Here is a 288,358-nt window from a genome sequence, read left to right on the forward strand (position 1 = left end):
TGAAGATGGGTCTGCTGTAAACACAGTACTAAAAACTAATATGTGTACACACACATACTGTACATATTACATAACATTAAATAAATTCCTCCTTCTTGGATGAATGTATGCTGTATCCCAATTGGTAGGTTTGTGTTGGGGGACTCACCTCTAACCTCACAATTAGGCTGTGCTATTTAAGGGTAATGACATTGTTGCGGCTTAAGCACTCCTTACTATTTAAAATGTAGGACATTGTTGTACAAATTATAGGCCTACAGCTATGTTTGTAAAGCATGCATCCGCATGGCCTCACACACTATTATCATACCAATCTATAAATTAATGTTGCACATCATGCTGGGAAGTGTAGTTACACAACACCTGGACCCACATAACTTCAACACCACTAATGTAGGATATGTCATTGGATGTACTGTTATGTCAATTATTCAAGGGGTGAGGCATGGCCACACTCAAAAAATCCACCAAGGGGACCCTTGTTCCTGGAGAAGGACAGGCCACACCTCAGGGTCGACCTGCAGTGATATGTTGCAACTAATGATGATGTTGGATACACATATGTGGTTGTTGTGATTGTTTATGTGTAGAAATGTGTAGGTAAATATTAGCCACATTATTTACTTACGGCTAGTGGAGACATCCTGCTCGCCGCTGGTTGGGTGTCCTGTGTTGGTGGTTGGGGGGGTCAGGAGCAAGGGGGATGGGATTGGAGTTGGGATAGAGGTAGTGGGTTGGAGTGGGGATTGGAAGGGGTTGGGGGTGGGTGGTGGGGAGTTGTAGGGGGGTTGGAAATGGGGTGTGGGTGGGGGTAGGGGTGTTGGTGGGGGTAGGGGAGTGGCTGGTGGAAGGGGACGTTGATATGGGGTGGGCACCAGCAGGCCCCAATGTCTCCTCCTCATCCTCTTCCTCCTCCTGGGTGGCCTCCTCCTCCTCTTCCTCCTCCTGGGTGGCCTCCTCTTCCTCCTCCTGGGCGGCCTCCTCCTCCTCTTTCTGGGCGGCCTCCTCCTCCTCTTCCTCCTCCTGGGCGGCCTCCTCTTCCTCCTCCTGGGCGGCCTCCTCTTCCTCCTCCTGGGCAGCCTCCCTTCCTCTTCCTCCTCCCGGGCTGCCTCCTCCCGGGCTTCCATGCGTGCCCTGGCGCGTGCTGAAATGTTCATGTTGATGGTATAGAAATCGAAGGTTGGGTTTCATGAATATGGGGGAAAGAAAAAGTCACATTAGCCATGCTCATAACATTACAATTGATCATTTCAGTTATATTTAATACATTTATCATGCTAACAAATTGATATGCTACACACAAAATCAGAGGGTAAACATATACCCACCATATACCCACCATATACCCCCCATATACACCCCATATACACCCCCTATACACCCCATATACCCCCCTATACACCCCCTATACACCCCCTATACACCCCCTATACCCCCTATACACCCCATATACACCCCCTATACACCCACATACTCATGCACATGTTTTAAAACTATAGAACTCAATGCTACAAAACGCATACAGATTTGAAATTTATATACTTGCATCGGGCAATATAGCGCTGAATGGCGCATAGTAGATGTGGCTGCCTCCGCTGCAGGTCAGACCAGTGCCGCTGAACCTGCCCCAGGTTAGCTGCATTAGAAAGATATGGGCCCCTGGGCCCCAGGCGCTGGTCCATTACTTCGACCAACGCCAGCAGCTCCATGTTGCTGACGGGGGTAGCCCTTGGGGAAAACATATTGGCAATGGCGCAGTTATTAATTGCAGGTACATATATAACTTTGGGTGGTTGCTGATTGGTCTAAAAGCGAGTTTTTTTATTAATAACTTTATCAATCCATCTTGCATTAACAATATGTATGCGAATAAAAAATTTTGCCGACCGTTCCGATATGCACACCATAACATACATTATGCTTTCAATGTAGAGAGACGTACTGTATATACAGTGTGCGAAAAATAATACACGCAACCATCTACTAATACATACGCTGATAACAAGGCACATACAACATGCTTTCAATGTAGAGAGACGTACTGTATATACAGTGTGCGAAAAATAATACACGCAACCATCTACTAATACATTCGCTGATAACAAGGCACAAAAATCAAGGATGTCAATGAGGATCCTTGTTGTGCTTACTGCAGGTGGCGACTGTGGAACTTCTAAGACCTCACCTCCATACTTTCCCTTGAGACATACTTCCCTACTTTGCTTCCCCCCCTTCTTGTACTCAGTTGTGGGTGGCAAAAGGGAGGGTGCAGAGGGCCTCCAGGGAAAGCAGGGGTCTTTCCCACCTTCCCGCGGGGGCTGTGAGGACCAGATGATTTTTTTTAAATTTATTTATTTTTTATTTAATTTTGGGGGGGAGTAGGTTGAAGTTCTGCCTAGGGTGCTGAGAAACCTTACACCGGCCCTGAGGATACCACCACCAAAAAAAAGAAACCCTGCATTTCTAGAGGCAGAATTGAGCATTTTAGTTCCCAGGGCACGAGAATGGATAGAATTGTCAACCAGGAAGCCAGGTGCCAGTGCAAGAAAAAACCTTTGGGAGAAGATCACAGAGGAAGTGAACCAGGTGTCAAAAGTGGAAAGAGATATGGCATCAGTGAAGAAAAGGCAAGTGTGTTGCTCCACTTGATAATGTCATATGTGTGTACATATGTTACATGTATGTTTTGATAGTAATAGGAAGGTGTGTTTGTAGATATTGCTACACTTCAATGTCACATGTGAACACAACGATGTCTAATAACCCACATTTATATATGAAACATGCACCATTGGTGTGATGTGAGGTCATGGGCACACTTCTGCTCATGTGAAGTATGTGATGGGACAACAGAAAGTGTGTAGTTGATAAAGAGTTGTAGTAACAAGTTCCAGATGAGGCTACTGAAACAAGGATGTGAAAACTGTGCACATGTAGCTGGTGTGAAACTACACATCCCAGCATGTCTTCCCATAGTTAAATAACTCCATATTATCAACACTGTCAAGCTATGGTGGGATGTGTAGTTTCACTACAGGTGGAGGTGCATAATTTGTCCAGGGATGATGTCATTTCTGCATAGTGATATATGTATGTGCATTTAGCGGGCTAATGAATTAGATGAGACACTGAAATGCCTCATAATGGAGACATTAATGTGTGTGTGGGAAACATAAGCACCAAAAACAAAAGGTCACACACACTAGGAAATGTAACGTAGTCATGATGTTCACTAGCACAGTGGTGCACATATCTCATGGTGATATTTGTATGTTTTAACTTGTAGGTGGTCAGACTTTAAAACTACACTGAAGAGGAAGATGACTGACCGGTACAACCACAGCATGTCCACCGGGAGGGGGCCTATCCCAGAGAACTTGGAATATACCCCCCTGGAGGAGGAGGCCTTGGATGTAATTGATGTTGCCGAGGTCAGGGGGATATCCAATATGGATAGTGAGCTCCCAGTGGAGGTTTTTGCTGCTGCTTTTGATGGTAAGTCACAGTAATGCATTGTATTTGGGTAGAGAGATTTTTTTGTGTATGTGATGGTGACATTGTTTAAAATTATTATCCTAGAAGAAGCAGGACCAGCTGATCAACCGGCAGCATCTTCCTCTTCAGAGCCACAGGTGGAGCAAGTGGTCCAGCCACCACCAACACGCCACCTCCCGCCACAGACCACATCTGATGCCAGGTGGATCGAGATGCTGGACAAGATCCGGCAGCAAGGGTTGGAGGCTGCAGGACATCAGCAGCAGTTTGTGCAATTCATGGGGGATTGGAAGGAGAGCAACACCCAGCAGTTTGACATTCTGGCGGCTAGCATGCAAAGCATTGCCCAACAACTCAGCCGCCAGAATGACATTCTGGCGGAGCTGCTGACCACCGCCAGGTCCCTAAGGGACAATCCCTCATCTGCTGGGCCACCCCAAGCTGCTCCCCAATCTTCCACCTCTGCTGACCCTCCTGTGTCCACTAGGGGAAGAGGGTGCAAGCCTTCAGTGCCAAAGGCCCCGGTCCCCAAGACCCCATCCAAAAAGGGGAAAAAAGGGCCAAAAGAATGACACCTGGTTCACTTCCTTTGTGTTTGGACCCCAAATTTTTAAATTGCACTGGACATCCACTTCCTGAGTTGGCCATCTATCCATTTTCGTGCCATGGGCATTAAAGTCCTTATCATCACACCCTGATACCACATTCCCTCAATGCTAACCCCAATCCCACCTCCCCTCACAGCTCACCATAATCCCACTTCCACTCACATCACACCCTGATACCACCTTCCTTCAATGCTCACCCCAATCCCACCTCCTCTTACTGCTCACCCCAATCCCACCTCCTCTCACTGTCACCCCAATCCCACCTCAACTCACAGCTCACCCCAATCCCACCTTCCCTCACAGTTTACCCCAATCCCACCACCACTCACAGCTCAACATGATCCCACCTCCCTTCAGAGCTCAGCCCAGTCCCACCTTTACCAAGATCCCACCTCCACTCATACAGCCCCCTGATACCACCTCCCCTCACAGCTAACCCTGAACCCATCTCCCACCGCAGCTCACCATAATCCCACCATCCTTCATTCCTCACCCAGATCCCAATTCCCATTACTTCTCCCCTAATCTCGCCTCCTCTCACAGCGGATCCTAAACGATATCGTTCAGTGACATGTACATGCGGGTCTTGGCTAGATAGCCAAAGTCAACTTGCATTCTCAGCAGACGTCTAGTGTGCAAGGGAAGAGAGAGATACAGGTGGAAAGAGTTGGGAAGGGGTCGAAGGGGATTTAGAGAAACACCGGCTACATGTACCAGTACTGATTACTGTTATTTTATTTATTTATTTTGTGTCCTCATCAAGGCTGTGCGGCTAGTGACAAGCCAAGATACATTATTTCTTAGCGCACAAAGGGTTGATCTCTGGCAGACAAGGGTTAAAGCGGCAACTGTGAGTGTGATCACCACAAACCTCCCCCCCCCATGTGTCTTTGTGGAGAATAGTAAGCGATAATTGGTGTGAGATAAATGTGTGTGTAGGAAGTCAAATCATCAAAGCGACAGAGCAATAAATATTCTTTTGTCATCAGCTACAAAGCTCCAGCTCAGATAATTTTAATTTCAATGTAAAAAGCTTTCCTGAAACATCTCGGCAGCCCATGCATTTACATGTGACAAACAATGGGGTTTATGCACCTACTCAAGGTCACAGTTCTGTTTGGTTTACTTCTGCAGTTACGATTTCCTTGACATCTAAATGCAAGCGATGGGTGAAACAATTACTAACGATGTGAAAAAGGAAAACTTCATATATTTCACCTGATCATCAATGTTCAGCTGTATGAATGTTAAACGGCAAATTCTTGCCTCCATTCAGTACAGAACAACAGGACCATTTCTAAATAAACTAAGGACAAGAAGGAGCACAAAGGGGGTGATTCAATATCATTCGGTAGCGTATTCGCGCCGGGGGGGGGGGATTGTGCGGCTTTTTTCACATCTTCATGGTGACTTGTTGTAGTAAAGTATTTATTGTTTTCTAAGATCCCTGTTATAAAGATGCTAAATCATAGGGATTGAATATTTCAGAGGCCTCCAGACGTGGGATATCTCAAATGTAATTTGGATAGCTCCGCCCATGGCCCGTCCTATTTACGGCACAAAAATGGGGCATGGCCATGGGAGGAGCTATTCAAATAATATTTTGAGAGTACTGGTGCACTATCTTTAAAGGAACGAAGGAACCCTATTAAAGAAAAAATAGTGGGGAGCAGAGGGAGGGAAGCAAGAGGGAAGCACGAAGCAGCTAGCTGCTATCTTACCAACTCATCTGCGGCGCTGCCTTGCCGCTCCCTCTGCTGCTCCTACTCCCATGGCTGCCCCCTGCTGTGCTGCCGCTGTAGCCACTGCCAACAGATCCCTGGCCGGCAGCCGGACAGCCGTGACGTCTGCCCCGGCACTTTGTGACTTACGCATGCGCAGTCACTTTTTTTTTTTTTGCCAGGCTGGCTAAAAAGCCGGAAGGATCAAAAAACGGGATACTCCCACTGAATGCGGGAGGGTCGGCAACCCTGTATATAGGTGGATCAATACGTACCTGTGTTAGAAGAAAGGTGGCTTTGCCAGGAAAGTTGGTATTACTATTGTGTACTATTATCTTTCAAACAACGCCATAACAAATTTCATATTTACTCATAGGTTCGATTTTTTCCCTACCACGACAATGCACCGGCTCCCTCATCCTGAATTGTTGCTGCCAAATTGCATGAATTGCGCTATTAATTGTTGCCGCATCCACCGTACTCGCCCGACTTGGCTCCCTGTGACTTCTTTCTGTTCCCTAACCTGAAAATGGGGCTTGCGGGAAAAGAATTCAGCTCAAACGAGGAGGTCATCATCAAGACAGAAGCCTGCATGAGTTTGACAGATGATATTTCCAAGACTTAGGGGGTTATTCTAGTTCACTCTTTCTGACAAATTCCTTCTTAGATGGACAAAACCATGTGCACTGCAGGTGGGGCAGATGTTACTTGTGCAGAGAGAATTAGATTTGGGTGGGGTTTTACTTCAAAGAAAGATCTATATTGGAGTGTAAAAATAAAGCAGCCAGTATTTACCCTGCACAGAAACAAAATATCTCACCCAAATCTAATTCTCTCTGCACATTTTACATCTGCCCCCCTGCAGTGCACATGGTTTTGTCCATCTAAGAAGGATTTTGTCAGAATGAGTGAAGTAGAATAAGGCCCTTAGTTCATCTTACCCCATTTTTGCCTTATTGCCTTTTCATTTTTAATATCCGTCTGTCTATCTATTGCCCCATACACATGATTAGGCAACATAGTAAAAATCACTCAGAGGGGCCCTTCTGAGCGATATCTTTTACTCTACACTGAATATCGTTAACAATGTGTTTGAACATGTACAGAGAAGGGAGGTCCTTGACAATGAAGCCCATAACCGTCACCCCCACACACACACACACACACACTGTTGCTCCCTTCCCAACCGGCATCAGAAAGTGTAATGCCGGCACCCCGCCGCCGCTACCAATGTCGGAGGGGGTCCTATAATGTGTAGGGGGCTTATCTATCTATCTGTCCATCCAGAAGGTGCGAAAAAAACAGCATCATCTAATGTAGTATATTAGTTCTTGAATGTGATTGTGAATAAATAAAAATACAAAATACCAAATTCTGTATGTTGTGATATTGCTACATATTGTAATCCTTTATTTAGAGATTTCTCATGAACTCATGAAGAATTATGTATAATGTAAATGGTACATAAAATATATGCACATGCCCATTTGGTGATAATTGGGTCTCATCCTTTTTAATAGGATGCATTTTGAGCTTTAATGAGAGAAATACATGTGGTACTTGTGTCGTACCACGGTGCCCACTAAGCAATTTGCTTAGTGTGCTATTCTGCGTAAGAAAATCGCATTGCATCTCATGTCCCGTTTCAGTGCAGTGCAATGCGATAAGTAATATATTCACTGCTCTCTTTCTGTGGGCTTATCGCATGCGATCGCTCCTAACGCAAAATCGCATGCGATTTTATAGGGTGCGATGCCATTAACTATACTATACACTTCTATGACATGCAATTAGGTTTTAGGCACCCCCCTACTAACCACACCACCCCGAAGCGCGACAAGCGTAGCGAGCCCGGTGAGGGGCGTCGGAAAGCCACACTATATATAGTCAACTCCGTGGATAGTGGGGGTATGAAAAGGTCGGGAGGACACTTTTCCGTTTCACAAACAGGCTTTTGTCGACTTCAACTATCTTGCCGGCACCGCCAATTTGCCTATGGGGCTGTGCAATTAAGTCCATAGTGCAGGCCTCATGCAACAAACTGTTATACTGCACTGTGGTTTTATTAGACAACTGCGGTTCACGGTCACAATAATTTACAGTTGTCAGCTCCTCCGCCCACGAATATATGAAGCGGACAAGGGTCAGGAAGGGTAAACGGCACCCCGGGAATCAATGCGCCGCTCTGAGGCTCACCTTCTTGCGACAGACTTTAATGTGGCAGCGCCACATGCATTCTTTCATCGATAGGCGCATCGGGTGCAAATTGTGCTGCTGGAAAAAACGAACAGCCTCCTCCTCTGTCTTTGGCAAGGTGAATATGCTCACAGGTTCACCAACCATCACTGTCACTTCGTTCACGTTTTCTGCTCTCCCTGATGCAGCCATTACTGTCAGTTATTCAGCTCTGACTGAATCTGACAGGGACCGGGAACACTATGAAAGTTCTGACTGACTACGCTATTTGCGCAGCCTATGCTTATTCTGAAAGCACAGCTACGCTAACTGCCTAACGTCCACACCATATTAACTTCTGAGATCGCATTGCATTGCATGCATCGTACGGCACTAAAACGGGCCGTGCTGTGCGATTTCCCTACGCTAGTGTATGTATGCTAATTGGGCGCCCTGCAAATACATAAGTACCATACATTTCTTGGCACACAAAGCAATAAAATAAACACACTGTACAGATGGGGCAGGTCTCATCATTGCAGGGGATGGCGATGGCGACGCCAGCCGCCATCCCCCGCCATCTGTACAGCGAAAGGGGACGCGCACGTCCCCTTCTGACGGTGCTTCCCCCGGGTCACCGCCGGCTTGTCGGCGGCCACCCGGGGTCCCCACCGCCTCCCCACACCCCCCCTAACCCTGTCCATCTCCCTGAAGCGGAGACGGACAGGGTTCCCGTCGCCCCCGCCGACGGAAACTGAGACGCGCGTGAGACGAACGCGCGTCTCAGTCAGATGGCGAGCCGGGCTGCTGGCGGATCGCCAGTGGTGACGTTCTGGCGATTCGCCAGCAAAGAAGAGCCCGGCTCCATCTGTACATATTAAAAGGTAGAGAGGTAGATGTAATCAGGGATGGACTGGCACACAGGGGAAACCCCCGTTGGCCCCAGTCTGTGGGACCCACCTTCTCCTCTAGTGATCAAGTTCCACACTGTGCGCCTCAATTATACATTATATATATATATATATTACCTTGCACAGGACTATGGTGTATTTTCTACAGTGCATTGCTGTTATTAATCTGGTACATTATCATGCATGCATTAGCAGTATATACTCCTCATACCTCCCAACTGTCCCGCTTATCGTGGGAACGTCCCATTTTTTTGGTACGTTTAGACAGCATCTATTCCTGCAGCCAGAGGGGCTGGGGGCATAGCCAGCAGCTCATGGAGCTGCTAGGCATGCCCCCCACAGTGGCGAATGTGGGGGCGTGGCTTTGCAGCAGCAGCGCGAGTACAGGCCACACCACCTTTTCATTAGGCCACGCCCCAAAAATTTTTACACGCACACTGTTCCTCAGACCAATAATCAAATGTTGGGAGGTATGTATACTATATGTATTTATCAAGGGACCCAGCCCATGCACTCTCTAATGTTAAGGAAAAGTTATGCTGTGGCTGGCCACACCCTATCTGGAGACAGACCATACTCCTAAGCATGGGCCCCTACCACTTCATTCCTCGGGTGGCTCCTTCATGTCCCAGTCAGATGCTACATGTAAAAAATACAATTCTCTGCCATTATTATCTTAAGCCATAATGAAGCAAATCTAATAAGTATTTTAGCAGAAAAAAATTGAAACTTTCGTGTGCAAAAGTGGTGGTACCAAAGAAGTAGGACTTTGTTTAAGCAAAGATTGGCCAAGGGGGCCGGGCTGAGGTGAAGCTTGGCCCCCTGGAGTATGTATAGCATACCCTTTACCTCACGCCCTGGGGATGTCATGGCAGATCTTTGGGTTGTCCTAAGCTTGAACCTTGACGTAACAGCAGGAAGTTTTACTCCATATGCAGTATAGTACTCATGTATAAATGTGTGCGAGTATTTCATTTTCCTCCATAGAGGATGCAATTTCCATTCATGTTCGCCATTAATCCTGTAGACTGACATTAAATATTGTTAACATTTTCATGACAACGTTTAATTCCCCCCCAATTCCTATATATACAAATTCTGTTTAGCGCAGGCCATTTTCTAGGTTCAGACAATGTACAGGTGACATCTGTTCTTTGATGATGATGATGAGGAGGGGGGGGGGAGGATGCCTGTATAATATATAATAGCAAACCATTCAATATTAATGTTTTCTAACACAGAGGAAAATGAACCTTATTCTAAACAAATGCATTTTGTTTTAAACTAGCTCACTTGCTAAATATAGCATGAGGTAAGATGAAAATAGATAGAGAATGTATAGACATCTGTGTTCTCTGCAGACATCGATGTTATTAGTTTGGTTTACCCACATTGGCCCTTATTCTAATTCGGACGGTACGGCCCGCGTGCGGCCGTACCGCCGATGTTTTTACTCTGCACATGCGCAGAGGTGAATCTGCGCATGTGCAGCCCCCTTCGCCGCAGACGTATTTCGTCCGCCGCAAAGGGGGCGTATAGGGGCGTGAGAGGCATCATGCCCTCATTTCCCTATGTGTACGCCCCGCGTTTCATGGGCGTTCCCATGCAAACGCGGGGCGTATGCATGGTAATGAGGCCATGACGCAACTCATGGGGGCGGAAAGCTGACGTCGCCGGATGTCAGCTTTCAGCCCCCATACAAGCTACCACACGGACGATTGTCCGTGTGGTCTCAGCTTGCGGGAGCTGCCGCGGCGTGCGGACCTGCCTTCGATGGTCGACGACCATCGAATGCAGGGGGCAGCTCCCACCATGGTGGAGGCGTACGCCTCCACCATTTTTATGCGGATCGCCAGCCGTCCGTGTACGGACGGCCGTGGCGATCCGTAGGGTGGGCGGGGATTGGTTTGTGCGGCCGGAGCCCCGTGTGCGGCTCTGGCCGCACCAACCAGAATAAGGGCCACAGTCTTTGAGGTGGCTGCATAGATTTAGGGCTCTATAGACTAAGCATATATATGAGCCTTAGAGAGTGCTAAAGTCTATAGAGATAGAGGGGCCTTGTAGAGCAGTAAAGGGGCAGAGAAAAAGTACCAACCAATCAGCTCATGTTTTCCATGTTACAGCCTGTGTTTGAAAAATGACAGAAGCTGGTTGGTTGCTACTTTATCTCCGCCTCTTTATACATCCCTTAATCCGGTAATATACCGTTTAAGAGATGCGGGGTGACATTCTATGGGATGCGGTAAAATCTGCATGTTTTTTTATCGCACCTAATTGCACTTTTGAAAATCGGAAGATTGGCCCGTTTTTCGCATATTTAATGAGATGCGAAAAACGGCCCAAATAGTGCGAATAGGTGCGATTTGATGCGATTTCTTTAGTCCTGAAAATGTGCGATTTTCAGGTCTGAAAATCGGACATTTGCAGGAAATCGCAATTAAAAAAAAAAAAAAAACAGCGCGGGTTCCCCCGCCAGAGCATAACCAGCCGGTGCTGGTGACATAAAATCGCATACCATTAACCCCTTACCGACGCAGCCTGTTTTTGCCTTCCTGACAGAGGCCTTTTTTTCAAATCTGACATGTATCACTTTATGTGGGGATAACTTTTTATTGCTTTTACTTATCCCAGTGATTTTGAGATTGTTTTCTCGTGACACATTGTACTTTAAGTTAGTGGTAAATTTTGGTCGATACAGTCTGTTTTTTTTGTGAAAAATACCAAAATGTCGTAAAAAAATTGAACATTTTGCAATTTGCAAAATGTTAAATTTTCTGCTTGTGAGACAAATAATCATACCACTCAAAATAGTTAATAACTAACCTAGACAATATGTATACTTTATTATTACATCATTATTTCAACCTGCTTTTAATTTTTTTGGACACTAGGGGGCAGCAGAGTCAAAATTATACACATAACACAGTAAACGCTGCTTTTGGCTGTTCACGTTTGAACAGCCAATCGCAGTGATCGCTGAGGGGGGGGGGGCATCGGTGCCCCCCCTGGGCAATGAGGGAAGATGTCTGCTGTCAGGGACAGCAGACATCGTCCCTCTGTCACCGTGTCTATAGACGCGGTGACAGTTTAAAAACATGACGTACATTTATGCCATGTGTCGGGAAGTACATCCCGACCATGACGTAAATGTACGTCAAATGTCGGGAAGGGGTTAAATATGCGATTTGTATACTCTTCAATGTGAAAACATCTGGATGCGATGTGCTGCGAAAAACAGCCATCGCATTTCCAGAATGTCAAATTTGTTGGCCAAAATCGCACTTTTTTCACATTTTCGCAGCTCATTAAATATGCGAAAATGGAAAAACATGAGATTTCGGCCGTTTTTGCGGAAAAAAAAAACTGCAAAAAAAAAAAAGCTGCATCCCAAAGAATGTCACCCGCGGTGTGAAGGGGATTTTACCTGGCAGACCCGTTTCAAATACAGGATCAAAGCCTGTTATGCAGTCTGAAAGCGGCATTAGTTAAGCCCTTGGTATGAAACCATAATTACTCTTATACCCCTTTCACACTGCACTTGTTAAACGGTATATTGCCGCTTTTTCCCACTTCAAAACGTTTAAGGCTGCAGTGGGAAAGTGCCAGAGTTGATTTACCGGTTACAGATAACCGGTATTTCAAAACGTTTAAAAAGCAGAGTCCGACACGTTTCAGAGCCGTTTTTTATGCAGTGAGAATGGCTCTGAAACGGTATTTAGTAAAATCAACAGACTACAGACCTGTGATAGGATATCCCCTACATTCTGCCTTGAAATGTGTTCAGGGGATTAAACGGGCCGATGTGAATGGTACTTAAACGGTATTTAAAACGGTAATCTACTGCAATGTGATTTTTTCCACAGGGGAAGAAATCAGGCGCTGTGGCAGTAGCTGTGATTCCAAAATAAGCAGCTGCTCTCTTGATAAAGCTGCAGTTGGCAGTGAAACGCGTTGAGTGGATACCCCTAATATTTCATGCCCAGGAATTAAAAGCCTACTTCATCGCCCAGTGTGGACCCATTTGGATACAAAGTACCACTTTTGCCAATCTACCCCCTCCGTGTGGCGGACACTGCTCTACAAGCCTCTCCTTGGCAAATACCATCCAGCCAAACTAAGTGTGAAAGACCTTGCGAGCAGAAGCCCACTTTCAGTGACATCCCATCTCCTGGCGGACACCGCATCCTGGATCACCCTGGTGGCTATACTCCAACATAGTCCACCGGGTATAATTACCAGTGGAACAGCGGAAGCCTACAATTTACCTCTACCTCCAAACGGCCTATGAAATACCGTGATCTATAGTGAGGACTAACATCTGATTGTCACACAAGCGGACTCTCCTGGAACAAAAAGGTCACCAAAAATACCGGTAAAGTGCACTTACCAGTGACCCACTGCACCCCATTGTTCATCTCTGTGTCCTCCTGTGCCATTCACATTTCCCAATTCCTGTGGCTTGAATTTTATTCTATTTTATTGTGTATTGTTATGTGCATTTATTTATTGTCTATGTACTTGTTTTATTATAGTAAAATCATTTAACATTTATTCATTGTTTAAATTTATTTAGCGCTGCTCACATGCCTTGTGCATGTTTGTTTGTGTATCTACTGCAATGTGAAGGCTCAGACCCGTTTTAAATACCGTTTCAAAATACCGGTTTTTAAAACGTTTTGGCAGTGTGAAAGCGGTATAAGGATTCTATATTTGCAATGAACGGCTAAATGTGCCATAATCATTTTGAGATTAAACAAAACTCTGGATGAAAATAAAAGAAAATTGTAAGTTATTCTTTTTTAGACATTTAGGAAGTGATCATGCATTGTGCTGCATCAATATCATATGCTCTCACAAATTAGCCCTGTGTCTTCCTAAGGGTAACTAATCAATAATTGTGTCAGTAAAAAGCCTTATCAGTTGCTATAATAAACTCAGATTGTTGTTATAAGTGCTTAGCTGGGCTTTATTGGATTTCATTACAGCCAAGCAGATATTCTGCAACACATTTGTATAGTCAGCAAATCCTCAACACCGCTCCTTGTACAAGAGAAAACATTAAACCATACGTGCCTACTTTCAAATTCACCTCTCCGGGAGAAGCCCGGAGAGGCAACACGCCAGGGGGGCGGGAGCAAGGCTGACATCACTTGGTCCCGCCCCCTATGCCGGAAAACTCTGTGATTAGCAGGCAGCGGAGGGGGCGGGGCTTAAATGAAGCAAAATGCTGCGGGCGCGTCATTTTAGCCCCGCCCCCTCCCAGCGGATCTGCGATTTCCTGTAATTAAACCAGCGGGCATGGGGGGAACTGGGGCTATTTCCACAAAGCGGGAGACTTGGCTACCTGCCGGGGAGGCGGACCCAATTTTCGGGAGGGTAGGCAAGCCTGCATTAAACTGTACCAAGAATTTTCTTGCATACTACTGTACACAGTATGTATCATCTGTGGGGACGGATTAACCGTAGGCCTCACAGGGAATATTCCCAGTAGGTCGGTGCACCTGTGAGGCCACCTGCCAGCCACCAACTTCTTTTCTAAGATGTGGCCATGCCCAGGTAGTGGCCCCATTCACCTCCTGTCTCCCACACAATAAACCTTTGCCGATGGACAGAGCATAGTACCCAAATGCTGCAATTACTATGGTGGGCACCCATCTATAGCCATTGTACCATCTGCTAGAGGGACAGGAGTGTGTGTTATCTGGGGTGTAACAATTTCTCTGGGGTATTTCTGGGCTCAACTGGATAAAGGGTGGGGATATTTGCGATATTTGGAAGATTGTGGCAATTAAATATTTTTCCGCTTAATGAAGGATTTGGGGTCTGTTCATTCCCAGTGTGGATGGGGTGGGGGTGGGGTATTATGTGAAATGTGGAGTGTTGTGGTTTGTCACAGCTGCTTAAAGTTCTGGGGCCACTGGACTGCTAAGCATATTAAAATCAACGGCTTCCCCACAGGAAGACACATTAACACATAACATATGTGTTAATCCTGCCCATGCAGTGTCAGAGAGAGGGGAAAGCAGAGGATGGATTAGCCAGACCGGCTCCTCCCCCTCCATGGTTCAAACTATAGGCACTGGTGGTGGAAGGGGAGAGAAGGTACAGGGTGCCATTGAATTGGGGGCAATCTGGCCGTCCACAGTGGCCATTCGTGCTAGGTAATTTTACAATGTGCCCAGCTGGCATTGGCTTCCCCAAGCCACTGCGGGGGCCACGGCACCATAGATACGCCAATGACCTTGTGCTCATTTTAAACGTGGATAGCCCTATGTGAGGAGTATCTCGGTGTTCAACTGATATGTGGGTTGTGTTATGGAAGGAGTACCTCAGTGTTCAACTTATATGTGGATTGACTTATGGAAGGAGTACCTCGGTGTTCAACTCATATGCAAATTGGTACCTCGTGTTCAACTGATATGTGGGTTTTGTTATGGAAGGAGTACTTCTGTGTTCAAATGATATGTGGATTGTCTCATGAAAGGAGTACCTTGGTGTTGAACTGATATGTGGATTGTCTTATGGAAGGAGTACCTTGGTGTTGAACTGATATGTGGATTGCCTTATGGATGGAGTACCTTGAAGCTCAACTGATATGTGGATTGCCTTATGGGAGGATTACCTCACTGCTGAACTGATATGTGGATTGTCTTATGGGAGGATTACCTCACTGCTGAACTGATATGTGGATTGTCCTATGGGAGGATTACCTCACTGCTGAACTGATATGTGGATTGTCTTATGGGAGGAGTACCTCACTGCTGAACTGATATGTGGATTGCGTTATGGCAGGAGCCTAGCCTGTGTAAAATATGAGAGGTCCCTACACGAGTGCACACAGAAGTTCTTGTAAATTGGGGTCACTGTTCCTACATCACTTCCAATATCTGACTGTCTATCTATGTAGAAATGTGTTTTGAGTTTATATTCTTGGGCGCTGATAATATTTTATATACCTGCAGCACTCATACCTAATGTTACTCCCCAAGTAACTAGAATATAGTAAGTGGATAAAGGTAAGGTGACTCTGTGTGCTGGTATATCTACTCAGGTGACAACAAAGGTGAATATAAAAAAAATTGCGATGAATAGAAAAGTAAGTGATACATAAAACAGCACTTCCCTTTTGTTTCCTGTCTTCGCCTAAAATAGGCAGATGTCAGTGGGTATAAACGCCTGTAGTATGGTCTTTATGAGGTGTCACGGGTTCTCCGGAAAACCCACCTCCAGGTCTTTTTACACGCTCACCAGCACTGGAACTTGTTCGACACTGCCTGAGGAAGGGAGACGGATCCCGATACGCGCTGCAGCTAAAGGACTGGAGTGTGCACATTATAGGAGAGAGTTCCAGTGCTGGTGAGCATGTAAAAGGACCTGGAGGTGGGTCTTGCTTCGCTTTGGCTTCGGATATGGGTCGCTCTGTCCAGATGCACTGACAAGATTTAATGTTAACATTGAAAATAAAGGTTTAGAATTCTAGTCACCTGCTTCAGAGACTGTGGTGGTTTAGTTATGAAGCATCGGTTCTGATCATGTTTATGCAAAATAAAGGGGCAATGATTTTACTAGCAAGACAAGTATTGTGCATAAACACAGTCAGGCGCCAGGTTTTGCAACTCAATGCTTCGTAAATAAAACCCCTCCTTATCATTATGCGTTCTATTAGTGGTATTTTGCTTATGCTTATGGGCATATGCATAGGTGCCGATTCTGTGGATGCTCAAGTGCCTGAGCACCCACGGAAATTGATGAGCACCCACGGGCCCGAGTCCCGCTGCTGGGCCGCCATATTAACTTGCTAATTTGCGGATGCAGCACCCACTTTGCCAGACCCACCACCTGGGAAACAGTATGCCAGGAAGAGTGTATTCTGTCCTCGGAGTACCTGCACTGTGGGGGCATTTATGTACCTGCACTGTGGGGGCATTTATGTACCTGCACTGTGGGGGCATTTATGTACCTGCACTGTGGGGGCCTTTATGTACCTGCATTGTGGGGGCATTTATGTATGTGGAACTCTGTTGCTGTAATTTGAATATTGGAGATCAACTGTGGTCCGTAATATAAATTGGTATTATTTTGTGGCCACACCCCTTCCCCATGAAGCCACTCCTCTATATTTTTGGCTTGAGCACCCACCAGCTAAAACATAAATCGGCACCTACGGGCATATGTGTATCTGTTACGGAAAACAAAATGTACACGGATCCATTAAGTCTTATGCATTCATTGAAATAGTTATGCAACCAAACAGTGCTGGAACGATAACTAATAAGTCAGCACAGAAAATGTATAACCCTCTGTTAAATCAAGAGTAAATGATCATAGTAGCAAGGACAAAGAGTTACGTAAGACAGAACACTCATATTGAAATTCCACAGCTGTGAGTCAACACTTACTGTAACAAAACAGACCATTATCCCTTCACTACCAGTGTTGTTAGTAAAGCAATAATCCTTTAATTACCTTCCAATATATGCATTCAATATCCTATATTACCTTGTTTGTATTCGTCTCCAGGTATGGTCACCAAACTGCTACCATGATGTCCGTCTCTTGAAAGATCTAGTTGGCATTCTGGTGGTTCACATTGAGCTTGGACAGAAATGCGTGATCCAGGTCATGCATTGTTAGGAGCTGCACGGGCAGCGCCTCCGCTCGCCCGGCAGTCTCCTCTGAAGTTCTTCCGGCGGTTGCCGGGTTACCTCGACGCCGTCGCGTCATCAGCCGGGAGCTTCCGGCAGGCAATGACAGACATCAGGCTGCCGGCGTACAACCCCTTCCTCCCCTGCCGCAGCGGTTGCCAAGGTGACGGGGGACGCCTGGCGGCCGCAGGGAGGAAGGGGTGTGCATGACGCCGCACGCAGCGTCAGGGTAGCGCTTGGCGCGCTATTTAAACTGGATTGCTGGGGCACTCAGACGCCGGCTATAGCTCTTGATTTGGCGTCCTGAGTGTTTCCGGTTCCAGGCTCCTGCCCACTCGTGGTTCCTGTTTCCAGTACCTGTTCCTGGCTGCCTCCAGGATCCTTGCTTGTGTCTGCCTGCCGATCTCTTGGTTTTCAGATAAGTTGGGAGATTCCCACTCCTTGCCTCCCTTATTGTCATTTATCTTTTGTATCATCATATTGTGTATTGTTACGCCCGTCAGCAGTTCTATTTGTGTCAGCACATTGTGTATTGTTACACCCGTCAGCAGTTCTTATTGTGTCAGCATATTGTGTATTGTTACACCCGTCAGCAGTTCTTATTGTGTCAGCATATTGTGTATTGTTACACCCATCAGCAGTTCTTATTGTGTCAGCATATTGTGTATTGTTACACCCGTCAGCAGTTCTTATTGTGTCAGCATATTGTGTATTGTTACACCTGTCAGCAGGTCTGATTGTGTCAGCATACCGTGTTTTGTTACTCTTGCTTAGCATCTGGGTACACCTCGTGTACAGTGATACCGGTCAGCTTGGCCACGGTACATTGTCTTGCCTGTTGCCCACAGCATTAGCACCGCGGGTCCCAGCTCAGTCCGCTATCCACTGACACCCCCTCCGTGGGGCAGGGTGGTTCTCGCCTCCTTGGTTGTTAGGTAGATTTCCCCTTGTTTACCTCTGGCCTTGGCGGCTGCGTTGTCACTAGTAAGACCAGGTGGCATCGGGGTGGGAGCCTGACTAACGGGCTCCCACGAATGCGGCTATTATTGGTGAAGGTTAGCTTAGCACGCATCCGCCAACTCCAAGGGGTGACAACGGAGTTAGGGTAGGCGAGATCTCCCTGTTCCTAACATGCATAGGTAAGGGCTTGCTATTGACACCACAGGTAAAGTGACTTACTATAAGATACCTCCATGGACATTGTTCCTTAAGGTAGAAAACTTTGAGCTCTGCCCCCTATTAAATAGGGAGATGAGTGAAGTCCATAACTCTCAAGCTGTTAAGATTGTACGTCAACATGACTGTGAATAGAGTGAAGCTATGGTGACTTATTTCATGTACACACAAGAAGATCAGGATCAGCTCATATGGCTGATCTATTTGCAGACAAGTAATCTGATGCAAAAACTGCGGTCATACTCTTTGATCTGTTTGGCTGCAATATCCAAGGTGACTGTATAGTCACCCTGCACAGACCTGAATTGACCTGGGATACAGGGACACGTGACAAAGTAGCGCCACAAGATATTTGCGCACATTGTAAAAGATTTTGTTAGATTCTTTGCACACCCTGGAAGATCCCTGGCTTGATTGATCTGTGCCATAACTTGAGAACTGGCTTCACGGATCTCTAGGGATCTGGCTACAGGGACATGAAGGTCTAATGCTAGCAGCTGTACTCTATACTATCTGGATACCAATAATACCACTTCTTGGTGGCTTTCCATGGTTTCTGCAGAACCTGACACAGCAATCCAACATCTCTCTTGATCGGATCTCCACTGGTGGGAATATCTATTTGGTCCATCTGTGTAGCACTCCTGCTGAATTTAGTTTCACCTACCTCACCCAAGTCTACACCAGTCTCAGACAGGTTAGTGACATACCTGCCAGGATCAGATCAGAGGTTGCAGCTGGTGGCACAACTAGTCATGCCTGGCTGAATATGTAGTTGGGTGAATAGGTATGTTAGGTTGAGTGTACTCAGAAAACAACTTGAGTCTGGGTACGGGTGAACGTCATCATGAAGCCTACTAGTTCCACATCTGCAGTGCTATAGTTGTTCTCCCTGTCCATTTTAATGCAGGCCATGTGGATTTGGTCTCACCATGGCAATCTAAACCATCCTGTTCTCTAATACCTGGAACCCTGAGACAGAGTTAGGGCAAACTTAAGTATAAAGGCATCCAAGTCCATAAGCCTCTGAAACTCTCAGTTGCTCACCCATTTATTAAATCACCTTTCATGTTGCTTAAAGTAAATATCCCCAGTTTGCTAGGCTACCACCCCACAATACTGGTGCATTGGGGTAGTGACATTCTTTGCAGAACTGGCCCCTGGGAGGGTTCCTTACTTGTCGTTAGCAGCTCTTCCATTCTGTCACAACCTTCTACTTCCATTCTGACATCAAGACACGCAAAAGGGAATTATACTTGTGTATTGAATTACCGTTGTTTTATTAGCAGTGAAGTAATAAAGGGATTAACCAGTTTGCTTTAGTAAGAAATTATGTAACCTGTTGAACGCTAATACACAGGGGAATTAATGTTGAGTTGAACGTATGTCGGGTTGCAGTGTAATATATTTCAAATGTTCTGTGGATGGCAAAAAAAAAAAAAGCCAACAGTCATATGTGGGGTCGTTGGCCCCAGTATCAGACTAGGGCTTGAAGGGTCCACCAAGTAATGCAGTGGTAAGGCTCAAGATTAAGGAGTGTGACCAGTGGCGTAACTATAGGGGGGGCGCAGAGAAATTGGGGGCGCCACCGGGGGGGCTGCGGCGCCCTCCTCATAACCTCTTTTGATCCTCCTATCCTGCCTCCGTTCCCCTCCGTTCCTACTTATCCTATTGTTTTTCGTTCGTCCACCCACCTATTTTTAGTATGTTAACTCTTATGAGTAGGGTCCTCCTTCCTCACGTACTCACCCTACCTCTTTACCTCACCTGTGCTCCTGTCCTGTTCTTCCCTTCCTCTACTTCATCTTCAGTCTCCTCGACAATTTTGACACCTACTTCTGAACTGATGCTGATTTTAGTTCTACCAGCTATACCCCTATTTATACTGTATTTTTCAACACACCCTGTACGTTACCTTGTAATTAGTTTTTTGTTTGCTATGTACGGCGCTGCGGACACTTTGCGGCGCCTTATAAATAAACGTACTACTACTATAGTTACCCGTGGTCTGCGTCTCGCCCGGCTCTCTGCCGGGACCTGCCTGACGTCACGGTCCCGGCCGGCTCCTGCTGCAATGAAAACTGACAATTAGAAAATGGCAGCCCCCATACTGCAGACAGTTTTCTGTCTGCAGTATGGGGCAGCCATTTTCTAAGAGTCAGTTTTCATTGTAGCAGCAGGAGCCGGCCGGGACCGTGACAGTCAGGCAGGTCCCGGCAGAGAGCCGGGCGAGACGCAGACCGCGGGTGCAGGACAGGTACGGGTAAGAAGGAGGGGGGCAGGTTAGGTGTGTGCGGGGGGCGCCGAAAAAACGTGCGGCGGGGGGGGGGGGGGGGCGCAAAATAGTTAGTTACGCCCCTGAGTGTGACCATCAAGATGGACTGAGGCCAGCTACCACAGAGGTACAGTATGTGGCCAACTGTAAAGGTGCCCATACACTAGTAAGATTTATCTTCAGATCTGGCTGGTTGGAACAAAAACATGGTTATGGATGAGTGACAGTTTGTCAGGTTTCCAGCATTTCCAAGCAAATGGTCAACTGTCATTTGCTCTCATCCATAACCATGTTTTTGTTCCAACCAGCCAGATCTGTAGATAAATCTGCATGTGTATGGCCACCATAGAGAGGACATGCAAAGAACAGAGCCTCTTGATTATGAAGGTGACAGCGGTATTGCAGGGGTCTAATCTTGGTGTATTTTCCATAGACACAAACCAAACACCCAAGTCCATCCATGATCTTACTAATGCAAGTTACTGAGTGGGTTTGGCTGTCAGGCTATGAGACCCATTGAAGAATTTCAACAGAAAAAAAGAAGGGGTGAAACTGCGCTTATCTAAAAACATGCAAACAAGAATTTAATAAGAGTAGATATAATTAAAAATGATAATTCATAGATCCATTAAAAATCAACGATACCACAATAGTGAGTAGTGAGAGTCTGTACAGTCACCCACAGTTCAGCCGTATATTCCTGAGTCCGTTCCTAGGTTGCTTCTGTATTTATGTCCCAATAAATGTAGCCAGTAGATGGGGGGGATTTGTTTGGGAGAGGTGAAGATCTCCGGTCCAGGGAGCTCCTGCTGTTGTTAGGTGCTCTACCTGGAGTTTTTGTACTTGAAGTCCAGGGAGCGCCTGATGTTGTTGATGCTCTACCTGGTGATGAGAGATGTGTACCCCAAGGTTTCAGGATAAGGAATGGGTTCCAGAAGCTGGTCCGGTCACAGGAAGCAAATGAGTGGATTGTTGGGGTGTGGGTATCTTTGCTCTCTTCCACCGACGCGTTTCGCGTATATGCACATCCCATAAACGTTGCTCACCATTGCGAAATCGTAATGGTGAGAACAAACCAGAGATACCTCCATTGGGTATGACTGGCATGTAATTCCCACTGCGGATGGATCTTATGACTTTTAACAACCTGCGCACAGTTTAGAGCAATAAGGAGCACTTTGGTGTCATATAGATGTAGGTGGCAGTTTACCTGGTACATAGTGTTGTTATGCTGCAGTGTTATGTTAGTGGCATGTCATTCTGTGTATGAGGTCATGTGTTAGGTACATTTGCCATTACTATGCCTGTCGTATGCATCTGTTATCCTAATATGGCCACAAAGAAAGTTTCCATCGGAGAAATGCAACATCTCACTGCGAAGTCACCACATGGGCTAAATACTTAAGTGGTATGCCAGGAAATCTTCCGGGCTGAGCTGCACTGTTGGCTCTGGTCAGCACGGATGTTTTCCGGGCTACATCACTTTCCAATCCCCTGGGGTCCACCAGCGATGATTGCAGCGCCCGTGAACCAGCATAATGTGTTGCATGCTTAAGCCTGAACACGATTAGGGGGTGTAACCTCCTGATTAGGGGGTATGACCTCACAGTCAGGGGGTATGGCCTATGGCCATGACTATCCTGTGAGGCCACCCCCCCCATTTTGCACTGTGATAGCTGCTTGCGATGCCCCTTCCCCTCTGCACATGCGTACAGTATCTGTACCCAACTGGGTACTTGTGTACTTTCACGGCTCCCATCGCATGCCATATGTAGTGGCATGCGATGGCATGCGATGCGATTTTCCTGTGGTTTTGTGCATTTTTATAAAATCGCATGTGATCGCATTGCATGCGATCGCATGAGATCGCATGCGATCTGATGCGATGCGATGTCATTTTTCACAGAAATCATGGACATGAGTTGTCGTCATGTAAAATGCACCCCAAATGTCATTTTTCACACTGTACCACCCCCACTATCAACGCCAACCCGAAGCGTGGCGAGCGCAGCGAGCCCGCGAGGGGCGGCGGTACGCGTCCTACGACCTTTTCATACCCCCACTATCCACGTCGGCGTGGAGTTGAGAATAGAAAGTGTGGCAAGCGCAGCGAGCCACCGAGCCCGAAGTGTGGCGAGCACAGCGAGCCCCATGAGGGGACGCGGATACCTTCACAGGTATCCGTGTCCCCTCGCGGGCTTCACAGGTATCCGTGTCCGCTCGCCACGCTTTGGGCTCGGTGGCTCGCCACACTTTCTATTCTCAACTCCACGCCGACGTGGATAGTGGGGGTATGAAAAGGTCGTAGGACGTGTACCGCCGCCCCTCGCGGGCTCGCTACGCTTCGGGTTGGCGTTGATAGTGGGGGTGGTATAGTGTGAAAAATTACATTTGGGGTGCATTTTACATGATGTCAACTCATGTTCATAATTTCGGTGAAAAATTACATTGGATCGCATCAGATCGCATGCGATCTCATGCAATGCGATGCTTCCCTGTATGATGCACATCGTGGGAGCCGTGAAAGTACACAAGTAACCCCAACTGTGACACATAAAATATGGGACACAATAATATGGGATGGTCCTGTGAAAATTGGGACTCTGGACAGCACCCCTGGACAATGGAAAGCACCCCTGGACTGATATGGAACACTGGGCAGCACATGTGGACTGATATGATACACTCTGCAGCACTGCTGGACTCATATAGCACACTGGACAGCACCCCTTGACTGATCGGGTACACAGAGCAGTGTCTCTGGACTGCTCGGGCACACTGGGCAGCATCCCCGGACTGATCGGGCACACTGGGCAGCATCCCCGGACTGATAGGGCACACTGGGCAGCGTCGGATGTGACGTGATTTGTAGAAGTTGCATAGGCGTAGGTCAAAATCTCTGTGCCTAAAGAGAAGAATCGCCTGTGCCTAATGGGGGTGTGGATTAGCTCACTGACTCCCCTGAATGAACTGAACGCATGCCTGCATTAGCATAAAGTAGTATTACTAGCTACCTGCGCCTACAGCCACTTTTCCGGCAACTCAAAATCAGTTCTTCGTGTTTTATTTTATTTTTTCACATCACTGTGGCAGGCGATACCAATCAGCTTCATATTTCCCCTATTCCTTGGTTTGTTTCTTCACACTGATATTTATGATTCTGCAGATTTGTTACAAACTTTCTTTGATTTATATGACAACCACAGCGACATGGCACATGAGCAGAAGTGCTTTAGCCTGCCTCTCTGAGCTCTGTTTTTCACTCTCACATCCTCCCTCCACTATTCCGTCCTCTGCCATCACATGACATGCTGAAAGCCTGGATCTGTGTAGCAGACAGATTCTGTGTCTGGCAGCCATACTTGTTTTGCCTCCATAGAGATTTTGAAAAGGAGACAATTTGTAGGAGCACTATCATATGAATGAGTAAGAATTACTTAGGGCCCCATTTATCATCGAGTGATAAAACTTATTGTGAATAATAATAAAACAAGTTGCGTATGATAAATGGTAATTCCAATCAGCACTCAACTGTATTTTTTCAAACACATGACAGTTACTGTAGAAGCTGATTGGCCGGACAACAGTATATAATACATAAGTTTTATCACAACTAGTTTTATCACTCATTGATAAATGAGCCCCTGAATCTGCTCTGAAAAAAAAAAATCAAACCGTTCTATTATGTTAATTTTCATATAAACTGAATTTTTTTATTTTTTACAACTAACCAGAAACTGTGTTTTTTTTTTAATCAGTTTAGCAGAATGGTGGGGTCCAGTGGAGAGTAACACTACATGAGTCATATTACTAATAAACCAAAAGGCCTTTGTTTTCTTCTAAGTTGGATGAACATTCGACAATCTGTTGCTCGCAAAGGCTGAAGAAACAACACTTTGAATCCCAACGTGGGTGGAAAATAATGATGCGCCTCCAAGAAAACCAAAAAACTAGATCAGATTTATAATTTTTAATTGATTTAAACTAGCTACAAAATGTCAATCACGTCACAAACTGACAGGAGACAGAAGGAATTTAATAGTACATGCTGCAATGATTTTGATATCACAGTTTATCTAGAGTTCATTCATTTAGAGTATTGTCTTAATTTTAAATCTACTTAAACATCTCAGCGATTTGGTGTGCATAGCTCTAGGTAAGCAACAGATAACTTTGAAAAATAAAAAAACAAATACAAATAAAATAATCCACGTGGGGAATAGTTGGCTAACGAGACCCAGCCTTATAAAAAAATTACATATCTTTGTACCATTTTGTAGTATTTTTCCTCCGTAAGAGGATCCTCAAAAACGGTACCCAAACCCTATATTACAACCTTAGTTTTAAATATTTTATTTTTTTTACATTTTTTATTTTTTTGTATTTTATATATCACCAGCAGCAAAAAAAAAAAAAAAAAAAAAATTGTCATTTTTCTTGCTGGATGTATGTGCCAAGTCTGTCCTTTTTCTTTTTTTAAATTAAAAAATAAAAAAGCATGATAATGATTAAATAGAACAATATATCGACAGAAAAGTGGCACTACTGCAAACTTGCTGGTATAACATAGTCCCAACAGTGTTCAAATACTCAGCATGCTTTATTGTATGTGCTACTGCCACAGAAAAAAGGTCTTTGTATATCTAGACATCTAAAAATGTCTATTTATTTTCATGCATAAATGCATAACTCACGTCACTTGTTAGTGCAATGCTTATTATAGTAATATAGTTCCACGTTCTAATCATGAAAATTATAACAGATGGAAGCAACATTGAGCCTAGGACAGTTCCACAGCTTAAGTATCATGACACCAAAAAAGGATATAGGCAGTAGCTCTGTGGAATGTCACATTTTTACAAGAAAAATACTGTATAGATCAAGGTTAACAGCACGTTAAACATTCCTACACTGTTGTCATTCGGCAAACATCATAAAAAAATGATAAAACAAGAAAAGAAAACGAAAATTATAGTGAGCTAGCGTAGATCACTATATACAACTTTTTGGAAAAAGAAATATACTTAGAAAAAAAAAATAATTACAATTATATTTTCTGAAAAGCTGACATACTACACAGGACAACATTTACAATAAGGGAGAGGGGAGGCTGATATGTGCATGTGTGTGCAAACCTAGTATGTAAATACCATGATAAAAGCATGAAAGGACTGCCCCCAAAGGGACAGTTTGGAGCGTAAAATGAACTTTGTGGACCTCTAGCCACTGCCCAGCATCTTTGTAGCACGTGTGTTGGCCTCGTCGATCCTGGCTTTGTTGGAATCGGCCTGGGAAAAAAAAAAACAGACAAAATTACGAAAATGATTTTTAGTCCAATGAGGTGTGTCCATTTATTGAAACAAATTAGACAAAATGAAATACTCGAGTACATCATGGGAGGAACTTATTTAAAGTTATTTAAAGTGTGGTTCCACTTCCACAAGATTCTACTACAGTATCTATAACATAGTTGTGATATAGAAGACGTAGATATAGAAGATGTAGATAGTCAATAGGACCGCATCATGTCGTCGACATGCATTAGGTTAACAGTTACAAAAGGTCGACAGGTATAAAAGGTCAACATAGGTTAAGGTCAACAGGGTGTAAAGGTCGACGTGACACACAAATGGTCAACACAATTTTTTTCCGTTTTCTGGGTTAATCCTGTATGTTTGGTAATGTGTAACCACTACCAGTAGAAACATATACCCTCGGGGCCCCGCTTTGCATGCCATGCTTCAGGCACGGTGGCTCGCTTTGCTGCCACTCATAGGCGTGCACAGCCCATTTTATTAGGGGGTGCACCATTGGAGGGGCGTGTCCATCACCGCCTACTGGGCGTTTCCATTACCGCCTACTGGGCATTATTCATAATACACAGCACCAGTGCCGTAATTAGCCATTTTGGTGCCCTGTGCCAGAAAGAGAATTGATAACTGCCCCACCACCACAGACAATACAGGGAAAGTGCGCGCCGAAGGCACGCAGCAAAAATGTAGGAGCGTGGCTTTATAGGGCAGGGGTGTTGCCATATAAAAGTACCAATAACACAGTAATGCCCATTATACATTATGCCACACATCATGATGACCCTTACACAGTATGCAGCACACCGTAATGCCCATTACACAATATAAAGCACACCATAATCAAGGGCTGAAACTAGGATTTCTACGGTGGCACTCTGCAGAAGTAAACCACCAGGCACAATGGGTTGCCTTTTCAAAGCTTTGTAGTATGAGCCAAATATCACATTTTGCACATTTACACTGGGGAATGGGGGAGTATAATGTTTAGGCACAAAGGGGGTACTTGGGGTTAGGCTGCATTGGGGTTAGGCTGAGGGGCGGAAGGGAGGATTAGGGTCGCGGGGGGGGGGGGGGAGGAGGGCAGGGTAAAGCATACTTGCCTACCTGACCCTCTCCATGCGGGAGAAAATGCTCTGTTTCTGTGCTTCCCTGGTAATGTATGATTGCTAGCACCTATGGTGACACCTTTCTTATCAGTTACCTAGCTCCCCACAGGTGCTGGCAATCATACATTATCCATACCTCCCAGCATGCTCCTCTCTAAGAGGACACAGTGCTCTGCTCCTGGGCTTCCCTGGTAATGTATGATTGCCAGCACCTGTGGTGACACCTTTCTTATCAGTTACCTAGCTCCCCACAGGTGCTGGCAATCATACATTATCCATACCTCCCAGCATTCCCCTCTCCAGGAGGACACAGTGCTCTGTTGCTGGTCTTCCTTGGTAATGTATGATTGCCATCACATGTGGTGAAACACCTTTACCTAGCTCCCCACAGGTGATGGCAATCATACATTACCAGGGAAGTCCAGAAACAGAGCATTTTCTCCCGCATGGAGAGGGTCAGGTAGGCAAGTATGGGGTAAAAGTAAGTGCACCAAAACTGTCAGGATTCCCTCCTGTAGGATAGCCGTGCTGGTATTCTGACTGCCAGCATATCCACCATAGGTCAGCTTTCTCTCAAATATGAAGTTAATTAACATAATTTAATCAATCAATCATTACCACCCTCACTATATAAAAAAGTTTAACTCCCATAATAGCAAATATCCCCCCATCCCCATAACTTTCCCCCTTATACTTACTTTTAACCCCTCCTCTTCCAACTTGCCTGATCCTGGGTCACAATTTGGCTGTGTTCTGTAGTAGTACCCAAAATTGATCTATGCCTTGATGTAGAGTAAAGGCAGGCTGTCGGGCAGCGTCACTGGGATGGAGGCGGCACCAGAGCAGGGAGGGGGCATCACCATTGAAGGAGGAGGCAGAGAGAGTCCCAGGGACGGCCTTGCTCCGATGGGGCAGGGGGAACCTTCAACCTAGGATACCCCAACAGCGTTGCAGCAGAGCAAGCACCGCTGTAGCACAGAAGACGGCGCTATACATAATATTTGTGAACATGGCTGCGGAGGATGTGATTGCAGTCTTTCACCTGTCCGCACATCACTCCTCCTTTGCAGCGGTGCCGGTCTGTCATGTTTGGGGGTGGGGCGTGGGGCTGAGCTGCCCCTGTTCTGAGGCCTCTACATGTACCCCTCCGCTGCCGGCGCCGGCCGTTGTCAGTCATACACTGTCACAGCCAGGCGCAGCGGCAGCCGGTAGCTCCATACATCACTGAAGACATCAGCAGAGCCACGCAGCAGGGAGGGTACCTTTCCAGCCCAGCGCCTCCCTGCTTTGCAGGCTCTGCTGGGCTCTGGTCTCTTTCCTGCAGCCCGCAGACACCATTAAAGTCAGGCATCACAGCCCCGCACTGCGCCGGCGGCTGAGACTCGGGGTCTGGGGAGCAGTGCCACGGATCCACAGCAGAGATCCGTTCCCCCGCCCGGCACACAACATCCCAAACATCCCCCCACCACACAACGGCCGCGGCGAACTTTAGTTTAAAAAAAAGTCAGGAAGTCAGCAATCGTGCGGGGGGTCATTAGGAGGTGCCTGTGCACCCCCGGCACCCCCTGTGCGCACGCCTATGCTGCCACTGCACTCACCAGATTAATATTCCTGATATTTGTCCACCTGGGTAGTAAATCAAGTAAGTGTTAGGAAAACCCGTGTCACATTGATCTTTTAAACCTGTTGACCTTAAGCACTATCGACCTTTCATCTGTTGGTCTTTTGTACCTGATGATCTAATGCATGCTGATAATAGGGTGTGGACCTGTTGATTGTCTTACCTAGACACGGTAGATCGATAATCCTCATACCCTATAACACATGTACAGTATCCATACTGTATCCAAACTGAATTCTGGCCTTAATCTCTCTTCCTCGTACACAAATGTAGTGCCTCTCAGCCAGCTCAGGGAATCGCCAGATTCCCTGAGCTGGTGAACGCTGGCGGAGTGGCACTGCATCTCAACGGGGACCTCTTCACACGGCGGCAGGGAGCGGAATCCCTGCCCGTCAGGGAGACGAGCAGGCAGCGGCATAACTATTACCACAGCGCCCCCCGCCATAAATTTCGGCGCCCCCCCCCCCTGGTAAAATTAAGCCCCCCCCCCCAACCCTGCCTTACCCCGCTGGTGCTGCTTGTTGTTGCCGCCGCCGCTGCCTGTTGTGTGGCCGGGTGGCTGCGACCCGCAGATCTACTAGACTGCGGTCCCGGCTTTCCTCCTGACTGGCTCCTGCAGTGCTAATGAAAGAAATAACTCACGCAAAATGTCCGCCCCAAGTGTCTGCTGTTAAGGGGGTGGACATTTTGAGTGAGTTATTTTTTTTCATTAGCACTGCAGGGACCACAGACTAGTAGATCTGCGGATCCCTGCCACACATCCAGAGGCGGCAACGGCAAGCCACACCAGCACCAGTAAAGCAAGATGGTAGTGCAGAGTATCGTTAGCCTCGCACCCACACCTACTCAGCGCCTCCCTGCGACGGCGGGGTCTGCAGGGCTATTGTTACGCCACTACGTGCAGGGTTCTGGGGGGGTATTTGGGGCGGGGGAAGGGGGAGTAACTGTATCTGATTTGCCACCAAAATCACTTGATTAGTGTACTGAAGCCGATACTGATACAGACATCCCTCTGGTTCTTTGGGAGCATATTTTCGTAACTGCTTATTGTAGGTCTAAGAATCTCAACCATTCACACATGGTGATCAAATTGGTAAATCCTTTATATATCACTCTGCTAAACTCCATCACATATGGACCTTCTGGTCTGAATTTTGTTGGTGCTGCATGGAACCTAATCCACATTATTTTGGGATTGCCCCACATGTCAAGATTTCTAGAGGGCAGACTTTACTTTAGCGAGTACCGTAATTAAGACACCAATAACCCCTACTCCAGAACTCCGGCTCCTACACCTTAACCCATCCCATGTTCCACAACATGGTAGATATAGATCATCTCTTAAATACTACTAAGGAAGTAATAGAGCAGAAGTGGAAGAATCCACATAACATGGTCCACTATAGTTCTGAGATGGAAACTATGGACTCTTCTATCATGGAATGGCTTGACTTGCATGGATATATTACCAAGGACGATGACTATACCAGATGCCTATCCCATCAGAGACTTTGTGGGAGTTTCATCGAAGAATTGAAAGATTAAGGGGCAGATATACTAAGCCTAGAAGAAAGATAAACTGGAGACACTGTATGTAAATGAACCAACCAAACAGCTCTTGACATTTTTCAAACATAGTCTGTATATCAGGAGCCGATAGGTTAGTAGTACTTTATCTCTCTCCACTTTATCTCCGTGCTTTTAAAAAAAAAAACTGTATGTCTTTATGGCCTGATACATTTATTCTATGATTGCAAAGCTCCACGTCCAAGTTCCTGTTGTATCTGTATTCAATAATTACATTCTACCAATAATTAAAAGCAATCGTAAAGATTTTATAATTGGCTGGAATAGGTGAGCTAATTCAAAATATTCCACCCCTAGCAGTTATACAAATCCTGCCTGTACACAAAGCTGATCTTGGATGGGAACCACACAGTACAGTAAATCTATGGCGCAACTGTAATGTAAAGGAATATGAAAATTCTACATTTTCTGGGGGAAATACTTGCTCTCACAACTTTTTCACTGTTTTCATGTACAATCATTTTGAGTGACTGCCTGCCTGGTATATTATTGAGGGGATTGATGTTGCTACTCTCCTGTGTAATTCCCAATTGTTCCACCAGGGGGCAGGCATGAACAACACCTCTGACTATTTGAATCAGACCAGTGGTTTACGTGTGCAGCAGAAAGACTGTCAGGCTTCTCGGAACGCAACCAATATGGAAATAGCACACAAAAGTTACAGTATGAGAAACACTGACTTATATGGACCGCAATTTCCTTCTCTACTGGAATGTCTCGAAGAGTCCATGAATAGTGGCAAGAACTCCCAGGCCCCGTAGCTTGCAATGCACCCTGAAGGGCATTTACCAGCCTGCAAGGTGTGTGTGGACATCACACTATCCTGCCCACTTAATGATGCAAATCGCTTTATTAAGTCATGCCACCTTCATATTTTTAAAAGAATGGCATTGAGACAGCTGTTAGCAATATAGTCCCCAAGTAGTAACTTGTAATCAACTGCTTTCCAGCCCAGTCTTGAGAAGCAAGATATGCACACACGAGAGCTGGCAGCCCAGGCATGAGCAGTGGATATGAAAACACAGATTTGGGTTTCAGTTCCACTAATGCGAAAAATTCTGAAATGAATAAAAGATAGATACTATTATCATAGTTATTATTCAGTGTAAGAATACTGAGCCATTGGCCCTGTTTAGTTATAGGGGATTTGGGATTGAAAAATGCTCAATCCTGGGATTCCTGGGATCCCGGGATTGGCCTCTCTAAAAAAAACATCCCTGCCCTCCCACAAACTGCCCGCACCGTACATTTACTTACACGGGCAGTGCAGCCGGGAGCAGGCGTGCTATGTGGTCTGAGAGGTCGGAAGCTGTACAACGGCGGTGTGGGGGTGTGGCCAGCGGGCGGCGCAGCGTGACCTCTGACCAGGTCACGCTGCACAGAGCCGCACAGCTGGGTTGGGCACAGCCGGGCAGCGTCTGAGTGAGTGCTTAGACATTGCCCGGCATTTGACTGCGCATGCGCAGTCTAACCCCAAAATCCCAGGAGTGGTAACTGAGATCCTGGGATCCCGCCGATCCCAATCCCAGGATTGGCCACCCTAATGGTGAGTGAGCTGCGAATGAATTTGCAGCTATTCGCCGACCTGCAATAGTTTCACAGGCCTTTCGCAGCCTTTCACAGGGCATAAGTTCACTCTTTTCTTATCAAATATATCTGCATCTACTGCAGTATCTGCATCTACTACATCTATCTTATGTATCTACATCTCTAATGTTCATGCAGTTTAGCTTCCAGTAACCAGTGTGTGCTATGTTTGTTTGCATATAAAGCAGGGTTGCCGACTTTATCAGCCTCCTCTCCGGGAGAAGCCTGGAGAGGAGACTTCCAGCTGCAGATCGGGGGCGGGGCAGCGTGACATCATTAAGCCCTGCCCCCAGGATGTAAAATACCCAAATTCATGGATCTCTGTGGAGGGGGAGGGGCTAAAATGACGAGATTGTGGACATTTTAGCTCCGCCCCCTCCTCTGAGACCCGCAGATTGCTGCATTTAAATGCAGAGGTCAGGGGGAAGACGCTGCATTTGGGGGGTGGCGTGGGGGTCCCCCAGAATCCGGGAGGATTGCCCACCTTTCCGGGGGGCCGGGAGGAGGACACGATTTTTGGGATCCTCTCGGCCATTCCGGGAGGGTAGGCAACCCTGATATAAAGGCCCTTATTCTGATCGATGCTGTTTTTCCCGCTTGCGTACGGGCCGCCGATGTTTATCTTCTGCGCATGTGCAGAGGTCACTCTGCGCATGTGCAGGCGATTTCGCCGCAAGGATTCTCTATACGCCGCACAGGGGGCGTAGAGGGGCGTGAGGGGCTACTTATCCTCATTACCCTATGCATACGCCCCGCGTTTCATGGGCGTTCCCATGCAAACGCGGGGCGTATGCATGGTAATGAGGCCGTGACGCGTGGGTACGGGGCGGGCATCTGACATCGCCGGATGTCAGCTGCCCGCCCCCATACAAGATTTCACACGGACAAGTGTCCGTGTGGTCTTGTGTTGCGGGACCTGGTGGAGCGTGCGGCCCTGCATTCGATGTTCGGCGACCATCGAATGCAGGGGCTGCTCCCACCATGGAGGAGGCGTATCCCCGTCCAATTTCATGCGGATCGCCACATATCCGCGTACGGACGGCAGGTGGCGATCCGTATGGAAGGCGGGGATTCGCCTGCACGGTCGGAGCCGCATATGCGGCTCCGGCCGCACCAACCAGAATAAGGGCCAAAGTTACCTGCACCTGCCTGCTATTGTAATTTCCTACAATTAACCTCATACTGTGTTCAGTAGGACAATCTGTGACATGTGGTTTACCCAGCACTCACAAGGTTCATGACATACAATGAATAAAGTATGTTTTGGTTATAAGTCTAGAATAATCTTTAACTTTGTCACAGCAGGTGAGTAAGAAAGGTTTAAATTCCAATCAGCACTTACCTTGTCTGAATTGTAAGATCTGAAACAATCCCATTATGGCTTACACATTAAAGACTGTTATATCATATTATATATAGCAGTAGGTCCAGCTGATACAACCGCTTAAAATGACCCCTGTACCGTGAAACGTAAACAACAAAAATGTCTTGTTGACCGAGCAGGAGAATTTCACTTTGTTCAAATTTCTTTTTTTCTTTTTTTTTGTCAATTCCGAACGTAAAATAAGAACCATGTTATATAAAGGGAAAATTGACCCGGTACCTTCTCCATGATCCTGTCGATCTGGCGATTTTGTGTGTCAATCTCATTGCCCATATCAAGAGCCATGTGACGGAGATTTCCAATAATTCCACTGACTTGTTCAAGATTCTCATCCATCTCTGATTCCCGGGCATCATTTGTAACTCTGAAAGTAATAGGACACACTGTATTAAACTTTGTAGTTGAGGTGTTAATTAGTGAGGCTAAATGTTGGGGCGAGAGGTGTTACACCCCCTACACAGTTGTTCAGGCCTCTAGTATTAGGCTGATCTTTTGACATCCTTCATAATAATGTATAGCATAGTCAAACCACCACTATTACCTGAAGCCAGGAGTCAAGGTATGGTACTATAAGACTCAATGCATCCAATGCACTTTAAAGAATGTGGAATTATAGTTGTGTCTGAACTGCAGAGTGGCTGCAGTGATAGGTTGGTGACCAAGTTGCCGTATTGCTGTAAGTAATAGGAAACTGGATAGTGTGTAGCAGTAGATCCAGGGCTAAGACGGATGGTGTAATGGTTAGCATTACTGCCTCACAGCACTGAGGTCATGGGTTCGATTCCCACCATGGCCCTAACTGTGCGTAGCTTGTATATTCTCCCCGTACTTGCGTGGGTTTCCTCCGGGTATTGCGGTTTCCTCCCACACTCCAAAAATATACCGGTAGGTTACTTGGCTCCCAACAAATTTACCCTAGAATGAATGTGTGCATGTACATGTGGTAGGGAATATAGATTGTAAGCTCCACTGGGGCAGGGACTGATGTGAATGTTCAAATATTCCCTGTAAAGTGCTGTGGAATATGTGTGCGCTATATAACAAACTGTTAATAAATAAGGCACAGTTTGGAATTTTTTACTTATGTCTAAGGGGAAATTCAATTAGCTGTGGTAAATTACCCCTGATAGCTTACATTATTGGGGTTTTTTATTTTACCTGCCTGGAGGCATGACATTTCTTAGCAACTGCAATTGCAAAAACAGCAACAAAATGTTTTTTACTTTGAGTTACCACCAAAAAATAAATAATCAGTAAATGTGATCATGGGCAATTGAATTCCCCTCTAAAACTGTCATACTCTGTGGACACAGCTCCACCTCTAACCTAATTACATAAGCATCACTTAATATATTGTTTTTGTATTCTGCTTAAACATTGACGTAAATACCCAGGTTAACAATGCAGACAGAACTGGGATGCAAAGTACTGTTGCAGCATAGCAGCCACTGTGATTTCATGTGTACTAATAATTTACAAGTGCAAATAACATTTGGCCTTTAAACAGAGACATGATTAAGATGAATAGTGCCATTCCACAGATTAAGGAAGTGAAGAAGCATCTCTGTGTCAGCGGTGAAAAAACAAACTGTGTATCATTCTACATTGCCGTCATAAACAAAGAACAAATACATGTAATACAGCATGTGTACCCCTCACAGTCCCGATTTTAGAGCTTTGTCCCAGAGGTTGGGGGTTGTGCTTCTTTCACTGCTGTTCTACGGTGAAGAGCAGTGAATAAGAAACTGGATATGAGCCTAGGACATGCCATAGCATGTCCGACACTCAAAGGTAACAGCTGGTGTTTCAGCACTTGCACACGCCTATGACCAGTGGCGGCTGCAACACAGTTCAAAATTCAAATAGGGGGAGCCCCACCCTCTGCCAGTTTGGAATGACAGTTGGTGGCAATGGGTGTGTCTCCCCTATCAAAATTTTTAACTGTTGTGCAGCCCCATCTCTAGAGCCGCCGCTGCCTTTGACGACTGGTTATGCCCCTTATTGTGTACCAGGACAACTTTTGAGAGATATAGGAAGGTTTTACCAATGGTAGGTGAACAAGACGCTGATATGAGGAGCTTCTAATATTAATTACAGTAGAAAGCTGCTGCTTAAATGTGGTTATAGTGGACCACTGCAAATCTAATACAATATATACAGGAAAGAAGCAGCGCTAAGATGTTTAGCAATTAACTTAATAGCATGGGATTGCCTGTACAAATAACCTTTATTAAGATAGACATAAAAATAATATAAGCTATTAAATAAAAAATACGAACAACAATATTAAAAAGAACCATCCCTGGTTTGTTAACTGGCTTCACTGGCTAGAATAAAGGTGGCCATACACACGCAGATTTATCTGCAGATCTGTCTGGAACAAAAACATGGTTATGGATGAGAGCACATGACAGTTGACCATTTCCTTGGAAATGCAGGAAAAATGACAAACTGTCATTCATCCATAACCATGTTTTTGTTCCAACCAGTCAGATCTGAAGATAAATCTTACTAGTGTATGGGCACCTTTAGTCTTCTTATTTGTTTAGGTCAGCTGTGAAAATTTGGCAACTGGCTAGATAAAGTTTATACGGTCTCACCACTTGATATTGGATGGGTTTTCCAGCTTGGGTCCAATTGTCCTCACTAGGATGCAGTTGTGCAGTGATGGTAAGGGGCCGCTGGAGGAATGTCAAGGACCTTGTGGGGCTTCCCAAAAGGTGGTGGTATCCTTTAATGTAATGGAGCCAAAGTGGTTAGCACCAAATGTCCATGTTGGCTGCTGCCATAATGGAGGATGCAGAATGCAGATTACAAGGGGGGTACAAGGAGTACACCAGGGGAATAAGCCAGGTGAAGTGACGCTTTTCGCTAAATTATGTCAGCTTTTTCAATTTTAATATTGTTGTTCGTATTTTTTATTTAATTGTTTATATTGATTTTATTGTCTATCTTAATAAATACGTTATTTGTACAGGCAATCCCATGCTATTAAGTTAATTGATAACCATCTTAGCGTTGCTTCTTTCCTGTATATATTAAGAGATATAACTGTCTAATTTAAAGTGAAATTCAGTTGGGTTTTGGCATCACTTTAGTAAACCGCTCACAATTCTACTTAGTGCTTTTGGGATACATCACACTTTCCATGTTCTAACACCCAGTCTGTTGCTGTGGGTTTACCATCATTTTCCTGCTGATAATGTGACAGACATGTGGGAACAGATCACCAGTTCAAAAAAGATCAACATAATTAAATATTCTGTGCAGTTTTAAGTATTACTTCTAATATTAATTAGAATACATATAGGGGGGGTATTCTGGTTGGTTCGCACCCAGAATACGTTTGCAGCCTAACTGATGGTCGGGCTGTGCGCATTTCTTCACATGTGCATGCGCTGGGTGCGTGCACCCACTGCGAATAATTGGTTCGTTGGGTGCATGCACCCAGGACAGCTAGCGGGGCGCGGGGGGGGGGGGGCAATTAACATATGGGATCGGCCAGCGTTCTCATGATAATAAGGCTGTGACATGGGGAGGGGGGGGGGGGCGTGAGCAGCTGACATCACCAGATGTCAGCTGTCCGCCCACCCAAGGGTGCACGCATATGTTAGGTTGCTCAGAGCAACCTTACATATGCGTGCACGTTCCACATCATTCAATGGTCGCCGACCATCAAATGATGTGGGTGTTCCCCCCCACAGCATGCGATTGGATGTTTATGTTAAGCATCCATTCGCAGCCTGTGCGTAGGAACACACGCTTCGAGGGGGGGGCATGGTATGAGTTTCAAACAGTGAGGATTCCGCTGGTTGTTTCTTCGACATTGGAATCCCGACTGTCAGGAGCTTGACAGGGGGGCGAGTGCATTCTAGCCCCTTGCGACCTATTCTGTTCTCCCTTTATGGGGGGGTCGTGGATCCCCACAAGGGAAGGTAGCCTGTGTAAGTTGGGATTCCAACTGTCGGGCTTGTGAAAGTCGGGATTCTGATGTCGGATAAATGACTGTTGGAATCCTGACTGCCGGTGAGTCATCCGCCACCCCAGGGGAACAGCATACAGTACGCGGATTGGTTGAATCATTTCAGCCTTCACTGTGGGGATCAAAGGCATTGCTGAGTGGAACAAGGATGTGGTAAAGGTACTGTACTGACTATTGAGTATTTTTTATATACAACATTTTCCTAGGCTTTTATTTGTAACATTTATTTTGTACTGACAGCTGCACTACCCTTAACTATGACATCACTAAGACACTTTCATTCAAAAGAAACTAGTGACATGGCTGAAACTTCTAATCAACATGAACCAGTGACATCACTGAGCAGGGGTGCTTTAAGAGAGGAGGAGGCCTGTGAGAGGCCTGGGAGCAGCATCCTCGTTCGGGCCCCCTCCTTTTTCCCGGCTGCAACACCACACTGCAGAGTGCACAAGAGGGCTCAGACTCTACTGTGCATGTGTAGAATTCCGAAAAAAATTTGCCACTGCAAAATTAAACAATGGGTGCAGTGTGCGCGATGTGGGCCCCCCTGGGACTCAGGGACCCATGTGCACCACACATTGCACTCATTATTGATGCGCAACTGTCACTGAGACATTTCCATTCAATAGGAACTACTGTAGTTGCATTACTGAGACATTTCTGTTCATAAAGATCCTGTGACATCATTGGGGTTGGGGTGTACTAAGCACTGTTTCAGTGATGCGGGATATACCGCCAATTACGGCATCTATACTAGCTGCATATGTACTAACACAAACTTTTGAATCACGGCGCTCAAGACAAGAGTATCAAAAAAACATTTTCATGGCACCCCTAGCCTTAAAGTTTCTTATTGGGAAATGTTGAAAAAATAAAGTTAAGTTAATTGAATTTATAGGTCATTGAGATATCATCCTTAGGGTCAGTTATGCGGGGAGGGATAAGATTTGCCTCTGTTTGTCCAAATATTTTATGATTAGAAGAACAAGCAATGGTTTTGTCTATTAGACTGATCATAAACAATCTGAATTGGTTCTGAGCCATCAATCCGCGGCACCCAGGCAAGAGTCCTGAGGCACCCCAGGGTGCCATGGCACACAGTTCGGGAACCTCTGTACTAACATATACTATTATGGTTGTGGAGGATCTACAAAAACTAGGTGAGAAACCAGATAAGAAAAGAAAATAATCTTTCTCAAACAGAAAGGTTAGCAATAAAAACATTAGTGGAAAAAGAAAATCTCATAATTAAACCAGTGGATCAGTGGATAAGGGGGGGGGGGATAGTCATTTTTAATAAAGTTGTCTATGAATCGAAAATCTATAGACAACTGGCTGAACAGGACACATATAGAAAGATGAGGGGAGACCCCACAAAGAAAATGTCCCTGGCAATGAAAAACATTTTGGACAAATTCCACAAAAAAGGAATTTTGTCTGATAAAGAGTACACATTTTTAAATGTGGAGGACCTTAATGTCCCCACTATTTATATATTGCCAAAGGTTCATAAAAGTACCACTAGACCACCAGGGAGACCGATTATTTCGGGAGTGGAATCCCTGACAGCCAACATGTCACATTTTATCGACTCCTTCCTTCAACCGCTGGTGACCAAAAATCGCTCCCATTTGAAGGATACTACTGAAGTCCTACATTTTTTTAGAAGAGCTTAATTGGAGTGACGACCTTTATCTAGTGACGGCAGATGTCAGTTCGCTCTATACTATTATCGAACATGGACAGGGTATAGATGCAACTAAAAAAGCACTCCGCACTTCAGATCTGGACATCCATCTACAAGAATTTTTAAAAATTTTAATTTTTAATAATTTAATCTCGTTCATTTTAAACAATAATTTTTTTTTTTTAAGGGGGACTTCTTTATTCAAAAACGGGGTACGGCCATGGGCACCAGGTTTGCCCCAAGTTATGCGAATCTCTTCATGGGAGCATGGGAGGAAGAGTTCGTATACAATAACAATCCATTTGGGGCGGGCCTGGTGTCATGGCGTCGGTACATTGATATTTTATTTATATGGAGAGGTGACAGGGAGATTTTAAATGAATTTTGCTGCTATCTGAATACTAACACTTGCAACATTGTACTCAGCTATGAGATCAATAAGCAGAGTTAGTTTCCTGGACCTCGAAATTTATATAGAGGACGGTGAAGTGAAGACGAAAAATTTCGTAAAAACTACGGATTCAAGATCCTACATTAGTAGAGATAGTTGTCACAAGGATACCTGGCTCAATTCCATTCCCATTGGGCAGTTCAAGAGGTTAAAGAGGAACTGCTCTGAGCCAGAGCTCTTCAATCAACAGGCTGAGGAAATGAAAAAAAGTTTCCTGTCCAGTGGGTACAAAGCACAGGACCTTGAAAAATCTATGTCTGTAGTTCAAAACATAGATAGAAAGTAGTTGCTTAAGAAAAAGCAACCTCAGGAGAACACAAATTCAGATGCATTTAAATGGTCATTTATTTCAGATTTTACCATTATTATTATTATTATTATTATTATTATTATTATTATAATTTTATTTATAAGGCGCCACAAGTGTTTCGCAGTGCCGTACAAAGGAACAATAAAGGGATTTTTGTAAGAACTTACCGTTCGAATCCCTTTCTCTGATATGGTCCTGGTGACACAGCTCAACACTGGGATGTAGGAGGGTCCGAAGGAGCCAGGCACCTATCCTAAAGTTTTAGAGGGTAGGCTCCTCCCCTACTGCATCCCTGGACTCTTCAGTTCAATCTTTCAAAGCCACTGGAATACATTAACTCAGTACAAACGCCTGCACATATTATATGCACATTTTATAACAGAAACTGTTAACTTTTAACCATTTTAACATGAACATCATGAAACTTCTGGCATACTTACTGAGCGTAAGGGAGGGATCGCTGTGTCACCAGGACCATATCAGAGAAAGGGATTCGAACGGTAAGTTCTTACAAAAATCCCTTTTTCTCTTTCAATGGTCCTGGTGACACAGCTCAACACTGGGACGTTCCAGAGCCGGTCCTTTGGGAGGGTACGCTCAGGTCTGCAGCTCTCAGCACTGCTCGCCCGAATGATGCGTCCTCCGACGCGAACTCATGGAATCTATAGAATTTGGCAAATGTGTGAACAGATGACCAAGTGGCAGCTCTGCAAACCTGCTCAGCTGTGGCCCCATGTCGAACCGCCCAAGAGGTGGCAACTGACCTGGTGGTATGCGCATTTATTTTGGCCGGTACTGGTCTACCCACTTTGGTGTATGCAAAGGCTATCACAGACCGCAACCACCTAGCAATAGTCTGCTTAGATGCAGGCCAACCAATTTTGTGTACGTCATACAATACCAACAATGTGTCAGTCTTCCTGACACTCTTCACTCTGTCCACATATATGCGTAAGGCACGCACAACATCCAAAGTTCTCAACTTGTCCCTTTTCTTAGAACCCTCTGGGGGTTGAAACACAGGTAGAACTATCTCCTGATTTAAATGGAAGGTAGATACCACCTTCGGTAAAAACTGAGGCACTGTTCTTAAAACAGCCCTGTCATCATGAAAAATTAAGAAGGGAGATTTACATGACAAAGCTCCCAATTCTGAAACTCTTTTAGCAGATGCTACTGCTAACAAAAACACTAGCTTCCACGTGAGAAACTTAAAGTCAGCCGACCTTAAAGGTTCAAATGGTGCCTTTTGAAGGCATTCCAAAACCAGTGATAGATCCCAAGGTGCTACTGGTTGCTTGTATGGAGGTTTCAACCTGGATACTCCTTGTAAAAAGGTTTGAATTTCCGGCAAAATGGCTATCTTTTTCTGGAAATAGATGGACAAGGCCGAAATCTGCACCTTCAGTGACTGAAGGCTTAGCCCCGATGAAAAACCATCTTGTAAGAATTCCATCATTCTTGATAGCTTAAAATGAGATGTATGAGCCTTTCTTCTCTCACACCATCGAATGTAAGTCTTCCAGACTCTATAATAATTTGCCGAAGATACAGCTTTTCTGGCTTTTATCATCGTCTGTACTACTGCCTCAGAAAACCCTTTTCTTTTCAAAATAGTGGTTTCAATAGCCAGGCCGTCAAAATCAATCGATCTGAATCCAGGTGATTGAATGGGCCTTGTCTTAGAAGGTCTGGTCTCAGAGGTAGACGCCATGAGTCCACAGACAACCTCTGAAGCCTCGAGTACCAGGACCTCCTTGGCCAATCTGGGGCCACTAAGATCACTGGAACCTTCTGCCCCTGTATTTTCTTCAGAAGTCTCGGTAACATTGGTACTGGTGGGAATGCATAAAGGAGATCTCCCTGCCAGTGAATAGTCATGGCATCCACTGCCTCCGCTAGTGGATCCCTTGTTCTGGCATAGAACCTGGGCACTTGACGGTTGACCCTGGATGCCATCAGGTCCACATCCGGAGTTCCCCACATCGAAGTGATTTGGTGAAACACCTGAGGGTGTAAGCTCCATTCCCCTTCCTTGAGCTCCTCCCTGCTCAGGAAGTCGGCTTCTATATTCTCTATTCCTGGAATGAATATAGCCGATACAGCTGGAACATTCTGTTCCGCCCATAGGAAGATTCTGGACACCTCCCACATGGCCAATCTGCTGCGTGTACCTCCCTGGTGATTCAGATACGCCACAGCTGTGGCATTGTCGGTCTGAATCCTAAAAGGGAGGTTCTGTAACCTGTCTCCCGCCAAGGAAATCACTTTCCAGACAGCTCTCAACTCCAAGATGTTGATTGGTAACGCTGATTCCTCTGCCGTCCACAGGCCCTGAAGCCTGAGATCCAGGACTATTGCCCCCCAGGCCCTGAGACTGGCGTCGGTAGTTACTATCAACCAGTCCCAGGTCTGTAATGACCGACCCCACTGAAGGGAATCTACTTCTGTCCACCATTTCAAGGATTCTCGAGTGTCCGGAGACAGCACTATCATCTCGGATTTCATGGTCAAAGTGTTTCCTGACCAGGCTGACAAAATGTTCCATTGGAACCTCCGAGAGTGGAACCTGGCAAATTGAAGCGTCTCGAATGACGCCACCATCTTCCCCAGGAGCTTGAGGCACCTCCATACTGAAATGCTCTGAGCCCTGAGAATCTCCTGGACTAGGGTGACCAGATCCCTGGCCTTTACCTCCGGGAGGAATACCCGATGAAGATGGGTGTCCAGTATGACTCCCAAGAATTGGAGCCTTTGTGACGGTACCAACTGAGATTTTTGCAAATTTAAAATCCAGCCGTGAGCTTGCAAAAAACTGATGGCCTCTGCCAAGTGACTCTGCAGCATGGCTGCTGACTCTGCTTTGAACAGGAGATCGTCCAAATAGGGTATTACTGTGATTCCCCTGAGCCTCAGCACCGCCGCCATCACTGACATTATCTTTGTGAATACCCTTGGCGCGGTTGCTAGCCCAAAGGGTAACGCCCGGAATTGTAAATGCAGGTCTCCTATGGCAAACCTCAACAGGGTCTGATGCTCCGGGTGTATAGGGACGTGCAAATATGCGTCCTGGACATCCATGGACGCCAAAAATTCTCCCTGGTCCAGACTCAGGAGTACTGACCGTAGGGACTCCATTTTGAAATGGTCTACCCATAAATGAACATTTAGGGATTTCAAATTTAGTATTGGTCTGAAAGACCCGTCTGGTTTGGGCACCAGGAACAGCGTGGAGTAAAAGCCTTTCTTCCACTCTGCCCTGGGGACTGGTGTAACCACCCCTTTTTCCAAAAGGGAGTGAGCTGCTCTCACAAGAGCTGTACGAAGCCGTGCCTCCTTTGGTAAGGATGTGGGGATGAACCTCTTCGGAGGCGGCCCTCTGCAAGGGATTTTGTAACCTTGTGTTATAATATCTAACACCCAGGCATCCTGGCCTAGAGAAGCCCAAGCGTCCGTGAAGAGTGTGAGACGCCCCCCCACTTTTGTCACTGTTGGGCAAAGCCCCTGACAGTCATGCAGAGGGTTTATCCTCTCCTTTTGTGGCAGGCTTCTTGTGAAAAGAGCCAAATTTTGACTTTTGTGTCTTGCCTCTAGAGGACTGAAACCTTCCCCTGAAAGACTGTCCTCGAAAGGACGCACCACCTCTAGGGGAGGGCCGAAAGGACGGCTTAAAAGCAGAAAATCTGGACGTCTGCTTTGCTGAGGAGGCCGGCAGGAATGTACTTTTGCCGCCCGTGGCCTGCTTTATAATCTCCTCTAATTCGGTACCAAAAAGTACCTTTCCTTTGAAGGCTAATGTTTCCAGAGCCTTCTTGGACTCATTGTCTGCTTCCCAGGCTTTAAGCCAAAGCACTCTCCTGGCATTAATGGAGACTGTGGACACTCTGGTTGCCATTTTAATAGCTTCCTCCTCTGCTTCCACTGCATATTCTGCAGCTGCCTTAATCTTTTCTGCAAGCAGTAACGCACCAGGGTCAGCTTGCAGCATGGTGCATAATTCACCAGCCCACTCTATCATGGCCTTAGAGACCCAGGCTGAAGCAATAAGGGGCCGTAAGGTAAACCCCACCCCTTCAAAGATAGCCTTGAGGTTACCCTCCAGCTTTTTATCCACAGAATCTTTGAAAGCTGCACCGCCCTGTACTGGTAATACAGTAGCCTTGGACAAACGTGCCACTGAAGCGTCCACAACTGGGACCTTTTCCCAGAGCTCCGCATGAGACTCTGGCATGGGGTACAGACTAAGGAATCGCTTAGGCATCTGTAGCCTCTTATCAGGAGTTTTCCAAGCCCCTTCTAACAATTCCTGTAACCCCTCATCTGAAGGAAAAGTAACAGCCTCCTTCCGCTGTCGCTTAAAAACACCTTTAACAGGAGTCTTATCCTCCACAGACAGCTTTAAAGCCTGCTTCACAGCTACAATGAGATCCTCTATACCAGCAGCAGAGTTCTCTTCCACATCATCACCCTGATCCCAGGGGATGTCAGTATACTCTCCTTCCTCCTCATCTACCACAGTAGTCAAAGCATAAGACCTTCTAGGGGTCCCTGCCACATCATCCATTTTGTCCAGCATTTCACTGAACCTGTTGATCCCTTTTGCAGTATCCTGCATCACCTGAATCAGCGCAGGATCTGCCTGGGTAAGAGGCAAGGAGCCAGACGACTGCTGAGATGATGGCATAGGTCTCTGTGATTCTACCAGCCCATCACTCTGCCTGTCCAAAAGCTGCACCAAAGCGTTAACTGACCTGCCTAGGGCCCTGGCCCACGCAGGTTCCATCTGCTTTGCCCTATGGGGTTCACTGCCCATGGGTCTCACATCAGCGCAAGTAATACATAAGCCCCCCTTGGCCATCTGCTCAGGGACAAACTTTTGTGTGCAAACATTGCACGCGCTCAGTGCACTAAGGGCTCCCTCCCCCAAAACCACAGCCTGATGCTCAGACATGATGCAAGTGATAAATGTATATCTATCAGTATACACAGTGCAAACAATGTACAAGCGTTTATACAGAGGCAATGCACCCAATCACTTATCTGTCTGTTGGTTTCAACTGCGGGGAAGCGATGCCCAGGAAATCCAAGTCACTCTGCCAGGATCAGTAAGCCAGCTCAGCTCCGCTGCAAGCGTTCTGAAAGGCGCCAAAGTCAGAGTGAAGGAAGAGACCACAGGTCCCTGCTGCTGCGGGGTCCGTGACCTTTTGGCGCCAACCACCCCCAGCCAGCCGCTCCTCAGGTAGGATTTCCTAGTTCCAGTGTCTCCCCCTCAACTGGGGATCACTTGGAACATGCCTGTCACAACGCTGCTGTCCTCTCATCTAGGAGCTCAGCGTGTAAGCTCCGCATAAAATGGCCGCCGCCATCACGGAGCGCCTGTCCCCCATGATCCCCACCTAAATGTGGAGCCGGTTTCAGGGTACTCCGGAGCCCAGGCAGCCTTTTGGAAAAAGGCTATAAGCGCTGCACAGGGAGACCAGACAGTGTCTCCCCTGTGCACAGTGAGCTGACAGGACGCGCTTCTGTCAGCTCCTGCTGCGCTAGCAGTGTGAGGATTCACTATGAGAATCCTCACACTGTGCCTACCTAGCTAGGGTAAAAGTTAATAAAACAATAAAAATCCCCTAACTACTCTAATTCTTCGGCTGCTCCTGCAGCCCTTTAGAATAGCACCCACTCCAGTGGGCACCTAACACGAACTGAAGAGTCCAGGGATGCAGTAGGGGAGGAGCCTACCCTCTAAAACTTTAGGATAGGTGCCTGGCTCCTTCGGACCCTCCTACATCCCAGTGTTGAGCTGTGTCACCAGGACCATTGAAAGAGAAACAGGGAGACAAAACTTGGCATAACATTGAATAAATAACAAAAATACAGTACAAATAAAGAGCACCACAGTTCAATACACATTACAGCTTAAATGTAAGTAGTGAGGACCCAATCAACATACAACTAGAGGCTTGAGGCCAATGATGGAGATTCAACATGGCAGGGTCAAAAACATCATTAAAAAGCATTGGCCCATTTTAAAACGAGACCCAGTAATTGGTAGCCAGTTGTCGGATTTACCCAAATGCATCTTCAGACGGGCCCCAAATCTGAAATCCAAACTTACTAAAAGCCTATTTCCGAGTTCACCAAAAACGGACATTATACTCACTAAAGGCTTTTTCAGATGCGGGTCCTGTCTGGGATGCAAATGTGTGACCAATAAATTTGGGAATAAACTCACAGAGTTACTTATCAACGGGCAAAAGTGCAATATAATAGACTTCCTGACATGTCACTCCGTCAATATTGTTTATATGATTGAGTGTACATGTGGGAAGTTCTATATTGGCCGCACCAGCAGATCTTTAAAAATTAGGGTGGGGGAACACCTACGCAATATTAAAAAGGACTTGAAATACACGCTTAGGACTTGAATATACTCCTTACATTTTAAGGAAGAACACAATTGTGACTCCAAGTGTATAAAGAATTTTGCAGCACTTAAAAAGATTAATGCTAGAGAAAGGGGGGGGGGGGCAATATTGCCACAAAACTAGCTAAATGCGAGATGAGTATGATTTATCAGTATAAAACACTGGTGCCAAATGGGCTAAACAAAGATTTCGAATTGAAGTGGTTTTCATAGGTTTTTTATACATGTTTTATGCTCTTTTTTAAAAAAAAAATTTTTTAATATGACATATTTATATTTGTAAATTGTTCCCCTTTACAATAATAATTTATTGATACTAATGTACGTTTTTATTCTCTTTTTCTATACAATATGTGGCCGGTATAATGTATACCACTATTAAATACGCTTTCTAAAATGGCACTGGAACGCAAGTTCTACCGGATATTGATACAAGTGGAACGCACATGCTAGTAAAAGAAAAGATGCGGAACCAATAAACAAGGAAGTTAAGATCACGATATATACAAACAGCGCACCAACGTCAAACAGGAAGTAACGGTGGAACGCATACAACTTCCGACTTCCTGTACCCGCTGGAACGCAGGGAAGTTCCGGTCACAGACGCAGAGTTCTGGCGGGCTTGCGTAACAAGGAAATGATCTCCTGTAAGAACAGGAGAAGAAGTCCGGCGATACTGTGAGGAATGTATAGGATGTAATAGAAGTTAGGATTCTATGTTTGGAAATAGGTTTTTGTTTGTGATTGGAATGTTTGGGTATAAATACCCGGATATGGGGAAAGGTCTCTATGCCTTGATAAAGGACATTGTGTCTGAAACTCGTTGGCGGAAGGGGCTGATAAACTGTGGACGGACCTCCAGGACTCTATACACCTACCAGCATCCAGGGACGCCTGTGGTTACCATCTAAGCTGTTTATGTCTGCTTTTGTACAAGTAGACACCACTTTCTGGTGAGAGTACACCGTTTATACCCATTTTTATGTACAGTGTATTGCTTTTTAACTTTATTCATGCAAAATATAAAAAACAAAACGGTATTTCACCATTGGAGTTATCTTGCTCAATGTCTTACATGGTGAATGCCCGAGGATAAATCAGGAGGATCCACCTGAGGACCTATCTTTCCAGACCTTAAAAATAGACGCGATTGTTTTCTACTGTTCAGTGGACAATTAAAGAGGGTACGATTCCTACCTCAAAGTGACATCATTGTAAATTTCAGTGTCTCAATGGTATTACACTATATTGTTATTTCTCTTCTTTTATGTCATATGAGCAACCCTCAGTGATACATTGGTAGAAGGGACTTTAAGGAACGCCTGAAAGACTGTCGGTATTTGTTGTGTTGCCATGGCACACAGTTCGGGAACCTCTGTACTAACATATACTATTATGATCGCAAAGGACAGCTCTACCAATAAGAGCTGTCCTTTGCAATCACCGCATTTCAGGGTTTCAGCTCAGAGAGTCAAACACCCCCTGTACAGGTAACTGTGGGGGTGCCAGGCAGAGTCCCAATCGATCCCTCTCAGAGTTACATGGAAAAAGAAGCCTATAGGTCTTTATAGGGCAATGCTCGCAAAAGATAGCATTACTCTCTGCACCAAGCCCAAAAATTGGAGGTTTTGGATACTGGCTGCATTTTCCCTTTAGTACATCCTGCCCTGATACTTCAGTTCCACCGGAACCAGTGACATCACTGAGACATTGCATCACTGAGACACTTCCATTCAAAAAGAACCATTGACATCACCGAGACACTTCTGTTTAATAAGATTTTATGAGATCACTGAGACACTTCTGTTCACTTAGAGTCTCTGACATCTTTGGGACAATTCCTCTCCATAAGATCGTGTGAGATCGCTGACAATTCCATTCAACGGTAGCCAGTGACATCACTGAAATTCTACGTTTTTATTCACTAAGACAGTTTGATTATCTAAAGAATATTCCAACTTTCAACTTATTGTGATATCACTGAGACAATTCCATGTAATAGGAACCAGTGACATCACAGGGACACTCCCATCCCTTTGATCCAATGACATCAACGAGAAACGATCTTCTAGTAGTCAATGACAGTGATATAATAACGGGTACCTAGTGAATTGAAATGCTGCATTCTTAGAACTATTGGATTGACTAAGCATCAGAACACAAAAATGACCATTGTAAAGATAACAACTTACCTACGAACAAAGCCACCACTAATGGCCATCTGTTCACGCTCATCCACAACACGTGCAGGCTGACTTGCTACCACTCCATCTTGATTATTGCCCCAAGCTTTTTTGTAAGCGTCACTCGATTTAAGCCTATGGAAAAAACTAAATTAATATCCTAGAAATATATAGATTTCATTAGCATAAAAAACAACAACAGACAAACAAACCGCCACACTCTTATGGTATAATAAACATATGAGCTTATTCAGGCAGATGAGCATTGACATCATCTTATACCGATATATCATGAACCCAATTATCTAATGCTGACATTGATCAGCTATGAAATCCTGAAAGTATATAAATTTATTCAGAACTCCATCACAGAGTATAATACATACTATAGATCAGTTTTTTTTTTAAATGACTTTTGTCTAGTTGACATAGAACACACATATAGACATACGGGCAGACAAACAGGACACGGAACAAGACTGCCGAAGATAGTGTGTACATCATATCACATGGACATGCTCCCAAATTAACATCAATTCTGTTAAATGGAAAACGGCCCTATGCAAGGTTTAAGTTGCATAGCATATTTCATATACTGTATGAAGTGTTTTGGGGACGAATAAAAACAACTATACAGGACAACTTTCATATCTTTAAAAATCATTTGCTTTTGAGATAATATATCGGTACTATTGAACGGTGACCATACATGGAGAGTTGATGTACAAACCTTTATCAAACAAAGACAAAAAGAAAAACGAACAAACAAAAGTAAAAAAAGCTAAAGTGGAATGGATGCAGCAGCGAAACAAAAACAAGCGTTATAGCATCAATGTCCAATACACCTTGTTCATGCACAAGCTGGTGGCATGAATAGGAGGTGGAAACACTATTCACTAAGCACAGCTCCAGTGGATCACTACTGCTGTAATGCATCATCAGTAACAGCTGTCACAGAGCCAAAACCAGTCAAAAGTGGAGATTTCTATTTTAAGTGAAGACAATAAAGATAAAAATAAAGATAAGAATAAAAGGATAAATAAATAATAACTATATATATACATATATATATATATATATCATATATATAGCTTAAATTTGCGGACTGGCACTCGCCCAGCGGGTCGAATGACCCCGGTGGAGGGGAAAGTAGACGTAGTGAAGAACAGAGGCACTCAGCTGAACTTTTTTAAAAGCAAAAATTGTATTGTGCAAAACCAACGTTGGTTTCGCACAATAAAATTTTTGCTTTAAAAAAAGTTCCTCTGAGTGCCTCTGCTCTTCAATACCTCTATATAAATAAAGGGAAATTAAAACAGGATTTCTTTCTTTAGATGACTTGGTTTTATTTGTACCTGAATCCTGAGCTTTTCTTGAATCCATAGTTTTGTATTTTGAGGTTCCCTTGTGATTTCAAATGCTTTAATTAAGGAAATGAGTGTGGATGGAAAGGACTACAGCAGGCCTATGACCCTCCAGCTGTTGTGAAACTACACATCCCAGCATGCCTGGGACTTGTAGTTTCACAACAGCTGAGAGCCACAGGTCGGACAGGCCTGGTCTACAGTATCTATGTAGACAATCAATAAGTCGACACCAAAAGGTTATCACTGACAAAATGTTCACATGCAAAGGGTTTGTCAAGAAAAAAAGGACACGTGAAAAAGGTAGACATGAGTTTATTATGGGGTTTTTTTGTGTCAATGCCAACAAGGAACCCCAAATGTGTAGCAGCACTCGGCACACTTTACCATTCCCAATTGGAGACCACATGAATGTTAAAGTGTGAAGCAGTCCCATAAAATGGGAAACAAGTGAGAAACGCTTGTTGACCTTCCCATGTTTCAACTGTTTTCTTGCAGACATTTTTATTGTGTTGATTTTTTTTGTCAGTCATCCTTTTGAATGTTGACCTTCTGACTGTTGACCTAGACAATGTAGACCTATCATCCACATACCTCCTGGCATATGATACTGTACAAAGGATAACTGAAGAATACAGCTATGACAGAATCACAGAGGAACGTCAGAAAGGCATGAATTCATTAAAAGCTGCAGCAGGGCTTATAATAGGCAAGAAATGAAAGTTATCTAAAGGCGGCCAACTCCTTTCAAATTACAGCTTATTCCCTGTTATTATAAAACCATTTTTGACTGGGTTGCCATAGCGAGAACCATTAAAATCTAGGCATGCCTGCAGTGGCAGATGACGATATGTGCGGCATTATCTGGGACACTCTCTATCCATCAGAGCAGGACATCATTTCCTCTATTTTATTATTTAAGAGCTTGAAATAAATATATATATATTTTTTTTCTTTTTACTAAGGGCATAATGTAAACCCATTTTATACAGGAAAAATTTATGGGTTTCATCTTCAACATTGAATCTACCTCCCCAAAAAAGCTAAAAGTTAATATATCATTTAAAAGTAAAATGTAAATGAATGAATCATTGTTCGCCAGATAAATATATTTGATTTGATAACCTTTCTTATATAAGGAGTTGGCAGTGGGTTTCATACACCCTTCAAGGTTCTACTGGAAATAGTGCACAGGGATTGTGACGCTAAATGGGGTGGCATCCATTGTTCATACTACTCGCTATGCTGCACATGACAATTCATTATAGAACTACATAAATTCCCATTACATGCGCACAGCATTCTCTATCATCTTCAAGACTACTACAGACTTATTTGTAACACGTGTTTGCTGCAATTCCCATTTGCACACCGTGAACGCTTGGCCTTATTCATACAACAGCTGTCAGTGGGACCAAATATACAGAGATACATTTCTAAGGTTGCGAGCAGGGCCCTCCTACCTCTATGTTGGCCTGTTATTACCCAGTTGTTTTATCAATGTTATATCATACTTGCCTATTTTTGAAAATTAGTTCCAGGGAGATTATAGTTGGTAGTAGAATTTTTCACAGCGCCCCATTGAGGGGGCGTGTCATGCTACTCCCAAAGGGCGGGCTTAGTTCCATATATGGAGAGATTGTGAAAAGATATTGTGAACGTGGCACCTAGAAGCGTGGGTGTGTACTGCTACATCTGAGAGGAATCTTTTAAAATGACTTATATCCAAATGTAAATGAGCCCCCAAAGCAGTTAGTAAGAGCTACTGTACTTGCAAAAGTGCTGGGAGATGGTGCTGATGATTCAATATAAATGTATCTGTCTCAGATACATGTAAATGTATTTGTGGGCTAGGAGAAATTAGGGAGATTGCTAGACTAATCAGGGAGACAGGGAGATTGCTGTTATTTCAGGGAGTCTCCTGCAAAATGCAGGAGGGTAGGCAGCTATGTGTTGTATTCAATTGTAAAGCGCAACAGAATAGGCTACGGTTCTATAAGATAAATAAATAAATGTGTAGCAGCTGTCTTTTTTGAGAACACATTCTAATGTATTACCTCTGGTATCCTACAGAAAGTAATTTCTGATTCATTATGTACTACATCTGCAGCAAACACGTGCATTACAGAATAGTCTCTCCAGTTAGTGGTACAGAATTAATGACGTATTAATAGAAAAAGCACTATTGAATAAAGACTGATAGAACCCATCCAGTAAATTCAGGTATCACCCCAAGCATCTAGGGAATACTACCTACATGCAAAAGTAGAATATTTCAACATTTCCATCAGAACTTTAATGCATTTTATTTTGTGCTGCTTGTATTTGATACTTTGTTGTAGTTTTACATTACATTGCATATTAAGCGATCTCATATTTGATTGTTCTATAAGAAAAAATATATACTTGATATAGACGGAAATGTTGAAGCTTAGATTCTAGAGAAAGAATGGAGGGGGCGCAGTGCGATCCTCACTGCAGAATGCCTGATTTTAATATGTCGAATTCCCACTGTCTAATCTATGAGATGGATGTTGATCTCTGCATGCCACATGCTTTTCCTGCCCATGTGTCTAGCAGCGATGATCTCTGCAAGGCTCAAGGACCAGCCTCGGGTGCTCAAAGACTTGGCAGGCAGGCAGGCAGAACCTACTTGTTACATGGACAGACACATAGACCACAGAATTTTCCTAGGTCCGTCAAATTCTTTTCTGCTTCTTTCATGTCCTTATTGATTTGCTCCATCCCTTCCTCGATGCGTTCCAGTTGTTCTGATTAAATATAAGCATTATATCCCCACAGAATGAAGCAGATGGGAAAGGACAAAGAAGAAAGACAAAAAACTTCAGACATTCACCATGACAAAAACTGGACACCACAGAGCATAGTCGGTACCCAGTACCTACTTGTTACAAGGACATATGAAAAGGCCACAGCATTTCCCTAAATCTTTTAAATTTTTCTCAGCCTCCTTCATGTCTTGGTTGATATGGTTCATGCCTTCTTCAACACGGTCAAGTTGCTCTGGTCAGGACAAAGGGATGACAGTGGGGAATGATATTTTATTTGTCTTAAACAGAACATGATAAAGGACTATGTCAGTGGATCGGCAAAGGTATGTCAATGCATAACGGAGACGGATGCATTGGTGCTGAGCAGATGCTGGTTGGAGGAGCCTTCTAATGAGAAAAGTATTGTTTGATTAAAAATGGAATGGTGTCACAATAAACAGTGAAAGCAATGAGGTGAGCACATGATCAGAGTTTGGTTCCCTTGACACTGTGTATGAATGGCACACTCCATTTATAGGCTGTGAAGGCTCAAGGCATATATTTTGGGGGCAGAGACTTTTTGCAACATCCCGGTAAGTTAATGAATAAAGTGTTTACAGATCCTCATAAGGACACAAACCAGAAGACAAACAACTCCTAAAATAAAAGTGTGTTAATCTCGATTAGAAACGGTTTACAAATGCTGTAATTGTGCAATTAATAACACAAGGCATACATTTTGCACAGAGCATTGTTACATGATAAAGTACACACATTTCCCCTGAAAAAAAAAGAAAGAGAACAAAACAGGTCTAAAGGCAGATCATTTAATAATAATGCAATCAAATATTAGATAGAGTTGGACAACATTGGTCATATGTGGCAAGAAAAAATTGGAACACTATGGCACACCACTTTCACTAAAAGCAGTCCTACTACACACTGTTGGTTAGATCCCTAATACCCACATAGAAATATACTAGAAAGTGGAAAGGCGCTAATAATAAAGTTAAGGAAAGGGTGTCGGATAACTCCCCGACAGTTGGAATTCCGACGGTCATTTCTCTGACAAAGGAATCCCGACTTTAAGGAGCCCGACAGTCTGACTCCCAACTTACACAGGTTATTGTCCCTCGTGGGGGTCCATGACCCCCATAGAGGGAGATAGAATAGGTGGCAAGTGTAGCTGACCACCAATGCCCGCAGCATGGTGAGAGTAGCATGTAGGCGATGGGTTTCTTTTATATAAGGAAAACAATGCTTATGATTTTTTATTGTTATCCCTTTTAATAAGCAAGCAGTTATCTCACAAGTTATATTTATTGATAAACTACAACAGGGAAGGACAAACCAGTCCTAGAGATCTACCAAAAGTTCATGTTTTCCAGGCCACCTGTGGATCTGTAGAATGCCACTGCCATTGCTGATCACATGGTATGTTCCATTAGTCACGTGGTGCAACCTACACTAATGGCCCGTACACACTGGGCAACTTTGAGCTGAAAGTCGCTCAAAACAGGAGGTTTGAGCGTCTTTCAGCTCAAAGCTGCCCAGTGTGTATGCACGGGCGATGAGCGTTGCTGCGCGCTCCCGCAACATTGCTGGGAAAGCCGTTCATCTGCTGGTTATACCAGCAGATAAGCGGCTTTCAGGACGGCTTTGCATAGAGGCTGAGCCATGCAAAGCCGTCCTCCCCTCCTCCGTCGGTCCCGGGCAGGGGGAAAGTCGCTCAGTGTGTATGCAATAAGCTGCTTTCCCCACGCATCATCGCTGTCCATACATGCTGGTCATAGTCATCCAATGTGTATGGACCTTTACAGCTTGGGAACTAGCTGCTACGATTCTAAAACCACTGGTGTATCAATAATGGGTGCATCTATAATTGGAGCAGGGTGTGGGGTGTACACGGACCCCTGGTTCCAGAGAGGCCCTCATATTGCAAATCCTGCTCCCATGTTATTCTACTTACTGCTCCATCGGCCTGGCACTGGCTGCAGAATTCACCGGGAAAATGGCAGTGGCGGCCATTTTCTCTGTGATCTGTGAATGTGCTTTAGAGATGCCCCCAGAGCCAAGTCGTGGGTTCCATCCCAGCCTATAAATAGTTCACTTACCAAAAGGTGTGCATGCTTGCTGCTTCCATTTCTTTTTTTTTTTAAGTTAGGATTTAATGTAATAGGGTCGGAGTTGCCGAAGATCCATGATTTTGTCCATGAATGGCCAACATGGTTTTCCCCTTTAAAAATATGGTAATTATCGGACAAAATCCAGCAACTAAGACCCTATTATATTTACCCCCTAAATGGAAACAATGATTGTGGTTCTTCATTTGAAAGATACAGGACATTTTTGACCACAGATGTGTGTGCACTTGGCAGACAGGAGGCGCTCAAATTGAACTTCACCTAACAATTTTTTTTTTTAACTTTTTAAATCTGCCATCAAATATATAAACTGCAGTGACACCAACATAAAATTTAAGGAGAGACTAGAAATATGTATTATCATTTAAAGTACGGAACTGTAACATTAATCCGCATGTTACACAAAGTCATATTAGTGGGTTGACACCAATTGTATTTGAATGATTTATTACACCAAATAGTTTATGGTAGATTAAACATGAGGGATTTAAAATGTCCAATTAAAAACAGCAGACGGACACAATTAGCATAACACAGTTAATGATTAACTACTGCATACAATGCAAAGGACAAAAGAAGATAGCGAGGACATTACACTATCCTAGATAGTATTGATTTAATTTGAAGGCTAACACATGGGACCAGGAACAAGAATACTGTAGGTATAAAATGTTTCATGTACAGAAGAACAAAGCTCTATTATTCTTATATTGTGATGTATTATATATTTTTAGCTGTCACACAGTGATTAAAATGTAGCAGCAATGGTTCAGCCATGCATTTAATCTTTGTTATTATTAATTAGATTATATATAATGTTGTAGGGGAGTTATTATTAATTAGTAGGGGAGTTATTATTAATTATTATTAACTAAGTGTATGATATAAACTGTTCAGCAAAATTCTGCTATTGCCATTTGACTATTCCAGGTCACATAATAGAGTACCTATACTGGTTGATACCAGATTCAAGACTATGAAGAAAGATCACTTAACTACTGCAGTACAATGGTTGCACGTAAAGATAACAACTAATGTTATACATTTTGGTTGTTTCTACAAGTAAAATATTTATTACATTAAAATATTGTCTAATACAATACTTTGATAATGGTCCCAGCTGTCATACATTTTTTTTACAAACTATTACAGATTATATTTTTATGCAAATGTATTGTGGCAAGGGACATACTTTGGACAATGAAAAGGATTCTATATAGTTTCCAATATAAAAGAATACAGTCTTCATTATCAGGTCAAATACAATGAGCTTGATGTTAGACTTAAGAAAATCATAGTAAGTATAAAAAGATATCATTTTCCAGTATTTTTGGGTTGGTGGCATTTAGCACATTTTGCCGAAAATGTGTATTCCAAGCTTGAAGTTCTTCTAGGTTAAGAAATAAATACACCTTGACTGCGCTTGTAATTCTTAAGGGTTGATGAATGCTTGTGATAAGTATGACAAGTGGCAATTCACAGGTCAAGGGATTCATAAATCTTTGAAAAAGTGGGTCAAGGCGAAACGTACGTCAGTGTTCCTCACGTACATTCCTTGCTGTGTACCGAAATGATAAAATCATTAATTGTTACTTTGTAAATGCATAGATGTAATATATATTCTTTCAGTTAAGCTTGACATATGTATGTACACATCAGAATTCCTTTATAAATTTAGATGCCTTTTTATTAGATACACCGTCCTACTATAGTGGGTAGGATCCCCCTTTGCCCCACAAGAAACTGAATTCTTCCTTTTATGAATTCATCAAAATGCTGGAAGCCCTCCTTATAGATTGTGGTGCATGTACACATGATAGAGTCACACAGATGTTGCAGGTTTGCCAGTTGCATACTCATGCCGAGAATATCCCATTCAAAAGTGCTGTATTGGGTTGGGACCTGGTGACTTTGGTGGCCATTGGAAAACACTGAGCACATTGTGATGTTTGTGGAACCAGTGTGTTTTGTGATGTGTTATTCTGCTGTAAGTAGTTATGACAAGATGAGTAGACTGTGGCCATAAAGGGATGAAATACTCAGGTAGGCTATGGAATATAGATGATCCTCAGTTATTATAAAGGGGCCTAATATGTGCCAAAACCATTTATATCAATATTACACCACCAGTAATTGAACCACGGACTCTAGGAATGACGGTCCATGTGAATGTCACAGCACAAGCTGTGATTGGCCAGACCAGATGCCATTTCTTCAGCCTTCAATTGACCAGAGTAGGTGAACATGTACTCACTGTAGCATCACTTTACTGATCTTAGTTGACAGGAGTGGAACCCTGTATGGTCTGTTCCTGCAGCCCACCCAATGTTTGATTTGCTGAGTGTTCAGAGATTCTCTCCAGCATAACACTGCTGTAAGGCATGCTTCTTTGATTAACTATTGAACCAGTATAATTTAAAAGGCATTTTCACCCACAGAACTACCTGTCACCGGACATTTATTGGATGTTTGTTTTCTGTGTAAATAGTATGGATATTGAATGGCCAGGTAGATATTTGCATTAATAAACAGGTGTGTTGGTGTAGATACTATAGTAGCCACTGAGTATTATATATATATGCACAGTATACATACAGTATATACAGGTGAGTGGGCAAAAAATGCAGACAAAGATATAACTGAGGCACTTTGGTCCTTATATCTGGAATTAAGCGAATATGATACAGACAGCCCAACATAGCAGAGTGCCTATGAAAAAGCCATTTGGGACTGTTTTGGGAAATGGACAAATGTTCCAGGAGGTGTCATTCCAAAATATCCCTTTATTGGGTCCAGAAGTTTGATGCTCCTGTTTATAGACAGCTTCATGCTCTTTAATTACGTTTTTAGTAAATAAACACTTTTCTAAAAATGTTTGGCTTATATATGAGTGATTTTATTTTTTTGTATATTGCTATAGATAAGGACTCCCATTTGTTGTACTTTATGCTTCGCACCTACAGGATCAATTTATGTTACTGAACATCTGAAAACATTACTACTATCCCATTTGTGATTCCACCAGCCACAGACATTTTGTCCGTCCTCTGGCAGTGATGATGGCCATTCACCATTTTTATATTACAGTGTAATATATTTCTCAGGTTATATATTTCTTAGGTTCTAAAGCTCTTCTTAGCTGAGGTGCAGAAATAGATGGGAACATTGTTGCACTCTGATTAATTTTTTTTATTATTTAGTACTTTAGTGCAATGAAATGTATAAATCCATCAATGTTATAGGAACAAACCCTTAAAACATAGCAATTTAAATAAATGCAGCACTGACGTCCCTGTAGTTGTTTAGCAATTGAACATTGAAATGAGGTTCCAACCAACAGGAAAAAAGGGACAACTTCAGCCAAAGACGCGATCCATGTAACGTAAAAGGAAGAACATCAAGGTGACATTTTTACAATTGCATAGCGGTTAGTATTGCAATCTCAAAACACTGGTGTCACGAGTTCGTATCCCAACCAGGGCACTATGCTAATTAATTGGTGTCACAACTCTGAAAAGGATGGTACAATGTTACCTGTACTTGTAGGATTTGCTAATACCCAGTGAAGACTTGCAAGGTTTATCCTTCTTTTACCAGAAGTCGTGCAAAGGGGATTGTGCTTTGCTGCAACTGATACACAGGTCGCAGCCCTCTGCCTGGGCTCCTATGGATGTGGCTTGTGAACACTGGAGGCACTGAAGTCAAGTAGTGAAACTGGTCACTATGAGGCACAGTTAACAGCAGTGGCGGCTTCAGGAGTTGGGCTGCAGTACAGAGCCACACCCACTGCCAGTGAGTCAGTTTGAAATGGCAGTTGGTCACAGATGTTGTGCCCCCCCCTATTTGATTTTGAATTGTGCCACAGCCCCACCTCTGGAGCCTCCCCTGGTTGACAGGAACAGGAAAGAACAAGATAAGCAATGCAATATCAGGAGATGAGCAAAATCTGGTTAGAGGAGTAGCCAAAACACTAGGATCAGGGGAGTAAGCAATGAGAATCGTCAGCTGGACCGGAAGAGAACACAGACAATTACATTGTGTGTTCACAAAAAAAAAACAGATGCTGGATTACATGTATGGAGCCTAGTACTCTGGAACTGGCTAGTGCCCAGAGATTTCCTTAAATAGGGAGACGCATCCACAGCAGATCTTTGGCGTGCCTATACCTTTTATACTACACAGTGCATTTCTATCAGAGCGCTTGGGAAGGAGCCAGAACCACATGCACAGTGGAAGGGAGAGAGAGACTCTATATATTATACCGCTTTCAAACTGCCAAAACGTTTTAAAAAACTGTATTTTTAAACGGTATTTAAAACGGGTCTGAGCCTTCACATTGCAGTAGATTACCGTTTTAAATACCGTTTAAGTACCATTCACATCAGTCAACCCTTTTAATCCCCTGAACACATTTCAAGGCAGAATGCAGGGGACAGCCTATCACAGGTCTGGAATCTGTTGTTTTTACTAAATACCGTTTCAGAGCCATACTAAATCAACTCTGGCGCTTTCCCACTGCAGCCTTAAATGTTTTGAAGTGGGAAAAAAATGGCAATATACCGTTTAACAAGTGCAGTGTGAAAGGGGTATTACACTATATGTTATTATTATTATTATTAATAATAATAATAATATGCACACAGTGTGGTTACATAGGCACACAAAATACACTATCTCATTGTGTAAAATATAGTAGGACGCATGTTATATCTTCTGAAAACATAAGATGAAAATGTTTAAAGCTTTAGAATTATGTTGAAATATTTTGATGACAGCTATGAGGTGGGTTGCAGTGAATGTTTTATTTCCCCCAGGAAGAGGCTGATTGGATTCTATTGCATTATTTATTGTGCATGTTTTGTAAGCGAAAGCAGTGGCTGATATATGTGCCAGCAGCGGGAGATTGATGACGAATGAAAGCTGGGGCTTACCGTAAGTGACTACAGAGCAGCGCTGTTATTGTTTTATACATTCGCTATAAGGAGCGGATCGCCTCTGTGATATCTACATGATACGTGAAGATGACTTCATGGAAGCTACAGGAAGCCTTTCTGCTCTCTCACCGCCGTGTACGTCCTCCCTGGACCGTTGAATTATTTAGCACAGAGGCAGTTGCATAATCAGCTTTTACTGCAGCCAGTAAGTGCCTTGCTGTATCGACCAACCTTAATTAAACACACAGCCTGAAATATTCTTCCCCATCTCCGGACAACCAGGGGATCGTGAAAGAGTTGTTTGCGTGACTTTGTTTCTCGAGCCATCTTTAATTTATGAGACGATGCCTCTCACAAACAAATGTCAGATTTTACGACGTGAAAGCTAATTTTATTTGAATATAAATCATTTAATTTGCCACTATGTTTGAGTGACCCAATGCCTGCACTGTACATGACAAATAAATAAAACCAGAAAAAGCCCAACATGTGCTAATATACCGTAAAAGTATTGTTACAGATCATGGTGGTCTGATATATTTTGTAATATAATGTGTGTTGTTGCCAAGTCATATAAGACAATACCCCACTGATAGAGACACCGATTCTATAAGCAATGGACATTGTTCATTTCCACCAGCAATTGTAATATTATACAGATGGCGATCATTAGCAAAAGCATAGATGCCAGGTAGTCCAGCTGCTTTAGGGCCCAGAGTTGAGAGGGGCTATTTTCCCTGTCAAAGTTACATGTGTTATATACAAGGGCATAGCTGCCGTGCCATAGGTGCAGGGAGTGTGCCTGCTATGGGGCCTAGAGCTGAGAGAGGCCCGTCTTCCCTGTCACAGTTACATGTATTATACATTGTTCACCACTGGGGCCAATACAACTTTTGCAAATCTGCAAACATCTAATTTCACCTCTGGATCTGCTCATTATAATGTTGCATAATATGAACTAGAGCACTGCAATGTGGCATAATATGAGGTGGGAGCATTATAGTGTGGCATAATATGTACTGGGAGTATTGTAGTGTGGCATAATAGTAACTGGGGATAATGTACAGTATGTCATAATGTGAATTGTTGGTACTGTGTGGTATAATGTGTACTGGCAGCCCTACAATGTGACATAAAATTAACTAGGGTGCTATGGTATTGATCATTAGCATATTCATGTGTGATTTAAATGCTGTGGTTTTTATATGTACAAACAAGAACATAAAACACGAAAATACATTTTGTTTGTTAAAATCTTGACATCAATGCATGTATTTCTACATATCTTCTTCATAAGTGCTGAAGTAATAGTTGCTGAATATGGATTTTCTATACCTTAGTGTACCAGTCACCAACTTATTATTGAGCCAGTGATTTGGGGAGCTAAACCAATATTCCATTGCAATATATCATATTAATTCAGAATGAATTATTGATAGCGTTGAAACCTGTGTCTATAATAAAGACCATGGTACAGTTTTGACCTGCTTCTGAGGAATTCATTATTTAAGTGATGAAATGTGTCAAGTATTGGTGATCTGATCAGAAGACTTTACTATAATTGCTGCTGATTGTCATATGAGTTTATGCAGATTTTTAATTTATAGATTGGCAGATATTTGTATTTATTTATCTAGTTTTAAATATTATTAAATGCCTAGCCACTGAAGTCATCATCTACAGTATATACTGTTATACCAATCAGCCACTGAAGACACTAATGTCCTACAGTTTATATGCTATTATAATTTATCCTTTTTTTTTTCCAGCTGCATTTTCTTCTTTTTATATCCATTTTTATAATGAAAAATCGTTAAATTGACTGGACAACAAAGATTTTGGATAGAAAATTAACAATCAAGATGTTAAATTCCAAATGGTCACTCGCTTGCCAACAAGCCACCCATATGGTACTGTGGCCCACGCATTCTCTTACAAATTAATAGGACTGATTGTTCTTGGTCACCACTTAGAGGAACCAAAATAGTACACATATAGTTTAATGTGGAATAATATAACTGATTACAGTGAGAGATACAGTTACATTAAATTGTATCATTGTACCATTTTGTGCTCTGACTCTTGACTGATAATCATGGAACGTATTTATTTCCAACCAGAGACATCAATAAACCACATTATATAACCTCACAAAATGGCTACCGTTGCTGACTTTAACAATGTGAGCAATACAGATGATTGTTTATTATGCAATTTGTGACTAATCCATAGGAAACTTTTGTCACTATAGAATGTTTGTGTGACCTTTAAAAAACAATTACAGAAAAGAGACCAGTGGCATTATATAATTATAAATACATCAGTTACCGCAATTGATGAAGAACATCATTTACCAAAACCTTGAAAAAAAATGTATAATGCAAGTCAAATGTTAGCACTTTATATTTGATTTTTGTTTTCAAAAAGTTGTTGGTTGGTAGGTGGGGTTGGCAATGGATTTAGACCCATGAAGCATCTGAGCCCAAATGGCAGTTTAGGCACCCCAAAATTCTTGAAATCAGGAGGGTGCAAGCAGAATTAATGCAGACCCACCTGATCAGTAAAACAATTGAACTCCCCTTTTGGTAGTATTTTCAAAGATACAATAAAAGGATTTCACTATGTTAATTCTAATATGAGACCACATCCTAGGATCAAGAGTCTCCCGGGATATCCCACTCCATGCTAATTAATGAGAATCTTTAGTCAATAGCTGCCTTAAGAGGTGATAAATCGGGGTCAAAAGTCCTCTGGAAGAGGGTCTGAGCCAACAGAGAGACTCAAGTGAAGTGCGTCAGGGATTACTATGCAGCCTTCACATATTTGTACAAAAAAAAGGCCATTTTTAAATTGTGAGGAAAATTAAGAATGATCAGATCCAGGTATAACACCCAGTTCCCGTGAAAGCAGAAATGTCGCTGGTTAGTGATCACATGATATTTACTTTTAGGAGAATGACCATTTATTTTAACATTCTCCATGGGGGCCTCATCATTTCACAATGAATAAACACAGGAAGTTTGTTCATAGTGGTCCTATGCAAAATATCTGCTTAGGATCCCTATGGTCCTGTTTGTAGCACTACTCTGTACAGTTTTGAAATTAAATTTGACGAATAAAATAATAATGATGATAATGATTATAACAATAATAATAGTAATAATTCTCTAATTACTCAGCAGTCACCTGCTCAATATAATAAATCCCAAGCTACAGTAACATGATGGACAGTAGAAGACTTTTGGTTTCATCTTCTCTGAGAAAATGTTCCTGGTTCATGTGACTATTTGACCATGGCCTGAATGACTACCAACACCTATTTACATAGGCGTGCGCACATTGAGTGTTTGGGGTGCACAGGCACCCCCCTAATGCTGTGCTGTGACCACTCTTATGAATACATCCCTGCCGCTAGCAATACTTTTTACCAAAGATGTTTGATTTTTGGAACTGTATTCCATTTAAAGAAGCGTCCAATAATCAGTTATGTGTGTTTGCATTGTTAATTGTACTAGACCATTGTCATATACATACCCGAGTCATCCATATATGTTTTTGACATTATTTGCATTATAAAAAAGGTGATTTTTGCTGCGCTCTGCCCTTGTTTGCATGTACTGTTACACAGAGTAATTAGAAGACTAAAACTGAAAAAGGCAGGAGATTATGGTGTGGCGAGTGCCAATAGATGGTGGTAGGCATGTGTGATTGGCGGTGTTGGACGCACCCAATGGGCGGTGCTAGATATGCCCAATAGGTGGTGCTAGATAAACCCTTTTGATGGTGCGCCCCCTAATAAAATGTGCTGTGCGCGTCTATGCCTATTTATCTTGTTTATATCTCATACAATGTATATCAGCAACTCTAGGAAGTCAGGAATCTACTGATCACCAAAGTGATCTTACAAGGGCAGAAAGTCTAAACACAAGATATTCATCTGTGGGGCCTGCATAGAATACGGGGTTGCCTTGAGGAGACCTTTATGGGGTGATACCCAAAGCAGCCCACTGAGGAACCCTAGATTACTCATATGCCTATATATTATATGGCTATAGGCAGTCACAATTGGTCATGATAAAACCCCAAAGGACCAAGTCAAGTGTTAGGGAGAGATATTCGGATGACACTAGGCAGGATTACTATGATCACATACAAGTATTGTCCAGATGAAAGTTATGTGAATGAACAAAGTTACGTATTAACTAATGGGTGCTTATCTCTTATGTGTCATACACGCAGGTGTTCAAATAACTAGACAGAAGAAGTTTTATTACAAAGACATTGAGAAAACCCCTTTGTGGCCACATATAGAAATTGATTGTCGGTTGAAAGTTGCAGATCACATATCAGAGTTGATTCCAAAAACTACAAAGACATTTTTTCTTCTGTTAATGTGGATACATGATTATATTCTAGATAGTGATTTCCTCCCAGTGAAGGACAACTCCACTAATATGGAGGCATTTGCTAAATTTGTTCTGATAAAGTGAAGAGAGATAAAGAGGACTATTTACTAAGCCTTGGAGAGAGATGACTACCATCTGCTATGTTACAGGTTGGTTTTGAAAAATGGGGGGCTGATTAGTTGGTAGTCTGACTCTCTCCACTTTATCGCTCATCAAGGTATGCTTAGTACTGTCGCTACATCCGTTGCACTACAGGTGATGGGCTAAGAATAATATTTGTAGGGGCATTAGGAAAGAAAAAACAAAAGAATAATGGGCCTTATTTTGGTTCATTCTTTCTGACAAAATCCTTCTTAGATGGGCAAAACCATGTGCACTGCAGGTGGGGCAGATGTTACTTGTGCAGAGAGAATTAGATTTGGGTGGGGTTTTACTTCAAAGTGAGATCTATATTGCAGTGTAAAAATAAAGCAGTCAGTATTTTCCCTGCACAGAAACAAAATTACTCACCCAAATCTAATTCTATTTGCACGTTACATCTGCCCCCCTGCAGTGCACATGGTTTTGTCCATCTAAGAAGGATTTTGTCAGAAAGAATGAACCAAAATAAGGCCCAAAGACACATAATTTTAAAATATGATCCACAACAAACATGTCTATCCATTTTTATAAAGGAAAGGCAGGGCTGTGATTGAATCTGTCCATAAATGGGTCAATGGATAAGCCACTGCAAACTTCCCAGGCTGAGCTTCAAATGTTTGATATCAGGATGACCAGCTGCTTTGGAGTAATTGGCCCAAGAGAGAGCTCTAGAATGATGTTCTTTGGACATTTATAGGTTTTCCCCCTTAGAAAGACAATTTATCAGGCCTTTAGTTGCAGCATACATAGCACATATGATTGATGATCCTTTCAGAATCAGCTAGTTCTTTAAAGTAAACTGGATTAACAGTTTTAGATACAGAAAGAAGTATACCCATAGGGATAGAGTCGATATTTGTGGTCTGCATAGTACTTATTGGTGGATTGGAAATAGAGTCACGGATTAAAACTAGTAGTTCCCAGTTTCTAATAGAATTATTTGTTAGCTAGGATTATTCAAGGCATTATTAACATTGCAAGATGGGGGAGGTGTCTGCTGAGACACAATAGGAAAAAGGAACAATACATTGATGACATTTTCGACAGCACCAGAATCAAGGAGAATTATTTTTTTTGCATCCATGATATATATATCTGAAATATGGGGTTGTTAACCTGCCACAAAAACATACGTAGAATGGAACCTACAGTTTAATTAAAAGCAGTGGCGGTTTCAGAGGTGGGGATGCAGCACAGTTCAAAATTTAAATACCCTACACTTAGGGCCTTATTCTGGTTGGTGCGGTCGGATCCGAATATGTGGACAGGACCGAGCGTCCTGAGCCCCGCCTTCCGTACGGACCGCTCACTGCGTCCGAATGCGGTAAGCCGCTGACCGCACGGAGCACGAGTGGATTTCTCATGTGTACACCTCCTCCATCTCTGGGAACCTCCCCCATCATTCGATGGTCACAGACCATCGAATGCAGGACCGAGTGGTCAGGCAGCACCGAGTGCTCCAGACCACTTGGGCATTTCTCTGTGCAAAAGCAGGGATATGGGCAGGCAGCTGACATCCGGCTATGTCATATGTCCGCCCCCCACACGTGTGTCACGGCCGCATTACCATACGTACGCCCAGCGTTTTCATGGGCAACGCCCATGAAACTCTGGGTGTACACATATGGTAATGAGCCAAAACAGCCCTTCACGCCCCTCTCCTCCCCCTGTTCGGAGTGTAGAAAATTCATGCGGTATTTGGCCGTGGCTGCCGTTCGCACATGCGCAGATATGCCTCTGCACATGCGCAAACACCAAACATTGGCGGACCGACCACACGCGGACAGAACCGCACCAACCAGAATAAGGCCCTTAGAGAGGTGGAAAAGTAAAAGTGCCTATCAGGCTGTGTCTCTCTTGCTTGTGCTTGACCCCGATTCAAAACCTGAATGGATGATAATGATAATCAGAAGAAGTAATGTAATGTAGCTTCTGATTGGCTGATTACATCAGGGCTCTTCCCATTGTATATAACTTAGTATAACTGCTATATAATATCATTAATTGATATTTGCATTCAGACGATGGCAGTGCAAATAGGAAGACTGCAAATGTTCATCTATATTTGCACTTTGATGTTGCATTGAGTGTATTTAATTGTATTCAACATTATAAATGTGACTTTTTGCAATTATTTAATTAAGTTCCCTGGAGTTCTCACCTGCTGTAAAAAAACTCTTCCCAATGTTTTAGTAAATAAACCCCTGAACCAACACTGATATATTAGAAAGTTTCTCGCATATCACCTCTGTCCCTCTTCTCCTCTCAACTCTCTATAATGACAGTCCTGTTGTACCATAGGTGCAAATTGAATATCATTAGGGTGGTTGACAAAGAAAAAAACAACTTGTACAGTATATTGCATTTATGACAAATACAACTTTTCTTATACATATTTGTATAAAGCTGGGTAACGCTCTATGATGTCCAGAACATAGATATTATCTATAAAACCAATAAGCTCTTTTAATATATATAATGTTGATGTTCATCCTAAATCAGTGGTTCTGGTCCTCATGACATTGACGCAAATCTCCTACTACCCCTACATGAAGAATAGGAAACCTGTTACAGGTAGCAGGAAGAAAACAAACCAAGCAATTTTTGTATTTCAGTTTATATCTTGATAGACTGCGAGTGTACCACCATTCTTGTGTGTGTACACCTCCTCCCACCCCCCCCCCCACACCCCCTCAGAAACCTGACACAGGAGGCAGAAAATATATAGCATATTAATTCAGCAAAGAATATACAAGTTTCCCATGAGATAACTTACCTCCTTGCTCATCCAACATAACCAAAGTTCTGATTCCAGCATCTTTACTCTACATCCCCAAGATAGGTAGGTAGGCAGAAGGCAGAAAAGAGACAGAGAGAGAGAGAACGTCAGTGACAGTGCAACCAGAGTCCACACGGGGGCAGATGTATTAAGCCTTAACAAGAGATAAATGCAAGGGTGATAAAGAGAGATAAACGCCCAGCCAATCACATCCTACTGTAACTGCCATGTTACAGGCTGAGTTTGAAAAAAGTCAGAAAGGAGCTGATTGGCTGGACGTTTATCTCTCCTTATCACCCTTGCATTTATCTCTTGTTAAGGCTTAATACATCTGCCCCACTGAGCAGAAAGGAAACCAGAAGCTTTGGCACAGAACCATTGGAGGTGACTGAATACATATTGAATACTGAGCTTTCTATTGCATCTATACTGCAATATTATCATGCTTTCCTAATCTCCCATATCATCCAGGAGACTCCTAAACTCTAGGATGACCGCTCAGTCCCGCAGCAGAGCAGGATACCTTCCAGCATCTGGCCACTTTCCTAGTGAATGGTGGAGGGATGCGTTGGCCACACCCCACTGTACAATGTTGGGCAGTGGGGAATACGGTCATTGTGGCATAAAACGTTCTCCTGCACACCACTGTACTTGTAGGTAAATATGCACAATATGGAGACAAACACTGATGGATTATATTGTATGCACATTGGACTCAAGCTTGAATAATATATATGCGGAGCAAAAGGACTTCTGTGTATCTAATAATAATAATAACAATAATAATTAGAGATTTCACTGTAATTTAAAACATTTAAGTACGGAAGATATGAACCTCAAAGAGCAAATTCGTAGGAGTGAAGAGAATCAATTCACTGGATCATTTTGAGTCTATCCTAGTGATGGCTCCTGAGGTGAGGTTGCGCCGCAATGCAAAATTCAAATGGGGGACACACACCCCCTGCCCGTCGCAGCCCCACCTCTGGATAAACAGAAAATAATACATAGTAACATAGTTTGTGAGGTCAAAAAAAATACATAAGTCCAACGAGTTCAACCTATTTATAAAATTATACTATAGTATCCTTTCTGATATCTACCCTACAGGACCTACCACTATGCATTATAATTAATGGTTGTATCCCCGGATGTCTTTCACTGCTAAAAATTGGTCCAACCAATTATACATCAAATATCAAAGATAAAGGTATTGCTTTACTTGTTGTTCACATGTGACTGCTAAAGTCATGAATTGATCAGACTATTTTTTGGATAATAGTGAAGCAGTACTACAGAGCTACAGTACGCCGTGAGCTAGCTATGCTGCTAATATAGAGCCCAGCGGTAAGGTGGTCCTACTGATACTGGTACTACCTTAGAAGAGCAGTAGAAGGGCCTCCATAAGCAGATTGTCAACGCCCACAAGACTCCTCTTCAAGGTTTGATTTACAATGTTTCCAGACAGCTTTAAGCAACAAGTGCTTCACAGAGAGTAGTGCACAGATAGTGGCATCTATACTTCTTTCACACTTGCAAAAATATCCCGGGTTTTTGAACATGAACGCGCATCAACCCGGGATTTAGCTCGGTGTGAAAGGGGTATTAGTGGTTTAACAAATAGCTAAATTAAATAATTAAATATAAAAGTCATTCTCAAACACAAAAATCAGAATTCCAGAACACACCTTTTACTACTTCTATCTCTTTTGACCACTAAATCCCTTCAGGTCAACTCTCCTAAGAATATCACACCATACACCAATAGGAGCGCAGCATTTTTTTCTTCTGAGTAAGGTAAAAAATCTCCGAAGGTGAGTTCCACAGCAAAGTGGCCTTCTACAAGCAGTAAATGTACCATGGTCAACCCCTAATTTAGTGCACATTGTTCAAGGGTTGCTTAAAATCATGGAAGAAACTGGGAAGTTGTATATCACTGTTACAATCCCAATTGTGTTGATTTTGTCAATTACTGAGAGGCATTGTGTACTAAAGAAGATAGGCTATTTTGGTAGAAGGATGTCTTTATTAGGTTTACTAGAATTGATGCTTGATTGATACAAGACCCATAGGCTGTTCTAGCATTCTTTGTAAAAATCTTCATATAAATCATCCACACCTTATTTTAAACAAGTTTATTCAATTATTAATACTGGTGATCATTGTATGAATGTACAATAGAGTAAAAAAGCAGCGATGGAGTCTTTATACACATAGGTAAATGGGCAAATAGAGGGAGAAAGAATGAAGCAGGCTCATATGTAGGAAGGCAATTTCTTGATCAAAGGCAATTTGCTGTTTGTGTGGCGAGACAGGTCATCGGAAAGGTCACGCAAACCTTCTTCGTAACAAGGGTACTGAGCAGGTCATGATGGATGGGACATCCCATGAGCTTCACTAATTCCCATGGATCAATCAGGTCTTTTAGAGATATGTTCACTGTCTCGAAAGCCTAATAAGCATCTATTGGATACTGGTTCTTCTAAATCTGTCTTAAAAAAAAATAGATGATTTCTCTTCTACTATCTCAGTATGTAGAGACAGGGGTGTAAGTGATCGCATCTCCAGGATTAAGGCCCTGCCCGGGCCCAACTCAATCTCGATGGCCCTGTCTAAAGGTCTGGGCACCCCTGGAAAAGTGAAGTACTTGCTCGGTCGCAACACAGTCACACTGCCCTTTTTTAATGTGCGAAGTAGAAAAGATACCTTTACGCGAAAATAGGGTTTAACCCTAAGGTCAGAAAATCACCAAGGACTCCTTAAGATTGGATGAAGTGTACCTGAAAATAAAGAAACCTTGATATAATATACTGACCAATGTTACTATACTGACCAGTGTGGCTCCATAGTTTAATTCTGGGAGAACACTTTATATTGGTCTCCTCCTTCCAAGACAGCGCCTTTTGGATCACACTGATTTTATGTGGAGTTGTTGTTGGGGATTGGTAACCCCGTGTGTATTCTGGGCTGCAGACTTTAGTGGCGCAGGACACCGGGTGTATTCTTTTGAGTTTTGACCATTATTTGAGACTGTTCTTTCGCTGGATGTTGTTTTATTCTGATCTCTGATTTGCGATTGATTTAATTGAAACAATTATTCATCTCGACACAAGAAATACTGTAGCACAGGGGTTCCCAATCTTTTGCTAATCACGGGACCCCAGAGTATCAGAATTTTTCCAAGGCACCCCTAGGCCCCCAAAAATATATATCATATTAAGTAGATTGTGTGTATATGTGCTTCTTAGGTTCAGTTACGTGGTAAATGGCAGGATTTGCTTCTGATTGTACATATTTTAGGATTGGCAGCCACCAGCACTGGTTTTGTCCAGAAATAATTGACCATAAATAATTTGAATTGGTCCTGGACAACCAACCCGAGGCACCCCTGCAAGTGTCCCGAGGCACCCCGGGGAGCCACGGCACACAGTTTGGGAACCACTGCTGTAGCAGATAATTAGAAAATTGCTTTTCACTATGACTACATTACTGAAGAACCATAGCGCAAGCAGTGTGGCTCAAACACTAGAGCTAATAAAAACATTCTAAAGTCTTATTTGTGTTTTCTTGACCTCAGATTAAAACAGGAGAAAATACAGCATAAATTAAATGTTATTTATTTGTTATACAGTGCAATCAGATGCCGGTCTATGGCCCACACCTACACTGTTACGTCCCCTATTCTATGTGTGATCGCCTTTTAAAAATCAAAATATAACAGCTGCATTGCTTGTTTCTTCTTATTATATATTTATCACCAGCTCTTTGCTAAAGGCTGATTACCCACAATATTTTTCTCTAGACGCACAAGTAAAACATGGTAACCTCACTTTACCTTGGATAGAACTGATATAAAGAAAACTGTGTGTGGGTCTTCCTATGGAAATATACACAGCACCCTGTTTCCTGAACGGAATACATTACCAACGAGATGTTGGTGGACAGAATAATGCCGGCATACCAATAGAGGGGATCCTTATCTTCCTCCTTCCCTGCAACGTAACCCTCCCCATTAGTGCCTAACCCTAAACTTCCTGCACTGCAGCCTAAACCTAACCATCCTGGGCCCTTATTCAGATCTGATCGCAGCACAAATTTGTTCTCAAAATGGGCCAAAACCATGTGCACTGCAGGTGGGGCAGATGTAACATTTATAGAGAGGGCATTGTAAATACTGGCTGCATTATTTTTATACTGCAAATTAGATTTCAGTTTCAACACACCACACCCAAATTTAACTCACTCTGCACATGTTACATCTGCCCCACCTGCAGTGCACATGGTTTTGTCCATTTTGAGAACAAATTTGTACTGCGATCAAATCTGAATAAGGGCCTTGCTCTGCTATATACGGTAACTCTATACCACCCCTTCTAAGGCCTAACCCTAAACTTCCATTCCAGCAGCCAAACTCTAACCTCCCCACCACAAAGCCTAACTCTACATTAGTGCCTTAACCCAACCCCCCTCCACACACTAATTTGGTACCATCTCAGATAACCATCATTAAATGCGCAGCTCATGATCCTTTTGTGAATGATAAATCAATGCATCCCAATTCTTCTCTGGCCCCCTGATGAGATTCCTAAGCTCAAAAATGAACCATCAGAGGTCTTATGGCTGAACGCTGCAAAATGACAAATGACAGCTTGCTTGTGGAGCTTTCAGGATTGGCTTGAACAACAATATTACCAAATAATATTCAAGTTTGTGGCACTCCTATATGTTTGTACTAAAGGAGGGTTCCCCAGTACAGTACTGCAGGGGTACCTTCCTTTAGCATACTAAAGGCTTGTAATAAAGTAGGGTACCCAAATGGGGCATGGAAGCATCTCACGCGCACAAGCACCTCATTCGTGCCGAGTTGCACTGAATGGCGCACCTGTAACAGTTCAGATGAGAGCGCCGTGCCATTCATTGTGACATTGCGCATCCCATTTGGGTGCCCTCCTTTAAAAGCCTTAAGTATGCTTGTACTAAAAGAGGGTACCCCAGCAGTACTGTGCTGGAGTGCCCCCTTTAGTACAAGCATATAGGCACGCATAAACAAACTTGAATTTTAGTGTGTATGGGGCTGATGTATTAAGCTTTAACAAGAGATAAATGCAAGGGTGATAAGGAGAGATAAACGTCCAGCCAATCACCTGCTAACTGCCATGTCACAGCCTGTGTTTGAAAAAAAGTCAGTAAGGAGCTGTTTGGCTGGACGTTTATCTCTCCTTGGGCCTTATTCTGATCGGTGCGGATATTCCCGCTTGCGTACGGCCCGCCGATGTTTATCGTCTGCGCATGTGCAGAGGTCACTCTGCGCATGTGCAGGCGATTTCGCCGCATGGATTCTTTATACGCCGCACAGGGGGCGTAGAGGGGCGTGAGGGGCTACTTATCCTCATTACCCTATGCATACGCCCCGCGTTTCATGGGCGTTCCCATGCAAACGCGGGGCGTATGCATGGTAATGAGGCCGTGACGCGTGGGTACGGGGCGGGCATCTGACATCGCCGGATGTCAGCTGCCCGCCCCCATACAAGATTTCACACGGACAAGTGTCCGTGTGGTCTTGTGTTGCGGGACCTGGTGGAGCGTGCGGCCCTGCATTCGATGTTCGGCGACCATCGAATGCAGGGGCTGCTCCCACCATGGAGGAGGCGTATCCCCGTCCACATTCATGCGGACCGCCACATATCCGCATACGGACGGAGGTGGCGATCCGTATGGAAGGCGGGGATTCGCCAAGACGGACATCACCGCATATTTCTGATCAGGCCGCACCGATCAGAATAAGGGCCCTTATCACCTTGCATTTATCTCTTGTTAAGGCTTAATACATCTGCCCCTATGTGCGGTGTCACGTCTTTCTCAAAGCTTTTTTAAATGTGCATCTAGGTTGCAATGTGATGTGACACAACCATTTTACGAGACTACACTGATAGAGTCATCTGCTGCCGGGCTCCTGCTCCCAAAGGGGCACCTCTCCTCCCCTGCAAGTTTGAGTTAATTGAAAGCCGTTGATATTGCTTTTGTGGCCGACTCCCCCTCCTAGCAGGATCATAGACGCCACATTCTTTTTATTCTGAACATTATTTTTGCCTAGTGTCACAACCTGTATTAGAACCCATTACCTGTTCCACTAGAAGCAGACACCTTACATACATACATACATACACACATACATACAAATGGAGCAGGCTGCATCTTTGCTGGGGCTGGTGATTCTATCACCAGCCCCCGCTAGTGGCCGCCTCTCGCCAGGGGCGCGCGTGCACGAGACGCTCCCGCGCGCCCTGTGGCTACAGAGCTGGCTCCGCCGTCCACCGCCGTCCGCCACTGCCTCCCCCAGTGCCCCTCGCCACCCGCCATCCCCCCTTTCCCTGCCCGTCTCCCTGAAGAGGAGATGGGCAGGATACCGCCGCACGCGTGTCCTAGTCAGATGGTGCTCCTCTGCGCCGGCGATCACCAGCGTAGGCATGCCAGCGATCCCCAGCCAATGATCAGAGGCGCTCTATCTGTATATTTATATAAGGTGGTGTGTTCGTGTGTGTTCGTGTGTGTGTGTGTGTGGAGGGGGGGGGATCAATATTTATCTTGCCTTTCGGGCAACTGGGACGAACTCACGCCATGGTCAGCAGTTCCGTCATGCCATCCCTGAACCTGACCTATGTGAGAATGCAACACAATTGTGCCTCTTCAGATGTGAGTGTAAATGTGATTGTAATGCATAGAACTCTACATCTCCCGTACTTATAAGCGCCATGTTCCGGAGAATGTGTAGCAAGATACGCTCCAAAAAACTAGCAAGATACTGTACACTCAACAGACAAAGTTCAACTCACAATCAGACCCTCAATGTGCAGCACACAGATCGCCATAAACATTACATTTATCTAATTATAACATGCAGTAGGTCTAATCTTTGACTTTTTACAAGGAAAGAGTTTGGTGAATGGTGGATAAATAAATGATTGAGTTAAAGATCTGCAATGGCAGAATGACACGTCCTACAGTTATATAAGACACTAAGCGAAGTTGTCAACTGCCTAGAGAAGCGTTCTGCAGACAAGAGTGGCTTATCCTGCTTTGTAGTGATTAGATGTGATCATTCCTCTGACCCAACATCTCACAGAGAGATGCAAAGGAAATGAACTTGCACAGAAATGGTTTCCTATTAAATAACGACAATGTGGATTATGTAATTATTTGCTATTCCCTGTTTTGTTGATTAAAACTATTTCACAATGTATTTTCTGAAACCTTATCTCTGGCTATAATTCCTGGGGCAGGATGTATTACGCATTGCATTTTGATTGCTATACATCTCACCACTGATCTTCTTAGGGAATTGTGCAAAAAGAAGCAGAAGAGCGCGTCTACTGGGCAATGCCATCTATAGATGGCACTGACCCGTAGGCTTTCATTAAGCAATGACATCTATAGATGGTGCTGCTCCGTAGACTTTTAATTAGCAATGCCATCTATAGATGGTGCTACCCTGTAGGTTTTTATTAAGCTATGACATCTATAGATGGCGCTGCCCCATAGGTTTTTATTAAGCTATGACATCTGCCCTGTAGGTCTTTATAAAGCAATGCCGTCTATAGAGGGCGCTGCCCCATAGGCTGTTATTAGCAATGTCATCTATATATCGCTCTGCCCCATAAGCTTCTACTAATCAATGCCATTTATAGAGGGAGCTGTCTCATAGGCTTCTATTAAGCCCCTGGGTTCACAACTTTTTTCTCTCCCGTACTCCTTGATTAGTTTTTTTCATTTATGAGTACCCCATTGTCTCAATTTGCAATATCTACAGTACTTATGAGTGGCGTGGAAGTGAGTGGTATGTGTATCCTTATGGGTGTATAAAGGAGTAGCGGAGGAGTAGTGTGCGGTCAGGAATCGGGTCCCTCTGCGTCTGGTCGCTGACTGTGTCCCAGCTAACGCCTGTAGGATTGATGCCGCTGCTTCTTCCACCAGTGTCAGCGCAGGGGAGATAAACGCTGAAGTCTGAGGGCAGCACGGGTAGCTACCAGTGGATTGCTGCAAAAACACGAGGAGAAACTGCAGACGGAACCGGAAGCGACGTAACTTGGTTCACTCCACAGAATCCTCGGGAGACTTCTTCCTCTTCTTCTGCAATTACCAATATTGTTTTCAAGTACCTCCAACTAGTCTGCAGCGTACCCCAGGTTGGGAACCACTGTATTAAGCAATGCCATCTATAGAGGGAGCTACCCCATAGGCTTCTATTAAGCAATGCCATCTATAGAGGGAGCTACCCCATAGGCGAGCGACGTCAGTAATCCATCATGGCAGATATGCAGCGATAATCAGATGTATTCGTCAAACAAAGAACATCAGCCACTTGCATAAACATCTGCATTGTGGCAGCCTATGAACCAGGCCCTATGTTTGAAGCCATAGATCTATACTTAACATTTCTACTACATAAGTGATAGGACATCAAAGTTCACTTGTCTTGCAACACATACTGGTCCTGATTGTGAGTGGGATGCAAAGCAGCGGCACTTGTAGATGTCCATGGCTGCCAGACTTACTGCCTTATCCAGTCATCTTTGTGCATATGCATCTCTCCTCCAAATCCATCCTGCTTTCAGCCACCATCCTTAGTGTCTTATCTTGCAGTGACCCCATGCTGGGTGAATGTTCTGAGTGCACCGCTGTCCTTGTGAATCTAAAATATCCTCTCTAACCTCTTCCCTCCACAATACTGTACCTCCCAATTGCATATTGGGACCTGTCGTGCTGAAAGTGTGGCTGCCCCTAAAAAGGGAGAGTGGGTTTGACCTTGGGTAAAGGGGCATAGCCTAGTGCCACAACCTTCGTTTTTATAATTTTTGGGGGTGTGCCCAGCACTCTCCTAGCGACTGGGCAGCCCCTTCCTTCCCTCCTCCCTGCAGTGAAGAGATGCCCTGCGCAGGCACACAGCATCTCTTTAGCAATCACCGCAGTGATCTCTTGCTACCCCCCAACTGCCCCCCCCCCCCCCACCTGCGTTACATTGTCACCCGGGGTATGGATCATTCGTCAGATAGCAACTAGGTCGACAAGCATTAGGTTGACACCACTAGGTCGACATGCATGAAGGTCGACATGACTCAAGGTCGATATGCAGGAAGGTCGACATGACTGAAGGTTGACATGGGTTAGGTCGACATGGGGAAGGTCAACAGTCAAAAGGTCGACATGGGGTTTTTCACTTTTTTGTCCTGAATTTCGACACAGTCGACATGGACACGGTCCCCACGCATGGCTCGCTATGCTCGGCACACTATTTTATTCTCCCACCACACCCTAGTGGATGGTGGGGCACGAAAGACCGCCTGTCGGCACATGTCGGCTCAAGAAAAAAAAGTGAAAACCCCATATCGACCTTTTGACTGTCGACTTCCCCATGTCGACCTAATGCTTGTGTCGACCTAATGACCCTGTTGACCTAACCCATGTCAACCTTCAGTCATGTCGACCTTCATGCATGTCGACCTAGTGGTGTCGACCTAATGCTTGTCGACCTAGTGACCGTATCCCGTCGCCGGCAGGAGGGACAGCAGGACAGTCTCCCAATAGCGGGTCTATCCTGCAGTTGGGTCTGTCTGCCCCTCTCCTGTAGAATGTAAGCTCTTAGGAGCAGGGCCCTCGTCTCTCACGTTCTTTTCCTACTCTTATTTAAACTATTTTCTACTCCATCCTCCCTTCGACAGCATCTAATCCCTCAATTCTCTGCCACCCTGACACTTATTTCGGTGTTAATTGCTGATGTAGCTCAGTTTATATACCCTGTATGTGTCATATACTGTCTTGGGTTGTGGTACAGGGGTCCGACAGTCGGGATCCCGACAGTCATTAGCCCGACGTCGGGATCCCGACTGGCCGGACCCAGACAGCATGGTGAGCGCAACTAAGCCCCCTATTCTATTCTCCCTCTATGGGGGTTGTGGACCCCCACGAGGGAAAATAGCTGACGGCCATCGGGAACCCGGCTGTCGGTGTTTTGACAGTCGGGATCCCGACGTCGGGTAAATGCCTGTCGGGATCCCGACTGTCGAGACCCCGTCCGGCACTCACTGTCTTGAACTGTAAGCCATTGTGTTCTTGCTTTGCCTATTTGTTTATGTACTCTGTAATTAGGCGCTGCGGATCCCTGGTGGCGCTATATAAATATTATCACAACTTAGACAAACCCTAGCTCCAGTCCTGGGTAAAAGTATACCAAGTCTATTAATATTATCTACCCATCCTATAGACTGTACGCATGAGAGCAGGGCCCTCTGACCTGTCTAGAAATAAATCTGCATTATTTCTGTGTCAGTTCCCATTAATTAACCAATAAAAATGTTTTTTTTTTAAGGCATCAGCAAAGGGAATGCCACAAATAACACACCCTACATATTTTATTGTATAAACCAGTTATTTCAGGGGCATAATTTAGCATATACCTCACAGTGGGTTTTATAGTTGCTTTGTACATTATAATTATATATATTTAATGGAATAACAAAGATGAAAGTAAATTGACTTTGTTTTCACTGTAAGCTATTTCTTTAATAAGCATACTATGTCAATGTCACTCTGCTAATTAAAATATGATGTGACATTTATAAAGATTTACAATCACTTGCAATGTAATTAGTTGTTGACAAGTTAGAAGTACATACAAGTTAGCCCAGCGTGAATATCTGTTATGTAACATTTAGGAAGCCTATGAATGGACATTTACTATTAAGTGTGGAACACATGATTTATACCGCTAAGATCTCCGTTTACCAAGAGATGCCCCAATCTACACCGCATTTCTCTCTAGCACTACAAGTAAGACGCCAGATGTGCTTACTGCTGAGCAGTCATATTAAAAAGCAATTACTGTAGAAAATATGTACAGGATCAGCAATGGACTGGGCCGCCGAAGGACCTGGCAGCTTGCTGGTGACTTCTTTGAGGGAGAAGACACCTAGGCCCTTATTCTGGTTCGCTCGCAAAGGCAAATTCTTTCTCAAATGGACAAAACCATGTGCACTGCAGTTGGGGCTGATGTAAAGATTGATTGATTGATTAAGAGGGGCTGTGGTGCCTTCTTTAGATGCTAACAAACACAGGTAAGGATATTTATACTGTAACAATTAAGACATGCTAATTAATCATAATTATCCAATCATATAATAAAAGTTACCATAAATATAGTTACATTTTTACAGGCATGGCAACATTGTATACGTTTTTGCATGCCTGGTTACGGATTCAGTATTGAATCCCGGCGGTCGGGATCCCGGCGTTCAGAATCCCGACGCCGGAATCCCGACAGCCGAAATGCCGACAAGGGGGGGACGTGGATCGCCCCCCCTTGCGGGCTCGCTGCGCTCGCCACGCAGCGGACCCGGTGGCTCGCTACGCTCGGCACACTAATTTATTCTCCCTCCAGGGGTGTCGTGGACACCCCAGGAGGGAGAATGTGTCGGCATTTCGGCTGTCGGGATTCCGGCGTCGGGATTCTGAACGCCGGGATCCCGACCGCCGGGATTTTAACTGCATCCCCTGGTTACTTATATTCTCTCTCTTGTTGTATGTCATCTAGACTTTAGTAAGGCTTCTGACACTGTCCCACATCGCAGACTGTTAAATAAATTTGAAACTTGAAAGCTTGGGATTGGATTCTGAGACGGTTAAATGGATAAGAGCGTGGTTGCAGAAAACAGAGAGTTGTAGTAAACGGAGTACAGACCGGACCAGTGCTTTTTAATATCGTTATTGGTGATACTGCAAATGGAAGTGCATTTTTGCAGATGACACAAAGTTATGCAACAATGTAGACACACCAGGAGGCATAGGTGCCAAAACCGTGGGTGCTCCGGGGCCTGAGCACCCACGGAAAGTGAGGAGCACCCATGGGCCACGGCAGCGGGGTCCCAGCAGCTGATATGCTGTCAGCAGCGGGAGTCCCTGCGGCTGATGGGAACTAGTAGCGGTATTAATACCGCTGTTAATTCCCATCTTCTGCAGGGACCCTGCTGCTGACAGCATATCCGCTGCTGGGACCACGACGGCGAGCAGCGGGTGAGTCTCATGGGGGGGGGGGGGGGATGGTAGTCCGTGTGTGTGTAAGGGGGGGGGGGGGGGGGGGCTGTGGGAGCACCCACTGGAAAAAATGTAAATCGGCGTCCCTGCCAGGATGCCAGGAGGGGTAAAACAAATGATTGATGATCTAGGTAGATTAGTGGAATGATCAAGAGCATGGCAACTACAGTTTAATGCCAAAAAATGCAAAATCATGCACTTGGGTTGCAAAAATCCAAAAACTAAATATAGAATTAATGGCACTATAATGGAAACTACAGAGGAAGAGAGGGGTCTAGGTGTCACTATTTCAGGGGACTTAAAGGCAGGTAGGCAATGTAACAAAGCAATGAAGAAGGCAAGTCAGATGCTTGGCTGCATAGGGAGAGGTATCAGAAGTAGAAAGAAAGTAGTAATAATGCCACTGTCATTGGTACGACCTCATCTAGAGTATTGTGTTCAGTTCTGGAGGCCATATCTCCAGAAGGATATAAATACATTAGAGACTGTACAAATAAGGGCAACTAAAATGGTGCATGGCCTACATCACAAAACGTATCAGGAAAGACTAAAAGATCTTAATATGTATACTTTAGAGCAGAGAAGGGAAAGGGGGGACATGATAGAAACTTTCAAATTTATCAAGGGTTTTAACAAGGTGCAGGTGGGAGACAGTCTTCACAGGAAGTGGAGCAACAGAACACGAGGACATGCACTGAAACTAGAGGGAGGAAGATTCAGGGGAAATCTGAGGAAGAATTACTTCACAGAAAGGGTAGTGGATAAATGGAACAGCCTCCCATCAGAGGTGGTAGAAGCAAATACAGTAGAACAATTTAAACATGCTTGGGATAGGCATATTGATATCCTTACAAAGAAATAAGGATCAAATATGGTTTGAGGTAACATGCATGAAAAGGGGCAGACTAGATGGGCCAAGTGGTTCTTATCTGCCGTCAAATTCTATGTCTCTAAGTTTCTATGTCATACAATATTATAGAAGTTCTTTTCAAATTGTAATGTGCGATTGGCGAACTTTATGAAAAAGTATAGAACATAGCTCTCTTACGGCTAATAGTATAAACATACTATTTCATTATAAACACTTTGCCCTTTACATGTCAATGATCCCAACTGGCACAATGGGGGACATTAATTAAGATGGGAGTTCTATTTTACATGGGATGTTGCAATAAGCAACCAATCAGAATCTACTTCTGATTGGTTGCCTATAGCAACATCCCATTTTAAACAGAACTCCCATCTTTGCAAATTACCCCCAATGTGCTTAAGGCAATTTTGGCATCAAAAAAAGATTCAACTTTGCACACACTCATATTATATAATTACTGCCAAATATAAATAGTAAAAAAGTCTTAATAAAGAATATCACAATTGGCACATATGATATTATTTGGGGGGGTTCATTGGCTAATGCAAGTATGGAGATGATGTGCACTTACAGCCTTCCCTAATGTATTATTTACAATGGCTGTGCTGCATTTTATCCCAGTCTGGACAAGATGAAAGGCTCACAAGCGCCATTGTATAAATTATTTGATCAGCGCTAGAAACGCCATACAATGCTTGTTCAATATAGTACAAAAGATGTTTATTAGGGGCCTTTCAACCTGAACATGTTTTACTGTGTGGTCTTAGAACCATTGTTCTGCTTCCTGGGTGAAAAATAAGTATATCTTAAATACAGAGGCGTAACTAGAACTCTTTGGGCCCCACAGCAAGAGAGGGTCTGGTAGAGACAGCGCCAGGTAGAGCGACAGAATGGGGGAGAGAAAGAGAGAGGGAAAAGAGAGGAAAGAGATAGCTGGGGAGGAGAAAGAGAATGGGGCAGAGTGATGGAGGGGGAGTAAGAGGGTTGAGAGAAAGCAGGTGAATGGGGAAAGAGAACAGTGAAGAGAAAGAAAGAGGAGAGTAAGTGGGGCAGGGGGAGAGAGAGTGAGAGAGATGAGATAAGTGAAGGATGAGTGAGGGGGGGAGACAAGGGGGGGTTGAGGGGGATATAGAGGGGTAAGGGAAGTGAGAAAGAGAGCAGGGTGAGACAGCGGAAAGGGGAGGGAAGAAAACAGGAGAGAGAGGTGGCTGGGGAGGGAGAGAGTGCAAGACAGAGGAAAACAGGGAGGAGAGAGAGGGATGGGAGATCTTAATCCATCCCACCCCACCTGACCAGGCAATACAGGATGAACTGTGCCCCCCCTGGGTCCCCTCAGCGGCACGGATGTCAGACAGACAGCCCGGGTCTCGCTGTCACCCCCGTCTCCCCAGCACTAGTACCTTTTTCGCGCCGGGGCTAGTCACCAGTTGAGCCCCTACAGCGTCAGAGAGAGAGAGGGGGGAGAGCAGAGGCTGGTTTAGCCAGACAAGCTCCCCCCCCTTCATTGGAGAAACCATAGCTGCTGTGGAGAGGGGGGAGAAGAGGCACGGGGCACCACTGTGGGGATCAGGGGAAGAAAGGAGCGGGACAGGGGCACTGTGGCTGCCAAAGCACTAGCTAATAAAGGTCTAATGGGTGCAGGGGATGCCTGCTTAGCCCTTGGGCCCCCAAAGGCCCGGGCCCCATAGCAGTTGCACCCCCTGCACCCTCCATAGTTATGTCACTGAAATATGAGGAATGCTAGTAAATTGCCATATTTGCTAATTAATTCAATGGAAATATCTCAAACTGGGCCAGAAACGCCTAAGTGCAGGTGCCAACGCCAATATAAAATTCAAGACAGAAAGGAATAAAAAATTCTTCCAAAAAGGTTAAAAAAAATTTTTTAAGTGAAAAAATATCCCTTCAATGTTCAATGTTTGCACCAAACCACATTGGGCCTGATTCATGTTTGCAAGTGAAGCAACTAAGCCAGAAACTGTCAAACCGATGCTGCACTGCAGGGGGGCAGACATAACATGTGCAGAGAGTGTTAGGGGTATATTTAATAAAGGTCAATTGTGATCAATGTCAGATCAATTAAAAATGATCTTGACCGATGTTATTAACAGATAATTTTTTTACATACATTTTTAAATATTATTAAATGTGTGTTTTAGTCCTGGAAGCCACACCTAAACGATTTGGGCCCGATTTCACCAGATTCTGGGGGATTAAGCCGAGAAATCGGGTGAAATAGGCCCAAATTGCATAGTGTATGACATCCGATCTGATCCAATGCATGGTCTCGTGAGCATCAGATCAGATTCGGAGGTCGGGCGGTCTGCACATAAGATAAATCTTCTGTACAGCCATCAGTGCGACAGGGAGCGAGGTCCAGGGAAGCGGGCCCTGGTGCGCTAGGCGAGGACGGAGAGCAGGGTCCGGGTTAGCGGAAGACGGGGACCAGAGAGCAGGGTCCAGGGTAGCGGCAGGCGAGGACCGGAGAGCAGGGTCCAGGGTAGCGGCAGATGGGGACCAGAGAGCAGGGTCCGGGTAGGGGCAGGCGGGGACCGGAGAGCAGGGTCCAGGTAAGGGCAGGCGGGGACTGGAGAGCAGGGTTCGGGTTAGTGGCAGACGGGGACCAGAGAGCAAGTTTCGGGTTAGCGGCAGACAGGGACCAGAGAGTAGGGTCCGGCGGGAGAATAGAAAAAATCCTATTCAAAAGACTGGGTGGCCGCTGATTGGTGGAGAGGTCAGCCAATCAGCGGCCTCACAGTCTTTTGAATAAGATTTTTTTGTATTCTCCCACCGATCGCCACTACCCTGGACCCTGCTCTCCGGTCCCCACTCTCTGCCTGCCACTGCCCTTGACCCTGCTCTCCTGCCGCTACCCCGCCTGCAGCTCCATTGGTTACATGTGATAAATCGCATCCGATCAACTCTTAATCAAGCTCTGCTGGGGGAGCTCAGGGGAAGTCAGGGCCGACTTGTCCTTTGGACAAGTCAGCCTAATGTATGGGGGCCTTAAGTCCACATATGACATCAGCAGTGCAACATGGTTTTCCCAGTTATTTGCGTTTTGACTTAACTTGCAAACATGAATCAGGCTCGTAGCACAAAGAGATCAAAGTAATTTCAAGCTTACTTGATCGATCAGGTAGTATAGGAGGTCCATAAACCAAATGTGTAGGGAACAAAATAGTACCCTTCCCAGTGATCTGCTGTGAGGGTCATAGGCAAATACAGGGTAGGGGGAGGGAATTCCTGGTTGCTCAGAACCACCTCCCCCCCTCTCTGCCTATCACAGCGCAGACTGGCGTGTAGGACTTCCAATAGGAAGTCACTGCAGGTTACAGTGAAGGCAATGGCTTCACTATCGCTGAGGAGGTGGCGGATTTTACCTGGGTAAAATCACCCACTGGTCCACTAAATTCGGTACTTGTTTCCTAGCACGGTGTCCATGATTTTAATCTTATTACATCGTTTTGATTGCATCGATCGCATCGCATGCGATTTGATGCAATTGATGCAATCGAAACGATGATTTCATTGTACAGGCACCCTGATGGGTGATTACTATGTTATATGCACCCCCATTGTTAACGGCACCGCCACTATTGACGCCAACCCCAAGCGTGGCGAGCGCAGCGAGCCCGCGAGGGGCGGCGGTATGAGGCCTCCGACCTTTTCATAACCCCACTATCCACATCCCCGTGGAGTTGATATTATATAGTGTGGCGAGCGCAGCGAGCCACCGGGCACGAAGCATGGCTCACCCCACAAATAACTTCACATGTATTCCGCGCCCCCTCGCGGGGCTCGCTACACTCACCATGCTTCGGGCTCGGTGGCTCGCTGCGCTCGCTACACTATATATAATCAACTCCACGCCGACGTGGATAGTGGGGGTATGAAAAGGTCAGAGCACGCGTACCGCCGACGCTTGCCACGCTCCGGGTTGGCGTTGATAGTGGGGGTGGTATTAACAATGGGGGTGCATTTAACATAGTAATCACCCATGAGGGTGCCTGTACAATTAGAAATCGCATTGCATCGCATCGCATGCCATTTTAATGGCATGCGATGCGATTTCAAAATTGTACAGTGCGGCTCTTAGGACCCGAAAATCGGGTCCCGTCGCATACCACTAATTAAAGCATGCAATGGTATGCGATGGGCGCCGTGCTAGGAAACAAGTACCCTAAGTTCTTCTACTGATTCCAGAGACTCCCATACGTGCTCCAATGTTCTGCAGAGTGGGAGACTGTGAAATACTCCCCTCTAGAAATCCTGGGTTTGACACTGTGGGAGATGTATAAAATCTTAAAAACAGATAAGGGACCATATGTACTAAGCCTTGAAAAGTGATCAAATGGAGAATAATACCCACCAACCAATCAGCATCTACCTGTCATTTTTCAAACACAGCTACGAGCTGATTGGCTGGTGGTTTATTATTCTCCAATTTAACACTTTTCAAGCTTTGTAGATCTGTCCCAAGGTGAGGAGAAATAAAAGTACCAACAAATCAATCTTCAATCTTTAATAAATCTTCCTCTGTATGAGATAACAAAGATTCCCTTTTAATTTTTTATTTTTACAGTACTCCCAGTTCCCACTGTGCTGTTCTCTTAAAGTTCTCTCTTTATTTCCTCACAATACATCCCAATGCCAAACCCTCCCCTATAAACACCACTGAAGCACCAGAATCACCTGTGAGCAGGTACTTTAGTTCTCCCTCAATTTTGGACAGTTGGGAGAGTTAGGGACAGAGGTATAGATGTGATAAAGGAGGAGAAGTGAGCCAGAAGAGAAGTGGCCCATGGCAACCAATCAGCTGCTCTGTATTATTTTATATTATGCAAATTACTAGATGTTACTTAAGTGCTGATTGGTTGCCATGGTCCATGTCTGCTCTGGCTCACTTATACCTTATCACTGCTTCATATATCTACCCCAGAATGGACAGTTGGAAACCTGTCAGGCCACTAGTGACATCACTACACTATAAAGTTAAGGTGGCCATACATCAGAAAGATATTGTACCCAATCATACAATCTCAATTGATTGTAAGATGGATTGTATGCAGATTGTGTGCACATCTTATGTACACAATCATACAATCAATCAGCAGATGGATTGTATGACTGATTGTATGATGGATTGTATGCAGATTGTGTGCACATCTTGTGTACATAATCATGCAGCAGATGGATTGTATGACTGATTGTATGATGGATTGTGTGTCCAAAAACCACCAAGGACTGCCGGGGATTTCAAGGGAAATTGTACACAATCATGAGCGCAATCGATCTTAAGATCGATCTTTCTGATGTATGGCCAGCTTTAGGCAGCACAGATTTCATCCTCAGCCGGCAAAAATGGGTACACCTTAAAGTCATCATATTAAGCCCCACTCATTGAACTTCATCCCAGAGTCATTACACAATGGCCCTTATTCTGGTTCACTCGCTAAGGCAAATTCCTTCTCAAATGGACAAAAGATGTAACTTGTGCAGAGAGAATTAGATATGGGTGGAGTTTTACTTCAAAGTGAAACCTATATTGCAGTGTAAAAATAAAGCAGCTAATATTTTCCCTGCACAGAAACAAAATAACTCACCCAAATCTAATTCTCTCTGCACAAGTTACATCTGTCCCACCTGCAGTGCACATGGTTTTGCCCATTTTGAGAACAAATTTGTACTGACATCAGATCTGAATAAGGACCAATGTACATTTGCGAATGACGAAAAGATTTGTTTATGCTGGAATATGATCATTTATGACATAATGGAATCATAACAGAATAAAACTAAGCACAGCTGTACGCAAATACATTTGTTTTGTTATTTTCCATCTAATTCAATCTTATGTCTGCTGTAACAAATATTATTTTAGGAAAGAATCATATTAACAGTAATACATAAAATGACGGACTATATTGAAATCTAGTTTGTACGTAATTGCAAGTAAACTACCTGAGTCACCAATAAATGCAGTTTATTACTATGTTATTCAGCGATTCTACAAAAGCCTGTTCTATTGAGACATCATCCACTTGTTATAATACAAAAACTGCCTATGTACTGAAGTAAGGGACTTCTTTATCGAAACATACCACTTGTATATTGATATAATATTCCTTTATTACAAAATACTGTATAGTGGTACAATAGTAATTTACTAACACATAGGGCCTTATTTTGGTTCATAGATGGACAAAACCATGTGCACTGCAGGTGGGGTAGATGTTACTTGTGCAGAGACATACCCTCCAACTGTACCATTTTACTACTGATGGGAGGCTATTCCACTTATCTACTACTCTTTCTGTGAAAAAATTCTTCCTCACATTTCCCCTGAATCTTCCTCCCTCTAGTTTCAGTGCATGTCCTCGTGTTCTGTTGCTCCTCTTCCTGTGAAGAATGTCTCCCACCTGTACCTTGTTAAAACCCTTGATATATTTGAAAGTTTCTATCATGTCCCCCCTTTCTCTTCTCTGCTCTAAAGTATACATATTAAAATATTTTAGTCTTTCCTGGTACGTTTAGAACGGGCCGGAATTCGCCCAGTTCCGTTTGGTATTGAATCAGACCCTTAGTACATCTGGTCCTTAGTGATGTGGAGTACATATTTAGGGTCAGATGCACTAAGCTTCAAATGTGATAAAATGGAGAGTGATAAACAACCAACCAATCAGCTCCTGCCTGACATTTCTCAAACACAGTCTGTAACATGGCAGGTAGGAGCTGATTGGCTGGCTGTTTATCACTCTAATTTTTATCACTTTTGAAGCTTAGTACATCTGGCCCATTATCTCCACCTTTTAAGCAATGAAAAACAACTAATACAATGCACTGCAGTTGTGCTTCTTTGTTATGTATTATTTCTGTTATATCTTAACAGCTACAACACCCAACTGTATGTCAATAATGGTAATGATATAATTATGTAAAGTACCTACATAGGACATGGGTTAAATGTTGCTGTCCAGTATGTGACCCAATGTGTAAAATGTTGTTGTGCTACGTCATTGTAATATTTTCATTCTGAAATACTGTATACCATCTCACTTTCCGATTTCCCCAGTAGAATGTAAGCTCCCGCGAGCAGGGCCCTCTCCACATATGTGCATTTCCTTCTCTTACTAATGGTGTGCACACACTTGCCGGTTTTCTGCACAATTTGTACGACTCCAACAGAGTCGGCGAGCGTGCACGCACTATGCGACTGGCCATGCACGCTCTCGCCGGTCGTTGGTCGTACCCTCTGATCTTTTGTACATGCAGGAAGATTCGTATTATCCTTAACGACAGCATTCTCCTGAATGTAGCCTCTGACGATACAGTTTGTAAAATCATTCCGTGTGTATGCTCTGTATTGTTATACAGGATCTCCGAGGAATTCAAAGGAAATCGTTACAATATTGTATCATATAAAAGGCGTCTAGTCAGTGGCGTAACTATGGAGGGTGCAGGGGATGCAGCTGCTATGGGGCCCGGGCCCTTGGGGGGCCCCATAGCACAGCAGGCATCCCCTGCACCCTTTTTCCTTATGCTCGCTTGGCAGTGTCGGTGGTGCAGTCTCTGCCCCCTCCCCCCGCTAGCGACGATGCGCTGCTACATAATGAAGGGAAGGTGGTGGTCCGGCTGTATCAGCCTTCCCCCCTCTCCCTGCTTTGATGCTGCCGGGGACTGACGTCACTATCTAGTGACCAGCCCCGGCGTGAAACACGCTGTGCTGCTTGCCTGCTCTGTGTGGGACACCCAGGCCCTGGGAAACAGGAGACACGGAGCTGTCAGTGCAGGAAGACTCGGCACTGACAGCATCAATTGTATTGGTAAGAGGGGGAGGGAGGGAGGTACAGGGCAGCCTGAACTGTGGGTCGGAGGGGAGAGGATGTGAAAAAAAAGTGATGCAGGTGCCCCCTCCTCATTTTCTTCCCTGCTCTGTCTGTCTGTCTGTCTGTCTCTGTCTGTCTCTCTCTGTATGTTCCCTCTCTCTCTGTCTGTCTCTGTATGTCTCTCTCTGTCTGTCTCTGTATGTCTCTCTGTCTCTGTATGTCTCTCTGTCTCTGTATGTCTCTCTGTCTCTGTATGTCTCTCTCTCTCTCTCTCTGTCTCTCTGTCTCTGTATGTCTCTCTGTCTCTGTATGTCTCTCTGTCTCTCTGTCTGTCTGTCTGTCTCTCTCTCTGTATGTCTCTCTCTCTGTATGTCTCTCTCTCTGTCTGTCTCTGTGTCTCTTTCTCTGTATGTCTCTCTCTCTCTGTCTGTCAGTCTCCCCATGTATGTCTCTCTCTGTATGTCTCTCTCTCTGTATGTCTCTCTCGCTCTGTCTGTCTCTCTCTCGCTCTGTCTGTCTCTCCACCTCCTCTCATTTACTCCCTCCCCACCATGTCTCTCCTTTTTTTCTCCCTCTCTTCTGCTACAACCTCCCCTTTACACCCTTCCATATAATCTCTCTCTCCCTCCCCCCCCAACACACCAGTCACCCTCTTCTCCTGTGGCGGGGGGCCCTTTAAAAATTTTGCTATGGGGCCCAGAAGGAAGTAGTTACGCCTCTGCGTCTAGTGTGTATCCAGCTTTACACTATCACCTACTCCGTACCCCTTACACCTAACCCTCGGCTTCTGCCACCTTGCTTCTTACAGTATGTCAGTACAGAGCCTGATTAAAGGTTCCAGGTGACCAAGGCTAATACATATGTAACGCCCCTTGTGATGCTGCTAACCACACGTGTAGAGGGGCTCCCTCATGCAATAATATACTATAAACAATAAAATAATAATAATATAAAATGAGTCTTACCCCTTCAACATACTGAAGCATCCGGCGGGTGCTCTCCAGCGACTGAAAGAAAAACAAATCAAAATGTCATTATTTTATTAATTAGTAATGCTGCGCTACAGGGAAGAGACAGGAGTACGATGTACATGTGGCCCTCCTGGTGCAAGCAGACACTGTAAGTCAGCTTTTAAAGGGGTCCTGTAGAGGTGGTGGAACTTTTTTCCCTCTGCCACCTAATTACCCTCCTCCCCTCGCCCCCCCCCCCCCCCCCCCCCCCCACACAGTGCAATGCTTGGATGCATTTTGAACACCCATCGCATATCGCAAGTCATAAATAGTATGTGCAGAAGCCTGCAGGTACTTTTTGTACTGGATCGCATTTTGCATGCGATTTGAACTAGATGCAATCAGGCCGGCGCCACCACTAGGCAGCATTAGGCATTTGCCTAGGGCGCCGGCCACTGGAGGGCGGTACTGAGCCGCCAAGGAGAGCACCGGAACTCAGCCCAGCAGGGTCAGGGAGCGGGGAGCAGGTGAGTGAGTCATATGTACCACCACACCGAGTAGTGCCGTGCAGAAATCCCCCCCCCCCCAGGGGAGCGGGCGAGGGGGGGGGGGGGGGGCTGGGCAGGCGGCGGGGGATCTGCCTGGGGCAGGGGGGCTTGCACCGGCCCTGGATACAATGCTACATGCAATCTAGTACAAAATGCACACCACACATATCGCACAATGTGTGGGCACCTTAACATATAAGATTCATTACAACTGAGACCCTATTTATCCAAAAGACCTGACTCATTATAAAGTTGAGGTACACACTCCTTTTAACATTAATATGGGGCAACAAGCCTTGATGGCAAGGCATGCTGGGAAACACCACCACATGTTTTCTGTACAGCACTCACCTCATCGGCCAGCTGGTCAGCACGTCGCTGCATCTCCTCCAGCTCATTGCGCATGTCAGCGTCTTCGGCCATTGTGATGTGAGGTGTGCTTTGGGATTGGGGTACTCGCTGAGTGAAACAACCTCAAACCTGTAATATAAGAAATGTAATACAGTCAAGTATAATGTTATAAATAGACTATTTTTATTACAGCAATGCAGAGTCCTTCATTTCATTTCCATCACCACAAGGAAGGCACATGACAGTTAGAGGGTCAAGAGGTCAGCAGTCGACATGGACAAGATCAAATTATTGTAGACAGAAGGTCGAAACAAGATTTTTTTAACTTTTTATACTTTATCTTGCATGTGGACTCTGATTGGGTATGGTAAAGTACATGGCTTGGAAGAGAGCCATGATGCGAGGGGATGTGGTACACTAATCGGGTCTATGGGATTAAATCTACATACTAACACCAACAAAAACCATGAAAAACTCATGTCTCCCATTTCCTTGTATCAACCTTTCGTCCATGATGATCTGGTCCATGTCGACCATTTGGTGTCGACATCTTGAATGTCGAATTAGACACTGTCAATCCTTTATATCATAACCATTTTAGAGACCAAGCCATAGGCAGGTATTCAATGCGGCCGGCGAGGGGGTTAAACAGCGAGGATTGCAGAAAACCAGCAATCCTCGCTGTTTAACCCCCGTGCCGGCCGCTCGCTCTATTCAACGTTATGGGGAAATCCTCGCGGTCACAGGACGACGAGAATTCCCCAAAACAGCAAGACCCGTGGCTTATGCAGAAAACTCGCTGTATTTAGCCGCGAGTCTCGCCGCTCCTGGAGCCACATACGCCAATTCCCCCTCGCTCAAAAAATGGAGTGAGGGGGAATTGGCGTATGAGGGGGGCTGCGTTGAATACTGTCAGGGTGAGTGGTGACAGCGAGCAGGAAGCTCTGCTCGCTGTCGCCGCTCACCCACAGCATTGAATACCTGCCATAGAGATCTGGCGTTGGTATATAACTGTAATATTGAATCCCGCAAGACATTTTTTTTTTTTTTTAAAGTTTCAAATCATGTGACTGATTATTATTCCAATACAAGAGCATGGACTGTACAAAGAACAATGAATAGGACATAAATATGCGGCATATATATGAAATAGCAGTGATACAGCGCGCAGTTCTCCCAAATTCATCTCAAGTATTGCATTCGCAATACTGGCTCGGCGGGCGCGGTTGGACGGGCTGCATATTATTTCTATTGGATCGGACCCATCAGTGGCACATCGCGGGGGCCTTTTATATGTGCCGGTCCGATCATATGTGGAGGGCTGCTGAATTTGGCTGGACGGCCAATCAGCATCCAGACAGTCTTTTAAAAACATGTTTTCAAATTCAGCAGCGCTTCTCACCCCGCCGCCTGGCAAATACCGCTATAATATTCCTGGACACCGCTGGCCGCCCCCCGCTGCTGCTGCAGCTCCCCGGGGGATATTACATGCAATCGTGCAATTTATTGCACATAAAATTGGCACATCAAGTGCTAAATCATAAGAAGGCCTCCCGGGGAGCTGCTGGGGGCTCTCACGGGCAAACTAGTGTATGGGGGGCCTTAAATTTACTATAGCTTCTAAAAAGGAAAACAGGGGAAGTTGCCCATAGCAACCAATCAGATTCTATCATTTCTCTATTGCATCCTACAAAATCATAGCAATAATCTGATTGGTTGCTATAGGCAACATCACCTCTTTTTAATTTCAAAAGTTTTAGTAAATTTACCCCTTATAGTGGGGACTTAAAGAAGTACCCAGACAACTCTCTAATCACGTGCTACCTATCCCAGGACTCCTGATGTTTTGGGATATGCACACACACACACACACACACACACACACACACACACACACACACACACACACACACACACACACAGAGTTAGCAACTGATTGGTTGCCATAGGCAACTTCTCAGCGTTATCTCTCTCTAATGCTAGATACATACTAAAAGATATACAGTATTATTGGTTTGAGCCATGGCTGTTTCTAGGGGGAGGTGAGCCGTCCAATCGGCTACTGTGCTGTCACCCTGCCGACACCATCCCTCGCCACTGGAAACAAGTGGGTGTAGGCCACCCAACATGCCTTCCTTGCTGCCGGGAACAGCCATGTGATCCTCAGTGACAGGAACTCATCCATGGCTACGTGGAAGAGAGTCAGCACACTGCAGATGTTCGGGGGGAGCCCCCTGGAATGTTAGGGTATGATGATGGGGGCTTCCCAGCAGAGAGTCACATTACTTCTCCCCCATCATCATATATATTACTGACACACAGCCACAGACACTTCACCAGCCTGAAGCACCATCTGCTCACTGCGCTCACAAGATGCAACGGCTGTGGGGTATTGGTAAAAACCGTACCGGACAGTACCCCAGAACGCCGCACCGGACAGGCTCCATCTCTTATATATTTGGCTACATGTGTCAATCATCCTGAGAGTGTGTGTACAGTATAATGCTGGACAGGGTCACACATGAAACTCCACCCCCCACCCAGCCTTATACACACACACCACACATAATACACACACACACATGTAGCCTAATATATAATAGATAATACACACATATTGACCCCTGCCTGCCTGCACTACACCCCCCGCAATACCACACACCTATAATACTCACAGACACATGTAGCTCAGCCAGCGTCGATGGGGGCGGAAGGGAGTGCAGTGAATAAATTAAGTCTGCGCAGCTGCAGATCTGTGGTGCTGACATAGCAGCCTCTGGCAGCCAAGGGGAGCAGCTCTGCCTCCTCTCTGGCTGACCTTGAGTCGCAGACAGAGTCACATGGTCACAGCCTGAGAGGAGAGACGCATGATGCAGATGTGACTCGGCAGAGCTGCCTCCTCCTTTATAGTAAAGCTCTGGGCTGGCTGTAGCTCCTCTCAGGCATTTCCAATCTGCCGCTGGCCGGGTGAAGCAAGACTGCCCTGTGAGTGTCAGGCGCCACAGGTATGTCACATGTGGGAGGGGGATGCCAGCAAGTCTGGGGAAGGAGGGGGAGAGGAGGAGGTTGTCTATAATAACTTAGGGGGGGTGCACATGGCAGCAGCAACCCGCTCCCCTCCCCCCCGGTCTGCACACCCCACAGTCCTGCACACTCACCCCTGGCACACACACACACCACCCCCCCCCCCCCCCTGCCTGCACACAGCAGAAACCAGCTTCCCCCCCCGGCCTGCACACCCCACCGTCCTGCACACCCACCCCTTGCACACACACACCCCCGCCTGCACACAGCAGCAAGGTCACCGGGCAGACACACACAGGTGTACTCATTACACACTGACACACTTCCCAGGTCACCAGGCAAACACACAGGTGTACTCATTACTCACTGACACACTTACCAGGTCCCGGGCAAACACACAGGTGTACTCATTACTCACTGACACACTTCCCAGGTCACTACGCAGACACACAGGTGTACTCATTACTCACTAATATACTACCCAGGTCACAGTGCAGACACACAAGTGTACTCATTACTCACTGACCCACTTCCCAGGTCACAGCGCAGACACACAGGTGTACTCATTACTCACTGACACACTTCCCACGTCACCACGCAGACACACAAGTGTACTCATTACTCACTGACACTTCCCAGGTCACCACGCAGACACACAGGTGTACTCATTACTCACTGTCACTTCCCAGGTCACCGCGCAGACACACAGGTGTACTCATTACTCACTGACACACTTCCCACGTCACCGCACAGACACACAGGTGTACTCATTACTCACTGTCACTTCCCAGGTCACCACGCAGACACACAGGTGTACTCATTACTCACTGACACACTTCCCAGGTCAACACGCAGACACACAGGTGTACTCATTACTCACTGACACACTTCCCAGGTCAACACGCAGACACACCACCAAAATCCCTAACCCAACACACCCCTTCCCACCAACACCATCCGCCCCACCCAAAATTAAACACATTCATCCACAAATAACAATATATAATATATTTATAATTTGAATGGGGCATAGCCCCTTATGTCGGTGTGAAAAGCGCCCGTAGGGCGCGATGAAACACGTAGTTCATCAATGTATGTCATTCTGGAACTTGTAGTATCCGGTCCGGGAGGGGGGGGGGGTATATTGCCGGGGGGTGTCCCGTACAGTGGGGCTGCTCTGGCACCTGTCCCCAGGGAGAGGAGAAGGGGGAGAATATAGCCTCCCTGCATTGTCTGGAAGTGTAATAAAAACCGTAACGGTCCGGACCACACGGGGAGGCTGCAATCTCCCCTTCCCCATGTCCCTGGTGAAAGCTATCACAGGGACCCCCCACGGACAAGACACCCCCCCCAGACAGGACACTACAAGCTCCGCAATGCAGAGTTTCATGTCAGGCGCTCCGAGGTCTTGTCGGGGTCCGGTTTTTACTTAGTCCTGTCGGTGGCTGGTGGGGAATGCGTGTTGCAGCAGATTCCCTGCCCACACAAGTTTCTGCCTATTCTGGTGAGTGTGTTTTATTTTCTCCTATGTTGGGTGTAAGCCGGAAGTCTTGTCCTGCAAGTCTATGCCCCTTATAGTTAAGCAAAGCCCCCTTTCTAAAAAAACAAAAACTGATCAGATTCTAGATGTAATTTAATAAAATGTACTAGGAAAGTGAAAGCTTCAGTCTTATTGGTTGCAAAGGACAAAACTGCTATTTATAAAAGGAGATAACTTAACGTATTTGCCATATGACACAGCCTACGGCTAAAGTGTCACCTGGAGAGAACTCTTCACTGACATGGGAACAAAGGGATCTATTTACTAAGCATTGAAGAGAGATAAAGTACTGTACATGCCAACCAGCTCCTAATTGCCATGTTACAGGTTGTGCTTGGAGCTGGTTGGCTGGTACTTAGGGTGACCAACTCATCCCTTTAATCCGGGACACATATTAATTACACAGGTTCTGTGGCAGTTTAAAACCAGGTGAAATGGAGTCTTGAGGTGTGGCAGTTTAAAACCAGGTGAAAGCCAGCCACAGAACCTGTGTAATTAATATGTGTCCTGGATTAAAGGGATGAGTTGGTCACCCTACTGGAGGGCGGTTTCTGGATGACTCGCAAGGGTGCGAATTCGTGCCCAAGCGAGTCCACCAGAATAAGGGCCATAGACCCCAAAGCCATGATAAGGAAAGTCTCTTATCAGACAGGCTGTCCTGGCATGACTGATATGGTAAATGGTTTCATTAAGCCTTCTGCAGAGGCGTAGCGAGTGCGGAGCCAGTGGAGCATGAGCTCTGGGTGCTGACTGATCACAGGGCTCTGAAGCTGTGCACCACCAGCCCACCTGCCTGCCTCGCCCGCTCCCCGTTGTGCATGGCTGTCTGCCGCCTACCTGCCTCGCCCGCTCCCCACTCCGCGTTGTGTGCGGCTGTCCGCCGCTATTTTTAATTCGAGTCTCCCACTGGACCGGGGCGCTAGCCAATAAGCGCTTGCAGTACAGCAGCCAATCAGAAGCATTGGTGGTTGCTGGACTGCGAGCACCTATTGGTTAGCGCCGCGTTCGAGCAGGATACTTGAATTGAAAATAGCAGTGTACAGCCGGGATACAGTACTGTATTGCTACTGACACATGGTTACGGCTGTAAGTGCCGCCTGCAGCACAGAGACAACTACTCCTACCTACACTGGCTGCACAGGTGCTGCTGCTGCTGCTGAGGAAGCTCTTTCTCTCTCTGCCTGGTCTGTCCCACAGGTCACCTCATGTGTAGCTCCCTCCCCGACCTGTCAGGCAGCATTCATAGGATATGTTGTCTCTGCTTACCTGCAGAAATGCGACAAGCAGAAGTCGGACTACACCCTCCCAGTATGAGGATGGGACTCGTCCATGTCGATATTTCATATTTATTAACACATTCTGTGGGGGGGGGGGGAGGGTTCCATATGTGTATGGGGGAATGCGTTCAGCATCCCAACAGTGGCATTGGCATAAGGGCATGTGGCTTTATGTGTAATGGGTATTACAACGATCGCTAAAATGTGCAGTGGGCATTACGGTGTGTGGTATAATATTAGACCACGTCCCTTTTTGCTGCGCAAGAGCCCTGCCTAGTACAAATCGGGCGGGCGTGAAACGTGCCCGTGCTCCGGGCACTGTGGCACCTAGCTACACCACTGGCCTTAGCCCTTTAGCAGTTGGTGTAGTAGATCAGATGTACTCATCTATTGGTTACTGGAGATCTACACATTGTTTAAATGGACATCAAACTTGTTCAAATCTAAATTGGCAACTCATTAAATTGTAATTATAATGTCTAATACTCCAAAGACTGTTTACATATTCAGGTGCCTACTATACGCTTACTAAATGAGAGCTTATTGGGCGGGGATAAGAACAAATGGGAAATGTTTTGTAAATATTTGAACAGAAAACATCCAGGGTGCAGCCTGCGCCTGACAGCTGGCAGAAGGCAAATATGGGAGAACAATGTATGTACAATATGAGATCCTGAGGCTATGGAGCACAGCACAGTCCTGTGAAATGTTGATGTTGGACTGACCTGCTCTATAAATAATGCAACACCTGCTTCTGCTGCTAAAATTAGGCACATTCATATTTGTGGGAATCTTTTATTATTTATTATAACTGAAGTCATAGAAAACATCAATGGAAATGACAAGACAGACACCATTCAGCGGAGCATCTCATCTGTACATTATTAGAAAGATTCTAAATATTGCTACATATGGACCTCTGTAGCTATCCATCATTAAGGCTAAGTAAATTACATTTTGGCAGTGGTGGTTTTTACCCCCCCCCCCCCCCCCGGATCAAATCCGCCACTCTTCTCAACTTTTACGGTGGCCGGAAGTCTGACCTGCCAGTCACCTGCAGTAGGGCAGTCCCCCCCCTCCGGGACTGCCAGTCCAGGCTGCTATAGGCAGAGAGGAAGCCACTCTCTGCCTTGCCGTGCAGCCCAATCTAGATTCTATGGGCTGCAGCTTATGCAGTCCATAGAAGCTGGGAATATGCGAATGCCCAGTACTGTTGCCCATCTCCAGGACCATGGGCGGTAGTGGGGACTGGGAGCAGTGTGATCAGCGGTGGGGACTGGGAGCGGCAGTGATCAGTGGTGGTGACTGGGAGCAGCGGTGATCCACACCAGGGACTGGGAGCAGCGGCAGGTGGGGTTGTGCTGGCTCCTTCGATGACAATGCATAGTAAACAGTGGGCCAGTGGTTCTACCAGCAAGACCTGGGATGCTAATACAATCAAATGCAAACCAGGCACTTCTTTTCATTCTGCAGGTACAAGGGCACAGTTTAGTAACATAAAACTTATTGTATGTACAGCAAAATGGGATGTACTAAGGGCAAAATCATGTGAAAAACCTATAAAACTGAGTTTGTTGCATTCTCCAAGCAGTATGTATCAAGGCCCAAAAAATAAAACTTTCTGCCCGATAGAAGGATGTAGATAACACTGTGCATAGAAGCCGTGGTGTCACAAAGGGGTTCAAGTGGCACCGCTAAGGTCCTGTAACAATAACAGCAGAACCAACCTCCTAGGGGTCATTGCGTAAGAGCCGGAACTCCAGCCACAGCCGTATCTAGCCGGACCCTTGGAAAACAGGGGGTTTGGCAGGATACAGTACATGAAACATCCCACCTCAAGTTTGTGGTCATACTGAATGAAAATGTTAATATTGGGCATAGTCCCAGACCGTCTTAGTGATTTCTATTACTCATACAATCAATTTAATTTACAGTATTTTATATATATATATATATCAGGGTTGCCAACCCTCCCGGAATGGCCGGGAGGATCCCGAAAATCGGGTCCCCCTCCCGGCCCCCCGGAAAGGTGGGCCACCCTCCCGGATTCCGGCAGACCCCCTTCCGCACCCTAACATACCTGTGGGTAGAAGCTATAAATTGCAGCGATTTGCGGCTTTTCGGTGGAAGGGGGTGGGGCTAAATATGCTAATCATGCCTATTTAGCCCCACCCCCTCACCGGAGACCCGCATATTGCGGTATTTGCATCACTGGGGGCAGGACTGATGATGTCTCCATCAGGCCCCGCCCCCAGAAGTAATGCTGACAGTCTCCTCTCCGGGGTTCTCCCGGAGAGGAGACTGTGAAAGTTGGCAACTCTGATATATATTTTTATATATATAGAAATATGTTGGATATGTACCCCTCAGGGTGGTAATCCGCACGGCACTCCAGGGTTTGAAAAAACGTGTTTTTATTTGTGCAACAGTTTCGGGGTTAGACCCCTTCGTCAGGCATACAGCTTAAACAGTGAATAAGTGAACAAGTGCCATACCTTATAGTGTATTGGAAGGCCCCCAGTTCCGGGATCGTGTGCGGTCAGCGGCGGACAGGAAGCGGTCAGTCGTCATGATGACGCAAAATGACACACTTCCGGAAGTCCGTCTAGCCCGGCTCGGTACCTTGGTAACCGTCTTCGTTGCCAAGCAAAACAAAGCACAGTTATTAGGACGTTGCCTGGGTTACAGCCCGCAATGATCTCTTGGTTGGGGGCTTGGAGGAGTCAAAATAATTAGACATATGGTGCTGTGAAAAGTATAAACGTACTACATACACTAAAAAACATTAAGCAATACTAACATGTAAGGTTATACAAGTGGCTATAGGATAAGTAAATCTAGACAATAGATAGTGGGTATAGCCAGCACGCTTTAGGCACTGATATATAGCTGTTTGAAAATTGCTCTTAAAGCTACATGACACCAAAGTCCACTGTCGACTTCCGTGTCGACTAACAAGTCCAATACGGTATATACATGAAAAAAGTTAACGAAGCACATTAAAGCAAAGTGTTCCACATAATCCTCTCATTGAGGCCACGCGGATGTACAGTGTCCAGGTTATGTATCCACCTGGCTTCTAGGCGTAAAAGCACTTTTTGTCGGTCTCCACCCCTGGCCATAGGTGGAACGTGGTCGATAATAAAGTATTTCAAAGACGATAGGGGGTGACCCATGCGTTTGAAATGAGAAGCCACCGGTTGGTCCATTGGCTTATTTTCCAGTGCCGCTTTTATAGCGGACCTATGTAGGCCCATTCTTTCCTTAAACTCTCTAGTAGACATCCCCACGTAATATAGCCCACACGGGCAGACCAGCACATACACAATGTATCTTGTACTGCAGGTGAGGATATGTCGAATGGGGTACATCTTATCCGAATGGGGGTGTTTAAAAGCGGAGCACTGGACCAGATACTGACAAGTAGTGCATTTAATGCACTTATAGCACCCATTAGCTTTGGTCCTGCGAGTATTGGATCTATTAACATCGAAGCCTGTCACATCTGTGTGTACGAGCATGTCACGTAGATTTTTTCCTCGTTTGTAACACGTCATAGGCCGTATATTGGTAAAACATGGCAAGCTTTTATCCGTGGCCAAAATTGGCCACAGGGCCTTGCTGGCAATAGGGATCAAGCTGCTGTTAACATCAAATGTTGTTGTCCACGGGAACACATCCGATGTTTTTGATGGTGTTATTCTGTCGGTGTTTAATAAATCTTTTCTGTTTAATCGCAGGACTTTAGTTTTTGCTGCTATTAGGTCTTTCATCATATAGCCACGTTGGTGGAATTTATTTATGATAATATCCAATTCTGCAGGTAATTGAGATGTGTTGCTGCAGATACGGGCTGCTCTCAGCATCTGTGAAAAAGCCAACCCACGTTTAAGTGGCGGAGGGTGGTGGCTGCTGGCCAGCAGAAGTGTGTTACGATCTGTGTTTTTATAAAAAATACTGGTGCTGATGACGCCATTGTTGAGGTGGATAGATACATCCAAAAAGTCAATATTGTGTTTATCCCAAGAATAAGTGAATTTTATAGGTCCCGGTTGGTTATTTATTTCTGTCATCAATTGAATGAACTGCTCAGGGGTTCCTTTCCATAGCATGAACAAGTCATCTATGTAGCGGCAGAGAAAGATGATATATGCCTTGCTGGTGTCCTCATCAAAGAATAGCTTTTCCTGTCGTGCCATGTAGATGTTGGCATACGACGGTGCCACCGCCGATCCCATGGCACACCCCTCGAGTTGTAGATATATTTGGCCATCAAAACGAAAGTAGTTTCTTGTCAGAACAAGTTCTAACAGCTGTAAATACAATAACCTGTCAAACGGAAACTCCTCTCCTAGAGATTCCAGGAGATATTGCATAGCAAGGAGGCCTTGGTCATGGGGGATGGAGGTGTATAAGGAGGACACGTCCATGGTGCATAAGATAGTATTTGCAGGCAATGTCGGGAAGTCCCCCAGTCGGTTCAGAAATTGTGTGGTGTCTTTTAAATGAGTATCATGACGGACTACGTAAGGTTGTATAAGTGTGTCCAATAGTTGGGACACTGGCTGGAATAAACTGCCCCGGGCAGATATAATTGGACGGCCGGGCGGGGATGTAGGGTTTTTATGAATTTTAGGGACACTGTAGATCACGGGAATGATGGGATGTTTAGTTGTTAAGGCATCAAGCATTTTCTTATCGATTTTGTGCTCGGTGACAGCTTGTTGTAAAACTGTCATGAGTTCTTTTTTGTATTTTTCTGTGGGATCCGTTGTTAGTTTCTTGTAGACTTTGTGATCAGAAAGCTGTCTCATAATTTCTGCTTTATAGGTGCTGAGGTCTTGGATGACTATTGCCCCGCCTTTATCAGCGGGGCGAATAGTGATGCTTTTATCATCCTGTAGTGTTTTGAGCGCTTTTCTTTCTTCTGCTGGAAGATTGGGGTGAAAAACAGTAGAGGCTGCTTTGAATCTGTCCATGGAGGCATTCATCAATCGGCTGTAGGTTTTAATAGACGAATTATGCGAGACAGGGTCATATGTAGAATGGCTGTGTGTACGGACAAAGCTTGCTGTAGGGGAGGTATCATTTTGTGCTTCACTGTATTGAAAGTGCTCCCTGAGGCGTAATTTACGACTCATACGATGCATGTCCAGTTGCCAGTTGAATGAGTCATGCCGGTTTGATGGAATAAAGGATAAACCTTTATCAAGCACCGCTGTCTCATGCACTGTAAGGGGCCTGCTTGATAAATTAAAGATTGCATTTATTGGCGGCTTGTGGCTTTTGTAGAGCCTTTCGGTTTGACCGCCACGGCGGGTTCTTTTTTGCTGCCGCGGCCTCTTCTGGTAGTCACCCCTAAAGGGGGCCGTTTGTTTGAGGCGCTCTCGTCCGATTCGTTTAATGCAAAGTCGCTGTCTGATTGTGATGACATTCCTGCCCGCATTGCTTCAGCCTTTTTCATGCGCCAGTTGCTGCGTGAGTACGATCTGGTCTGTCTTGAAGGGGGCTCGTTTCCTGTGAGCCAGCGGTATACTTGGTTTGTTTCATAATCATTGGTTACCGTGGCCAACTTGGTCTTTTTGAACTTTGTTAGTTCTTTGCGATATGTATCACATTGCTGTTTAAGTTTATTGGCCCATGTATCAAACTCGCTGGATGACAAGATGTCCCGATGGTCGATGTTGATTTTTTCTATTTTTTCTTTAGTTTTTTTCAGCTCCCGGCCCACCTCCTCCACCACAAGCAGCATCAAGTCCAGACTGCACTTGTTAAGTACAGCCACCCAACGCCTGCAGAATTCCGGACTTGACCTGCCTATGGTGGGGACATTGCGGACACGGAAGCCTCTTGGGATATATTTTTTCCGATAATAATCGCACCCTAACATACCTGTGGGTAGAAGCTATAAATTGCAGCGATTTGCGGCTTTTCGGTGGAAGGGGGTGGGGCTAAATATGCTAATCATGCCTATTTAGCCCCACCCCCTCACCGGAGACCCGCATATTGCGGTATTTGCATCACTGGGGGCAGGACTGATGATGTCTCCATCAGGCCCCGCCCCCAGAAGTAATGCTGACAGTCTCCTCTCCGGGGTTCTCCCGGAGAGGAGACTGTGAAAGTTGGCAACTCTGATATATATTTTTATATATATATATATATATATATATATATAAACTGTAACTATACAGTTGTTTCCTCCCTCATCCTTGCCGTGATGTGTTTGCTCATGAGCACCCATCGCGGCAGTAACTACATGCGATCGGTGTGAACAGTCGCACCCATGACATTTTTTTTTGCGAATAGTCAGACCCACGATCCATTGATAATGCATTGTTCAATGGATCGTGGGTCTGACTATTCGCAAAAAAAATGTCATGGATGCCATTTATGCCCCTTTCAGACCGCACTTTTTACCCGTTGTTTTGCCGTTTTGTTACTGTTTTAATAACGGTAATTTGTGCAGTCTGAAAGGTACAGAGTGAATTTCCCGGTTCTATTGAACTGGTATTTCTAAACGGAAATAAAGCAGGGTCCTACCCGTTTCACACCCGTTTTTTTTTTCACCCACTGTTTTCTATGGGTTAAAATCAGGCTCATGCTGCTTTCAGACCGCAAAACTGGCTTTGACCCTGTATTGGAAAACGTTTCCAAAACCGGGTCTGCCAGGTAAAACCCCTTTCACACCGCATCTCTTAAACGGTATATTAGGGAATACAAACTGTTTTTTTTCCTAACCAGATTTACCCCTCCCTGTTGGCACCTGAATGACAGACCTCTGATTGAGCAGCTTACCAATAAAAGTGTTGTGCAGTTGAGAGAGGCATAGATGGGTCAGCATTAGGAGGGATTGCTGACACCTGAGTGCCATTGGAGAAGCCAGGGGTATCTCCAGGTAAGCTGGCTCTCAGATGTTGTAAGCCATTATCATGTGGCCTTACACTGGGCTATTAGGCCCATAAATTTGTTATTGTGCATGGGATGGGTTTGGGAGTGTGATTCCCCCTTTGTTGGTATGGCTGGTCTGCTCCAGGGTAGCACACCCTAACACTTTATTAACATTTATATATTTTTTTCCCTATTGTATGTATTATTTTAATCACACCTTCACCTCCCTACATAGCACTTATGTGCTTCTTATTTAACACCTACTAACTTTCATTTGTGTGCTGCCCTGGAGTAGTCAGCCTGTGTCGGCATGTTGGGGGCCCACACCCCAGACCCATACCCAGTGTTAGGGACCCCCAGTGACAGAGACGCCTTGACGTACGGCCTGGGGGCTTAACCCTATATCTGCAGATATATGCAACCAAGATCTCTGTATTATCTGATGATTATTATATGTATATTTCTCATTCAGTGTGCAATAGGGATACAAACTGTTTTTTTTCCTAACCAGATTTACCCCTCCCTGTTGGCACCTGAATGACAGACCTCTGATTGAGCAGCTTACCAATAAAAGTGTTGTGCAGTTGAGAGAGGCATAGATGGGTCAGCATTAGGAGGGATTGCTGACACCTGAGTGCCATTGGAGAAGCCAGGGGTATCTCCAGGTAAGCTGGCTCTCAGATGTTGTAAGCCATTATCATGTGGCCTTACACTGGGCTATTAGGCCCATAAATTTGTTATTGTGCATGGGATGGGTTTGGGAGTGTGATTCCCCCTTTGTTGGTATGGCTGGTCTGCTCCAGGGTAGCACACCCTAACACTTTATTAACATTTATATTTTTTTTTCCCTATTGTATGTATTATTTTAATCACACCTTCACCTCCCTACATAGCACTTATGTGCTTCTTATTTAACACCTACTAACTTTCATTTGTGTGCTGCCCTGGAGTAGTCAGCCTGTGTCGGCATGTTGGGGGCCCACACCCCAGACCCATACCCAGTGTTAGGGACCCCCAGTGACAGAGACGCCTTGACGTACGGCCTGGGGGCTTAACCCTATATCTGCAGATATATGCAACCAAGATCTCTGTATTATCTGATGATTATTATATGTATATTTCTCATTCAGTGTGCAATAGGGATACAAACTGTTTTTTTTCCTAACCAGATTTACCCCTCCCTGTTGGCACCTGAATGACAGACCTCTGATTGAGCAGCTTACCAATAAAAGTGTTGTGCAGTTGAGAGAGGCATAGATGGGTCAGCATTAGGAGGGATTGCTGACACCTGAGTGCCATTGGAGAAGCCAGGGGTATCTCCAGGTAAGCTGGCTCTCAGATGTTGTAAGCCATTATCATGTGGCCTTACACTGGGCTATTAGGCCCATAAATTTGTTATTGTGCATGGGATGGGTTTGGGAGTGTGATTCCCCCTTTGTTGGTATGGCTGGTCTGCTCCAGGGTAGCACACCCTAACACTTTATTAACATTTATATTTTTTTTTCCCCTATTGTATGTATTATTTTAATCACACCTTCACCTCCCTACATAGCACTTATGTGCTTCTTATTTAACACCTACTAACTTTCATTTGTGTGCTGCCCTGGAGTAGTCAGCCTGTGTCGGCATGTTGGGGGCCCACACCCCAGACCCATACCCAGTGTTAGGGACCCCCAGTGACAGAGACGCCTTGACGTACGGCCTGGGGGCTTAACCCTATATCTGCAGATATATGCAACCAAGATCTCTGTATTATCTGATGATTATTATATGTATATTTCTCATTCAGTGTGCAATAGGGATACAAACTGTTTTTTTTCCTAACCAGATTTACCCCTCCCTGTTGGCACCTGAATGACAGACCTCTGATTGAGCAGCTTACCAATAAAAGTGTTGTGCAGTTGAGAGAGGCATAGATGGGTCAGCATTAGGAGGGATTGCTGACACCTGAGTGCCATTGGAGAAGCCAGGGGTATCTCCAGGTAAGCTGGCTCTCAGATGTTGTAAGCCATTATCATGTGGCCTTACACTGGGCTATTAGGCCCATAAATTTGTTATTGTGCATGGGATGGGTTTGGGAGTGTGATTCCCCCTTTGTTGGTATGGCTGGTCTGCTCCAGGGTAGCACACCCTAACACTTTATTAACATTTATATTTTTTTTTCCCTATTGTATGTATTATTTTAATCACACCTTCACCTCCCTACATAGCACTTATGTGCTTCTTATTTAACACCTACTAACTTTCATTTGTGTGCTGCCCTGGAGTAGTCAGCCTGTGTCGGCATGTTGGGGGCCCACACCCCAGACCCATACCCAGTGTTAGGGACCCCCAGTGACAGAGACGCCTTGACGTACGGCCTGGGGGCTTAACCCTATATCTGCAGATATATGCAACCAAGATCTCTGTATTATCTGATGATTATTATATGTATATTTCTCATTCAGTGTGCAATAGGGATACAAACTGTTCTTTTTCCTAACCAGATTTACCCCTCCCTGTTGGCACCTGAATGACAGACCTCTGATTGAGCAGCTTACCAATAAAAGTGTTGTGCAGTTGAGAGAGGCATAGATGGGTCAGCATTAGGAGGGATTGCTGACACCTGAGTGCCATTGGAGAAGCCAGGGGTATCTCCAGGTAAGCTGGCTCTCAGATGTTGTAAGCCATTATCATGTGGCCTTACACTGGGCTATTAGGCCCATAAATTTGTTATTGTGCATGGGATGGGTTTGGGAGTGTGATTCCCCCTTTGTTGGTATGGCTGGTCTGCTCCAGGGTACCACACCCTAACACTTTATTAACATTTATATTTTTTTTTCCCTATTGTATGTATTATTTTAATCACACCTTCACCTCCCTACATAGCACTTATGTGCTTCTTATTTAACACCTACTAACTTTCATTTGTGTGCTGCCCTGGAGTAGTCAGCCTGTGTCGCATGTTGGGGGCCCACACCCCAGACCCATACCCAGTGTTAGGGACCCCCAGTGACAGAGACGCCTTGACGTACGGCCTGGGGGCTTAACCCTATATCTGCAGATATATGCAACCAAGATCTCTGTATTATCTGATGATTATTATATGTATATTTCTCATTCAGTGTGCAATAGGGATACAAACTGTTTTTTTTCCTAACCAGATTTACCCCTCCCTGTTGGCACCTGAATGACAGACCTCTGATTGAGCAGCTTACCAATAAAAGTGTTGTGCAGTTGAGAGAGGCATAGATGGGTCAGCATTAGGAGGGATTGCTGACACCTGAGTGCCATTGGAGAAGCCAGGGGTATCTCCAGGTAAGCTGGCTCTCAGATGTTGTAAGCCATTATCATGTGGCCTTACACTGGGCTATTAGGCCCATAAATTTGTTATTGTGCATGGGATGGGTTTGGGAGTGTGATTCCCCCTTTGTTGGTATGGCTGGTCTGCTCCAGGGTAGCACACCCTAACACTTTATTAACATTTATATTTTTTTTTTCCCTATTGTATGTATTATTTTAATCACACCTTCACCTCCCTACATAGCACTTATGTGCTTCTTATTTAACACCTACTAACTTTCATTTGTGTGCTGCCCTGGAGTAGTCAGCCTGTGTCGGCATGTTGGGGGCCCACACCCCAGACCCATACCCAGTGTTAGGGACCCCCAGTGACAGAGACGCCTTGACGTACGGCCTGGGGGCTTAACCCTATATCTGCAGATATATGCAACCAAGATCTCTGTATTATCTGATGATTATTATATGTATATTTCTCATTCAGTGTGCAATAGGGATACAAACTGTTTTTTTTCCTAACCAGATTTACCCCTCCCTGTTGGCACCTGAATGACAGACCTCTGATTGAGCAGCTTACCAATAAAAGTGTTGTGCAGTTTTTAGACACTGGCAGACCCGTTTTTGGAAACTTTCTAAAAACAGGGTCAAAGCCAGCCAGCTCTGCCATGTACTGTCCCAACTAACTACAGTGTACTGTCACAACTGACTGCAGTGCTCTGCTGCTGCAGTGATGTGCCCTGTACTGTCCCAACTAACTACAGTGCCCCCACCCCCCCCTGTGCAGCCGGTACCTCCGTAATTGCGGAGGTACCGGCTGCACAGGGGGGGGGGGTTTCTTAACACATTGCGGAAGGTGGGTGTGGGGAGTCGACCCACGAGCGCGTGGGGGGGGGGCGGCGGGGGGGGGCAGCTCCAGTGCTGTGAATATTTAATGAGCGCTCATTAAATATTCACTGCGCTGAATTTAGGACCCAGCTCATTGGCTGGGTCCTAAATACCGTTTCAGACCCGATTTTTATGCCAAAATACCGGGTCTGAAACAGGTAGGACCCTCCATTTTAACCGTTTTACAAAATCGGCTTTTGTAAAACGGTAAAGTGGTCCTGTACCTTTCAGACCGCACAGATTACCGTTTTAAAACAGTTAAAAATCGGCAAAATACCGGGTTTTAAGAGCGGTCTGAAAGGGGCATCAGTGTTGTGAAGGAACAAAAACTGCATTGAAATACCGTTTAAAGACATGCGGTGTGAAAGGGGTTTTAGCTGGCAGACCTGTTTTTAGAAACGTTTTAAAATACCTGGTCAAAGCCAGTTTTGCGGTCTGAAAGCAGCATAAATAACATTCTGACAGATAGGAGCTGATTGGCTGGTTATTTATCACACTCCACTTTATCAGTTTTTGAAGCTTGATACATCTGGCCCTCTTTATTTGTTACTATTGAGCTATGTATCCGAATCAGGATTTTTCGGTAACACAGGTCGGCAATGAAAAACGTTAACATAATTACGGTTTTTCTGCATTCGGCACCTTGACGTGTTTTCTGAGGCCTGGATATTTGTTAATGTCACACAGCTATCCGAGATGTATTAGTACAAGGACAAGAAGATGGATAAGATTTTAATTATGTTTTCTTTCCCCGGGCTTTACGGTCATGTAATTATTATATTGTAACTAGCGGCTGTTCTGGATTCTGATACAGATTCTGTTCATGTGGTAGCTAAAAGATCTCTCTTTCTCTCAGATATGTGGTTAGTGAGCTATTTATTAAGACCCATGAAAAAGGAACATTGCATTACATCGCGTGGTCCAGATTATTATTATTATAATTTTATTTATAAGGCGCCACAAGTGTTTTGCAGCGCCGTACAAAGGAACAGTACAGGGAGACAAAACTTGGTATAACATTGAATAAATAACAAAAATAGAGTACAAATAAAGAGCGCCACAGATCAATATATATTACAGCTTAAATATAAGTAGTGAGGACTCAATTAACGTACTACTAGAGGCTTGTGGCCAATGATGGAGATGAGTATGCGGACAAAGATGGTCACTGAGTGTTGGAGTATAGGAGAGCTGTGAGCGACATGTGAAGAGAAGTGGGCTTTGACAACAGGAGGGAAGAGGGCCCTGCTCAGAGGAGCTTACAATCTAGTAGGAAGGGGAGACAGACAGATTACAAGAGGTGCAAGCGAGGGAGTGGTGGTTAGATAGCAGGATGTAAGCAGGCACGGGGTCGGAGAATCAGCTGGTTTATGCAGTGGAAGGGTACGCTTTGGTGAATAGATGAGTTTTCAGTGCCCGTTTGCAAGGTCGGGGAGAGTCTAATGGAGCGAGGGAGTGCGTTCCACTGAAGGGGTGCAGCACGGGCAAAGTCCTGTACTCTAGCAGGGGAAGCAGTGATCAGGGTGGAGGAGAGACGACAGTCATCAGCCGACCGTAGAGGGCGGGAGGGTGTGTGAATGGAGATGAGGTTAGAGATATATGGAGCAATGGAATTAGAGATGGCCCTGTATGTGAGTGTGAGGTGTTTGAAGAGGATTCTGTAGGGGAATGGGAACCAGTGCAGATTTTGTTGAAGGGGAGTGGCAGATTCCACAGTAGGGAGGTATGATAATGATATACTGTATTAATGTAGTTTGATTTATTGTTACTATTCGATTCTTATTGTAGTTCTGAGGTTTGTAAATACTTAACAGACTCTAAGAATTTACCAATAACCCAGTACCTGCTTTTTACCCAGGGCTGTTATGAGTGTGTGTAGACCAAGCACTCTTTTACAGCCTAAAAGTGCCCCCTTTTTTAGACACATTGGAGGAAATTCCCTAAGAGGTGAGTTCTATTTCACAGGGGATGTTGCTATGGGCAACCAATCAGGTACAATTTATTATCTTCTAGAAGGTGCTAAATATATAAGTAGATTCTGACTGGTTGCCATTGCAACATCTCATGTAAAAAAGAACTCCCATCTTAGTAAATTCAAAGAAACCTGACCAGGCCAGTGTAAAACCAGGATTCTACAAAGGATTGGCTTTGCCCAGGGCAGCGGGGGGCCCATTTATGTCAGCAGCAGCGTCCATCTCTCCACGGTGACCGCATTGCTGAATAAGTGTAGATTTACTTGGGGGAAAACCATTAGATTGTGATTGCGAATGGTTTTCCCCGTGTGTACAGCTGCAAACGTATTGGCATACAAACACAGGGGAGGGGGACCATTGCGGGGCACCGTTTACCTGATCACTGGGTTCAGAACATTCGCAGCCAAGTCATCAGGACTGAATCAGGCCCAGAGGGCGTAATGTACTTAGCACTGCATCCGCAATGAGGTCCATCCTGATCAGGGCTGACCCAAGCCTAATTTTTTTTGGTAAGGAAACATAGATTTTAATGCCCCTCATTGTGGGCGGAGCTATAATGTGGGTGCAATGCGGTGAAACGCATCGTCTAAACGCAACTCCCCAACATGTGAGTCCCCTCTTTTTGTTTAAAAAATACTGATCCTAAAAGTTCCAGATGAGGATTTAGATCTTCAAAAATTCCCAGGTGACTTTAATTACCCATATTATATAAATTAAGGGCTATCTTATGTTATACAGGTAGAGTCTCCCGCATCCGTAAATCTCTTATCCGAAATATTCCAAAAAGCTTGGTTTCCCGCCCCTCTTTTCATACTTACCAAGTCCCCCAATGTCCACGGCGGCCTTCAAAATCTTCTTCAGCGTCTTCAGCAGTCCCAGGAGTGCATTGTGCGAGTGCACGGGCACGTCGGTAACGTGACTGGCGCGCCCACGAACTCACGCAATGCACTCCTGGGACCGCCAAAGAGGATCCTGAAGGCCTCTGTGGATGCTGGGGGACACTGTGGACATCGTGGGACCATTGGGGCACCACCAGGAGACCAGGTAAGTATTTTGTAAAAATTATATTAAAAAAACCCGTAAATATCCCTTATCCAAAATTCTCGCGGTTCCGAGGATTTTGGATAAGGGATACTCGACCTGTACCAGGATACTAATATTGCCAAGCACATTTACACAAATATTATCCACAGGAATCACCATACCTCATGTTGCTTGTAACATCCTACAAATCTACGACGACTTGACGTGCCATTGCTTATGATATAGCTATCAAAATCATACGTATAAATGGATACTGCAGCAATGAGTTACAACAATAAGCAATAGATTAATAGATTGCAAAATTGCTAAGTGATCATAGTAGAAATGTTATACATGAAAGCTACACATTACATAATCATTATACTCTGTGCTGCTCTAGTGCCTAGGAATTCATTTATTTAATAATGACGTCACATTATTTCTGACCTGTACCTGTTCCTTCTAATATTCTGGACTGCAGCAGCAGCAGCAGCAGCAGCCGATTCACAGCTGATTTGGAGATAAGTCTTCATCCGTGCTTTATTTTAGCCTGTGTAGTTCAGAATACTATCCAGCATGGCAAAGATTAAACAGAATGGAAGCAGAGGATTTATAGGAACACTAATATAGCAGCACAGGTTATACTGACCAATCAGCTAAATGACTGCTCCATGTGACCTGCTGGGTGATATTATAAGTACTACGCTTTAATAGTCACATGACCTGGGGATTATCTCAGGCCCCTGTGCAATCCTCCCCGCTTGACAGTCTTTGAAGGAAGGAGCTGCCTGCTCTCAGGTGCTTAGCGACGATAGTGACTGTGGATTACCTGTGCCAATTAACCTATTTCTAAATGCAAACTGTAATCATGCCCAGTGTTAATACGCCCCACTAATGCCAGCTGCAGGGTGATAATAAGGTAACGGCGCTCGGTCCATGTAGGGACATTTAATTATATGACACTTTTCTATTTGTCACACTAGTATTAGATATCAAAGTGTGATTTACGAAGATTTTCTGCGACTAGGTTTCAACTGCGTGGTACAGGCTTTGTGTATTATTTGCAAACATGATATAATTGGAATTTGCATAATGATATAAGGCATGCCTACGTTTTAGAAGATGCAGTATAATTATATCAGAAGGAAAATAAGGGTAACCTGAACAGACAGCTGCCTTGGGAGCAGTGACACTCGAGGTTTGTAAGCTGAAAATTAGGCACACTCCATTTCCATTTGAAAGCAGGCAGGGCAAACGCACATTTACATCTCCTGACAGACCTTTATATGGTGGTACTGAGGACAAATCTTCCATCTCCAATATAAGAGAGTGTATTTATATAATTGCAGTAGAAGCGGAACTCAGGGAACAGAAAGCAGACATCATTTGGTGAGATGGGAACGATTCAGACCTGCTTGCTAAGCAGCATATTTTCCCTGCCTAGAGAGCAGGAAAACACCACACGCTGCCCGTCTCCACCCCAGCGAACATCTGCCCCACCCCCCCCCGCACTAATCCCAGCATTTGCATGCAAGGGGATGTGCATGCTTACACATACACTCGCATGCAGGTGCATGGGCGAAAAATCATTCAATGGTCGATTATTTGTTTTTTCCTATTGGCAAATAAAAGTCCGTCTAGGCTACCTTTTATTTCTGACGGACATGGCCGAATTCGGGGGGGGGGGGATGTCATGTGACGTCAGCTGCCCGCGCAGACCAGACATTGACATGCCTGCGTTCACAGGGGGATGCCCTGCGGTTTTCTGGTCGCACCCATCATTTTTCTGGGCCAGGAAACACATGGGTAGATGTATGACGCAGTGATAAGGGAGGAGAAGTGATAAAGCGCCTGGTACTTTATCACCGGCCAATCAGCTCCTGACTGTTAAGTTACAGGCTGGGTTTTAAAAGGGACAGTCAGGAGCTGATTGGCCGGTGACAATGTACCAGGAACTCTATCACTTCTCCTCCCTTATCACTGTTACATACAGGGTGTTCCCTTGCTCCAGCCCACTGTCCACCCCCTACCCCTTCACATTGTGAACGCCTCATCCTGTGTTATATTCGCCAAATGCGTTCGCACAGCGTGTCTGCGCATGTGTATTTGTGCCCACACGCATCTGCAGACCCAAAACATAGGTCACTGGGCCGATTTCAGTCCATACTGATCCAACCTGACTCTGGGCCTGTGTTTATTGATCATTCTATTCTATTACATATATAGGGCCGTCTTAACAGAATTGTTAGCGCTGCACTGGGGCCCCTATACCCCCATTCATGGGAACCAATTAAAAAAAATCATAAGCATAAAATTCTGCGGTCCTGCACTGTCTCTCCTCATGCTGCCATACAGTGAATGGCTGCCAGCACTATGATTGCTAGATAGTTCCAGGCATCCACCAATCAGCATGTAGACCGCCATTCACTGCCTGGCTGCAGGCTGGGAAGAGTATTCTGCCTGGCCGCTCCAGCTGATTTAACCACCCAGCACCCGAGAATTGTGCAACCATTCAGGGGGAAACATAAAATAATACAGTCCCCACTTTTTAGCAATGGATTAGGGACCCGATTCTGGTTCACTTGCGAAAGCAAATTATCTCTAATGGACAAAACCATGCTGCACTGCAGGGGGGCAGATGTAACACGTGCAGAGAGGGTTATATTTCAGTGGGGTTTTACTTCAAACTGATATCTATTCTGCGGTGTAAAAAATAAAGCAACCAGTATTTACCCCGCACGGAAACAATAAAACACCCAAATCTAACTCTCTCTGAACATGTTACATCTGCCCCACCTGCAGTGTAACATGGTTTTGTCCAATAGAGAGAGACTATTTACGATTTTCTACATTTAATTTATCAGTTCAGATTATGGCCAGAGCACGATAATAAATGGAAAAAATCAGGACGTAATTATAGGGTCAGCACATAGAAGCTATCTTCAGCTAACATAGAATAATGACAATGACTGTGCCTAGCTCTTTTCATAGCGATGGTATGCCCCAGGTCTCCTCTCACTGGGAGATAGGCACAAATGCCTGCTTTCACAGTGCAGAGACAACAGGCCCCCGTCATGTAGCTGGAAAACCAGCTTACTGGCCTTTAAGCTAAACATACTTATTATTATTCTAGAAATACAAAGTGATTCACATTAAATTAACGTTAATTCATTAGAGAGTGCCCAAAAATAAATCTATGTAATCTCTAGTAGTTAGATACATTGATTTATCATCAGTTTATAATGAGTTGGTGAAAACGAATATCCCATACTTGCCTACTTTTAAAAACTTGTTTCACAGAGATTATATTTGGTAGCAGAATTTTGCACAGCGCCCCATTGAGGGGGCGTGTCTTGCTCCACCTAAAGAGCGTGGCTAGTTCCATATATGGAAATATTATGAAAATAGATTGTGAACGTGGCACCTAGAAGCGTGGGTGTGTACTGCTACGTCTGAGAGGGATCTTTTAAAATTACTTATATCCAAATGTACAGTAGATGATCCCCAAAGCAGTTAGTAAGAGATACTATACTTGGTAAAGTGCTGGGAAATGGTGCAGATGATTCAATTTAAATGTATCTATCTCTCATTCCTTTTTTACTAAAAACAAATGTAACAGTGTCATATGGGCTAGGTGAAATGAGGGAGATTGCTAGACTAATGAGGGAGAAAGGGAGATTGCTGCTATTTCAGGGAGTCTCCTGCAGAACACAGGAGGGGAGGTAACTATTATGTAACAGTGTAATGTGGGCTAGGTGACATGAGGGAGATTGCTAGACTAATGAGGGAGAGAGGGAGATTGCTGCTATTTCAGGGAGTCTCCTGCAGAACACAGGAGGGGAGGTAACTATTATGTAACAGTGTAATGTGGGCTAGGTGACATGAGGGAGATTGCTAGACTAATGAGGGAGAGAGGGAGATTGCTGCTATTTCAGGGAGTCTCCTGCAGAACACAGGAGGGGAGGTAACTATGGAATATCCCCTTTTCCTGGCTTGCTGCACCGGGAGTCCAAATAGGTACGGACACCACTGCTGCTATCTTCATATCGCACAGGGTAGCATCACGCAATTTAATAGCTCAGGGCTGATGGAGCCTGACCCAAAGTTTTGCATATACTATATTGGGATGGGCCCAGGGACTTTTCATTTTAATTTACTAAACAGTAGATCCTGGCAGCTATTGGTTCCGCTGTCCTATATCCGGATCATAATGGTAAGTACTGGAGGTTAGGGTTAGGCACTAGAGGAAGGGATAGGATTAGGCTTCAAGGTTGGCAGTTAGTTAGGCAGCTTGTGGTCAGGATAGCCAGGACTCCAGTCCTGGGCCCAGACAGATAGAGGACCCAGGACAGGAGTTTATAAAGTATTCTGGGGCAGATGTATTAAGCCTTAACAAGAGATTTATGCAAGGGTGATAAAGAGAGATAAACGTCCAGCCAATCATCTCCTTGCTTTTTTCAAACACAGCCTGTAACATGGCAGTTAGCAGGTGATTGGCTGGACGTTTATCTCTCTTTATCACCCTTGCATAAATCTCTTGTTAAGGCTTAATACATCTGCCCCAATGTATCATAAACAAGTCCACATTTCCCTTGAACCAATGGAGAGTGTGGTCAGAGCTGCAGACACAGGTCACACCAGGCATTCCAGGTGTTCGAAAATGGGAAAGGGGGGCCTGCCTAGTTTGGCAGTCCCGGGCCCAGGGCCGGCACCACCACTAGGTAGCATTAGGCATTTGCCTAGGGAGCTGGCCACTAGAGAGCGGTACTGCGCAGCAGAAGACGGCAGCACCAGCAGTGGCAAAGAAGAAGAAAGGAGCTGGGAGCAGGTGAGTGACCCCCGCCCCCCCTGGAGCCCGCCCGGTGCCGCATCCCCAACCCTCCTCCCCCCGCCACCACATCTCCCAGATCACCCCCCCCCCCCCCCCTGGGGAGCGCGATGGCAGCCGCATGCTAGGGGCAAACGCAGGAATTTCAGAAGGGGGTTTCGAGATGGGCAGAGCAAAGCACAGATATGGAAACTTAGGTGACCCAAAATATGCCGGGTCAGTTAAAGTATTATAGATAGATAGACCAAATGTATATAAATAAAAAAGATTGGGTGGGAGAAGGGGGCATTGGGCTGAATGAAGGGGCCCTGATACATAACTTCCAGGGTGGTAGAGGATGTTTAATACGCAGAGGAGGGGTGTATAGTGGAGTGGGCTTATTATTTCTGGTGCAGATATCTCCAGTTCCCGGAAATAGATTTCTTAGATTTTAATGGAATTAAAAACTAGAGAATCTCACCTACCAAATGATATTGGGGACTAGGGGATCAGAGTTCAGGAGGCAGAGCAATCTGCCAACGAGAATATAAAACTACATACCAGGTGTGTGGAGCTGGAGCAGTAACCAGCTGCTGGAAGGCTGATATCTCTGGTTCTGGGAACAGTAGAGACAAGCTTCTAGTATCCATCAAAGAGGGAGAGTTTTGGAATATACCCTCAGAAAAACTCCACATCAGACAGAACCTGAAATATCTGACTGGGAAGAGCAATTAACAGGCTTGAATGGAGACTACTGTTTTGAAGTCAGATATCTCCGGTTCCCAAGGGCCGATTTTTTAAATTATTGTACCCATGGTAAGAGGGGACCCTCAGCTTTCAGCCTGGGGGGGGGGGGGGGGGTTTCTGGGTACTCAGAAACCCCCCCTGTGTGCACTACTGCATCCCCCAAACACCCCCCCCCCCCTGTGGAGCGCGGTGGCCGCATCTCCCCCCCCCCCCGTTGAGCGTTGAGCATGGGCCACACAATTTCTGATGGCAGCCCTGCTTGGGGTAGGGGTAATCTTTAGAATCAGACTGTGGGAGGGGTTGAGGGTTCGGCTACAGGTGGGTAAGGAAAACACCTGTTATGCAATTAAAGTATTCTAACGGTAGCTGTCAATTTAATAGGTCCTGCATGAAACACTCAATTTTTCGGATAGTACCCCCTGTAGAGTGGGCAATTGATGTACCTTAAGGCAGGGGGTGGGGCATTGTGATGTCTTTATGGAAATGAAACATTTTGGCCCCACCCCTATGCAAATGACTAACAATTGTGACATTTTTACTGGGAGGGGGAAGAGCTTAATGACGTGACTATCCCTTCCCCATCACTGCCCACCTGTATCTCCTCTCCAGGCATCTCCTGTAAGGGAATCAGCCAGAGCAGGTAAGTACGCCACACTCATGATGCATCTCTAAAGACACACAGAGATAGATTTCCACAGGAGCAAGGCGCAGCGAGTGGGCGTCACAGATTACAAGAAATGGCATTAGCAAGAAGGCACGGCTGCAGCACAAGCTGTGTGTGTGTGTGTGAATCAGAATCAACCCTCTGTTATTAGATCAGCATTCATTTCTCCAGCTGAACTTCAGCTTGGCATCTCAGCCAGAGCTCAGGGGCTAAATGGAAAACTGAAGTGTTTATGTTGCTGCAGTAATCCAGCATTAACACTGGTGATCTCTACCACAAATCCCAAAGTAAACACAGTTTTTTTTTTTTTTTGCAAGTAAGAATAAAGGCCATTATTTCTAATGACAAGGAAATAGGGGACGGCTATTGTGAGCCAGACATGTATTAACTCAATTTAAATTAATTCCTAACTGGTTTCTCTGTGAGCAAAGGGAGCCACATATTAATTAAAAATATGTAGCGCCGCTGTGACAATTTAGACCAAATACAAAGATAGTAGAGTGTGCGACCGAGGACACAGCGGGGAATTCTATGGAAAACCATCCTGCATGCTATATATATATATATATATATATATATATATATATATATATATATATATGAAAATGATTATTATAATAATAATTATTATTATTATAATTATTGTTTTCAAGTTTCAAATTGAGAGCGAGTAAAACATTATATATAATAAAAGGCAATTGCTGCTCCTCATCTCTATGGAGGGAGTTCAAGTGTTCTGTGCGCCAGCGATCACTAGAAGGACCAATTGAAGCGTTGCTGTATTCAGGCCCTCACAGTAGCCATTGCTGGCATTACTGTTATGTTGGTCCGTCATTTTGACAGGCTGGTAACTCTATATCCTCCGACATCACAAGGGCAGAAAGTGGTACAAATTCGAAAAGGGGCGTGGCCACTGGCAAAGTGGGCGTGGTCACATCCCTTTCCTATATTTACAATGGGCAGTTGGAGACCCCCCCCCCCCCCCAAAAAAAAAAACGGTATAAAGCCCCTTTTTGCTGGTACAGACCATAAAAAACTGTATTGTATTGGCCACAAATGTACAGTTATGCCCCTTTCCCACTGCAGCTAAAAAACGGTAAATTGCCGATTTTCAGCGCAATTTACCGTTTTAAGGCTGCAGTGGGAAAGTGCCAGAGTTGAAATACCGTTTAAAGCTAAATGGTATTTCAACCCGTTTTTAAAGCAGAGTCCTACACGTTAAAATAACGTTTAAGAGGCAGTGGGAATGCCTCTTAAATGTTATTTATCCTCCAGGCAGTCCCAGTGCCTGATGAGACCTAGTAGTTCTCACTTTGTGCATGTGTAATGAGTGCACGTGCATAATAAAGAGCCGCTCATTACATATGCGCATATGTAATGAGCGGCTCATTAGTATGCATGTGCACTCATTACATATGCGCAAAGTGAGAACTACTAGTTCTCATCAGGCACTGGGACTGCCTGTACCCTGCATGGACCCCCGCTGCATCCCCGTGCAGGTAAGTACAAGGAGAGGGGAGGTGGGGGCACAGGGCAGGTACGGGGGGGTTAGCATACCTCCCAACTTTTGACCTGAAGAAATAGGGACACTCGCACGGCGAAGCCGCACGAGCGCCCGAAAAGGGGGTGGGGCGTATGCAAATGAGGGCGCGGCTTATGCTAATTACCCACGACCTCATTTTCATACGAGACTAGACGCTGTGCTTAGGCACTCTTTACACTGGGGGGGGGGGGGGGGTTTAGGCACTCTACATTTTACATGGTTCACTGCAATGGGAATGGTACTTAAATGGTATTTAAAACGGTAATCTGCTGCAGTGGGAATGCTAAAACCGTTTTAAATACCATTTAAGATTACCAGTACTTTAAACTGGTCTGCAGTGGGAAAGCAGCATTAGAGGGTATGTAACTAGTGTTTGTATAGTAGTATACAGTATATGGGGTGAAATATAATAGGGTGAGAAAATCAGAAAGTGACCAGTTTGATTTTGCTGTGTAAATGATTGCCGCTTTAAACAAAAATGGAGATTTTTTAGGGCCAGATTCTCTAAGCTTCAAAAGTGATAAAATGGAGAGTGATAAACAGCAGCCCCACGACGATAACACTACATTTATCAATGATTATCAACACAGATGGATGAGTTACTGAAGGCGTTCCACAGCCTGGGTCCACAGGCCACAACTTATTGCACAGGATGTGTCCAGCACTGCATTTTTAATATGATACATCCAGCCAATGATCACATGCATAGCGGCATGGTCATCCTATAAAAGCTGTCATTTGCGGTGTAAGGACTCCCAGTATATGTGGACTTTGGTTAGCAGATTTGCAAGCTGCGGTAGACACTGGGAGGGATCCTATTAGATCCCTTTCGGGACTTCTTTGGTGAAAAGCCCATAGTCTTCTATTGGGAAACATTGGGCCTGATTCTACAATGATCAGTTCCCAGGCTATTTGCATAGTTTAGCAAGCCAACTGCCTATGGAGAACAAGCTTGTTTCATATTGTGCATGCGGTCAAACCTCCATAAATGGAATCTAGTGATACTAATATCTATGTTATGTGTTTACTTGAGATAATTGATTAATTCTTCTTAACTATTCTGATTTATGCATGAGATCTGTGTCCCATCATCCACATCTGACCCATGGAGAGATATGAGGAAGGTATTTACAGATCACTGCTGCTATGTACTGAACTGAAGGGGTGCTTGTAATGGAGGGAATGGGACCTAATTGATGAATTAAGCAACAGGAGGTCCTAGGATAGGAGGAGGCAAGTAGATGGGGGGCTCCACATATATACTGTAGCATCATTAGGTCTCCTGTGTTTTGCTTCAATTCCCGGCTTTGCAATGTTGGGGGTATAACAATGATGTTGCAATTCATAGCATCCTCCATTGTGATGTCAGAGAGTTCTCTACTCTCCCGGCACTCCAGAGATGTCCCCCAAATTCAGGAGATTCCAGTATATTCCTGGAGTGTGGGAAATATGCACTAAGAATAGCCATGCAATGTTGCGAGCTATGGTTTACAATGCATCCTGCAAATGGGATGTATCAGGACACTGGTGATTGGGATTCTGGCATTCAGGAGACCAGCAGTGGCATTCCAATGGTCAGCACCCCCCCCCCCCCCTCTGCAACCTAACCCTAGCCCCCCTTCCCCAAGTATAGCCCTAACCCTCCCTCTAGTGCCTAAATCTAGATGTGAATACACATAGTGCGATTTTGTCTAAATACGATTTTCACTATGCAATTTCCCTTGAACTCCACAGAGCCCAGAACCATACAATATAGACTACAGATGGAGCGCCTGTCGCTCAGCTCCGGGGCTTGCCAGACCGCCCCCGCTGGCGCGCCGGCGGTCCATCTGACTGGGATGCGCGGGGACAGGAGGAACCCTGCCCGTCTTCACTTCAGGGAGATGGGCAGGGTTAGTGGGGGGAGCGGAATGGGGCAGCGAGGTGGTGGGAACTCCGTAGTAAGGGGACGCACGCGCGTCTTGTGCGCGCGTCCCCTTCTGATGGATGGCGAATCTACCGGAAGCCCCTACAACGATGACAGGCGCTACATCTGTTATTGTGATTTTAACTATATCTAAGCCCCATACACACTAGAAGATTCCTACAGATGCTGATAATGGCAGCAGCGAGATACATACTCGCCAACAGTGGGGGCCATGCTGAGCAGCAGGTAGCACTGGGGACTCCCAACTGCCCCACCCACCTCTCCACCGCAGGACACTGCCAGCCCCCCCCCCAAAATGGCACTGTCCTGCGAAAATCGGAACAGTTGGGGGTATACACACAGGCCATTAGGCTCAGATGGGCCCCAAATGGACACCCGGTATCTAGTACAAGGTAGACGGCACAGTGGTTGAGGGGAGACTCACTTGCCAGCCCCAGATAGGATGTGGATTGGGAGGGGATAAGGGTGTGGGCGCTGCTCAGATGAGGTGAGATGCTGCTCACAGGGATCCATGGTCATCAATATTCCCCTGGTTCAGACAGTCTAGACAGGAGAACTAAGCAAAACTATAAATATCCCACCTTCTACCTCCCATTGTTAAATACAATTGTTCAGTATTCACATAACACCCTTCTTCGCTTGGCTTTCCCATATTAGGGATGGGTGTTTTAAAATCATATAATTGTGAAATGGGTTAGACTTGCTAATACTGTCTATGAAGACTTTGGCTTTGATGAACCCGGATGTTAATCAGCGAAATATGTTAACAACTAAATTCACCGTACAGATGGGAAAAAAAGCCAAAAGGCTGAATTAAACCACAAGAACTGGCCTGACAAATGTATTCGCCATTGTCAGAAGCCTATTTTCACATTCCATCAGCTGTATAAGTAATTTGCCATATGGTGTGACAGATGCCACTTGGGCTAAATAAAGGAGTCGCTTATTTATAATGACCTCAACCTTCTGCAACAGGAACACCATACATGTTGCTGGTTTCTCTACAGACTCTCCTTTAGAACAATACTATAGAAGCTATCAATGGGTAGGAATTACATTGCTAAAGTATTGGAACACAGAGTCAAATATCATGGGATTAATTCAGACCTGATCGCAACACTAATTTGTTCTCAAAATGGACAAAACCACGCTGCACTGCAGGGGGGGCAGAAGTAACATGTGAAGAGAATTTAGGCTCCCGTAAATCGGGTCCGTCTCCCGGCTCCACAGGTGCAGGGACTGTCGTGAATGTTCAAATATTCCCAGTAAAGCGATGCAGAATAAGGGCCTGATTCAGATTTGCTTACTGGACTGCGAGTGTTCGGAGCCCAGTGAGCAGGTAGCCACCGCCCGCGAAATCCCGCCTTACGAAGGTGTTTGCAGGGCTGCGAACGGATGTGTATGGGTACACATCCATACACATGGGGCCTCCCGGACAAGAAACCCCCCAAACAGGACACCCCCCCGACCGGACAGTACAAGATCCGGACTGCAGATTTTGATGTCCTGTCCGGCGGTCCGGAGTCTAGTCCGGGTCCGGTTTTTACATAGTCCCTGATCCATCCCCTGCCATCCAATCGGGAATTGCTGAAAGGATTGATCTTCCCTCGATCCCCCTGCTGAGGGACCACACAATAGGTAACAGGTAATATTCCATTGCCACCGGTAAGAACCATCACAACGACACAGCGACTCAAACATTGGCCAATCACCAATACCAGGTTCAATTGGGAACAGTGAGTAAATTGTTAACCTCCATCTCCAAAAACGGGAACCCCCTTTCATTCCCCTCATTAGTAAGTGCCGGACTGTTGTATTCTATATCAGCATAGTGGACTATCTCATATCCACCAAAATACTTAATAATAATAGAGACGACGACGCTCGGTGTCTCCTAACATTAAAAGCATCATCACTGTTTTTAAGATCGCAGACCAGGTATTTATATAGTTTTCATTGTGCAGTATGTGTTGCTCATTATGAACTATTCATTCTTTCTTTCCCTTTACTGTTATTTTGATTGTCTATTCTAATAACATGTTTTATGCTCATAATTTGGTTTCATGCAAATAAAAATCTTTAAATATAGAAAATTTTTATTTACTGTATTAATTGACATAGTTGTTAAAGAAGATCTTTTATCCAGCTGACCAATTTCTGCGCTGCCTTTTTGTCTCTTTTTTTCCTTGCAACCTTTATTAAAATGTAGCAGTAACAATCACATTTATCACTAGAAAATCCATCGTCAGTGCTATTTATCAATTAAATATCACCCGGGAAACCAGAGCCGGATTAGGATTTGACGGCAATGTTATAGACCATTATAATCTGTTAATACTCCCAGCACCACAAGTGTGAAGAAACACATTGTAGTGCCCAAAATTCACATTATGCCACACAGAAAACCCTAGTGCATCATTATGACACAGTTCTTCTGATGCTGTTGATGTAGCTGAGTGTGAGTTTCCCCAGTGAGTGTGGGCCTCTGGGAGACCACCACAGCTGCCCTGTTTTAATCTGGCTCTGCGGGCAACTGAGCATCACTCAGCTGTCTTACAATGATGTGCCAAAAAGTAAGCCTAAAGCCCCATACACACTTAAAGACCATACACACTGGGGTTATTCTGATTCAATCAGAAAGGCACAATCACTCTCTAATGGACAAAACCATGTGCACTGCAGGTAGGGCCGATGTAACGTGCAGAGAGAGTTAGATTTGGGTGTTTTGTTGATTGTGCAGGGTAAATACAGGCTGCTTTATTTTTATACTGCAATATACATATCAGTTTGAAGTACAAACCCCACCCAAATCTAACTCTCTCTGCACATGTCACATCAGCCCCACCTGCAGTGCACATGGTTTTGTCCATTAGAGTGATTGTGCCTTTCCGAGTGAATCAGAATAACCCCACTGGGCGACCTTAAACTGAAAGCCGCTCAAAACAGCAAGTTTGAGCAGCTCTTAGTTCAAAGCCACCCAGTGTGTATGGTCCCGCGATGAGCAGTGAGCTCCCACATCATCGCCGGCAAAGCCGCTCATCTGCTGGTATTACCAGCAGATGAGCAGCTTTGAGGGCTGCCTAGGCATAGCGCTGCACTTCGCAAAGCTGTAAGCCCCCCCACTGACTGCGCCGGGCAGGGAGAAAGCCGCTCAGTGTGTATGCACTGAGCGACATTTCTCCCAGCAATGACAGCGGTCATTGCTGTCCATACACGCTGAGCATAATCAGTGTGTATGGACCTTAAAGGATATTGTGAAAGATATCGCTCAGAAAGGGCCTTCTGAGCGATATCTGTCACAATATGGTCTAGTGTGTAACTCAATATTGTTAACAATACGCGCTCCCACACATCGTTACCGCCACTCATACCGAACATGCATTCAATTAGGCTTCATAGCAAAACGAGCCACACGTTCAGCGGGTCGCGTGACGTCACTGAACGATATTGTTTACCGTGTACACTCCTGAGCTGAGCAGTATACAGGTGTGGATGGAAATGTCTACATTGTCTAGGTAGACAATAAATAAGTCAACACCAAAAGGTCGACATGCAAATGTTCGAAATTGACAAAATGATGACAGGAAAACTGTCGTCATTGACAAAAGGCCGACATGCAAATCACCGACAGTGACAAAAGGTCAACATTTAAAAGAGACACATTAAAAGACCGACATAAGTTTCTTAGGATTTTTTGGTGTCAATGTAGACATTTGTCGACATGAAACCCCAAATAGTGTAGTGTGTACCCTCGAATTTGCTTGTTCCTTTACCACTTGGAGTCCACGTAGATGTTAAAGTAGAACAAAAACCTGTCGACCTTTTGACTTTCAACCTATTGACTGTAGACCTATCTACTGGAAACCCAGTACACAACCCTGGATGTCTTTTATTGTCAAATATTGTAGTGGTTTCAGTTGCCTCTCGCCCAGCAGCTCAGGGACTTCCTTACAGTTCTTATGCGACATTTCCTATTGTTAATTTTCCTTACTGAGGTATACGGTTCAACAACTCCCAGACTGGCGCACAACGGCTTCCCAGGCGTACACAATAGGCCACTATAACTCACATTACACGGAACAATGCAGCAGGCATACTTTGGCCGTTTTCCATATTCTGTATGCTCAGTGAAGGTGCTAAATCTGAAATTGTACCCCTTAATCCTTAAATTATATATCAAGTGTGTTAGTGGGGACGTTGCACGACAGCTATGTATTTTGGTGACTGTAAAACCATAAGTTTTAATTATCTGTAAGTAGGGGTTGCAAATAAATAAATATCATGTTTACTAGGGAAATTCTTCAAGAGAGGCCGAAATTCAAAGCATACTGTATCTTATATTCCACACATGATCATCGGTTCACAAGAATGTGCAAATAACCTAACAGCATTATAAAGGTCCATACACACTGGGCGTTTTTGCCCAGCGTGTATGGACAGCGATCAGGGCCGGTGCAAGGCGGTTTGGCACCCTAGGCAAAACTTCTAATAATGCGCCCCCCCCCCCCCCCCCACCCGGTGCACAGCAATGTACTTCAAAGGAAGAGCCAGATCACTCAAGACTGTAATACAGGGCCGGTGCAAGGTTTAGTGGCACCCTAGGCAAAACCGCAGCCTATTGCCCCCCCCCCCCCCCCCCCCCTCAACAGTAAGGTAAAATGCAAAGGAAGCATTTTATAAGTATCTCTGCCACCTGTCTGCATGGAATACAGAAATATATATGTTTTAGAATTACATTATGTTTATCATCTAAATATAAATAACTGGGGGCGTGAGAGAGAGAGAAGGAAGGAATAAGGGTCAACAGGGGAGAGAAAGATGGAAGAGTAAAGGCCCATACACACTTGACGATTTTCAGCTGAAAATACTCACCTTGCCCCGCTCCAACGCTGTCTGCTCTGGCTCACACTGCTGCACAGAGAGCAGGCATCTGACAGGACGCCCCGGACATGGCACACATCTGACAGGTCGCCCCACCCCCGGCTGACTGGCCGCTCCCTCCTCCTCCCTGCTGAGTATAGACACAGCCACTGCCCACCAATGTTTTTTAAGGCAGTAATATATACATTGCTGGCACATGCCAGCATTGTATATGTTACTGAAACAACGTTATTAATAAGCCACTGCCCACCAATGTAATGTATATGCCAGTAATGTATACATTGCTGGCACATGCCAGCAATGTATATATAACTGGCACCACTGCCCACCAACGTTATATATTAGCCAGTAATGTATACATTGCTGGCACATGCCAGCAATGTATATATATAACTGGCACCCCTGCCCACCAATGTATATTTTGTTTCTACCTATGTGCACGGCAGCAAATGAAATCGCAGCCGTGCAGGTGGGTGGGATTTCACTCTGGCGGTGCGGCATGGGGTGGCGTTTACCCAGGGCTGTGCCATACACCGCAGCGCCCCAGGCGGGGGAGAGGTGGCCTCGCTGCTCACCGGGGGAGGGGGAGAGGTGATGCGGTGGCCGCCGCCAAGTCCGGGGGTGGGGGGTGTGAAGAGGCCCCTGCGGGGGCCGAGTCCGGGGTAGGGGGGGGGGGGGACAGAAATGCACTGAATAAAATGGACCCTGCTCCCACCCTTGGAATTCAAACCCCGCCTATTATGTAAATAGCCTTATAATGAAAGATTTTCAGCAAAGTCTTTTGCCTCCTGAAAATCTTTTGCTCTTTGGGAAAAATAGCTCAGTGTGTACGCACTACTTTGGTGAAAGATATATGTATCAGAGATTTTGGCAAAGTCTTTTGAAATTAAAATCTACAAGTGTGTATGGGCCTTAAGGAATAGGAGGAGATGGAAGAGAGGAGGAAGATTAGGGGAAATTAGGAGGGTAGGGGAGGTGCATGATTAGGGGAGATACTGTAGTAGAGAAGGAATACTGTAGGAAGTACTGTAGATGGCAGAGATTCCCAGTCAGAGAAGAATGCAGTAACATATTCACCTGGCTGTAGTGTTTTCCTGTATTAGTGTAATGCCCAGATAATGAACTAGTACACTAACATTATGAGTGGTACTTATCATCCAGGAATGAGTCCCTGGGTAGCAGATGCTGCCTTTGATTCAACATTCCTGCAGCCCGTCACTGCTGGGGCTAACTCCAAAAAGTTGTGGTGCATTGACGGTTATCACTGCAGAATGCAATTTACAGATTCAATATGAGCACCCGGCCAGCACACATCCATCAACCTTTGTGTATGGCTATACACAGCTATATCAGAGATTATCTCTATATATTCGCACACATGCTCCCCATCTTCCATTGTGTGCTACACCCTCAATTCCACTCACGGTTCATCCCATCCCCCACAATGTGCAACCTAACTCCCATCCCCCACACTGTGCAACCTAACTCCCATCCCCCACACTGTGCAACCTAACTCCCATCCCCCACACTGTGCAACCTAACTCCCATCCCCCACACTGTGCAACCTAACTCCCATCCCCCACACTGTGTGCAACCTAACACCCATCCCCCACACTGTGTGCAACCTAACACCCACACCCCCATACTGTGCAACCTAACTCCCATCCCCACACTGTGCAACCTAACAACCATCCCCCACACTGTGCACCCTATCCCCCATACTGTGTATAAGGCCCTGTTCCCCATCCCATACACTGTGCATCCCATCCCCCCATACTGTGTATCTGGCCCCATTCCACACACTGGCCCTTATTCTGATTGATGCGGACTTTACCGCGTTCTTACGGATTGCGTCTTTACGGCGTCTGCGCATGCGTGGAGAACGCTACGCGCATGTGCCACGCCTTGACTCGGTACCAGTTCGGACAAAGACCGTCCAAAACTGGTCACCGCTATCAGTCGGGAAATAGGGGCGTATTATGGGCGTCATGCGGAATGACACATGGGCGTAGTTTCAAAGTGGGCAAAACGGGGCGGAAACATGGGCGGACACGGGGGAGTACACTTATGTTGGGGGGCGTACATTCGGAAACCACTCCGAATGCACGCGAGCAAAAAGGGCTGAAATGTGCGGTGTCCACAAGTGTACTATTGCTTTGCGGACACCACTCGTTCATGCGGTAGGCGAACGTACGCCTAATGACTACAACCATTAACACCTGAACCCAATAGAATCTACTCCTTTACTCATTACTCACTAATAGGCCGCTTGTCAGTGCTTTAATTGAAACCATTGCTGCTTCAAGGAAACCTTAGTAATCCCCCACATATGCTGTACTTGTCAGACACTTTCAAACTGCTAACAATGGACATGACTGAATATTAATACTAGCAATACACATGTGTATTCGACATGTACTCATGAAACCACACATTTTGGGTAAAGTAAACACATTTATTTATATTCATGTCACACTCAATGCCAGTGTGATGCAAAGACCATAAAATAATACATACAAACAATAAACAACATGGCAGGAATGCTGCAAAATAATTAAAAATACAAAACATATATAATTGCACACAGATGGACTCCAGCACCTCCTATGTGCCACTGCACATGCAGCCAGTGGGAAATGAGGAGGCTGCTGGCCCTTCTACAGCAGGGCAAGCTGCACCTGACCATTCAACAGCAGGGCACCCTACACCTGGCCCTTCTGCAGCAGGCCAACCTGCAGCTGGCTCATATGCACCATCAGCAGAATGATTTGGAACACAACCGGGGACTTCACAAGATAGTACCATGGCCATCACTTCAAGTACAGCTGACAGTAATGGCAGCCAAAAGAGGGCAACAGGGGAACCACTAAGGACATATGAAGCAAGGGCTCATCTGGTTACCCTGAGCACGTGATTGGACACAAGAAGCTGACACACACAGCACAATGGAAGATTTGGGAACACATAACGGCAGAGATTAATGCAGCCACAAGTTCATTTCCGACCACGTTTGGCCTTGGTAGGCTCCTTGGCCTGTGCAGCAGCTCTTCGGGGACGGCCAGATGCTGGGGCAGGTGGAGCAGATGATGTGGAGGGGTTGGCTGGTCTACCCCTCCTGCCAGCAGGGAGTGTTTCCGGTGGTAATGCACCAGAAACGGATGACATTAGGACCCTGTTGCTGGTAATCAGCTCCACCATAAGCTCATTATGGTGGAGGAGGAGATCATTTTGGCGGGTGGCTTGCTCGGCCAGCACCTGAGCACTTGCAGCCATGGCCTGATGTGACTCAGCCATGGCCTGCATGCTCGCAGCCATGGACTGCTGGGTGCTGACCAAGCTCGCCAGGATCTCCTCGGTCCTACGCATCCGTTCTGATGCCAAGTCTCCCTGCTGGTTGATGTCCCCAAGCACCTGGGCCAAGGCGGCCAAATCGGCTTGGCCCGATGCCTGCTGCTGCACAGGCCTACCTCTGGGGCCAGGTGGCACGGACTCCTCCACCTCCTGAGCAGAGTCCTCACCAAGCGGTGGGGTGTCTGTGGGAAAAGATAAACACAATTAGGAGACATTCTACGATAATTACTTGCACAAGTTTATGGCATGACCAATATTTACCTTCCAGAAAAGACGCAAACACTTCAGCTGGGGCCTCGCTATCCATCGTGCTCACCCCCCTGATCTCCTCAACTGAGATACAGCTCTCCGCCATCTCCTCCAGGGGGGTGAGCTCTAGCCCTGATGGCATGGGGCCGGCCCCAGATGTCTGGCTGTGTTCCCACCGCTTGGTCATCTTCCTCTTCAGGGTGCTTTTGAAGTCCTGCCACCTGCAATGTAAGTTGACATATTAATACATGTCACTCCCAATGTTAGCTGTTGCAGCCATTGCTATGTGCTACATCTTACAACATGTGATTAATGTCCCATATATAATATTACATGCAACTATGATATCAACCGTTACAATACACATTCACAATCACCCTACTCTAACTCTCAAGGAAATAACATGGCAATAATGTATGTGTATCGTAACAACCTCATGTGCCATTTGCAAAATGCATATAAGCATCAATTCAATCATTACTTGGCTATTACTGGCCACATGTATGACAAAACAACTTGCCTCTTCTTCACATGGTCCGTCTCACGAACTTGTGGCGCAACTGCATTAATCTCTGCCGTTATCTGTTCCCAAATCTTCCATCGGCGTGTGTGTGTCAGCTTCTCGGATGGACACTCTATCCAATCACGTGCTCGGGGAACCAGGATGGCCAGCTCCTGTGCTTCATATGCCTTGTTTTTTTTTGGTGGTTCGGCTGTTGCACTGGCTCGCCCCTTGCTACGTCCCTGGCCACGCCCCCTGGCACCAGTCGCTGCACTTGAAGTGCTGGCCATGGTACTACCTTGTGAAGTCCCCTGTTGTGTTCCAAACAAATCTGCTGATGGTGCAGATGAGCCAGCTGCAGGTTGGGCTGCTGCAGAAGGGCCAGGTGTTGGTTGCCCTGCTGTAGAATGGTCATGTGCAGCTTGGCCTGCTGTAGAAGGGCCAGCAGCCTCCTCATTACCCACTGCCTGCATGTGCAGTGGCACATAGGTGGTGCTGGAGTCCAGCTGGGCAAAAAGTTGCTGCAGCTCTGGGTCTACCTCTGGTTGGGAGCCAGACATGTTAGCAACAACATTGTCACCCTGTAATACACCTTTATATACTGTTTGTGTATCCTGTTTGGCGGACATCAGCGGCAGCTGCGTTCCGTGCGTGAGCGTACGTCGCTGTTATTTCGCGCCGCATACGGTGGCGGAAATTCCATTGTGGAAAACCTGGCGAAAGTTCTAAATGAAATACTGGTCACCAATGATAACATTGCATAGAATCTTCGGATACACCTGGGACTATTGCACAATACACATGCTATTTGCTAGCATTACATGACATTTGAATCATGACTACTGTCGTATTATGGCGTTTGATTGCAAGCTAAAAGTAGCCCAATCCCTTAGAGAATCCAGGCCACAAGTCAGGCAATACTCATCTCTACTGTTATAGACCACACATGTGAGAGCCCTATAAATAGTGAGTTGCTGGTAGAATCAGTTGTCTCCAGATCACGACTTGTCAGGGTCTAAGGTAAGCTCTTCCATGCTCCTTGTAGATATGATATCCATTCACAATGTAAGTGTATGAAGGTATGCACCATTGCCTCACTGACTACAGATTGTTGGGCCAGCAAAGTGTGTGTATCATTAGTGCAACATGTCACATGTTCACTATTTCACTCACAGGTCTTAAACCTGTGTGGGATCATCTATTGCAGGACAACATGTCCCAGCAATAGATGAAATGTCTCATAGTACATGATGTTGGCAAAAAATGCAGACACCTTTATCTGTGTGTTTTGGACGGTGTGTATTGAGTTCATATTATTGTGTCATCATTATAGAGTCAAATGGATCTGCGTGATTACACGGGGCGGCCATCAATTGTACGTATAGAAGCCTACAAATCAGTTTGTAGTGGGATATGGCCATTATGTGCATAGGTGCATCAGTATTTATGTTCATTTCTTTATAGGTTGCTGAAGCATTGATGCGCTATATGGAGAGGAGGCTAAGGGCACTTGCGGCTCTCCCCACTCGTCGCCCAAGGAGGCCAGGACGTGCTAGAATCTATCGCACACGGGTGACTCTGTTTGCTATGCCCGATGATGAGGTACTTACTAGGTACCGGTTACCCCCAAATGTAATTCTGGATCTGCTCAACTTAATTCAGAGCGATTTGGAACCTCTACACGGGATCACGACAGCAATTCCGCCTCACACACAGCTGCTGGCGGTGTTGCATTTCTGCGCCTCAGGATCGTTCCAACAAGTAGTGGCAGTACTTGCTGGAATATCTCAGCCGGCCTTCTGCCGAATCCTGAGGCGTGTGACGTCGGCCATGTTCAGGCGCAAGGGGCACTTCATGGCCATGACATTTGCCCCCGAGACCCTGCGCAGAAGCCAGCACGCCTTCCAACAAATTGCTGGCTTCCCTAATGTGATAGGGGCTGTGGATGGCACCCATGTACCATTTGTGCCTCCATCTCGAAGTGAGAAGATATATAGGAACCGCAAATTGTTCCACTCACTGAACGTGATGGTGGTATGTGGCCCATCCATGGAAATTCTCGCCTGCAACTCGAAGTTTCCCGGAAGTGCCCATGACTCTCATGTCATCCGACAAACCGGGATATGGCAAAGACTCCAAGAGCTGGAAGGCCGTGATGCGTGGGTTCTGGGTGACTCCGGTTACCCATGTACGCCCTGGCTACTTACGCCGTACAGCTACCCAGCACCGGGCCCACAGGAGGCATTCAATGGGGCGCATGTTGCCACCAGGCAAGTGGTGGAGCGCTCAATTGGCCTTTTAAAAGGTCGATTTAGAGTGCTCCACCGCACTGGTGGTGACTTGCAATATGCGCCTGAAATGGTGTCGAGGATCGTGGGCCTGTGTATATTTCTCCACAACATTGCTGTGCGGCGTGAGATACCCTTTGATGAGTGGGAGGTACCATCTGAGCCGCAAGATCCGCCCATGCGCCCATCCCGCGCCCCTGAATGCCGGAGGGGATACCAGCTGCGGGACTCTGTGGCGCAAAGATACTTCAGGTACATGTTATTGAGTTGACATAACACACCCATTTTAGTCACAATCACCCCTTCAAATAAGTCCAGTGTGTTAGTTGTCAGTGTTACAAAACGAACATTAGCCAGCCTGCCCTCCTAATGGCAAAGAAATAGGAGATATTTAGCATATGTGTTTAGTTTTGGGGGAAGTTCAATATAGGTGCTAATTATTATACCTTGGACAAGGGATCTTATGTGTTTGTTATATCTTCATTATTGTAGTTGATACTATCCCTGATGACTGGTGAGTACATTGATTTATTCTATCATGTGTTGGGGATTATTTCCTGTGTTGATGTATGATTTGTTTGCATATATAGATATATATCTATATATGATGTTGGAATTTATTCACATGTTTCAACATTTCAAGGAGCATGCAGGCAGGCAGGCAGGCAGGCAGGCAGGCAGGCAGGCAGGCAGGGCTGGTGTATAATGCTGGTTTCAGGATACCTGCAAGTGTGTGTATGTGTCTTTTACACATAAATGTACGCATACACATATATGCATAGAGTAAGTAATGCTAACTACAGCTATGCCTTGCTAAGCTATAGCACGCGTTGCTTGGCGGAGCGCGGCCTTATTGGATTTGCTAAGGGCATACACACTGTGTTTTATATATATCAGATTTGTTCATTGGCATACATCAACACTACGGTTTTGAAGGCATGCGAATTTGTCACCATTTGTGTTGGCGCAGAGACGCTGTTAATGTAAAAATGAACAATAAAGTTATTATCACAAATAACTGTGATCAACCAATGCCACCACCTGATTGGTTGATAGATGCCATTGTCAACATGGCGGAGACACGAAGGGCAGAACCCTTCACACATGAGGAGCTCAGGGTTCTTGTCTCCGTCATGGAGACAAGGCTGGGCCGTGCGGGGCCCTTCATAACAAACCGCCATAAGCGGAGGGCGTACACAGCGGCAGGGCGCCAGATTTACGCCCGCACTCGGGTGCGGAGGTCCCTCGGGCAGCTGGAGAGGCGGTGGTCGGACCTCCGCAGGCGCCAGCCCCAGCTGCTCACACAAATAAGGGGCGAAATTGCTGAATGTGAGTATTTTAGCTATGAAATTTCGCACTTACAACATAGCATATATAAGCAATAAAATGTGTCTCATGATAAGTGGGTGTCCATGGGTTTAAAAGTCCATAGACTCTTATGTGTGCTTCTTCCTGGTTAACATGCAGTCATGTGCCTTTTATATGTCATACCATAGCATTGAGGATTCTGATGCATACAATGTGCCCAATCTAATATGTGTTACACATTGATAAATGCCTGGGTTGTAATGTGTGAACAAATGACTAACAATCACATAATAATTTAAATGTCACAATTTGGAGTCCATTAACAGTAAGGAGCTACTTTCCTGCATCGTTTGCCATCATTATCACCCTTCCATGTATGTCTTGTTATGGATGAATAAATGTGCCCCAATGAGCCGACATTGACCATGATGTTTTTTTCTACCACACAGCACGAGCCCGAGCCCGACAGGCCCGTGAACAGGCGGAGGCAGGCCTGGCCCAGGACGAGGCCCAAGACCCCCAGGAGGAGGTGGCGGCAAGGGTGGAAGAGGAGGAAGTGGAGGAGGAGCAAATGGTGGAGGAGGAGGTGGTGCGTGAGGAGGTGGAGGAGGAGGAGGTGGAAGAGGAGTTTGTGGCGGAGGAGGAGGTGTTGGTGGCGGAGGAGGAGGTGGAGGAGGAGGTGGTGGTGGTGGTGGAGGAGGAGGAGTTGGAGGAGGAGTTGGAGGAGGAGTTTGAGGAGGAGGTGGAGGAGGAGTTTGAGGAGGACGTTGTTCTGGCCGAGGAGCTGGCGGAGGAGGGGGCTGAGGAGGCCACGGTTGCCCCGGACGCATCCAATTCCGAGGGGGAGGAGGCGTGCCAGGCACCCGAGTCACAGCAGATCGGTATGTTGACATAATGCAACATTCATGAAGTAGTTGTACTGGTATTTGTTATGTAGCACTGGTGATTACAAATTTTGGGCCCATACTAATCATATAGACCCCAAAGTGGGTAGCTACAGATACAGGTACGGGTTAGATGGGGTGTCCAAGGCATCCCTTTCATCCAGGACACCTCTCAATTACACTGGTTTGTGGGATGGGTTGGAGGTCCATTTTGACTGCCACATAACCGTTGTAGTTAAACAGGATCCAGGAGTAAAGGGATGAGTGGATCATTTGTGGATTAAAATCACCTGCTGCAAGCGTAGATTATGACCCATCAAATAGTGGCATCGATATTGTTGGTGAATGTTATTTATAAACTGTAGGATGTATGCTCGAAATGGAGTATGGGCCGGCCTACCTTGGAATGGCGTCACAAGTTGGCAGTGTCCCCGGAGCCTCCTCTACCTAAACCCCCCCTGTAGTTCTGATTTATTTTTGTCACTCACAGAATTGTAGGTTGGTTTAGACAGAATTATGATTTAGAGGATGTGTATTGTGCATTCCTGACATTTGCATAACTCCCATGCCACCAACCATCACTGAACTTAGACTGAGCAGATTGTGACAAGTTCTTATTGACGTAGGCCATGACCTGCTTGACATTGGTTAGTCATGGGTGGGTTGTGACTGAGAAGAAACAATATGACTGTTATGTCTTCTGCAGAGTTAAGGGTCGAGGGCAAAAAAGACAGTATGTAGTAAATAAGTTTGCATGTATGTATATATGTATGTGTCATATATATTTATCTATGTGTGTCTCTATCTCTCTACATAGATAGATATATATCTCTATATATATATATATACACACATGTCACCTAGCATTTGTGCAATTTATGTCGTAGTATGTGAAATGTATGCATGAATAACATGACTAATTTTTGCCCCTTTGACATGCCCACAGATGACACCACACCGGCAGATGAGGGGGTGCGTGGGGCCCTCCTGCGAGCAGAGCACCATCTCCGGCTCCTTCAAGCCGACTTGCAGGACCTAAAAGACCTGCTCATTTAATGTTTCATTTATTTTTTTTTTCATTATGTTAAATCGATATTTTAATAAATTCTTTATGCAAGTTCACAGTTGTTGGTTTTATTAGCACTTTAAATAGTATATGTGTAGAATGTTTATAATGTTTGACACAGGGTGTAATAGAAACCATTGCACTTACATTGCTGTAAGGGTTAATGTGTGCTATGCATGTGTTAGGCATGCTTGTAAGGATATATTGGAATCTAATTGATTCCAATTCCAAATAAGCTGTTTTTTATGAGGGTAGGTAATTGAATAAGTGGGTCATGTGATGTATTGCAGAAGATACTTCATAGTGGGTTGTTTGGCGGAAATCCTCCGCTTACGTGCGGTAGCACCGCTTGGCTCCCGTTCAGATGCGGTATTCCCGAGCATACTCTGTAATACTCTGTAATACCGTGCCGAATCGGAGTGTTTCTCCCGCACACGCATGGTTTGTATGTCGTCCGTAAACACGCCCTGTTCTTAAAGAGTGAGTCCGTCCGAATGCGGAGGACACGTGGGCGTTTCTACGGACGATGGCCGCATGCGGAAAAACACCGTGGCGTGCGGACCGCTCCGTAAGAATGCGGGAATTTCCGCACAGATCAGAATAAGGGCCACTGTTCCTTCCATCCCACACACTGTGCATCCCCCCCCCCAATACTGTGCACCTGGCCCCATCCCACACACTGTGCACCCAATGCCCCACACTGTACATCCCATTCCCCCCTCATACTATGCATCTGACCCCATTCTCCATCCCACACACTGTGTATCCCATCCCCGTCATACTGTGTATCTGGCCCCATTCCACACACTATTCCTTCCATCCCACACACTGTGCATCCCATCACTCCCCTCCCATACTGTGCATCCCACCCCCTCCATGTTGCACTCACCTACGATATCAGCAGGAAAGATAAAGGTGTCCATGGCTGTCTTGTTTTCCCAGCTTGCAAGCAGCAGATACTCATCTGATCTCTCAGCCTCAGAGGAGCTGAGTCATCATCAGGCAGCGCCCGGGCCGGCTCTCAGCCTCTACAAGCCTCATCAGCGTCAGGCAGCTGGCAGCTGCCTCAACACAGTGCCTGCCTGCTAGATCTACATGTGCATACAGCCATGATTGCCTGCAGCTGCAGGCAAAGATGAAGCCTTCCTCCGAGCTGTAAGCATATTAGCCTGGGGGGGGGGGGGCGGCGCCATTATCAGTGCCTGACTCTGACACAGGATGTGTGGACTGCTGCTGCCTCAGCAGAGACTGTGACATGAGCAAGCTGATTCAAAGCGGGTCAGACCCGCTGCCACTGCTGGCTAACACATTGTAAATGAAGGATGAATAGAGATATCCGTTATATTTATTTTTTTGTATTACAGATGTAACAGCGCCCTCCAGTGGCTGGCGCCCTAGGCAGCTGCCTAAAGCTGCCTAGTGGTAGCACCGGCCCTGCTGTAATATATTATATATATTTCCTTCCCACACCTGTACTCCAGTATCCCTCACACACCTGTAACCCTGCACACTGCAGTTTCCCTTACTCACATGTAACCAGGCTATGCACCCAGCCTCATCCCTAACACATGTTCCCCAGCCCTGCACCTCCCCCAAACCACATGTTCCATCCCCAGCCCTGCAACACACATGTCCCCCAGCCCTCACTTTACCCGACACACATGTTCCCCAGCCCTGCACCTCAACCAAACCACATGTTCCATATCCAGCCCTGCAACACACATGTCCCCCAGCCCTGCACTTTACCCAACACACGTCTCCCAGCCCTACACTTCAACCAACACACATTTTCCCCAGCCCTGCACCTCCCCCAACTCACATGTTTCCCAGCCCTGCACCTCCCCCAAAACACATGTCCCCAGCCCTGCACTTCCTCCAACTCACATGTAAAACCATCCCTGCACCTCCCCTCCCTCAAATACATAAAGTGTGTGCCAGTCACCTTTGCTGTATGTCTGGATGTGATCTGGCTGCTGGCAGGATCGGATCTTGTGCTGGAGGGGGCGGAGCTACCAGACGATCTCTGTGAAGAGCAGCAGCAGGAAGCAGAAGAGCAGGGACACAAGCCTCATAACTGCCGGCTGCTGCTGCTGGAAGCTGAGCCCAGCAATCACCCACAGAATGCAGTACCTGCTCCCAGGCCTGGGTAACAGCATTCCAATGTGCTGGAGGAAGTGTCAGACTCCCCTACAACGCACAAATCCAGTAAAATACTTAATTTACATGATCACGGTACTGTGGCTCCCTCTAGTGGCCCTAGGCAGCTGCCTAAAGTGATCCCTGTCATCACTGGGGGGGAAAGCCGCTCAGTGCATACACACTGAGCAGCTTCCCCCCTTGCCCGGTGCTGACAGAGGGGGGGCAGACGGCTTTTCATAGTGCAGCGCTATGCGAAGCCGTCCACAAATAAAACCGCTCATCTGCTGGTAATACCAGATGAATGGCTTTCCCGGCGATGAGGCGGGAGCGCACATGACCGTTCACTGCTCATCGCCGGGCCATACACACTGGGCGCCTTTGAGCTCAAAGCCTCTCAAACTTGGTGTTATTATCCACCACGCTGAATAATCTAGTTAATCGCCAAGGTCGCCGGGGTTACGGCCTGTGAGAACACTGGTCCTGGCAGATTGCTCAGCGGTACACAGCGCTGTGCAGCACTGCGCGATTTGAGCATGTGTAGGCCCCTAAAAAGCTGCAATCCATATGAACAAAAAAGTGTTGCACATTTTTTTTTTCTTCATGGAGAAATTACATTTCCTTGTGGTATCCTATAACTATGATGTGCACAATATAACTTTATTTCCATAAATAGCTGTATATCTCCTTTAACTCTTTTATTGGATACGGTATATTTTATTGCCACCCATCATGTCAACATTTTATAACGCTCTTAATACCGACACAAAGTTGCTTGACATTCTTGACATGTTTGACAACTTGATATTCGTCATGTTGACAGTCATGCCTTGTTGACTTTATTAGAATGCCAACAAAAGATACTTGGAGGTTTCGTGGTTACTCACCTGGCACAACGTGACCTGACTTTTTGGTCTGATAGTGATGTCAGAATGAATTCCGGTGGATCCGGTATCGCTACCAGTGACACAGGACAGACCCTTCCCCTAGTACGTAAGCCTAACCTCCCCACCTATAGCCTAATACTCCCCATAAAGCCATACTTGCTTACTCTGCTAGAATGGCTGGCAGGCACCCAAAAATCAAGTCGCACTCCTGGCCTTCTACTGGAACTGATCTACTGGAACCGACTAGCCAACTTTTAAAACTCCACAGTATCACCAGATCTTGTGCCTTCTTTAACCAAAATACACAGCGCATCGCTTGCAAATCCATTGCCATGAAAGGGGCCCGTGAGCGTTGCAGATGCCGGCACGCCACAATCGACAGAACGCCTGGAGGAATGGCGGGCCAGGAGCTGGCTGGATGGCAGCGGCTCCATCTGTAGCCTATCAGATTATTCCATTCACCTGATGGCTGAGTAAGACATTTTGTCAGGTTGATACAAATCATATAAAAATAACATCACACCTTGAACTTGTTATACAATATTTTTATTTTATGGCAATTTATGGCAACAAAAGGATCTATGCATAGAAATATATTTATGTTGCCTGAGAATGGAGAACAATGTTATACCTCAATACCTAATAATAACAATATTTTTGCCTTTGCTGGTATTATTACTACTGCAGATCCAGCACTGCCTAAGAGAGGATTCCCAGCACCGAAAAGACTCAGATTTAACGACAAGGTGAAGCCTCTGGTAATTAGCTGCTTGTGATCTTGTAAATACTTCTCTGTGTCCCAAGAGCAATATGAGGTAAACAGCAAAGTGATTAGGATTTGTTTATATTCATTATGATTATTATCCGTTAGTGGAGCAGTTTGCTGTCAAGTAAGTAAAATAACTGAAATGTTTATTCAAATCGGACTATTATATTACATTATCTTCACTCCTTTACAGTACGTTGTAGTGTTACGTACCTCCCAACATTGCCAATTGACAAAAGCAGGACTTGCCACCCACGTGGCCAGTCCGAAAAGGGGAGGGCCTAATGGGTTGGGTCTCAGATAGAGGGGCGTGGCCTAGCACAGCAACTTGCATTTTCGGGGGTGTGCACAGTGCTCCACTTGTGACTGGACAGCCTGCAGCCCCCTCTCTGCACTCCCTCCCTTCACTGAAGAGATGCCAACTCCTCCCAACTGCCCCCCACGCCCGGTCGGCATTGCCACCCGCTTGAGGGGCAGTGGGACAGTCTCCAAATAGCAAGACGGTCCCGCTGTAATCCAGATTCCGATGTCAGTATACTGACCATCGGAATCCTGACTGTCCGGCCACCATACAACGCCCATAGGCCACACACTCACAAATATTAGGCCACTGGCTGATATCCAAGAGGTATTGTCACATGCATGTCCTGATGTCCTGTACATTCTAGAGGTCCTGTCCTGCCAACAACACTCAGTGAAGATAATAATTATTGCTTAAAAGATGTCACCAGTTCCTATCAGCATGGATGCAGCCGTTTAATTAGAGATAGATAAAGAACCGACCAATTAGCTCCTAACTTCAATGTTACATGCTGTGTTTTAAAATTTACAGTTGGTATCTGATTGGTTGGTACTTTGGGGGAGATGTATGCCAGTAATAAACGGTTATTTTCTGGACTGTCGGAACCTGTAGCCAGGGGCAGTGCTGTTTGTTACGGCAGCAATACCGGCATCTGTCAAAATCCATAGCTGCTGTTATCTGAACTAGCATGTTGGTTTTCAGCTGCCGCTGCAAGACATGCTCCTGAGTAGCATTAAATATCCTCAAAGGTGGACCTAGATGTGCCGAATGGGCGGAGCATGACACGTCTCTTCAACAGGGCGCCAAGCTCTGCATTCTACTTCCTGCTGCCAACTACAATCTCCTTGAAACTAGTTGAATAGATGTCACACATCACAAAAATAACACACACACCTATTTATATACACAGGTTCCACTGACACTAACAGAGGAAAGGCCTATGTGAGGGTTGTGGCTTCTGACATACACAGTATACTGAGCATACATAACAAAAGGCCAGATAGAGCCCCTTCACACGGCACAGAACCAGTGTTTCCCTTCTGCGTTCTTAGCAGTGTTAAATATATAGCAGTGTGCCTTGTATTCACTATTATTCTACCCGAAACAAAGGCAAAAACATTAAAGCCCATTTACAAGCATTGGAATAATGTCAAATGAAATGATAGCATCATAAAGAGTCATAATTAAAATGAAAAAGAAAATTGGCACAATTTAATCAGAGGCAATTGGAATTTACTAGTCATAAAACTTACACATCTACCACAGTATTATAACTACCATCATGTATTTATACTGTGACAGTTTATTCTTTATGACAATCAGTTATTTAAAAAATGTATAATCAACAATACCTCTAAATTGCACTAACAATAACATCCTTAGGTACATTAGTAAAATTAATACCAGTGGGTCGCTGTAGTCACTTAGGGGGGATGCTCTAACATCCGCGCCCCCTTACCGCCGCACATCGCCCCCCATTGCATACATAATTATCGCATATGCTCTAACATATGCGATAATTATGGCAAAGGACAGCTGGTGGCTCCCCCCTCCCTCCCTTACCCGGCGCTACTGCTGCTGTTGCCCTGGGCTCTCCTCCTCCCTGCACCCGGAAGAGGATCATAGTGCAGGGAGGAGGAGGCTACAGGTTTGGGCAGCACAGCTCTGTGCTGCCCGGACACAGATGAGGGGGGGGGGGGGTCGATGCAGGGCGTTGGAGGTTGGTTTAGGGTGGCAGTGGATCATGTTAAAAGCCCATAGGCTTCTAGATTTTTCTGGCGATGCCCCCCGTCGCAATAACCCAGCTAACGGGGTTTTTACCGCATTTTTGGTTTAGAGAATCTCCCCCTTAGTCTAATGCTAGTGAGAACTCACAATGGTAATACAAAAGCAACAACAACTTAGTGCCCTATGACACAATTTAAACTGTACAGTGGTGCAACACCTGTGTAACAATACATGCAATACTGCTTTTCATATCCAGAGGGTTCTTTTATTAACCCTGTGAGAGCCAAGTGAATTTGTCAAAATAGTTGTGAAACTGCCAAGCAAACATTTGTATTCATCATAATGACCTGTAATGTTTATATTATGTAGGAAATATAATATTTTTATACATTGTTTTATTTGAATTTATATAACAAATGTGAGCGACGCTGGCATTTTTAGAGGATATTTTGCACACCTCTCACAGAGATGTTGGCACTCAAAGGGTTAACTTAAGTCTCCTGAGTTCGAGACAATGAAAACATTTCTCCTGTTTTGAACAAATGCCGTATTCAGTGTAGATGAACAGACAAATAGCAATTCCCAACGCGTTTCATCTTACATAGACTTCATCAGGGGTAAGGCCCTTATTACAGTACAATACATATTTTGTTTTTACAGATAAAGATGGTATAAAAATATGGACCCTTATTAACAGTTACCAAAGGATGCTGATTCGCCTAAAAAACTAAGTTTCCAACCAGCCAGGTGTGAGGATGATATATGGTACTCCTGGAAACACCTATAGCAGGTATACAAAGGTTTGTGCTCTCTGGGATACCAAATGCAAGTTTGGTACATCTTTAACTATCTGCAAAACAACAAATTTACAGTACTATAATAAAGACCCCTGATGAAGTCTCTGTGAGATGAAACGCATTGGGTATTTCTATATGTCTATTCATCTATACTGAATACCTCATTTTTTGTGAATCACACACAATAATTATTTTCATTGTTGTCTTGAACTAAAAACTTTTTTAAGTTAATAAAAGAACCATCTGTGTACGAAAACTGTATTTTTACACAGGCGTTGCAGTACTGTACGTTTTATACTGTGTCATATGCGCTAAGTCGCTATTGCTAATATACAGGCCAAAGAGGCCCACACAGCTCCCTTTTCTTCAATACTTAACCATCGCTGGGAAATCGGCGCAAAGGTAATCTCCCTATTGTTTTGCACATGCGCAGTAGAGAAATCGCCCTCTAGTGCTCAGACTCTACAGTGCAACCAGCAGAAAGGTGGGGGCTCAGAAGGAGGAGGCTGCACAATGGCCGCCTCCTATCTTAAAACGCCCCCCAGACTAGATAAAAAGCTTATTGGCCGTCTGTGCAGCCTCTTTCTGAGATCATGTCAGATTTCTTCTCATCATGACAAATGAGCATGGTTTGCAAACACTCAAATACTTGGTTCAAAGAACAGCCTCCTCCTACTATTTAGATGTTAAATAACTTGGAAAAGAAAAGGTCTTATTTACAGTTGGATGTATACTTCTCTCCGGCCAGGGTTTCCAAAGGATATTGTGGTCCTGGAACACAATAGGCATACCTCCCTCCCCCTTTTTAAAACCCCAACATTTTTGGTGAGAACTCCGGTGCCTGCAGTAATGGCTGCCCCGCTCTATCTCTACATTGCTTCAAGGGAATTACGAGCTTTGTTCATGACATAGTATACTTGATAGTCTCCAGGCCTGGGCCCCCTTTCTGCCTGGGCCTAGACTGGAGTCCGAGCAGTCACCCTGCAGACCAATACATGCCCTCTTCAGTGGCGTGGGCACAGGTGTGTCACAGTCTCCCTAATATGCTCGAATTTAGGCAAGTTAAGATAATTTGTCCAACAGATGTCTCTGGTTACTGAACCTCCACAAACATGTCTGTCTGCAGGGGGCTAATGTCACAAGGGTCGGGATCCCGACCGTCGGGACCCCGTCCGGCACCCATCACAAGTCCAGGTGAAACTCTAAGTCAACATTTTTATCAAGATCATGCGTCATATCTGCATAGACGGTTGTTACTCTTATTGACTGCACATACCATGGAATGAAGAGTTAGCTGCTATTCAGAAGCTGTATCCGACACAATGACCATGAGCCTGCTGCAGTACATCACGCATGCCTCCAACAAGCTACTGACTAAGGGCAATCTCTATGGAAGATGCTTCTACTTGAGGGCATTTATATAACGGTTTTCCAAGCCAGAATTAGCTATTTCTAGGACACTGTTCTGTTCCTGAAAATAGCTTTGGCCATGGGTTATGTACAGCTTTGTGTGTAATAAGCCAGTGATTTTATAGATACGATGTCTGCTTAGTTTTTGCAATTTGTCAGTGTAAGAATCTAAGTGGTGTCTATTGCTAAGCTGTCCTGACAATGGTAAATTATTCCAGAGCTTTCTGCATTTTATTCTCAACATTTCTTTATGGAGCAGCTTTTTCGCTGCACCTGGGGGATGAGGGATGTTTATCTAGATTTTCTATTGCAGCAAGAAAACCTTTGTTCATGCAAATGGTCAGAAAATAGTAATTGGGACAGCTGTGCGATGGCCTGCTCACTGGTAAGATCGACCAAGAGCAGTTAGAGTGGTCCTATGTAGGGCCGCCACCAATGGGGGGACAGCTGGGTCTTCAGTTGGTAGCAGTGTTGATCGGGACCAGCATGGAGGGACAGTTGGCGGCTCCTGATTGGCCACTCGGCAGTTCCTGATTGACTGCCAGTTCTCGAACTCCGATTGGCTCACGGCCAGCCACAAATTTGAAATGCTGCCGCCATCTGTCTCTCCATGGATGTCTGCCTGTGCGTATGCTATGGAGCATACAGTTGAGTGTTTGGCATGTGGCTGGCATTGGGGCAGTGTGTGTGGTTATGGGACAGTGTGGGGTAAATTGGGACAGTGTGGGGTAAATTGTTTATGTATATGGCTATGGTGCAGCAGGACAAATGCAGAGTATTGCAGAGTATATGTGTATGTGATTGTGGGGGGCAAAGATTGTGTGTGTGTGCGTGTATGGGGCAGAGTGTGTGTATGTGGCTATGGGGCTGGGTGCATGGCTATGTAGCATTGTGTGTGGCTTTTGGGAAACACAGAGGTGGTAGACTTGGGGGGCTTGCCTATTTTCTACTACCAGTAAGATCTGCACCCATGACTTCCCAGAATCTGCCTGCACATGGAACCAGAAAACTGCGAGTTTCACTCCTGAGGATTCTCTATCAATAATCTACTGTAGGGTAAATTTACTAAGATGGGAGTTCTATTGAAGATGGAATGTTGCCCATAGCAACCAACCAGATTCTATCTATTATCTTCTAAAAGGTGCTAAAGGAAGTAGAATCATCTTCAACAGAACTCCCATTTTCTTAACTGTACACCTGTGTATCCATATAATGGACTGAACTCTGGACGAGCAGTTATTTGCCGGGGTGCCTTCATTAAAGTGCCATTTAGTAGTTCCCGTTCCCAGTATGGAGCCGAAGCTCTCGCTCCATAGAAAAAGACTATGTGACACTCAATGGTCTAATTATAAGTAATTGTATTAATAAAGTAACATGCAGCTGGTAGTCAACACTTCAAGACTGGAACGCCTAATGATTAGGGCGGGGGTACCGCGCCACATTCCTGGGGACACTTCATTTCCACAAGCAAACACAGTTTTAGAGTCACACATTGTAGTCCTACTGTGAGAAAAATAGTTTTATCAATAAAATTGTTATTGATACAGTATGCTTATATTATACTGATTCAGACCTCTATCTGTCTCCTTCCCGACCGAGTACATCTCGGAAATATAAGAAAAGGAACAAGAGGTTCCAAAAATAAAAAAACCTTATAAAGATACCTTGATGCGTATAGAACTACGACTAAATGCGTAAGTTCGGTACACCGACCCTGTCCTTTATCCTATCTGTGATGGGTAATAGGAGACACCGTGGTGTAAATCGAAAGTGGGAAACCTACCCGTGCACGGCCTAAAGAAACCTTTATGTGCTTTGTATCGTCCTATTTTGGTGTGAGTATGGTAGGACATTTAAAGGAAAATTGAACACTCTGGTTGAACCGGTGATTGGTTAAAGACTTTTATTTTATTAATTTTTATTATATGTGTATGTATATATGTATATATATATTTTTTATTTTAAATATATCATTGACTTACATTATTGGAGAAGAGAGAGAAAAAATCATCAACTTGGATGTACGGAGGACCGATGAAATTAAAGACATTGGGGTATATTCAATGCCGTCAACGAACGGCGGCGAAGGTGGTTTGTACGGCGAGGATGGCTTTTTTTGGCGAGGAAAATCCTCGCCGTCCAACCACCCTCGCCGTATTCAATGTTTTGAAAAAATCCTCTGACTCTCTTAAACGGCTAGGTTCACCGCAAATTCTGAATTTGAGTTAGAATAGTATCCGTTTATCATGAGCGACAATTGTATTCATATGAGTTAATCTGCAACTGCTTATGCAGTGAGCCCGCTGCATTTTTGTGGCCAGCCCCCCGTTTTGATGTTCGCACCCGCCGTTTCCACCTTGCCTCAGGGAACAGGCGAGGTGGAAACGGTGAGTGAAGGGGAAGCTGTTGAATACTATGAGGTTGAGCTATCGGCACTGCTCACCGTATAGCTCGCCGCCAGTGGTTCGCCGCCCGCATTGAATATATACCCCTTTGTGAGCGCATATTTCCCTATGTTATTTCTGTTTTACCTGAACACTCAGACAAAGCACAACCACCTGACTACAATATATAAAGCAGTGACCATATAATAATAAATTTCTGCTTTGTCATCCAGTACTCTAAAAACCAACGCAGTAATGCAGCGACTGGGGACAAATAGGGGAAATCTCTGCAGAACAACCGATGTGCACAGATAATATGTGAATGCAGCTTTAAACTTTTCACCCCTTGGAGACATTTCCTGATCGCCGAGCACATGATCTGTGATGACATCCCTGGGCTTAGGCAGGATTTTCTTTTGGCTACCATGATAATAATCATGTACTCCAGCAAACCTCAGACAGCAACACTCTCTGTAGCAGATACAATAATGAGGGCAATCTAACTGTAAGCAAATTTTAAAGAGTAGAAAAAAATAAAAGAAACAGCTACAGATGAACTAATATGAATAAAACTGTCACTCACGATAAACTGAAACTGTTCTAACGCCCAAATTCTGAATTTGGGAAGATTGTTTACTTTCTGCAATGTAGATGACAAAGAATTGTCCTGGTACATTGTAAGAAATTAGATATGTTAAATTATATATATTCCACTGTACGTGAATCATGATGATTTAAAAAAAAAAAAAAAAAAACACTAGGGGCCAAATGTAATAGGGTGAGAGTTTCAGGAAGTGAGAGATTTTGGGAGAGTTTTCCCATTTTTTTTAAAGCAGCAATCAATTAATTAATTAATTAATCAACCTGGTTTTGCAGTGTAATTGATTGCTGCTTTAAAAAACATGGGAAAACTCTCCCAAAATCTCTCACTTTCTGAAACTCTCACCCTACTACATTTGGCCCAAGGTGTGACACTTGGTTGGGGGGTGGGGATTGCACGCATAGTCTGCTAGGCCGATAGCAAGATGATACCAGATTATTAATTTTGTCATTATGACAAAAGACACTAGATCAGCAATTTTCAAGCCACCACCAGTTAAACTGTTATTCCCGGGTCTCTGAGATCTGTCTCTGTATCCTGGGAATGTGGAACTGCTGGGAATGTGGGCTGCTGGCCCCACCTCCTCTTGTCATCCGCTAATCATCATTAGTTGTCAGCAGTGCCTGATTAAGGGTTCCAGCCACCCTAGGCTAATACAGAAGTGACTGACCACGGTACCACCCCTTCCCCACCCCACAATTTAATTTCTCATATTCAACTAAAAATCTGAAACAGGCTCGGGCCTTAGTTCTATACATATTGCCACTTGCCAACCTTGCAGGGCGGCATCAATCATAGCTTAGGGGGTGGTGGAGCAAGCCGTGGCTCCCACAGGATCTCCTCTTCCCAGCTTCCCTGCCTGGGTGACACGAGACCTTGCTTAGCCCTGACTCCAGCAGCACCAATAAGCACTCCCATCCCAGTGCAATCTATTGTGCTGGCTCTGCCAGAACCCAGCGCTCCAGGCTGCAGCCTATTGGTTAATCATGCCTGGTCTGGTGGTGACTTTGTTACTCCCTCTCTCATTGATGGTGTCAGTGTCAGTCCTGGTTCAAGGGTTCACTGCTTAAGAAGCTGCCGGTAGACTGCATAGAACATGAATCGGATTTAGAGAAGACGAGTCACAGGAAGCGAGGTGAGGAGATGCTCGAGTATCCTGCTGCTATACTGTCCCCACCAGCTTCCCAGGAGAACATAATGGCAGCTAGGCAGAGACTCGATTGGTGATCACCGGATGGCATTTTTTAACTCCCCCTGGGGCACCACACACTGAAAACAATTGTCACTGGCATAAGGTCTCTTCTGTGTTCTGCAAGCAGATGAGCCTAGTACTAACTGTACTCTGTTCATCTGGGGATCATAGTGGGTTTTTTATGTTCTATGTGGGGCAATGCATTTTTTTTTTTTTTTTATGTGGGGACCAAATTGATATTTGTTTTTATATCAGTGCCAATGTATTTTATTTTTGTTACTTGTGTGGACAAGTCTGACAAGCTCCTGTTACCCAGCACAAAGCAGAAGAACTGTGAGCATCAGTTGTTTGCCAGCTGTTAAGAGAGAGAGTGAGAGCCAGTCCGAGCGAGTCTACTCTTTTATGCTACAACACAGAGGTAAATTGGCTGAACTACCCCTTCTACTTATGATCTATTCGGAGCAAGTGCACCGGTCCATGGGGGAACCCTTTGATGGTGGTCAGCTGAACAACCATTATCCATGTAAATAACTCCGGTCTGTCCGCACTAGTGCACCATCAGACTGGAGTTGGATTATGGCCACTGCGGTAACATGGACCAAAAAGGAGAAAGAACTTGGTGTTCTTAATGTCCTCTGTGGACTTTTCAAATAACCAGGCAGGAGCTAATTAAAAAAGCCAGAACATCTGCTGGATTTATATGAACTGCTCCCTTTAACTACACGGACTGTTATCATGATATATTACCGAATAAAAACAGGAGGGAAATCATAAATCCATAGTGTTATTATCAGGGGCCACATCTAGATTTAAGGTGGTTACTAATTTATGTATAATATTATATAGAATAATAGGTTCATAAGTTTATATTTTTATGTGTAAACTACATGTGACCACTTGTTTATGTATCTTTTTAAATCAAACTGAATTTTAGTAAATTGTATTACTTATTCATATAAAAATCAATATATAGTATACATGTATCATTTGGGATTATCCAGATCCATGTGCATTTGATTATATAGCACCATACCTCCAGCTGTTTTTCTTTAGTATAACACCAAGCCACTTGGGTCCAGTCATTTCCTTTTTTGGTTTAATAGGTGTGGGATCACAGACAAAACAAGTCTTTAAATACTAAGCATTATTTTATATATAAAATAAAATAAATAAACGAATGAGTGCCTAGTTGAGTAGTACGTTTCTATATTAGGAAGGGGCAATACTCAGTAAATTGCGGTGGTGGCTTTAGCCGTTGGGAAGCCCCAACATGAAGGGGACAGCGAAATGATGGGGAGCGAATCTTGTGAATAGGGGAGGCCTGACCCCTAAATTTTCCCCTGAAGATTCCCACATCCACCCACTTTTCCAGAGAAGTTGGAGAACCAGGGGCAACATTGGGTATCATTGTACAGGGCCACATTGATGCAATCCAACACACCATGACCCCCACATCTCCTACTTTGACCTCTCTCTCTCTCTCTCAAGCAACTTCGGGTGACCAAGGTAAAAAGTTGGCCAATATGAGATTATGATAAATAATATTACAAATAATATTACAACTTAAAAAAAAATATTCCTAATAGTGTTGTCCTACACTTACTCCCTCTATAAAACACAGTAGTATAAAAAGCTGAAAAAAGCATAGCATGTTAGTCACAGGTGCTGCGACATCAATGGCAATGCCATGTGTATGGTTCCACCAACCAATTCTCAGGCTTTTTAAGGCAATAGAGTTATGAAAGGTAGAGAAGAGCCCCCCTCCAAGAAATATGTGTTTTCCCTAAATTGTATCACCGAGAACACGCTGTTCAAACAGATATAATCAAATCAAAACAGTCTTCATACTTATTCATGTATGACCAGAGTATATACCACACTTCATCAGTCTGATCACAACTGTAATTCACATGGCATTGGGAATATGAAAAAGTCCCCTAAAAAAATGAGAAAAAAAATCACGAAAAACTCATTTTGACCTGCTCATGTATTGAACATTGCCATGTCAACCTTCTGCTTGTGTCAAAATTTATTCTGTCAACCATTTCATGTTTCAAACTATTTACTGTCAATCTATCTTATAATACACATGAATAGGTCAACATGAGTTTTTTTTTTTTCATTTTTGGAACTTTTCATACTTTACCCTCCATGTGGAATACAATTGGGAATTGTAAAGCTATGCAAGGGGATGCAGTACATTAAGGGCATGAGACCTTAATCTATGACAAAAGGGAGCAGAGCAGTGACAATTTCAGTTAGAGAAGAACGGTAGTGCGCCACAGTGCGCACAGTGGCCACAATAGGTATTGCATTAGCTGTGCTCTCAAAGAAGGATTCAGGAAATCATCCCAGGTCACGCTTCACATATGTCCCTGCAAAAAAATAATACGATTAGGCGGGAGGTGGGGTGGTGGCCATTATTGCTGTGCCCTAGGGTGCCTTCACCCCTAAATCCGCCCCTGGTATAACTCATAAACATTGGGGTGTATAGTGTATGGGATCTACATGGCATTGGCATCACCTCCTCCTCTCATATTAGGCCATGAGGCCCTTAATCCGGCCATGACCAAGGCTGGAGGCAGAAATAATATGGAGATTAATCTATGACAAAAGGGAGCCGAGCAGTGATGATTCTAGTGAAGCAAGGAAAATGAAAAATGTCCAGCCGAGAGTGGGGTTGACCGAAGGCGCCTGTGTGACTGGCCGGTGTGAGAGTGTACATGTGCCTCGCCCATAGTAAATGCGTTTGTTGTGACTACAACATGTCTCTTTTTAAAGAGATATTTAATCAAAATGTAAATATTGTGCTACCATTGTGCTGACACGGAAAGTCAATATACTGTATGTAAATTTAAAATTGCTTGTCTGCTTTCCGGTTTTCTGGAGACTCCCAGCCTTCTGGTAGAGAAGGCAAGTATGGCAAGTATGGGTAAATCCTATTACAAGCCAAGATTACAGCCTAGTGATAGATACAGAGAAGCAGTGGCGTAAGTTTGTCCCAGTTGCACAGAGGCAAAATAAATATTGGTGCCCCCAAATAGCGTAATCAGTAAAGGGTCTGTCTCCAGTAAAACAGGTCATGGTTCTAATAACAGGGTTTGACACTTGCAAAAATGATGTTAGGAGGGGGAGTCAGCCACAGAAGCGTTATTGACAGCTTTCACCTAACTGATACAAGCTGGCAAGGGAGGAGAGGTGCCCCCTTGGGAGTAGGAGCCCGGCGGCAGATGACTCCGTTGCCTCCTAGAGTTACGCCTCTGCAGAGAAGCATTTTTTTTCCTTTTGACCCAAACTGGACAGTCCCTATAAAGCTTGCCATGATACAGATACATATAAAAACAAGAAAAACAAAGGTCAACCCTCTGCCCAACACAGGTAGAATGTAACTGAATATAACCCAGATAATCTGACCTATTTACTGAGCAGAAAATCAGAGTTTCATAACATTAACATTGTAAGGTGCAATGGTAGAAGTAACTCTGTAAGCAATTTCCCTCCGGCAAATCTCCAAGCGTTTGTGAAGTTCTTGTGTTTTTCCCCAGCTCTGCAGTTTTTGTTTGGCATGAAATAAAGTCAAAATGTACGAAAATAGTACAATGCCACCAAGGGAAATAACCAGCAATTAGACAATACTTGCATCTAAAATATAATGCAGAGCTTTGTAAATGCAAATGTATGTGGATTCCATTCGCTGTCACAATGTGAAACAGATGTTCCGCAATGCCGTGTTTCTAAGACATACACGATGATATCCACAAATGTAAATGTATGTTGTATGCTGAATGACTATCCATTGTACCAATAAATAAAATGCTTTCCTAAATCATGTTCTCCAAGTCAGGACATGATGCATGCACAGATACCCACACCTACATTCTAATCATTACTTATAGTGACAGGCAGTGCCATCTCCTCCTTCTACTGGTTTGTGACAATTATTACTAAACAGTCATCTGCTGCAATCAGACTCATCCCTCCCACTCAGAGTCGGATTGGCCCGGGGTGTCTGAAGGTCCGCCCCCTCCTCCAGGGATCAGGATCCAGACTTTGAATTATATTTGAATTATACATTATATTATTAGACTGCATAGGACTATGGTGCATGTTGTACAGTGCATTCCTGTTTGGTCATGGATGGGCTATATGTCATGGGTGGGCTATATTCAGCAAGGGGCTCAGACCATGCATTTTCTAATGGTTAGGAAAACTTACCTGCCATGTCTCAGCAGGGCTGTAGCCTCTGGTGAAGGTGACTTGGCTCACAGCTGTGGCATTCCCGTTTGCGGGCACTGTCAGTGGTCTGTGAGCTGGTGGCATTCCCCCGGCCTCTCTATCTGAATAGGCGCTGTTCGCATGGAGACTCCCAACTGCCATGATACTATGTGATGTGATTAACGTTTCCATGCTTATTGGCTACAGGTAGTTAAATCGCCCCTTCAGAGCCTGGAGGTTTATATGTCATCAGTTACAGGCAATGAAAGAATTAGGCCTTCTGGCCTTAATCAAATGTCAGTGCTGCCAGGCCACAACAAAGGCTCGGGGGATGTTCTCCTTCATCCAACCTACCATTCTTGTGCTGTAATTCCGTATTCACGCCAGTTACCGATGCTGCAGCTCTGCACATGTGCAGGGCCGCTGTACAAACGCCATAGGCGACTGCGTCAGTCGCTGAGGCCAGCGGCGTAACTATAGCACCGCAGCCCCCGCCACCGCGGGGGGCGCTGTGCATGTGGGGGCGCCAGGGGCTGCGGTGCTATAGTAACACCCCCCCCCCCCAATCCCCCGCAGACTTACCTATCTCGCTGGTCCCGGCGGCTCCGTTCTTCTTCTGCTGAGGACCACCACAAAATGGCCGCCCCCATATAGCACACAGTTCTCTGAAACTTACTTACTTAGTTACACCACTGGCTGAGGCGTTGGCACGGGTAGGGGTCGGAGAGGGGCAGGCAGGGCATGAGCAGAGGAACGCCCAGTGTTTTATAGTTGTTCCCAGGAACATTTTCCTCTGGGAATGCATGCGGGCTGATGCCTGCCGGGGCGGGCGGCTGACGTCACATGATTCCCCCTCTTTGGGTGACTCTGGTGGAGAGAAATCATTTGATGGTCGGAAAGGGGTTGTGTTCGCATACATCCCCTTGCATGGTACCGAGGGGATTCAGCAGTGGGTGGGGGCACTCGCCCGGTTGGCTGGAGGCATTAAGTCCCTCGCTAAGCAGCAAATGACCGCTGCTTAGTGAGCTGTCCTGACTCAGGTTCTAAGGTCCTTATTCTGGTTGACTCACAACTCTGTGAACTTCACAGCCTTGCGAGTCCCCAGACGCCACCTGCTCGGCCGCCCACCCCCCTGCCAAACCCCCGCAGACATGCGAATGGATGATTTGATGGTCGGCGACCATCAAATGATTTCTTCAGCGCTCACAGATCTGAGACACCTCTATGGTGTCTCAGACCGGAGAGCATCCTGTGCGGGAAGCAGACGGGCAGCTGACATCCGCTGTCATCAGCTGCCAGCCCCCGCGTCATCGGGGAATTACCATGGGAACGCCCAGTGTTCTCATGGGAATGCCCATGAAACGCTGGGTGTTCCCATAAGCAAATTTCCAGGCCGCCACCCCATGCCCCTCCATGCCCCAACCTGGACTTCTGTGTGCACACAGCGGCTGCTCATGTATCCAAAAACCTATGCGCATGCGCGGTCACAAACAATCGGTTCCCCTGCTAACGCGCTGGGGACCGATTGAATTAGAATAACCCCCATAGTGTATATAAATTCTATTACAAGAACTGCAAAGATTGAAGATGTTGAAAACTACCCGTTAAGAAGGTTATCAAGAGAAAGTAAAGAAAATAGACGCTTTATGCAAATTTATATCTAAAGTTGTGAGCATGCGAGTCAGTAACTAGTGACATCACAATGGAATGAGAAAGTGCATGGTCCCAATGTCATAAATACTGCAGTAGTTCAACCAAGAAAATGTCTGCCTCAGCAGTGTGTGCATACAGTGTCCAAGGTACTGTACTAAGCAAATATGCAGTTTATTTATCAGGTGATGGAATCATCACGTCTTATTACTTACATTTGTACTCTAATTCTTAGCATGCAGTAGCACTTCTGATACTATCATACAGTATTATCTGTACTGATACCATTATCAATAATTGCACTGATTATCAGGTAATCAGAACAATGGTTTTTTTTTCTAGTTCATTCTTTCTGACAAAATCCTTCTTAGATGGACAAAACCATGTGCACTGCAGGGGGGCAGATGTAACATGTGCAGAGAGAATTAGATTTGGGTGAGTTTTTTTGTTTCTGTGCAGGGAAAATACCGACTGCATAATTTGGTACTTATGTATTATCTGGGCTCCCATGTTAAATGCACCCCATTTTTTCATACCCCTACTATCCAACTACGCATGGAGTTGATTTTATATAGTGTGGCGGGCGCAGCGAGCCACCGTGCCCCAAGCTAGGCGAGCACAGCGAGCCCCGCGAGGGGACGTGGTCTCATAAGAAAAACGGGAGCCCAGATATTACATAAGTACCCCAGTTGTAAATATTGCATGTTTTGTTCCAGGGAAATTCTTTTTTGTCCAATAGCAAATGTCCTTTATATGTAATTCAATCAAACCCAGTTTATTGTATGTAATCCAAAGAGAAATCCAAGTCAAATCTTGATTTTTAAATCCATTCCAAGCAAGTCTTTATTTAATCCCCTGGAAAAAAAAAATATAAGAAGTGAACTACTCTGCTTCGAGTCTCAGTGAAGAATAACGGAAGACTCAACTAGCCGGGGCTCCCCTTAGCTGAGCAGCCAATCACAAGCAGCTTTTTGATGATGAAGGGAGTCCCAGGGATACCCTGCTTTGTTCATTTATCAACAGAGTTTACATGAATACCTACAGATCTGGGGAAAATGCAGTTGACAGTGCAGTGCTATACCAGTCATGTCATTCATTTAAGTTCTTGTTGGATCACAAAACCAAATTGAAATGAATGGGCCATAAGAATGAATTGGAAACATCCCATGTGACTTAGAACTCCCATATTTCTCCCAATATATTCTGTATTTGAATAAATAATGTTGCAGACCATAACCGGCATTCTTCCCATTGTGTTTGGGAACAATTGACCTAATCTCTTTGGTGCTTGGCCCATTGGCTAATACTATATTTAGATACATCTAATATTAATGCAAAGGATCCATAGAACAGAATGGAATAGATTTTATTTTCACATGCTTTGCTTGCATTGCATTTATATAAAGAGCAGGTGGTGGGATTGATCCATATATTGCTTGTGCTGCAGTATCCTTACACGTGTTTTTTGTGGTGTTGTTGCAATGTGTATTACTGCATACATGGTGTAATATTATACGAGTGATAAAACTCCTTACATATGATACAGTAAATGGTGCTCCAGCCAATCAGATCCCAACTGTCATATTTTTAAACAAATGACAGCTACTATATGTGATAATTGTACTGTCCCTGCTTATATTGTTGGTACTTATGTATTATCTGGGCTCCCATGTTAAATGCACCCCATTTTTTCATACCCCTACTATCCAACTACGCATGGAGTTGATTTTATATAGTGTGGCGGGCGCAGCGAGCCACCGTGCCCCAAGCTAGGCGAGCACAGCGAGCCCCGCGAGGGGACGTGGTCTCATAAGAAAAACGGGAGCCCAGATATTACATAAGTACCCATAATTTTACACTGCAATATAGATCTCACTTTAAAGAAAAACCCCACCCAAATCTAATTCTCTCTGCACAAGTTACATCTGCCCCACCCGCAGTGCACATGGTTTTGTCCATCTAAGAAGGTTTTTTTTAAGAAAGAATGACTAGAATAACCCCCAATATGTGGACAAAAAATGCAGCACTATCGGGCTCATTTATCAACAAATGATAAAACTCATTGCGTACGATACATGGTGCTCCAGTCAATCAGCTTCTAAAGGTTGCGTACGATACACTGCGTACGATACATGGTGCTCCAGTCAATAAAGCTTCTATACACGCTGCAATAAGCAGCATGCAATGCGACGCGATGCGCGCTCCCGCGGGCATCGCATCGCACAGTACAAAAAGTATGTGCTGCACATACTTTTTGTACTGCCCGTGGATCGCATTGCATGCAAAATCCAATGCAATGCCATCAACCCAATAATGCGTCGCATTGCACACTGCTTATTGCAGCATGTATGGGGACCTTACAATCAGAATCAACTTTATTGGCCATGTGTGGCCTAGGCAGCCATCAGCGGCACCACTGGTCGTTGCTGCAGCCCGGTAGGTAACAATATGGTACTTATGTAATATCTGGGCTCCCGTTTTTCTTATGAGACCACGTCCCCTCGCGGGGCTCGCTGTGCTCGCCTAGCTTGGGGCACGGTGGCTCGCTGCGCCCGCCACACTATATAAAATCAACTCCATGCGTAGTTGGATAGTAGGGGTATGAAAAAATGGGGTGCATTTAACATGGGAGCCCAGATAATACATAAGTACCACAACTGGTTTAAAATGCAAGAATCCCTACTGGATGGTTATAATATAGTAATATTAAAGTAGTAAATAAGGATATACATATTTATTTAATTATTATTATTATTATTATTATTTTTTAATAAATGTGTAGGGATTTTTTTGTCTTTTTGTTGTATTTGCACTATATTTTTATAACGGGCAGGCGTTCTAATGGAAACCTTACAAATTTACAGGGATCCATTGGTGTGACAAGTTGGGGTGTCCAAACCAAATACACCATATTTACCTGATCAAGGCTCTCAAGAAGAGCAAATGTATTTTCAGTGGGGACGGGCAATATCTGTTTGTTTGGTCCCGTCTCCAATAGATGCAGCTCAACAATGGCCATACTGGGCCTTCATCCACTGTTACAGATGGACCCAACACTCCAGGTTCCTTCATTAATAACCTAAACTGTTTAAAAATGTACATGCTGCAAGCCCCATTGAAATGAATGGGCTACTGAAATGAATGGGGAAAACATACTACTACATACATATGGACACATTTGCAAGCATGCAAATCTAGGGCCTAATTTAGACTTGATCACGGGGCACATTTGTTCTCAAAATGAGCAAAACCATGTGCACTGCAGGTGGGGCAGATGTAACATGTGCAGAAAGAGTTAGATTTGTTGAAACCGAAATGTAAACTGCAGTGTCAAAAAAAAAAAAAAGCGGCCCATATTTACCCAGCACAGAAACAAAATAGCTCACCCAAAATTAACTCTCTGCACGTTACATCAGCCCCACCTGAAGTGTACATGGATTTGCCCATTTTAAGAACAGATGTGACTTAGGCATGTGGTCTGTGCTTGCATTTTTCAATGGACACTCAACATTGTTGAGTAAAGTCCTTCTAAACAGCATTAACATACAGTAGATGAGCTACATAATTAAATATACTTTTGTTGCCATTTATACCCATCCTTCTTCAGATACATTCTGACCTTCATCTCAAGCCATTAAATATGTAAGATGTTGTCTAGTTGACATTTTCATACTGTGCGTAAATCAGGAATAATAGCTTTATCTGACTCCTTAAATTACACGGATACTATATTGCTTTTTAGCTTGGGTTACAATTAAGTAATACATATACAATGCCAAAATGTCTAACTTCATTGAAGGCATATTGATTTGCTGACTATACAAATACATCTAATCTTATTTAATAAACATTTCTAGGAATATAACTACTCAGCATTTCCCACTAATTATCTTACAAACCAAACTGACCTAGAGAACAAATGGGTAAGGCGCCAATCCCATGCATATATTTAATAGTGCCCTAATTGTGTCCTGCTCTTCTACTAAAAGGTACAACTACTGTACTTATTATACATAATCATTCCCGATTGGCATAATCTGTTGATTAAATAAACTATTGATTACATTGACCTGCTTTGTTCCGAGTCTGGATGTTAGAAATACAGCATATAATAGAGTTGTCAAATGCAAAAAAGGAAAATATATCATATTTACCGCAATATAAAATAGAACAACATTAGTTTCATATAATAACAGAATAAATAATATTATAATGATATGCCCAGAAAGGGCTTAGTATTCCTGGCATTTAGTTATGTTAATTCATTGAATTTTCCAAGGGGACTCATTTTGTGTAGAATGTTGACCTATTGATTCCAATAGACACAAGAATATAATCTATGACGCTGCACTTATTATTGCCATCTTATTATATCAGTGTGTGCATTAAACTTTAATAACATTTTGAATATCTGCAATGCTGCGCCATATGATGCACTGAAAATACCCAACATCTTCCTCATTCTAATAAAGAATAATCATTGTCTCCTGACATACATAAATGCCATATGTTCCCCGATTATACTTATGTATGTAAACCTAATACAGATACTTGATATTGCTGCATTTATTGTAATCTGTCGAATTCCAAATCAATACTTTATTTTAGCATCTTGTCGATAGCCAGTTATTTTAAACTCTTGCTATACAATACTAAAATCATTTAAAATGTATCTCGTCCTATCATAATAACCTAGGTCCCATTCATTCACAATGTAATGATTGACTAATGAAATCTACAAGGTAACCAGTGAAAACCTACATACAGTATCAATGGTTTCCTACTGTGCTTACTGCTGGTTCTCCTGCACATGAATAAGTGAAAGACTACTCTACAAATAAATACGTTTTCAGACCCAAAGGTGGAGCTGTATTATACATTGGGAATACAATACATCTAACACTATATTAATATACATTAATACATCCAATGCATGTAATAGCATAATCGTATTATGCAGACAGAAGTGGTATTTCTGTAAATTGACTAAAGATTTACACCTATTGTATGTGTGTGATGTGTGTGCATATATAGATGTATGTCTATCTATTTATATGAATACAAATAAATAAAATGATATATATATATATATATATATATATATATATACACACACACACACACATACACACACACACACATACACACACACACACACACACACACATACACACACACACACACACACATACACACACACACACACACTTATACACACGCATTACACATACATGAGCATATTACTATTGCATCTGTTTCTCCAATAAATATACTAGTACTACAGTATATATCCCTGTATCCTGCCTCATTCTAAGGCAAGCTCACAGCTCACTGCACACAGAGGATGAGAGGATGAGCCTGTAATCGGGTGGGGTCCTCTCTACACTGCCTTCCCAGAAAATACCACAGGCGAGGAGATTGCCCAAACCCCCCTCTTCTCACCCCCACCTTGTAATTAAAGCGATCTGCTTACTGTGTACCTGCTGGTAAATGCCTGTTTTTTTTTCCAAGACAGTCAGTAAACTGCCCTTTGACAACTGACGCACAATTAAGTGTGTGCTGCTATAACGCGTGCCCTGTCCTTTGATTTTATATGGCAACCTACCAAGCCATCTGTTACAATGTCATTTGTTAATAAAGAAAACATGCACCAGGTCAGAATATTGATTCACTAAACATATCATGATTTTGCTGGATCTACAACGTCATCAACTCTGCTTCAGAATCAAATGGACAGATCATATAGTAGACAGCCACATAGGAAGCAAGCCCGAATGAACAAAACCATAAAAATAAATGAATAAATAAGAACATAACACATAAACACATACAGTAAATAGTAAAATAAACAAATAAGAAAGCCACACAAATAAATAGTAAAATAAAAAATAAATAAAAAAAAAACAAGCCACGTAAAAAAAAAACAAGCCACATAAACAAATAAATAATAAAAAAAATAAGCAAACACAAATAATGAAATAAAAAAAGCAATCCACATAAACAAATCTGAAGCACCTCTGGCATTGAGTCTCTGGAGGTGCTTAGGTCTGGCTCCCCCTGAGCTACAGTATGATGCAGCTCCCCCCCACCCCCATTCTCTCGTGCTCTGCTTCCCCACTAGTGGGTTCCAATTCCAGCAGTAATTACTAATGTCCCAGCACGTATATCTGTCAGCCTCAGAGGTGGCTCTGTTTTTTTTGTGTTTTTTTTTTTTGACGCAACTACGCAGAAATGTCTGGACGTGCAGCCAGCAAACCCTCCCTCAGTGATCGCCCAGGCTGAGAGGGCTCTCTAATAGTATGATATGTCTTACCAGTGATTGGTATAGCGCACACACACTACGCATCACATTGACAAAGGCTATTTCAGTCTTTCAGGTGAACAATGCCTATAAACGTAATCCTAGTCAGATGTCCTACACTACAGTGACCGGGGTATTTACAGAAATGGGTGGGAGCTTGGCTGTTAGATACATTGTTGCAGGACTAGGATTAGAAGGATGTATATGTAGGCTGATGCACAGTATTGGTGGGAGCTGGCTGGGAGATACTTTGTTGCAGGACTAGGATACTGGGAGATGCTGGACTAGGATGTGGATGAATCTGCAGGGTGATGTCCAGTATGGGTGGGAGCAGGCTGGGAGATACATTGTTGCAGGACTAGGCTGTGGATTTATCTGCAGGGTGATGCCCAGTGGGTGGGAGCAGGTTGGGAGATACTTTGGTACAGGATTAGGATACTGGGAGCATACAGGACTAGGATGTGGATGTATCTGCAGGGTGATGCCCAGTATAGGTGGGGGCTACCTGAGAGCTACAGTATTACAGGACTGACTAGGATGTGGATGTATCTGCAGTGTAATGGCCAGTATGTGTGGGAGCAGGCTGGGAGATACATTGTTACAGGACTGACTAGGATGTGGATGTATCTGCAGTGTAATGGCCAGTATGTGTGGGAGCAGGCTGGGAGATACATTGTTACAGGACTGACTAGGATGTGGATGTATCTGCAGTGTTATGCCCAGTATGTGTGGGAGCAGGCTGGGGGATGCTATGTTACAGGAATGACTAGGATGCGGATGTATCTGCAGTGTAATGCCCAGTATGTTTGGGAACAGGCTGGTGGATACTTTGTTACAGGACTGACAATGATGTGGCTGTACCTGCAGGGTGATACACAGTATGGGTGGGAGCTTGGCTGGGATCTACTGCAGGAGAGCTCTCTGCACTTATAGCTCTGCAGTGGAGCTGTCCACCTTGCTGCGGTGCTGAAACCGCCCACACCAGCACACAGCAGCCTACAGAGCTCAGCACGCAGGGCAGCCTCTCCGGCTGCAGGCTGGCTCAGGGCTTGTGGAAATCACTGCAGCAAGTCTGATTTCCAGGCAGCTGGGATTACAAGACACTGCAGAGAGGGCTACAGTGCAGCCATTCAGGTTAAACAGCAAGCCCAGATTTGTTAGCTACATCGTCAGCTGCCTGCTAAGATGACTTCCCTCCTGCCCCTTAATGCAGGAGCCCATATATAGCACAGACATTCACAAAATCCTGTGGTTGCAAAGCCCTTGTCTTACCTTGTGAGGTGTGTATCCAGCAGAAGTAGGTGCTGAGGAGGAATCGCACTCCTTATGGAGGATGTAGCTGCAGGGGAGGCAAGAACCACCGTTCCTGACCTCCTCCAAGTCTTCTTCGTCAATGGGAAAGAACGAGCTCTGCCCTTACCAAAGATGGCCGTCCTTCTTGACGTCAGCAGCTTATAATAGACATCTATCATGGGGCGGAGGGTGTGTGTGTGGGGAGGAGGGGGCAGGCTGCTGGGGAGGTTTGAGTCACCGTCTGCCTGTGCAATGCTGCAATGCATTTTTTATTTTTGTAAAAAAATGTGTGTATTTTGTTAATACCTTAATAATAAAAAAACCTGATGATGCAGATTGCTGAGCTGGATGAGTTGCAATATTCTGAAATGCATTAAAAACTATTGTTTTTTTTTTCTTTGCAGGCAGCAGGGACGTTGACGATGAATTAAATTGAGCTAAAGCTGCTGCACTGATTTATTTTCGCCAAAGGGGTGGTCTGAAGGGATATCCCTCTCTTGTGCCTGCTCCATATATGGCTAACCTACGTGTACAGATTATATACACAGGATTTTTAAGTGAATTCTATTTTCCTAAGGATTCAATATGGTAAAAAAAAAAAAAAAAACCTGTTCATAAGAAAAATGCAGTGGTCATCCTTGGGTGCAGAAAGAACGCACAGGAACCTATAGTAAGGATAATAACAGCAACAAAACGTCCTTCAATGCTTTGTAATATATTCTGTTAGAGATTGTAGCACGTATCATGGATGGGCATGGCAGTACAGCAGTATGTGTCATGTAATGTAATGTGTCAGCAGTATAAGATTGGTCGGTTGTTATAGTAAATAACCCTTTACACCAGCATACAAGCAGTCATAGGGTTACTTGGTATTCCCCATATTCTGCAGTGTTATACAACATACCATTACTAAATGGCTGTAGGTAGAAGAGATCCACAAAAATGCATTGAAAAAGGCAGTCACCAGCAAAAGAGCTGGATCCATGCTAAATGCAGTGAAAAGATGCTTGCTAAATACACATAGAAACCAGAACCACTAAAATCCCATCCATACTAAATACTGCACACAGAAAAAGGCAGCTTCACCGAAAACAGCCAGATCCATACTAAATGCTGTATATAGAAAAAGCCAGATTCGCAATAAGTGGGTCATTCTAATTCACTCCGTCTCCGGCATTTCGCACCAGGGACCGATGTTTTGGTACTACGCATGCCTACAGCGCTGCTGTACAGGTGCCTTCGGCAACTTGCATAGTCGCTGTGTCGTTCGCACAGGGGGGGCGGGATGGAGGCAGGCAGGCAGGGGGTGCGTGTTCGCATGAAAATGCCCTGCGTTTCCTGGGTGTACCCACAAAATCAGTGGGAGCACCCAGGAAAATGCAGGGCATCCCCATGCGTACGCAGGCAGGCACCAGCCTTACAGGGGCGGCCGGCTGATGTCACAGCCGCCTGCCTATTCTCGGAACCCGGATGACGCAGGTCTAGATCAGTCCAGACTTGCGAGCAGGGGAAAAAATCATTTGATGATTGGTGACCATGATTTTGCCCCCGTACCCTACCCTGGGAATGGATGTTTATGCAAAATGGCGGGGGGCTTGCCAAAACAAATCAGTGAGCTCAGGGAGATGTAGGCTAGCCGGGAAGGACCCAGGGTTTAGGGGGCTGCGGAGCAAACCAGTCCCTAGCCTGACTAAGTAAACAGGCAGCACGATACCCCTCAAGTTCAGGATAAGCCACCCCCCCTCCCCCCAATGTGTTTAGGCAGGACATGGTCTATCTGGCTATGCGTGGTCTTGCTCTTTGCCAAACACGGCAGGAAAACAATTAGTTCAATTTCGCTAAAAGGGACTTAGAGGGATTCTGGGAATAGCTCGGAAGAGATACATAAGTTTAGGTAACAAAATGATTTTGGAAGCGGCAATAAGACCTAACTAGGAGATTTCCTGTAAGAGCCATTTGCCTATTAATTTCACAAATAAACATAACATAACAGGGGTGAAACTCAAATACATCGCAGTCTCTAGCAACCTGAACCCCCTGCCAAGCATACCTATACTGATCCTTAAGGAAAGTAACTTCGTCACTGGGTAGGTTAAAAGATAGGGGTTTGGTTTTGGAGGTATTCAATTTATGAAAGGAAATATTGGAACATTCCTCCAATACTCTATGAAGTGCACGAAGAGATATGGAGGGATTTAACAAACACAGAAGGATGTCATCAGCGAAAAAGGCTAATTATTTGAGAGGGGCGGCCACAGTGGCGTAACTACTGTAAAGGCAGCCCCAGCTGCCGCTTGGGGGAGCAAGCCACAGTGGGGTCTGTGTGGGCGCCGGAACCTGCTCGATGCACTGATATGCTGTTGCCTGTCGCTGCCCACTGGCTAAGCACCGGAGGCTAGACAGCCGCAGCGCGGGTGCGGCCATGGCAGAGATGACAAATCCCTCCACTGATTCAATTGACTGCACACAGAGCCGGCTATTGGCTACTGTGTACAGGATGGGCGGATGGAAGTGCTAGGGCTTCCTGGGATACGTTGGGGTCAAGGGAAGCAGCAGTGTCTACTGGTCTCTCTTCCTCAATCCTGCTTCAGCTTCTCCGTTATGCGTGTGACGTCATCACGTCACACACTGGGGAAACACGCTGGAGAGGAGTCCGGGGGGGCGCCACAATTTTTTTGGCAGGGGGGAGCAAAATTTATAGTGACGCACCTGGGCGGCCATCTATAATAGCCCCCCTTAATTCCTCTGTAATTCTAATTATCTCAGCCAGAGGCTCTACAGACAGAGCGAAAAAGAGCGGGGATAGAGGCACCCCTGTCTAATGCCATTGTGGAACCCTGAGGAGAGACATCCATTAACAAATAACCTTGCGGAAGGGGTGGAATAAAGAACAAAAATTGAATCTAAGCAGGGGCTGGCTGGCAACTTTTAGCCTGGGGGGCAAGTCCAGAGGACCGGCCTATAAGTAACAGCGCATTGTTAAATGGAGGTTTTTCGTTTAAAAAATATGTATTAATAAAAAAAGCAATAATAGGACACCACAGGCTGCTCCCCTGTATAATATCAGGACACCACAGGCTACTCCCCGTCTTATAATAATAACAGGACCCCACAGGCTGCTCCCCCTGTATAATAATAGGACCCCCACAGGCTGCTCCCCCTGTATAATAAAAGTACACCACAGGCTGCTCCCCTGTATAATAAAAGTACACCACAGGCTGCTCCCCCTGTATAATAGGACACAACAGGCTGCTCCCCCTGTATAATAATAGGACCCCACAGGCTGCTCCCCTGTATAATAACAGGACCCCCACAGGCTGCTTCCCCTGTATAATAACAGGAACCAAACAGGCTGCTCTCCCTGTATAACAGGACCCCACAGGCTGCTCTCCCTGTATAACAGGACCCCACAGGCTGCTCTCCCTGTATAAAAGGACCCCACAGGCTGCTCCTCCTGTATAATAACAGGACCCCACAGGCTGCCCCCCCCCCCCTTCCTGCATAATAATAATAACTGGACCCCAGAGGCTGCTCCCCTGTATAATAACAGGACCCCATAGGCTGCTCCTCCTGTATAATAACAGGACCGCACAGGCTCCTCCCCTGTATAATAACAGGACCCCACAGGCTGCTCCTCCTGTATAAAAGGACCTCACAGGCTGCTCCCCTGTATAAACAGGACCCCACAGGCTGCTCCTCCTGTATAATAACAGGACCCCACAGGCTGCTCCTCCTGGGTAAAAGGACCTCACAGGCTGCTCCCCTGTATAATAACAGGACCCCACAGGCTGCTCCTCCTGTATAACATGACCCCACAGGCTGCTCACCCTGTATAACAGGATCCCACAGGCTGCTCCCCCCTATATAATAACGGGACCTTACAGGCTGCTCTCCCCTGTGTAATAACGGGACCCCACAGGCTGCTCCGCCTGTACAGTCCCTCTTACCTGATCCTGATGATGGACACCTAGGTGGGCTGCAGCACGTGGAATGCACAGGCCGGAAGTAAGCTGGAATTCAGAGAGTACACAACCCCACTCTCTGAAGCGGCCTCCTGCACTAGACATGTCCTTGGTGCAGGAGGACGGCGGCCATGTTTATGGAGACCAGTAGGAGACTGGTCAGCTGTGGCTGCAGCAGCAGCCTCAGAACCAGGCGGCCCGCACGCAAATAGATTGAGCGGCCCAGGGGGCACATGGCACCCTGCCCCCCGGCCCAGCCCGCCCCTGAATCTAAGACTCTACCAACAAATCCAAAACGAGACAGTACTCATTTCAAATAGCCCCAATGGAGTCTGACAGAATCAGCAAAGGTTCTTTTCTTTCCAATATGTTGAATACCCGGGGAGTGTTGTCTGGGCCTGCCTTCCCGGTACAAATATTGGGGCATTTTCCATAAAAAATACCCCAATCATGTGCTGTACATGCGGCGCAGACATCACACTGCTAGCACTGCCCTCTATGTCGCTACAATCCCCCCAAAAACTGCACCCCCATCGTAGGTCGACGTACTGATGGCTGTACAAAGCTCCTGCAGTGCTGTAGGTTTTTACTGCTGCTGTGGCCTCCAGTGTTGTAAAGTGTTCAGTGTTCTACTCTTTGCAGCGTCACTTTACTGTATTGGCGGGTCAGAAGAGCAGTGCAGAGCACCGGTGACTGGCAGACCTCATCAGTGCACCGAACACCGGTCCCTGGGGAGGTGAGTATAGTTTTTTTTACTTTATTTTTACATACATCAGACACACATAGCTGATCACATGGGCCCCCCATTATAAGTATGGTTACTAAAAAAAAAGTGATTTAAAGGGTTTCAAACATCCCTTAGCACACTATTTTAGTAAAAAATAATGTTAACAAATCAGCCACTCATTGCACAGAAAAATAAAACAATCCACTGAAAAAGCCAACTCACACATTACGAGTACTTATGGGCCATACACACAGGGCCGCCGACAGGGGGGTGCCAGGGGTTCAGCTGTCCCGGGCCCCGGCCTCTGCAGGCCCTGGTACTAACACCCCCCCCCCCGCAACCACACAGTATCCCCCACCCGGCAGTGAGTGCTCCGAGTCCCAGAGGGAGAAGATGCTGTGCCGCCGCCAATGCTGGTAAGTAATAGTAATGGGGGGGGGGGGGCGGGGTGCCAGCTGAGGGTCAGTCCAGGGCCCCAACATTACTAGTGGCGGCCCTGCATACACATGGGAAGATTTCTGCTTAATTTCCAAGTGATTTGGCTTAGAAATGAAGCACAAATCGCTCAGTGTGTATGCCCCATGGCGATGTGCGGCCTTGCATGTCACTATCTCCGGTCTAGATCATTCGAGCATGCAGTATATATCTAGTCAGATTGCTTAGCAAGATTGCAAATCGCCAGTCATACTGCCCATGTGCATGTACGCAGGTTATATAACTGGCATGTATGACCTAATGCTTGTGGTGTATGATAGAGACTTTAGAGGCTTTAGGCTGCTCAGCTGGTGCTGTATCACAATGTACATAAAGTAATGGTTTTATCAGAGGCGAATATAGGGGTCAGGCCAACCCTAGGCACAACATTATTGGCCTCCCCCATTCATGTCACTGCCCCCTTCTTGTTTGTTTCTCCCAACTACCAAAGCACCTTAGTTCCCCTCCACCACCACCCCAATCTACTGACCATTGCCCCCTCCTCCATTACCAGTTACAAAATAAAAAAATATGTAATTATTACAAAAACAAAAAATAATCACCTGCCCTTGTGTTGCCATCGGCCTAGCGGGCTCTTGTGCATGCCCTGCGCTGCCCTCCAGCAAGTATCACCCCTAGGTACGTTCCTCACTTGCCTAGTGGGAAAGCCACCACTGGGTTCCATCAGGAGTTACAATGGCACAGCCATCTGACAGTCATCTTAAGTCATAACTTTACCCCACACAGTACATCGGACGGGTGATTGCTAACAAGCATGGAATAAATTAGGCCTTATTTTATTCCATGGGTGTCATCTGCAAGGTGCCACCCCCCCCCCCCCCCCCACACACAAACACACACAGTCCTGGTGCCCTAGACTGCAGCCTAACTAGCCTGATGCTTTGTATGTGCCGGGAGAAGCTGGAATCCCTGTGTCACAGTCATCTCCCTCCTCATACAGTATCTGGTCAGGAAGCTCTAACTGCAGCACTGAACACTCTACTGCTCTACACTGCACTTTCTCCTGCTTCTTCATTCTACTGCTGCTCAAGATATAGTGATGTCAGTGTGCTCTGGATAGGGACCGCCCCGACAGAGGGGGAACCCAAAGTACAGTGTCCCCTGCACCATTTTCCCCTTGCGTAACCAAGATGGCCACCCAAACTACTACTGCCATACCTCCCAACTGTCCCACTTTTTCGTCCAAAGCAACTTGTCCATAGCTCTCTGGAAGGTTGCTGGGACACCATGTAAACCAAATGGGTACTTTATACTCCAACTCGCACCCTGGGGTAGAGAAGGCTCTGTTTGCCTTAGCAGCTTCTGTCAAAGGAATCTGCCAATATCCTTTTGTCAAATCAAGTGTAGTGAGATACTGACTATTGGCTAAATTCTCTACCAATTCATCAATCCGGGGCACAAAGGGTAAGAATCAAACTGGGACACGATTTAGTTTCCAGAAGTCATTGCAGAACCTTAGAGAACCTGAAGGCTTAGGTACTAAGACAATTGGATTATTCCACTCACTGGTGGATTCCTCTATAAGCCCTAGGTGTAACAACTCTTCCATCTCTTGCTTTACCGCTGCCCGCTTTGCTTCGGGTATGCGATAGGGCCTTTTGTTTAATGACCACAATGGGTGGAGTCACAACATCATGTTGGATGATCCGTGTTTTTCCCGGAATGACAGAAAACACATCTTGGTAGCGCTTCACCAATCTCACCACTTCCCGTTTCTATCCAGGAGTAAGCGTGACTTCAATGGCTACCTGGCAGTCTGGAAACTTTTTACCTACCAAAAGGGGCTGACTGGCACTTTCCTTCCAAGCTTTTAACAGGTTTACATGATAGATGTGTACCTCCCTCCTTCTACCCTCCTGTCGGACCTTGTAATTGATCAGCCCCACGGCCTCTATGATCTGATAGGGTCCCCTTTATTGTGCATAAATCTTGCTTTCTGTGGTGGGTACCAGCACTAACACTTTGTTTCCCGGGTTAAAGGACCCTGATGGGTGCTTACAATGTGAAATGCCCCCACATTGTCAACGCCACCCCAGTATCAATGCCAACCCGAAGCGTGGCAAGCGCAGCGAGCACGTAAGGGGCGGCGGTACGTGTCCTCCGACCTTTTCATACCCCACTATCCACGTCGGTGTGGAGTTGATTCTAGATAGTGTGGCGAGCGCAGCGAGCCACCGAGCCCGAAGCGTGGCGAGCGCAGCGAGCCTCGTGAGGGGACGCGTATTACTTTACATGTATTCCACGTCCCCTCGCCATGCTTCGGGCTTGTCTGCTCGCTGCGCTCGCCACACTATCTAACATCAACTCCATGTGTCGTGGATAGTGGGGGTATGAAAAGGTCGGAGGACGCATACCACTGACCCTCGCGGGCTCGCTGTGCTCGCCACGCTTCGGGTTGGCATTGATACTGGGGGTGGCATTGACAATGGGGGGGCATTTAACATTGTAAGGACCCATCAGCGTGCTTGTACAATTAGAAATTGTATACCATCGTATCACATGCCATTTAATGCCATACGATGCAATGCAATATTTTATTGTACAATCGCATCGTATATCATCGTATACCTTATTTAGTGTAATGGTATACGATGTGATGGGCGCCATGATAATACACAAGTACCGGAATGTGTACCAATCACTTTGAAAACAGCAGACAAATTCTTCATGTAGAAGATCAATTATCCAGGGGCATTCATTAGGTCCAGCAAAGAAATGGTCAAAATCCCAAGGGTGGGAGGGATGAGGGAGCCTGCAGGTATAACTGCTTCTCTTGTCCCTGTCTTGTTGGTACTTCTTGTGGGAACAGCAAACTGGCTGGAAGCGACTAGATATTTCAGGTGGAGACCCCCCCCCCACTACAGATCCAGTACTTGGGTGTAAGATACAGTTCTGTCTTTTTAATTCCCTTTTATTTCTGAGTTGTATTTCTTTTGTGTGCACTTTTAAAAATCATTGTAATATCTTAACCATTAACCATTTTATCACTAACGCTCTGTAGTATTTCTAGGAATAAATCATACATATTCCAGTTTCTGTTCTGAGGACTTTACCCCAGAAGAGAACGCTATAACATTACCTTTTTTATATTGTATTGTGTGGTCAGGTGCGAGCAAGGCGTACCTCTCGCAATTTCAAAGCACTAAATCAGGCTTTGCTGATGGCAGTACACCTCAAAGAGGGGACCCCTGTGTCCAAAGTGAACCCCAGTCATTGCCGGAGCTGCTCCGGTTGATTTATCTGAAGGAGCGACAGGTGGGTCTGTGACATTTGGTGGCAAGTGGTGGGATTGAGAATTAATTTTCTTTTTAAGAACTTAAGTGAGTGTGGGTAGAATTTTGTGAAAAATACCCACATCACCAGAATCAGAACTCAGAGCTTTACTATAATTTTAAAAGTCACACGGTGAGTGCAATCTCTGTTCCCCTCCCTTCTCTTGTTTTCTTTCCTATCTTTTTTATTTGACAAGTGTAAGACTCAGGATGGCTGATTACTAGCAGATGGAGAGAGATGACCTGGCGGTCGTGTGTATGCAGGGGAATATCCCATGGTCTGGTCAGAGTAGAGAACGTTTGACTCGGGCACTTGTGGATGCCGATCAGACTCTAGCTGCTGGAGGAAACCAGTCCATGGACAATCTTACCCCAGGGGCTCAGTCAGCACTGGACATTACAACCGATGCCCCACCAGGGTCAGATACTTCTGCTGGACCCAGCCAGTCTGCACTGCAGAGTTACCTTCTAACTGCTATCAGGCAAATGAAGGATGTGAACCCAGCTTTCGCCCTGTAGCTGATGCAGCACTACCAAGCAATTGTTGTCAGAGAAGCTGCAGAGCGCAAAGCTGTTCAAGAGGCTGCAGAGCGCAGAGCCCAACGAAGGACTGAGGCTGTGGTTGAAGAGCGCAAAGCCGAACGAAAGGCTGCAGAGCGTCAGGCCGAAGGTGAGTACCAGTTGGAGCTGGTAAGGCTCAGAGGCCTGGTCACTGTTGGTGAACCAGTGGAGGATGATACAGAGCATCATGATGGGCTGCACCATATTTTACAACACCTCGACCACCAAGGCACCTATGCGAGAGTCCTATTCGTGGACTTCAGCTTAGCATTTTATACTATCGTTCCCAGCATCCTGCAGCCAAAACTCCTCTCCTTAGGAGTCCCAGGATCAACATGCTCATGGATAGTGGACTTTCTAATGTCAAGGGAACAGGTAGTCAAAGCCGGTGCCTTCTCGTTCAGCACACGAACAATCAGTACTGGAGCCCCCCAAGGATGCGTCCTCTCCCCTCTGCTCTTCTCTCTCTACACAAATGATTGCACCTCAGCTGAGCAGTCAGTGAAAATCATCAAATTCGCAGATGACACCACTATCATCGGCCTAATCAAGGATGGTGACGAGACCGTGTACAGGCATGCAGTGGAGAAGCTGACACAGTGGTGTCATCTAAACCACACTAAAACAGTTGAGATGGTGGTCAACTACAGGAAAAAAAACTGCACTAGTCCCGCTAACAATAGCCAACGCAGTGGTGTCGCGGGCTGAATCCTTCAAATTCCTAGGGACAACCATGTCCAGTGACCTAAGATGGGGATTAAACATAACCACAAACATCAAAAAGGCCCAACAGCGCCTGTTCTTCCTGAGGCAACTCAGGAAATTCAACATCCCACAGGAGCAGCTGTGCGTATTCTACACCGCCATCGTGGAGTCTGTCTTATGTTCCTCGATCACAATCTGGTACGGTGGCGTAAGCGAGAACGACAAAACAAAAAGAGGGTAGTGAAGACTGCGGAAAGGATCATAGGGACCGACCTCCCCCAATAATGGATCAGTTCTCATCCAGGGTAAGGAAACACGCTGAGAAGATCGCAAAGGACAAGCTGCATCCTGGTCCCAACCTACCATCCGGAAGACGGTTCAGGTCCATCCCCGTCAAAATCCGCAAGAAGCTTCTTTCCATTAGCCGTCCATCACCTGAACAATCCAATCAAAGTGAATGCAATCCCAATATCAACAGCCAAACAACGTGTCCCTACTTGGCGACCTGACCACCATAGTCGTAGCTAGAAAATGAAATGCTTGTAATGTCTACTAGATTGTAAGCTCCTCTGAGCAGGGCCCTCTTCCCTCCTGTTGTCAAAGCCCTCTTCTCTTCACATTTCACTCACAGCTCTCCTATACTCGAACACTCAGTGACCATCTTCGTCTGCATACTCATCTCCATCATTGGCCTCAAGCCTCTTATAGTATGTCGATTGAGTCCTCACTACTTATATTTAAGCTGTAATGTGTATTGAACTGTGGCGCTCTATATTTGTACTCTATTTTTGTTATTTATTCAATGTTATGCCAAGTTTTGATCCCTGTACTGTTCCTTTGTACGGCGCTGCGAAACACTTGTGGCGCCTTATAAATAAAAATATAATAATAATAATGTCTTTATGTGATATATATAATGCCCCCCCCCTTTTCATCCCTGCTTGATGCTGCACTGTAATCCACAAAAAATTCCTAGTGTGCGCAAGCACACATGGCCAATTAAGTTAATTCTATTCTATACTTCCGTGGCTGCTTTCTTAGCAGGAGATGGGCTTCGTACTGAACTTTTACTGTCTGCGGAAGTAAAGAATGTGTTGGATCACGATGTGGACTCTGTTATCAATCGTGGGGAGCCTAACAAGGGACAGAGGTCCCAAATGACCGCTGACGTGAATTTCACCGGCCTGCGCCATGCACAGTTCCCTGTCTTGGAAGTAGACAGAGGAAGCCAAGTGAGTGTCAGCTTGGTTGTGAATAATGAGCTGGCCCTGGACATTACCACAGAGGCTCAGAGGTCTGACATCTCTGCTAGCACCAGGGAGACTGTAGGATGTGTGGCAGTCAGGGAGACTGCAGAGTACCAATCCTCTACAGCACCAGAGGAGCCAAGTGAGTATTCTGACCCATATGGTGAGGATTAAAAGTTTAGCCTTATGAGCCCAGAAGAACTCACTAAAGAATGTCAGCTGCAAGGTATCTCTGTCACAATCCTGCCAGAACTCAGTGTGTTTGTCCTGTCTTACCTGCCTGTCAGTCTTGTTTCTCAGCCTGCTGCAGCAAGATCTGAGTATTTGCTTGTAATGAGCACCTGGGTGTCTCTGATTCAGCCATTAACTCTGTGGTTACCACTTGAAAGGATTTATACAAGTTCCCTCATCCAGAGACTGTTCCAGGTGTGGCCATTCCCAATCACCCGGATGGCCAATCAGTGCTGCTCTGAGGGGTTATCCTCCCAGCCCTGCATAGACGCTTTGCTTTTGCATTGTTGTCAATAACTTGGGAGGAAGCTTAAGCTTGTGTTCCTGCTTTAGCTCTGTGGTATTCCAGTTACCCAGCATTTGTATCCTGCTTCCAAGACCCTGCACCAGCATTTCTACACCTGTGTGTCTCCAAGTACCTGCTCCAGCATTCCTACACCTGTGTGCCTTCAAGACCCTGCACCAGTGTTCACCTGTTCCTGCATTACAAGTACCTGCACCAGTGTTACCCTGTACCTTTATCCAGTACCTGCTTCCTGTCCCTGCACCTGTGTTCCCGAGTCGCCTGCACCTGTGTTCCCGAGTCGCCTGCACCTGTGTTCCAGAGTTTCCTGCACCTGCGTTCATCTGCACCAGTGTTCATCCGTTCCTGCATTTCGAGTTACCTGCACCTGTGCTTCCGAGTTACCTGCACCTGCGCTTCCGAGTTACCTGCACCTGTGCTTCCGAGTTACCTGCACCTGTGCTTCCGAGTTACCTGCACCTGTGCTTCCGAGTTACCTGCACCTGTGACCACTTGCACCCGCACGCTCCAGCATCTGCACCTGTGTCCACCTGTCTCTGCGTGCCTCAGTACCTGCACCCGCACCCACCTTCACCACTGCCTACAGTGCTTCCGGCACCTGCTCTCCAGTGGTCCAACTCCGTGCTTCCGGAACCTGCTCTCCAGTGGTCCAACTCTGTGCTTTCCAGCTCCTGTGCTCCCGTGCCTCTACTACGTGCCTCCAAGTAACTTATCAGTTCCCAGCTTTCCAAAGACTTTTACAGACTTTCAAATGTCCCCTGTACCAGTTCATTCTATGCAATAAACATTACCCATTTGTATCCACTTGCCTCCGTCCTGTTTCCATTGGGTTGTCAGCTAGCCACCAAGGTCACTCCCGGATCCCAAATCCCCAGTCGTTACAGTATGCAAAAGCCCCTGGACTTGGCTAGTGACTTTAAAGTGGCTATGCAAAATCTGACAGCAATACCAATGGGAACCTACCACCACTCACTTATCCAGCTGCAAGAACTTTTGGCAAAATTTTTTACCATAATAACTACGTTACTCAGTTACACTCCTGAGGTTGTGAAGCCCATCAGCTACAGCTCCAAAGTGAAAGGAGTCTCAGTGACAGTGCCTGTGAAATCTGAAAGGCCTCCCAACCTTCAGAGCGAAATTTCTGTCCAGGGCAAGCGGAGGTCCCAGCTTTCAGAATCTGAACGCCAAAGACGCAGGTCTCTCCATTTATGTTTCTACTGTGGTAATCCAGACCACTTCATTGAGAATTGTTCACTCCGGAAGCCCAAGAACAAAGTGATTCTGACCACATCCAGTCTTCAGCCCCAAGTGGGGGTCCGCAGTCTTCAGCCCCAAGTGGGGGTCCGCAGTCTTCAGCCCCAAGTGGGGGTCCGCAGTCTTCAGCCCCAAGTGGGGGTCCGCAGTCTTCAGCCCCAAGTGGGGGTCCGCAGTCTTCAGCCCCAAGAGGGGGTCCGCAGTCTTCAGCCCCAAGAGGGGGTCCGCAGTCTTCAGCCCCAAGAGGGGGTCCGCAGTCTTCAGCCCCAAGAGGGGGTCCGCAGTCTTCAGCCCCAAGAGGGGTCCGCAGTCTTCAGCCCCAAGAGGGGGTCCGCAGTCCTCAGCCCCAAGAGGGGGTCCGCAGTCCTGTGTCCACTCCGGTTCCAGCCGGTTCAAATACCTCCATTGATGATCCGGTTCCAGCCGTCAGTCAGGAGGCTCATTCGGTTCCAGCCGATTCCGACACCTCTGGACCTCATCCGGTCCCATCCGTCAGTCCAGAGTCCACTCCGGTCCCAGCCGGTTCAAGTTCCTCCATTGATGATCCGGTTCCAGCCGTCAGTCAGGAGGCTCATTCGGTTCCAGCCGATTCCGACACCTCTGGACCTCATCCGGTCCCATCCGTCAGTCCAGAGTCCACTCCGGTTCCAGCCGGTTCAAGTACCTCCATTGATGATCCGGTTCCAGCCGTCAGTCAGGAGGCTCATTCGGTTCCAGCCGATTCCGACACCTCTGGACCTCATCCGGTCCCATCCGTCAGTCCAGAGTCCATGCCGGTCCCAGCCGGTTCAAGTATCTTAAGTGATCATCCGTTGCCATCCATCAATCCTGAGTCCATGCCGGTCCCAGCCGGTTTAAGCATTTTTAGTGATCATTCGGTCCCATCCGTCAATCCAGAGTCCATGCCGGTCCTAGCTCGTTCAAGTACAATCGGATGTCCTCCGGTTCCAGCTGGTCCAAGTTTGTCTACTTCCAAGTCTGTACTATCCTTCAGCCCAGAGACTCTTCCAAACTTACCTGATCCTGATAATTCCAGCCTGTCTTCTATCGACTCCCACTGTGTTGAAAAGACAGTTAGTACTCTAGAGACTCTATACAGATTTAGCTCAGTCCTCCAAGATGGAACTCCCCGAACAAGATCAAGCTCTTCTTGACCAATATATCAAAAATTTTCGGGCTGCCAGAAAACAGGCTGGTTCACAGTCGTCACCGAAGACTCAGTTCATAGATATGGAACTAAATTATATGGCTCTGTCTCCTTCCAAAGATTCCTTCGAGTTTTCTGCTGAATATCCCACATCTTCAAGGTCTGTACCCATGAGCTTAAGAGTTGGCTGTGTTTCTCTGTCTCATCCTCAAGTGGAACCTTCTACGGTACCTTGCCCCAACAAGTCTTCAGAAACCTCCAGTCAGAGCAAGGCAGTCTTAACTCTAGACATGGATTCTGATTCCGAGTATGATGAGGATTATGACTCTACCCCTTTCCTTGAAAATCCTGTTTCACCTTGCCATGTCTTACCTCTGAGAAAATTTCAGTTAGATGCTAAAGATAGCTATCCGAAAGCCCCTGGATATCGAACAAGATTTAATTTGAGTCCTAGTGGTGCCTTAGCCTCAAGAGCCCGATCTTCTCGTCTCTCAGTTCCAGTCAAAAATACTTCAGTTATCCCTGATGAATTTGATTCTACGTCTTTCTCCAGTGGTCCTCTTCGTCCAAGTCAAGTGTTCCTTCAGGACGGAAGTCATCCTCATTATCGTGTCCAATGGAACGGGAATTCCGTTTACATCGACGATGGATGGTCCACCTGTTCTGACGATGAGGCAGAATTGTGACTTTTCTTCAAAGTTCCTGAAGTGTCCGGTGGCCACCCGTAAAGGGGGGGGTACTGTCACAATCCTGCCAGAACTCAGTGTGTTTGTCCTGTCTTACCTGCCTGTCAGTCTTGTTTCTCAGCCTGCTGCAGCAAGATCTGAGTATTTGCTTGTAATGAGCACCTGGGTGTCTCTGATTCAGCCATTAACTCTGTGGTTACCACTTGAAAGGTTTTATACAAGTTCCCTCATCCAGAGACTGTTCCAGGTGTGGCCATTCCCAATCACCCGGATGGCCAATCAGTGCTGCTCTGAGGGGTTATCCTCCCAGCCCTGCATAGACGCTTTGCTTTTGCATTGTTGTCAATAACTTGGGAGGAAGCTTCAGCTTGTGTTCCTGCTTTAGCTCTGTGGTATTCCAGTTACCCAGCATTTGTATCCTGCTTCCAAGACCCTGCACCAGCATTTCTACACCTGTGTGTCTCCAAGTACCTGCTCCAGCATTCCTACACCTGTGTGCCTTCAAGACCCTGCACCAGTGTTCACCTGTTCCTGCATTACAAGTACCTGCACCAGTGTTACCCTGTACCTTTATCCAGTACCTGCTTCCTGTCCCTGCACCTGTGTTCCCGAGTCGCCTGCACCTGTGTTCCCGAGTCGCCTGCACCTGTGTTCCCGAGTTTCCTGCACCTGTGTTCATCTGCACCAGTGTTCATCCGTTCCTGCATTTCGAGTTACCTGCACCTGTGCTTCCGAGTTACCTGCACCTGTGCTTCCGAGTTACCTGCACCTGTGCTTCCGAGTTACCTGCACCTGTGCTTCCGAGTTACCTGTACCTGTGACCACTTGCACCCGCACGCTCCAGCATCTGCACCTGTGTCCACCTGTCTCTGCGTGCCTCAGTACCTGCACCCGCAACCACCTTCACCACTGCCTACAGTGCTTCCGGCACCTGCTCTCCAGTGGTCCAACTCTGTGCTTCCGGAACCTGCTCTCCAGTGGTCCAACTCTGTGCTTTCCAGCTCCTGTGCTCCCGTGCCTCTACTACGTGCCTCCAAGTAACTTATCAGTTCCCAGCTTTCCAAAGACTTTTACAGACTTTCAAATGTCCCCTGTACCAGTTCCTTCTATGCAATAAACATTACCCATTTGTATCCACTTGCCTCCGTCCTGTTTCCATTGGGTTGTCAGCTAGCCACCAAGGTCACTCCCGGGTCCCAAATCCCCAGTCGTGACAATCTCCTGCCACAACAACTCCCACAGGGAGATGATCAAGCAGCTCACCTATGCACAAGACGATGAGAGCAATGTTTTCGGCATGTATCGCGCCAAGTTTCTCAGCGGGGATACGAGTCCTTGGATGCTGCTGAGAGAACTGAGAGACTGTTTTGAAATAGCGCAGCAACATGCCTATGATTGTAGGAAGCTGGATACCACAGCCACAGAAGCTGAGGATGTGGGCAGTTTGCTCCCACCAGGGATGCCCCACCAGGAAAAGGTACCTCTGCCTATTACAGTCATCATGGAACCTGTACACGAGACCTCACATCACAAGGCCCAGTTTAAACTGCTGGAAGATGTGAGCAGCATGTTTCCACCCATTGCTCAAAATTTGTGGCAAGAAGAGGCTGACTGCGTAGTGGACGTACGCAGGGAAGAGACTATGTCGGAAAGAGGAATGGGAATGACTGTATGCACACCAATGTATGTGGGACTATTGATTTGGGACTTTTACAAACTCCACATATATCTTCCAATATTGTTCCCACTGTCTCTAATCCTTTTCATGCATCGCCAGGGCAGCCGAGAGGGGGGGGGGGGGGAAGCGGGTACTAATTACCCGGGCCCAGACTTGCAGGAGGGGCCCCGCAGCACACACTTTTACAGCATGAGTGTCTCATGCAGCTCAGCATGAGTGTCTCACTGACAGCATGAGAGCTCATGCTGAGCCTGCTGTCAGCACAGCACATGCTGTAGGTGTGTGCTGCTGAGATTATTTTTTATTTTTTTTTGAGTTTTCTATCACCCTCCTTTAAACATTTTGTGGGCGTGGCCTAAGTGCGGATGTGGCCACGCCTCCCACACTTAGCCCCCCCCCCGAATTTTACCGGGGCCCGTAATTCCTTTTTAGCTGCCCTGTGCATCGCACGTAGTATGTAACCAGGCTGAACATGTTGTGATTATGTGTGAAGCTCCTGTGATGATCTGTGATAATGCTGTAACTTCTATTGAGATAGAGATAGGAGCAGAGGGTGAGATAGAGACAGGTATCTGGGGTACTTCTTGCCAGTATGTGGGGGTAAGTGGATGCCCTTATGTAGTGGGAAATGAGACACCTAGTGCTGCTGGTGACTGGTGGCACTTTTTAAAATCTCATTTTTTGCTGCAAATTCGCATATTTAATGAGCTGCGTATTCCGGGTAAAAAGTGCGATTAAGTGCGATAATGGGCGATTTTTAGTCATGAAAATGTGAGAATTTCAGAAAATGTGAGAATGTGAGATGTGAGAAATGTGAGATCTCCGACAACCCGCGGGATTATATTTTGGATAATCTGAGGCCGCTTTTAAGGGAAATTAAAGCTAAGTGTCGGAGATGGGTGGGTCTGCCACTTTCGCAACTTGGCAGGGTCAATTTGTTGAAGATGTGTATTCAACCAAAACTTTTGTACCTGTTGCTCCATTCTCCGTGTTATATAGGCGTAAAATTCTTTCACGAGTTGAACAGTGTTCTTTCCTCATTTGTTTGGAAAAACAAAAGCTCGAGGATCAGACTGTCTATCCTGACCCGGGACAGAGGAGAAGGGGGTCTTGCCCTCCCGGACTTTAGACTCTATTATTATTCATCCCAGTTATGCCACCTCTGCCCATGGTTACAGGGATGTGAGGGGGTTGGGGAATTTAAGACCCTGGCGTTAGCTGGGCAATCTGGGCTGTCTCCTCTTCAATTGCTGCTGGCAGGGAAGATATGGGGTAAAGCACCCCCCCTGATAGGCCAAGCCTTACGCGTGTGGAGACAGGTGCAAAAGTTGACAAATTTTGTGGACACGGACCCATAAACCTCGGTTTTCTCCTTGTCGGAGGTTAAAAAATTGAAGGGCTTAGGAGGGGGAGCTTGGGAGGCACATGGATTGCTGGCAGTAGGGTCGTGGGTACAGGAAGGGATTATTCGCTCCTTTGAGGACTTACAACAGGGGCACGACCTCCCTAGGAAAACGTACTTTAGTTACCTCCAGGTTAGGAGTGCGTTAGCCTGTATGATAAGGAACGGATCCCTGAATATTAGGGAAGCTCCCTGTAAGGAATTCGTGAAAAAATTGGGCCCCAGGAAGCACCTTTCAAAATTATACAAATATATCCACTCCTTTAAACAAGAAAGTGGCCTGGACAAGCTGAGGTCTCAGTGGGCTAGGGTTATCCCTCAGGTCTCGTTAATAGATTGGAGGGAGGTTCTATCTGCCACAAGTAAATCCTCAATGTCTCTCTCAGACCAGCAGGTTCAATTCAATATTTTACATCGAATATATTTTACTCCGGTGCGACTGAGGCATATGGGGAACCCCGCCACTGCGGGGTGCCCTAGGTGTGGAGTTGAGCCTGGCACACACTGGCATTTAGTTTGGGAATGTGTGGGTGTGCAAGCGTTTTGGTCAGCCATTTGTAATGTTATGCTGGAGCTTGGTATCCCAAGTTCTATTTTTAGCCCTATATGTTTAGTATTGGGGGTGGTGGACATCCAACAAAGTGGGCAATGGACCCAATTGATCAGGATCTTAGTATCCTGTGCCAAAGTAATTATAGCTAGGAAATGGATGGCAATGGTGGGGCCCTCTGTGGTGGAGTGGATCAATTTAGTCAATGCTACCTGCTCTCATGGAAAATATGTGTATGCTACACGAGGGTGTTTTTCTAAATTTTATAAGGTATGGGGTGGGTGGACGACATCTAAATTCTACATAGCTTTGTAAAGACACTTCGACTCACTTAATAATAAACGCTCATATTTGTATTTAGTGAATTATTTAGGCACTGTTTACTGCGATAACAATTGTTGTATAATTACAAGATATTGGCAAAAAGTTAATGGCACGTTTTAGGATGATATGTGGATATATTATTTAATTTTACTGCTTAGTATAATAAATTACTATTATAGCATCATTAGGTATTAATTTAATGGGTTGTGTTAAGTATAGGAATAATGGGTTATAAGTATAATCACGATAAATTATATGATTGATAATTTTTTTATTGTTTGATGATAGGTTCTCTTTGTTTTTTTTTGTTTTTTTGTGGGCGAGAGCTGATAGGAAAGCTTGACTTAGTGCCATTTACAGCCTTAGCCTTTACAGCATATAGGTGTAGAGATTTCCTGTCTAGTTGGGGGAGTGACCGGCCATGGGGATGTAAGCGTTGTTTTATGTATATGTGATGTATTGTATTTAAGTGTTCTGTTTGTCTGTATTTTGCATAAGTAAATAAAAACTTAATTAAAAAAAAAAAATAAAAAAAATAAAATAAAAAAAAATAAAAAAATAGAATAAAAAAAAAAAGAAGAGGCTGACTGCGTAGTGGACGTACGCAGGGAAGAGACTATGTCGGAAAGAGGAATGGGACTTTCTGACTGTATGCACACCAATGTATGTGGGACTGTTGATTTGGGACTTTTACAAACTCCACATATATCTTCCAATATTGTTCCCACTGTCTCTAATCCTTTTCATGCATCGCCAGGGCAGCCGAGAGGGGGGGGGGGGGGGGAGCGGGTACTAATTACCCGGGCCCAGACTTGCAGGAGGGGCCCCGCAGGGGCCCTTGTCTGACTCCTCCCTTCCCCCTCTGTCCCTCCCGGGTTGCAACAGCAGCACACACTTTTACAGCATGAGTGTCTCATGCAGCTCAGCATGAGTGTCTCACTGACAGCATGAGAGCTCATGCTGAGCCTGCTGTCAGCACAGCACATGCTATAGGTGTGTGCTGCTGAGATTATTTTTTATTTTTTTTTGAGTTTTCTATCACCCTCCTCTAAACATTTTGTGGGCGTGGCCTAAGTGCGGATGTGGCCACGCCTCCCACACTTAGCCGCCCCCCCGAATTTTACCGGGGCCCGTAATTCCTTTTTAGCTGCCCTGTGCATCGCACGTAGTATGTAACCAGGCTGAACATGTTGTGATTATGTGTGAAGCTCCTGTGATGATCTGTGATAATGCTGTAACTTCTATTGAGATAGAGATAGGAGCAGAGGGTGAGATAGAGACAGGTATCTGGGGTACTTCTTGCCAGTATGTGGGGGTAAGTGGATGCCCTAATGTAGTGGGAAATGAGACACCTAGTGCTGCTGGTGACTGGTGGCACTTTTTAAAATCTCATTTTTTGCTGCAAATTCGCATATTTAATGAGCTGCGTATTCCGGGTAAAAAGTGCGATTAAGTGCGATAATGGGCGATTTTTAGTCATGAAAATGTGAGAATTTCAGAAAATGTGAGAATTTGTGTTAAAAAAAATGGCATGAGGTCCCCCCTCCTGAGCATAACCAGCACAGACTCATTGCGCCGGACCTGGTTCCAAAAATACGGGGGACAAAAAATCTGGGGGTCCCCTGTATTTTGAAACCAGCACCCGGCTCCAACAGCCCACGCTGTCATGCCACAGCCGGGGGGACACTTTTTACATAAGGTCCCCGGCCGAACCATGAGCACCGTGGCCGGTCAGCCTTGGACGGGGCCCCTGGCAGTGTTGAAAGCCCTCCCCAGGCTTTACCCATCCAGGGCTGAAGCCCGGGGCTGTCACCGGCGTTCCTGGGCTTTGGACGCCGGCCTGATAGGGTTAAACACTCATTCATAACTTTGCTTTATACAGGTGAACTACAAGTACCAGCAGGCCTCCCTTGCATGCTGGGACTTGGCGACCCACAAGTCCGAGCATGCAGGGCATTAATGGGCCCGCTGGGACTTGTAGGCCACCTGTAAAAAAAATGTTAAAATAAAACATTGTATTTTTGGAACCAGGACTGGTCCAAGAGCCCGGGTCTGTTTTCAGAAATATGGGGGACGCTTTTTGTCCCCCATATTTTTGGAACCAGGTTCGGCTGATTTTTCAACCACACACCAGCATGCGAATGGCTGTGTAAGCGTACACATCCGTTTGTATGCTGGCGCGGACATTTGTGTGGCAGGGGGCGGCTGTTCGCTCACCCAGCGGATGTGTTTGCCCGCTCACTAAGCAGCGAAAGAATGCTGCTTAGCGAGTTGGTCTGAATCAGGTCCATAATATGTGGGTGAATTCCTCTTTTAAATAGAATTAATGAGCAAGATGTGTTCTTTTAGGCTGAGGAACCGTCTGGATCGACTTTAGATTTTTTTAATAGCTGGAAATTGAAAAAGACCTGTTCTCTCTCCTAGGGCTCCGCTCTCTATACGCAAGAACATAAATGGTTTTTGTAAGTGCATAGACATAATAAAGTAATAATTCTCAGAGTGTGGGGGATGTGAAAAAGAAAAGATACTGGTACATTCCTATCTGTCTTTTGTCTTACATCCAGACAGCTTCTGAGCCTGCAGCATGTGCCGGGGTGACTCAAGTGTTCTTGAATTAGTCAGCAATATGACATATGCGCCAACAATTCCTTGGGTCCCTGGGACATAAGTATTCATAGCGCTGCAGAGCAGGGAAGACTAATGCACCAGCAAATTGGGTGCAGACCTCGGAATCCCCACCACTAAACGCCATTATGATTACAAGTAGCATCTCACTATACACCCACCCTAAAACCTCGATGCTCATGATAAATAATGCATTCTCTTTTTTCCATAAGTACATTAGAACAAGTGCGAACCTAGAGGAGAAGCACAAAAGCGAAATTTGCATGTAATTGTGGAGGCGTCAGAAGCCACTTCATCAGGACAACTGTGGCAGAAGTGACTACAAGTCGTGGGCAGGAGGAAAACAGCAGTGAAGTTTCAAACAGAGCAATGTTTGGTTGGAGGAGGATGTATTGGAACACACGTAACTGCTGCTTGTCAGGGAATAAGCAGAGAAGGCTGCTGTCGAGGCGCACAGCGGTGGTTATAGATTTTAGCGGGGAGGAAAATAGTGCGGAATTAAATAAGGACATTTGGCTGGTTCGTAAGGCAAGGCTCAAACACCGATCAGCCTTGTGCATTGTTTCGCCTCTATTCAAGGGTAATAGACAAATGTTAGATGTAATTATGCAAAATGAAGTAAATGAGGAACCTGTGCAAATTTTTGTGTGTTATTCTATTAAAGAACGGCAGGTAATTACACCTTATACCTTTCCTCAGAGAATGGAATGGCATGCACAAATGCAAGGCCGGAAGGCTGCCAAGTCTCAGTGATGTCTTAATGGTCTTCAATCAGGTGTTTTATTGTGCTTCCGTAATAATACATTTAAAGGAGAAATAAACATAAATTATTTGTAGAGGATCAAATTAGACTTATTTAATGGATGGACCTTCAATACAAATGAATTCAAATGAAAGAGCATCTTACAGTATTCATGGTTAATATGTACACAGTAAATAAAGATCCCTGGGGTATGGGTAAAAACCAGCGGCGTAACTATAGCACCGCAGCCCCCGCCACCGGGGGGGCGCTGTGCATGTGGGGTCGCCGGGGCTGCGGTGTTATAGTTAAACCCCCCACCCCCCCAATCCCCCGCAGACTTACCTATCTCGCTGGTCCCGGTGGCTCCGTTCTTCTGCTGAGGACCACCACAAAATGGCCGCCCCCATATAGCACACAGTTCTCTGAAACTGTCTGCTGAATGGGGGCGGCCATTTTGTGGTGGTCCTCAGCAGAAGAACGGAGCCGCCGGGACCAGCGAGATAGGTAAGGTTGCTGGGGATTGGGGGGGTTTGCATGGGCGGCGGGGCGGTGTCGGGGGAGTGCTTGGCAGGGCGGCGGCGGGGTGCTTGGCAGGTCGGCGGCGGGGGGGCGTCCAAAACCTAGCTACGCCACTGGTAAAAACGGGACCCAAACAACACCACGGAATGCCGGACTGGACACTACAAGCTCCGGAATGCAGAGTTTGATGTCCGGTCCGTCATTCTATGGTCTTTTTTGGGAGGGCTGTCACCAGGGAGAGGAGGAGGGTCTCCCTGTATGCTAGGGGCATGTGGCAAAAAACCGGAACAGTCCGGACCACATGGGAAGGCTGTAATCTCCCCTTCCCCATGTCCCTGGTGAAAGCTATCACAGGCAACCCCCCAGACAACACAGCCCCCGGACATGACACCCCCCGGACCGGACACTACAAGCTCTGGAATGCAGAGTTTAATGTCTTGTCTGGGTCCAGTTTTTACTTAGTCCCAGAACCCTGGCTATAGCAGGAATATACTTCCCACTGCTGGCTCCTGACTGGGCTATTGAAAACAAGTAAAACATACACTATACAGTAGATTATTGGTGGTCGCGAGACCAAACTATCATTACTTATTGTCCATTGGCAACAAAACCCTGGAAAGTATTGAAGCTGGAGTATGCTACCAGCCATACTCCCTATTAACTCCTTTCTGGAACAAGAGGGTAGACTGTACTTCTGCACCATCTTATTACTGTGCTAAAGCCCTACAGTGAGCCTCAGGCATGTTCCATTAGCTCCAGAGAGACCCTGCTATCACCCCTTGTTCCATCCTGCTATAGCCACTGGTAGAATCACTTGCATCCTGCAGTTTCCCACATCCTGGGCGGGATGTACCAAGCAGTGGCGGTACATCCTGCCACCCATCGATGCGCAATGAGCAATGCAAATGGTAGCTATTCTGATAAGAGCTACCCTTTGCGATCCCCGCGGCTGCCTGTACTTCTGGGTCTGTGACCCAGTGTTAGGAGCATAAGCCTGCGCACAGGGGGTGCACAGGCACCCCCCCACACGATTGCACGCAAAATTGATTTGTGGCCGGCAGCGGTCAGGACAGCATTACTTGCCTGCCGCCGCCGGTCTCCAGCCCGCACGCCAAACAGATCACGGCGGCCGGGTGTTGCTGTTGCGGTGCACGGACCTGAGGAGCTGGCTGGTCTCCATTGAAGTCAGCCCCTATAGACGTCACGGCACACAATGCTGTGATGCCACAGCGCGCACCTGGGCTGTCCTCCCACCCACACTCCCGTCCTCCTGCTGCGGCCTCTTAGATCCAGCTGCATGCCACAGCGCCATCACTCAGCACCTCCGTCCTCACCAGTGATAGCCACGCTGAGCTGCAGCCAGGCATCTAGTGTTCCTCCTAGGAGGAAGCAAGATACAGTAAGTTGCTATTTGCTTTGCTTGCTGAGACGAAAAACAGTAATGAAATTGTAAGTAATAAATGTGCAAATGACATAGCACATTGAGTACTGTACTACTGACTGAATTTACTGTGGTGGGTAGGAGCGGCTGCAGCACTCACTGAGTGTCTGCTGCAGGCACCTGTTAGGGGAGAGATGGCCAAGGGGGGAATATAATATAGACTTGTATTTCCTTGCATTGTATTGTTTGCCTGCTTATCGTAATTACTGACATTATTTCTCCTCTCCAGATGAAACCAGGGAGAGGAGATACAGATTACCATTCCATGTGGCGGGACGGGCCTCTTCCCATCTTTAGACCCTGGGGCTTCCAGAATTGTGTCATATTGGCTTCACTCCCACCATATGGACCCATGCTTCATGCTATAGCAGAGGCAGAACTCTGGGAGGCAATGGAGTCATCTGCCGCCGGGCTCCTGCTATCAAGGGGGCACCTCTCCTCCCCTGCCAGTTTAAAACCATTAATTGAAAGCCATCAAAATTGCTTCTGTGGCTGAGTTCTGAAATATATATATATATATATATATATATATATATGTGTTCTCTCTCTCTGTGTATATCTCTTATATATTTGGCTACATCTGTCACTCAAAGTGTGTCTGGAGCTGTAACGCTGGGTTGTGGACTTCCATCTTAATTTATGATTATCATCACCTGTTTTAAACAGGGTAATTGATAAGAAAGGTGTTTAAGCACAGGTGATGGTAATCCATAAATTAAGAAGAAAGTCTAGAAACAGAGCAATGTGTCCCTCCTGGAGAGGGTCATGTTGGGAGGTATGCACCTCGCTCCCTCCCCCCCCCCCCCCCCATTCACGGCATCCCCACGATTAAATGGCACATGCAAAACACTGACATGGCTATGGTCGACAATGAAAAAGGTTGACAAGATTTATTTTTCACTTTTTCAATGTTTTCATATTCATTCTCATGTGTCGAAATGGACACCAATGAAGTGCCACACTTATGTCAACATTTACATGTGTTGACCTTTCTGTGTTGATTTTTTCTTGTGGCGATTTGCGGCACCCTCCGCGACCCCCCTCCCGCGATTTGCAGCACACCCCCCGCAATTCACGGAACCCCTGGTGACTCCCGCGATTCGCGGCCCCACCCCGTGACGCACCCCCCCTCCTGCGATTCGCGGCACCCCGCGACCCCCCCTCCCACAATTCGCGCCAACCCCCCGGGCCCCCCTCCCGCGGTTCACGGTGCCCCCCACGACCCCCCCTACCGCGATTCCCCACCCCTGACCCCCCCTCCTGTCATTGCGGCAACCCCCCGCAACCCACCCTCCCGCGATTCACTGCAACCCCCGCGCCCCCCCCTCCCACAATTCGCGGCACCCACACCCCCCCCGCGACCCCCCCTCCCGCAATTCACGGCATCCACCCATGACCCCTCCTCCCTTGATTCGCGGACACCCCTCACCTCCTCCCTCCCCCCCCCACCCCCGCGCGCGATTCACGGCAACCCCAGGATTAAATGGCACATGCAAAACACTGGCACAGCTATGGTCGACAATGAAAAAGGTTGACATGAGTTTTTGAAGATTTATTTTTCTTTTTTTGAATGTTTTCATATTCATTCTCATGTGTCAACATGGACACTTATGTCAACATTTAAATGTGTTGAACTTTCTGTGTTGATTTTTTCTTGTGGCGATTCGCGGCACCCCCCGCGACCCCCCACCCGCGATTTGCAGCACACCCCCCGCAATTCGCGGCACCCCCGGTGACTCCCGCGATTCGCGGCCCCACCCCTGACACCCCCCCTCCTGCGATTCGCGGCACCCCGCGACCCCCCTCCCACGATTCGCGCCGGCCCCCCCTCCTGCGGTTCACGGTGCCCCCCACGACCGCCCCTACCGCGATTCCCCACCCCTGACCCCCCCTCCTGTCATTGCGGCAACCACCCGCCCCCGCGACCCACCCTCCCGCGATTCACTGCAACCCCCCGCGCCCCCCCCTCCCACAATTCGCGGCACCCACACCCCCCCCCCGCAACCCCCCCCCTCCCGCAATTCACGGCATCCACCCACGACCCCTCCTCCCGAGATTAGCGGACACCCCTCACCCCCTCCCTCCCCCCCCACCCCCGCGCGCGATTCACGGCAACCCCAGGATTAAATGGCACATGCAAAACACTCACGGCTATGGTCGACAATGAAAAAGGTTGACATGAGTTTTTGAAGATTTATTTTTCTTTTTTGGAATGTTTTCATATTCATTCTCATGTGTCGACATGGACAACGATGAAGTGCCATACTTATGTCAACATTTACATGTGTTGAACTTTCTGTGTTGATTTTTTGTTGTAGCAATTTTTTTCCAGTGACAACTATGAACTATGTGCACGTCAACCTACACATCATCAACCAATTCTTTGTATAATATATAACACCTGTTCTGTTTTACTGTAGGTGTTTTAAGTCAGACCTTTTACTGCTACTATTACTGTTTATGTAAATGCATTCTGAATGACAGCAACATCCTACCATCCTTCTACAAGAATATATAACCAACTAGGTGATTCATCGCGCCCCGTGCCCCCCCCTCCTGCAATTCACGGACCCCCCGCGCACCCCCCTCCCGCGATTCGCAACCCCCCTTGCTCAATTCACGCCCCCTCCCACGCTTTACGGACCCTCTCCCGCGATTCGCCGACACCTGCGCCCCCCTCCCTTGATTCACGGCACCCCCACGCCCCTCCCGCAATTCACGGCACCCCTAAGCCCCTCTTTAGTCCCCCATATACTCACACACCCCTATCACTACCCCAGCTTCCTGCTCTCCTGAACCGTAACTTCCACCACTGGGGAGTCGCTGACGCTGTTTTGCCCACATGCCCCTATCATGCCTCATAGCCCAGCCTCCTGCTCTCATGCACCCGAACTCCCACCCAGTAGGAGGAGACACTGACTAAGGGCCACCATCCTGTACTGCCACGCTGGACCCTCACCCACTGGCAGAAGCTGCACAGTATCTCCCACCCTCCTCTTTAGTCCCCCTTATGCCCACACACCCCTATCACTACCCAGCCTCCTGTTTTCCTGTGTCGTGACCTCCGCCAGTGGGGAGCCGCTGACTCAGAAACACCCTACTATACTATTGCACACACACACCTAAACAACATGCACACACAGCCCCCCCACACCCACAAATGTCACTGTACCATCCACACTATCAATGTACATCTTACTCTGTAACCGCTTTTTAATTAAACAAAACAATACACACCCCCTTCCACATCATATGCTCTCTATTTAACACATTTCACCTATAACTCAAGTTGCAATACAGGCCATCTTTCATACAATTCTAACCATCTTTCTTATATGCAAATGTTCACAAATTAAGGGGGCGCAGCCCCTTACGACGGTGTGAAGAGCGCCCATAGGGCGCGATGAATCACCTAGTATATATATATATGCAGTATATAATATATATTTCATAACAGACTATATACATTTTGAATAATAGTGTGTGTGTGTGTGTGTGTGGGGGGGGGGGGCACAAATATTCATCTTGCCTCCGGGCAACTGGGACAAACTTACGCCACTGTGCTATAGTCTCCCCGTGAAGCCAATTTTGCTAGGAATTGGATGGGATAAAGAGATCTACACATTCTACGCATTCTTCCTGGGGTTCTGATGACTTCCGGGAGAGTAGGTGTAAGTGGGATGTGTAATGCAAATGCAGGGATTTGTGTGTATGTGTGTGTATGTGTGTGTGTGTGTGTGTGTGTGTGGGGGGGCATTCAGACAGACAGTGTTTACCTGTTTGCAAGACTTCGAACATGCGCAGCATATATGCATATATTTCATTGCATGTTCATGGTTTTCATTTATTATTATTATTATTATTATTATTATTATTGCTTGTTTATCATTTAGGCTACAATATTGAGGGTGTATTAATGCATATATATAGGCTCTCCTCCTGAAAATCCATCACTACTTTGGTTTACATAATAACGGCCTCTCCTGGCTGTTTTCCTACCTCTCTTACTGTTCCTTTGCTGTCTCCACTCCTGACCCGAACCTCCACACTTCCATTTTCAGTAGGTTTTCCCCACTCCCTATTCTTCGACCATTCCTTTTCTTCCTTCATACATCATCTTTAGGTGACTTCATCAGCTTTTTAATCCCCAATATAATCTCTATGCTGTTGACACTCGGGTTACCTTTATGCCCCTTCTCTCCTCCCTCGTATCTCCAACTGTCTCTCTGCTAGCTCTTCCTGGATGTCCCAGTGCTTTCCAAAACTTGGACCTTATTCTAGTTCACTCTTTCTGACAAAATCCTTCTTGGATGGACAAAACCATGTGCACTGCAGGGGGGCAGATGTAACATGTGCAGAGAGAATTAGATTTGGGTGAGTTATTTTGTTTCTGTGCAGGGAAAATACTGACTGCTTTATTTTTACACTGCAATATAGATCTCACTTTGAAGTAAAACCCCACCCAAATCTAACTCTCTCTGCACAAGTAACATCTACCCCACCTGCAGTGCACATGGTTTTGTCCATCTAAGAAGGAATTGGTCAGAATGAGTGAACCAAAATAACCCCCATAGCATGTTTAAAACTTACAGTAGCTGACCATCTTCCCATGCCATCCGATGACTTCTCCTCTCACAATTGTATTATCTATTGACAACATTAACATCTCCTCTAGCCATCAAGGGTGCTATATTTGAGTTATCCTTGACTCCCCCATTTCTACTACACATTTAAAGATCTGGGTGAGTTTTCAACTTTTTTTGTTTGTTGTCAATGTTGACACCTTCTCTTGCCATGCTTCGCGGCTCAGTCCGCTACTGCTGTGCTTGCCACACTTTATCATTCCCTGTCAGAGTCCACGTGTATAGTAAAGTATGAAAAAGTCAAAAAATAAAAATAAACCCCAAAAAATTCCTGTTGATGTTTTCATGTGTCGAGTCATGTTGACATTTTGCTTGTGTCAACAAGATTTATGTCGGCCATATGGTGTCGACCTATTAACTGTTGACCTGAGACATTGTCTATCAGCCATCCAGATACGGTTCCAGACCAGAGTATAATCAAGGTATCAGCGGATGAGTGGGGAACAAGGTCCTGATCTCTGATAATCACCGTGGTTACTCCCTGTTCCCATTTATCATTCCCGCTTCTCAGATTTTTCCTTTTCTCTCTGGTCCCGGGGGCATCAGTGGTGTTGGCTTGCTCAAGGGGAGATGATCGTGTCTCTGACAACAGGGTTCTACCATATCTGAAAGGATGCCTTTGATGGTCACCAAAGAATAATTTTTTACCGTTCGCAAATCTGCTAGACTGATTTTTATTTCCAACGGAGATGGTCGAATTCGGGGTGGGCGCTGGCATCGTGTGACTTGCAGGCATCAACACTCCTGCATTTTATAGAGACACCCACCCCTTCCCCAGCCCCCTTGTCCACCCCCTTCCCTCCCTCAACAAAGCGAACGCCTTGGCGAGTGTAATGCTGCTGAAGCCATTTGCGCATACGCAGACCTCCAACATCGGAAACGGGCCTGATTCATGCCCATCCGTTCAAACCATAGTGCAGAAAACAGTTTTTCCTTAAGAAAGCACATAATTATATGTTATTATGAATAAGCAACATACTGTATAAAATATTTGTGACAACCAAATATTTGATTGGATACAAAGACTTTTCATTTCATGACAAATGCAGCCTGAGAATAATGTGTCACGGTTTCTTTCTCTCCGATATGTTAATAGGACAGCTACCGCACCAATATATTATTCATCAAATTATATACTTTGTTCTAGCTGTCAGTCAAGATAAAAAGGAGGGTATATGGCAGAAAATTAGCACAGGCCCGTATTTTGGGTGCATATCTTCTTTTGCTCAGCATAAATTGTCAGTATACAAAGACTTATTGCATAATATGTTCTGCTAAATCCAGAGTGCCAGCACTGAGTCTTGTGTTAGTGGCGCTGTGTGGGAGGAATCCCTCCTTACCATATGCTCTGCTCAGTAGTTACATTTCGTGTTATCAGAGACAGTAATATCATATAAACTGCGAGTGTACGCAGCCTAAGGAACTGGTCTGAATCAGGCCGATGATCTGGAGAGCAGCAATGGAGCCAGCTCTTTATCCTGTGTTTAGACTTCACCATCTTAACTAGTCTTTCTGGCTTCCCTCTATGGGAGGGGTTAGTCAGGCTGGCAGGGGGCATGGTGCAACAGGAGGGGGGAGGGGAGCTGGTCCTGGTAAAAAGTAACCCCCCCCCTCCCTCTCAATGCCACTGCCTAGTTGGGCAGTGTGATGGTGTTATTATGTAATCATGACCCTGCCCCAACGGTAGAATGCAATGCAATGTAATTATCAGCATTGTAAAGCTGGAGGCGTGGCTTCGATGGTGCAATTCATGTGCAATACGTAATTGGCTGCCTGTGCGCTCCATTGTACTCGGGACTCACTACAGGGCTTAGAGCAGGGGTGGCCAAACCTGTCCTCAAGATCTACCAACGGTGCATGTTTCTCAGGCAACCTGTGGATATATAGTAGGAATGAATGCAGCAGGTTTGAAAATGTGACCGTTAGTATTGACTACAGCTGTGCACCATCTAGGTGATATGGGTCATGTGACAGTTAGTAATGACTACAGCTGTGCACCAGCTAGGTGATGTGGGTCATGTGACAGTTAGTAATGACTACACCTGTACACCAGCTAGATGATCTGGAAAACGTGGACCGTTGGTAGATCTCGAGGACCGGTTTGGCCACCCCTGGTTTAGAGGCTAGGATTCTCTTCTGGGAGGCTGGATCAGCACCCAAGATTTGGGAGTCCACATGGCTGAGAATGTGACAGAGTAACATGTATTTGTAGATACAGGATGACATGTATATATTGTATCTGTATTATGTCATAATACTGTCACATTACGCATTGGCTAACATTTGTGTATGTAATTTAAATGGAAAATGTACCTAGATTTAAAGGTCTCCTCTGCTGTCAGAGTCCATGTACAGAGCCTATGTGCAAAAGTGACAGCACATGTATGGGTGTAACATGAGGCCAACTCAGCGGCACCGCACTGCATTGCTTACCTCGCATCGCTCCAAATCACGTGCATGCGGCTGGCCCTGGCCTGACAGTGATAGTTACATCATGGCTGCCACATAAACCTTTGGACCACCTGAATCTGCAGCCAAGAAAGACAGCTGAGGCTACAGTCTATCATGCCAGGTGGCCAGGATTCATACCTGCAGGGTAGGGCGTCTTAACAACATTGTAGTCCCTGGTTAAACCAATGCACTGGGGCCCTTACACAGCCACTTACCCCTCCTGTGGTCCTTCTCCGTTTCTCCATGTTTCCATACAGCACATGTCTGTCAGCCCTCTGATTGGTGGATAGCTCCAACACCAATCAGCATACTAACAGTCATTCACATTGCTGCAAGCTGGGGAACAGGTCGGGTATGCTGCACTCTGATTGGTGTATAGCTCAAGACGTCCATCATTCAGCATGCTGACAGCCATTCACTGTCTGGCTGCAGCCATGTCATTCACTATCAGAGCAGCATTCTCTACCTGCGTTCGAAGGCCCCTAAAATTGTGGGGCCCAGACTCTGACTCTCCTATCTGTGAAGCTGTGGTAGTGAGCCAAGCCAGACTGATACTGAAATGCTGGGTACACACCAGAACTATCGGGATCCTGAGCAGATCCTGAGACAACCATACGATGGTCGCACGATCTGCTCGAGCACCCGATCTGCTCACGATCTGCATCTGATCTGATCGGATTCCGATCCGATCCCGATCTGTACCCAGTGGAAAGGGTCATTTTCAAATCCTACCTGCAGCAGGTAGGATCTGCAAAAGGACCAAACGACCAGCAGGGACGTGCATCGGATCGGAATCGGATCCAAAACAAGCCCAATTTACATACAACTGGTCGAGATTGTATTGAAATTGGGGGTATTGAGGCCAAATCGTTCTGGTGTGTACCCGACATAAGTTGGCCAGAAGGTCATTCCAAACCTGTACATAGCAGAGGGGAGCTTCCAAGACTTTGACATTTAATGTGAGAGAGCGGGGCTTGCCCACCTTTACTGGGGGGGTGATTTTCGGGAGCTTACAGGCCATTTCGGGGGCTAGGCAAGTCTGTATTAAAAATACACAACACTCTACTCTGTGGATATACGTATTTAATCAATAATATAACATTATTCATTTTCCACGTATAAACCATGCAGGCTGAGCAGCGATAGGCTTGGGGATAACTCAGGGACCATCTGGCAGAGCTAATGTGTCCGTCTGTAGCTGCGTACATGTGTACAGTACTTACAATTCTTAGCTTCATTCCTGCAGGAATACTTGAAGATGTGGGGAGAGTGGTGACGTGAGAAGGCTACCAGGCTGTTTCCTTCTGTGCTTGTAATGCTGAACCTTACTTTCCCATAGAGACCTTCAGGCAGTGTCTGTGGCTGCCAGAACAGCCACAATAGCCAGATAAAGGTTAGCAATGAGAGCAGAATGAGAGCTGACAGCAAGGCGAGAGCCAGCAGCAGGAATATAATAGGAGACATACACAGAACAATACAAAGAATTCAGGAAATAGAAACATATAAAAAAGAAATGGCTAAAACGATGCCTCTTCGTGGTCCACTCACTCCAAGGGCAAAGGCAGGGTTTAACATGGTGGCACTCCATGTTAGAAAGAGTGAGAAAGGCTTACTTTGCATGGAGTGCCATCATGGGGGTAATTCAGACCTGGTGACATGGCTGCAAATTCACACTGCACATGTGTATGGGCCGCAATGTGCGTACTCGTGCCGTGCTGACATGAAAGCCTGAGACTTTTTTTTAACATACTGTAGTAGTGTCTTGGTTAATGTTGTGCCCCATAGAAGTTCACATTATGTCACGCTGTAGGGTTACCAGTACACATTGGGCCTAATTCAGACCTGCTCGCTAGGCTGCACATTTTTGTTGCCTAAGGAGCAGGTAAACGGCATCCACCGGGCGAGTAAGCGCCTGCGCCCCTTCGCCGAGTGAACGCCTGCAGACTATCGAATGATTATTTTTTTTCACTGTTCGCAAATAAAAGTCAGTCTCAGTTGACCTACAGTATATTTATGACAGAGATGGGCGAATTCGGGGCAGGTCGCTGACATGCCTGCAGTCACATGGGGACACCCAGCGTTTTTCTGGATGCACCCACCGTTTTTGTGGGCATGCACGGGAAAAGATGAGCATTCCCATTGGACAGCACACTATCCGCCCCCTTCCCATCCCCGTTTGTGCGAACCCCTCGGCGAGTGTGATACTTGCCAAAGCCATTCGCACAGAGGGTCTGCACATGCATATTTTCCCCCATACGGGTGCACAGACCCGCAACATTGGTCTCCAGGCCAAATTTGCACAATACCGAGCCAACCACCCGAATCACCCTCATTATGCAGATCAGTGCCCCAAATTCACATCATACAGTGCCCCCACTTCCTCTTATGCCACATTGGAGTTCCCCAGTTTATATTATGTAACATTACAATGTTACAATGCACCCCCTGCACTTATTTTTTAAATACTCATCTCCTGGGAGTCCTTACTCGGTGGTAGAATGTCTACCCCAGAACCACAAATTGTGGCTCTCCAGCTGCTGTGAAACTCCCATCCCAGCATTCATTGCCACAGTTTTAGAATTCTCTATTAGCAAAAATGGGGCAAGGCATGCTGGGAATTGTAGTTTCACAACAGCAGGAGAGCCACAGGTTAGCTAGGCCTGGCCTACACAAATAACCAGGAAAAGTGTGTGTGATGCCCATTTTCCTGGCATTTTGCACATGCACGGTAAGGAATTCTCCAGGAAAATGGCTGGTGGCAAGAAAGGAGGGGGCCATTAATTGGGGAGGCTGTAGACAGATCTCTTCTGTTAATTCACCCTTGGGTACCGTAGTGGTGATAGCCCCTGTCTCGTACAAATAATCCGGAGAGAAGGATTATTGCTGCTTTATAAATAAACCCCTAAATCTATTCTCTACAAAGGAGTAAGATCACTCTCTTAAACCCCTGACACACTAGTTATGGCCAATAAATATAATATTCCAGAGATATATTTCCTTACAGAAAGATAAATGATAGAATGTTTTCCCGCCTTTTTATAGGACTTCCTGTCTGGGACAGCTCTTGCGATAACAAATGATAAAGATGAATAGTGCAGTGTATGAGATCTCAGCAGATGGTAAAGTATTGGTTCATACCTTTTTTTTCATTACTGACTGATTTATTATAATGTTATTGAAACCATCCTTCCTGGCCAGAGCTTTAACAGCAGCAAAGCACTTCTCCCCGATGCAGGGCACGCTGCCACCGGGCTGTCAAGGTTGTGATGATACTCAGAGGCAGATGTGAGAGTGTGGAAACACAGGTGTGCCACTCATTTTATTATCGCTTCAAGTGCTTTACTGCGGCATGTAATGGGAGACGGTATATTGTAGGTACAGGACAGGGAAGTCCAGGTTCTCTATAATACTGTGTCTATACAACCTTGGGAACTGTATAATTACTGAAGAGACACTGCAGCAACTGAGCAGGCTGAGAACACAATATCGACGGTGCAATACTGTTAAAAGCGCAGTAAACTACTGTGCAGACTCCAGTCTTCCTGTTCTCCAGGGAGGCTTCATGCCCTAACCCAAAATGGCTTTTGAGATCTCCACTCAGCATGTGTGAGACTGTAGATCGAAATGGTGGGAGACAGTAGTCTCCTGCTTAGCTCCTATGAGAAACCTGGTTAATACCTGCCAGCATCACTGCACCGCTACATGTTTGCAGTGTACACTAACCAACTGGTGACCTGTATGAAACCCTCCTCCACTCAAATCCGGCTCTGCCACCAGTATGAAGTAACAGCATCATCGCAGGTTTGGCAGGTATTACCAGGAGATGAGCGACGGAGGACCGACTTTCTAAACCGTTCTGCTATGAAAAGCCGCCCACCCTTGGGAAAATTGATAAAACAGGCAAAAATCGCCCAGTGGACCTGGGGAGCGATGTTTGGTGTCTGCGCATGCGCATTTCTGTGCGAACTGGCATGGCAAACTACCATGTTCAATGGCACAGTAGTATTGACAAACTATTGTATTTAAAAGTGCTATTGTGCAAGGGACACCATTGATAGTTCCTTGTCCCATAACAGTATTCAGGGATTAAAATAAGGTAAATTACCAGCTGCCCTCCATCACAAAAAACAACAAGTACATGAGTATAAATAACAGAAATATAACATTTACTATCTCTCATCTCAGCACAAGAAACATTATCATTGTCTGCCATAGAGATCCTGTGCCCCAGATATCCAATTTGCTTTGGCATAGTACCATGATCCTTACGACCAGGTTTGCCTACCCTCCCGGAATGGCTGGGAGGGTCCCGGAAATTGGGTCAGGGTTAGACTGCGAAAGGGGAGGGTTAGGCTGTGGGAGATCGGGAGAAAGTTTAGGGTTAGGTTGCAAGAGGGGAGGGTTAGCCTGTGGGAGGTGGGGAGAGAGGTTATGGTTAGGCTGCAGGAAGGGAGGGTTAGGCTGCAGGAGGGGAGGGTTAGGCTGTATATGGGCACCTTAACCCTAACCGTCCGTTCTGTACTATTAGATGCGCGCTCCCGCGCATCTCATAGTACGGTACAAAAAAGTATGTGCTGCACATACTTTTTGTACTTGCTTTACATTGCATCACATCACATGCACAATGCATGCACAAGGCATGCAATGCGATGCAAAGTGTACTATTTAAGTACAAAACGGATCCGTTAAACGGACCGTGTATGGGCGGCTTTAGACTGCAGGAGAGGAGGGTTAGGCTGTGGGAGATGTGGAGAGAGGTTAGGGCTAGGCTGTGGGAGGTTGGGAGAGAGGTTAGGGTTAGGCTGCAGGAGATCGGGATAGAGGTTAGGGTTACACTGCAGGAGGGGAGTGTTAGGCTGTGGGAGATGGGGAGAGAGGTTAGGGTTAGGCTGCAGGAGGGGAGGGTTAGGCTGTGAGAGATCTGGAGAGAGGTTAGGGTTAGACTGCAGGAGAGGAGGGTTAGGCTGTTGGAGATGTGGAGAGAAGTTAGGGTTACTCTGCAGGAGGGGAGGGTTAGGCTGTGGGAGATCGGGAGAGAGGTTAGGGTTAGACTGCAAGAGGGGAGGGTTAGGCTGTGGGAGATGGGGAGAGAGGTTAGGGTTAGGCTGCAGGAGGGGAGGGTTAGGCTGTGGGAGATCGGGAGAGAGGTTAGGGTTAGGCTGCAAGAGAGGAGGGTTAGGCTGTGGGAGATGTGGAGAGAGGTTAGGCTTAGGCTGCAAGAGGGAAGGGTTAGGCTGTGGGAGATCGGGAGAGAGGTTAGGGTTAGGCTGCAAGAGGGGAGGGTTAGGCTGTGGGAGATGTGGAGAGAGGTTAGGGTTAGACTGCAGAAGAGGAGGGTTAGGCTGTTGGAGATGTGGAGAGAGGTTAGGGTTAGACTGCAGAAGAGGAGGGTTAGGCTGTGGGAGATAAAAATGACACATAACAAACAAGACAGATATAAGTAATTCAATATGACTCCTAACCATAGGTGTGCGCACAGTGGCGTAACTATAGCTCTGCAGCCCCCGCGGTGGCGGGGAGGCGCAGAGAAAGTTTGGGCGCCGGGGGTCTGCGGGACTATAGTTACCAGCTGCTGTCTGCCGGTACCTGCCTGCCGTGCCGCCACAGTCCCGTCTCTCCCAGCGCTGGCTCCTGCTTCTATAATGAAAACGGACACTTAGAAAATGGCTGCCCCCATACTGCAGATAGTTTTCTGTCTGCAGTATGGGGGCAGCCATTTTCTAAGAGTCACTTTTCATCATAGCAGCAGGAGCCAGCGCTGGGAGAGATGGGACCATGACCGCCAGGAAGGTATGGGCATGGGGGGGCACCGAGGGGAGGGGGAGTGGGAAAATAGGTAGTTACGCCTCTGTGTGCGCACATTGAGTGTTAGGGGTGCACAGGCACCCCCTAATGCTGTGCCCACTCTTATGAACACCTCCCTGCCGCTATCAATACCGACAATACCTTTAACCAAAGACTTTTGCTTTTTAGAACTGTATTCCATTTAAAGAAGCGCCTATCAAACAATAATGTGTGTTTGCATTGGTAATTGTACTAGACCATTGTCATATTACTACATACCTGCATCATCCATATATGTGTATGACTTTATCTGCATGTACTGTTAGTGTTACACAGAGTAATTAGAAGATGAAAACTGAAATAGGCAGGAGATTATGATGTGGCTGAGAGACGTTTTATATTGTAGCGAGTGCCAATAGATGACGGAAGACATGCCTGATTGGCGGTGTTAGACATGCCCAATAGGTGGAGCTACTCACACCCCTTTGACGGTGCACCCCCTAATAAAATGTGCTGTGCACACCTATGTCAGCGCTCATCGATGCCCCGTACGCACTAGGCGGCTTTTGGGATGAAAAGAGGTCAAACAAGTAAACTGAGCGGCTATCAGCTCAAAGTCGCCCAGTGTGTATGGGCCTTTACAATGTATAATTTTAACAGACAGGGCCAGATGTACCAAGCTTCAAAAAGTGATAACATGGAGAGTGATAAACAGCCAGCCAATCAGCTCCTAACTGTCATGTTACAGGCTGAGTTTGAAAAATCAAAGGTAGAAGCTGATTGGCTGGTTGTTTTTCTTAATCACTCTCCACTTTATCACTTTTTGAAGCTTGATACATCTGGCCCACGGACTGGAACCTGACCTATTCTGTATGCCCTCACTGGGGATTTCTCCTGTACACCAGTGGGCCTTGGTTATTATAACTCATGGACCAATTTGTTTATATTTGGTTACATTTATATACAGTGTCTGCAATACTTCAACCCCTCTAAGGTTGAGCAATTTTGAACAATTAAAAAAAAAATCTGGATGTTCAGCGGATGGTTTCACTATGAACTTTTTACGGACCAGCAGTGGCAGCAGACAGTGGGCACAGCGGCCAGAGGTAGGAGGCGCTGCTGGTGTCGACATATGTCCTGTCTACCAATAGTGGTTGATCTATTGACGGTTGACTTTATAGGTGTCGACGTGCCGACTACATCCTGTATATCATTGAGTACTCTGCTGTTTTCTCTGCAACTGTTACAAATGGTGACAGGATAATTTACACCAGTAAAAATGAGAGGGCATTTGCAACATATTAAAAGCACATAAAATAACACATTTTTTGTAGTGGACTTTCTATCCTTAAGTGAATTCCAAACTGGGCATCACCATCGTTACACATTACACATTACTGCAGTCATTCCCAACCACGGTCCTCAAGGCACACCAACAGCGCAGGTTTTGTAGATATCCAGCCTTCAGCACAGGTGACTTACTTAGTGTCTGAGGGATTCTGATTAAACCATCTGTGCTGAAGCCTGGATATCACTAAAACCTGCACTGTTGGTGTGCCGTGAGGACCGTGGTTGGGAATGCCTGCTTTACTGCTTATCACAGTAAGGAATCTTCGCTCATTTTCTTTTGCAACTCTAAGGAATCCCTTTATGACCATTCCGGGGGAACTGCATGGCACATCACAGAATTATATTGCCCCCTTTCCTATCTAATATTAGCTGGGCTTCGTAATCCCAAAAGAGTGTCATGTTCAAGGTCTGCAGTACTTCGGCACCAACTGTCACCTCCTACCCAGAAGGAAAAGCGCCTTAATAAGTGATACGGCTGAATTGTGAGGGTTCCTCTTCGTAGTTTGTCTCTGTATTATTGTCTGCATCTAGAGATTATACTATTTATAATTCACTTTTTTGCTACATTCAGCACTTTATTCTTCTTCTATCTCACACTGCTGCAGCAAAGCCTAATGGGTTATAGAAAGTCACTAATCTTTCACATTAAGCTGCTTCTACTCTTCTTGAAAAAGTTACGATACTGTATGATTACGCAAACGCTATTTAACCTTTGCGTGCCAAGTGAATTTGTTAAAATTGGTGTAAAAAAAAATTGGCAAGCACACATTTTTATTCTTCATAATTACCTATAATGTTTAGCTTTATATAGGATTTATAGGTACTTATGTAGTATCTGGGCATCCGATTTTGTGATTGTATGCCTTACCTTAAGGCATACAATCAGATGCGATGCGATTCGATGCGATTTTGCATAGGATTCAATGTTAAGAAGGTCCTGTTCATTTCCCTACTATCCAAGTGGGCATAGAGTTAATTTTATATAGCGTGGCGAGCGCAGCGAGCCACCGAGCCCGAAGCGTGGCGAACGGACGCATATTTCTTAAAAAGTATTCTGTGTCCCCTCGCGGGGCTCGCTACGCTCGCCACGCTTCGGGCTCGGTGGCTCGCTACGCTCGCCACAGGTTTATATCCAACTCCATGCCCACTTGGATAGTGGGGAAAGGAAAAGGACCCCTTTTTCCCATTGAATTCTATGTTAAAATGGACCCAGACCATTTTAACATTGAATCCTATGGAAAAATCTTGACCATCGCATCGCATACGATTTCTAAATCGGACGCCCAGATACTACATAAGTACCGATTTATATTCTTTTTTTACACAACATTTTTTATTTGAATTTATATAACATATGTGAGCGACGCCGGCATTTTTAGCAGATATTTTGCACATCTCTCACAGAGATCTTGGCACTAAAAGGTTAATGATAATAGAAGTATTTAGTAATAATAATGCAGAAAAGCCTCAGCCCGTTGGCTTTCCTACAAATGAACTATGTACCTGCTATACGATTAGATGATTGTTTATCCTCTTTTTCACCTTATGCAATATATATCGTTTTTCCCAAGTTTATTATTTGGGTTACTGTTATTCATATCATCCTCTCATGTCAGGCTTTGCTCGCTCTCTGTTCTGTTCATGCATTCTAATAATAAGTTTTATTCATTGTACTTTAAAGTAAATATTTGCTGGAGTTGGAATCTAACTGAACTTTATAAATAAACTAATGAAAAGCCTGTGAAAATGGCAGATTAGTCCCTATCTGCTCCTAATTCTAATCCAGTGTTGGTACTTGTGTGTTATCACGGCGCCCACTAAGCAATTTCATTAGTGGGCTATTCTGCGTAGGAAAATCGCATCACCATGTGATGTGCCATGTGATGTGCCATGTGATGTGTGATGTGATTTTCCTATGTAATTTATTCACTGCTCTCTACCCCCAGGGGATCGCATCGCATGGCAATGCACCTCCAGCAAAATCGCATGCAATTGTATAGGGTGTGCGATGCCAAGACATTACCTATACCATAAAATGATTGTATGACATAAGCTGGCCATACATCAGAAAGATCGATCTTAAGATCGATTGCGCTCATGATTGTGTACAATTTCCCTTGAAATCCCCGGCAGTCCTTGGTGGTTTTTGGACACACAATCTACTCACAATCTATCATACAATCAGTCATACAATCCATCTGCTGCATGATTGTATGATTGTGTACACAAGATGTGCACACAATCTGCATACAATCCATCTTACAATCAATTGAGATTGTATGATTGGGTACAATATCTTTCTGATGTATGGCCACCTATACAATGATGTTTTAGGGCTCCCCCCCCCCCACTATCAACGCCACCCCAAAGCAAGGCGATCGGCGGCGGAACGCGTCCTATGACCTTTTCATGACCCCACTACTCACATCGGCATGGAGGTGATTTTATATAGTGTGGCGATCGCAGCGAGCCACCGAACCCGAAGCGTGGCGAGCGGACGCGGAATACATGTAAAGTAATCCGCGGCCGCTCGCCACGCTTTCCACCTGTGTGCACATTCCACTAGTGTATAATATTCCAAGTGTATACAACCATAGCGCACAACAAAAATGGCATCACAGATTTTTACATCAATAATGTTTTTACAATGTTTAGCACATAAATACATGTTTTCCTGATGATGCGGATGGTGCTCCCCAAAACATTGTAAAAAAGCATTATTTATTCAAAAAATATCCCTGTGATGCCATTTCTGTTGTCCACTATGGAGGTATACACTTGGAATATACAGTATATATTTATGTCCCCAAAGTGTCAACCCCGGGCCTTACCCCCTATAGAAATTTCAAGGTGGCAAGGTGCTATTGTTGCCATGGTGGCGGGTGACAGTCACTGTACTCACAGCTCTGCCTTTTGCCTACTGCTTAGCTCGCACCGCGCTGTTCACGATACAGGCAGCTTCTGCAGCAGTGTCTTCTGCCCGGCTTCCGGCTCCTAAGGCACTTGCTCAGGTGGCTGGGGGATGTAAGCTGGGTGACGGGGAGGAGCGGGCTGCCGCTGCAAATTGAAGTGCTCCGCCGGGTGCTGCTGCTGAAAAAATAAGCACTCCGTCGGGCACCGATGCTAAATTAAGTGCGCCACTGCTTACAGTAAAGGTGCCGCCAGGCAGCTCCTTGTGAAACATACATCCATCTGCTGATTGATTGTATGATTGTGTACACAATCCATCTTGAGATTGGGTACAATATCTTTCTGATGTATGGCCACCTTTAGGCCATACATCTACAGATTTATTGTCCAATCTAGCTGGATGGAACAAAGTCCCGGTAATGGATGAGATCAAATGACAGTTGACCATTTGCTTTGAAATGCTGGAAAATTGCCAAAAACTGTCATTCAGATCCTACCAGATGTTTGTTCCAACCAGCCAGATCTGACAATCAATAGATGTATGGCCAGCTTTAGTGTGTCAGATTGTGTCTGCTGTTTTTCCTGTAGCAGCGCAACCGGGCAGCCTAAGGAGAGACGTCATCTGAGCAGCAACCCACCACCAGCTAACCCACAGGGCCTTGCAAGGAGCTGCCTTGTTCTGGGAGAGACTCTCAGCCCTACCCCAACCAACACCCAGACGGCTAGGACACAGGGAACAGTACCCTGAGACTTTTTACAGCTTCTATGAGATTTTATGAATTCCAGGCTCGGTGATGCTTGTTCTCCACACGTTCCAGCTTAACATCCTGAAACTTAACATTGGCCATGTCTCCACAAAAACACAAGACACCCTGACTTACCCAAGGGTTACACAAGGTACCTCTTGCGACATTAGGGTATTTAAGCACAGCTGCTATGTACAAAGTTCCTAATTCATCTCAAATTCACAAATCAAGTGATTACCGAATGGCATGCGCATGTGTTCCCTAGGCATGAGCAAGGGTGATGGCGCTGGACTATGGGAACACCCAGCGTTTTATGGGCATCGCCATGGGTTCGCAGGTGGGTAAATGCCTGCTAGGGTCGGCAGGTTGACATCACTTCTTTGTCCAAGCACTCGGAAATAAGAGTCTCTAGACTGACTGGCGAAGGCAGAAGAAATCATTAGATGGTCGGCTAGCAGAGGCATGTGTTCTCCTACACATCCCCTCGCATGGTACTGAGGGGATTTGGCTGCGGAGGGGGACAGGTATTCGACGAGGCGGTGTCTCATAAGCTCCATAAGCTGCGGGTAAGCTCGCAGCTTACCAAGCCAACCTGAATTAGGGCCGGTGTCCATCCCTAAATCATAAAAATATAAAGGCCCACACAGTGACCTAGTACGCCTCACAGATCAAGGCCAAACAATGACAGGCTAGTTAAATCATTATACACTATTTATTCGTGATGCCAATTACACATTACACCGCACACTGTGATGACAATTACACATTACGCCGCACACCATGATGACAATTACACATTATGTCGCACACCGTGATGACAATTACACATTATGTCGCACACCGTGATGACAATTACACACTGGGGGTTATTCTAGTCCATTCTTTCTGACAAAATCCTTCTTAGATGGACAAAACCATGTGCACTGCGGGTGGGGCAGATGTAACTTGTGCAGAGAGAATTAGATTTGGGTGGGGTTTTTCTTCAAAGTGAGATCTATATTGAAGTGTAAAATCATGCAGTAAGTATTTTCCCTGCACAGAAACAAAATAACTCACCCAAATCTAATTCTCTCTGCACATGTTACATCTGCCCCCCTGCAGTGCACATGGTTTTGTCCATCTAAGAAGGATTTTGTCAGAAAGAATGAACTAGAATAAACCCCACTATGTCGCACACCATGATGCCCATTAGACCCCACACTGTGATGCCCATTAGACCCCACACTGTGATGGCAATTACACAATACTCCCCACACCGTAATGCCTATTACACATTATGCCCCACGCGCCGCTGCCGCACAACTGATGCTGTTTACTAACATTCCCCCACAGTGCCAAATATGCATCCACAGTGCCATACATATATGCTCCCACAGTGGCAGATATGCCCCCACAGTGCCACACATATGCCCCCAAAGTGCCAGAAGCAGCACAACTCACTTTCTCTGGCCCTGAGTCTCCCCCTCCAGTCCCCGTCCCCCTCCCCCCCGCTGCCTGCCATCGCTGGTGCTGCTGCTTTCCTGGGGAGGGGAGCGCATTGCGCGTCTCTCCTTCCCCTTCACTGTGTACCTGAGCCGTCAGCCATTCATACCTCGTGGGCTGGCTCCTGATTGGCTGCCGGCCCGCGAGCTCTGATTGGCTGACAGCCATGACACAGTGAACGAGGGGAAGGAGAGATGTGTGATGCACTCCCCTCCCCTGGTAAATCAGCTCGCTGTGCCTGTGGCGGACGGGGACTCGGGAGAGGGGGAGGAACTTGGAGGAGGCGGCGGCGGTGTTGGGGGGAGCTGCCGGGCCCCCAGCTGTTAACAGGCGGACAAGCCGTGCGGCGTCCCAGCTACTATATAAACGCCTGCATTTGCAAGTTTGGGAGTTTGGCTGGGAATGAAGTGGAGTTTGGAGAACTTGTGCAGTGTGGCGCAGTTCTTTTTTTTTTAAAGCAGTAGCAGCAGAGGCCCGTGCTCAGGACCAGTGGCAGCACGAGAAGCTTGTGGAGGAAATCCAGACTTGCAGTTGTTTGGATTTTAAGGTTTTTGATGGTTTTTATTTCTTGGTTTCCTCACATTTGGTTGTATTGGTTTTTATTTGCGGTTTTTAATGTTGTTTTTCGGAGCTGATATTGCGCTACTTCAATTGTAAGCATATATTAGGCCTACGTTGTAATCTATTTTTGCCCATAACGCATAAGATATTTCATGTACATTATAATGTGTGTCATTATAGACGGCAAAATGCTGTGATCTCCCTGAAGTCTCAAAACAGGAGTGAGAGTTATGAGGTAAAACACATGTCTTCAACCTGTGGTCCTCCAGATGTTGTAGAACTACATGTCCCAGCATGCCCTGACAGTTTTGGTATGCTCTTATAGGAAAAAAATGTGGCAATGCATGTTGGAACATGTAGTTTCACAACAGCTGGAGGGCCATAGGTTGAAGACCCATGGGGTAAACAGAGGATTATGTGAAAAATAAACATGACATGGGAAAAACAAACAACAATGCATCATGGGATAATCATAGAAACAAGACAGAAATGGGAATATTATTGGACAAAGCATAAAACCCCTCCAAGGCGGAATTTACTCCCATACACCCCCCCCCCCCAAAAAAAAGGCATAGGAGAGGCATAAATACATGATTTAAGAAAATGAACATCAAAATTGACAGTTACCTTTGCCAAATTACCCTTATCACGATAATCAAAACTGTCTACAAGAAATGGATGTAAAAGTGTTTGTACGCTGTCAGAAACATCTCGAAAGCAAAAAGACAAATTTTACAGGTGAAAAAAGGAAACATATCACCAATAAAAAAAGATTTAGACCGGGATTGCATACTCCCCCTTAAGGTATGCAAGTACAGTATGTATAGATATGAGAATTCTTCTAGGAGATACACAAGGCCATATTCTGCTATTGTCTATTCATAACGCCATTGTTTTCTTATGATATTCAGTCTCAGTTATCGGTTCTGAATAAATGAATTGAAGTAAGAAAGAAACAACACTTTGTCATCAATGAATGACTTTACGACAGGCTACTGCAGCAGTGAAATCATGTGAATTATGAATACAGAGTGGATAGAATTCATCAGACAGTGTCCTCTAACGCCTCAGCTTCAATCATTCCAGTGCTGCACCTGTGTGTTTCCCATACACTGGGACTGCTCAGTAATAAATAAGTACGTAAGGTGCTGAATACCAAGCAGTATGAAGAGAGAGAGACTCTTCTGCGGGGGAGGAAGCTGGAGTATTCTCGTGTTCTGATTTAATCATGCAGAATCGCTTTTAACAAAACGTTCACCATATTTAATGTCCTATTCCGTTAACATTTGACCAAAGTAGCATTTACTTTCTGGGTGTAAGGTTAATCTATATTAAGTGAAAATTACATTTTTCTTGACTTTCAGAGCGACCACTTGCCCTTAGCAATCCCAGCAGCCTACAGAAAACCCCTGTGCCTCTAATTTGGACACTTTGAATGATGCATGATTTTGCTTATCATTACATTTAGACTAATACTGCTTTTTCCACTGACTTAAAAATCCTGGGATTTTGCAAGCGCACGCACCAATCCGGGAGTTTTGTCAGTGGAAATGGTGACAAGGTAAAACATCCCTTTCCCACTCTGTTCTATTTACCGTTATACTTACCTTAAAACCTCTTTCCTCTTCAGTTACTCTTATACTGGGTATATACACTGAGCGATATATCGGCCCATTGCTTCGGCTCTGCAGTCCGGCGGATAATTGATATATCGGCTCATCTGACTGTGTGTATGAGATACTTACCTACCTTTTCTTACTCCTCTCCAGGAGAAGCCCGGAGAGGAGACTGTCAGAGGCACTTTGGGGGGCGGAAACTTAATTTAATCAAGCCCGCCTCTTTGGTAGGCAGGGAATCCACATAATCAAGCCCCACCCCCAGTGCAGCAAATACATTTGCATAATTTAAGCCCCACCCTACTCCCGGAAGAACTGCAAACTGCAGTATTTGAATGGCGAGCAGGGTAGATGAGGAGCGGTCCAGGGGCATGCGGGGGGATTACCCACCTTTCCAGGGGGCTGGGAAGGGGACCCAATTTTTGGGTGCTTCCTGGCCATTCCATGTGGGTATGCAAGTATGGTGTAGGAGCATTCCACCAACCGCCTGCACACTAGCTGCAGGGACCGCCGACACAGCAGGGTGTGCAAATTCAAATGCTTGCCTAGCTATGACATCAAGAGGACATATCAATAAGTGTACAATCATTAAATTAGTGTACCTTGTAGTGTGTTCCCTTGTTAGGGTTTCCCATTCTACTGAATCTACAGCTACCATGACAGCCACCATGGTTCTGAGACTGTAGGAATTTATGCTAGGAGGTTGATGGACTTTTGTTTTAACAAATCCACAGCACTTCTACTTTGTCCTGAAAGAAGCCAGCAATCACAGCCCCTCAAAATGATAATAATAATTTCATTTATATAGTGCTTTCTCCTATAGGACTCAAGGCACTTAACAGATAGAATTAATGTAGTACAGTACAGGAACAATGAAGTACAGAAAAGCTTTTTCATAAACAATACTTAAGGGAATTAAGGAAATGCTTGAGTATACAGGAAAGGTTTGAGTCTGTTTTTGAAGGAATCTAGAGTGGGGGGTCTCTTGAATTGTGTGGGGAAGTGAGTCGGAGCCGCATGGCTAAAAGCTTGACCCTCAGATAAATTATGAAAGATTCTAGTCCTTCATCTAGAGATCGCAGTAATCTGGTGCGACAGTATGGAATGACATAACAGTAACAGTAATGGGTACTTATGTAGTATCTGGGCTGCCGATTTTCTGATTGTATGCCTTACCTTAAGGCATACAATCAGATGCGATGCGATGCGATTTTGTATAGGATTCAACGTTAACAAGGTTAATTTCGCCACTATCCAAGTGGGCATAGAGTTGATTTTATAAAGCGTGGCGAGCGCAGCGAGCCACTGAGCCCGAAGCGTGGCGAGCGAAGCGTGGCGAGGGGACGCAGATTTCTTAAAAAGTATTCTGTGTCCCCTCGCGGGGCTCGCTACGCTCGCCACAGGTTTATATCCATTTCCATGCCCACTTGGATAGTGGGGAAAGGAAAAGGACTCCTTTTTCCCATTGAATTCTATGTTAAAATGGACTCAGACCATTTTAACATTGAATCCTATGGAAAAATCGGGACCATCGCATCGCATCGCATCGCATACGATTTGGTCGCATGCGATGCGATGCGATGCTACCGATCCGACCCGATTTCTAAATCGGACGCCCAGATACTACATAAGTACCCAGTAATGTTATGGCGGCTGTGCGAACCTAAAGTGAGTTACTCTGTCTGCACCATCTAGAGGTGAGGAGCAGAGTTATTCTTTTATTATCTCTTATATATTTAGCCAGATCTGTCACTCATCCCCTGTGTAGGTAACGTTCCCGCCTAGCAGGATACACAAATCCGCCCCTCCAGGGAAAAGTGTTGTATGTGTATAACGTTCTACACATCCCACCCCCTTCACATCACCTCCCCCCGCCCAGCCAGGGCTAAAGTACACACCCACCATCCACAATTACTCCACAGCCACCATTACTCCCGCAACCCCCCCTCTGCCAGCAAACCCCCCCCGACACCCACGACCCCCCTCCCGTGATTCGCGGCACCCCCGTGACCCCCCTCCCCCCATTCCCGGGACCCCCTTGATTCGCGGGACCCCCGCGACCCCCCCTCCCGCGATTCGCGGGCCCTCCCTCCCCCCCATTCGTGCGATCAACCCCTCCCGCGATTCGCGGGACCCCCGCGACACCCCCCTCCCGCGATTTGCGAGACTCCCGCGACACCCCCTCCCACGATTTGTGGGCCCCCCGCGATTCCCCCCTCCTGCGATTCACGGGACCCCTGCAACCCCCCCTCCCGTGATTCGCGGCACCCCGACGACCCCCCTCCCCCCATTCGCGGGACCCCCGGCGACCCCCCTCTCCTCCCATTCGCGGGAGCCCCCCGACCCCCCCCTCCTGCCCTGTAATTTCCGCCAGTGGGAAGCCGCTCACCCTGTGTTGCCCACATTCCCCTATCATGCTTTACCACCCAGCCTCCTGCTCTCATGCACCTTCACTCCCACCCAGTAGGAGGAGACACTGGCTCAGGGCCACCATCCTGTACTCCTGTGCTGCCACGCTGGACCCTCACCCACTAGCAGAAGCTGCACAGTGTCCCCCACCCTCCTCTTTAGTCCCCCTTATGCCCACACACCCCTATCACTACCCAGCCTCCTGTTTTCCTGTGTCGTGATCTCCGCCAGTGGGGAGCCGCTGACTCAAAAATACCCTACTATACTATTGCACACACACACACCTAAACAACACGCACACCCCACACCCACAAATATCACTGTACCCTCCACACTATCAATGTACATCTTACTCTGTAACCGCTTTTTAATTAAACAAAACAATACACACCCCCTTCCACATCATATGCTCTCTATTTAACACATTTCACCTATAACTCAAGTTGCAATACAGGCCATCTTTCATACAATTCTAATTCTAACCATATTTCTCACAATACAAACGTCCACAAATTAAGGGGGCGCAGCCCCTTACGACGGTGTGAAGAGTGCCCGTAGGGCGCGATGAATCACCTAGTATAGAATAGTTGCTTTACTGGAACACTAAAAGCAGTAACATTTACATTCATTTGAGTGGAGAGATTTATGATTTGTCAGATTCTTGCACAAAATGATGAAGTGAAGCCTGGCATTACCAAGCTATTGAGTAACAACGCTGGCATCCTCTGCCCCATGAACCTTGCTCTCACTGTACATCTAAAACAATCATTCATCAGAATTTTAATTTAACAAGAATGCAAATTGTGTTTGCAAACAATACAGTGTTGGAAATGTACTATCTGAGCAGTGATTGAAGAGGTTCTGACACAGAGAAAGGTCTAGGCTGCTCTAATACCTATGAGTAATGGCTCCCTAATTGTACACGTGTTTGCTTCTTTCACGTAGGTATTACTTATTAACGTTATGGTTCACTTACCTGTGAAATTGGATCAGCGTTAGACGCACCAATCAATATATTTAGTCATATAGTTGGAGAGATTAAATCTCTCCAACTATATGACTAAAACGAACATTCGGTAACATGTTAAGAAGAATCAGTATTCTTTAAAAAAATCAGGTAAACGCCGGACCCAGTGCCAGATTAAGCCTTCGGGGGGCCCGGGGTACTTTAGACAGGGGGGCATCCTTGCACTTGTCAATACTAGTGTATATATATATATATATATATATATATATATACCACATGAAAAGCCTGTGTTTGTCCCTCTGCACCTTACTCTGTAGGACTGTAGGAGATCTCACAGTCCCAAGTCCCAGTGCTGTCTCTGATTAAAAACCCTCCCATGACTAGGCTGCTGCTGTCTTCCATGGGCCTGAGAAGCATGTAATGAGCTTCACCAATCAGAGCTCAGAACAAACCTCTCAGCCTCTGCACTCTTGTGCAAATGGGACTTAGTCAACTCCCAGTAATGCACCGCACACTTGTGCAGTCAGTGTGCCTTGGCACCCCATGCACAACACCATTAATCATTGGCACATTGGCAGATAGGTGAAGCTGCAGCACTACCCCACTCCCATGTACAAAATCTTTAGCTAAAAACCACAGTGGGCCCCTAGCTAGAGGGGGGCCCAGGGGTACTGACCCCTTTTGCCCCTGCTTTAATCCGGCCCTGGCCGGATCCGCTAGATTGAACTCCCGGCTTGCAAATAGATGTACATATGTACATGGCTAGCGAATCTATTCACAGCGGCGCAAATATTTCCAAATCACCATCAATTGATTTTTCCCACATGTTCAGACTCTGAGTAGCCTTGGATTTTCTTGTGGCTGCGATGGAAACAGCTGATCGTTTCCGGAGCTGACACTCACCCTCCTATAATATGCTCGGGCTGTCTCCAATATTAATTCAGTGTATTCCCCCTTGAGGTGAATCAAGTGTATCCCCCGCCCCCCCCCTCTGACCTGTCCATAATTCATTTGTTATATGCAATTTTAGTTTTTTCCCCGGTCCACACAAAGCATGTCATGGCTTTTTGTAGGCAACGGAGATCTGGCGATAAGGGCGGCAATGGTGGAATTTGGGCATTTTAATGGTAACAATTCCGATTTTGTGATATTAATTTTGGGTACTTGTTTCCTAGCAGGGCGCCCAGATTTCCTACGTACGTTAACGTAGGGAAATCCCATCGCATCGCATGGGCCATTTTAGTGCCGTGCGATGACATTTTTAAATGTAATTTTTTCACTTCTCTGTGTGCCCCAGGGGATCGCATCGCACCTCCTGCAAAATCGCATGCGATCGCATGCGATTTTATAGGGTGGGCAATGCCATTACATTAGCTATACAATAATATCATTGTATGACATACAATGATGTTTTACGCACCCCCACTCCCACTATCCACGCCACCCCGAAGCGTGGCGAGTGCAGCGAGCCCCACGAGGGGCGGCGGAACGCGTCCTCCGTGGAGTTGATTTTACATAGCGTGGCGAGCGCAGCGAGCGGGTACGTGGATTACTTTACATGTATTCAACGTCCCCTCTTGGGGCTCGCTGCGCTCACCACGCTTTGGGCTCGGTGGCTAGTGGGGGATAGTGGGGGTATGAAAAGGTCGGAGGATGCGTTCCGCTGCCCATCGCGGGGCTCACTGTGCTCGCCACGCTTCGGGGTGGCGTGGATACAGGGGGTGACGCAAAACAGTGCCAGAGGTGCTTACAATTGTAAGCACCTCTGGCACTGTTTTGCGTCACCCCCTGTATCCACGCCACCCTGAAGCGTGGCGAGCACAGTGAGCCCCGCGATGGGCAGCGGAACGCATCCTCCGACCTTTTCATACCCCCACCCCATACCCATCACATGTAATCACATCACATGTCATAGTAAGCACCCATCACATCTCATGGCATGGGTGCTTGTACAATGAAATATCGCATCACATGGCATCGCATTTGGGGGAGTAGGAGGGAGGGGGAGGGTCATTTTTTTATATATACATTTTTATTGACAGTCCTTTGAATAGTATATAATAGTAGATAATGAATTATACACCTTTCTCAATGTACAGGAAATATGTTCAATAAATCAAACTATACCATAGTACATTGTGACTGATATTTTTAACATTTCTTTAAAACAATTAAAAATGTATTGTGCATAGGATAATGTTCTATGTATTTAGTTAAATAAATTAATATCGTTGTCTTTTACACATTATTTCAGCCAGAGCTGGCAACCCATTTTTTTTTACTGTTACTCCAATTCCCTGTTTCCAGATCTGCCTGGCTCTAGCCAGAGACTGGGAGAGAGAGCACTCTGTAAGGGGAAAGGGCGCACAGGGGAATACAGACAACCTAAAGAGCAGGAACCATACAGATTGTAGAAGAAGAGTAATCAATATACAGCCATGATCAAAGAGGGGATCAAGTTAATAGAGATCTGACTATGGCGACTTTCTCCAGTTCTGGGCTGCATATGTGACTCATCTGAAAGCTGCAGCCTGCAGTTAGTCACACTGCCACAATAATAATTGTTTGAGAAAAGTGAGTAATTGTTTGTTGCGGAAGAATGGTAATATTACCAAAATATTATGTAGCCTTGTTTTCAGTGTCTGTGCAGTGTAATGCAATCTCATAAGCTTCATTTAATCTATTTTATTTTTAGTCCTCTGAGTTAAATTTCGGAGTCTGAAAATTTAAAGAGGGGGTGGTTGAGAGGTTACGAGGTGTTAAATGCATTGTGGGCAGGGCCGTTACTACTGGTGTAGTGCTAGGGTCACTGACAGTCCTAGGGGTAGCACAATTGCTGTTCTATGATTTGACTTACAGGGTGCCTTGTACTGTACCCTGCACAGCAGCCAGTATTGCTGTGGCAGTGTTGCTCCCTTGGCATGACATCAAGATGTCACATGTTGAGTGGTTAGGGCCAGCACAGGCATAGCTGCCTACCCTCCCGCATCCTAAGGAAGGCTCCTGTCTCAGTTATAAATCACCTGCTGCCATGCATTTTACTGCAAAACTCTCAGATTCGGCCAGGGTTGGCATTGAGGAGTTTCTTTGCAAGGACAGTGATGTGCTTTACTCACGTTGTACTGAAGCTACTCGTGAGTCTGTGCTGATGACCTCTCATTATCTCACATTGTGGAACCCTTGCCAGGAGTGACAGCAGCACCATGTTCACAGAGTGGGTTTTTATCTATTCTGTGCTGGTGGTGTGCACTCATCCATAACATGCTGCTGCTGTTAATGAGCTGTGTTAGTATCTGGTGCCTGTAATAATTTGGTTAATGCTTTAAATAAATAAATAAAAGGTAGTGTCTACAAGTTACACATAGTCCATCTAATACACACAAAAAATACTGTACTTATATGCTTAGGGATGAATTTACACAAGGTCAAATTGCATTTTTAATATATTGCCTAGGCACAGTTAGCGACAGAAATAGCAAAAATATCTCATCACAATCCCCTCGCAATTTGATGGGTTTGAAGTTGGCAATCGGAGGTGATAACCGGACGTTTCTGGTGACTACAGCATCTATAGAGTTTGAGATAAAAAAATTTAGACTAAAAAACTATTCGTCGATGAAGGTTTCTTTCTGTGACTAAAATGTGATGATAAAGAAAATAGGAATTTTTTAATAACAAAAATGTTGCCTAAATATTTGTCCATGTTGTCATGACTAAAACTGACCCTGAAGGAAACACTGTATTGTTGAGTGATTGATTTTTTTGGATTATTTAATTAACAATACTGTATTTTATACAGTTTTACCCATCCAACGTTCAACTACTCTCCGTCAGTTTATGTAACTAGTTAACTTTAGCTAAATAGTTATATATTATAAATAGCTAAGCCCACTCGAAGCAAAAGTCTGCTACCTTGTGATTGCCTCTGTGTTTCTGTATGTGTGAAAGAGAAAGAGATGTAGTTTCACTTGTTCCCAGGGGCGTAGCTAAGGGTTCATGGGCCCTGGTGCGAAAGGTCAGCTTGGGGCCCCCCTACATACAACAAAATTAAAATCTCGGTCTGTTTATATTTTATATAGTGCTGTTGTGGAACTACACGTCCCAGCATGCCCTGCCACAGATTTTAGATAATGGATTTCTAAAACTGTGACAGGGCATGCTGGGACGTGTAGTTCCACTGTAACAGTGGAACAACACATCCCAGCAGTTTTAGCAATTTTCCCCATAATCTCAAAAGCCTGACAGACAGGACTCACTGTAGTCCGATACAGGGCGCCGGGCGGTCCTGCTCCTGAGTCCTGGCAGCCTACACGTGCTGTGTGATGGCGCGGAAGCGGTGGGAGAGGGAGGTTGGAGCCCGCGTGCGTCGCGCTGACGTCACGCGGCAAGGGGTCCCCTTCCTATTGGCTGCCTGCGGCTGGGGACGGGACACGGTGGCCGTATCTGAGCTGTGATTGGCTGCAGCGGAGCCGCACGCGGGCCCGCAAAGCAGCACTGGGAATGGGTGCGTGCGTCCTGTTCGCTTCCCTCTTCCAGGACAGTGGCGGGGGTTGGGCCCCCCTGGCTCAGGGGCCCGGTCGCATCTGCGACCGCTGCGACCCCTGTAGCTACGCCACTGCTTGTTCCGGTTACATGCGGACACTAGACATATATACAGTATATATAAGATATATATCCTTACAGCTTCGTCTTATTTTGCAGTAGACTAGTACTGTACTGCTTACTTGTATCAGGCAGTTTGTATATTTCTTGAATCATTTAAATTAACATTTTTAATTTATAAAAAAATGTAATCTTGAATTGATATTTGCTGAAAATAAATGACCTTCTGTGAAGGAAAAAAAAAATATTCAAGGGAATGATAGAGAAATGATCTTCAGCAAAATTCATTACATTATCAATAAAATGACCAGATCAATGACTAAAATTAGACAAAAACTTGACTAAAACGAAATGACTAAAATGTGACGAAAATGTTCGTCAAGATCCACTGACTAAAACTTGACTAAGACGAAATTTAAAAAATGACTAAAATGTAATTTCATTTCGTCAAATTTTAGGAAAGTGACTAAGGCTAAAGCCCCATACAAAGTCTATCCAGAATTGCTGGGGATATAGTCGCTGAGCGACCATATCCCCATGCTTACTGGGTGACTTTGCTAATTTTTTATTTTTTATAAAGGCTGCATGGTTTGTATGCCAGGCAAGGGCATAACTACCATAGGTGCAAGGGCTGCAGCTGCTATTGGGCCCAGAGCTGAAGGAGGCCCATCTTTACTGTCTAAGTAATATGTTTTACATACAAATATCACCATCAGTTGCTAAATAGGGGGCCTTGTCAAACTTTTGCTATGGGGCCTAAGAATAACTAGTTACGCCCCTGATGCCAGGTGACATGCACTCTATTCAGATCCACATTACATCTATCCACAAATAGACATGGTGCTTGTTGACCGAGCAACAGCACTAAACTACTTGGTGGAGGGTAAGGAACTAGGGGGAGGATTAGGGTAAAGGAGCCCATTCACGGTCCGTTTATTGGATCCGTTCTGTGCTTAAACAGCACACATCGTATCGGATCGCATCCCTTGTGCATGCATTGTGCATGCACTGCGATCCGATACGATGTGTACCTAGTACAAAAAGTATGTGCAGCACATACTTTTTGTACCGTACTATGTGATGTGCGGAAGGGCGCATCGCATAGTACAGAACGGAGCCGGTCCTCAACGGACCGTGTATGGGCTCCTTAAGTCTTACTACAGCTGGAAGCGACAGTATCCATCAGCAGGGTAGCCATTGAAGGGGGGGGGGAGCTGTGGGGACTCCAATCCCGGGCCCAGACAAGGAAGGGGGGGGGGGTGGACTGGAGTTTATAAAGTATGATTTGTCATAAACAAAGTTTGCATTTCCCTTGAAACACTGTAGAGGTTGAGTAGTGCGGTCAGAGCTGCAGTCACAGGTCTCATTCCAGGTGTTTGAGAAAGAGAAGGGGGGGGGGGCTCTTACAGGGCAGCAAAGGAAGAGTTGGATACATTTGTTCTTGTATTGAACACTTTGGCGGTATCCACTGGGTATGGGTCATTGGGTCTACCCAACCCAAGGTCAACATGCATTGGGTCAAGCAACATGCATTGGGTTGACAGTCAAAAGGTCGACATGAGTTTTTCATGCCATGCTTCGGGCACACTATTGTATTCTCCATCCATGCCGTAGTGGATGGTAGGACTTAAAATACTGCCGGCACATGTCGGCTCAAAAAAACCCCCCAAAAAACATGTTGACCTTTTGACTGTCAACCTAATGCTTGTGTCGTCCTTCCATCCATGTTGACCTTAGGCATGTCAACCTATTTCAGGTGTCGGTAGAAAAAGAACAAACTTGTCGGCGCTTGATTTGTTGTCACAAATTGATTGGCAGTGATTTCTCGATCAGCAATCGGTGTATATGGAAAAAATGAATGAAATATAATGGGTCAGGGAGACTCTCTTAATAGGGAACTAATACAGATAGACCCTCAGCGTTAGGGAGGAAGATCCGTACCCAACTCACACGGAGGAGAAGAGTGATGCACCCATAGAGGTTTCTTTCAAGGATGAATCATCAATACCACCATGTGCTTTAGGGGCCCAAGGGTAGGCAACGTATCTACGGAGGGGTGCGTACCGTACTCACTGTCATGCGAAGTTGTGCAAAGCGTGTAAAGGTTTCTTTAATCTTAGGGGTCACCACTAAGTGTCACAAAGAAGGTTTTCAATACCAGCTTAGGGGGTAACACTTCCTCAGATGCGTACCGTACTCACTGAGATTGATAGTAGTTTGAACCACATAAAGGTATCTTTTTTGGATGGACTCTCAATCCTTACAGCACCTCATTTAAGTTTTCACACATGGACATGTGTGATGAGGGAGGAAGGAAAAAAGTGGTCTCATTTGTGGTCCAAAAAATATTTAATGTGGCAAACAACAAGAATAAAATTGATAAAAACAATGAATAAAACAATCACCTGAACAGACGATCACATTAGCTAATGACTGTACAGACAGGGCGACAGCTTACATCAAAAAGGTTCTCAATCACTCCTGGCCAACATGTTTCAACGGCTGCTGCCGTCTTTCTCAAGGCTGAGGAGTGACTGAGATTCAGGAGATATTTATACCAGATGCGGGCTCTACTTCCGGGTCACGGAGGTGAATACAATCAAGTATATAATCCACGGTGTACAGGCTCCTTTTAATACCAGGAAGTGCCCGAGGAGGACATAAATATGCCGATGGTGTTAATAACTATAAAGGCATAGGTCCGCTACAATAAAGTGAGTAATTCACGGCTCGGTGGAGAAGAAGGGACCGCTGATGCGGAAGATCACTTCCGGCTCTTGGAACGCAAGAGCACGGAAGTACGTCACCTCAGCTTTTCATACTGAGATAAAGGAGCGCACCGTGTGTGCACAGCTCTCGCGATAAATGCTGTGGAACGCACAGTAAGGAAATGTACTTCCGGCCTATGATACGCAAATGGTCCGGAGGTGCATAGGGGAAAGTAATCTATGTGTATAAATCCCGGACTTTGTCAAAAGTGAAATTCTGACAAACGGGTGTAATTATATATCAAATGGCCACCCTAAGCCATGGTTCAATATGGAGTTTGGGATATTGTAATGAAATTCCCCCATCTTGGTATATTTATCTATACAATAACAAATAAATATCATAAATGTAATAAAATTACAAAATATACTCAATATAGCATATATAAAAAAGACATATATATATAGTAGAAAAAACAAGGACATAATAAAATTTAATAAAATACCGTTATAAAAACCATTTGAGCTCGAACTAGTGATTAAGGCCAGACGGAGAAAGAGAGGATAAATTATAAATCCACCTCATTTCGGTTTTGGCTAGGCGAATATCTCTATTGTTATACCGCCAATTATTTTTGACTGCTTCAAGGCCCCAAAAGCCTGTGATACCATTTGTGGAGCAGTCGTGATGTTCTTTAAAATGTAAAGAGAATGGATGTTCTTTATAGCCTTTTTTAATATTGCGAACATGTTCGGCAAGTCTTATTTTTAAGTTTCTCTTTGTCTTGCCGACATATAATTTGTTACAAGAACAGCGAATGGCATAAATCACATAGTTCGAGTTGCATGTAATAAATTGTTGTGGCCTAAAAACACGATTATTCAGATCATCCAGTAGGGCGCGGAGGGAGAATAAAATAGTGTGCCAGAAGCATGGCGACATTCGGGTAAAAAATTTGAAAAACCCCATGTCGACCTTGCCCATGGCAACCTAATGCTTGTGTCGACCCAATGACACTGTCGACCTAACACATGTCAACCTTCAGCCATGTCGCCCTTCCTGCTTGTCGACCTTCATGCATGTTGACCTAGTGGTGTCGACCTAATGATTTTCGACCTAGTTGGTGTCTATCCAATGATCCATACCACTTTTCTTTGCCAACAAAACATTCTTGAATATTTATTTTTATCTTAAAAATAATGAGCCTAAATTTTAACATTTTTTAAATATCTTTATTTTATTATAATTTTTTTGTGGTAATATTGTACGGCTGGCACGGGTGGCACCTCCCAGCCAATAGGCGGTTTATAGCAAGCAGATTTAGGCATTCTGCAAGACAGGCCCAGGAAAACTAGCACATGCGCGCTTCCCCAGCCTATATACTTTTCCATTAAAAATGAGATATTGAGGGTAATTTTCAGCTTGTGTATTTGTGCCCATGTCACCGTGCTTGGTAAGTCTCATAAAGCATGTTAATTAAAAAGGAAATATTTGTCACTGCACAGCCTGTAAATGCTCTGCTGGAAATAGGAGCTGATCTGTACTGCAATGAAACCGTAACCTACAGAGCAGAGAATTTAACAAATCACTTCTACGTGGCAGAATCGATTCATTGCAGCATTCGCTTGGCACAGAAAGTGCCTTTTTTTCTCTCCTCTGCTGCAGTGTTCACCCTGAAAAACTTGACTCATTCTACTCTATACTTTTTGCTTATCTGAGTGAGGTCAAAAAAGCAGCGGTCACGGTCACAGTCACACGTTAAAAGAAATCCTAGAGCTGTTTAGCAAATAAAGTTGATTTAAAGAAAAAAAAAATGTTTACTAAAAACAATACAATACCGTTTTCATAACCACTGAGTTAAAACCGTATACAATGGAAATAAAATGTGATAATAAAATAAATAGCTGTTTTCTATGTAATGGCTTTTATCTCCTAGAGTGCAAGTAGATAACATTGGAATGTACTTGATGAGATGCCAAGAGCCTGTGCTCTATTGCATTTCCGACCCTGAGAAACCGAGATTGTTCAGTCCGGTCTGATGTTTGTGTTCTGTTGCTTCCATAAAGTGATGTTCCCAGATATGTAAGCACAGGACATTAAGGCTGAATGCAGATGAATCAATATCCTAAATAATAAAAAGCCAACGCTGCTCCTCACCTCTATGGGGGGAATTCAAGAGTTTTGCATGACGGTGGCCACTAGCAGGGCAGCCGAGAGGGGGGGGGGGAGCAGGTACTAATTACCCAGGCCCAGGCTTGCTGGAGAGTTTTCTTTCACCCTCCTCTAAACATGTTGGGGGTGTGGCCTAAGTGCCGGGGCCCGGCATTCCTCTCGACTGTACTTTATGTGGCTGTTTATGTATAAGGCAGTGGTTATATGGATTTCTTTTTTATGCTGCTTCAACCTGAATCCATATTTTCATAACCTCCACCATGACCCATTCCATTAGGTACAAAATGCTCTGTTCCTGGACTTCCCTGCCAGTGGCAGTTACAGAGGTTGGACTCCAGCACCGACCAACATTCAAAGAGGGGGGGTCACATCAACTGCCAGTGAGTCCAGGACAGTGATGTTTGGAGTGGCATTAGGTGTGGCTCCCCTTTTTGAACAATGGACTGTGTCCAGCCTCACCTCTGCAACTGTCACTGTCAAGGAAGTCCAGAAACAGAGCATTTTGTACCTAATGGAATGGGCCATGTTGGAGTGTATGTATTTTCCATATTGCTGCATTAAAAGAAAGAACCGTTATAATACATGTAAATAAATCACTAATATTATTTATCCCAGTTAAAACAAATAATATAGGTGAACTCAATGCATTTTCATATATGCTGATATTTAAGGTGTTTCCCTTTAACATGCATTGATTAGAATGGTGTGCCAATTGCTTCCCAGCTGTAGTGTGCTCTTCTACTATTTACTTATGTGATGTTTGGTTGTCCGGTCCTCAAGGTGGAGGAAGCACATGAATCATAATTTGTCAAGAACTAGACCAATATCCTTACTGCTGTGCTATTCCCCAGCCGCTGCAGGAGAGAGATCTGCATAATGTAAGATTGCTGTTCTAGAACTTTTACCTATCTCAGCATTGATACTCTGCACTGAGAAACATTACAGGGATTTATTATTGCTCATTGTCCATTTACTCATATGCATAATCTACTACGTTTACTTACAGTTCTGTGAAATTCGAAACGCAAGCAATAAATTGTACAGTAAATCTAATGAGTCTAAAGCTGCTGTTATTGTCCAGGGTCCACTACGAAGCATACTTAGATGTACCATTAGATAACATAAGTACAGTACTAGGGCCTACACACGTAACGATGAGTGTTCTGATGCTTGATCGGTAACAGGACCTGCTTTTTTTTTTTTTTTTGCCCATTTACACCAAGCACTGACCCGGGATGACTCGGCAATAACCTGGGTTATTGCTTTGGTGTTAAAGGAGTATTACTAAGATGGGAGCTCTGTTAAAGATGGGATAATGCCCCTAGCAACCAATCAGATTCTACTTTTTATTTAGTTATCACCCTCTAGAAGAAATTAGATAGAATCTGATTGGTTGCTAGGTGCAACATCCCATCTTCAATTGAGCCACCTCAAATTTACCCCAGAATTTACCCTGCACAGCAACTCCAACAGAAAAGCCTGTCCCAGCGGCTTCCTTTACCGACACATCGTATGTGATGTCATGCTATCACTGACGCTTATGTGACACTAAGAAGAGCAGGCTCTGTGCATACTGAAGACAGGCTGAATTTGGGATGGAGGGACACAGAGAGGAGGGGAAGATTCTGGAGGGACACAGATCACAGAGCTGCTAAAAGGACATTGGCAGTGAACTGCTGGATAGATATGTTTATAAGAAAAACTACTTTGGATGTGGGCATTATGTGTAAGGAGTGTAGAGAAACTTGAATAAGGGGCACTACTTGGGCACTACTGTGTGAATAAGGGGCACTACTATGTGGTGTAATATGAATCTGGGGCACTTCGTACACGCACACTCTTTCCTTGTGGAACCACTATCCCTTTATAAAGTATAGCAGGTACATATTAATAGTCAGGGCCGGTGGCCAGGCACCGGAACGCCCCAGGCAAGTCGGGGTGGGGGCGCCCCGGTGCCGGGGGGTACCTGTCCTGCGGCGCAGCGGGGGGCAGCGGGGGTCCCTGCAGTCCATTAGAAATCACGAGCGCTATCCGCCGGGCTATGCGGAAGCGCTTCTAGTGTGAAAACACTGGCAGCACGCTGATTGGCTGAGATCAGCGTGCGCCGTGCTGCCAGAGTTTTCACACTAGAAGCGCTTCCGCATAGCCCGGCGGATAGCGCTCGTGATTTTTAATGGACTGCAGGGACCCCCGCTGCCTCCGCCGCCAGATTTAAATACACAGCGCCGTAGGACAGGTACCAGGGCGGCACAAAATGCCGCCCTCCAGTGGCCGGCGCCCTAGGCAAATGCCTAGATTTGCCTAGTGGTGGCGCCGGCCCTGTTAATAGTTAGCAGAGGGTGCTGAAAAACACTGACACTGGCTCAGGCTCTGCCTAATGGGGGGGGGGGGGTTAAGTGTCAGGGAAATGAGTTCCACCACCTCTCCAGGACCACTTTAATCATCGTGACACATACTTGTTTTCCATACCATATTGTGCGTGTTAATTATTATAAATTACAACCAGTCTCTTACTAACACGGTTATTAGATTTTCCAAAACTGCATGACGAGTTCTGTCATACATTATTTTCATTTGCCTACAGATTATTTTTCGTTCATTGATATTCAGTGCTGTTCCTGCTGTAAGGGAATTCTGTCAAGTATTTTAAGAAATGAAAAAGAACTTTGTGACCCATTTCTACCTTCAGAGGCTGAGAAATATTAGTGTTTCATTTCATACAATCTAATGCAGATTTACCCATTTGTCTTTGTTCTGTCAAACACTGATGAATAATAGAACAGAGAAGTAGAACTGAATTTCTGATGCACGCAGTACCTTGTACTCAAATCTTATCTACAACATAATAAAAATAATATAAAAAAATAATATTATCAATGTCTCCCCTCCCCCCATATTCTCTGGAGGACTGATATTACAATTCAGTTTCCCTGAATAATTGTTTCCGCTGTGAGGCAATGTTATTCATCTCACAAGGTCAAACATTTGAACAATATTTTGGCACAATAGGACAATAAAGTAAAGTTTGTAAGGACATTAAAACTGTTGAAGAGGAGTTAATCTATGTAACAGGCTCTCAAACTCGGTCCTCAGGACCCCACACAGTGCCTGTTTTGCAGGTCTCCTCACACAGGGCCTTATTCTAGTTCACTCTTTCTGACAAAATTCTTCTTAGATGGACAAAACCATGTGCACTGCAGGTGGGGCAGATGTTACTTGTGCAGAGAGAATTAGATTTGGGTGAGTTATTTTGTTTCTGTGCAGGGTAAATACTGACTGTTTTATTTTTACACTGCAATATAGATCTCACTTTGAAGTAAAACCCCACTCAAATCTAATTCTCTCTGCACAAGTAACAATCTGCCCCACCTGCAGTGCACATGGTTTGTCCATCTAAGAAGAATTTGTCGGAAAGAGTGAACTAGAATAAGGCCCAGAATCACAAGTGAAGTAATTAGCTCCACCTGTGGCTCTTTTAAAATGTGTCAGTCAGTTATGAGTGCACCTGTGCACCTGCCGGGTGACCTGGAAAATGTGAAATGTGTGGGGTCCTGAGGACCCCTGCTCTATGTTATACATGCTTAAAAAGACCTAGGTGTACCAAGCAGTGGCGTAAGTTCGGGTGTGGTATAAATCATCGACAGTCGGAATCCCGACTGCACAGCGGGGGAGTGCAATGAGGCCCCTTGCGGGCTCGCTGTGCTCGCCATGCTGCGGGCACGGTGGCGAGCTTCGCTCGCCACCTATTTTATTCTCCCTCTATGGGGGTCGTGGACCCCCACGAGGGAGCAGTCGGGATTCCGACATCGAAGTAATGACTATCGGAATCCCGACTGTCGGGGAGAGCCGTCTAGCACCCGTAAGTTCGTCCCAGTTGCCTGGAGGCAAGATAAATATTGGTGTGTCCCCCCCCCAATAGTTCATTCAGTAAGGTGTCTGTCTCCAGTAAGACAGATAATGGGTTCTAATACAGGGTGACACTTGCAAAAATTATGTTAGGAGGGGGACCAGCCACAGAAGTGATATTGACGGCATTCAATTAACTGATTCAAACTCACAGGGGAGGAGAGGTGCCCCCTTGGGAGCAGGAGCCCGGTGGCAGATGACTCCATTGCCTCCCAGAGTTCTGCCTCTGGTACCAAGTGTACTGAAGAACCTGGCTGGAAGTAAAAGGATGCGGTACTCTAATTAGGGCTCCACATGGTTATGTGACCACATTGTCATAAAAAACAATTAAACTTTTTTTTTTGACAGGGACAAGTTGTCATATAATCAGGCGTATAGAAAATAAATAGTTAACGACCAGGAGTAAGTTAATACACACACACACACACACACACACACACACACACACACACACACACACACATACACACACACCTATAGGGGGTTCTGACAATATTAAGCATAAGGAGTTTTTACTCATCGATGGTAGCGCACCATGTTATGGATGACCATCAATGGTTTGACCTATAGATAGTCATCGTTTTTTTTTGTCTGACAGGCCCAGAACTTAGGGGCGGGGCTTCATGGTTGTCGGGGGGTGCTGCTATGCTCCGTGTCCTGACACCTTGAAGGAGAAAGAATAATTATTCAGTTAAGCTGTGCCACCTGGGTCTCCCCCATCGATGGTATAACTATTCTACATTGGCCATAAACCACTGATAATTATGAAACATTGTTGGTCGATGGCCCTCACTAGGGTGGCCACCACACTGACTGCATGGTCCATGTCACTGACTGCAGTGTAGAGAGTCCAGTGCTTTTTCACCTCAACCTTTTTTGGGTCAACTTAGATATTGTTGAAATAATATACCACACTCCATGTTATGTATCCCTTATACACTGCTCAAAAAAAATAAAGGGAACACTAACATAACACATCCTAGATCTGAATTAATGAAATATTCTTATTAAATACTTTGTTCTTTACATAGTTGAATATGCTGACAACAAAATCACACAAAAATGATAAATGGAAATCAAATTTATTAACCCATGGAGGTCTGGATTTGGAGTCACACTCAAAATGAAAGTGGAAAAACACACTACAGGCTGAACCAACTTTGATGTAATGTCCTTAAAACAATTCAAAATAAGGCTTGTGTGGCCTCCACGTGCCTGTGTGACCTCCCTACAAAGCCTGGGCATGCTCCTGATGAGGTGGCAGATGGTCTCCTGAGGGATCTCCTCCCAGACCTGGACTTAAGAATCCGACAACTCCTAGACAGTCTGTGGTGCAATGTGGCGTTGGTGGATGGAGCGAGACATGATGTCCCAGATGTGCTCAATTGGATTCAGGTCTGGGGAACAGGCGGGCCAGTCCATAGCATCAATGCCTTCATCTTGCAGGAACTGCTTACACACTTCAGCCACATGAGGTCTAGCATTGTCTTGCATTAGGAGGAACCCAGGGCCAACCGCACCAGCATGGCCCTTATTCTGATTCGGTCGGTACGGCCCGCGTGCGGCCGTACCGCCGATGTTTGGACTCTGCACATGCGCAGAGGTCAATCTGCGCATGTGCAGCCCCCTTCGCCGCAGACGTATTTCGTCCGCCGCAAAGGGGGCGTATAGGGGCGTGAGAGGCTTCATGCCCTCATTTCCCTATGTGTACGCCCCGCGTTTCATGGGCGTTCCCATGCAAACGCGGGGCGTATGCATGGTAATGAGGGCATGACGCCCTCATTACCATGACATGGGGGCGGAAAGCTGACGTCGCCGGATGTCAGCTTTCAGCCCCCATACAAGCTACCACACGGACGATTGTCCGTGTGGTCTTAGCTTGCGGGAGCTGCCGCGGCGTGCGGGCCTGCCTTCGATGGTCGACGACCATCGAATGCAGGGGGCAGCTCCCACCATGGTGGAGGCGTAGCCTCCACCATTTTAATGCGGATCGCCAGCCGTCCGTGTACGGACGGCCGTGGCGATCCGTCTGGTGGGCGGCCCTTGGTTTGTGCGGTCGGAGCCCCGTGTGCGGCTCTGACCGCACCAACCAGAATAAGGGCCATTGTCTCACAAGGGGTCTGAGGATCTCCTCTTGGTACCTAATGGCAGTCAGGCTACCTCTGGAGAGCACATGGAGGGCTGTGCGGTCCCCCAAAGATATGCCACCCCACACCATTACTGACCCACTGCCAAACCGGTCATGCTGGAGAATGTTGCAGGCAGCAGAACGTTCCCCTTGGCATCTCCAGACTCTGTCACATCTGTCACATGCTCAGTGTGAACATCCTTTCATCTGTAAAGAGCACAGGGCACCAGTGGCAAATTTGCAAATCTTGGTGTTCTCTGGAAATGCCAAACGTCCTGCACGTGTTGGGCTGTAAGCACAACCGCCACCTGTGGACGTCCGGCCCTCATAGTACCCTCATGGAGTCTGTTTCTGACCGGTTGAGTAGACACATGCACATTTGTGGCCTGCTGGAGGTCATTTTGCAGGGCTCTGGCAGTGCTCCTCCTGTTCCTCCTTGCACAAAGGCGGAGGTAGCGGTCCTGCTGCTGGGTTGTTGCCCTCCTACGGCCTCCTCCATGTCTCCTGATGTACTGACCTGTCTCCTGGTAGAGCCTCGATGCTCTGACAGACACAGCAAACCTTCTTGCCACAGCTCGCATTGATGTGCCATCCTGGATGAGCTGCACTACCTGAGCCACTTGTGTGGGTTGTAGTCTCCGTCTCATGCTACCACTAGAGTGAAAGCACCGCCAGCTTTCAAAAGTGACCAAAACATCAGCCAGAAAGCATAGGAGCTGAGAAGTGGTCTGTGGTCACCACCTGCAGAACAACTCCTTTATTGGGGGTGTCTTGCTAATTACCTATAATTTCCACCTGTTGTCTATTCCATTTGCACAACAGCATGCGAAATTCATTGTCAGTCAGTGTTGCTTCCTAAGTGGAAGTTAGATTTCACAGAAGTGTGATCGACTTGGAGTTACATTAGAACCGCAGCTGTTAATATGTACTGAGATATTTGGCAAAGATTTGCAGTGGATTGAAAAGCATCTAAGTATCCCTATAGTCCATAATTAATAATTACCTACTCTTCTGTCTACTGTCTTCAAGGAACCAAAGGAGAAGATGGGGAAAGGGGGGGGGGGGGGGGGGTGCTGGACTGTCACGTTATTAAGACATCATAGTCGCAGGCCAAAACACAGCCTGAAAATTGTCCGGACACTCCTGCATTTTTACAGCCACTCCTTGTTACCTCCCACAAAGAGTCCCGACTGTCAACCATAGATCGACTCTGCAACACCTTAATCAAGACCATTGTGGCACATGTGCGGCTTAGATGCACAACTTTAGATAAGCCCAAGTGTGCAGTGAAAATGACCATCTTTACCTGACATAGGGCCGGATGTACAAAGGGTAAAATGTGGCAAAAATTCCATGAAATGTAGTTTTCAGAGGTTTGTCAGAACTTCCATATGTACAAAGCAAAACTTTCCACAGTTTGTACCCAATAAGTAACGCCATTTATAGTAGGCATTGCCAATACAGAATTGATCTAATTGGTATTTAAAAATCAAAACAAACACCAACATAAAGGGCCAGGGCCGGATTAAGCCTTGGGGTTGCCCGGGGCACTTAAAAGAGGGGGGCACCAGTGGAAGGTGGTATAAGTGGTAGTGGTGGGTTATATTCAATATGCATATCTCCCAACATGACCATTCCAGCTCATGAAACCTGATACTTTTGTGTCTCTGTCTGCCCTTCTGCTTGTAGTCTGACTACCTGGTCCTGCTGCTGCATAAGAGGGACAGCTAATGTCAGTTCACTCCAGCTGGAAAAGGGAGGCCCGGGGTACAGTATGCCCTGCCCCCCCCCCCTTAAACTGGCTATGGCAAGGGCCTAACTACCATTGGTGCAGGGAGTGCAGCTGCTATGGGGTCCAGAGCTGAGAGGGGCCACCTTCCATGCCATTGTAACAAGTGCTATATATTTTTACCCAGTGGGTGGTAAATAGAGGCCTTTATAAACCCTTACTATGGGGCCCAGAAATATCTAGTTATGCCCAGGGGCGGGCTGGGCCGGGGGGGCAGGGTGCCATGTGCCCCCCACGCCACTCTGACAGGAGGTGTGCGGGCCACAGCCACCTTACTTATTCCTCCACTGACGGAGGCCATGTTCCTGTAGGCTTTGAAAACATGTCTGCGGCTACAGGAACATGGCCGCCGGCCTCCGCGGCTACGTGGAGGAGGGCCTGGCCGCCTGCTCCATCTGCTGCCAGACGCTGGGTGTGGACGTCAGGACGATGACGCCACCCGCCCATGCGTCTATAGAGGAACTGGAAGTAGTAGCAGGCAGCCTGGACGTGTGGGGGACTGTGGCTGCATCAAGCAGCAAGTAGTGTCTAAAAGCTGGGAGCCGCAGCAGGATGGAGAAACATACAGTAAGTGAGCATCAAACTCACACATAAAAAAAAAAAAAACGATTTCTGCTGTTTCTTGAGTTGTGCCCCTGTATAACAAATAATGCCATGACACCACAGGCTGCTCCCCCTGTATAACAAATAATGCCATGACACCACAGGCTGCTCCCCCTGTATAACACATAATGCCATGACACCACAGGCTGCTCACCCTGTATAACAAATAATGCCATGACACCACAGGCTGCTCCCCCTGTATAACAAATAATGCCATGACACCACAGGCTGCTCCCCCTGTATAACAAATAATCAGAATCAGAATCAGAATCAGAATCAACTTTATTGGCCATGTGTGCTTGCGCACACTAGGAATTTTTTGCGGATTTTACAGTGCATCATCAAGCAGGGATGGGGGGGGGGAAGGGGAGAGAGAGGACATTGCATACATTACATTGAGGACATTACACATTACATGTAGGGGAACACATGCCCGCCGAGCTGTGCAGCGCCTAGGCAGCCATCAGCGGCGCCACTGGTCGTTGCAGCAGTCGGTAGGTGACAGTATGAGCAGGGACAGTACAATTTATCAACAGGGAACACATACCCGCCAAGCAGCACATCGCCTAGGCAGCCATCAGCGGCGCCACTGGTCGATGCAGCAGTCGGTGGGTGACAATATAAGCACGGACAGAACAGTTTGTCATACAGGGAACACATGGAAAAACCTACCCGCCGAGCAGCACAGCGCCTAGGCAGCCATCCGCGGCGCCACTGGTCGCTGCACCAGCCAGGCAGGTAACACAGAGGGGGTTACATAGCTGAGATGCACAGTTCCTTGGCAGCCATTTGCGGCGCCATCTTCCTGAAGGAGAAGCCAGCGTGGGGGATGGAGTGGTGTGGGGGAGTTTGGGGGGGGGGGGGGGGCAGAGAGAGTCACTGGGCCTGGGGAGAGATAGTGAGGCCTGGGGCTGGAGTTGAGCCCTCCCTGGGCTGAGTTTCGTGCCGCTGCCTCCGATGGTATGATCTCACCTCCACTTCAACGTAACATAGGTGGGTGCGGTGCCGCAGCATTTGGTGGGTAACGCCGCCCGATGCCGATGGTGCCGATGGGGGGGGGGGGGCGAGCTGTGTCCGGGTCCTGTGCCGCATTTTGGACGCTGGGGGGCTGAGCTGGCACGTGCAGCCGTCCAGAGCCGGGCCGGGTCCCCCTCCTTCTCACCGCTTCCGTCTCCACAGTGCGGTGTCATATGTCCAACTGCCATTTCCTATTATCTTCACTTACACCCTGCACACTGGCTCCTGCTGCTTCTGGCTAATGCCATGACACCACAGGCTGCTCCCCCTGTATAACAAATAATGCCATGACACCACAGGCTGCTCCCCCTGTATAACAAATAATGCCATGACACCACAGGCTGCTCCCCCTGTATAACAAATAATGCCATGACACCACAGGCTGCTCCCACTGTATAACAAATAATGCCATGACACCACAGGCTGCTCCCCCTGTATAACAAATAATGCCATGACACCACAGGCTGCTCCCCCTGTATAATAATTTATGCGTCATGACATTACTTTTATTATATTATACAGGGGGAGCAGCCTGTGGTGTCATGGCATTTTTATAATACAGGGGGAGCAGCCTGTGGTGTCATGGCATTACTTTTATATTATACTGGGGGAACAGCCTGTGGTGTCATGGCATTATTATTAATAATTATTAATAATGCCATGTCACCACAGGCTGCTCCCCTTGTATGATAAAAGTAATGCCATGACACCACAGGCTGCTCCCCCTGTATAATATAAAAGTAATGCCATGACACCACAGGCTGCTCCCCCTGTATAATAATTTATGCGTCATGGCAGTACTTTTATTATATTATACAGGGGGAAGCAGCCTGTGGTGTCATGGTATTACTTTTATATTATACAGGGGGAGCAGCCTGTGGTGTCATGGCATTATTATTAACCCCTTCCTGACAGAGCCAGTTTTTGCGTTCCTGACAGAGCCCTTTTTTTCAAATCTGACATGTATCACTTAAGTGGGGATAACTTTTTTTTGCTTTTACTTATCCCAGTGATTTTGAGATTGTTTTTTCGTGACACATTGTACTTCAAATTAGTGGTAAATTTGGGTCGATACAGTCTGTGTTTTTTTGTGAAAAATACCAAAATGTCGTAAAAAAATGGAAAATTTAGCAATTTGCAAAATGTTAAATTTTCTGCTTGTGAGACAAATAATCATACCACTCAAAATAGTTAATAACTAACATAGACCATATGTCTACTTTATGTTTCCATCATTATTTCAACTTCCTTTTAATTTTTTTGGACACTAGGAGGCTTACAATATGAATAGCAAATTCTCAAATTTTCAAGAAAATTTCAAACACTGATTTTTTTAGGGACCAGTTCAGTTCTGATGTGACTTTGAGGGACTTGTATGTGAGACACCCCCATAAATGATACCATTTCAAAAACTGCACCCCTCACAGTATTCAAAACAGCATTTTGGAAGTTTGTTAACCCTTTAGGTGTTTCACAGGAATTAAAACAAAGTGTAGGTGAAATTTCAAAATTTCATTTTTTTTGCAGATTTGCAATTTTAATACATTTTTCTAAGGAACACAGTACATTTTACTAGAGAAATGTGACTAAAAATTGATTCCCCCAATTCTTTTGTTTTCATAAATATCCTATATGTGGCCCTAGTGTGCACGTTGACCAAACCACAGGCTTCATAATAGAAGGAGCACCTACTTGATTTTGGAGCCTCCTTTTTATGAGATTATTTTTTAGGCACCATGTAGGATTCTAGGCACCATAAGATGCTAAAATTTAGGAACCCCCCCACAAGTGACCCCATTTTGCAAACTACACCCCTCAGGGAAATCATCTAGGGGTATAGTGTACATTTCAAACCCCCAGGGGTTTCACCAATTGTGGTACAACTGGGCAGTGAAAATGAAAAATTAATTTTTTTACACAAAAATGCAGTTCTGGCTCCAATTTTTTCATTTTCACAAGGAATGAAGGAGAAAAAGCACCCCAAAATCTGTGCCCCAATTTCTCCCGAGTACGGCAATGCCTCACATGTGACCAAAAAATACCATTTGGGTGCATGGCAGGACTCAGAAGGGAAGGAGTGATTTTTGGATTTTGCAGCTCAGATTCTGGTGGAATGTTGGTGGGTGCTATGTTGCATTAGCAAGACCCCCCAAGCACCAATACAGTGGAACCCCCCCACAAGTGACCCCATTTTGCAAACTACACCCCTCAGGGAATTCATCTAGGGGTATAGTGTACATTTCAAACCCCCAGGGGTTTCACCAATTTTGATACAACTGGGCAGTGAAAATGAAAAATTACATTTTTTTACACAAAAATGCAGTTCTGGCTCAAAATTTTTCATTTTCATAAGGTATGAAGGAGAAAAAGCACCCCAAAATCTGTGCCCCAATTTCTCCCGAGTATGGCAATGCCTCATATGTGACCAAAAAATACCAGTTGGGTGCATGGCAGGACTCAGAAGGGAAGGAGTGATTTTTGGTGGTGGAATGTTGGTGGGTGCTATGTCGCATTAGCAAGACCCCCAAAGCACCAATACAGTGGAACCCCCCCACAAGTGACCCCATTTTGCAAACTACACCCTCAGGGAATTCATCTAGGGGTATAGTGTATATTTCAAACCCCCAGGGGTTTCACCAATTTTGATACAACTGGGCAGTGAAAATGAAAAATTACATTTTTTTACACAAAAATGCAGTTCTGGCTCAAAATTTTTCATTTTCAGAAGGTAAGAAGGAGAAAAAGCACCCCAAAATCTGTGCCCCAATTTCTCCCGAGTACGGCAATGCCTCACATGTGACCAAAAAATACCATTTGGGTGCATGGCAGGACTCAGAAGGGAAGGAGTGATTTTTGGATTTTGCAGCTCAGATTCTGGTGGAATTTTGGTGGGTGCTATGTCGCATTAGCAAGACCCCCCAAGCACCAATACAGTGGAACCCCCCCACAAGTGACCCCATTTTGCAAACTACACCCCTCAGGGAATTCATCTAGGGGTATAGTGTACATTTCAAACCCCCAGGGGTTTCACCAATTTTGATACAACTGGGCAGTGAAAATGAAAAATTACATTTTTTTACACAAAAATGCAGTTCTGGCTCAAAATTTTTCATTTTCATAAGGTATGAAGGAGAAAAAGCACCCCAAAATCTGTGCCCCAATTTCTCCCGAGTATGGCAATGCCTCATATGTGACCAAAAAATACCAGTTGGGTGCATGGCAGGACTCAGAAGGGAAGGAGTGATTTTTGGTGGTGGAATGTTGGTGGGTGCTATGTCGCATCAGCAAGACCCCCAAAGCACCAATACAGTGGAACCCCCCCCACAAGTGACCCCATTTTGCAAACTACACCCTCAGGGAATTTATCTAGGGGTATAGTGTATATTTCAAACCCCCAGGGGTTTCACCAATTTTGATACAACTGGGCAGTGAAAATGAAAAATTACATTTTTTTACACAAAAATGCAGTTCTGGCTCAAAATTTTTCATTTTCAGAAGGTAAGAAGGAGAAAAAGCACCCCAAAATCTGTGCCCCAATTTCTCCCGAGTACGGCAATGCCTCACATGTGACCAAAAAATACCATTTGGGTGCATGGCAGGACTCAGAAGGGAAGGAGTGATTTTTGGATTTTGCAGCTCAGATTCTGGTGGAATTTTGGTGGGTGCTATGTCGCATTAGCAAGACCCCCCAAGCACCAATACAGTGGAACCCCCCACAAGTGACCCCATTTTGCAAACTACACCCCTCAAGGAATTCATCTAGGGGTATAGTGTACATTTCAAACCCCCAGGGGTTTCACCAATTTTGATACAACTGGGCAGTGAAAATGAAAAATTACATTTTTTTACACAAAAATGCAGTTCTGGCTCAAAATTTTTCATTTTCATAAGGTATGAAGGAGAAAAAGCACCCCAAAATCTGTGCCCAATTTCTCCCGAGTATGGCAATGCCTCATATGTGACCAAAAAATACCAGTTGGGTGCATGGCAGGACTCAGAAGGGAAGGAGTGATTTTTGGTGGTGGAATGTTGGTGGGTGCTATGTCGCATTAGCAAGACCCCCCAAGCACCAATACAGTGGAACCCCCCCAAGTGACCCCATTTTGCAAACTACACCCCTCAGGGAATTCATCTAGGGGTATAGTGTATATTTCAAACCCCCAGGGGTTTCACCAATTTTGATACAACTGGCAGTGAAAATGAAAAATTTATTTTTTTACACAAAAATGCAGTTCTGGCTCAAAATTTTTCATTTTCAGAAGGTAAGAAGGAGAAAAAGCACCCCAAAATCTGTGCCCCAATTTCTCCCGAGTACGGCAATGCCTCACATGTGACCAAAAAATACCATTTGGGTGCATGGCAGGACTCAGAAGGGAAGGAGTGATTTTTGGATTTTGCAGCTCAGATTCTGGTGGAATTTTGGTGGGTGCTATGTCGCATTAGCAAGACCCCCCAAGCACCAATACAGTGGAACCCCCCCACAAGTGACCCCATTTTGCAAACTAAACCCCTCAGGGAATTCATCTAGGGGTATAGTGTACATTTCAACACCCCCAGGGGTTTCACCAATTTTGATACAACTGGGCTGTGCAAATGAAAAATTACATTTTTTACACAAAAATGCAGTTCTGGCTCAAAATTTTTCATTTTCACAAGGAATGAAGGAGACAAAGCACCCCAAAATCTGTGCCCCAATTTCTCCCGAGTACGGCAATGCCTCACATGTGACCAAAAAATACCATTTGGGTGCATGGCAGGACTCAGAAAGGAAGGAGTGATTTTTGGATTTTGCAGCTCAGATTCTGGTGGAATGTTGGTGGGTGCTATGTTGCATTAGCAAGACCCCCCAAGCACCAATACAGTGGAACCCCCCACAAGTGACCCCATTTTGCAAACTACACCCCTCAGGGAATTCATCTAGGGGTATAGTGTACATTTCAAACCCCCAGGGGTTTCACCAATTTTGATACAACTGGGCAGTGAAAATGAAAAATTACATTTTTTTACACAAAAATGCAGTTCTGGCTCAAAATTTTTCATTTTTCATAAGGTATGAAGGAGAAAAAGCACCCCAAAATCTGTGCCCCAATTTCTCCCGAGTATGGCAATGGCCTCATATGTGACCAAAAAATACCAGTTGGGTGCATGGCAGGACTCAGAAGGGAAGGAGTGATTTTTGGTGGTGGAATGTTGGTGGGTGCTATGTCGCATTAGCAAGACCCCCAAAGCACCAATACAGTGGAACCACCCCACAAGTGACCCCATTTTGCAAACTACACCCTCAGGGAATTCATCTAGGGTATAGTGTACATTTCAAACCCCCAGGGGTTTCACCAATTTTGATACAACTGGGCAGTGAAAATGAAAAAATTACATTTTTTACACAAAAATGCAGTTCTTGGCTCAAAATTTTTCATTTTCAGAAGGTATGAAGGAGAAAAAGCACCCCAAAATCTGTGCCCCAATTTCTCCCGAGTACGGCAATGCCTCATGTGTGACCAAAAAGTGGCAGGACTCAGAAGGGAAGGAGTGATATTTGGATTTTGCAGCACAATTCTGGTGGAATGTTGGTGGGTGCTATTCGCATTAGCAAGACCCCAAAGCACCAATACAGTGGAACCACCCACAAGTGACCCCATTTTGCAAACTACACCCCTCAGGGAATTCATCTAGGGGTATAGTGTACATTTCAAACCCCCAGGGGTTTCACCAATTTTGATACAACTGGGCATTGAAAATGAAAAATTACATTTTTTTACACAAAAATGCAGTTCTGGCTCAAAATTTTTCATTTTCAGAAGGTATGAAGGAGAAAAAGCACCCCAAAATCTGTGCCCCAATTTCTCCCGAGTACGGCAATGCCTCATGTGTGACCAAAAAGTGGCAGGACTCAGAAGGGAAGGAGTGATATTTGGATTTTGCAGCACAAATTCTGGTGGAATGTTGGTGGGTGCTATGTCGCATTAGCAAGACCCCCAAAGCACCAATACAGTGGAACCACCCCACAAGTGACCCCATTTTGCAAACTACACCCCTCATGGAATTCATCTAGGGGTATAGTGTACATTTAAAACCCCCAGGGGTTTCACCAATTTTGATACAACTGGGCAGTGAAAATGAAAAATTAAATTTTTTACACAAAAATGCAGTTCTGGCTCAAAATTTTTCATTTTCAGAAGGTATGAAGGAGAAAAAGCACCCCAAAATCTGTGCCCCAATTTCTCCCGAGTATGGCAATGCCTCATATGTGACCAAAAAATACCAGTTGGGTGCATGGCAGGACTCAGAAGGGAAGGAGTGATTTTTTGGATTTTGCAGCTCAGATTCTGGTGGAATGTTGGTGGGTGCTATGTGGCATTAGCAAGACCCCCGAAGCACGGTGAAATGATGAACCTAATAATCCATAGATGTGTGGTATATTTTAAAACACTCCTTTATACATAGGCCGGGTTTGTCGGGGCAAGTTTCACAGTGGAAAATAGTTTCCTTTCTTATTCCCTTTTTATAGCAAACTTTGCACCTTTTTTGTGTCCTGCCCTTTCTTGCAGTGGAGGGGATTTCGTTCGGAAAATGCTGCCCTGGTACAATACGGGGGCCAGTACTAGAAGTACTGGGGCCCTCTGCCTGCTGGTTCCCAAATACTAGGCCCTTTATGACTTCCTCTTGAAAGTGCATAAATGTCCCCCTCTGGCCGGTAGAACGGAATAGCACGTAAGCGTTATACAGTGCCATCTGGATGATATACACGGCCAGCTTCTTGTACCAGATTTTTGTTTTCCGCAGGGCACTGTACGGCTTCAGTACCTGATCTGAAAGATCCACTCCGCCCATGTACCTATTGTAATCCAGGATACAATTAGGTTTTGAGGTGTGGGTACTGGTACCTCGTACAGGGACGGAGGTGGTACTGTTTCCGTGAATTGTTGTCAGTATAAGGACATCCCTCTTGTCCTTATATTTGACCAACAACATATTTTCGGTGCATATTCCCCTGCTTTCACCCCTTCTCATTACTTGGGCAATGTGCGTTTTTGGGAGGCCTCTTTGGTTCTTGCGCACAGTACCGCAAGCTGCTGTACCTCTTGAACCAAGGGCCTTAAACAGGGGGATGCTAGTGTAAAAGTTATCCACATAGAGGTGATAACCTTTATCCAGGAAGGGGTGCACTAAATCCCAGAACAATTTTTCCACTAACACCTACGAGGGAGGGGGGCATTCTGGCGGTTCAATTCCTTGAATCCTTCCCTTCATATACCCTAAACCTGTGGGTGTACCCTGAGGTGCTTTCACACAGCTTATACATTTTTATGCCATACCTTGCCCTCTTACTGGGAAGGTACTGGCGGAATTTAACCCTTCCTTTAAAATGTATAAGGGACTCGTCTATGCAAATGAATTTATCTGGGATGTACATCTCTGCAAATTTGGCACTGAAATGATCAATGACCGGCCTGACTTTGAATAGCCGGTCAAAGGTGGGATCATCTCTGGGTGGGCACTGTGCATTATCGTTGTAATGCAAAAATTTAAGGATCGTTTCAAATCGAGCCCGGGGCATGGCCATACGGTAAAATGGGGTGCTGTACAGAACATCTGTACTCCAATATTGCCTAATTTCTGGCTTTTTTACTATGCCCATATGAAACACCAGACCCCAAAACGTCATCATCTCTACTGCATCTACAGGGGTCCACCTAGCAAATGATGACGTGGGGTTATGAGCAATAAACTGCTGGGCATATAAATTAGTTTGGTCCACCATTAAATTTATAAAATCATCAGAGAAAAATAATTTGAAAAAGTCAATTTCTCTGAGACCTGTGGAATCAAATTGGATTCCTGGCATGGCCAAAAACTCAGGAACCTGGGCTCAAAATTGTCTGGTGGTGGGGTCCATACGAGATCAATTATTGGGGGGTGGGTCTCAGCTGCTCTACGGGGGCGTCTTTGAGGGGGTCCCTCATCACCAGAGGAGGAAGAGGAGCTTAAGACGAATCCTTCAAATTCCCCGCTTGCCTCACTGGCTGTGTCAGAGTCAGAGGCAAGCATGGCATATGCCTCCTCCACTGAATACATTCTTCTGGATGACTGGGATGACATTTGGGATGACATTTGGGATGACATTTGGGATACCATTTTTATTTTTTGTGTTACTGGTAGTGAAATGTTTCAACACGTGTATAGTGTAGGGGGGGGGGGGTACAAACTTTATTTCAACCCGGGGGGTATGTAGTGTGTAGTGTGTATGTAGTGCAGAAAAAAAAAATACTTTATACAAAAAAAAAAATTGAAGGGGTTAAAAAAAAATAAAAATTGAAGGGGTTAAAAAAAAAAAAAATTGAAGGGGTTAAAAAAAAAAAAAAAAGGTCCTGCGCCAAAAATTGAGCACAGATGTTGGTCAGTAACGTCCGTCACTGAACAGCGCTCAAAGGCAACAGGAATTTGATAAAAAAAAAAAAAAAAAAATAGATCAACCCTGTGCCGAAAAAGCTGATCAGTGATGTACGTCACTGATCAGCGCACAGTGGCCACAGGACACCCACAAATCACAGTGTGTGTAAAAAAAAATTAAAAAAAAGACCCCACAGCACCCACAAAAAAAAAAGGTGATCAGTGATGCGACACTGATTACCAGTGAGGGGCAGCAGGTGCACAACCTTTGGTGCAACTGACAGTCAACTGGCAGCAACTGACAGGTATATATAAAAAAAAAAAAACCTCTGCACCCCCAAAAAGTTGCTGATCACCTCAGATATAGTGATCAGCACAAAAGGCGGGGGCAGCAGACACAAAATTTAGCACTCTCTATCACTCTCTGTCACTATCTCTCTCTATCTCTCTATCTCTCACTATCTATCACTCTATGACACTGCAGCAGCAGCACTGACAGTTATATATATGAAAAATAACCCCTGCACCCCCAAAAAGTTGCTGGGGGTGCACAAAAGGGGGGCAGCAGACACAAAATATAGCAGTCTCTATCACTCTCTGTCACTATCTCTCTCTATCTCTCTATCTCTCACTCTATGACACTGCAGCAGCAGCACTGACAGGTATATATATCTAAAAAAAAAACCTGCGCCCCCAAAAAGTTGCTGATCAGTTAATTTATACTGATCAGCACAAAAGGGGGGGCAGCAGTCAGTTATATAAAAAAATATATAGCACAATCTGTCACTATCTCTCTCTATCTCTCTCTATCTCTCTATCTATAGCTCTATCACACTGCAGCAGCACAAAATATAGCACTCTCTGTCACTAGGCCTCTCTATCTCTCTCTCTCTATCTCTCTATCTAATAACTCGCAGCAGCACAACACAGCACAGGATGTCACAGGATGTCACAAGAATAAGCAAGATCCAGGCAGTGATCAGGTAAGTATTTAGAGGGGTTCTGGTCAGTATATCGCGGCAGCTGGGTACGGTGACCGCACTGCACGCAATTCCAGACCGGAATGGCGTCTGCAGTGCAGTCACCGTTAGTTTAAACCCCCCTCCATGGCTGTGATTGGTCCGTCGGTCCGACGAACCAATCACGGCCTTTGGGGGCGGGCGGGGTGAGGTGGGGTGACACCAGTGTCACCCTTACACCCCGCGGTGATTGGTGTTGTACTTTACAGCACCAATCACCTCCGATCCCTGTGTCACCGGCGAACGTTATTCGCCGGTGACACAGAAAACGCTGTGAATGGCTGTTCACACTGAACAGCCAATCACAGCGATCGCCGACGGGGGGGCGGCATCGCAGCCCCCCCTGGGCATGCAGGGACATGTCTGCTGTCAGGGACAGCAGACATCGTCCCTCTGTCACTGCGTCTCTAGACGCAGTGACAGTTAGAAGCCATGACGTATATATACGTCATGTGTCGGGAAGTACTTCCCGGCCATGACGTATATATACGTCAAATGTCGGGAAGGGGTTAATAATGCCATGACACCACAGGTTGCTCCCCTTGTATAATAAAAGTAATGCCATGACACCACAGGCTGCTCCCCCTGTATAATAATAATGCCATGACACCACAGGCTGCTCCTCCTGTATATATTATAAAAGTAATGCCATGACACCACAGGCTGATCCCCCGTATAATAATAATGCCATGACACCACAGGCTGATCCCCCTGTATAATATAATAAAAGTAATGCCATGATACATAAATTATTATAGAGGGAGAGCAGCCTGTGGTGTCATGGCATTATTATTATTATTATTATACAGGGGGAGCAGCCTGTGGTGTCATGGCATTATTATTATTATACAGGGAGAGCAGCCTGTTGTGTCATGGCATTACTTTTATTATACAGGGAGAGCGACCTGTGGTGTCATGGCATTATTATTATACAGGGGGAGCAGCCTGTGATGTCCTGTCTTTTACGCAGTGGAGCAGCCTGTGGTGTCCTGTTTTTTTTAAGCAAGGGTGCAGCCTGTGGTGCTGTGTTCTTTATGCAGGAGAGCAGCCTGTGGTGTCCTGTTCTTTATTTATGCAGGAGAGCAGCCTGTAGTGTCATGTTCTTTATTTATGCAGGAGAGCAGCCTGTGGTGTCCTGTTCTTTATGCAGGAGAGCAGCCTGTGCTGTCCTGTTCTTTATGCAGGAGAGCAGCCTGTGGTGTCCTGTTCTTTATTTATGCAGGAGAGCAGCCTTTGGTGTCCTGTTCTTCATTTATGTAGGAGAGCAGCCAGTGGTGTCCTCTTAATTTTTTCATGCAGGTGAGCAGCCTGTGGTAGGGGCAGATTGGGACTCCGGAAAGCCAGGCAAATTTTCAGTGTGCCGTGTCCCGCACCCCTCTCAGTGGCCATTCTCCTACCAAGACAGGCTGATACATACAAAACCTCTGCTGCCACAATCGGAGCTCGTGCAAAATCTCAGTTAACCTGGAGCCACATGACAATAATGTGCTAGGCCAGGGGGTAGTGTCACTAGTCCCCCTGCATCATAAATTAGGCTGGCTGCAGGAGACTGTCTGTGTCGCAGCTGCGGCCACTCTCGCTGCCATAGGTGAGCAGCTCCGCCTCCTTCAGCTACTCAAGGAGGCGGAGCTGACCAGCTATGACAATAAGAGCTTCCGAAAGCATCCGCAGCCGACGGAGGGCTTTTGTGTGCAAAACCCTCCGCCGGCTACTGTGAGTTTGTGTGTGCCAGTGCCCTGCTTCCCCTGATCCTTGTGCGGGTAACAGCCTGCGGTGTCCTAATATTATACAGTGGAGCAGTATGTGGTGTCCTGTTATTATACTATTGTAAAACGCAACGGAATCTGCTGCGCTATATAAGAAACTGGGTACTTATGTAGTATCTGGACGCCCGATTTTTTGATTGTATGCCTTAACTTAAGGCATACAATCAGATGCGATGCGATGCGATAATCGCATCCCATGCAACCGAATCGCATGCGTTGCGATCGACCCGATTTTCCATAGGATTCATTGTAAAAATGGTCTTGTTCATTTCCCTACTATCCAAGTGGGCATGGAGTTGGATATAAACCTGTGGCGAGCGAAGCGAGCCACCGAGCCCAAAGCGTGGCGAGCGGACGCAGATTATTTAAAATGTATTCCATGTCACCAAAATAATCCGCGGACCCTCGCGGGGCTCCTTGCGCTCACCACGCTTCGGGCTCGGTGGCTCGCTTCGCTCGCCACAGGTTTATATCCAACTCCATGCCCACTTGGATAGTAGGGAAATGAACAAGACCATTTTTACAATGAATACTATGGAAAATCTGGTCGATCGCATCGCATGCGATTTGGTCGGATGCAATGCTATTGACCCGATTTCAAAATCGGGCGTCCAGATACTACATAAGTACCAGAATCTGTAAATAAATAATATACAGAGCAGCAGTCTGTGGAGTCCTAGAAACATAGAATTTGACAGCAGATAAGAACCACTTGGCCCATCTAGTCTGCCCCTTTTTTAATCATGTTACCTCAAACCATATCCGATCCTTATTTCTCTGTAAGGATATCACTATGCCTATCCCAAGCATGTTTACATTGTACTACTGTATTTGCCGCTACCACTCTGATGGGAAGCTAGAGGCAAATACAGTAGTACAATGTAAACATGCTTTTAATGTCCTGTTATTATACAGGGGGAGCAGCCTGTGGTGTTGTTGTTATCTTTTTTTATTAATCCATATATTTTTAACGAAAAACCTCAATTTTTATGATGCGCTGTTACTTATGGGCCAGTGCTCTGGACTTGCCCCCAGGCTAAAAGTTGCCAGCCAGCCCTGGTTATGCCACTGATAAAGGGCAATCTGCCATAGCCAGTGAGGTACAGGTAATTTGGGAATTCCAGCGGATTATCTCCCAGGCTATTACACATTGCCCAAAAGTCAGAAAACATGGCAGTGGGCAACCAGCACTCTCTGCATGTGTACAGTTGTGCCCAAGTCTTGTATGGCATTTCTATCACATAGGCCCTTATTCAGATCTGATTGCAGTACAAATTTGTTTGGAAAATGGGCAGAACCATGTGCACTGCAGGTGGGGCAGATGTAACATGTGCAGAGAGAGTTAAATTTGGGAGGGGTGTGTTGAAACCAAAATCGAAATTGCAGTGTAAAAATAATGCAGCCAGTATTTACCCTGCACAGAAACAAAAAAACTCACCCAAATCTAACTCTCTCTGCACATGTTACATCTGCCCCACCTGCAGTGCACATGGTTTTATCCATTTTCCAAACAAATTTGTGCTGCGATCAGATCTAAATAAAGGCCATGGTGTGATACAAACAAACCAAATCCCTTTCCTTGCCTCTTCCAGGTATATTTACTTCACACGCATTGATGCATTTGCAGGAATGAATGCTATTCCTCACAGAGGAAGGCTGGAAAAAAGATAGAGGAAATGGATAAACCGTCCTTTTCTAAGTAATGCGTTCATGTTTTCCTGTTCGTAATACTGTAATGTGGGGTAATTGTGCGGCTTCGCGGAGGGAAAAATCAAAGAGTAAAAACAGCAAGTCAAGGCTTCTACACGAACAAAGCATAGAAAATAAAAGAGAAAAGCATTGAGGTTTCTATTCACAGTCTCCTTATGTGCTCCTTCGTACAATGTGCACTGTCGCCTTGATCGCGGATAGGTCAATACTGCAGAAAAGAATTGCAATAGTAACAGAAAGAGACATGTGACTCTCACAATTGTACAATGCCGTAAAAATAGCACTTCACTTATTTTTATGGAAAATACAATAAAGCAAATTTGCACCCCTTGTGCTGACACATTTGGGAAAAAGTTGGGCCCAGTTTGCGAACAACTCAGATGTACTGATGCAGAACAGGTCCTGCTTTGTCGTATGCAGTGCACCCCATACCAAAACCCTGTAAACCCTTTGGGGCTGAGAGGGGGTGATGCGGGGCAGCATTTGCAAAAATGGGGGCATTACCACTGTTTTCTTGGAGTGCATGGCCAGGGTCTGATGTCTGAGGGCTACTCAGACTGACAATGTTCACACAGAACAGTGACATCACTATGGAGGTGCGGCATACTTGCCTACCTGACCATCTCCATAAGGGAGAATATGCTCTGTTCCTGGCCTTCCCTGGTAATGTAGGATTGTCAGCACCTGTGGGGAGCTAGGTAATTGATAAAAAAGGTGTTTCACCACAGGTGATGGAAGTCATACATTACCTGCGTCTCATTGACTTATATGTATAGGGCACCACAAGGATTCCATAGCCCAGGAAAGAAATAACATTGAATAGCATAAGTACAAAATAATATAAACAAATTCAGCACTCTCATATGCCCCTTTCCCACTGCAGGTCTAAAACGGTAAATTGCCGATTTTTCAGCGCAATTTACCATTTAAGGCTGCAGTGGGAAAGTGCCAGAGTTGAAATACCGGTTAAAGATAACCGGTATTTAAAAGCAGAGTCCTACACGGTTAAATACCGTTTTTGAGGCAGTGGGAATGCCTCTGAAACCGTATTTAGTTTAAAAAAAAATCGGCGTGGGGTCCCCCCCACTGCCGTAACCAGCACCAGGCTGAAAGAGTCGGGGCTGGCATTAAAAAATCAGGAAACCCGACAAATAGGGCTTTGCTGATTTTTTTAAACCAGCCCCAGGCTCAAGGGCCGGGGCTGGTTCCCAAAATACGGGGGACAAAATGAGTAGGGGTCCCCCGTATTTTAAGAACCATCCCCAGGCACAACCAGCCAGCAGGGTAATGCCACAGCCGGGGGACACTTATTATATAAGGTCCCGCGGCCAAAGCATTAACCCTACCGACCAGTCAGCGTGGCCAGGGGTCCTGGGGACCCCCCCAATAAAGGGGTCCCCCCCTTCAGGACTTACCTGACCAGGCTGAAGCCTGGTGCTGTCCCTGGTGGCCCTGTGCGGTGGCCACCGGGCTGATCATTGCGTACATTTTTTTATGAAAAACCTATTGTTTTAAACTGTGGAACTATGAGTCCCAGCAAGCCTCGACTTGGAGAACCACAAGTCCCAGCCTGCGGGGCATTAAAGGGCCTGCTGGGTCTTGTAGTTCCACAGTAAAAAAAATAGATAAATAAATACACACTGACACATTATAAAAATAAAAGTTTAATACATACATTACACAAACACACTTATACTTACCTATCTTGATCCCGTAGGTAGGTCCCAGGGTCCGGTCCGGTGGCTTGGTTCCGGGGCCTTGGTTCCGGGGCTGGTCCAGGGCTCCAGGGCTGAAGAGTCCGGGGTCCTTGATCCGTAGTAATCCAAAGGGGTACCTGGGGAAGGAAATCCTACTCACCTGTCCTCTGGCGTCCACCCCGGCATCTTCACTTCCAAACGCGCTGCTCCCGGCTGCTGGTACCCGCTCCGCTCCGCTGTATACTAGAGACGCAGGGATCCGTCTTCCTCTGCGTCTCGGCTCCTGATTGGCCAGAAATCATTTTGAGCAGAGACGCCGAGCGGAGCGGGTACCAGCAGCCGGGAGCAGCGCGTTTTGAAGTGAAGGACCCGGACCAGCCCCGGAACCAAGCCACCGGACCGGACCCTGAGACCTACCTAAGGGATCAAGATAGGTAAGTATCAGTGTGTTTGTGTAATGTATGTATTAAACTTTTATTTTTATAATGTGTCAGTGTGTATTTATTTATCTATTTTTTTTACTGTGGAACTACAAGACCCAGCGGGCCCTTTAATGCCCCGCAGGCTGGGACTTGTGGTTCTCCAAGTCCCAGCTTGCGGGGGAGGCTTGCTGGGACTCATAGTTCCACAGTTTAAAACAATAGGTTTTTCATCTATTTTTTTACGCAATGATCAGCCCGGTGGCCACCGCACAGGGCCACCGGGGACAGCACCAGGCTTCAACCTGGTCAGGTAAGTCCTGGAGGGGGGGGACCCCTTTATTGGGGGGTCCCCACTCCCCCAGGCCAGGCTGACTGGTCGGTAGGGATGAATGCTTTGGCCGGGGGGGACTTGTATAAAAAGTCTCTCCCCGGCTGTGGCATTACCCTGCTGGCTGGTTGTGCCTGGGGCTGGTTCTTAAAATACGGGGGACCCCTACTAATTTTGTCCCCCATATTTTTGGAACCAGCCCCGGACCTGGAGCCTGGGTCTGGTTGTTAAAAATCGGGGAACCCCTATTTATCGGGTTCCCTGATTTATAATTACCGGCCCCGGCTCTTTCAGCCTGGTGCTGGTTACAGACCCCACGCTGTTTTTTTTTTATCCCCCCTCATATTTTTTATGGGTTAAACGGGTTTTTAAACGGCAGTGTGAATGTGCCAAAAACGGCTTTTAAACGGTAATTTACCGTTTAAAAGCTGCAGTTGGAAAGGGTCTTTATGGCTCTTGCCGTTTAAAAACCCGTTTAAAAAAAACGGGAAATGACCCGTTTCAGCAGTGGGAAAGCAGCAATATATACATAATAAGTACAATGCACACATAATTATGAGGAGAAAACCACGGTGAGAGGGCCCTGCTCTGGCCGTTCAGCCAGTTTCTCTCCATCCAGGAAATTAAAGATTATTGTCCTAATAGTGGCCTGGGCCATGTTTAATACAATAAAGAAAGTACAGCAAACTACTGATATTAAAATGGTTTCCAGAAAGCAGGAAAGAGCATGCAAGTCTCAAGCCTGCCACCTTCTGGACATATATGGTATTATAACATTCTCAATACAGTTGTTCCCAACCTTTTTTCTCTCCCGTAACCCTTGATTTGGCTTTTCATTGTGAGTACCGTATCCTCTCAATTTGAAATATCTGAGTGTCCTTACATTAAGGAGTAGCGGAGGAGTAGTGTGCGGTCAGGAATCGGCTCCCCCTGTGTCTGGCCACTGGCTGTGTACTGTCTCCGGGGTTCTTGCTAACACCTGTAGCAGAGCCGGCCTTAGGCATAGGCAAACTAGGCAATTGCCTAGGGCATTTGGAATGCCTAGGGGCATCAGCAGATTCTGCTGATTAAAATGATATGCAGCATGCCTATATTTTGTATGTGAGTGAGGCTGTATCTGCATATGAAATAGTGTATTCATGGAAATCACTGTAACATAGCATTCTGTATGCAGGTACAGCCACAGTCACACACAGAATATATTTATGCCACATATTTTAATCATCGGAAGCTCCTTGTGTGTGCTGGTCATAACAATGCAAATAAGACGAATTTTCAGCAAAAAAGACACCCAACGTTAGCAGAACTGGCCAAGAGCTGCATGGCCTATTGAGGCAAGATGTATGTGGAAACATCTGTATCTAAGCAGAGGCAGAGGTCACAGTGTTAGCGGCTGTGCGAGTGCTGTCTGCGGGTGGGTTGGTTGTGCAATAGTGTTCGGCATATGTGTAAGGGGCATTATGTGTGTCATGTTTAAATGCATTAATAGTGTGCGACATATGTGTAACAGGCATTATGTGTGTCATGTGTATAAGGGCATTAATAATGTGCAACATATGTGTAATGGGCATTATGTGTGTCATGTGTATAAGGGCATTAATAATGTGCAACATATGTGTAAGCGGCATTATGTGTGTCATTATGTGTATGAAGGGCATTAATAAAGGTTGGCATAATGTGTAAGGGGCATTATGGTTATAAGGACATTAATAATGTGTGTCATGTGTAAGGGGCATTACTGTGTGATATTATCAGGGGTGCCGAGAGAAAGGGGTAAAGTGGTACTACTGTGTGATGTAACGTGAATAAGGGACACCATTGCATGATATAATGTGAATAAAGTTGCACTACTGTGTGGCATAATTTGAATTGGGGGTACTATTGTGTGGCCATGCCCCTTTCCAGCAAGAACACACCCCTGTTTGGGCTGCGCACCGAATGTGTGCACTGTTTCTATTTAAAATATTGCAGATAGGAGCACCAAAATGATGACTGCTATGATGAGGGTTGATGGTGCTGGGAAAGGGGAGCAGGGTCAGAGGCGGAACTAGTGGCGGTGCTAGGGGGCACCAGCCAAAATCTTGCCTAGGGCGTCATTTAGGCTAGGGCCGGCTCTGACCTGTAGGATTAATGCCGTTGCTTTTTCCACCCATGTCAGCGGGGCAGATGACAGCTGATGTCTCAGGGCAGCACCTGTGGATTGCTGGTCAGGCAGAAGCACGAGGAGATGCTGATGACACTGCAGACAGAACCGGAAGTGACGCAGCATGGTTTGTCTCCGGGGCAATGGGAGACTGCTTCCATTGGGATACTACTACTTCAGCCATTCACAATATTATTTTCAAGTACCTGGTTTGCAGAGAACCCCCAGGGGTACGAGTACCCCAGGTTGGGAACCGATTCATTAATAGCACAAATAGTCATTATTAGGTGTATTACAGTAGAGAAGCGGTTCTCAAACTGTGGGTCCTAAACCCAAAGTGGGTCCTCACCTTCTCAGCATGGGGTCGTGACTCCATGTTGCTGACCATCAGGATCATGACTTTTCTATTCTCAGTTAGGTATTCAAGGAGTCTGAAAAATATGTTGAATTGTCTGTTACTTTAGACTCCCCAAATCATGTTGTGCCTCCACAATGCTGCCATGTATGTGCTGTCTGCTGACTACACATGTGATGTGATGACCTTCTGCAGTAACTTGCTGGGGTCTTGTCATTATTTTATTGTCTGATGGGGTCCGTTCCAGAGCAAAATAGTTGAAGGACCCCTGCAGTAGAGTATTATATGGGGTCTGTTAAATTAAACGACTGAAACTTTTAATTTTCCTGCAAGGATTTGTTATAAAAATTAAGGCTTGTTCACATAATAAGTGACATTAAAAATTGTAAGGACCTTTCATACCCTCCAACATTTGAGGGGCAGAAATCGGTACACAGTCGTAAAGGGGCGTGGCCAATTGTAAAAAGGGGCGTGGCCACCCCCACTTTCCGATGGGTCTTTAGCAAACGGAATTTAATGGCATTAGTCAACGGCGTTTCGGGACTCCTCCCGTCATCAGGACAATTACCATAGTGCAAAATAAAAGACATTTTATACATACCAGCATGTGTAGGCTCCCCCTCCGTCTGGCGGTTCTCCGTTCCGTTCTCAGCCCCAGCTTCCGGATCACAGTCAGGAAGTGACGCGATCCCGGCCGGTGGAACGCACGCTAGAGGCGGGCGGTGCCTGTGAATGACAATAACAATAATACAACTTTATTAGTAAGAAGTGCAAAACAAAGAATAAAAATCTGTTGCGATGTGTATCGAACAATGATAGTTCAAATTCAGGTTTGAAAGCTAATAATACAATGTGACAAGGCTTGCTGTGTGACATCTCAGGCTAGAAACACAAAATGATGCCTAAGAAATATATGTAAGGACATGCGTGATGACAGCCAGGACAGTGATATCCCGCTGTGATATTGCATGTGTTGGCCGAGAAACAGATATGAGCTGTAAGTCGCCAGTGTGAAAGATACCCACAAAAAAGTCTAAAAAGATATGTTAAAAAACAATGTTTCTATGAACACTGTTGTGTTTCAATTCACATCCCTGCCCGGAGAGCCGTCGCAGGTACAGTATGATGTGAAACGAGAGCTATGAAGAAAAAATGTGTATATACTGTATGTGATACATACTTCCCAGTACTCTAGCAGCATAAGTATCTGGAATGTGTCTCTGTAACATAAAACGTGAAAGCAATGTGCAAAAAAAACCAACATCAGCACAGTGTTCTTGTCACATGTATTAACACAAATGTAAGTACAGTCAAGTATTCAAACTCATAGAAAGCAACTGTAATTAATAGCTTCATTCAACCCATCTGGGTTTACAGTTTGCAATCTGTATATCCACTCACAATCGCGTCGGAGCAACATCCTATCCCTATCGCCTCCCCTGCTAGGGGGTGGAATGTGATCTATCATACAATAGCGTAGGTGTGCCAAGTTGTGGTGTGCCATAGCGAAGTGGCGTGCCACCGCCTGCTCGCTGGTGCCCGACACTAGTGCGGCCCTGATGGCTGCCCTGTGTTGGGCCATTCTCTCCTTAAACTGTCTGGCTGTCTTGCCCACGTAATATAATGCGTACATGTATCAGGTGGAAAAGGAGCTCTTCTTCTCCAGAGGGGAAATATCTCGATGTATCCAATTATATCTTCGGTACATCGATGATATTTTGGTGTTCTGGACAGGCCCCCAGGATGTACTAATCCAATTGTTAGAGGAGCATAATACATCAGCCAGCCCTGTGAAGTTTACTTATGTTCTGGACACAAAGAAAATCAACCCTGGCAACTGTTGCTGACCCCCAAAGCGGAAGTGGGCGGGGCCTGGCGCCCTTAAGCCCCCTACCATGCCCAGGGTTGCCCTGGCAACTGTTGCTGGCCCCCAAAGCGGATGTGGGCGGGGCCTGTGCCCTCCAGCCCCCTGCCATGCCCAGGCTTGCCCTGGCAACTGTTGCTGGGCCCCAAAGCGGAAGTGGGCGGGGCCTGGTGCCCTCCAGCCCCCTGCCATGCCCAGGCTTGCCCTGGCAACTATTGCTGGGCCCCAGAGCGGAAGTGGGCGGGGCCTGGTGCCCTCCAGCCCCCAGCCATGCCGAGGCTGTTGCTGGGCCCCAAAGAGGAAGTGGGCGGGGCCAGGCGCCCTCCAGCCCCCTGCCATGCCCAGACTTGCCCTGGCAACTGTTGCTGGGCCCCAAAGCGGAAGTGGGTGGGGCCTGGCGCACTCCAGACCCCTGCCATGCCCAGGCTTGCCCTGGCAACTATTGCTGGGCTCCAAAGCGGAAGTGGGTGGGGCCTGGCGCCCTTAAGCCCCCTGCCATGCCCAGGGTTGCCCTGGCAACTGTTGCTGACCCCCAAAGCGGAAGTGGGCCGGTCCTGGCACCCTCCAGCCCCCTGCCATGCCCAGGGTTGCCCTGGCAACTGTTGCTGGGCCCCAAAGCGGAGGTGGGCGGGGAGAGGCGCCCTCAAGCCCCCTGCCATGCCCAGGGTTGCCCTGGCAACTGTTGCTGGCCTCCAAAGCGGAAGTGGGCGGGGCCTGGCGCCCTCCAGTATCCTGCCATGCACTGGGTTGCCCTGGCAACTGTTGCTGGCCCCCAAAGCGGAAGTGGGCGGGGCCTGGCGCCCTCCAGCCCCAGCCATGCCCAGGCTTGCCCTGGCAACTGTAGCTGGCCCCAAAAGCAGAAGTGGGCGGGTCCTGGCGCCCTTCAGCCCCCTGACATGCCCAGGCTTGCCCTGGCAACTGTTGCTGGGCCCCAAAGCGGAAGTGAAAGGGGCCTTGCGCCCTCCAGCCCCCTGCCATGCCCTGGCTTGCCCTGGCGACTGTAGCTGGCCCCAAAGCGGAAGTGGGCGGGGCTTGGCGCCCTCCAGCCCCCTGCCATACCCAGGCAACTGTTGCTGGTCCCCAAAGTGGAAGTGGGCGGGGCCTGGCGCCCCCAGCCCCCTGTCATGCCCATGCTTGCCCTGGCAATTGTTGCTGGGCCCCAAATCGGAAGTGGGCGGGGCCTGGCGCCCTTAAGCCCCCTGCCATGCCCAGGCTTGCCCTGGCAACTTTTGCTGGCCCCCAAATCGGAAATGGGTGGGGCCTGGCGCCCTCCAGACCCCAGCCATGCACAGGCTTGACATGGCAACTGTTGCTGGGCCCCAAAGATGAAGTGGGCGGGGCCTGGCACCCTCCAGCCCCCAGCCATGCCCAGGCTTGCCCTGGCAACTGTTGCTGGCCCCCAAAGCGGAAGTGGACGGGGCCAGGCGCCCTCCAGCCGCCTGCCATGCCCAGGCTTGCCCTGGCAACTGTTGCTGGGCCCCAAAGCGGAGGTGGGCGGGGAAAGGCGCCCTCAAGCCCCCTGCCATGCCCAGGGTTGCCCTGGCAACTGTTGCTGGCCTCCAAAGCGGATGTGGGCGGGGCCTGGCGCACTCCAGCATCCTGCCATGCCCTGGGTTGCCCTGGCAACTGTTGCTGGCCCCCAAAGCGGAAGTGGGCGGGGCCAGGCGCCTTCAAGCCCCCTGCCATGCCCAGGCTTGCCCTGGCAACTGTATTTGGCCCCAAAAGCGGAAGTGGGCGGGGCCTGGCGCCCTCCAGCCCCCTGCCATGCCCAGGCTTGCCCTGGCAACTGTTGCTGGGCCCCAAAGCGGAAGTGGGCGGGGCCTGGCGCCCTCCAGCCCCCTGCCATGCCCAGGCTTGCCCTGGCAAATGTTGCTGGGCCCCATAGCGGAAGTGGGCGGGGCCTGGCGCCCTCCAGCCCCCAGCCAAGCCGAGGCTGTTGCTGGGCCCCAAAGAGGAAGTGGGCGGGGCCTGGCGCCCTCCAGACCCCAGCCATGCCCAGGCTTGACCTGGCAACTGTTTCTGGGCCCCAAAGATGAAGTGGGCGGGGCCTGGGGCCCTCAAGCCCCCTGCCATCCCCAGGGTTGCCCTGGCAACTGTTTCTGGCCCCCAAAGCGGAAGTGGGCGTGGCCAGGCGCCCTCAAGCCCCCTGCCATGCCCAGGCTTGCCCTGGCAACTGTTGCTGGGCCCCAAAGCGGAAGTGGGCGGGGCTTGGCGCCCTTTAGCGCCCTGCATTTGCCCAGGGTTGCCCTGGCAACTGTTGCTGGCCCCCAAAGCAGATGTGGGCGGGACCTGGCGCACTCCAGCCCCCTGCCATGCCCAGGGTTGCCCTCGCTACTGTTTCTGACACCCAAAGCGGAATTGGACAAGGCCTGGGGCCCTCAAGCCCCCTGCCATCCCCAGGGTTGCCCTGGCAACTGTTTCTGGCCCCCAAAGCGGAAGTGGGCGTGGCCAGGCGCCCTCAAGCCCCCTGCCATGCCCAGGCTTGCCCTGGCAACTGTTGCTGGGCCCCAAAGCGGAAGTGGGCGGGGCTTGGCGCCCTTTAGCGCCCTGCATTTGCCCAGGGTTGCCCTGGCAACTGTTGCTGGCCTCCAAAGCGGATGTGGGCGGGGCCTGGCGCCCTCCAGTATCCTGCCATGCACTGGGTTGCCCTGGCAACTGTTGCTGGCCTCCAAAGCGGAAGTGGGCGGGGCCTGGCGCCCTCCAGCCCCAGCCATGCCCAGGCTTGCCCTGGCAACTGTTGCTGGGCCCCAAAGCGGAAGTGAAAGGGGCCTTGCGCCCTCCAGCCCCCTGCCATGCCCTGGCTTGCCCTGGCGACTGTAGCTGGCCCCAAAGCGGAAGTGGGCGGGGCTTGGCGCCCTCCAGCCCCCTGCCATACCCAGGCAACTGTTGCTGGTCCCCAAAGCGGAAGTGGGCGGGGCCTGGCGCCCCCAGCCCCCTGCCATGCCCATGGTTGCCCTGGCAATTGTTGCTGGGCCCCAAAGCGGAAGTGGGCGGGGCCTGGCGCCCTTAAGCCCCCTGCCATGCCCAGGCTTGCCCTGGCAACTTTTGCTGGCCCCCAAATCGGAAATGGGTGGGGCCTGGCGCCCTCCAGACCCCAGCCATGCACAGGCTTGACATGGCAACTGTTGCTGGGCCCCAAAGATGAAGTGGGCGGGGCCTGGAACCCTCCAGCCCCCAGCCATGCCCAGGCTTGCCCTGGCAACTGTTGCTGGCCCCCAAAGCGGAAGTGGACGGGGCCAGGCGCCCTCCAGCCGCCTGCCATGCCCAGGCTTGCCCTGGCAACTGTTGCTGGGCCCCAAAGCGGAGGTGGGCGGGGAAAGGCACCCTCAAGCCCCCTGCCATGCCCAGGGTTGCCCTGGCAACTGTTGCTGGCCTCCAAAGCGGATGTGGGCGGGGCCTGGCGCACTCCAGCATCCTGCCATGCCCTGGGTTGCCCTGGCAACTGTTGCTGGCCCCCAAAGCGGAAGTGGGCGGGGCCAGGCGCCTTCAAGCCCCCTGCCATGCCCAGGCTTGCCCTGGCAACTGTAGTTGGCCCCAAAAGCGGAAGTGGGCGGGGCCTGGCGCCCTCCAGCCCCCTGCCATGCCCAGGCTTGCCCTGGCAACTGTTGCTGGGCCCCAAAGCGGAAGTGGGCGGGGCCTGGCGCCCTCCAGCCCCCTGCCATGCCCAGGCTTGCCCTGGCAACTGTAGCTGGCCCCAAAAGCGGAAGTGGGCGGGGCCTGGCGCCCTCCAGCCCCCTGCCATGCCCAGGCTTGCCCTGGCAACTGTTTCTGGCCCCCAAAGCGGAAGTGGGCGTGGCCAGGCGCCCTCAAGCCCCCTGCCATGCCCAGGCTTGCCCTGGCAACTGTTGCTGGGCCCCAAAGCGGAAGTGGGCGGGGCTTGGCGCCCTTTAGCGCCCTGCATTTGCCCAGGGTTGCCCTGGCAACTGTTGCTGGCCCCCAAAGCGGATGTGGGCGGGACCTGGCGCACTCCAGCCCCCTGCCATGCCCAGGGTTGCCCTCGCAACTGTTTCTGACACCCAAAGCGGAATTGGACAAGGCCTGGGGCCCTCAAGCCCCCTGCCATCCCCAGGGTTGCCCTGGCAACTGTTTCTGGCCCCCAAAGCGGAAGTGGGCGTGGCCAGGCGCCCTCAAGCCCCCTGCCATGCCCAGGCTTGCCCTGGCAACTGTTGCTGGGCCCCAAAGCGGAAGTGGGCGGGGCTTGGCGCCCTTTAGCGCCCTGCATTTGCCCAGGGTTGCCCTGGCAACTGTTGCTGGCCTCCAAAGCGGATGTGGGCGGGGCCTGGCGCCCTCCAGTATCCTGCCATGCACTGGGTTGCCCTGGCAACTGTTGCTGGCCCCCAAAGCGGAAGTGGGTGGGGCCTGGCGCCCTCCAGCCCCAGCCATGCCCAGGCTTGCCCTGGCAACTGTAGCTGGCCCCAAAAGCGGAAGTGGGCGGGTCCTGGCGCCCTTCAGCCCCCTGACATGCCCAGGCTTGCCCTGGCAACTGTTGCTGGGCCCCAAAGCGGAAGTGAAAGGGGCCTTGCGCCCTCCAGCCCCCTGCCATGCCCTGGCTTGCCCTGGCGACTGTAGCTGGCCCCAAAGCGGAAGTGGGCGGGGCTTGGCGCCCTCCAGCCCCCTGCCATACCCAGGCAACTGTTACTGGTCCCCAAAGCGGAAGTGGGCGGGGCCTGGCGCCCCCAGCCCCCTGCCATGCCCATGGTTGCCCTGGCAATTGTTGCTGGGCCCCAAAGCGGAAGTGGGCGGGGCCTGGCGCCCTTAAGCCCCCTGCCATGCCCAGGCTTGCCCTGGCAACTGTTGCTGGCCCCCAAAGCGGAAGTGGGTGGGGCCTGGTGCCCTCCAGCCCCAGCCATGCCCAGGCTTGCCCTGGCAACTGTAGCTGGCCCCAAAAGCGGAAGTGGGCGGGTCCTGGCGCCCTTCAGCCCACTGACATGCCCAGGCTTGCCCTGGCAACTGTTGCTGACCCACAAATCGGAAGTGGGCGGGGCCTGGCGCCCAACCAGCCCCCTGCCATGCCCAGGCTTGCCCTGGCAACTGTTGCTGGGCCCCAAAGCGAAAGTGTGCGGGGCCTGGCGCCATCCAGTCCCCTGCCATGCCCAGAGTTGCCCTGGCAACTGTTGCTGGGCTCCAAAGCGGAAGTGGGTGGGGCCTGGGGCCCTTTTAGCCTCCTGCCATTCCCAGGGTTGCCCTGGCAACTGTTGCTGGGCCCCAAAGAGGAAGTGGGCGGGGCCAGGCGCCCTCCAGCCCCCTGTCATGCCCAGGATTTCCCTGGCAACTGTTGCTGGCCTCCAAAGCGGATGTGGGCGGGGCCTGGCGCCCTCCAGCATCCTGCCATGCCCTGGGTTGCCCTGGCAACTGTTGCTGGCCCCCAAAGCGGAAGTGGGCGGGGCCAGGCGCCTTCAAGCCCCCTGCCATGCCCAGGCTTGCCCTGGCAACTGTTGCTGGGCCCCAAAGCGAAGGTGGGCGGGGCCAGGCGCCCTCAAGCCCCCTGCCATGCCCAGGGTTGCCCTGGCAACTGTTGCTGGCCCCCAAAGCGGAAGTGGGCGGGGCCTGGAGCCCTCCAGCCCCAGCCATGCCCTGGCAACTTTAGCTGGCCCCAAAAGCGGAAGTGGGCGGGTCCTGGCGCCCTCCAGCCCCCTGCCATGCTCAGGCTTGCCCTGGCAACTGTTGCTGGGCCCCAAAGCGAAAGTGTGCGAAACCTGGCGCCGTCCAGTCCCCTGCCATGCCCAGAGTTGCCCTGGCAACTGTTGCTGGACTCCAAAGCGGAAGTGGGTGGGGCCTGGGGCCCTTTTAGCCTCCTGCCATTCCCAGGGTTGCCCTGGCAACTGTTGCTGACCCCCAACGCGGAAGTCGGCGGGGCCTAGCGCCCTCAAGCCCCCTGCCATGCCCAGGCTTGCCCTGGCAACTGTTGCTGGGCACCAAAGCGGAAGTGGGCGGGGCCTGGCGCCCTCCAGCCCCCTGCCATGCCCAGGCTTGCCCTGGCAACTGTTGCTGGCTCCCAAAGCGGAAGTGGGCGGGGCCTAGCGCCCTCCAGCCCCCTGCCATGCCCAGGCTTGCCCTGGCAACTGTTGCTGGGCCCCAAAGCCTAAGTGGGCGGGGCCTGGCGCCCTCCAGCCCCCAGCCATGCCCAGGCTTTCCCAGGCAACTGTTGCTGGCCCCCAAAGCGGAAGTGGGCGGGGCCTAGCGCCCTCCAGCCCCCTGCCATGCCCAGGCTTGCCCTGGCAACTGTTGCTGGGCCCCAAAGCGGAAGTAAGCGGGGCCTGGCATCCAACCAGCCCCCTGCCATGCCCAGGCTTGCCCTGGCAACTGTTGCTCGCCCCCAAAGCGGAAGTGGGAGGGGCCAGGCGCCCTCCAGCCCCCTGCCATGCCCAGGCTTGCCCTGGCAACTGTTGCTGGGCACCAAAGCGGAAGTGGGCGGGGCCTGGCGCCCTCCAGACCCCAGCCATGCCCAGGCTTGCCCAGGCAACTGTTGCTGGGCCCCAAAGCGGAGGTGGGCGGGGCATGGCGCCCTCCAGCCCCCTGCCATGCCCAGCCATGCCCAGGCTTGCCCTGGCAACTATTGCTGGGCCCCAAAGCGGAAGTGGGCGGGGCCTAGCCCCCTCCAGCCCCAAGCCATGCCCAGGGCTGCCCTGGCAACTGTTGCTCGCACCCAGAGCGGAAGTGGGTGGGGCCAGGCGCCCTCCAGCCCCCTACCATGCCCAGCCAGGCCCAGGCTTGCCCTGGCAACTATTGCTGGGCCCCAAAGCGGAAGTGGGCGGGTCCTGGCGCCCTTAAGCCCCCTGCCATGCCCATGCTTTCCCTGGCAACTATTGCTGACCCCCAAAGCGGAATTGGGCAGGGCCAGGCACCCTCAAGCCCCCTGTCATGCCCAGGGTTGCCCTGGCAACTGTTGCTGGCCCCCAAAAGCGGAAGTGGGCGGGGCCAGGCGCCCTCAAGCCCCCTGCCATGCCCAGGGTTGCCCTGGCAACTGTTGCTGACCCCCAAAGCGGAAGTGGGCGGGTCCTGGCAACCTCCAGCCCCCTGCCATGCCCAGGGTTGCCCTGGCAACTGTTGCTGGCCCCCAAAGCGGATGTGGGCGGGGCCTGGCGCCCTCCAGCCCCCTGCCATGCCCAGGGTTGCCCTGGCAACTGTTGCTGGGCCCCAAAGCGAAGGTGGGCGGGGCCAGGCGCCCTCAAGCCCCTTGCCATGCCCAGGGTTGCCCTGGCAACTGTTGCTGGCCCCCAAAGCGGAAGTGGGCGGGGCCTGGTGCCCTCCAGCCCCAACCATGCCCAGGCTTGCCCTGGCAACTGTAGCTGGCCCCAAAAGCGGAAGTGGGCGGGTCCTGGCGCCCTTCAGCCCCCTGACATGCCCAGGCTTGCCCTGGCAACTGTTGCTGACCCACAAAGCGGAAGTGGGCGGGGCCTGGCGCCCAACCAGCCCCCAGCCATGCCCAGGCTTGCCCTGGCAACTGTTGCTGGGCCCCAAAGCGAAAGTGTGCGGGGCCTGGCGCCATCCAGTCCCCTGCCATGCCCAGAGTTGCCCTGGCAACTGTTGCTGGGCTACAAAGCGGAAGTGGGTGGGGCCTGGGGCCCTTTTAGCCTCCTGCCATTCCCAGGGTTGCCCTGGCAACTGTTGCTGGGCCCCAAAGAGGAAGTGGGCGGGGCCAGGCGCCCTCCAGCCCCCTGCCATGCCCAGGATTTCCCTGGCAACTGTTGCTGGCCTCCAAAGCGGATGTGAGTGGGGCCTGGCGCCCTCCAGCATCCTGCCATGCCCTGGGTTGCCCTGGCAACTGTTGCTGGCCCCCAAAGCGGAAGTGGGCGGGCCCTGGCACCCTCCAGCCCGCAGCCATGCCCAGGGTTGCCCTGGCAACTGTTGCTGGCCCCCAAAGCGGAAGTGGGCGGGGCCAGGCGCCCTTAAGCCCCCTGCCATGCCCAGGCTTGCCCTGGCAACTGTTGCTGAACCCCAAAGCGGAAGTGGGCGGGTCCTGGCACCCTCCAGCCCCCTGCCATGCCCAGGGTAACCCTGGCAACTGTTGCTGGCCCCCAAAGCGGATATGGGCGGGGCCTGGCGCCCTCCAGCCCCCTGCCATTCCCAGCCATGCCCAGGCTTGCCCTGGCAACTGTTGCTGGGCCCCAAAGTGAAAGTGTGCGGGGCCTGGCGCCATCCAGCCCCCTGCCGTGCCCAGAGTTGCCCTCGCTACGGTTGCTGGGCTCCAAAGCGGAAGTGGGTGGGGCCTGGCGCCCTTTTGGCCTCCTACCATGCCCAGGGTTGCCCTGGCAACTGTTGCTGGGCACTAAAGCGGAAGTGTGCGGGGCCTGGTGCCATCCAGCCCCCTGCCATGCCCAGAGTTGCCCTGGCAACTGTTGCTGGGCTCCAACGCGGAAGTGGGTGGGGCCTGGCGCCCTTTTGGCCTCCTGCCATGCCCAGGGTTGCCCTGGCAACTGTTGCTGACCCCCAAAGCGGAAGTGGGCGGCTTCCTGGAGCCCTTAAGCCCCCTGCCGTGCCCAGGCTTGGCCTGGCAACTGTTGCTGACCCACAAAGCGGAAGTGGGCGGGGCCTGGCGCCCAACCAGCCCCCAGCCATGCCCCGGCTTGCCCTGGCAACTGTTGCTCGCCCCCAGAGCGGAAGTGAGAGGGGCCAGGCGCCCTCCAGCCCCCTGCCTTGCCCAGGCTTACCCTGGCAACTGTTGCTGGGCACCAAAGCGGAAGTGGGCGGGGCATGGCGCCCTCCAGCCCCCAGCCATGCCCAGGCTTTCCCAGGCAACTGTTGCTGGCCCCCAAAGCGGAAGTGGGCGGGGCCTAGCGCCCTCCAGCCCCCTGCCATGCCCAGGCTTGCCCTGGCAACTGTTGCTGGGCCCCAAAGCGGAAGTGGGCGGGGCCTGGAGCCCTTTAGCCCCAAGCCATGCCCAGGCTTGCCCTGGCAACTGTTGCTGGCCCCCAAAGCGGAAGTAAGCGGGGCCTGGCGCCCAACCAGCCCCCTGCCATGCCCAGGCTTGCTCTGGCAACTGTTGCTCGCCCCCAAAGCGGAAGTGGGAGGGGCCAGGCGCCCTCCAGCCCCCTGCCATGCCCAGGGTTGCCCTGGCAACTGTTGCTGGGCTCCAAAGCGAAAGTGGGTGGGATCTGGCGCCCTTCAGCCCCCTGCCATGCCCAGGGTTGCCCTGGCAACTGTTGCTGGCCCCCAAAGCGGATGTGGGCGGGGCCTGGCGCCCTCCAGCCCCCTGCCATGCCCAGCCATGCCCAGGGTTGCCCTGGCAACTGTTGCTGACCCCCAAAGCGGAAGTGGGCGGGTCCTGGCGCCCTCCAGCCCCCTGCCATGCCCAGGCTTAACCTGGCAACTGTTGCTGGCCCCCAAAGCGGAAGTGGGCGGGTCCTGGCACCATCCAGCCCCCTGCCATGCCCAGGGTTGCCCTGGCAACTGTTGCTGGGCTCCAAAGTGGAAGTGGGTGGGGCCTGGCTCCCTTAAGCCCCCTGCCATGCCCAGGCTTGCCCTGGCAACTGTTGCTGACCCCCAAAGCGGAAGTGGGCGGGGCCTGGCGCCCTTAAGCCCCCTGCCATGCCCAGGCTTGCCCTGGCATTTGTTGCTGGGCTCCAAAGCGGAAGTGGGCGGGTCCTGGCGCCCTTAAGCCCCCTGCCATGCCCAGGCTTAACCTGGCAACTGTTGCTGGCCCCCAAAGCGGAAGTGGGCGGGTCCTGGCACCCTCCAGCCCCCTGCCATGCCCAGGGTTGCCCTGGCAACTGTTGCTGGCCCCCAAAGCGGATGTGGGCGGGGCCTGGCGCCCTCCAGCCCCCTGCCATGCCCAGGGTTGCCCTGGCAACTGTTGCTGGCCCCCAAAGCGAAAGTGGGCGGGTCCTGGCACCATCCAGCCCCCTGCCATGCCCAGGGTTGCCCTGGTAACTGTTGCTGGGCTCCAAAGCGGAAGTGGGCGGGTCCTGGCTCCCTTAAGCCCCCTGCCATGCCCAGGGTTGCCCTGGCAACTGTTGCTGACCCCCAAAGCGGAAGTGGGCGGGGCCTGGCGACCTTAAGCCCACTGCCATGCCCAGGCTTGGCCTGGCAACTGTTGCTGACCCCGAAAGCGGAAGTGGGCGGGTCCTGGCACCCTCCAGCCCCCTGCCATGCCCAGGGTTGCCCTGGCAACTGTTGCTGGCCCCCAAAGCGGATGTGGGCGGGGCTTGGCGCCTCCCCTGCCATGCCCAGGGTTGCCCTGGCAACTGTTGCTGGGCTCCAAAGCGGAAGTGGCTGGGGCCTGGCTCCCTTAAGCCCCCTGCCATGCCCAGGGTTGCCCTGGCAACTGTTGCTGACCCCCAAAGCGGAAGTGGGCGGGTCCTGGCGCCCTTAAGCCCCCTGCCATGCCCAGGCTTAACCTGGCAACTGTTGCTGGCCCCCAAAGCGGAAGTGGGCGGGGCCAGGCGCCCTCCAGCCTCCAGCCATGCCCAGGGTTGCCCTGGCAACTGTTGCTGGCCCCCAAAGCGGATGTGGGCGGGGCTTGGCGCCCTCCAGCCCCCTGCCATGCCCAGGGTTGCCCTGGCAACTGTTGCTGGGCTCCAAAGCGGAAGTGGCTGGGGCCTGGCTCCCTTAAGCCCCCTGCCATGCCCAGGGTTGCCCTGGCAACTGTTGCTGACCCCCAAAGCGGAAGTGGGCGGGTCCTGGCTCCCTTAAGCCCCCTGCCATGCCCAGGGTTGCCCTGGCAACTGTTGCTGACCCCAAAGCGGAAGTGGGCGGGGCCTGGCGACCTTAAGCCCACTGCCATGCCCAGGCTTGGCCTGGCAACTGTTGCTGACCCCGAAAGCGGAAGTGGGCGGGTCCTGGCACCCTCCAGCCCCCTGCCATGCCCAGGGTTGCCCTGGCAACTGTTGCTGGCCCCCAAAGCGGATGTGGGCGGGGCTTGGCGCCCTCCAGCCCCCTGCCATGCCCAGGGTTGCCCTGGCAACTGTTGCTGACCCCCAAAGCGGAAGTGGGCGGGTCCTGGCGCCCTTAAGCCCCCTGCCATGCCCAGGCTTAACCTGGCAACTGTTGCTGGCCCCCAAAGCGGAAGTGGGCGGGGCCAGGCGCCCTCCAGCCTCCAGCCATGCCCAGGCTTGCCCTGGCTACTGTTGCTCTCCCCCAGAGCAGAAGTGGGTGGGGCCAGGCGCCCTCCAGCCGCTTGCCATGCCCAGGGTTGCCCTGGCAACTGTTGCTGGGCCCCAAAGCGGAAGTGGGCGAGGCATGGCGCCCTCCAGCCCCCTGCCATGCCCAGGGTTGCCCTGGCAACTGTTGCTGGGCCCCAAAGCGGAAGTGGGCGAGGCATGGCGCCCTCCAGCCCCTTGCCATGCCCAGGGTTGCCCTGGCAACTGTTGCTGGGCTCCAAAGTGGAAGTGGGTGGGGCCTGGCGCCCTTAAGCCCCCTGCCATGCCCAGGGTTGCCCTGGCAACTGTTGCTGACCCCCAAAGCGGAAGTGGGCGAGGCATGGCGCCCTCCAGCCCCTTGCCATGCCCAGGGTTGCCCTGGCAACTGTTGCTGGGCTCCAAAGTGGAAGTGGGTGGGGCCTGGCGCCCTTAAGCCCCCTGCCATGCCCAGGGTTGCCCTGGCAACTGTTGCTGACCCCCAAAGCGGAAGTGGGCGGGTCCTGGCACCCTCCAGCCCCCTGCCATGCCCAGGGTTGCCCTGGCAACTGTTGCTGGGCTCCAAAGCGGAAGTGGGTGGGGTCTGGCGCCCTTAAGCCCCCTGCCATGCCCAGGGTTGCCCTGGCAACTGTTGCTGACCCCCAAAGCGGAAGTGGGCGGGGCCTGGCGCCCTCCATCCCCCTGCCATGCCCAGGCTTGCCCTGGCAACTGTTGCTGGGCTCCAAAGCGGAAGTGGGTGGGGCCTGGCGCCCTTAAGCCCCCTGCCATGCCCATGGTTGCCCTGGCAACTGTTGCTGACCCCCAAAGCGGAAGTGGGCGGGTCCTGGCACCCTCCAGCCCCCTGCCATGCCCAGGGTTGCCCTGGCAACTGTTGCTGACCACCAAAGCGGAAGTGGGCGGGTCCTGGCACCCTCCAGCCCCCTGCCATGCCCAGGGTTGCCCTGGCAACTTTTTCTGACCCCCAAAGCGGAAGTGGGCGGGGCCTGGCGCCCTTAAGCCCCCTGCCATGCCCAGGCTTGCCCTGGCATTTGTTGCTGGGCTCCAAAGCGGAAGTGGGCGGGTCCTGGCGCCCTTAAGCCCCCTGCCATGCCCAGGCTTAACCTGGCAACTGTTGCTGGCCCCCAAAGCGTAGTGGGCGGGGCCTGGCTCCCTTCAGCCCCCTGCCATGCCCAGGCTTGCCCTGGCAACTGTTGCTGGCCCCCAAAACGGATGTGGGTGGGGCCTGGCGCCCTCCAGCCCCCCTGCCATGCCCAGCCATGCCCAGGGTTGCCCTGGCAACTGTTGCTGACCCCCAAAGCGGAAGTGGGCGGGTCCTGGCACCCTCCAGCCCCCTGCCATGCCCAGGGTTGCCCTGGCAACTGTTGCTGGCCCCCAAAGCGGATGTGGGCGGGGCCTGGCTCCCTCCAGCCCCCTGCATGCCCAGGTTTGCCCTGGCAACTGTTGCTGGGCTCCAAATCGGAAGTGGGTGGGGCCTGGCTCCCTTCAGCCCCCTGCGATGCCCAGGGTTGCCCTGGCAACTGTTGCTGACCCCCAAAGCTGAAGTGGGCGGGGCCTGGCGCCCTTAAGCCCCCTGCCATGCCCAGGCTTGCCCTGGCATTTGTTGCTGGGCTCCAAAGTGGAAGTGGGCGGGTCCTGGCGCCCTTAAGCCCCCTGCCATGCCCAGGCTTGCCCTGGCATTTGTTGCTGACCCCCAAAGCGGAAGTGGGCGGGGCCTGGCGCCCTTAAGCCCCCTGCCATGCCCAGGCTTGCCCTGGCAACTGTTGCTGACCCCCAAAGCGGAAGTGGGCGGGTCCTGGCACCCTCCAGCCCCCTGCCATGCCTAGCCATGCCCAGGGTTGCCCTGGCAACTGTTGCTGGCCCCAAAGCGGATGTGGGCGGGGCCTGGCGCCCTCCAGCCCCCTGCCATGCCCAGGGTTGCCCTGGCAACTGTTGCTGGGCTCCAAAGCGGAAGTGGGTGGGGCCTGGCTCCCTTCAGCCCCCTGCCATGCCCAGGGTTGCCCTGGCAACTGTTGCTGGCCCCCAAAGCGGATGTGGGCGGGGCCTGTCGCCCTCCAGCCCCCTGCCATGCCCAGGGTTGCCCTGGCAACTGTTGCTGGGCTCCAAAGCGGAAGTGGGTGGGGCCTGGCTCCCTTCAGCCCCCTGCCATGCCCAGGGTTGCCCTGGCAACTGTTGCTGACCCCAAAGCGGAAGTGGGCGGGGCCTGGTGCCCTTAAGCCCCCTGCCATGCCCAGGCTTGCCCTGGCATTTGTTGCTGGGCTCCAAAGCGGAAGTGGGCGGGTCCTGGCGCCCTTAAGCCCCCTGCCATGCCCAGGCTTAACCTGGCAACTGTTGCTGGCCCCCAAAGCGGAAGTGGTCGGGGCCAGGCGCCCTCCAGCCCCCAGCCATGCCCAGGCTTGCCATGGCAACTGTTGCTCTCCCCCAGAGCAGAAGTGGGTGGGGCCAGGCGTCCTCCAGCCCCCTGCCATGCCCAGGGTTGCCCTGGCAACTGTTGCTGACCCCCAAAGCGGAAGTGGGCGGGTCCTGGCACCCTCCAGCCCCCTACCATGCCCAGGGTTGCCCTGGCAACTGTTGCTGACCCCCAAAGCGGAAGTGGGCGGGTCCTGGCACCCTCCAGCCCCCTGCCATGCCCAGGCTTGCCCTGGCAACTGTTGCTGACCCCCAAAGCGGAAGTGGGCGGGTCCTGGCACCCTCCAGCCCCCTGCCATGCCCAGGGTTGCCATGGCAACTGTTGCTGGCCCCCAAAGCGGAAGTGGGCGGGTCCTGGCACCCTCCAGCCCCCTGCCATGCCCAGCCATGCCCAGGGTTGCCCTGGCAACTGTTGCTGACCCCCAAAGCGGAAGTGGGCGGGGCCTGGCGCCCTCCAGCCCCCTGCCATGCCCAGGGTTGCCCTGGCAACTGTTGCTGGGCTCCAAAGCGGAAGTGGGTGGGGCCTGGCTCCCTTCAGCCCCCTGCCATGCCCAGGCTTGCCCTGGCAACTGTTGCTGACCCCCAAAGCGGAAGTGGGCGGGTCCTGGCACCCTCCAGCCCCCTGCCATGCCCAGGGTTGCCCTGGCAACTGTTGCTGGCCCCCAAAGCGGATATGGGCGGGGCCTGGCGCCCTCCAGCCCCCTGCCATGCCCAGGGTTGCCCTGGCAACTGTTGCTGACCCCCAAAGCGGAAGTGGGCGGGTCCTGGCACCCTCCAGCCCCCTACCATGCCCAGGGTTGCCCTGGCAACTGTTGCTGGCCCCCAAAGCGGATATGGGCGGGGCCTGGCGTCCTCCAGCCCCCTGCCATGCCCAGGGTTGCCCTGGCAACTGTTGCTGACCCCCAAAGCGGAAGTGGGCGGGTCCTGGCACCCTCCAGCCCCCTACCATGCCCAGGGTTGCCCTGGCAACTGTTGCTGGGCCCCAAAGCGGAAGTGGGCGAGGCATGGCGCCCTCCAGCCCCCTGCCATGCCCAGGGTTGCCCTGGCAACTGTTGCTGGGCTCCAAAGCGGAAGTGGGTGGGGCCTGGCTCCCTTAAGCCCCCTGCCATGCCCAGGCTTGCCCTGGCAACTGTTGCTGACCCCCAAAGCGGAAGTGGGCGGGTCCTGGCACCCTCCAGCCCCCTGCCATGCCCAGGGTTGCCCTGGCAACTGTTGCTGGCCCCCAAAGCGGAAGTAGGCGGGTCCTGGCACCCTCCAGCCCCCTGCCATGCCCAGCCATGCCCAGGGTTGCCCTGGCAACTGTTGCTGACCCCCAAAGCGGAAGTGGGCGGGGCCTGGCGCCCTCCAGCCCCCTGCCATGCCCAGGGTTGCCCTGGCAACTGTTGCTGGGCTCCAAAGCGGAAGTGGGTGGGGCCTGGCTCCCTTCAGCCCCCTGCCGTGCCCAGGCTTGCCCTGGCAACTGTTGCTGACCCCCAAAGCGGAAGTGGGCGGGTCCTGGCACCCTCCAGCCCCTGCCATGCCCAGGGTTGCCCTGGCAACTGTTGCTGGCCCCCAAAGTGGATATGGGCGGGGCCTGGCGCCCTCCAGCCCCCTGCCATGCCCAGGGTTGCCCTGGCAACTGTTGCTGACCCCCAAAGCGGAAGTGGGCGGGTCCTGGCACCCTCCAGCCCCCTACCATGCCCAGGGTTGCCCTGGCAACTGTTGCTGGCCCCCAAAGCGGATATGGGCGGGGCCTGGCGTCCTCCAGCCCCCTGCCATGCCCAGGGTTGCCCTGGCAACTGTTGCTGACCCCCAAAGCGGAAGTGGGCGGGTCCTGGCACCCTCCAGCCCCCTACCATGCCCAGGGTTGCCCTGGCAACTGTTGCTGGGCCCCAAAGCGGAAGTGGGCGAGGCATGGCGCCCTCCAGCCCCCTGCCATGCCCAGGGTTGCCCTGGCAACTGTTGCTGGGCTCCAAAGCGGAAGTGGGTGGGGCCTGGCTCCCTTAAGCCCCCTGCCATGCCCAGGCTTGCCCTGGCAACTGTTGCTGACCCCCAAAGCGGAAGTGGGCGGGTCCTGGCACCCTCCAGCCCCCTGCCATGCCCAGGGTTGCCCTGGCAACTGTTGCTGGCCCCCAAAGCGGAAGTGGGCGGGTCCTGGCACCCTCCAGCCCCCTGCCATGCCCAGCCATGCCCAGGGTTGCCCTGGCAACTGTTGCTGACCCCAAAGCGGAAGTGGGCGGGGCCTGGCGCCCTCCTGCCCCCTGCCATGCCCAGGGTTGCCCTGGCAACTGTTGCTGGGCTCCAAAGCGGAAGTGGGTGGGGCCTGGCTCCCTTCAGCCCCCTGCCGTGCCCAGGCTTGCCCTGGCAACTGTTGCTGACCCCCAAAGCGGAAGTGGGCGGGTCCTGGCACCCTCCAGCCCCCTGCCATGCCTAGCCATGCCCAGGGTTGCCCTGGCAACTGTTGCTGGCCCCCAAAGCGGATGTGGGCGGGGCCTGGCGCCCTCCAGCCCCCTGCCATGCCCAGGGTTGCCCTGGCAACTGTTGCTGACCCCCAAAGCGGAAGTGGGCGGGTCCTGGCACCCTCCAGCCCCCTGCCATGCCCAGGGTTGCCCTGGCAACTGTTGCTGGCCCCCAAAGCGGAAGTGGGCGGGTCCTGGCACCCTCCAGCCCCCTGCCATGCCTAGCCATGCCCAGGGTTGCCCTGGCAACTGTTGCTGGCCCCCAAAGCGGATGTGGGCGGGGCCTGCGCCCTCCAGCCCCCTGCCATGCCCAGGGTTGCCCTGGCAACTGTTGCTGGGCTCCAAAGCGGAAGTGGGTGGGGCCTGGCTCCCTTCAGCCCCCTGCCATGCCCAGGGTTGCCCTGGCAACTGTTGCTGGCCCCCAAAGCGGATGTGGGCGGGGCCTGTCGCCCTCCAGCCCCCTGCCATGCCCAGGGTTGCCCTGGCAACTGTTGCTGGGCTCCAAAGCGGAAGTGGGTGGGGCCTGGCTCCCTTCAGCCCCCTGCCATGCCCAGGGTTGCCCTGGCAACTGTTGCTGACCCCAAAGCGGAAGTGGGCGGGGCCTGGTGCCCTTAAGCCCCCTGCCATGCCCAGGCTTGCCCTGGCATTTGTTGCTGGGCTCCAAACCGGAAGTGGGCGGGTCCTGGCGCCCTTAAACCCCCTGCCATGCCCAGGCTTAACCTGGCAACTGTTGCTGGCCCCCAAAGCGGAAGTGGTCGGGGCCAGGCGCCCTCCAGCCCCCAGCCATGCCCAGGCATGCCCTGGCAACTGTTGCTCTCCCCCAGAGCAGAAGTGGGTGGGGCCAGGCGTCCTCCAGCCCCCTGCCATGCCCAGGGTTGCCCTGGCAACTTTTGCTGACCCCCAAAGCGGAAGTGGGCGGGTCCTGGCACCCTCCAGCCCCCTACCATGCCCAGGGTTGCCCTGGCAACTGTTGCTGACCCCCAAAGCGGAAGTGGGCGGGTCCTGGCACCCTCCAGCCCCCTGCCATGCCCAGGCTTGCCCTGGCAACTGTTGCTGACCCCCAAAGCGGAAGTGGGCGGGTCCTGGCACCCTCCAGCCCCCTGCCATGCCCAGGGTTGCCCTGGCAACTGTTGCTGGCCCCCAAAGCGGAAGTGGGCGGGTCCTGGCACCCTCCAGCCCCCTGCCATGCCCAGCCATGCCCAGGGTTGCCCTGGCAACTGTTGCTGACCCCCAAAGCGGAAGTGGGCGGGGCCTGGCGCCCTCCAGCCCCCTGCCATGCCCAGGGTTGCCCTGGCAACTGTTGCTGGGCTCCAAAGCGGAAGTGGGTGGGGCCTGGCTCCCTTCAGCCCCCTGCCATGCCCAGGCTTGCCCTGGCAACTGTTGCTGACCCCCAAAGCGGAAGTGGGCGGGTCCTGGCACCCTCCAGCCCCCTGCCATGCCCAGGGTTGCCCTGGCAACTGTTGCTGGCCCCCAAAGCGGATATGGGCGGGGCCTGGCGCCCTCCAGCCCCCTGCCATGCCCACGGTTGCCCTGGCAACTGTTGCTGACCCCCAAAGCGGAAGTGGGCGGGTCCTGGCACCCTCCAGCCCCCTACCATGCCCAGGGTTGCCCTGGCAACTGTTGCTGGCCCCCAAAGCGGATATGGGCGGGGCCTGGCGTCCTCCAGCCCCCTGCCATGCCCAGGGTTGCCCTGGCAACTGTTGCTGACCCCCAAAGCGGAAGTGGGCGGGTCCTGGCACCCTCCAGCCCCCTACCATGCCCAGGGTTGCCCTGGCAACTGTTGCTGGGCCCCAAAGCGGAAGTGGGCGAGGCATGGCGCCCTCCAGCCCCCTGCCATGCCCAGGGTTGCCCTGGCAACTGTTGCTGGGCTCCAAAGCGGAAGTGGGTGGGGCCTGGCTCCCTTAAGCCCCCTGCCATGCCCAGGCTTGCCCTGGCAACTGTTGCTGACCCCCAAAGCGGAAGTGGGCGGGTCCTGGCACCCTCCAGCCCCCTGCAATGCCCAGGGTTGCCCTGGCAACTGTTGCTGGCCCCCAAAGCGGAAGTGGGCGGGTCCTGGCACCCTCCAGCCCCCTGCCATGCCCAGCCATGCCCAGGGTTGCCCTGGCAACTGTTGCTGACCCCCAAAGCGGAAGTGGGCGGGGCCTTGCGCCCTCCAGCCCCCTGCCATGCCCAGGGTTGCCCTGTCAACTGTTGCTGGGCTCCAAAGCGGAAGTGGGTGGGGCCTGGCTCCCTTCAGCCCCCTGCCGTGCCCAGGCTTGCCCTGGCAACTGTTGCTGACCCCCAAAGCGGAAGTGGGCGGGTCCTGGCACCCTCCAGCCCCCTGCCATGCCCAGGGTTGCCCTGGCAACTGTTGCTGGCCCCCAAAGTGGATATGGGCGGGGCCTGGCGCCCTCCAGCCCCCTGCCATGCCCAGGGTTGCCCTGGCAACTGTTGCTGACCCCCAAAGCGGAAGTGGGCGGGTCCTGGCACCCTCCAGCCCCCTGCCATGCCCAGGGTTGCCCTGGCAACTGTTGCTGGCCCCCAAAGCGGATATGGGCGGGGCCTGGCGTCCTCCAGCCCCCTGCCATGCCCAGGGTTGCCCTGGCAACTGTTGCTGACCCCCAAAGCGGAAGTGGGCGGGTCCTGGCACCCTCCAGCCCCCTACCATGCCCAGGGTTGCCCTGGCAACTGTTGCTGGGCCCCAAAGCGGAAGTGGGCGAGGCATGGCGCCCTCCAGCCCCCTGCCATGCCCAGGGTTGCCCTGGCAACTGTTGCTGGGCTCCAAAGCGGAAGTGGGTGGGGCCTGGCTCCCTTAAGCCCCCTGCCATGCCCAGGCTTGCCCTGGCAACTGTTGCTGACCCCCAAAGCGGAAGTGGGCGGGTCCTGGCACCCTCCAGCCCCCTGCCATGCCCAGGGTTGCCCTGGCAACTGTTGCTGGCCCCCAAAGCGGAAGTGGGCGGGTCCTGGCACCCTCCAGCCCCCTGCCATGCCCAGCCATGCCCAGGGTTGCCCTGGCAACTGTTGCTGACCCCCAAAGCGGAAGTGGGCGGGGCCTGGCGCCCTCCAGCCCCCTGCCATGCCCAGGGTTGCCCTGGCAACTGTTGCTGGGCTCCAAAGCGGAAGTGGGTGGGGCCTGGCTCCCTTCAGCCCCCTGCCGTGCCCAGGCTTGCCCTGGCAACTGTTGCTGACCCCCAAAGCGGAAGTGGGCGGGTCCTGGCACCCTCCAGCCCCCTGCCATGCCCAGGGTTGCCCTGGCAACTGTTGCTGGCCCCCAAAGCGGATATGGGCGGGGCCTGGCGCCCTCCAGCCCCCTGCCATGCCCAGCCATGCCCAGGGTTGCCCTGGCAACTGTTGCTGACCGCCAAAGCAGAAGTGGGCGGGTCCTGGCACCCTCCAGCCCCCTGCCATGCCCAGGGTTGCCCTGGCAACTGTTGCTGGCCCCCAAAGCGGATGTGGGCGGGGCCTGGCGCCCTCCAGCCCCCTGCCATGCCCAGGGTTGCCCTGGCAACTGTTGCTGGGCTCCAAAGCGGAAGTGGGTGGGACCTGGCTCCCTTCAGCCCCCTGCCATGCCCAGGGTTGCCCTGGCAACTGTTGCTGACCCCCAAAGCGGAAGTGGGCGGGGCCTGGCGCCCTCCAGCCCCCTGCCATGCCCGGGGTTGCCCTGGCATTTGTTGCTGGGCTCCAAAGCGGAAGTGGGCGGGTCCTGGCGCCCTTAAGCCCCCTGCCATGCCCAGGCTTGCCCTGGCAACTGTTGCTGACCCCCAAAGCGGAAGTGGGCGGGTCCTGGCACCCTCCAGCCCCCTGCCATGCCCAGGGTTGCCCTGGCAACTGTTGCTGGCCCCCAAAGCGGATGTGGGCGGGGCCTGGCGCCCTCCAGCCCCCTGCCATGCCCAGCCATGCCCAGGGTTGCCCTGGCAACTGTTGCTGACCCCCAAAGCGGAAGTGGGCGGGGCCTGGCGCCCTCCAGCCCCCTGCCATGCCCGTTGTTGCCCTGGCATTTGTTGCTGGGCTCCAAAGCGGAAGTGGGCGGGTCCTGGCGCCCTTAAGCCCCTGCCATGCCCAGGCTTGCCCTGGCAACTGTTGCTGACCCCCAAAGCGGAAGTGGGCGGGTCCTGGCACCCTCCAGCCCCCTGCCATGCCCAGGGTTGCCCTGGCAACTGTTGCTGGCCCCCAAAGCGGATGTGGGCGGGGCCTGGCGCCCTCCAGCCCCCTGCCATGCCCAGCCATGCCAAGGGTTGCCCTGGCAACTGTTGCTGACCCCAAAAGCGGAAGTGGGTGGGGCCTGGCGCCCTTAAGCCCCCTGCCATGCCCAGGGTTGCCCTGGCAACTGTTGCTGGCCCCCAAAGTTGATGTGGGCGGGGCCTGGCGCCCTCCAGCCCCCTGCCATGCCCAGCCATGCCCAGGGTTGCCCTGGCAACTGTTGCTGACCCCCAAAGCGGAAGTGGGCGGGGCCTGGCGCCCTCCAGCCCCTGCCATGCCCAGAGTTGCCCTGGAATTTGTTGCTGGGCTCCAAAGCGGAAGTGGGCGGGTCCTGGCGCCCTTAAGCCCCCTGCCATGCCCAGGCTTAACCTGGCAACTGTTGCTGGCCCCCAAAGCGGAAGTGGGCGGGTCCTGGCACCATCCAGCCCCCTGCCATGCCCAGGGTTGCACTGGCAACTGTTGCTGACCCCCAAAGCGGAAGTGGGCGGGTCCTGGCACCCTCCAGCCCCCTGCCATGCCCAGGGTTGCCCTGGCAACTGTTGCTGACCCCCAAAGCGGAAGTGGGCGGGTCCTGGCACCCTCCAGCCCCCTGCCATGCCCAGGGTTGTCCTGGCAACTGTTGCTGGCCCCCAAAGCGGATGTGGGCGGGTCCTGGCGCCCTCCAGCCCCCTGCCATGCCCAGCCATGCCCAGGGTTGCCCTGGCAACTGTTGCTGACCCCCAAAGCGGAAGTGGGCGCGTCCTGGCACCCTCCAGCCCCCTGCCATGCCCAGGGTTGCCCTGGCAACTGTTGCTGGCCCCCAAAGCGATTGTGGGCGGGGCCTGGCGCCCTCCAGCACCCTGCCATGCCCAGCCATGCCCAGGGTTGCCCTGGCAACTGTTGCTGACCCCCAAAGCGGAAGTGGGCGCGTCCTTGCACCCTCCAGCCCCCTGCCATGCCCAGGGTTGCCCTGGCAACTGTTGCTGGCCCCCAAAGCGGATGTGGGCGGTGCCTGGCGCCCTCCAGCCCCCTGCCATTCCAGGGTTGCCCTGGCAACTGTTGCTGGGCTCCAAAGCGGAAGTGGGTGGGTCCTGGCGCCCTTAAGCCCCCTGCCATGCCCAGGCTTAACCTGGCAACTGTTGCTGGCCCCCAAAGCAGAAGTGGGCGGGTCTTGGCACCCTCCAGCCCCCTGCCATGCCCAGGGTTGCCCTGGCAACTGTTGCTGGCCCCCAAAGCGGATGTGGGCGGGGCCTGGCGCCCTCCAGCCCCCTGCCATGCCCACGGTTGCCGGGCTCCAAAGCGGAAGTGGGTGGGGCCTGGCTCCCTTCAGCCCCCTGCCATGCCCAGGGTTGCCCTGGCAACTGTTGCTGACCCCCAAAGCGGAAGTGGGCGGGGCCTGGCGCCCTTAAGCCCCCTCCCATGCCCAGGCTTGCCCTGGCAACTGTTGCTGACCCCCAAAGCGGAAGTGGGTGGGGCCTGGCGCCCTCCAGCCCCCTGCCATGCCCAGGGTTGCCCTGGCAACTGTTGCTGGGCTCCAAAGCGGAAGTGGGCGGGTCCTGGCACCCTTAAGCCCCCTGCCATGCCCAGGGTTGCCCTGGCAAATGTTGCTGACCCCCAAAGCGGAAGTGGGCGGGGCCTGGCGCCCTTAAGCCCCCTGCCATGCCCAGGCTTGCCCTTGCAACTGTTGCTGACCCCCAAAGCGGAAGTGGGCGGGTCCTGGCACCCTCCAGCCCCCTGCCATGCCCAGGGTTGCCCTGGCAACTGTTGCTGGCCCCCAAAGCGGATGTGGGCGGGGCCTGGCGCCCTCCAGCCCACTGCCATGCCCAGCCATGCCCAGGGTTGCCCTGGCAACTGTTGCTGACCCCCAAAGCGGAAGTGGGCGGGGCATGGCGCCCTCCAGCCCCCTGCCATGCCCTGCCATGCTCAGGGTTGCCCTGGCATTTGTTGCTGGGCTCCAAAGCGGAAGTGGGTGGGTCCTGGCGCCCTTAAGCCCCCTGCCATGCCCAGGCTTAACCTGGCAACTGTTGCTGACCCCCAAAGCGGAAGTGGGCGGGTCCTGGCACCCTCCAGCCCCCTGCCATGCCCAGGGTTGCCCTGGCAACTGTTGCTGACCCCCAAAGCGGAAGTGGGCTGGCCCTGGCACCCTCCAGCCCCCTGCCATGCCCAGGGTTGCCCTGGCAACTGTTGCTGGCCCCCAAAGCGGAAGTGGGTGGGGCCTGGTGCCCTCCAGCCCCCTGCCATGCCCAGGGTTGCCCTGGCAACTGTTGCTGGCCCCCAAAGCGGATGTGGGTGGGGCCTGGCGCCCTCCAGCCCCCTGCCATTTCCAGGGTTGCCCTGGCAACTGTTGCTGGCCCCCAAAGCGGATGTGGGCGGGGCCTGGCGCCCTCCAGCCCCCTGCCATGCCCAGCCATGCCCAGGGTTGCCCTGGCATTTGTTGCTGACCCCCAAAGCGGAAGTGGGCGGGGCCTGGCGCCCTCCAGCCCCCTGCCATGCCAGGGTTGCCCTGGCATTTGTTGCTGGGCTCCAAAGCGGAAGTGGGCGGGTCCTGGCGCCCATAAGCCCCCTGCCATGCCCAGGCTTGCCCTGGCAACTGTTACTGACCCCCAAAGCGGAAGTGGGCGGGTCCTGGCACCCTCCAGCCCCCTGCCATGCCCAGGGTTGCCCTGGCAACTGTTGCTGGCCCCCAAAGCGGATGTGGGCGGGGCCTGGCGCCCTCCAGCCCCCTGCCATGCCCAGCCATGCCCAGGGTTGCCCTGGCAACTGTTGCTGACCCCCAAAGCGGAAGTGGGCGGGGCCTGGCGCCCTTAAGCCCCCTGCCATGCCCAGGCTTGCCCTGGCAACTGTTGCTGACCCCCAAAGCGGAAGTGGGCGGGTCCTGGCACCCTCCAGCCCCCTGCCATGCCCAGGGTTGCCCTGGCAACTGTTGCTGGCCCCCAAAGCGGATGTGGGCGGGGCCTGGCGCCCTCCAGCCCCCTGCCATGCCCAGCCATGCCCAGGGTTGCCCTGGCAACTGTTGCTGACCCTGAAAGCGGAAGTGGGCGGGGCCTGGCGCCCTCCAGCCCCCTGCCATGCCCGGGGTTGCCCTGGCATTTGTTGCTGGGCTCCAAAGCGGAAGTGGGCGGGTCCTGGCGCCCTAAAGCCCCCTGCCATGCCCAGGCTTGCCCTGGCAACTGTTGCTGACCCCCAAAGCGGAAGTGGGCGGGTCCTGGCACCCTCCAGCCCCCTGCCATGCCCAGGGTTGCCCTGGCAACTGTTGCTGGCCCCCAAAGCGGATGTGGGCGGGGCCTGGCGCCCTCCAGCCCCCTGCCATGCCCAGCCATGCCTAGGGTTGCCCTGGCAACTGTTGCTGACCCCCAAAGCGGAAGTGGGTGGGGCCTGGCGCCCTTAAGCCCCCTGCCATGCCCAGGGTTGCCCTGGCAACTGTTGCTGGCCCCCAAAGTTGATGTGGGCGGGGCCTGGCGCCCTCCAGCCCCCTGCCATGCCCAGCCATGCCCAGGGTTGCCCTGGCAACTGTTGCTGACCCCCAAAGCGGAAGTGGGCGGGGCCTGGCGCCCTCCAGCCCCCTGCCATGCCCAGGGTTGCCCTGGTATTTGTTGCTGGGCTCCAAAGCGGAAGTGGGCGGGTCCTGGCGCCCTTAAGCCCCCTGCCAGGCCCAGGCTTAACCTGGCAACTGTTGATGGCCCCCAAAGCGGAAGTGGGCGGGTCCTGGCACCCTCCAGCCCCCTGCCATGCCCAGGGTTGCCCTGGCAACTGTTGCTGGCCCCCAAAGCGGATGTGGGCGGGGCCTGGCGCCCTCCAGCCCCCTGCCATGCCCAGCCATGCCCAGGGTTGCCCTGGCAACTGTTGCTGACCCCCAAAGCGGAAGTGGGCGGGGCCTGGCGCCCTTAAGCCCCCTGCCATGCCCAGGCTTGCCCTGGCAACTGTTGCTGACCCCCAAAGCGGAAGTGGGCGGGTCCTGGCACCCTCCAGCCCCCTGCCATGCCCAGGGTTGCCCTGGCAACTGTTGCTGGCCCCCAAAGCGGATGTGGGCGGGGCCTGGCGCCCTCCAGCCCCCTGCCATGCCCAGCCATGCCCAGGGTTGCCCTGGCAACTGTTGCTGACCCCCAAAGCGGAAGTGGGCGGGGCCTGGCGCCCTCCAGCCCCCTGCCATGCCCGGGGTTGCCCTGGCATTTGTTGCTGGGCTCCAAAGCGGAAGTGGGCGGGTCCTGGCGCCCTAAAGCCCCCTGCCATGCCCAGGCTTGCCCTGGCAACTGTTGCTGACCCCCAAAGCGGAAGTGGGCGGGTCCTGGCACCCTCCAGCCCCCTGCCATGCCCAGGGTTGCCCTGGCAACTGTTGCTGGCCCCCAAAGCGGATGTGGGCGGGGCCTGGCGCCCTCCAGCCCCCTGCCATGCCCAGCCATGCCTAGGGTTGCCCTGGCAACTGTTGCTGACCCCCAAAGCGGAAGTGGGTGGGGCCTGGCGCCCTTAAGCCCCCTGCTATGCCCAGGGTTGCCCTGGCAACTGTTGCTGGCCCCCAAAGTTGATGTGGGCGGGGCCTGGCGCCCTCCAGCCCCTGCCATGCCCAGCCATGCCCAGGGTTGCCCTGGCAACTGTTGCTGACCCCCAAAGCGGAAGTGGGCGGGGCCTGGCGCCCTCCAGCCCCCTGCCATGCCCAGGGTTGCCCTGGTATTTGTTGCTGGGCTCCAAAGCGGAAGTGGGCGGGGCCTGGCGCCCTCCAGCCCCCTGCCATGCCCAGGGTTGCCCTGGTATTTGTTGCTGGGCTCCAAAGCGGAAGTGGGAGGGTCCTGGCGCCCTCCAGCCCCCTGCCATGCCCAGGCTTAACCTGGCAACTGTTGCTGGCCCCCAAAGCGGAAGTGGGCGGGTCCTGGCACCATCAAGCCCCCTGCCATGCCCAGGGTTGCCCTGGCAACTGTTGCTGGGCTCCAAAGCGGAAGTGGGTGGGGCCTGGCTCCCTTAAGCCCCCTGCCATGCCCAGGCTTGCCCTGGCAACTGTTGCTGACCCCCAAAGCGGAAGTGGGCGGGGCCTGGCGCCCTTAAGCCCCCTGCCATGCCCAGGCTTGCCCTGGCAACTGTTGCTGACCCCCAAAGCGGAAGTGGGCGGGTCCTGGCACCCTCCAGCCCCTTGCCATGCCCAGGGTTGCCCTGGCAACTGTTGCTGACCCCCAAAGCGGAAGTGGGCGGGTCCTGGCACCCTCCAGCCCCCTGCCATGCCCAGCCATGCCCAGGGTTGCCCTGGCAACTGTTGCTGACCCCCAAAGCGGATGTGGGCGGGGCCTGGCGCCCTCCAGCCCCCTGCCATGCCCAGGGTTGCCCTGGCAACTGTTGCTGGGCTCCAAAGCGGAAGTGGGTGGGGCCTGGCTCCCTTCAGCCCCCTGCCATGCCCAGGCTTGCCCTGGCAACTGTTGCTGACCCCCAAAGCGGAAGTGGGCGGGTCCTGGCACCCTCCAGCCCCCTGCCATGCCCAGGGTTGCCCTGGCAACTGTTGCTGGCCCCCAAAGCGGATGTGGGCGGGGCCTGGCGCCCTCCAGCCCCCTGCCATGCCCAGCCATGCCCAGGGTTGCCCTGGCAACTGTTGCTGACCCCCAAAGCGGAAGTGGGCGGGTCCTGGCACCCTCCAGCCCCCTGCCATGCCCAGGGTTGCCCTGGCAACTGTTGCTGGCCCCCAAAGCGGATGTGGGCGGAGCCTGGCGCCCTCCAGCCCCCTGCCATGCCCAGGGTTGCCCTGGCAACTGTTGCTGACCCCCAAAGCGGAAGTGGGCGGGTCCTGGCACCCTCCAGCCCCCTGCCATGACCAGGGTTGCCCTGGCAACTGTTGCTTGGCTCCAAAGCGGAAGTGGGCGGGGCCTGGCGCCCTTAAGCCCCCTGCCATGCTCAGGCTTGCCCTGGCAACTGTTGCTGACCCCCCAAAGCGGAAGTGGGTGGGGCCTGGCGCCCTTAAGCCCCCTGCTATGCCCAGGGTTGCCCTGGCAACTGTTGCTGGCCCCCAAAGTTGATGTGGGCGGGGCCTGGCGCCCTCCAGCCCCCTGCCATGCCCAGCCATGCCCAGGGTTGCCCTGGCAACTGTTGCTGACCCCCAAAGCGGAAGTGGGCGGGGCCTGGCGCCCTCCAGCCCCCTGCCATGCCCAGGGTTGCCCTGGTATTTGTTGCTGGGCTCCAAAGCGGAAGTGGGCGGGGCCTGGCGCCCTCCAGCCCCCTGCCATGCCCAGGGTTGCCCTGGTATTTGTTGCTGGGCTCCAAAGCGGAAGTGGGGAGGGTCCTGGCGCCCTCCAGCCCCCTGCCATGCCCAGGCTTAACCTGGCAACTGTTGCTGGCCCCCAAAGCGGAAGTGGGCGGGTCCTGGCACCATCAAGCCCCCTGCCATGCCCAGGGTTGCCCTGGCAACTGTTGCTGGGCTCCAAAGCGGAAGTGGGTGGGGCCTGGCTCCCTTAAGCCCCCTGCCATGCCCAGGCTTGCCCTGGCAACTGTTGCTGACCCCCAAAGCGGAAGTGGGCGGGGCCTGGCGCCCTTAAGCCCCCTGCCATGCCCAGGCTTGCCCTGGCAACTGTTGCTGACCCCCAAAGCGGAAGTGGGCGGGTCCTGGCACCCTCCAGCCCCTTGCCATGCCCAGGGTTGCCCTGGCAACTGTTGCTGACCCCCAAAGCGGAAGTGGGCGGGTCCTGGCACCCTCCAGCCCCCTGCCATGCCCAGCCATGCCCAGGGTTGCCCTGGCAACTGTTGCTGACCCCCAAAGCGGATGTGGGCGGGGCCTGGCGCCCTCCAGCCCCCTGCCATGCCCAGGGTTGCCCTGGCAACTGTTGCTGGGCTCCAAAGCGGAAGTGGGTGGGGCCTGGCTCCCTTCAGCCCCCTGCCATGCCCAGGCTTGCCCTGGCAACTGTTGCTGACCCCCAAAGCGGAAGTGGGCGGGTCCTGGCACCCTCCAGCCCCCTGCCATGCCCAGGGTTGCCCTGGCAACTGTTGCTGGCCCCCAAAAGCGGATGTGGGCGGGGCCTGGCGCCCTCCAGCCCCCTGCCATGCCCAGCCATGCCCAGGGTTGCCCTGGCAACTGTTGCTGACCCCCAAAGCGGAAGTGGGCGGGTCCTGGCACCCTCCAGCCCCCTGCCATGCCCAGGGTTGCCCTGGCAACTGTTGCTGGCCCCCAAAGCGGATGTGGGCGGAGCCTGGCGCCCTCCAGCCCCCTGCCATGCCCAGGGTTGCCCTGGCAACTGTTGCTGACCCCCAAAGCGGAAGTGGGCGGGTCCTGGCACCCTCCAGCCCCCTGCCATGCCCAGGGTTGCCCTGGCAACTGTTGCTGGCCCCCAAAGCGGATGTGGGCGGGGCCTGGCGCCCTCCAGCCCCCTGCCATGCCCAGCCATGCCCAGGGTTGCCCTGGCAACTGTTGCTGACCCCCAAAGCGGAAGTGGGCGGGTCCTGGCACCCTCCAGCCCCTGCCATGCCCAGGGTTGCCCCTGGCAACTGTTGCTGGCCCCCAAAGCGGATGTGGGCGGAGCCTGGCGCCCTCCAGCCCCCTGCCATGCCCAGGGTTGCCCTGGCAACTGTTGCTGACCCCCAAAGCGGAAGTGGGCGGGTCCTGGCACCCTCCAGCCCCCTGCCATGACCAGGGTTGCCCTGGCAACTGTTGCTTGGCTCCAAAGCGGAAGTGGGCGGGGCCTGGCGCCCTTAAGCCCCCTGCCATGCTCAGGCTTGCCCTGGCATTTGTTGCAGGGCTCCAAAGCGGAAGTGGGTGGTTCCTGGCGCCCTTAAGCCCCCTGCCATGCCCAGGCTTAACCTGGCAACTGTTGCTCTCCCCCAGAGCAGAAGTGGGTGGGGCCAGGCGCCCTCCAGCCCCCTGCCATGCCCAGGGTTGCCCTGGCAACTGTTGCTGACCCCCAAAGCGGAAGTGGGCGAGGCATGGCGCCCTCCAGCCCCTTGCCATGCCCAGGGTTGCCCTGGCAACTGTTGCTGGGCTCCAAAGTGGAAGTGGGTGGGGCCTGGCGCCCTTAAGCCCCCTGCCATGCCCAGGGTTGCCCTGGCAACTGTTGCTGACCCCCAAAGCGGAAGTGGGCGGGGCCTGGCGCCCTCCAGCCCCCTGCCATGCCCAGGCTTGCCCTGGCAACTGTTGCTGGGCTCCAAAGCGGAAGTGGGTGGGGCCTGGCGCCCTTAAGCCCCCTGCCATGCCCATGGTTGCCCTGGCAACTGTTGCTGACCCCCAAAGCGGAAGTGGGCGGGTCCTGGCACCCTCCAGCCCCCTGCCATGCCCAGGGTTGCCCTGGCAACTGTTGCTGGGCTCCAAAGCGGAAGTGGGTGGGGCCTGGCGCCCTTAAGCCCCCTGCCATGCCCAGGGTTGCCCTGGCAACTGTTGCTGACCCCCAAAGTGGAAGTGGGCGGGTCCTGGCGCCCTCCAGCCCCCTGCCATGCCCAGGCTTAACCTGGCAACTGTTGCTGGCCCCCAAAGCGGAAGTGGGCGGGTCCTGGCACCATCCAGCCCCCTGCCATGCCCAGGGTTGCCCTGGCAACTGTTGCTGGGCTCCAAAGTGGAAGTGGGTGGGGCCTGGCTCCCGTAAGCCCCCTGCCATGCCCAGGCTTGCCCTGGCAACTGTTGCTGACCCCCAAAGCGGAAGTGGGCGGGGCCTGGCGCCCTTAAGCCCCCTGCCATGCCCAGGCTTGCCCTGGCATTTGTTGCTGGGCTCCAAAGCGGAAGTGGGCGGGTCCTGGCGCCCTTAAGCCCCCTGCCATGCCCAGGCTTAACCTGGCAACTGTTGCTGGCCCCCAAAGCGGAAGTGGGCGGGTCCTGGCACCCTCCAGCCCCCTGCCATGCCCAGGGTTGCCCTGGCAACTGTTGCTGGCCCCCAAAGCGGATGTGGGCGGGGCCTGGCGCCCTCCAGCCCCCTGCCATGCCCAGGGTTGCCCTGGCAACTGTTGCTGGCCCCCAAAGCGAAAGTGGGCGGGTCCTGGCACCATCCAGCCCCCTGCCATGCCCAGGGTTGCCCTGGCAACTGTTGCTGGGCTCCAAAGCGGAAGTGGGCGGGTCCTGGCTCCCTTAAGCCCCCTGCCATGCCCAGGGTTGCCCTGGCAACTGTTGCTGACCCCCAAAGCGGAAGTGGGCGGGGCCTGGCGACCTTAAGCCCACTGCCATGCCCAGGCTTGGCCTGGCAACTGTTGCTGACCCCGAAAGCGGAAGTGGGCGGGTCCTGGCACCCTCCAGCCCCCTGCCCTGCCCAGGGTTGCCCTGGCAACTGTTGCTGCCCCCCAAAGCGGATGTGGGCGGGGCCTTGCGCCCTCCAGCCCCCTGCCATGCCCAGCCATGCCCAGGGTTGCCCTGGCAACTGTTGCTGACCCCCAAAGCGGAAGTGGGCGGGTCCTGGCACCCTCCAGCCCCCTGCCATGCCCAGGGTTGCCCTGGCAACTGTTGCTGGCCCCCAAAGCGGATGTGGGCGGGGCTTGGCGCCCTCCAGCCCCCTGCCATGCCCAGGGTTGCCCTGGCAACTGTTGCTGGGCTCCAAAGCGGAAGTGGCTGGGGCCTGGCTCCCTTAAGCCCCCTGCCATGCCCAGGGTTGCCCTGGCAACTGTTGCTGACCCCCAAAGCGGAAGTGGGCGGGTCCTGGCGCCCTTAAGCCCCCTGCCATGCCCAGGCTTAACCTGGCAACTGTTGCTGGCCCCCAAAGCGGAAGTGGGCGGGGCCAGGCGCCCTCCAGCCTCCAGCCATGCCCAGGCTTGCCCTAGCTACTGTTGCTCTCCCCCAGAGCAGAAGTGGGTGGGGCCAGGCGCCCTCCAGCCGCTTGCCATGCCCAGGGTTGCCCTGGCAACTGTTGCTGGGCCCCAAAGCGGAAGTGGGCGAGGCATGGCGCCCTCCAGCCCCCTGCCATGCCCAGGTTTGCCCTGGCAACTGTTGCTGGGCCCCAAAGCGGAAGTGGGCGAGGCATGGCGCCCTCCAGCCCCTTGCCATGCCCAGGGTTGCCCTGGCAACTGTTGCTGGGCTCCAAAGTGGAAGTGGGTGGGGCCTGGCGCCCTTAAGCCCCCTGCCATGCCCAGGGTTGCCCTGGCAACTGTTGCTGACCCCCAAAGCGGAAGTGGGCGGGGCCTGGCGCCCTCCAGCCCCCTGCCATGCCCAGGCTTGCCCTGGCAACTGTTGCTGGGCTCCAAAGCGGAAGTGGGTGGGGCCTGGCGCCCTTAAGCCCCCTGCCATGCCCATGGTTGCCCTGGCAACTGTTGCTGACCCCCAAAGCGGAAGTGGGCGGGTCCTGGCACCCTCCAGCCCCCTGCCATGCCCAGGGTTGCCCTGGCAACTGTTGCTGGGCTCCAAAGCGGAAGTGGGTGGGGCCTGGCGCCGTTAAGCCCCCTGCCATGCCCAGGGTTGCCCTGGCAACTGTTGCTGACCCCCAAGCGGAAGTGGGCGGGTCCTGGCACCCTCCAGCCCCCTGCCATGCCCAGGGTTGCCCTGGCAACTGTTGCTGACCCCCAAAGCGGAAGTGGGCGGGTCCTGGCACCCTCCAGCCCCCTGCCATGCCCAGGGTTGCCCTGGCAACTTTTTCTGACCCCCAAAGCGGAAGTGGGCGGGGCCTGGCGCCCTTAAGCCCCCTGCCATGCCCAGGCTTGCCCTGGCATTTGTTGCTGGGCTCCAAAGCGGAAGTGGGCGGGTCCTGGCGCCCTTAAGCCCCCTGCCATGCCCAGGCTTAACCTGGCAACTGTTGCTGGCCCCCAAAGCGTAAGTGGGCGGGGCCTGGCTCCCTTCAGCCCCCTGCCATGCCCAGGCTTGCCCTGGCAACTGTTGCTGGCCCCCAAAACGGATGTGGGTGGGGCCTGGCGCCCTCCAGCCCCCTGCCATGCCCAGCCATGCCCAGGGTTGCCCTGGCAACTGTTGCTGACCCCCAAAGCGGAAGTGGGCGGGTCCTGGCACCCTCCAGCCCCCTGCCATGCCCAGGGTTGCCCTGGCAACTGTTGCTGGGCTCCAAATCGGAAGTGGGTGGGGCCTGGCTCCCTTCAGCCCCCTGCGATGCCCAGGGTTGCCCTGGCAACTGTTGCTGACCCCCAAAGCGGAAGTGGGCGGGGCCTGGCGCCCTTAAGCCCCCTGCCATGCCCAGGCTTGCCCTGGCATTTGTTGCTGGGCTCCAAAGCGGAAGTGGGCGGGTCCTGGCGCCCTTAAGCCCCCTGCCATGCCCAGGCTTGCCCTGGCATTTGTTGCTGACCCCCAAAGCGGAAGTGGGCGGGGCCTGGCGCCCTTAAGCCCCCTGCCATGCCCAGGCTTGCCCTGGCAACTGTTGCTGACCCCCAAAGCGGAAGTGGGCGGGTCCTGGCAGCCTCCAGCCCCCTGCCATGCCTAGCCATGCCCAGGGTTGCCCTGGCAACTGTTGCTGGCCCCCAAAGCGGATGTGGGCGGGGCCTGGCGCCCTCCAGCCCCCTGCCATGCCCAGGGTTGCCCTGGCAACTGTTGCTGGGCTCCAAAGCGGAAGTGGGTGGGGCCTGGCTCCCTTCAGCCCCCTGCCATGCCCAGGGTTGCCCTGGCAACTGTTGCTGGCCCCCAAAGCGGATGTGGGCGGGGCCTGTCGCCCTCCAGCCCCCTGCCATGCCCAGGGTTGCCCTGGCAACTGTTGCTGGGCTCCAAAGCGGAAGTGGGTGGGGCCTGGCTCCCTTCAGCCCCCTGCCATGCCCAGGGTTGCCCTGGCAACTGTTGCTGACCCCAAAGCGGAAGTGGGCGGGGCCTGGTGCCCTTAAGCCCCCTGCCATGCCCAGGCTTGCCCTGGCATTTGTTGCTGGGCTCCAAAGCGGAAGTGGGCGGGTCCTGGCGCCCTTAAGCCCCCTGCCATGCCCAGGCTTAACCTGGCAACTGTTGCTGGCCCCCAGAGCAGAAGTGGGTGGGGCCAGGCGTCCTCCAGCCCCCTGCCATGCCCAGGGTTGCCCTGGCAACTGTTGCTGACCCCCAAAGCGGAAGTGGGCGGGTCCTGGCACCCTCCAGCCCCCTACCATGCCCAGGGTTGCCCTGGCAACTGTTGCTGGGCTCCAAAGCGGAAGTGGGCGAGGCATGGCGCCCTCCAGCCCCCTGCCATGCCCAGGGTTGCCCTGGCAACTGTTGCTGGGCTCCAAAGCTTGCTGGGCTCCAAAGCGGAAGTGGGTGGGGCCTGGCTCCCTTAAGCCCCCTGCCATGCCCAGGCTTGCCTGGCAACTGTTGCTGACCCCCAAAGCGGAAGTGGGCGGGTCCTGGCACCCTCCAGCCCCCTGCCATGCCCAGGGTTGCCCTGGCAACTGTTGCTGGCCCCCAAAGCGGAAGTGGGCGGGTCCTGGCACCCTCCAGCCCCCTGCCATGCCCAGCCATGCCCAGGGTTGCCCTGGCAACTGTTGCTGACCCCCAAAGCGGAAGTGGGCGGGCCTGGCGCCCTCCAGCCCCCTGCCATGCCCAGGGTTGCCCTGGCAACTGTTGCTGGGCTCCAAAGCGGAAGTGGGTGGGGGCCTGGCTCCCTTCAGCCCCCTGCCGTGCCCAGGCTTGCCCTGGCAACTGTTGCTGACTCCCAAAGCGGAAGTGGGCGGGTCCTGGCACCCTCCAGCCCCCTGCCATGCCCAGGGTTGCCCTGGCAACGTTGCTGACTCCCAAAGCGGAAGTGGGCGGGTCCTGGCACCCTCCAGCCCCCTGCCATGCCCAGGGTTGCCCTGGCAACTGTTGCTGGCCCCCAAAGCGGATATGGGCGGGGCCTGGCGCCCTCCAGCCCCCTGCCATGCCCAGCCATGCCCAGGGTTGCCCTGGCAACTGTTGCTGACCGCCAAAGCAGAAGTGGGCGGGTCCTGGCACCCTCCAGCCCCCTGCCATGCCCAGGGTTGCCCTGGCAACTGTTGCTGACCCCAAAGCGGAAGTGGGCGGGTCCTGGCACCCTCCAGCCCCCTGCCATGCCCAGGTTTTGCCCTGGCAACTGTTGCTGGGCTCCAAAGCGGAAGTGGGTGGGGCCTGGCTCTCTTCAGCCCCTGCCATGCCCAGGGTTGCCCTGGCAACTGTTGCTGACCCCCAAAGCGGAAGTGGGCGGGGCCTGGCGCCCTCCAGCCCCCTGCCATGCCCGTTGTTGCCCTGGCATTTGTTGCTGGGCTCCAAAGCGGAAGTGGGCGGGTCCTGGCGCCCTTAAGCCCCCGGCCATGCCCAGGCTTTCCCTGGCAACTGTTGCTGACCCCCAAAGCGGAATGTGGGCGGGTCCTGGCACCCTCCAGCCCCTGCCATGCCCAGGGTTGCCCTGGCAACTGTTGCTGGCCCCCAAAGCGGATGTGGGCGGGGCCTGGCGCCCTCCAGCCCCCTGCCATGCCCAGCCATGCCTAGGGTTGCCCTGGCAACTGTTGCTGACCCCAAAGCGGGAGTGGGTGGGGCCTGGCGCCCTTAAGCCCCCTGCCATGCCCAGGGTTGCCCTGGCAACTGTTGCTGGCCCCCAAAGTTGATGTGGGCGGGGCCTGGCGCCCTCCAGCCCCTGCCATGCCCAGCCATGCCCAGGGGTTGCCCTGGCAACTGTTGCTGACCCCCAAAGCGGAAGTGGGCGGGGCCTGGCGCCCTCCAGCCCCCTGCCATGCCCAGGGTTGCCCTGGTATTTGTTGCTGGGCTCCAAAGCGGAAGTGGGCGGGTCCTGGCGCCCTTAAGCCCCCTGCCATGCCCAGGCTTAACCTGGCAACTGTTGCTGGCCCCCAAAGCGGAAGTGGGCGGGTCCTGGCACCATCCAGCCCCCTGCCATGCCCAGGGTTGCACTGGCAACTGTTGCTGACCCCCAAAGCGGGAAGTGGGCGGGTCCTGGCACCCTCCAGCCCCCTGCCATGCCCAGGGTTGCCCTGGCACTGTTGCTGACCCCCAAAGCGGAAGTGGGCGGGTCCTGGCACCCTCCAGCCCCCTGCCATGCCCAGGGTTGCCCTGGCAACTGTTGCTGGCCCCCAAAGCGGATGTGGGCGGGTCCTGGCGCCCTCCAGCCCCCTGCCATGCCCAGCCATGCCCAGGGTTGCCTGGCAACTGTTGCTGACCCCCAAAGCGGAAGTGGGCGCGTCCTGGCACCCTCCAGCCCCCAGCCATGCCCAGGGTTGCCCTGGCAACTGTTGCTGGCCCCAAAGCGGAAGTGGGCGCGTCCTTGCACCCTCCAGCCCCCTGCCATGCCCAGGGTTGCCCTGGCAACTGTGCTGGCCCCCAAAGCGGATGTGGGCGGTGCCTGGCGCCCTCCAGCCCCCTGCCATGCCAGGTTGCCCTGGCAACTGTTGCTGGGCTCCAAAGCGGAAGTGGGTGGGTCCTGGCGCCCTTAAGCCCCCTGCCATGCCCAGGCTTAACCTGGCAACTGTTGCTGGCCCCCAAAGCAGAAGTGGGCGGGTCTTGGCACCCTCCAGCCCCCTGCCATGCCCAGGGTTGCCCTGGCAACTGTTGCTGGCCCCCAAAGCGGATGTGGGCGGGGCCTGGCGCCCTCCTGCCCCCTGCCATGCCCACGGTTGCCGGCTCCAAAGCGGAAGTGGGTGAGGCCTGGCTCCCTTCAGCCCCCTGCCATGCCCAGGGTTGCCCTGGCAACTGTTGCTGACCCCCAAAGCGGAAGTGGGCGGGGCCTGGCGCCCTTAAGCCCCCTGCCATGACCAGGCTTGCCCTGGCAACTGTTGCTGACCCCAAAAGCGGGAAGTGGGTGGGGCCTGGCGCCCTCCAGCCCCCTGCCATGCCCAGGGTTGCCCTGGCAACTGTTGCTGGGCTCCAAAGCGGAAGTGGGCGGGTCCTGGCACCCTTAAGCCCCCTGCCATGCCCAGGGTTGCCCTGGCAACTGTTGCTGACCCCCAAAGCGGAAGTGGGCGGGGCCTGGCGCCCTTAAGCCCCCTGCCATGCCCAGGCTTGCCCTTGCAACTGTTGCTGACCCCCAAAGCGGAAGTGGGCGGGTCCTGGCACCCTCCAGCCCCCTGCCATGCCCAGGGTTGCCCTGGCAACTGTTGCTGGCCCCAAAGCGGATGTGGGCGGGGCCTGGCGCCCCTCCAGCCCACTGCCATGCCCAGCCATGCCCAGGGTTGCCCTGGCAACTGTTGCTGACCCCAAAGCGGAAGTGGGCGGGGCATGGCGCCCTCCAGCCCCCTGCCATGCCCTGCCATGCTCAGGGTTGCCCTGGCATTTGTTGCTGGGCTCCAAAGCGGAAGTGGGTGGGTCCTGGCGCCCTTAAGCCCCTGCCATGCCCAGGCTTAACCTGGCAACTGTTGCTGATACCCAAAGCGGAAGTGGGCGGGTCCTGGCACCCTCCAGCCCCCTGCCATGCCCAGGGTTGCCCTGGCAACTGTTGCTGACCCCCAAAGCGGAAGTGGGCTGGCCCTGGCACCCTCCAGCCCCTGCCATGCCCAGGGTTGCCCTGGCAACTGTTGCTGGCCCCCAAAGCGGATGTGGGCGGGGCCTGGCGCCCTCCAGCCCCCTGCCATGCCCAGGGTTGCCCTGGCAACTGTTGCTGGGCTCCAAAGCGGAAGTGGGTGGGGCCTGGCGCCCTCCAGCCCCCTGCCATGCCCAGGGTTGCCCTGGCAACTGTTGCTGGCCCCCAAAGCGGATGTGGGTGGGGCCTGGCGCCCTCCAGCCCCCTGCCATTTCCAGGGTTGCCCTGGCAACTGTTGCTGGCCCCCAAAGCGGATGTGGGCGGGGCCTGGCGCCCTCCAGCCCCTGCCATGCCCAGCCATGCCCAAGGTTGCCCTGGCAACTGTTGCTGACCCCCAAAGCGGAAGTGGGCGGGGCCTGGCGCCCTCCAGCCCCCTGCCATGCCCAGGGTTGCCCTGGCATTTGTTGCTGGGCTTCAAAGCGGAAGTGGGCGGGTCCTGGCGCCCATTAGCCCCCTGCCATGCCCAGGCTTGCCCTGGCAACTGTTGCTGACCCCCAAAGCGGAAGTGGGCGGGTCCTGGCACCCTCCAGCCCCCTGCCATGCCCAGGGTTGCCCTGGCAACTGTTGCTGGCCCCCAAAGCGGATGTGGGCGGGGCCTGGCGCCCTCCAGCCCCCTGCCATGCCCAGCCATGCCCAGGGTTGCCCTGGCAACTGTTGCTGACCCCAAAGCGGAAGTGGGCGGGGCCTGGCGCCCTTAAGCCCCCTGCCATGCCCAGGCTTGCCCTGGCAACTGTTGCTGACCCCCAAAGCGGAAGTGGGCGGGTCCTGGCACCCTCCAGCCCCCAGCCATGCCCAGGGTTGCCCTGGCAACTGTTGCTGGCCCCCAAAGCGGATGTGGGCGGGGCCTGGCGCCCTCCAGCCCCCTGCCATGCCCAGCCATGCCCAGGGTTGCCCTGGCAACTGTTGCTGACCCCCAAAGCGGAAGTGGGCGGGGCCTGGCGCCCTCCAGCCCCCTGCCATGCCCGGGGTTGCCCTGGCATTTGTTGCTGGGCTCCAAAGCGGAAGTGGGCGGGTCCTGGCGCCCTAAAGCCCCCTGCCATGCCCAGGCTTGCCCTGGCAACTGTTGCTGACCCCCAAAGCGGAAGTGGGCGGGTCCTGGCACCCTCCAGCCCCCTGCCATGCCCAGGGTTGCCCTGGCAACTGTTGCTGACCCCCAAAGCGGAAGTGGGCGGGTCCTGGCACCCTCCAGCCCCCTGCCATGCCCAGGGTTGCCCTGGCAACTGTTGCTGGCCCCCAAAGCGGATGTGGGCGGGGCCTGGCGCCCTCCAGCCCCCTGCCATGCCCAGCCATGCCCAGGGTTGCCCTGGCAACTGTTGCTGACCCCCAAAGCGGAAGTGGGCGCGTCCTGGCACCCTCCAGCCCCTGCCATGCCCAGGGTTGCCCTGGCAACTGTTGCTGGCCCCCAAAGCGATTGTGGGCGGGGCCTGGCGCCCTCCAGCCCCCTGCCATGCTAAGCCATGCCCAGGGTTTGCCCTGGCAACTGTTGCTGACCCCCAAAGCGGAAGTGGGCGCGTCCTTGCACCCTCCAGCCCCCTGCCATGCCCAGGGTTGCCCTGGCAACTGTTGCTGGCCCCCAAAGCTGATGTGGGCGGTGCCTGGCGCCCTCCAGCCCCCTGCCATGCCAGGGTTGCCCTGGCAACTGTTGCTGGCTCCAAAGCGGAAGTGGGTGGGTCCTGGCGCCCTTAAGCCCCCTGCCATGCCCAGGCTTAACCTGGCAACTGTTGCTGGCCCCCAAAGCAGAAGTGGGCGGGTCTTGGCACCCTCCAGCCCCCTGCCATGCCCAGGGTTGCCCTGGCAACTGTTGCTGGCCCCCAAAGCGGATGTGGGCGGGGCCTGGCGCCCTCCAGCCCCCTGCCATGCCCAGGGTTGCCCTGGCAACTGTTGCTGACCCCGAAAGCGGAAGTGGGCGGGTCCTGGCACCCTCCAGCCCCCTGCCATGCCCAGGGTTGCCCTGGCAACTGTTGCTGGCCCCCAAAGCGGATGTGGGCGGGTCCTGGCCCCCTCCAGCCCCCTGCCATGCCCAGCCATGCCCAGGGTTGCCCTGGCAACTGTTGCTGACCCCCAAAGCGGAAGTGGGCGCGTCCTGGCACCCTCCAGCCCCTGCCATGCCCAGGGTTGCCCTGGCAACTGTGCTGGCCCCAAAGCGATTGTGGGCGGGGCCTGGCGCCCTCCAGCCCCCTGCCATGCCCAGCCATGCCCAGGGTTGCCCTGGCAACTGTTGCTGACCCCCAAAGCGGAAGTGGGCGCATCCTTGCACCCTCCAGCCCCCTGCCATGCCCAGGGTTGCCCTGGCAACTGTTGCTGGCCCCCAAAGCTGATGTGGGCGGTGCCTGGCGCCCTCCAGCCCCCTGCCATGCCAGGGTTGCCCTGGCAACTGTTGCTGGGCTCCAAAGCGGAAGTGGGTGGGTCCTGGCGCCCTTAAGCCCCCTGCCATGCCCAGGCTTAACCTGGCAACTGTTGCTGGCCCCCAAAGCAGAAGTGGGCAGGTCTTGGCACCCTCCAGCCCCCTGCCATGCCCAGGGTTGCCCTGGCAACTGTTGCTGGCCCCCAAAGCGGATGTGGGCGGGGGCCTGGCGCCCTCCAGCCCCCTGCCATGCCCAGGGTTGCCGGGCTCCAAAGCGGAAGTGGGTGGGGCCTGGCTCCTTCAGCCCCCTGCCATGCCCAGGGTTGCCCTGGCAACTGTTGCTTGGCCCCCAAAGCGGAAGTGGGCGGGGCCTGGCGCCCTTAAGCCCCCAGCCATGCCCAGGGTTGCCCTGGCAACTGTTGCTGGCCCCCAAAGCGGAAGTGGGCGGGTCCTGGCGCCCTTAAGCCCCGTGCCATGCCCAGGCTTGCCCTGGCAACTGTTGCTGACCCCCAAAGCGGAAGTGGGCGGGTCCTGGCACCCTCCAGCCCCCTGCCATGCCCAGGGTTGCCCTGGCAACTGTTGCTGGCCCCAAAGCGGATGTGGGCGGGGCCTGGCGCCCTCCAGCCCCTGCCATGCCCAGCCATGCCTAGGGTTGCCCTGGCAACTGTTGCTGACCCCCAAACGGAAGTGGGTGGGGCCTGGCGCCCTTAAGCCCCCTGCCATGCCCAGGTTGCCCTGGCAACTGTTTGCTGGCCCCCAAAGTTGATGTGGGCGGGGCCTGGCGCCCTCCAGCCCCCTGCCATGCCCAGCCATGCCCAGGGTTGCCCTGGCAACTGTTGCTGACCCCCAAAGCGGAAGTGGGCGGGGCCTGGCGCCCTCCAGCCCCCTGCCATGCCCAGGGTTGCCCTGGTATTTGTTGCTGGGCTCCAAAGCGGAAGTGGGCGGGTCCTGGCGCCCTTAAGCCCCCTGCCATGCCCAGGCTTAACCTGGCAACTGTTGCTGGCCCCCAAAGCGGAAGTGGGCGGGTCCTGGCACCATCCAGCCACCTGCCATGCCCAGGGTTGCACTGGCAACTGTTGCTGACCCCCAAAGCGGAAGTGGGCGGGTCCCTGGCACCCTCCAGCCCCCTGCCATGCCCAGGGTTGCCCTGGCAACTGTTGCTGACCCCCAAAGCGGAAGTGGGCGGGTCCTGGCACCCTCCAGCCCCCTGCCATGCCCAGGGTTGCCCTGGCAACTGTTGCTGACCCCCCAAAGCGGAAGTGGGGCGGGTCCTGGCGCCCTCCAGCCCCCTGCCATGCCCAGCCATGCCCAGGGTTGCCCTGGCAACTGTTGCTGACCCCCAAAGCGGAAGTGGGCGCGTCCTGGCACCCTCCAGCCCCCTGCCATGCCCAGGGTTGCCCTGGCAACTGTTGCTGGCCCCCAAAGCGATTGTGGGCGGGGCCTGGCGCCCTCCAGCCCCTGCCATGCTAAGCCATGCCCAGGGTTGCCCTGGCAACTGTTGCTGACCCCCAAAGCGGAAGTGGGCGCGTCCTTGCACCCTCCAGCCCCTGCCATGCCCAGGGTTGCCCTGGCAACTGTTGCTGGCCCCCAAAGCTGATGTGGGCGGTGCCTGGCGCCCTCCAGCCCCCTGCCATGCCAGGGTTGCCCTGGCAACTGTTGCTGGGCTCCAAAGCGGAAGTGGGTGGGTCCTGGCGCCCTTAAGCCCCCTGCCATGCCCAGGCTTAACCTGGCAACTGTTGCTGGCCCCCAAAGCAGAAGTGGGCGGGTCTTGGCACCCTCCAGCCCCCTGCCATGCCCAGGGTTGCCCTGGCAACTGTTGCTGGCCCCCAAAGCGGATGTGGGCGGGGCCTGGCGCCCTCCAGCCCCCTGCCATGCCCAGGGTTGCCCTGGCAACTGTTGCTGACCCCCAAAGCGGAAGTGGGCGGGTCCTGGCACCCTCAGCCCCCTGCCATGCCCAGGGTTGCCCTGGCAACTGTTGCTGGCCCCCAAAGCGGATGTGGGCGGGTCCTGGCCCCCCTCCAGCCCCCTGCCATGCCCAGGGTTGCCCTGGCAACTGTTGCTGACCCCCAAAGCGGAAGTGGGCGCGTCCTGGCACCCTCAGCCCCTGCCATGCCCAGGGTTGCCCTGGCAACTGTTGCTGGCCCCCAAAGCGATTGTGGGCGGGGCCTGGCGCCCTCCAGCCCCCTGCCATGCCCAGCCATGCCCAGGGTTGCCCTGGCAACTGTTGCTGACCCCCAAAGCGGAAGTGGGCGCGTCCTTGCACCCTCCAGCCCCCTGCCATGCCCAGGGTTGCCCTGGCAACTGTTGCTGGCCCCCAAAGCTGATGTGGGCGGTGCCTGGCGCCCTCCAGCCCCCTGCCATGCCAGGGTTGCCCTGGCAACTGTTGCTGGGCTCCAAAGCGGAAGTGGGTGGGTCCTGGCGCCCTTAAGCCCCCTGCCATGCCCAGGCTTAACCTGGCAACTGTTGCTGGCCCCCAAAGCAGAAGTGGGCAGGTCTTGGCACCCTCCAGCCCCCTGCCATGCCCAGGGTTGCCCTGGCAACTGTTGCTGGCCCCCAAAGCGGATGTGGGCGGGGCCTGGCGCCCTCCAGCCCCCTGCCATGCCCAGGGTTGCCGGGCTCCAAAGCGGAAGTGGGGTGGGGCCTGGCTCCCTTCAGCCCCCTGCCATGCCCAGGGTTGCCCTGGCAACCGTTGCTGGCCCCAAAGCGGAAGTGGGCGGGGCCTGGCGCCCTTAAGCCCCAGCCATGCCCAGGGTTTGCCCTGGCAACTGTTGCTGGCCCCCAAAGCGGAAGTGGGCGGGTCCCTGGCGCCCTTAAGCCCCGTGCCCTGCCCAGGCTTGCCCTGGCAACTGTTGCTGGCCCCCAAAGCGGAAGTGGGCGGGTCCTGCGCCCTTAAGCCCCTGCCATGCCCATGGTGAGCCCTGGCAACTGTTGCTGCGCCCCAAAGCGGATGTGGGCGGGTCCTGGCGCCCTTAAGCCCCCAGCCATGCCCAGAGTTGCCCTGGCAACTGTTGCTGGCCCCCAAAGCGGAAGTGGGCGGGGCCTGGCGCCCTTAAGCAACCTGCCATGCCCAGGGTTGCCGTGGCAACTGTTGCTGGCCCCCAAAGCGGAAAGTGGGCGGGGCATGGCGCCCTTAATCCCCCTGCCATGCCCAGGCTTGCCCTGGCAACTGTTGCTGGCCCAAAAAGCGGAAGTGGGCGGGTCCAGGCGCCCTTAAGCCCCAAGCCATGCCCAGAGTTGCCCTGGCAACTGTTGCTGGCCCCCAAAGCGGAAGTGGGCGGGGCCTGGCGCCCTTAAGCAACCTGCCATGCCCAGGGTTGCCCTGGCAACTGTTGCTGGCCCCAAAGCGGATGTGGGCGGGGCTTGGCGCCCTTAAGCCCCCTGCCATGCCCAGGGTTGCCCTGGCAACTGTTGCTGGGCCCCAAAGAGGATGTGGGGCGGGCCCTGGCACCCTCCAGCCCCCAGCCCATGCCCAGAGTTGCCTGGCAACTGTTGCTGGCCCCCAAAGCGGAAGTGGGCGGGTCCTGGCGCCCTTAAGCCCCCAGCCATGCCCAGGGTTGCCCTGGCAACTGTTGCTGGCCCCCAAAGCGGAAGTGGGCGGGGCCTGGCGCCCTTAAGCAACCTGCCATGCCCAGGGTTGCCCTGGC

The 288,358-nt window shown here is 48.8% G+C and overlaps 1 protein-coding gene across 1 annotated transcript; it reads right to left on the reverse strand.

Moving 5' to 3' along the window:
• Window positions 1-24,961: 24,961 nt before the first annotated feature.
• On the reverse strand, window positions 24,962-159,709 carry SNAP25 (synaptosome associated protein 25). Its single transcript, XM_083175647.1, has 8 exons — window positions 159,553-159,709; window positions 89,807-89,935; window positions 88,923-88,964; window positions 67,174-67,222; window positions 52,655-52,772; window positions 48,647-48,772; window positions 33,823-33,967; window positions 24,962-26,294 (listed from the first exon to the last, which is right to left on the reverse strand). The coding sequence occupies exons 2-8, from the start codon at window positions 89,876-89,878 to the stop codon at window positions 26,226-26,228; spliced, it is 621 nt and encodes a 206-aa protein (XP_083031773.1). The 5' UTR covers window positions 89,879-89,935; window positions 159,553-159,709; the 3' UTR covers window positions 24,962-26,225.
• Between the last annotated feature and the right edge of the window lie 128,649 nt (window positions 159,710-288,358).

This window comes from Crinia signifera, chromosome 3, assembly GCF_055691185.1.
Source record: "Crinia signifera chromosome 3, ASM5569118v1, whole genome shotgun sequence".
In the NCBI taxonomy this organism is placed as follows: domain Eukaryota; kingdom Metazoa; phylum Chordata; class Amphibia; order Anura; family Myobatrachidae; genus Crinia; species Crinia signifera.

Excerpts from the sequence above, each read along its gene's own strand:
- SNAP25 (XM_083175647.1), bottom strand. The coding sequence starts at position 89,878 with ATGGCCGAAGACGCTGACATGCGCAATGAGCTGGAGGAGATGCAGCGA. Across the intron at positions 52,773-67,173 it reads TATGTTGGATGAGCAAGGAG|AACAACTGGAACGCATCGAG; the intron begins GTAAGTTATCTC and ends ATATTTAATCAG. Across the intron at positions 26,295-33,822 it reads TCGACAGGATCATGGAGAAG|GCCGATTCCAACAAAGCCAG; the intron begins GTACCGGGTCAA and ends TTTTTTTCCCAG.